The sequence below is a fragment of the Scyliorhinus canicula genome, chromosome 4 (genome assembly GCF_902713615.1).
Source record: "Scyliorhinus canicula chromosome 4, sScyCan1.1, whole genome shotgun sequence".
Lineage (NCBI taxonomy): Eukaryota > Metazoa > Chordata > Chondrichthyes > Carcharhiniformes > Scyliorhinidae > Scyliorhinus > Scyliorhinus canicula.
This window is the reverse complement of record NC_052149.1, coordinates 198,316,409-198,604,766: the sequence shown is the minus strand read 5'-3', so window position 1 is coordinate 198,604,766 and position 288,358 is coordinate 198,316,409. Positions and strand designations below refer to the sequence as shown.

The 288,358-nt window shown below is 46.8% G+C and overlaps 2 protein-coding genes across 2 annotated transcripts; both read right to left on the bottom strand.

Moving 5' to 3' along the window:
* Nucleotides 1–63,793: 63,793 nt before the first annotated feature.
* On the bottom strand, nt 63,794–65,528 carry neurog1 (neurogenin 1). The gene is made up of 2 exons (XM_038795836.1): nt 65,337–65,528; nt 63,794–65,186 (listed from the first exon to the last, which is right to left on the bottom strand). Exons 1-2 carry the CDS (start codon nt 65,360–65,362, stop codon nt 64,490–64,492), a joined length of 723 nt encoding a protein of 240 aa, XP_038651764.1. The 5' UTR covers nt 65,363–65,528; the 3' UTR covers nt 63,794–64,489.
* A 59,422-nt stretch (nt 65,529–124,950) lies between these two features.
* cxcl14 (chemokine (C-X-C motif) ligand 14) lies at nt 124,951–129,013 on the bottom strand. The gene is made up of 4 exons (XM_038795837.1): nt 128,674–129,013; nt 128,202–128,307; nt 127,966–128,079; nt 124,951–125,851 (listed from the first exon to the last, which is right to left on the bottom strand). The coding sequence occupies exons 1-4, from the start codon at nt 128,738–128,740 to the stop codon at nt 125,836–125,838; spliced, it is 303 nt and encodes a 100-aa protein (XP_038651765.1). The 5' UTR covers nt 128,741–129,013; the 3' UTR covers nt 124,951–125,835.
* Between the last annotated feature and the right edge of the window lie 159,345 nt (nt 129,014–288,358).

Sequence of the window (288,358 nt, the reverse complement as noted above, 5' to 3'; positions counted from 1 at the left end):
CATACTTTAGGAAGCAAGTCAATGTTTTGGAGAGGGTGCACAGGTGATTTCTTTGGATGAGCAATTGGCACATTCAAGGCTGTGGGCCAAGTGCTAGCAAATGGGATGAGGTAGGCAGGACAGGTGTTTTTCATGCCTCGGTGCAGACCCGATGGGCTGAAGGGCCTGTTCTGTGCTATATTATTCAGTGATTCTGTGATTCTAATTGAATCCTGCTCGCTCTCCACGCCATTCAACATTTATCTTTTCCAAGCAATTATCTAATTTTTTGAAAAGTTATTTGCAGTATATAATAGTCAGCAAATGTTGTGCATTCACATATCACTTGGGTTCAAGTAATGTTCCATTGTAATTGCTTTTGTGCAGAGATTGACTCGGGATGTGTATTTTAAACTTCATTCTAATGATACAAATACAGTTAAAAATTTGGCTCTATGTCAAACCCAACGTATTGTCAGTTGTGAAAAACATATAATTAAATTTCTAGATGAATGGCTAATCATTAATCTAGGCAGAATTTTCCATTCTGCAGTCCAAGTCTGGTGGTTGGTGGGAAAGTCGGCATGATCCCCACTGGGAAGCAGAGTGGCTGAACATGCACAATCTTCCACTTTTCAGCGAAATAATTATGGATCCCCAATGAGTTCAGCGAATCCCGTGGCAGGGCCCACCCTGCCATGACCTTATTACCTCATAGAGCAGAATGTCTTGGAACCATATTTAAATAACCCCCAGACAGGTATTCACTCATTGCAGGCCAGGAGCTCCACTTTACTCTTCCAGAGTCAATGTAGATGCAGCTCGTACTGGAGAGATGTAAACAACCACAGCCTGGGACTTACGAGGACACCTCTGATATTGCCTCTCGCTCATTTATCAAAAAGAGCAATGCCTGCAATACACCCATTGTTGGGTAAAAGCCCGTTGCTGCAGTGGTCCATGTTTTCCAACATCCTGACCTCCTAGAGGCCCTACTGGCTCTTGTTGCTCAGTCCCTTTCTCCTCCTCGCCTGTGCCAATCGGTAATCCGCCCACCTTCTCTTCATCTGGATTAGAGCCAATACCAGGGCAGGTTGCCCACAGCCTGCATCATTGACACCTCAGTGGATGAATTGAAGTGACACATTTAGTGGGAATGTCCTTTATAGATTTCCCTCCATCTCAAAGACAGCAGGCCAGTGATAAGCCCTTCACCTGGCCTCCATTTAGACATGGTGTACCCACCCAACACCTTCCGTTAAAGAATATCCTGGAGGACCAGGGACAGATATTCCCTCGGTTATACATGATACTATTCCTTGACCAGGGTGATGAGAGCCATGCTTGAGAAGCTGCCTCCTGACACTATTCCACTTGTCTCCACTTGTCGCCACTATCCTCACAACTCTATAGACAGACCATTGCCCTTGACAGCATACAAAGACTATTTTCCCTTGCCGGCCTAGACCATTCACCCAGGAGGATGGAGATGTGGAGTTAACAATTGGCTGCCGTACACTAGCCGTGTCCTTGGAGGCATTCCTCCTCCCTGCCTATATTTATTCCTGGCTAGCAGATGGCAAATGGCACAGAGTAAATGGCAGCTCCACATCGCCCTGGGATTTCAATGACATGATAACTGTGAATCAGAACCTGCTGCCATGGGGGCTTCAGCATAGACAGGAGAACATAACTGAATGTGATTGTTATCCAGTTGCCTCATAAGTATTAGGATGTTCCTTTAGGATGCAAAACCCATGTGTGTCATGTGCAAGGAAGTACTGGCAAATGAGAGTAGAAATTTTAGGTTATGAAAGAGAAGTGGTGGATGAAAAGTTCCTTTTGAGGTTGAGATCCCAGTGTCAGTTATCAACTGACAACTGACTCCAAATGAAAAGACTATGCTGCTGTATCTGACCTATGACAGCACATTTAAAACACACTAAATGTCCGCGAGGCTGTCAGTATTCTGGAGCAGCATCTCCCAGGAGATTCCAGGGCTGAGTAAAACAAGTATTTTATTGCTATTACCCGTCACGCCAACATACATGTGCAAGCTTGGGTTTTCACACAAAGGTGAAGGTGGCAAAAAGGAACTGGCTGAAGTCTGCACCTGATGTGCATATTGCCCTCTCCTGTAAACCTGATTGGAGTGAGATCATGAAAACAAGCAGGCTCCCCCTCTGTATTCATAGTTCTGTACTACCAAACGACTGTAAATATTTAAAGGTCTTCAGAGTTTCGTATTTTTTTCAATGTTTATTCACAGAAAATGCCCTTGAAAAAGTGGTGTTGAGCTGATTATTTAGGTAAGGAGTGAGTGAGTTGGAAAATTAATGGGTGGCTGAAGTAATGGATCAGTGGGTGGGTGAGTGAGTTGGGTGGTGAGTGAGTAGGGCACAAGTGGGTGAGCCTGTAGAGGAGTCAGAGGGCGGGAGAGTTAGTAGGTGGGTAGCCAGGTCAGTGAGTGGGTCGTTAGGAAAGTGGATAATCAGGTGGGGAGGGTAGACAGCCAGTTTGGGGAGTGGGTAGTCAGGGGTGTGTGGATACTTAGAGTTTCATGACAGGAATTTTAGGGTGGTCTGTGTTGTTAATCACTGGCCTACACCAGAAATTAACAGCAGGACAATACTAATTTTATTATCTGGATGAGCATCATGAAACAGGACCAAGTCTCCAACACTGAGGTCAGTGTTGAGACATCGTAGGGGTCCAGGTTGTGCAAATTCCCATCAGAAGTTTAAACCTTCTGGGCAATTATTGTGCATCTTTGTGGGTCAGGACTTCTGAAGTATTCCAATGTGAAACAGTGGAGATTGTCTCAACATTCTTTAAAATACTGTATATAAAGAAATTTATGTGTCTATAATAAAAAGTGGAAAACCTATCACAATAGCCACTTAAAATATTATGGCCTGAACAACACAAATTTAAGTACCTATTTAAGGAGTGGCTCCTTGCAAAGACCATGGGCTAGATTCTCTGTTTCTGAGGCTAAGTGCGAGTAACTGTGGCTTTTTATGTGGAAAACACCAGCGCCGTCCCCTCACCGATCCTGTGACCGGTGAGGGACTAGCACCCGCACCGCATAAAAATCCTGGCCTCCACGAATTAAACGGACGGAGAATGGCCAGGTTCATGGCTGCGCATGCACACGGCGATGACCTACTGCGGTCACGCCATAAAACATGCCGCCGGCCTTGCTCAGACCTGACCTGCCAGATAGCGCCCGCCTGGCCACCCCCTGGCCATCAGCCACCAGTCCCCCAGCCCTCGCGGAAGCCCCCCTGGCTAGCAGCAAGGCTCCCTCATGACTGTGGCGCTGCTGGACACAGTCCGCAGCTGCCAAACTGAGTTGCCGACCACTGAGACCACATATCAACCACACGGTCGGGAATTCGACCCGTCGGGGGTAGAGCATCAGGTGAGGGCCTTCAGGTGACCCGCTGAGGCCCTCCCAATGGCATGCGGCAGTCGCCGCGATGGCACCATTGTGGAGGGGGTGGAGCATACAAAACCTGCGTCAAACAGGCGCCGCCCCCGATTTCGGTGGCAAAAGGAATTCCCCTCCAATCGCCGATTACGAAATCAGTGTCGGGAAACGGAGAATCCCGCCCCACATGTCTGTACAAATCCTGTAAATTCCAAGATGTTTTAAAGTTCCGTAAAGAAACTGGTGCTGATTTATTAATATAGACATTTCTGCATTGCTCTATGAAAAGTAAGATATATAATAACCTGGCAAATATATAACATCCATGCCCCTATCCAGCAGCAGCTGCAGCAACACCAGTCTTGCCTGTGAGGCTACCATTCGTTCAAGTCTTCTGGCCATCTGATTAGTCCTGCAGCCTCAGAATCCCCTCCGCTGTCCTGAATTGGATTGTGGATGCTGACGTGGCCAATTAAGAAGCCACTTCCCAAAAGATCATACCAATGACACTTTGCAGTGATTGTGGGGTCAATACCTGCAAATGGCCGGAACTGCAATTATTCTTAAAGGGCATATGAATTCAAATGATTTCAGCAGTAAGTAAAATGCAACCTAGTGCAGAATGGTCGCTTAGAACTGTCTTTCCTTGGCAGTTTTATTTCATGTCCTCAATCTGCCACAGTGTTTTTTAAATGCCCACAGGAGTTGGACAATGAGTCCTGAGCAGTGCTCACTCCCTCTGAAGATGCATTGTGACAAGACCCATACAGATCACACAGTCGTTCAAATGGTTAAGCATTGGCAGGGCCAGTAAAGAGAATAGTGAGCTTTCACCTGTGGATTCACCTAATACAACTGCTGGAAAAGCAGATGGGTGATGATATGGATAGCAGTGAAGGGTCTTTGTTGGAGGTTACAGGTTGCTCCAGGCACTGTTCGAGTGGATGCAGATGCTGAAAAGAAAAACCATTGGTAAGTAGTATACTTCTGAAACAGCAGCAAAGAATGTATGTTTTACTGGCACATTTCCAACTCCAATAGGTGCACTTTTAGAGAGTAATGTAGGAGTCAATCTCAATCATGAGTGACATGGTGTTGCAGGCGTCATCAATTATGTCTTCCTCCAAGGAAAGTGTGGTCACCTCCTTAGTGCTCATACAAAGGCATGCAGAACCTCATCAATGACTTGTACACTGAGTGCCACCTTCAACAGCATTCTTGAAACGTTACCATGGTCGCTGATCACCTTACTGATTTGCACAAAGTGCTCTTTCGCTCATTGTTATGAGGGAAGTGTGGGTAGCCACGAGAGGAGTGATGTTGAAAGGAAAGAAGTGGGGACCCCATTCAAAGTGCTTAAAAGTCTCACTCATCTCAATGACTGCTCCACCGTGCTCCCTGCGTCCACTAAGCCCTCAGTTCCATTGCCTACTTTACACATAAACAGGTGTAGGTGGACCAGCCATTGTTGGGGCACCAAAACTGAAAATACCGGAAACGCTCGGGAGGTCAGGCAGTATCTGTAGAGAGGGAAATACAGTCTCAACATTTCAGGTCGATGATCCACAGATGCTGCCTGACTTGCTGAATGTTTCCAGCATTTCTTTTATTTGACTGAACAAAGCCTTTCCAGCAATCAGGCAAGAAATCAATTGTTAATTTTCGGTATTTATCACGTTATTTCCTCATTATGTCAGAAACAACCTCCTCACTCCCCTCGCCCCCCCCCCCCCCCCCCCCCACCTGCCAATTATTGTTCATCTTACTGAGTCTTTTGATTGGCGACTTCCAGAAAACTCGTGCACCTATAATTAAATTCCATAAGCCATGTTAATATTGCTGTAATTGAATGACGAACACACTGACATTGACAATCTTCCTGCCCCGTTGCAGTTAACTGTGGAAGTCGGCAACATGGACCAGCTTTCCCAACATTTTCCCACACTTTTAAAACCTGCCCCTCCACACGCTGCTGCAAGTTAAAATTCACCAGCAGCTGCCTGCATGCCAAGCGGCAAATACATATTGACTGCCTGAACTGAGACAATAAAAGCTATTAATGGAAATAATGGAGGAGCAATTTTCAGCCACAAATCTTGAAAACAATATTCCATCAAACAAGTGACAACATGGTAATTTTTCTTGACACTGACATGGCACCGATGGCTAGAAAAGCATGCAGCCCATGATTAAGATGCTGGCAGCTGCTGATGTGGAATAGATTCCTGTCATCGCACAGAGAATCCTTCTTTGCAAAGATGATCATTTATTGCCTCAGCATCTGCTCATAACCCAGGCTACAATTTGTCACTGGGATGTACATACTCATAAACCGACTGTACATTAACTTCCATATTTATCCTAAGTTTATACTAATTTTGTTTGCTCCTTACTTTTTTCAATAATATTGCAACTCTGTGCTCTTGGCTGCGACGATAGGCATGCTTCACTGCACAATGACAAAAACTAATTAAATTTGCACAGCATGGTGATGGTAATATCTTTGTGATCAGTGAATCACACCACAAAGTCATTGGTTCTGTTATGGGCCAGGGATTAGAAACTCCAAAGTGTATTATGGAGTCCACCTGACCTATAACTTTTATGTTGAATTTAGCTTGGATGAGCACAAGAGCCTTCACTTGAGGTGTGATTCAGCAGTCTTCCCAAGCTTCCCAATCAAAACAAGCTTTATTCTAAGAACTTAATTAATATATGTATATAAACACACAGCAAGAATTGTTATCAATTACAAATGAATTCCTCCTTAACTGTTCCAATTCAAAAAACAAAATCTCATAAACCAAAAACCTCTATTCAAGGGCTTGACCCAGCACACTGTATTCTCACTTGAATGAGACTGGCTTTCCTTGACTATACCTTTTAAATTACTGAAGCAGGTAGTCACAACCTGTTTACTTCTGGAACAGATATTTAAAATGAAAATAGAGAGACAGGCCAAAACATTTATTTTTACTGTCTGTCGTCCACAGCAGTCAAAACTGAAAGAAAAAGTTAAAACAACTCACACAGCCACTGCCCAGCTCCATCCTCAAAATGGCATCACTGAAGCCATGTGATAAGACAAAAACCTTTCTTAAAGGGTCACTCATGTGACAGTTCAATCCCCATAGTTTCTCATGTGGTGACTTCCAAACTTTATATCACACTGTTGGAAAGGGGACAGAATGGGCTTCTCTACTGTGGTAGAGTAGGAATCAGAGGGAGGGAAGGAATTTTCTGCATCTCTAAACAACATAGGAGAGACCTCATGCAGAATAAAGAGAGAGATAGGCACAGGGAACAAACTCTTGGTCATCATTGGAAATTCTTTGATCCCGAATAGGGAGACTTGGATGCGATGTATCACTTAGCAACCAAAGCAATTGGTAGGACACCAATGTTCATCCACGATACCCATACGGTGAGCCTCTGATCATGGGCGAATTTGAAATATTAAGATATTGAGTAAACGTACAGTGTTTCTGTACAAAAATAATACTAATTGAAATTGTAAAATGAAGTAGTGGGTGGCTGGGTCCTCTGGTGCCTTTTGAGGCCTGAGGTGACTCATTTCATCGGGAAGCTGATGTCCCTCAGGCAAATGGCACTGGCTCCATGTTTGAAGCTCCCTCATTTGTATGCATTAGTGGGACCAAAGGCGCCAGGCTCAATGCTATTTCTCAGAGGGACAGTAACAGCTGCATTCACTGCTTTCAACCCACTGGCGCTGGCCACAGAATTAAAGGTGCTGTTGGTTAGCGTCATCACCTGCCAACGAAAGTGACCAATCAGCTTCTGGAAGCTCCGTGCAAGCTTGGTGTTTCGGTTGATTTTGAGGGTATCTGCAGAGCTCGGAGTCACTATGGAAGTCATCAATATCTTTCTAAGCTGTTCCTGGCATTGTGATGCTGTAGGTAACTTCTAGGCTGTCACTGTATGTCCATGGAGTCCTGCACATAATGGGAAATTTCCAACAAAGTCTTGCAATAGCGTACTGGTCACCTCCCACTTGTCCATCCTTTGAACCATATGCATTTAAACTGTCTCGACTGTCTGCAAGCATAATGAATGCTCCACAAAAATTGAGGAGTTGACAGCTAAAACTTGTGTTCCTGGACATTTCAGACAATGGAGATTAGTACTCTCTTTGAAGGAGAAACAACATTCTCTATTTCCATTCCCAATCCCTCATTCTCACTGTGCTTTGTTCTTCATTCATTGACAGCCCTCCAGACACCCTTAGCTGGTTAAACCTCAGAGACCATGTAATCTCCTCGTCCAAGATTTCAGCAAATCCCAGAGGCCACATGACTCCCTGGACAATGGAGTTTGAGCGCGCGCAGATCTAGCTGGAAGGCGGGCCTTTAAGGCCCGCTGTCAAAGACTGGACAAGAGGAGGGTAGGACTTGTTGTTTTGCTGTGTTCTGTTTGGAAAATGGTTACTTGTAAATAGTTTTCTGTCTTAGATAAATAGTTCTTTTCACCCGCTAGTTGTCGCCTGGAGTTCATTACATTGGCGACGAGAAGAAAAGAAATTGGCACTCCAATTTCAAGGATAAGGAAAGAAATACCTTCCAGTGTGATTCAAAGCATGTTCAGTATACTGCAGAAGAGGTGCCATCAAGCTAATTTTGATAAGGTTGAGCTTTGTTTTTAAAACTTAGAGTAGCCAATAATTTTTTACAACTAAAGGGCAATTTACCTGCACATCTTTGGGTTGTGCAGTTGAAACCCACGCAGACATGGGGAAAATGTGTAAACTCCACTTAGACAATGACCCGCAGCTGGGGTCAAATAATTTACTGAACTTGTGGAGTTGGTTAGGAATCATTATCATCCTAAACTCAATTCAACAGTGGAGGGGGGCGGGGGTGGGTGGGGGAGGGTGGGAATACGAGAGTCTATTGTCTTCATGGCCAGATTAAGGAAACCAGCAGAATATTGTAACTTTTGGACATCTCTGAATGATCTGTTAAGAGATAGACTGGTGTGCAGAATAAATAATGTATCTATCCTAAATAAATCACAAACTGAATCAGAGCTAGATTTTAAAAAGGTGATGGAAATAATTTTATTAATGAAAGGTGCCAAAAAAGGTGCACAAGAATTGCAAAGCGTACCTGGGAGTGAGGGGTAGCAAGCTGCAGTACCGGAGTCGAGGATGTCTGTTTGAACAGGGGAAGGATGACTGATGTGGGAAACTGGGGTTAAACCCACCATTTTGATCAAAGCTCGAATTTCAGTGTTTCAGATTGGGGGCGGGGGGTGGAATCATGCCCCGGAATTAGGGCCGGTGCTAGGAATTAGAACATAGAACATAGAACATAGAACGATACAGCGCAGTACAGGCCCTTCGGCCCTCGATGTTGCACCGACATGGAAAAAAAAAACTAAAGGCCATCTAACCTACACTATGCCCTTATCATCCATATGCTTGTCCAATAAATTTTTTTTTTTTTTTTTTTTTTATAAATGTTTTTATTCAGTTTTCGTATTTTATATTGAACAAATTACAAATTGTTAGGAGAGAGAAAAAAAAACAAACAAAAACAAACACGCAAAAATTAACATACATATTTACAGGTAAGCATCTTCGTAGTAGTAACTGCGCCCCCCCCCCCCCCCCCCCTCAACATGTTTATTTAGCTTGGTTTTGGGCCTTAGCTAGCCATCGAACCCCCGTAACGAACCTGTAGCCCCCCCCCCCCCCCCGCTACCTTCCCCCGACTATTCTTCCTCTTGTACATTGGCCACAAATAGGTCCCGGAACAGTTGCATGAATGGCTCCCACGTTCTGTGGAAGCCGTCGTCCGACCCTCGGATGGCAAATTTGATTTTCTCCATTTGGAGAGATTCCGAGAGGTCGGACAGCCAGTCCGCAGCTCTGGGCGGTGCTGCTGACCGCCAGCCAAACAGGATTCTACGGCGGGCGATCAGGGAGGCAAAGGCAAGGGCATCCGCCCTCCTCCCCAGGAATAGATCTGGCTGTTCTGAAACCCCGAAGACCGCCACTATCGGGCATGGCTCCACCCTCACTCCCACCACTTTGGACATTACCTCGAAGAAGGCTGTCCAGTACTCCACGAGTCTGGGGCAGGACCAGAACATGTGGGCGTGGTTGGCCGGGCCTCTTTGGCACCGTTCACATCTGTCTTCCACCTCCGGGAAGAACCTACTCATACGGGTTCTTGTTAAGTGGGCTCTATGTACCACTTTTAGTTGCGTCAGGCTGAGCCTTGCGCACGTGGAGGTGGAGTTGACCCTATGCAGTGCTTCGCTCCAGAGTCCCCACCCGATCTCCATCCCCAGGTCGTCCTCCCATTTCCTCCTTGTTGCGTCCAGTACGGTGTCGTCCCTATCTACCAGTCGGTCATACATGTCACTACAGGTCCAATAAATTTTTAAATGCCCTCAATGTTGGCGAGTTCACTACTGTTGCAGGTAGGGCATTCCACGGCCTCACCACTCTTTGCGTAAAAATTGCGGGCCCAATTAGAAAAGTGATGGCGGGGCCCCTACTCTACAAAGTAAAAATTTATGTATGTTTATACTTCGTGTAGTATGCTTGTCTTTAACCAAAAAAAAACATTAAATGCTTGATATACTAAAATTTTGAAACTTACTTACCCGGGCGGAAGGATTTGGCGGCGCAGGGCTGAAGGATTTGTCGACGGTAATGCGGTGCATTCCCTAAAAGTAAAAACTACCCTATAGTTCCTCTTAGAATACAGAAAAGGCTTCAAACGGTAACTCTGTCGCCGCTGGCGCGGGGCCCCCTTAAGGTGCGGGGCCCAATTTGATGAAATTGGTCAAATAGGCTTAAAACCGGCCCTGCCCGGAATGGTGCAAGTTTCAGGAGTGTTGCAGGTGAAACAGAAGAGGTCACCTAAGGAATAGATGTAGGAACATGCAGAGCCTACCTAGCCCAGGAAGGAGGCAGAAATCAGTGTCAGTCCGCAGTATGGAGGAGAACCAGTCATCTGAATGCAATTTGTTAGCGTTGAACCATATTGACACAGGCAAAGTGGCTCCAATAACCATGTATTGCTATAAATGGATACTCTTTGAAGATGGAAATGGACACCAATGTTTTGGCGACAGTCATAGTGGAACAAACTTACTGTTAATTGCAAAATGGGGTTCCAACAATTGAGGGTGGGGAACACCATGGCCAGGCTACCCACTTGTACAAGAGAGGGGCTTAAAATCAGGGGGTCCACAACAACCCCAGTAGTGTTCGGACAACAGTCAGCTCGGCTCCCGCTTATTGTCGTGTTAGGACAAGGACTAAGTTTAATGGGGCGTGACTGGCTCCAACATATTAAATTAAACAGAATAGAAATATTCAAACTGGGTGAGGGAGGCCTATATGAAGTCATCCGGAAAATCCCGAGGTCTTCCAAGAATAACTAGAAATTATAAAGCGGTTCCAAGCTAAGATATACACAGACCCTGAAGCCATACTGTGGTTTTATTTGACAAGGCCAATCCTTTATTCCATGTTGGAAAAAGTGGAAGTAGAACTTAAGTGCCTTGAAGATCTAGGCATCATTAGACAAGTGCAGTTTGCAGAGTGGGCGACATCTATTGTTCTTGTCGTCAAACCGGACAAGGCAGTGCTCATTTGCAGGGATTACAAAGTGATTGTCAATCAAGTGGCCAAATTAGACTGATAGTCCATTCCCTAGATCAAGGATCTTTATGATAAACTCGCAGATGGCTTAACATTTATTAAACTAGATATGAGTCAAGCTTACTTGCAATTGGAATTAGATGAATCAACATGAGAATATGCGATCATCAACACACAAGAGCTTGTACGACTACAGCTGTTTATCATTTGCAGTATCATCAGTGATTTTTCAATGCACCATGGCAAATTTATTACAGCCCAGAGCTGTTTATTTAGATGATGCACTATGTACTGGTTCCACAGGGGAAGAGCATTTGTCCAATTTGGAAGAGGTACTAAAGAGCTTCTGATCACTGGTGTGTGCTTACAGATGTATGTTTCAGGCCAGTGAGGTGAACTATTTGGGTTCCCTGGAAAGAAAAAGTAAAAACCATAAAAGAAGCACCTGCCCTGAAATATACAGCAAAATTAAAAACTGTCTTGTGGATGATTAACTATTACTGTAGATTCATCCCAAATATAGCCACCTTGTTAGCACCTTTGCATATCTTACTAAAAGTGGTTTTGGAGGGTGCCCGAAGATGAGGCTTTCAATCAGGTAAACAACAATTTCAGTTCACTTGTCCACTGGTCCATTTCGACCCAAAAAGGAGCTTGTCCTTATCTGTGACACATCTTCACATGGAATTGGAGTTGTGCTTTCCCATAGGTTGAAAGATGGAACAGAGAGGCCGGTCACTTATATGTCCAGAACCCTATCTGAGGTGAAGAAGTGTTGCTCCCAAATCAAAAAAGAAGGGTGAGCAGTTCAGCATCAAAAAATTCCACCAATAGGGAAAACATTTCACAATCGTGACAGACCATGAACCATTATTCGGGTTATGCAAAGAAGATTAGCCAATCCCTCCCATTGCCTCTACCCGGATACAATGCTGGGCACTAATGCTCTCAGCATACGAGTATATATTGGAGCATCAACCTGGGACCCAGACAGCTAATATCTAAAATAAAAATGCTGGCAAGGAGCTAAATATGGTGACCTGTCATCGATGCCGATGTAACAAATATAGTTCAGTAATGTGACCAACGTCAAGGACAATGGGACCTGCCCACTGCTGCCCCTCTGCACCCATGGGAATAACCTGGCAGGCCTCGTGGGAGAGTACACATTGACTTTTGGCTCAACGTTCCTTTTATTGGTGGATGCACAGTCAAAATGGATGGACACCAACCCGATGATGTCCACTACCTCTTACGCAAAGGTTGAAAATTCTGTCAGTGTTTTTACATTTATGCAGTACCCGCAGACCTGGGGAGGGATTCTCCCCTACCCGGCGGGATGGGTGGTTCCGGCATAGGGGAGTGGCGCCATCCACTCCGGGGTCGGGCCTCCCCAAAGGTGCAGAATTCTTCGCACCTTTGGGGGCTAGGCCTGCGCCGGAGCCGTTGGCACCACGCCGACTGGCGCAAAAACCGGCGTCAGCGACCTTTCAGGCCCTCCGCCCGGCAGCGGGGCTGGCCGAAAGACTTTCGGCAGTTCGCGCATGCGCCGGCGGTGACATCAGTGGCCAGCTGCCACTGACGTCACCACCGGCGCATGCGCGCTATGGGTTTCTCTTCCACTTCCGCCATGGCGGAGGCCGTGGCGGCGGCAGAGGAGAAAGAGTGCCCCCAGGGCACTGGCCCGCCCCCTGATAGGGGGCCCCGATCGTGGGCCTGGCCACCGTGGAGGCACCCCCCCCGGGGTCCGATCGCCCGGTGCCCCCCCCCCCCCAGGACCTTGGTCCCGCCGCCACCAGAGGTGGTTCAAACCTCGGCAGTGGGAGAGGCCTCCCAATGGCGGGACTTCGGCACATCGCGGGCCGGAGAATCGCCGCAGGGGCCTCGCCGATCGGAGTGGCGAGATTCCCGCCCCCGCCAATTCCCGGGTGGCGGAGAATCTCTGCCACTGCGGGGGCAGGATTTATGGCGGCCCCAGGCGATTCTCCGACCCTGCTGGGGGTCGGAGAATTTCGCCCCAAGTTTCAGATGACGGTACTGCTTTTACCAGCATGGAGTTTCAACACTTTTTGGTTTTCAATGATATCAGGCACATGAAAACAGTGCCATGTCACCTGTTGTCCAACGGTTTGGCTGAACGAGCTGTACAAACCTTCAAGTCTGGGAGGAAGAAGCAGCCGCCAGCCTCCATTAATATCAAGATTACGCAATATTTGCAATCATATAGAATCACCCCACACTCAAGAACAGGCATTGCCCTGGTGGAACTGCTGATGGGGCATTGATTGCATGCCAGACTGAGCCTCATTTTCCCAAATTTATCAGGAAAGGCAGAGTCTTGGAAAGATATTCAAAAAAGAAATCATGACTCAGCAAAGGCAGAGAGAACATTTGAAGAGAATGACCCAATTTCCAGAAGAAAGTTTGGAAGTGATATTAGCTGGGTCTCAGGGATCATTGTAGCTAAGATAGGGCTAGTATCGTATTCGGTAAGAACACAGGATAAGATCCTGAGAAAACATTTGGACCATTTGAGGAAAAAAGAGCCTCCATAAGAGCTGGTAGCATTAGCAATCCCAGGCATGTCCACTGTTAGTTAGTGCTGATCAAAGAATTGAGGAGACTCAACAGACCGTTGTAAACACAAAACCCGCCAGGGTGGGAGAAGCAGCTGCGAGGGACTACCTGTACCAGGAGAAGTAAATGGAGTGAGAGAACCCTCTGGGGAAAAGCCCCAACCAGTGATACTTTGTCGCTCTCAACATAAACTGAAGTCCCCCGATAGACTGGGATGTTGAGATTGAGATTTTCAGGTACGGGGGGACCTGAAGGGGGAAGGATGCCACGGTGAACATTGGAGACCATGAGACTTTCTCATCCGAGGTTTTGGCAAATCTTGGAGGCCGCGTGACTCCTAGGCCAATAAAATGAGAGCGCACGCTGATCTAGCTGGAGAGTGGAACTTTAAAACCCACAGTCAAGGCCTGGATAAGGGGAAGGTAGGACTTGTTATTTTGCTTGTGTTACGTTTGGAAAATGGTTACTTGTAAATAGTTTTCTGCCTGTAAATAAACAGTTGTTGTTTTCATTCACTATGGTCACCTGGAGTTTTAGTTTTTACAAAGTTCCCTGGTGATCTTCAGTCTCTTCCTCCAAAGTAACTCCAAAGATGTGAAACATGGAAAACACCGTTCTTCTTCTCATACAGTCACTCGGGATTAATTATAATTCACTTCCACTCTGGTCGACAGATTCTGAGATGGCTGATAATTCCAGAGAGAGATCTGTAGACTCTGCTACATGTGAAGCAGGGCATGCTTGAATCATAGAATCACTGCAGTGCAGAAGGAGGCCAATCAGCTCATCGAGTCTGCGCCGATCATCCGAAAGAGCACTAACCCAGGTCCACTGCCCCGCCCACCCTGGCCTATATCTGTAATCTAACCTGCACATCTTTGGACCCCAAGGGGCAATTTTGGCACGGCCAATCCACCTAACCTTCACATCTTTGGTCTGTGGGAGGAAACCGGGGGAAACGCACGCAGACATGGGGAGAACATACAAACTCCACACAGTCACCCAAGTCAGAATTGAACCCGGGTCCCTGGCACTATGAGGCAGCAGTGCTGGCCACTGTGCTCCTGTGCCTTGCAGAGTTCCCTGAAGCAGTGTGTACCTTGGGCAGAATATGGAGGATTCCATTCAAGGCGCAAATGCCATAATTTCTCAGTTGATTGAGTGCATGTGTAGCCCTATTGAAAGGGTGGCCACCCTCATCGAGACTCATATACACCAGGACAATGATTAGTTGCAGCAGCGGCAAATTCTCCCACTCCTGGATAGCAGCCAAATGCTGGTGAGTCCCTAAAGGGCTGAGACAGATAGAGCTGCAGCTAAAGGAATGTATCATGAAGGCACCCCATGGTGTTTGCCTGGCCCCTTGCCCCTCTGATAGAGACACATCACTGAGTGAGCACACAGACAAGCAACATCTGCATTGAAGGCAGCGTAAATGTTAAGTTTCCCATCTGCTCTGTAGATTATCGCTATGCATGTGGGTACTTTGCTGGAGGTGCAGTATTGCTGTGGCGAGGGTGGTGAAGAAGTTTAACGTGATGAAAAGGCCTTGTTTCACCACGGTCTTCACTGAGATAGGGTTTGTTGTGGTTCTGTTCTGAGGATCACAGCTTGCATTTCATTGTGGAGTAGGAGAACATTTGTGACAAATTGCTGAGGGCAGCCAGATTTGAGGAGGATACGCCATAACCCTTCATGGTTGAAAAAGCTTTTGTGAGATTCAAAAGATCTTGTTGAACCGAGCACACAATGACATTTCCCCTGAAGGCAAGGCCAGTATTTACTTCCATTCCTAACTGCCTTTGAGAATTTTCTGATAGCTGCCTTCTTAAACCACTGCAGTCCGTGTGATGTAGGTATACTCACAATGTTGATGGATGGAAAATCCCTGGATTGTGTCCCAGCAAGGATGAAGGGAAGATTGTGTGTGACAGGGTGGTGTGTGCGTTGAAGGTGAACTGGAAAGTATTGATGCTCCACATGTCTCCTGGCCTTGGTCTTCCAGGTGTTATCAAAGGAACCTTGGCAGGTTGCTGCAGTGCATCTTGTGGATGGCGCACACTGTTGCCGCTGTGCATCAGCAATAGAGGGACTGAATGTTTAAAGTCTTTTTTGGGGGGGCCAATCAAGCAGAGTGTTTTGTGCCGGATGGTGTCAAGCCTCTCGAGTATTGATGGAGCTCCATTCTTCCAGGCAAGTGGAGAGTATGCAGCCCTGAAGAAGAGACTTTCACCTCATTACTGTGGGTTGGTTTCAAACTCAGATCCAATAAGTATAAAACCTAACTCCGAATTCAATGCACTGCTCAGCCCCTCCTGTGATCATTTTCAAAATGTAGATGTAATTTATATGGACTTTTGAAAGGCCTTCATTAAGGTGCCCCAAAATAGAAAAGTCACCTAACAGGTAGCAGAATGGACTGAAGTTAAGACAGAAAGCAGAGAGTGGGAGTAAAGGGTTGTTATTCATAGGGCTGAATTTTGACAACCCATGGAGATGGGAAGGGAGGCGAGGGTGCTGGTAAAATCATGGGCAGGGAGCTATGCCAGATCTGCTCCCCAACATTTCCTAACCATCGGGGGATTTTACCAACAGTGGGGCCGGAATTGGGCAAGCTGTCTGTCCCAAGCACGTGAGCAGCCAATTTGCAAATACAAAGTCATTATTAGCGGCAATTTTCCCAGTGACATCAATATTTTTCCAAGGGCAGATTGAGCCTCTGGCCTCATGAGGAGGCCACTAGGTAAATAGAGGCAGCCTCCCAGCTGTAGCCATGGGAGGTTAGGGGTGAGGGAAAAGGGAGGCAAAACAAGGGCTGCAGGTAGAGAAGGCAATCCTCCACTGGCCCCAGTGATTTCCATGGAGGGATTTCCCCTCCAGCACTTGGCTCCTCAATGTTTTTAAATTTTTTTCCCAATCTGTTGACGGTAGCTGGCCTCCAACCTAAGGGGAATATAAATTACTAAACCCAATTCGTGGAACAAACAGTTTGCTAAACTCTTGAAGTCTGGACAAAGTTCTTCAACACTTCAGACTGTAGCAACTTTGCATAACATATAAGCCTCGAAACACTTCTACAATTGTAGCAAGAATGAGTAGAAATCAATCAGTAACCAACTTGAAAATAGACAGTCCCTTTAAATAGGAAGGATCCTCCCTGCTGCTGAATGATTATTTCCGTTTTACCTATTTAAAAGATGGTGCTAGGTGGAATGCTGAATTCTAAAACTGAAGCTCTGACCTCAGATCTACATTACAAGTTGATTGACATCATGGTCTGACTACTTTAAATACGCTCGATGGATGATCCCTTTGCATATGCTAATGCCCCCACCAAATTATGGCCAGCACCTCCAGAATCAAAAGTAGTTTTTTTTTAAAAATTTAGAATACCCAATTATTTTTTCCAATTAAAGGGCATTTTAGAGTGGCCAATCTACCTACCATGCACATCTTTGGGTTGTGGGGGTGAAACCCACACAGACATGGGGAAAATGTGCAAACTCCACACGGACAGTGACCCAGGGCCGGGATTCGAACCCGGGTCCTCAGTGCCGTAGGCAGCAATGCTAACCACTGTGCCAGCGAGCTACCTCAAGTAGTTATTTTTTAGCGTGTGCAGTAATCACTAAGTCAGCAATAGCTTCCACAATGGCAAATTCGACTCTCTGAGCCCTCTGCTGAATTTTGTCAGGAGCATCTTCAATGATGTGAGTCATTGATTAAGATGCTCCACAGCTGCAGTCCCTGCAAGACCCCACTTGTGTCAATTTGCTGACAAAGACTTTGGCCAGTGCGGAAACAGTTGAGTGAATGCTGAGGCGGCAGGTTGAATCAGGTGGACGGTCTGTGGGTTTTGGTATGAGGACTTGTTTTGAATGGTAGCACATTGGTTCAATTACTGCTACCATAGGACAATCATTATTATTCCTTGAGACGGTAGTCTTAGCCAGACAGGCTGGCGTGATTGGAGGTGAGCAGCAACTGAATTGTTCAGGTAATATAGTGTAGTGTAGTGGCACGCCAAGGTTGACTTAAATTTTCTCCAGGAGTTTTCTTGTTGCAATATCCCTCCTTATGTGAGGGAGTGGGATGTTGCTCAGGATGGGGAGCCAGCTGAGTTGAGTTGATCTAAGATGATGCACTTTGTTGTTTTGAGCTGGGTATCTGCAAGACTGGTGTGGGACAAGTTGAACCATACTCATGCACAGAACTTTGCAGTCTAGTAGATGATGACAAGAGCTGAGGTCCTCAAGGTTTGAACATCGCTCCCATGAAGTATGAACCAGAGGTATGAGCGTCTGTCACAGATGCCATTTTGGGGGCAAATCAATAGAATCATAGAATCCCTACAGTGCAGAAGGAGGCCATTTGGCCCATCTGCACTAGCCCTTGGAAAAAGCAACCTACCCAAGCCCACACCTCCAGCCTATCCCCGTAACCGAGTAACCCCACCCAACTTTTTTGCACACTAAGGACAATTGATCATGGCCAATCCAACTAACCTGCACATCTTTGGACTGTGGGAGGAAACCTGAGCACCCGGAGGAAACCCACACAGACACGGGGAGAACGTGCAGACTCTGCGCAGACAGTGACCCAAGCCGGGAATCAAGCCTGGGACCCTGGAGCTACGAAACAACTGTGCTAACCACTGTGCTACCGTACCCCCCCCCCCCCCCCCCAATACTTTTAGCTCTGAGCAACCTGAAACTAATGTGAAGGATTTCAAAGTTATGAAATGGGATTCTCCGACCCCCTCCGAAATTGAATCTGGTTCCGGGCACTGTGAGGCAGCAGTGGTAACCACTGTGCCACCGTGTGCACATGCTGAGTTTGTTTATATGGCTGTTTGGCCTTTTAGATTTCAATGATGACACTTGAAATTGTAACTTTGGTATAATGATGGGCAGATAGAGAAGCCTTTGGAGTGCAGTTTTGTGGGTGTACCTATACTACATGGCCTGCAGTGGTTCAAGAAGGCGGCTCACCACTACCTTCTCAAGGGCAATTAGGGATGGGCAATAAATGCTGGTCTAGCCAGCGACCCCACATCCCGTGAATGGACAAATAGAAAAAAAGAAAGCACCCAATTATAAATCGCAGTCTCGTTTCCCTGGATCTGGCTCCACCTTCACTTTATCCTTTTCAACATCTATCAGTTGTAGTGATGCGAGGTCCTCAGAATCCCCTGCTCGTCAGCTTCAGCAGGGTAACACCCCTTTCTGCACAGTGATCTTATGCACAAACATAAGAATTAGAAACAGGGGGAGGCCACTCAGCTCTTCAAACATTCTCCGTAATTCAATGAGATCATGGCTGAACTAATTTTAACCTCAACTCCACATTCCCACCTGTTCCCGATAACCTTTTACTCCCTTGCTTATCAAGAATCTATCTAGCTCTGCCTTTAAAATATTCAAAGAGTCCGCTTCCATCGCCGCTTGAGGAAGAGAGTTCCAAAAACTCATCACCCTCAGAGATAACTGTGTTCCTCATCTCTGTACTAAATGGGTGACCCTTTGTTTTTAAGCAGTGGCCGCTCGTGCTAGATACTCCTGAAAGAAGAAACATTCTCTGCACATTCGGTATTTTCTAATCCAATGGAAACTTCCCCGAAAGTAGGGAATTTTAGAAAATTAAAACCAACGCATCGACTATCTCACTTCCATTTATGGTCACTTCCTTTATGACCCGAGAATGAAGTCCGTCAGGACCCGAGAACCTGTCAGCTGAGAGCTTCAACAATTTCCTCAGTGCAACTTTCCTGGCGATTGTAATTTTCATGAGTTCTTCCTTCCCTTCAATTTCCTGATTTGATTTTGATTGATTGATTGATTGATATATATTGTCGCACGTACTGAAGTACAGTGAAAAGTATTTTTCTGCGGCCAAGGGAACGTACACAGTACGTACATAGTAGACAAAAGAATAATTGACAGAGTACATTGACAGTGGTGCTTCAACAAATAGTGAAGGGCCAAACAAGAGCAGTATAGGGCATCATGAATAGTGTTCTTACAGGGAACAGATCAGTCCAAGGGAGAGTCATTGAGGAGTCTCGTAACTGTGGGGAAGAAGCTGTTCCTATGTCTGGATGTGCGGGTCCTCAGACTTCTGTATCTTCTGGCTGATTGAAGGGTCTGGAAGAGGGCAAAGCCTGGGTGGGAGGGGTCTCTGACATGCAGCTATTTCTGGGATTTTATTTATGTCCTCCAGAGTGAAGACCAATGCAAAATACCTGTTCAACTTATCTGTCAGCTCCTTACATGCCATCATTAATTCTCCAGACTCACATTGTATTGGATGAACACTCATTTTGTTAACTCATTTCTTTTTAAAATATCTATAGAAACTCTCACAATTTGTTTTTTGGCTTGCTTTCCCTCATACTCTAATTTTCCTTCTTATCAATCTCTTAGTCATTCTTGGCTGTTTTTTATATTTTGTCCAAGCTTCTGATCTGCCACCCATCTTTGTCTTTTTTCTTTATGTTTGACAATACCTTTAACTTTTGGTGGTGGGCACTTCCCTTGGAACCCTTTTTTCTCTTCTGTGTATTTTGAAAATCCCCATAAGTCTCCACCACTACATCCCTACTGACCTATCCCTTAACCTAATTTCATATAATCCCTACAGTGCAGAAGGAGGCCGTTCAGCCCATCGAGTCTGCACGGACATCGTAAAGATCACCCTACCTATGCCCACACCCCCGCTCTATTCCTGTAAACCCATAACCCCACCTAAACTTTGGGCAATTTTTGCAACCTTTGGTCACTAATGGGCAATCTAGCATGGCCAATCCACTTAATCTGCACATTTTTGGATGAAACTGGGGCGCCCGGAGGAAACCCAAACAGACACAGAGAGAAAGTCAAACTCCACACAGAGTCACCCAAGGCAGGAATTGAACCCGGGTCCCTGAGGCTATGAGGCAGCAGTGCTAACCACTCTCCCAACGTGCCTTACTCGTTTGATAGTTTACTTCAGCTAGCTGCGCTTTCTTTCCTTCACAATGGCCCTTTTTAAAGTTTGATATATTAGTCTTGGACTCACTCTTCTCTCCTTCAAACTGAATGTAAAATTAATTCATATTATGATTACTGTTACCTAGGGGCCATCTTCACTGAGATCTTTAATTAATCCTGTCACATTGCACAATACCAGTTCCAGTATATCCTGCTCTCTGGTTGGTGGCAGAACATGCTGTTCGAAGGAACTATCCTAAAAATATTCTATGAAATCCTCATCTAGGTTCTCTTTGCCTATCGCTTTTTCACAATCGATATGCAGATTAAAAGCCAACATGATTATTGCCTTACCTTTCTAATAAGCTCCCATTATTTATTTGTTTACATCCTGTGATTACTGTTGGGCGGCCAGTACAACACTTCCGCAAGTGATTTCTTGTCTGTATCATTTCTCATCTCTACCCAACCCGTTTCTACATCCGGGTTTTCTGAACTTAGGACGTCTCTCTCTAGTGTGCTAATACAATCATTAATTAACAGAGCCACCCTTGTACGTTTCCGTCTTCTTGTCTTTCCTAAGGTTCACAAACCCCTTCAATATTCAGGTCCCAATCTATGTCATTCTGCAGCCATGTCTCTGTAATGTAGGATACAGAAAGGTATGATCATTTCTGTACCACAGGGCTCCAGCAGATTTATCCAGTTTTGTCAAATGAGACTTAAGCTTGACAATTAATATTTATGTAACATATTGTGCCTCATTATGCTTGTTCTGTTCGGTTGGGATGGCCGATATCTGATCAGCAATCTATCAACTTATCACAGAGTTCTGAGTCATCAAATATTGGATAGAAATGTAGCTTTCTGAGATACTGCTGGGTGGTCGTGTTGGCAATACAATTCATTCAGGGAGTCTGAGTTGTTATGGCATTGCACACTTTTATATACATATTGTAGCCTGGATGGTCGAGGCTCCAACTTTCTTTCCATCATATGGCTGACCAGGAATCTGTCCCCACTGTTACTGGCTGACATTGCCATCTGATCGAAGGATTTGCGACCTGTCGAAAGCAACTTCCTTGGCCATCAAGTCCTAAATTGGGACTGAAAACCTGGAGATTCCTGGAGGCAGAAATTCTACTGACTGTGCCATAAGGTCTTCCTATATTCTGAATACAAACATTTAAATAGGACCTTCTGCCAACATTGGAGTAATTATTGATATATAGGGCACACTTTTCTTCTGTGGTGCTCATTTTAAGAGCCGCAAACTAGCCCACTCATGGCCTGATCCTCTTCCTCTTCATTGCACAGAAATAGATCAGCAAATTCTGACTGGGAAATCCATTTTTCCAATCCCAATTCAGAAATACACTTTCCTGAGTACTCTGACCTTCATACAAGATCCAGAGCCAATCTCAGAATCAGCTAAAAAGCAGAGGCAAAGTTTCTGTAAGCTGGAATCAAGAGAACTAATGTGTCCTCCTCCACGGCAGCACAGTGGTTAGCACTGCTGTCTCACAGCACCAGGTACCCGGGTTCAATTCCGACCATGGGAGACTGTCTACGTGGAGTCTGCACTTTCTCTGCCTGGGTTTTCTCCGGGTGCTCCGGTTTCCTCCCACAGTTCAAAGATGTGCATGTTACATGGATTGGCCATGCTAAATTGCACCTCAGTATCTAAAGGTTGGGTGGAGTTATGGGGTTACGAGGATAGGGAGGGGTCATGACCCTAAATAGGGTGATCTTTCAGAGAGCTGGTGCAGACTTAACGGGCTGAATGGCCTCCTTCTGCACTGGAGGGATTCTATGATAAAGTATCTGTTTCAGGGATACTATTGCATGATGAATGCAATATTTTTAGAAATATTAATTCTTTGGGAGATTGGATTGGGAGTGCAAGTTAGAGTGAATCATGCAGGAACGTTGACTGTGCTCATTCTCTTTCAGTTAAGTACAACAGGTCAGACCCCAGATAGATGCCCATTGTGACTGATGATCCTCTTTCCTTGGACATTTTTGGAGTGGCATAATAACACTCTGTTTAACTTAATTTTGTGCTTCAATGCCTCCTGAAAATGGATGTTTCCTTTACTGGAAAATCCAGACCTTAATCCATCCTGAACCTAGAGACAAGGAAATAGATTTTTTAAAGTGATTGATTTTTCACATTTTTTTCTATTTTGTAGAAATGAAGAAACATTGGGCGGAATTTACCGGTTGTTCGCGCCGATGGAATATTCCGTTCCCACCAACGGTGCAACCCCGCCTCGGGTTTCCCGGTGATGAGGGGTGCAGTCAACAGGAAAATCCTGCTGACAACTGCGGACCGGAAATTCCGCTGGCGGGCTGCCTCCGCCGCTGGAAAAAACACAATGGGTTGCTCAGTAAATCCCACCCATGATTATGTCAACAACAACACCACTTGTATTCAGATAGAACTTTTAACGTAATAAAATGTCCAAAGCTGCTTGGGGCAGGAAAGTTACAAAGCAAAATTTGACACCTTGCCACTCAAGGCATCATCAGTCAGGTGGTCGAAATCGTGGTCAAAGAGGTAAGTTATGAGGCGTGTCATAACAGAGGAAACTAGAAAGGCAGAGAGCTTTAGGCAAGGAACTCCAGCGTGTGGGGCCTAGGCACTGGAAGAAGCAGCCCCATCAATGGGGATGCAAATCCAGGATAGTCACGAAGTGAGAATGAAAGAATTTGAATTAAGGCTCTATTTTTATCAGATTTGATGTTAGTTGGCTAAATGTTTGTTTATTTTTGTTTGTACTGGTGAGAAATGGTTTGTTCATCTAGGTGCCTGCAACAAGGTTCAACTGGACTTTTCCCTCTGGTTGGCGGGTGGGGGGTGGGGTGGGGAGGTGGGGGGGGGGTGGGGGGGGTGGGGGGGTGGGGGGGGTGGGGGGGTGGGGGGTGGGGGGGGGTGGGGGGGGTGGGGGGGTGGGGGGGGTGGGGGGGTGGGGGGGGGGGGTGGGGGGGTGGGGGGGGTGGGGGGGGGGTGGGGGTGGGGGGGGTGGGGGGGTGGGGGGGTGGGGGGGGTGGGGTGGGGGGGGGTGGGTGGGGGGGTGGGGTGGTGGTGTGGGGGGGTGGGGGGTGGGGTCGGGGGGGGTGGGGTCGGGGGGGTGGGGTCGGGGGGGTGGGGTCGGGGGGGTGGGGTGGGGGGCTGGAGTGCAGAATATAATGGCTGCATTTGGTGCAAGAATGGGATATGAAATGGTCTTGAACACCAGCTGGAACAGGTCAGGGGATGCTACAATCTGGTCCCAAAAGATTCAACGGTTCTCTTCCAGTTACCAAAAAAGTCAAACCCTAATGAAGGTAATAGGTCTGTGGGCTAAGTGGTGAAGGGTTTTGAAAGATCGGTACACATTACTGGTCATTCTTTCCATGTGTTTTCTTTCTAACTGGGATTACACAGTTCTTATCCTGTTAGCTCGCTTCAAAGTTTATTTCATGCCTTTCTGCAATGTGTTAAGTTGTTTTGCATCACCTGCTGCCTATGATAGCACAGAATATTTATTTTCACACAAACTTGGTCGCAGACTGAGTCCAAGGATGGGGATATCCCTCATTTAAATCTCTTCCGTAAATTTTGAGGTTGCACAAGCCTTTACACTATTGCATCGATATGCAAAAAAGTTTTAGTTAATAAAACAATAATAGATGTTTTTACTTTCTTTAAAGCCCCACATGCTATTTTGAGCAACACAAACAAATGCAAATGTCTCAGCAAACATTACACAATGCAATTCAGACACAGTCTGGCCTTTCAGAGGCACTGAATAGCCCTTCAAAGCAACTCTAATTAGTGTAAGTGGAGGTAATAGGTCCACTTGGATTTTTTTCACTCCTATTTCTAAAGACGACAAGCCTTTTTTGTCTGTGAGGTCACCCTTGTTCAGGCATCTCCAGTAATAAATGGAAGGCAGTGCAGAGCAGAGAAAATCAATCGCTTGACAAGTTTTATGTGCGAAGAAACAGCAAGATATATAGCACTATCTCATGTAAGCCTGAACATCTCGTCTAGCAAAGGGGAATATGGCATTTGTGTCGTCAAGAGCAGGGGGTAGTTTAAAAAGAAAAGCAGAAGGTAAGGGATGAATACTTTGGTAAGTCAGTAATGGAGCTAAAGGGCATATGTCTGTGGGGAATATGTTGGCATAAAAGAGCTTTAAGAGGGCCCATTCATATGGACAAAAGAAGATTTGAATTGCTGCCTTCACAATAGCTTGAAAGGACAGGCTTGGGGTGTTCTGAAACAAAGTGAAAATCACATAGCTCTGAATCAGTCTAATAAGCTTTTAACTATTTTACATTATTGTATTACCATTTTTGTTAGCTGTGCAGTGAATCCACTTAAATATTTGATTTATCTGTTCCCAAATAAAACTCCTGACAATACAATGGCGATCCAGAGTAATACATTTGTTTGCTATAATGCTAAAAAAAGAATCACCATGATTTCTATGCAGAGACCGCCTTTGCTGATTGTTCCATGTTTCCCTATGTATGAGCGCGTATTGATAAATTCCTTCAAAAGTAGTGTTGTTGTAAAACAGGTGCAGCTGTGCATAGGTTAGAGGTGAATGTAAAGCACACATCTGTTTGTCTCCTTCTGTCTTCTGGTCTTGAGTTTCCATGACTTGTATCTCTGTTCTCCTCCAATCTCTTCAGGGGGAAAAAAAAACTGTTTCTACTGGTCGATATGCCTGTGCAGCTGCTCTGCTCCCACTTTGATTGACACTTTTTTCTTTCCTGGCTTGATGCATCCGATACGCTTCTGTGAGCCTCTAAGCATCTGTACAAGTGCAACCCATTTAGCATGTGATAGGGAGAGTGCCGCAGGTGATGATCCACATCAATTCAGGTAATGTAGCTCCTTGTTTTTCCAACCACTCAGCAGCAACTCACATCTAATTAGCCACCACTTGTCTCGTCAAGAGGGTATTACCATCTTATAGTAACATTATATTTTTCAGAACTTATAATGACTATGTTCCAAAACAGGAGGGAAGGAGAGTGACAGTGGTTAGTAGGCTTGATTTGCAGCCAATTAGCTAATTTTCAGCACTGATAAAAGGCACTACTACTTCAAATTGAGAAATGCCTTAATTAATTGCTCTCCCAACAAGGGTTTTCTGTTTGAAGAACTAAAGGAGAGAAATTCCTCCAAACGTTATATTTACCAGACACAAAATTGAATACTAACGTGGACTTAGTAAAGTTCACACAAACAGCAAGAATGTGCCTTTAATATAGAAATCATTCCAAAGCTGTTCGGAGATAAATAATTCAATGAATGTGTGCTGAGCATGTGAGAGAGGTTAGTCGGGTTAACTGAAGGCTGTGCCATCTTTAAGATGAGTTTCAAGGAGTTTTCTAAAGAAGGTTCGATGTGTAAACAAGCAGACAGATGCATGTAGTGAGGTCCAGAGGGCAGGGCAAACCACACTCCATCCTGGCTGCTAATGGTGGGATAAAAATAAAGGGCAATTCACAAGAGGCCTGATTTGGAACACAGGAGGATGTGGGAGGTTAGATAATGTTGGCAGGGGCTGCAGAGGGAGGGAGGTTTAAGGCTGGCGGCAAATTGAAGACGAGGCCAAAGATGCTTTGGAAATTTCTGCTTTGTCACAGATGCATATTCCCCAACTGATTATTTCGGCTGCATATAACCATGTGGAACCTCAACATCAGAGTTAAGTTTGATACCTCCTATCCATTCATCCCTAAGTCCGCTTACTTCCACTGCACAATATTTCCACCGTCTGCTGTGATGGATTCCATGGTTTCAAAGCTTGCATATTTTGAGGTTGAGCTGAATTGAAAAGGGAAACTGAAAAAGCAATTTGAGAAAGGAAACTGACCCACCCAGTTTCAAAGGAATCTGAAACTGAGATCTGGAAACCAAAACTGGGGAGACAGAAACTGATTGAAATCATAAACGGAAACCGAGTCATCTGAGTTCAGATGATAAATCCAATGTTACATTACAGACAGGCTGAAGAAGACAGGCAAGATTCTGAAACTGAGAACAGGCAAATACCCAGGCCGGGATTTTGTGCCCCCAATTGCCATGGGTGTAAATGGCTATGCTGGGGGGGGGGGGGGGGGGGGGGGGGGGTGGTGGGGGGGGGGGCAAAATCTTGTGAGAACCAGACAATGCATCTTGTGTTGGCAGGTCTTCCCAGAGCAATTGCCCCCCCCCCCCCGGCCATCCAGTGATATAATGGGGTTCCCACCAAGCAATGACAGGAACTCCTTCAGCATACATCAGCATATTGTTAGCAGGCTTCCCCACAGCAGTTCTCCACCAGTGTTGAAACGGCCACCCCCAGCTTGTAGGTGGACAAGTCGAAGAACTGGCAAGCTCACTTCTGAGGAGTGTTCGGAGGTGAGGTTGCAGTTTGCCGCTGGATGTCAATGAATCCAGGGGGAGAGGGGTTACTGGACAGGTCGGGAAGAAGCTGGCCACAGGGCTCATGCTTTGTGCAGAGTGCACCGGCAGAGGGGGTTCAGGGGGTTGCGGCCTTGCAGGCCAGCCGCTGTTTGGAACAACAAGGGATGTTGCGGTGGGAGAGGCCTGCTACCAGGCTCTTGCTGCAGGGGTAGAGTGGCTGCAGCGGGGCGGGTGATGGGGGAAGAGTTAGTGGCTGTACTGGAGGGGGGGAAATCACTGTGGCAGCACAGGGGAGGTGGGGAGGGGGAAGGCACTGTGGCTGCACAGAGGGAGGTGGGATGGGGGAAGGCAGAGTGGCTGCTGTTGCTCATTGTGCTTTCCCTTAATTTGCTCTGTTTTAATTACCTTTGCTCTAGAGTCGCCAGGTATCTTTCTGATACCACCACAGGGTTCAAAACCAAGAACTGATCAATAACTCAATACACCAGTTAGTAAGTTTGAAATCAATACACATTTATTTACACACAGTCAATTATTACTCATGCATAAACTCTACTCGCTAAACTACAACTACTACTAAAAGCCTATACTTAGCTTCGAGTGGCCCACCAGGTCAGAGGAACAATGGCCGTGGTCCGGTTCTGATACTGCTGGCTTTGAACTGGTACGGAATAGTAGCTAGGAGCGTCTATCTCGTAGCGTGCGTTGACCTTAGACTTACTTGGTTGGGAGGTGGGGAGGGGGAGGCACAGTTGCCACGGAGGGGGAAGTGGGGTGGGGGGAAGGCACAGTTTCTTCCCACAGCCCAAGATGTGCAGGTTAGATGAATTGGCCATAAATTGCCCTTAGTGACCAAAAAGGTTTGGAGAGGTTATTGGGTTTATCGGGATAGGGTGGAAGTAAGGGCTCAAGTGGGTCGGTGCAGACTCGATGGGCTGAATGACCTCCTTCTGCACTGTATGTTCTATTTCTTTGTAAGGGACGGCACAGTGGTTAGCCCTGCCTCACAGCACCAGGTCCCGGGTTCACTTCGGGTGACTGTCTGTGTGGAGTTTGCACTTGCTTCCCATGTCTGCGTTGGTTTCCTCTGGGTGCTCCGGTTTCCTCCCAGAGTGTGATCTTGGAACTCACCCAGGCTGCCTCTCTGGACACCGCCATACCCCAGCTGTATCATCTTGGGCCAAGCTCGATCAGGAGCCCAGCAGCTGTTGGCATTCCTCAGAAGAGCTGCCCCATTGCAGAGGAAACAGGGGATCAGCAGAGCTCACACCAACCGAGGACAACTGCACCCCAGGTTTTGGAGCCCTTCCTGCTTCTCTGCCCCTCTCAGGGAAGGGGATTCACCAGTGACCCCCAACCATCCGAATCACCAACTGTCCCCTTCTGGTGAGGCTGCGAGCGCTGACTGCCGCAGCCGCCACCTCTTGGGCAGTGTTCTGGAGGGCAGGCTTGTGTCTGCAGCCCACGCTGGGGATGAGGGTATGCATTCGCTCCTGGATCTGTGGGTCCACCTTGGACTCCCGACACCGGAGGGCAGGTGTTCTCTGAGCCACCTTCATGACTGCAGTGTGTGTGTGGTAAGTGGAGCGTTGAAAAACAGCTCCAGCTGCCAGGCTCTTTGGCGCTAACGCCGACCCCAGTGGTTAGCACCCCCACTGGGCAGGGATTTGCTCAGAATTCACGCCAGCAGATTGCTGGCTATCAGCACGTCGTGAACTGCTCAATAAATAGCGCCCCCAACGGGAATGCAAACCGCACACAATCTCAGCATCAACACTTCGGGGTGAATTCCCCCACCTTCCCAGCCGCGTGTTCCTTGGCGGCACGCCGTCACTGGCAGTGGGATTCTCCGTTCCTGCCACTGGCCAATGGCCCATTGTAGCCACCCCAAGTCGCTGGGAAACCAGGCGGGCGGAGGTGCGCTGCCAGCAGAACGAAGAATCCTGCTGGTGGAAAATTCAACGCTTAGCCTCCTAAAAGGACAAGTTCACCCACAGTTCCTAAGTGAATCTCTGCTTTATTAGACAGTGGAATAGGTTTGGAATAACGGAAACTCTTCACAGCAATCTGTTTTAATGCATGAGCTTTCCCTTAAAGATGTGATGAGTTTTATAAAGCTGTTATTTTCAAATTGATTCAAAGCACTTGTGAATGTTTAAATGTTAATTTATAGTAATCTAGTGAAATCTGCAGTGTATTAATTTGCTTCTGATGAGACTCATTTTTAATCATCCTGATCTGTAGTGTGCAGTCTGAAATATCTCTGCCAGGGTGTTATTAGTCTGGCAGTTGGAGAGTTCAGGAGCCTATCGTTGTAATTGTTTTCATTCCAAGTGTGTACCTCATCAGCTCATTGTTAATCATAGGCCTTACAACTGTAGTTATTTTGTTCATAAGGTCAGCGAGGAGTTATGAGTGATTATATGTGAAAGTTGTCATTTACACTGGTTCAAGAGAAAATATAGCGAGGCGGGGAATTGGACAGATTCCGAAACTGGACGTAGGGATCATGATGATGAGACGGAGCCGATTGTTTCAAATACAGGCAGCATGCCAACTTCATGCTGCCTGTTAATTTGGAAGAATTGTGTGCAGGCAGCACTACAAATGCTATTCAGTAGCTACATGCCTTGGCAGGGGTCCCAAGATTGTGTGAGTTCAGTTTCACTTAAAACTAGCCTTGATTACTTTATGTCAGCCTTCACATCTTAAAAAGGCAGGTGCATTATTGACTGGAGCAGGTGCTGGAACTATGCAAGAGCAGGAAGAGGAGTCAATTATGGCACAACATGGGAAACAGTACATTCCAAGATTGTCAAACGTGAAGATCAAATGTGACTCATCCACAGGAAGCAGAGAGTTCTTTTGGAAAAAGAATGCGAAGGACGTGTGACCAGTGGCCAGTCGGGTTTAGTAGATTTTTATAGTTTGTCTATAATAATCCTCCTCCTCTTTCAGATAACATGCCATATGAGGGCATGGACAGCCATGGATTTCCATTGGATTGGAGAAGCTGTGTTCATAATGAATGTCAATTATCACCATGTAAATCTTTCCAATATGCCTTTGGCAGGTGGTAAGAGCAGCAGAAACAGAAATATCAGAAAATAGGTGATGGAGTGGGCTATTTGGCCCTTCTAGCCTGCACTACGATTCAATATGATCATGGCTGATCATGCAAATTCAGTATTCCACTCCCGCTTTCTCTCCATACCCCTTGATCCCATTTGCCAAAATAGCCATGTGAAAAATGAAATGAAATGAAAATCACTTATTGTCACGAGTAGGCTTCAATGAAGTTACTGTGAAAAGCCCCTAGTCGCCACATTCCAGCGCCTGTTCGGGGAGGCTGGTACGGGAATTGAACCGTGCTGCTGGCCTGCCTTGGTCTGCTTTGAAAAGCCAGCGATTTAGCCCAGTGTGCTAAACCAGCCCCTGTCCAGCTCCCTCTTGAATATATCTAACAAACTGGCCCCAAGAGCTTTCTGAATTCCACAAGTTCACGACTCTCTGAGAAAATAAGTTCTTCATCATCTCAGTCCTGAATGGCTTCCCTCTTATTCTTAGGCGGTGACCTCTAGTTCAGGATGACCCCAACATTGGGAACATTCTTCCCACATCTAGCCTGTTCAATCCCATCAAGATTTTATATGTTTCTATGAGATCCCCTCTCATTCTTCTAAACTCCAGTGAGTATAAGCCCAGGCGATCCAGTCTTTCTTCATTTGTCAGTCTTCCAACCTGGGAATTAGTCTGGTGAAGCTTCGCTCGGCACCCTCAATAGCATTAATGTCCTTCCTCAAACTAGGAGACCAAAGCTGCACATAATATTCAAGCTGTGGCCTCACCAAGGCCCGGTATAACTTCAGCAAGACTCCTCTACTAAAATCTTCTCGCTATGAAGGCCAGCATGCCATTAGCTTTCCTCAGTATCTGCTGTACCTGCATGCCAACCTTCAACGACTGTTCCACCATGACAGCCCGGTCTTCTTGCACTTACCGTTTTCCTAAACTGCTACCATTCTGATAATAATCTGCTTTCCTGTTTTTGCCACCAAAGGATAACCTCACATTTACCCACATTATATGACATTGCAAAGGATTTTCCCACTCAACCAGCCTGTTCAAGTCACGCTGCAGCCTTTTCGCATCCTCCTCACAGCACACATTGTCACCCAGCTTAATGTTGGGTGTTGACTTTCTAATGAGGTTCCTCAATGCTGATGTTCTTGCTGACAAGTTGAAGATCAACTTGCAAAGCAAATTGATGAAGCCTAATAATCTGAGAACAGCTTTCTTATCTTCTGGTATCTTCATGTTCTGAATCGCTGCAATTTGTTTCATCATCCGCCTTTACATCATGCTGAGATATGGTATCTCTGAGAAATCTCAGTGATGATGGTCCATACATTTCAATTGATTTGAGTTTGAGTTCATACTTATCGCTGCGTTTCAATACTTGTTTTAGATGCTCAATGTGTTCTTCTCTGGTTGTAGACCAAATAATGATGTCTACGTACACCCTCAATTCCTTCTGTCATTTGCTCCATGATCCTGTGGAATATCTCAGATGCAGATATACCGAACGGCATATGATTGAAACAAAATCTTCCAAAAGGCGTGTCAAATGTGCATAGTTGTCTGCTCGAGTCATTGAGTTGCATTTGCCAAAATCCCTGTGACGCGTCTCTCATAGAATCATAGAATTTACAGTGCTGAAGGAGGCCATTTGGCCCATCGAATCTGCACCGGCCCTTGGAAAGAGAACCCTACTCAAGCCCATGCCTCCACCCTATCCCCGTATCCCCACTTAACCTTTTTGGACACGAAGGGCAATTTAGCATGGCCAATCCACCTAACCGGCACATCTTTGGACTGTGAGAGGATACCGGAGCACCTGGAGGAAACCCACACAGACACGGGGAGAACGTGCAGACTCTGCACAAGCTGGGAATCGAACCTGGGACCCTGGAGCTGGGAAGCAACTGTGCTAACCACTGGGGGAAGGGAGGTTGGCCTGGGTGAAGGAGAACTCGTGTAGGGCAACGGGTTTAAGGGCTCCAGTGACAACCACGTTACCGTTTTCCCCGGGGATGTATGCAAGCAGCCCAGTGGTGGAGTCTTCAGTTCAGCTACAGAACCATCAAAGAGGGACTTTAAATTAGAGTATATGTCAGTATTGACCCCATTATGTGGGAACCATATATTTGCACTGCGGGGTGGGGCATAAATGGGATGTTTAGGAAGTGGCAGGAGGAAGGGATAGAGCAGATAAGAGACCTGTTTGTTGAGGCTACGTTTGCAGAGTTGGAGGACGTGCAGGGGAGCGCAGAAGGAACTGCCCTTGTTTCCTCGAATGCTGTATTATACGCTGTTGGAGAAGTTGTTGGTCCCGGATGAGAGGGGGTAGGGAAGATTGGGGATATTTATGGGTGGTTGGGAGAGAAGGGGTCAGCCCTAGTGGAAGGGGTCAAGTGGAAGTGTGAGGAAGAGTTGGGAATCAAAATGGGGTGAGGAATCTGGAGGGAGATAATGCATTGAATCAACTCGACCTCCTCCTGTGCAAGGATGAGCCTTATACAATTTAAGGTGGTCCACAGGGTCATTATGACTCGGACCTGGATGAATGTGTTCTTCCCAGGAGTAGAAGATGTGTTCCAGTGGTGTGGAAGTGGGCTGGCGAACCATGTTCACATATTTTGGGGGTGTGCAATGTTGGGTAGCCTTTGGGAGGCAGTGTTTGAGAATTTAACGGAGGTTATTGGGGTCTGGATGACACCGGACCCTATGGTTACGATCTTTGGGGTGCCGGAAGCATCGGGTTGCAGGAGGGGAAGGTGGCCGATGTCGCAGCCTTCACCTCTCCGATTGCCCGACACTGGATACCACTGCACTGGAGGTCAGCAATGCTGCTGGGGGTCGCGGCTTGGTTGGAGGAATTGTATGAATTTTCTCAAGGCTGGAGAAGAACTTGGAAAGGGAATAGAAAGGGGGTATCCAGTTGTCATTGTCCACGTAAGTGCCAATGAAATAGGCAGGATGAGGAAAGACGTATAGTCAGTATGATGAGCTAGGCACCAAATTAAAAGCAGAACCTCAAATGTAGTAATCATTGGATTATTACCTAAACCATATGCAAACTGGCATAGGGCAAATAAAATTAGAGAGATGAATGTGTGACTCAAAGACTGCTGCAGGTGAAGTGGGTTCACATTCAGAGGTCACTGTCATCAGGAATGTGGGGGCTGTACTGTTGGGATGGTCTTCACCTGAACCACACTGGGACCAGTGTTTTTGCAAGATGCATAACTTGAAAAGTAGTGAGAGCTTTAAATTAAACAAGGGGGTGAGGGATGAAGCTTGGTTAGATGTTGCAAGTCAAGGTAGAACAGCAAAATAGTAATATGGGAAATGAGAGGCAGAGAATAATAATAATAATCACTTATTGTTACAAGTCGGCTTCAATGACATTACTGTGAAAAGCCCCTAGAATGGCATGAAGGGAAAGGGAGAAGAAAATCTTAAGAATGCATGATCAGTCAAAACTAGATGTAACAAAAAGGTAAAACTAAAACTAAACTAATGCAAGTAGCATTCATTTTTTTTCATTTTGTTTGGAGTACCCAATTTTTCCCAATTAAGGGGCAATTTAGCGTGGCCAATCCACCTACCCTGTACATCTTTGGGTTGTGGGGGTGAAACCCACACAGACAAGGGTACAATGTGCAAACTCCACACGGACAGTGACCCAGGGCCGGGATTCGAACCCAGGGCCGCAGCATCATAGTGCCAGTGCTAGCCACTGCACCACCGTGTTGCCCTGCAAGCAGCATTCATGCCAAGGAAAGTTAATTAATGGTACAAATTTAAGAAAATAAATGTGATCAAGTAGTCATTGAGCCTGAAGGATGATAAAGATTAGGTCCTGCATATTGTTATAACGGGTCTCTCGGTAAGGTCCCCTAATTAGTTTATGACTGTGGATGAGATACCCCCAAATTATTATGCTCCCAGGTGAGCAGGGATAAACTGGCTCCCTTTCTTTATTCAACCCCCTTGGTTGGTCACAATAAGGTTAATTTAAAAAGGATCCCTTCCCTTGGATACCTCGTCCCCAAAAAGTATGCTATCAAAGGAGCTCATTTCATCAGGCTTTCTTGAGCCAAAGAAAGAGTGAGTATATTAGTTACTAGCATGTGAGAAGAGGACAATAAAATGCAGCCCACATACACACTTAGAAGTGATAAATGAGTCCAAAATGAAAGTTAAAAAGGATATATCAATCAGTTTTTTGGCGTGTCCATAAGGAGTAGATGGTGAAGTGTTGGTTGATTCTGGTAGCAATGACTTTGACAATTGAGTTGTTTGAGTTAGAGATTCTTGGTTCTGCAAGTTAGTTGAAAGGAGTTGCCCTGTGACCTCTTCAACCGTGGCTTTGCTGACTTTTGACACGCTTCCAACAATCAGAGAGAGAGACTTTGTTCACCTGTGCAGGGATGCCGAGTGGTTGTTCATCAACTGTGACCCTCACAGCACAACATAGCACAGTAGAACCAGATACCGGGCTAGGATACAGAGACCAGGGTTGTAAATTGCAGATTTTAACCCTTTCACTTGTGTATGTCTAGAAAGGGAAAAACACAACCATTTCTTTCGCCTAGGAGTGCTTTCTTTCAAATCTCGTCATGTACATCATCTGGAATGTAACTCACAGGAGATGGTTTCTCCTGAAATGCTAATCAGCTCTATTATCTCCACAGGAGATCACAGTTCAGTGTTTACATTGCATCCCTTCCTTTGATGTGTCTGTCTGAAAAGGTGCAACATTCTGTTCTCTCTGGACTAGTTTGTCATCTGTATGGAATTTTCTGGTAAGTGGTTACTTTGTAGTTTCAGACAGTATTTAATTGAATGTCTTTTTAAAAAACATATTTCTTACTTAAAAATTCAAGATGTCTGTTAGTATTTTCGCATATAGGTCCTCCACATGCGACATTGGGTACCCATCCAAAAGGGAGGCCTTGTTTGTTTTAAATGTAGTGTATTCCAAACGTGTAAAACAAATAACATATGCACTCCACAAAATCACAGTCACCAGTTTGTACAATTTTCCTCCTTTTATCCGCTCCCCTCTCCTCTCCCTCATAAAGAACAATTGCTCAAACAGCATCATGAACAACCCCACAGCATCTTAAAGCCCTCCACTGACCCCTTCAACTCAAACTTTATCTTTTCCAATGGAGAAAGTCATACAAGTCCCCAAGCCAGGCCGCCACCCTCGGCGACGTATCTGACCTCCAATTCAACAGGATCCTTCACCAAGCAATTAGAGAGGCGAAGACCACGGCATTGATCTTCTTCCCCTCCAGCAGCTCCGGCACTTCTGATACCCCAAATTGGGTCCACCATTGGGTCCAGCTGACCTCCCACCTCCCCTATCTTATAACACCGCCTTCCAGTATCTTTCCAGCTTCTCGTAACCCTAGAACATGTGCGCATGATTCGCTGGCCCTTCACCACACTTCTCACACCCATCGGCCACCCCCTGGAAGAAGCCACTCATCCTCGCCTGAGTCATATATACCCTATACACCACCTTGAACTGAATCAAGCTCATTCTCGAGCAGGAGGAGGTTGAGTTCACCCTCTGCATCGCCTCGCACCAGTCCACAGCCTATTTCCCCCCAACTTCTCCTCCCATTTGTTCTTGATCCTCACCAGTTGCGCCTCCCCCCCCGCTACTCCAACCACCCCTATGTATCTCCAATCCTACCCTCCCCCATCTCATCCTGGAGTAGCAGGTTGCTGCAAGTGTACTCCAGAAAACAGGGAAATGCCCTCCATTCTTTTTGCGCAGTACCGCACCTGCATATATCTAAACTCTAACCTCTGCTGTACCTCATCCAGACCCGCAAACTTCCCTTCTAAATACAAGTACCTAAACCTCTCCAGCCCCACCTCGCTCCATTTCCCGTACATCCCATCCATCTCCCCAGCTTGAACCTGTCGTTCCCACACAGTGGCGTCAACACCGACATCCCCACCAACTTAAAATGTCTCCTCAACTGATATCACACAGTGACCGTCAACTGCACCACCGGGCTCCCCATATACTTCCCCGGAGCTAACGGCAGCGGAACGGTCACCATAGACCTCGGACTGGATCAACTACAGGACTCCTCTTCCACCTTGACCTACTCCACCCACTCCCCCTTGACCCCTCGCGCCCCACCCCTCCCCCATTCGCCACCCAATAATAGTGCAGCAGGTTTGGTAGTGCAAACCCCCCTTTCTGTCTCTGCCTCTGTTATAGAGCCGTCTTTACCCTCGGTACCTCCCTGCCTATATGAACTCTGAGATCACTGTCTCCAGCTTCCGGAAGAAAGCCTTAGGGAGAAAGGGCAGGCGGCTCTGGAAATCAAATAGAAACCTTGGCAGCACATTCACCATTACCATTGGCACCCTCCCTGCCAGTGTCAGATGCAACATATCCCACCTCTTAAAATCTCCCCTAATCTCCTCCACCAATGTTATTCTCTCGTCAACTGAATCTCCAAATATCTAAACCTGTTCCCAGTGACCTTGAACGAGAACACCTCGAAGTTGGTCCCCCCCGGCGTTCACTGTGACACCTCACTCTTCCCAACATTTACCCAGAGATGGTCCCAAACCTCTCTAATAGTCCAACACAAACCGACTCAAACAGCAACAGATTATCCATGTACAATGACAACTGGTGCTGCCTGCTACACCTCACAATTCCCTGCCACTCCACAGACTCTTGAAGGGTCATTGCCAAGAGATCAATCGCCAGCGAAAACACCAGCAGTGACAACAGACACCCCAAAAATGGGATGTCATTTTATAATTGCCACACAAGCGGACTGTCTTGCCTGGCTTCAGCACAAATTGCACTCCACAAATTGAACTGGGCGAATAATCCCCAAATTCTCCAGCCGGCAGAGCTTGTTGTCCACTTTCAACAGTAGGACGTGTGGAACTGGGTGGGCCCTGAAATCCTTGGGTTGGGCCTTTGAGTCCCTGGAAATTTCGACCATGGCTCCCTTTATCGTCCCTAAACAACCTTAGAAGACTTCCGGGTACTTTTCCCAGGACCTCATACAATCTGCCTGAATCCATTCTAAAGATCTGTTGCCAATCCAGGCAGAGTCTCTGTAACCAGTCACGGCCCAAAATACTTGCTCCAGGCCCCTGCACTGCTATAAGTGGCAGGCCAACTGATTGTTGCTTCTATGTAACCATAGTCATTATTGTCCCAGTGACGGTTAATGGTTCTCCAGTACACATTGCTAGCCGTGCCTTAGGCCCAGCTGGATCACCGTACGAACCTTCCGGCCCATTTGCTGTCCAATGACCGAGGTCGCAGCTCTTGTATCTAGTTCCATCTCTGAGGTGTGGCCATTTACCTGGATGGTAATCTTGATGGGGCAACTTTTGGTGCTGTAATGCAGTTTAGTTGCATGCAATCTTCCTCATCTGGCTGTGCTAAGTGTAAAGCCCTAGCTCGGGGTAGTTGAGTCACTATTGATTCTGGCATTCCACGTCCCCACGGTTCATGCGACCATAAGTGCAGCACCTTTGCGAGTCTTCTTCCTGAGTCGATGCCTGCCAGTGCCTTTGCCGTCTGTTAGCAAGCCAGCCCAGAATGCGACCAACCATACCAATACCATGCAGTCCAAAGCTGGGATTTCTAGGGATATGTTTGCTTGAGGATATTCTAGAAGGCCATCTGTAATCTCCCCAATGAAAGGACTTCCACAAGTCATGTGGCAGTCACTGGGATAGCACTGTGTAGGAATACTGGCAGACAAAGGCACACAGAAGACTGGCAATGAGGGAATCTGCAAGGGCAATTTTCTGACTTTTGTGCGAAATATAGCGGGCGCGATTCTCCCAGACAGGGAGAAATCGTAAGGCTGGCATCAAATCCGGGCGGGTTTGACGCCAGCTTCCCCTCCCCGACCGGGAACCGATCCTGGTCCCCGGTCGGGGCTAGCATGCCGCCGCCGTAAACTCCGGCATTGCGGGCTTAACGAATTTCGTTAAGCCCGCTTGCCAGAGTTTGCGCCGGCTGACGCGTCACATGACGTCATTGCGCATTTGCGCGAAACCCGCGCATGCGCGGGCCGGGATGCCCCTCAGCCGCCCCGCAAAGTGATACAGCGGGGCGGCGGAAGGACAAAGAGTGCGCGGGTATCGGACCCGCTGCCCGCGATCGGGGCCCATGGCACCCTTGGCACGGCCGTGGTACTGCCGTGCCAATCGGTGCCATGGTTTTAAAAATCGGGACTTTACGGCCGTTTTTACGAACGGCCAGACCAGGTGTGTTTGCCGTTCGTAAAAACAGCCGTAAAGGGCTTGGAACTCGGCCCATCGGCCAGCTGAGAATCGCTGCTGGCCGTAAAAAAACGGCGGCAGCGATTCGTATCGGGAGTCGGGCATGGGGGGGGGAGGGGGGGAGAATAGCGGGAGGGCGTCAGACTAGCGTGGCCGTAAAATTTTACGAACCCCGCTATTCTCCGCACTGTCGTGAGTGCGGAGAATTGCGCCTAGCATTTTTTGATGTAGAAATTTGTTTTTGGTGGTTTATATTATTGTGGCTTTTATTTTTGCATTGTGGCCAAACTGAAGCTGTGATGGTCAGTGACATGAAATTGCACAGACAGCCTGGCCAGAAATGGGATGTGGTCCTTGTCTTCTTTCTTTCTCTTCCTCCTACTATTCTGGCTTCTGAGCTGCTGGCCATAAACCTGGCAGCACTGGCTTCAGTCTCATGACAATGAGGTGAGACAGCGTACAACAGGCAACTGTGAATCTTGACGTATATTCTGCCGAGTAGTACAATGCTCCTCTAGAGCAGTCCAAGCAGTGAAAGGGTTGTTTCAGCATTCTAGTGTCAGCTTGTACAACAGAATCAAGAAATATGTCTTCAAAGGATAGCCCTTGGTGGCCCAGTAGCCAGCCTCGTGTTTGTCTTGGTGGCTCAAATGCAGATTTCACAATGGACTGCCGTCGAATGAAGGCAATATGACTGCAATCGGGATGTTGGGCATTCATCTGCTTGATGCATTACGTAGGGTCACAAAGCAACTGGACATTGAGGCTGCAAAATCCCTTTTGGCCGCAGGACATCTCAGAGTTGTTATCTAGTACCAGCAAAGCGACAATCAATGACACCCTGCGCCATCCTTGAAAAGCTGAATGCATTCAGATCTCTTGAAGCGCAGGCTTTTGTGACCCACTCCATTATGCAATCACGAAAGGCAAGCTGGAAAATATTAAAAATATGCTCAAGCATGTAAGGTCAAGGCTAAGGTATCTGCCAGCCCATTTGTTGCAGCGGAAATGTTGGCATCGGGAGACTACACAATGGTCTTCAAGGTTAGAGTAGAGCGTTTGATGGTCCATGGAACTGGCCACTCTATCCATAGAAGAATGCATCATCTCAATGACCTGTGACATGATTGCCCTCAGGCTTGTATTGGGCTCCTCCTATCTCCCTGCAATCCTGCTGATAATAATTTGAAAGTCTGGCAGTGTATTGTCCATTGTCTGCTGCTGTTCATTGATTCTCTTCGACATTGATGGTCCTTGAGATACAGCCTCTGTGGCCAGCTGAGCAGAACTTGGAGAGGTTGTACCCCCTGAGAAGGTCACTCCATAGCTCTGAAGAAGAGATACAGGTTTGAAACGTTAACTCTGTGTCTCTCTCCACTGATGCTGCCGGACCTGCTGGGCTTTTCCAGCATTTTCTGCTTTTATTTCACTCCACTGCTGTCCCAGTCTCCACCATTTGCTGTTCTTCACTTGTGAAATGTGAGTCACAAGGTGAAAATCAATTTTCTGCATTACTGATCCCCCTAAGGGTGAGTATCTGAGCTGATGTATGGTTTGCATGAATCCTGTGGCAGTGCAACCTCAGAAAAACTTAATTGCTGTGAGGAGGGGTCATCGGTAACTTTCATCACCTTCTGGAGCACACTTGTGGGAGACAAAAGACATGAATTTGCCCTGGCGAGGTAAAACATTGCTGCAAATTGTCGTTACCAAGATGATCATTTTCAGTCGCCGTTGAAATCAAGTCACCATAAATGATTGCTGTATGAAGTGGGGTGACTTTCTGTTCATTATTTCGCCGAGTAATTCTGAGCTCCCATCTCCCCATCTCCAAAGTTCACCTGATCTCCAGCATCTCCTCCTCTACGTTAGTTAGTTGCAAAGTGTTCGGAGGGCCACCTCTGATTCTCTCCCTCTCCCTGATCTTTGAACTCTCTTCTACTACAAAGAGAAGCAGTTACACCAGTATAAATACGTGTAATGGCTTGTGTTCATAGATAGATGATGTGTATTTACTGATGGTGACTATGAGGGAGAGACATGGCATTGTACAGGGTGTGGCGGAGTGGGAGCTCTGGATGGAAAGATGGGGGTAAGAGGAATTGCATAGAAAAATAAATTTGTGCACCTGAAAGTTAAATGGGTGTGAGGAGTAATCTGCTGGAATAGAGTTGACAAAATGGAATGAGGGGATGGTGCTCAGAAGGTTGTACCTAAACCTGATATTATACTCACATTTCCTGATCTTCTAAGGTCATTAAAGTGCTTTCAGCACAGAATCCAGGAGTGCTTCACCACACACCTGCTCCTAACCTCATCCATTATCTCCTTCTCGATTTCCGCTGTGGTTTCTTCCTTCCATTGATAGGTAACATTATCAGTCCCTAACTCCTCAAAGGCCCCAGCAGCATATCCAGGGAGCTGTTACTGAAATGAGGCATAACCTTTGTCTGTCTGGAATCCATTCTACCCCTTGCTTCTCTTTTCTTTCCAAATCCAACACCTTCAACTTGCATGGTTGAAGTGTCCCTTTAAATGCTGGAGTTGAGATTGATCCACGCAGGTCCACATCAAGCCTGTTCCTAATCATTGGATAAGTAACACAGCCGTACAATTTCAATGAGCTGGCCGTGTAAAAACACCAGTGCACTTATGTGGTAGTATGACTAGGGGTATTACGGTACCTTACAAGTGAGCTGCTATTGGTGCAGAGGACCCGCTGCGCATTGGCCCGGGTAAATCATGTGCCTCTCAGCTGATTGGCTGAGAGGTAGGTAGCTCCGCCTACAAGGCGGGATATAAGAACCCGTGCTTCCCGGCAGTTGGCCATTCTTCTATACGTCTGCTGCCGGGCACACATCTTGTGCATTAAAGCCTATTGTTTGGATCTCATCTTCGTCTCGTGTCCAATTGATGGTGCATCAATTTAATGCACAAGTTTTAAAGGATGGAGCTTCGTATCAAGCCAGAGTGCCTTCGACTCAGCCCACACGCAGCAAATGCAACAGCAGCATTTAAACACTGGCTGGCGTGTTTCAATCGTTACTTGAGCACAGCCGAAAACCGCCCGACGAGGGAACAAAAACTGCATATCCTCCACTCGTGCATTGGCACCGCCGTGTATACGCTCATAGAGGACACAACAGACTATGACACAGCTATGGACTTGCTTAAGGGACATTTCATCCGGCAGGTGAACTAGGTCTACGCACGGCACTTACTGGCCACGAGACAGCAATTCCCTGGTGAGTCTTTAGACGAATTCTACCGGGCCCTCCTTGTTCTGGGGAGAAACTGCGCCTGTCCACAGATTTCTGTGGCCGAACACACCAAACTTTTAATTAGAGACGCTTTCGTTACGGGTATTCAATCGTCCCAGATTCGCCAGAGACCCTTAGAGAAAGAAACTTTAAGCCTCACCGAGGCCTCCTCTCTAGATGTCGCTAATCGGAACGCCCGCACGTACGCTCCCGACCGCGCGGCGGCCCCCTGGGCAGCATGGAACGGGACCCCCTCACCTCCGCAGACTCGGAACCCCCTCAGGCCTGCACAGCAGGGCGCCCCGATAAACCCACGGGACCCCGCTGCTACTTTTGCGGCCAGGCCAAGCACCCCCGCCAGCACTGCCCGGCCCGCACCGCAACCAGTAAAAGCTGCGGCAAAAAGGGCCATTTTGCGGCCATTTGCCAGTCAAACGTGGTCGCTGCAATCCTGAGCAGCGACCACGGGTCCTCCCCCCCATGCTCCTCGTGCGGCCCGCGGACCTCACTGCCCCCACCCTGCACCGCCACAGGCAATCCCCTGGCACCGCCATTTTGGGCCCCAACTCCACATGCGACCCCCGGGCGCCACCATTTTGTTCACCCCCCACCATGTGCGGCCGACGGGTGCCGCCATCTTGGATCAGACACCGAGGACCCCGCAAGTGACCACTCGCTGCCGGATGATGACTCGGAGTTCCTGCCACGACTCGCCTCAGTAACATTGGATCAGTCACGGCCCAGCACGCTGTCCACAGCGACCACGAAGATCCTTCTCAAGGGCCACGAGACGAGCTGCCTGTTGGACTCCGGGAGCACGGAAAGTTTTGTCCACCCCGCCACGATAAGATGCTGCGCACTTCCCGTTTACCCGGTATAACAAAGAATCGCTCTGGCGTCCGGTTCGCATTCGGTCCAGATCACAGGGTGCTGCATAGCGGACCTCACGGTCCAGGGGAGGGTTTAAAAACTATTAGCTCTTCGTCCTTCCCCACCTCTGCGCGGCAGCACTCCTGGGGCTAGATTTCCAGTGCGACCTCCAGAGTTTAACGTTCAAATTCGACTACCCTATGCCCCCCCTTACTGTGTGCAGCCTCGCTTCCCTCAAGGTCGATCCCCCATCTTTGTTTGCAAACCTCACCCCGGATTGCAAACCCGTCGCCACCAGGAGCAGATGGTACAGGGCCCAGGACCGGACCTTCATCAGGTCCGAAGTCCAAAGGCTTCTGAAGGAAGGGGTTATCGAGGCTAGCAACAGCCCCTGGCGAGCACAAGTGCTGGTGGTTAAGACCGGGGAGAAAAATCGGATGGTCATAGAGTACAGTCAGACCATCAACAGGTTTACGCAGCTGGACGCGTATCCTCTCCCACGTATCTCCGACTTGGTCAACAGGATCGCGCAGTACAAGGTATTTTCCACGGTGGACCTTAAATCCGCCTACCATCAGCTCCCCATCCGCGCGAGTGACCGAAAGTACACTGCGTTCGAAGCGGATGGGCGACTCTACCACTTTTTAAGGGTTCCTTTTGGTGTCACGAATGGGGTCTTGGTCTTCCAAAGGGAGATGGACCGAATTGTTGACCAACGCGATTTACGGGCAACCTTCCCGTATCTCGACAATGTCACCATCTGCGGCCATGACCAGCAGGACCACGACACCAACCTCCGCAAATTCCTCCGTACCGCAAAACTCCTTAACCTGACCTACAATAAGGATAAGTGCGTATTTAGCACCGACCGTGTAGCCATCCTCGGCTGCGTAGTGCGTAACAGAGTGATAGGCCCCGACCCCGAACGCATGCGCCCCCTGATGGAGCTCCCTCTCCCCAACACCCTCAAAGCCCTCAAGCGCTGTTTGGGCTTCTTTTCATATTACACCCAGTGGGTCCCCAATTACGCCGACAAAGCCCGCCCACTCATCCAATCAGCCACGTTCCCCCTGTCGATGGAGGCCCGCCAGGCCTTTAGCCGCATCAAAGCAGACATTGCAAAGGCCACGATGCGCGCTATCGACGAGTCCCTCCACTTTCAAACCGAGTGCGACGCGTCGGATGTTGCTCTGGCGGCCACCCTCAACCAAGCGGGCAGACCCGTGGCCTTCTGCGGTGGAGGATTGAGTTGCCCACGTACAACTACGACATCTTGTATCGTCCTAGGAAGCTAAACGAGCCTCCCGATGTCCTGTCCCGCGGCACCTGTGCCAGCGCACAAGTGGACCGCCTCTGAACCCTCCATGGAGACCTTTGCCACCTGGGGATCACCCGCTTTTTCCATTTCATAAAGACCCGCAACCTACCCTACTCCATCGAGGAGGTCAGGACAGTGACCAGGGACTGCCACATCTGCGCGGAGTGCAAGACGCACTTCTACCACCCTGAACGAGCGCATCTGATAAAGGCTTCCCGTCCCTTTGCACGTCTCAGCATGGACTTCAAAGGTCCCCTCCTCTCCAACAACCACAACACATACTTCCTCAATGTGATTGACGAGTACTCCCATTTCCCTTTCGCCATCCCCTGCCCCGACATGACCACAACCGCCATTATCAAAGCCCTGCATACCATCTTCTCCCTGTTCGGTTACCCCGCATACATTCATAGCGATCGGGGGTCCTCATTTATGAGGACGAGCTGCGTCAATTCCTGCTCAGCAGGGGCATCGCCTCCAGCAGGACGACTAGTTACAACCCCCGGGGTAATGGACAGGTCGAGAGGGAGAAAGGTACGGTCTGGAAGACCATCCTGCTGGCCCTACGGTCCAGAAATCTCCCAGTCTCCCACTGGCAAGAGGTCCTCCCAGACGCCCTCCACTCAATCCGGTCACTTCTCTTTACCGCCACTAACCAAACGCCTCACGAACGTCTTCTTGTTTTTCCCAGGAAGTCTTCCTCAGGGACCCCGCTCCCGACCTGGCTGGCTACCCCCGGGCCCATTCTGCTACGGAAACACGTGCGGGTGCACAAGTCGGACCCATTGGTCGAAAAAGTCCAGCTACTCCACGCGAAACCGCAATACACATATGTGGAGTATCCCGACGGCCGACAGGACACGGTCTCCCTCCAGGACCTGGCACCCGCCGGATCTCGGTCACACCCCGCAACACCAGCCGCCTCCCCCCCCCCCCCCCCCCCCGACCCCCACTGCCCCCAGCACCGACGCACCCACAGCTCAGCGGACAGGGCCTGTCCCCCGCTAGCTCCGACCAGGGGTACGGACATAGAAACAGGATTGTTGCTCCCGGAGTCACGGACGACCACCACTCCAACGTCGCCAGCACCACTGCGCAGGTCAAGCAGGACATCTAAGGCGCCCACTCGACTGATTGAATCGATGTGACCTACTGGTGGACTTCTGCCTGCGGATGGACTCTTGTGATTTTCTTTTGTCCTTTACCTGTTCACCCATTTCTCCCCCCCCCCCCCCCCCCAGTTGTGCACACTGTACATAGTTGTTGTTTTTCCTTTTGCACATAAGTTACGGATTGGTGGGCAGCCATCATCGATGCGACGGTATGACCTAAACATCTCTAGTCATACTACCAGTATTACGGTACCTTAGAAGTAAGCTGCTATTGGTGTAGAGGACTCGCTGCCCACTGGCCCGGATAAGTCATGTGCCTCTCAGCCGATTGGCTGAGAGGTAGGTAGCTCCGCCTACAAGGGGATATAAGAACCCGTGCTTCCCGGCAGTCGGCCATTCTTCTGTACGTCTGCTGCCGGGCACACATCTTGTGCATTAAAACCTATTGTTTGGATCTCATCTTCGTCTCGTGTCCAATTGATGGTGCATCAACTTATGTTTGGGTTATCCAAGTGCTATTGGACTCCTGCCTCCCTCCACCCTGCAGGCGTTGCAAAATTAGAATGGGGGCCGACAGTCCAAAGATAGGGCGTGATTTTTCAGCCCCATTTGACATATACGTAAATCCCGTTATGGCTGCTGCCTCTCACGAGATGGCCATAATGGTATTTGGGCCGGCAAGATCTCAGGATGAGATGTTCCCTGCCCACTCACCAGTCATGTGGTCAGGTTGGCACCCAGAAAGGGTAGAAATGACTTTATACCATACCTTCCAGTCCTGTGTGATGCTCCCCTCCTGGCGGGGTGCCATCATGCCGGCACACATCATTACTTGTTTTTAAAATCAAAAATCACGCTGGAGGTGTGGCGGTACCTGGAAGCCCCAGGGTTGAGGTCTAAAGCTGGGCAATGCCGTCTGGCACTGTCAAAGGCAGTGACAGGGGGAAACCCTTTTCCATTGGGCAAGGCAAGCTTCCCCTTATGTGTGGTGAGGGGAGAAGGGTACGTGTCAGAGAATGCATGGGTGGGGGGGAGGGGGGAGTGTGCCCCCGATACTTCTGTGATGGTGGGGGGGATTTGTCCTGAGCTTGTGGGTGGGGTTCTCCATGGCCATTGGGGTGAGGGGTGGGGGGTCGGTGGCGCAGATCAGGGTGACCTTTAAAGATGGTGGCTCTGTGTAGCCAGCCTTGCTGGTTGTATGAGGCCCCACCCTGCCAGAGTGATGGTGCGAAACACGCCCACCAATTTCTTCGCTGATCAAGTGTCAGAAGATCTGGACAAAAAAAAACAGGCTGAGTTTCTTGGGAGAAACACATTCAGTCAGAACCTGACACATTACCATTTTTGTTTTGGAAAATTCAACCCAACTGCTCTGGATATTGAAATTAGGTTGCATTGATTGCACAACTCCATTTTACATTGATCAGAGGTCAAAACAAAAAGGAGAAACACGAATATTGTTAGAATTCTGATGGATGCAAATTATTAAAATGTGTTACACGTGGATAAAAGGATGCATGTCAAATATCTTTGTAATTTTGTTGGAAATCAAATGTCTAGCACTGTCCTTGCCTTAATGAGTGTGGATCTCAAAAATAATTATTAACTCGTAGGTTAGTGTCTTTAATTTCATTCTTAAGCCACAGGCTATATTATCGTTCTGGGAAAAGGATCATTTTCAAATAAATGAACAGTAAAAGTGAAAGGAATTTAGCTGCTAACAAGTTGTCATCAAGGCATTTGAATTCGAAGAAGATTATTTAATAATTTAATATATTCCACGAGTAGAATAATTCTCTATAATTTTGATGGAATTGGTACATAATTTTAAATCAAGTTACCAATTTATTATTTTGTTCTTTTTATTTTTTATGCTATTTGCCTTGCTTTATTTATTTGAGTTAGGTCTTGGCAAAATGGCCAAGGGACTATCTTTAATTTTAGTTTCCTCAAATATTATTCATTTCACAAATGGCCAATATCAAGTGCATCTCTAGATAGAGAGGAACAAATTGTGGAGAATAGTGCTGACTAAACTAAAATTCAGTACAGGGTGGCACAGTGATTCGCACTGCTGGCTCACAGCACCAGGAACCCAGGTTCAATTCCAACCTTAGGTGACTGTCTGTGTGGAGTTTGCACATTCTCCCCATGGGTTCCCTCCTGGTGCTCCAGTTTCCTCCCACAGTCAGAAGATGTGCAGGTTAGTTGGATTGGCCATTCTAAATTTCCCCTTAGTGTTTCAGTATTAGGTAAGATTACGGGGAGAGGGCAGCGGAGCGGACCTGAGTAGGGTGCTCTTTCGAAGGGTCGGTGTGGACTCGATGGGCCAAATGGCCTCCTTCTGCACTGTAGGGATTCCGCGATTCTACGTTTCTATCAGTAAATGGTGTTGGTATGGGATGTGTAGTATGTAATGGCTGATTACAAATGTTGTCATGGAATGTGATCAGAAGGGAAAGCATGTATATACCACACCCATTCACATTAAAATACAGCAGCACACGGTCTCAAGGGAAGAATACTTTGTTTAATATCCTTATGGGCAGAAGATTTCATAGCTGATTTTAGTTTTGTGCAAACAGAATTTGAGAATCCGTGTCTTCTGGAGTTTATAATTAATGAACACACTGCAGAAGACTGTGAAGGTGGAGGCGGGGCGATGACAGCCCTATACCGTTCACTCCATACTGTGCTTCACCTGCTGAAACTCCCTCCAGTTGTTGCCAAAGAGGCCAAATCATGTCCATTCACTGGAGTTGAAATTTATTCACAAGAGTTGCATAATAACAAATCAGCTGTTAATGTTGCACCCACCCAATCTTGTTTTACATTAACTTCAAGGTACACAAATCATAAACTTTCCCCCATCAGGACTTCTCAGGGATATAGTCCCTCTCCCAATTCCCATGGAATGTGACCTGGGAGCTCCATTCAGATGGATGCATAAATTGAAGGCTTTATGTATTCCCATCTCTCTTTTGCAGCATTTAAATCTTTGCAATATTAATTATTTACAATGTCAAAGTTTTGATCATTTTGCGTTTGGTACAATTTGAGTTCCACAATTCTGTCCATAGGCCTTCAATATCGCAGGCACACATGCCCATGCCCTCCCTCCCCCCTCCATGCTTACCCCCAACCAGCACTGTATCACACTATGAATTATTGGTGCAGAGCACACCTCCGCAGGCAATAATAGGAATTACATGTGCCCAACAGGTGCTGAGTATCAAATCACCGTTCCCCCCCTCTCAGCGTGAGTTACCACATCGGCAGAGGGCAGAAAGCAAGGTTGGATTGTGTAATAAGATTCATGTGAGATCAATTCATTTTAGATGAATAGTTACCAATATTACTTAAGTGGCAGCATTATGTAGAAGCACTGGAAGACATATGTTTTATGAAACATAGACCAAATAAAAAACCCCGCTCTGTTCAGGTTAAAGTTACCCTGCTTAGAATGACTTTGTTTGCATATAAACATTTGTGCACCAAAAACAGTTCCTGAATTTTATTCACTATCCTGGATCATGGTGGTTATGGTAGTGTCATGTGAGAGTACCTTTAGGAAATGGGTGTTTATAAATGGGTGTGTATATAAATATCTGTAGTGAGAGTACCTTTTAAGAAATGGGTGTTTACTACTGCAGTGATGTCAGAGAGTGGGTGGAGCTGGGCTGTCTGTCAGCTTTTTACTTTTGTTTTAGGCTGTTTGCTGCAGGGTGTTTTTGTTTCATTTTCAGTGTTGGAGCTGAAGCCAGACAGAGCAGATGCACTGTTGATCTCTCTGCCATGAAAAGACTATCCCTTGATCATTTGGTGAATTCAAGAATTATAAATGTTTTCAGCAGTGAATGTAAACCGGATGTGCTTCTGTTAAAAGGTGCTTCTTCTGTCTTCTGGATGTTGTTCGGGAAGTTATTAAGGATTACTTAATTGGGGGTTGTATTTGAATTGATTGTTGCTAAGATGTTCACTGTATATTTCAAAAAGGTTAACTTGAGTTCATAAAATAAACATTGGTTTGCTTTAAAAAATACTTTCCCATTTCTGCTGTACCACACCTGTAGAGTTGGCCGTGTGCTCCCCATACTGCAATCTATTAAACGTTGTGGGTCAGTGAACTCCATGATACACTTTGGCATTCTCTGAACCCTGGCCCATAACAGTAGTAGTTGAGAGTATTCAGAAATAGTGGTGATCTATATCATTTCAATGATCCTTGCATTTCTAATTGATTATTTTTTTTCCCTGTCCTTTCCTGAAGATGATGACTCTTGCTGGATGTGAATCTGCAACCACCTTCCAATGCTTACCTTAAATGCCACTACTTCACGTTTAAGCCTAAACTTTAAAAGGAGGCTTCACAAACAAGATCACACCCTACCGTTCCCTGATATCCATGTGTGTGCTTTTTAATTAGAGTTACAGATCAGGAACATAAATACTGCCTGTCATTTCCCCTCTCTATCCAGATCATGTAGTATTGTTGTACAATTTCACTGTCCTGAACGAGATCAATTAACTAAACACAGACCAGGCTCAAACAATGCACAGGTCTGCATTGGCATGTCTGACAGAAATTTTAAGTGTCTTTTTTTATAGGGAAACAGATGTGTTTAATCCTATAATACACAGTAATGATGATATTGAAGTGTAATGAGAACAACAAAAAGAAATGACAAACATCTGCCACACAGTACAGCACATAGCACAAATAGTATGTTTTCTAAATACATCAAATTGACTCTTTCAGGAGGAACATAATCTTCTATTTATGCAACAAATCATTACCACTAATAGTTTTCAAGTGCCGTTAGGTAGCTCTTAAGCATTTCCAAACAATATAAGTTCCAAAAGCTTAATCAAAAATCAGGAATGGAAAGAATCCAAGTGGGAATGTTTCAAACTTTTTTGAGGACTCGCTTAATCCATAATGTGGAAATGTACACAAACATCAACTGCTAAAAAAGCTGCTCAAGTGCCTGGCAAAGCATCATAAACAAACACTTGTGAAATGCAAACACTAAACTGATCAGGAGCACCACATTATGGAACTAACCATGCATGGTGCTTGAGCAGTAAGAAATGTAAACGGAGTCATTATTTCTTGTACAATTTGAGAATTATAAAATAAACTCTTGAATTTGTTATAATTTAGCCTGTCACTTTATTTTCTCTGCTCCTTTCCTGAAGTTGGTAATGTTGTGGTATGATTCCAAAGTAAATGGCAGCCCTTCAGAGCCACTGGCCTCTCTTCATCATTGCAGCCTAGATAGACTAAGATAGACTAGATAGTCTGCATGGAAATTGCAGAATATGCTGGAAAAACTCAACAGATCTGGCAGCATCTGTGGAGAGAGAAACAAAGTCAATGTGTTGACTCTTGTTCAGAGCTAAAGAGGGGGGAAATGTGACGGATTTAATCCTGTTTAGAGAGGGAATTCCAGAACTTAGGGTCCAAACAGCTGAAGGCACAGCACCAATAGTCCTTTCATTGGTCATTGGGGTATTCATCACATTTTAAACGTTATCAGTCTCTAAGGTGATCATAACAGAAGGAACCTGTAGACTGCAGGAAGGTATGAATAGACTTGTCAGGTGGGTAAAAAAGCGGCAAATAGAATTTATTCTGAAGCAGTGTGTAATGATGCATTTGCAGAGGGAAAGCAAAGCAAGGGAATGCATAATAAATGATTGGATAGCAGATGGACATCAACACCTTGAGTGCATGTCCTCAGACCCCTGCAAGTGGCAGGAAAGACAGATGAGGTTGTTAAGAAGACTTGAATATGCACTTTATGACCAGGTGAGAATATGTGAACTGGCTCCTATCTATTCAGCTTCTTCTGTTGGTCACAATAGAGGTTTATGTTTCTTTATCACGAGGAAATGTCTTTTTCAAATCAAAATTTGTTGAATGATTTCAACTGTGAGCAATAAGGAGCCAAACAAACAAAGTTTTCTTGAGTTAAAGAAAGAGCGACTGTATTAAACACCGAACCAGAGAGAAAATAATCATAAAAACATGATGTACACTCACAGATAAGAGAAAAAGGGAAAGTTAGAGGCCAGTGGAAAAAAAAAGAATAATTGTCCTTTGATTGTCCTTGAGGCGAATGTTTTGAAATATTGTGGCCAATTTGGATTAGTTGGTTTCCTGGATGCATTCAGATGAAGAAAGTGTTGCAATTGTTATGTCGATTTACTGGTAGTTTTCTCGTAAAGTTGTCTTCCCAACCGAGTAATATACTTGTTCCAAACCAGAGGAGAGGGTCAGGCTTTTAGCCTGTTCTTGTGCTGAAAGCGTTCTTGCAATCTCTCTGCATTGGCTGCAGCCCAGCTTCAAATGCTTCACCCATTGTGTGCTCACCAAGATGTTTTGGGTGGGTCTGTCTGTGCCAGCCATTGTTTCAATATCCAGCACTTTTAATTTTAACGTTCTCTTCCTCAGACAGTGACAAGTTTCAATTGATCTCCGGATTATAGGAAATGCCTCTTTCTTCACATTCCCTGAGGCTGGTTTGTTCTGATTCCTTTCAAATTGTAAACATTTCCAGTCAGTTGAAATTTGAAAAAAAAATCATGTTTCAAATCTAAAAGAGACATAGCCGTATGGCAACTTGAAGTGCCATGGCCAGAAGGTTGTAGACTAAAAGCTGGAAAGTGAGATTAGGCTGGATGGTTCTTTTGTGGCTTATATTGAGCCAGTGGCCTGATTGACCTTCGTTTCTGTTTGTAAATTTCTGATTCTATGTTTACTCTGGCAAAACACGATGGCCTACCCATAGTTTCTTATAAAAATGATATTGCATGGAAATTTTATAAAATGAAGCAGAGTGCACTTCTGAAACATCAGAATGGGATCATTGACTTGTTGATGCTGGATGCACTAAATCCATGTCAGCTACTTAGTGAATTCCACATAGCGTTATTTGACCCTGGTGGCAACTCACGATATGAATTTATATTTTCAAGTCCTGTCAATTGTGGAAGAACCAAATGTTTTGCATCAGCTAGACTGCTGCAATTTGGAAACACCACAGCTTTGTGTGACTCCGTAACAATGCTAAGCGATATACTGAATTGAGGCTTACATATCCTCTCTGCTATCAGAGAAGTTCCACAGAAATATTATTATCTCTTCTACAGTTAATTAAGAAAATGTGGATCCTGTAAAGATATTTCATCCTCAAAGTTTATTATTTAAGAATGCACAATGATTTGGTTCTGAAATGTCACCCAAAACAATTTATGTCAAAAATGTTGAAATCATAGGAGATTCCTAATCCTAATATGCAATATACCGTTATTTCTGCACAAGATAAGCAACAGATGAATATAGTTGTTTCACCCTGCTACTGCAGTGGTAATATGAGCGGCATTTTCTGCTCGCAGGATGATGCCATCAAGCCAAAAATATGGTCTGCTTACCAGACACATGAGTAATGTGGTATATGAATTTCAGCGATGGTCTGATGCAAGGTACATAGGCAGTACACCCAATGACTGCTGGATCATATCTAACAGAATGTCCCTTCACAATAGGCAGAGTACTGATCGTACTCAACCACCCCATCCCTCAGAACATAATGTCTAACATTAGATGTGATTTCACAATGGGTAGCATTTGCTGAACAATCCCAAGTGTGCTCAGAATGACACTAACAACAAATGTAAGATTATCAGTCGTGCTTGCAACGTAGCTCTTTCTCAAGCGGGGTGGCAAAGCAAGATGGGTTCAGAGCAGTGGGGTTGGACCAAAGGTGGCTTCAGACCAGGAAGGGGGGGGGGGGCGGTTTGAGGGGGGTGTAGAGTCAGGAGAAAGGAGGATCAGACTGCAGGGGGGATGGGTCGGGTTCCTGCGGGATTCTATATTAGCAGAGTGTCTGGTGAGAGGCTTGGTCTGGGTGTTTGAACAGTTACTCTGAAGTTAGAAGTTACCTTGTTTTCCTTCTATCACTTTCAGAGTAACTATTGGGATAAAACTGGAAGAAATCTCCAAAGTTAGCGATTTAAATCGCTTCTGGTTGAATGTTCCCAAACCACCGCGATTGTTCAGAGGAAGTTAGGACTTTTGGGCAATCGTCAGTAAAACCCTGAGGCGGGAATGTCCGAGAGGGATTTCCCAGAGCATCATCAGAGTAACCCCGAAATGCAACGCTGGGGAATCAGGACATTAATTTATCTCTGGCAGGGGTCGAAAAATATCTTTTTAACCTGAGGAACATTTTAAAAACAAATGCCTAAAATAAAACCTACTGGGAGCTAGAAGGCCAGCCACAATCAAAGAATGGAGTAACAGCATAAGTGTAATTTAAATGGAACAAACTTTCTTGAGACTCTGAGGAACAAGCACGCACATCCCAGGAAGAAGGAAAATCTGAGTTTTGTTTTCCGAGTTGAATCTTGATGCGACCCAAATTTTAAATGTGACTTTGGCTTCATCGGCTTTTTGCTGGAGAATGACCACGGTGTGCTTTCTTTCACTTCTGGCTGGACATTTATCTGCAAAGGGTTTGAGCTTGCTAACTCACTGGAGGTTAGTTGCACAACTATTATTAATTGAACGTGCCAAGTTTTAAAACTCGTTGAGGTATAAAGTCCGTGGAAAGCAGCGCATGTATTTCCGGAGTACAGTTGGGCGGCACGGTGGCTCAGTGATTAGCACTGCTGCCTCGCAGTTCCAGGGACCCAGCTTTGATTCCAGCCTTGGGTGACTGTGTGGAGTTTGCACATTATCCCCGTGTCTGCGTGGGTTTCCTCCGGGTGCTCCGGTTTCCTCCCACAGTCCAAAGATGTGCAGGTTAGATGGATTGGCCATGATAAATTGCCCCTTAGTGTCCGAAAGGTTAGGCGGGGTACTGGGTTATGGGGATGGGGTGGAGGCGTGGGCTTAAGTGGGGTGCTCTTTCCAAGGGCCAGTGCAGACTCGATGGGCTGAATGGCTCCCTTCTGTATGGTAAATTCTATGATTCTATGTAACCAAATTTTGGATTCATTAATGCAAAGACGAAATAAACGGGCAGAAAGCCTTTAGTTGCTGAAGTGAATTGAATTGCCCACCGGGGCCAGGAAGAAGGTGTAAAATGCAGCTGCTGGTTTGTTTGTTTGTTTGTTTTATACTGGGCTCAGCTGTACAATAGACCCCCACCCCACCCCCATCCTGATAGGAGTGGGGGACACTGATTACTTAACGTTACCGCACTGTTCCAAATCAATAAGAGAAACATCATTAAACAGAAGCTGCAAATAAGATTTTAAAGATTTGCCATATGGTTCCAAATCCAGAGGTTGTCGATCCCTGATCTCAGCTGAAACTGTACCGAGCTTTGTTGACAGAGATGTTTCCATTCAGATGAGACATTGTGACGGTCTCGCTAAAAGTATTTCGCTGTGTGGGGGGTGGGGTTTAGCACACTGGGCTAACTAGCTGGCTTGTAATGCAGAACAAGGCAGCAGCACGGGTTCAATTTCCATACCGGCCTCCCCGAACAGGCGCCGGAATGTGGCAACCAGGGGCTTTTCACAGTAACTTTATTGAAGCCTACTCGTGACAATAAACGATTGTTATTATTATTATTATTAAGTGTAAGACTGGCTATTTAACCTTGAGCAAAGTGGATGGCAGGTGTCAGAGCCTATCGGAGATGTAGCCAGGAGATGCACTATATGCAAATATTTACGCTTTAATCCCACAGGGTGGACAACTGGTGATTTTTTTTTTTGCTGTTGATTTGTTGCCTCTAAGATTCGACTGGAAAATTGTTGCCACTCCACCCTTCAGTGATCTTTCACCGCCAGTGTTAGTCGCAGCTCATACTTGACATTGCTCCTTTGCTGTGGAAAGCAGACTTATGGCTTTTTGGTCATGCACTAGATCAGGAATTCCTGCCTGCAGCAAAAAATCTGCTCCCATAGCAAAAGCAACATTGTCAGGTTCAAACTGTACACCAGCAATAAGGAAAACTTCAATGAGGAAGAGTCCCTGTGAACTCGCGAGGGGGTTAGAGGGCAAAAGTGTTTCTGTGAAATGAAGACATTTAGAGGTGAAAGATTCCCGCTCTGAACTGGGAGGTGGGAAGAGGGGCGCAGCTGTCCGGAATGTAGTATGGAGAATGAGGCTGCCTTGGTTGTGTGGAAATTAACTGCTCGTGTCGTTTTGGTGAGAATAATGGTCTGATTATCGAAGTGTCACTTTTTCTAAGTCTATAAATTTAAAACAAACCAATTTAATGATGAAAACGACATCAGAATTCTAATGCAAACATTTAACATTTCTATGACTCTTTACACCAGACATCCCATGGGCATGTGGGTGAGAGATCCATTTGGAAACAATGTGTGGATTTATAAATGTGTTGCCTGGTCCTTGTGAGCTCTCACTCAATCTGATGCTGATGTCTATTCGGGGTGGTGAGTTTCTGCCAGGGGTCTCTATGTGACTGAGCAGGCTGATTCCTGACCTGCAGATGTTTGGACACATGGGGCTGGTCTTCCCACAAGGAAGTGTGATCTGGAATGCAGGGTATTCTTCCTTTCCTCCTTCTCTGCTGCACTATGTCTCCTCAGTAAGGTGTTTGGACTCAAAGCATGATACAGCTTTATGGATAAGGTTGCTATCATTTTGAACCATCCTACAGGAAGCGTTCCACAATGTCCTGAGAGCAATTTCTATGTCCTCCCCTAGAACACCGGCCGTTTGAGAGTTGAGAAAACACTACCTGGCGGGGGAGACGGTCTTCGCCTGTCCGGGACACGGTATCCAGCGCATCCTCACTGATTTAACTAATAATCTTTTTTATTGTCACAAGTAGGCTTACATTAACACTGCAGAGCTTAAAAAAAAAGCCAATGTGCAGAGTGGACAGGGCAAACCTTTAATTCATCTCCTTGCTTGCTCCAAAAAAACCAAATCAAATTCAAATTGATTCCAATTCATTGTCTCGAAAAGAGAGACGTACCAGATCCAAGCTGACAAGAACGGGCATTTCAGATAATCTCAGGCTTGATCCTACCAGAAGCAAGTTTTGCCTGAATGCATGTGGAGCTGGCTTCGAAAAGAACACAGAGGTTTGTTAGACATTTCCTCCGTTGCCTAGTATCCTGAGTTCAACCCAATCCTCTTCTGGCTTTCTATCCTAGCGCCACTTCACCTTCCAACTTGGAGGAAGCAGGGGCGCGATTCTCCGCACTCCCGACGGTGCGGAGAATAGCGTGGCTTGTAAAATTTTACGGCCACGCTGTTCCGACGCCCTCCCGCTATTCTCCCCCCCCCACGCCCGACTCCCGATACGAATCGCTGCCGCCGTTTTTTTACGGCCGGCAGCGATTCTCAGCTGATGGATGGGCCGAGTTCCCAGCCCTTTACGGCTGTTTTTACGAACGGCAAACACACCTGGTCTGGCCGTTCGTAAAAACGGCCGTAAACTGTCGATTTTTAAAACCATGGCACCGATTGGCACGGCAGTACCACGGCCGTGCCAAGGGTGCCATGGGCCCGTGATCGGTGCCCACCGATCGTGGGCAGCGGGTCCGATACCCGCGCACTCTTTGTCCTTCCGCCGCCCCGCTGTATCACTTCGCGGGGCGGCTGAGGGGCATCCCGGCCCGCGCATGCGTGGGTTTCGCGCAAATGCGCGATGACGTCATCCGCGCATGCACAGGTTGGAGTCTTCCAATCCGCGCATGCGCGGCTGACGTCATATGACGCGTCAGCCGGCGCTAACTCTGGCAAGCGGGCTTAACGAAATTCGTTAAGCCCGCGATGCCGGAGTTTACGGCGTCGGGATGCTAGCCCCGACCGGGGACCAGAATCGGTTCCCGGTCGGGAAGGGGGGGGGGGGGGCTGGCGTCAAACCCGCCCGGATTTGACGCCAGCCTTACGATTTCTCCCCATATGGGAGAATCGCGCCCCAGATATCAGTCCCCAACAGGGCTGCTGATTGTTGATCCACTTTGCTCAAAGTGTACAGGGGAAAATTGTGTCCCCAAGTGACATCAACCATTTATCTGACAAAGCTTTGACAAAGAGTCATCCAGACTCGAAACGTCAGCCCCTCCTCTCTCCACAGATGTTGTCAGATCCGCTGCGATTGGCCAGTATTTTGTGTTTTTGTCTCACAGATTCCAGCATCCGCAGTAATTTGCTTTTATCAACTATTTATCATTTAGCAGAAGGGCATCTTGGGACCTCCCTTCATTGCGAGGAGACACATTCTGTGTGTATTCAATGAGCTCTGTATTTTAAAAAATCGTCAACATTGCTACCTCACTTGTTAGCTTGTTCCAATATAGCAAGACGGTAACTAACCGAAGAAATTGAATGTGTTATTATATTTTACTGTAACTATATTTTACTGTTAAATACATCACATGAAATAAATAGTTGAAGAATATTGTTTTAAAGTGCAGTTAATTAAATGGGTTCCCTTGTTTAAATGAAGTGAAGCAGTGAATATAAGTGTTCAATCTAACTAATGCGGAAAATACTCGGAGAAGCAATAATCTCCAGTCACAGATTTACATCAGTTCACAGTTGAAGCGCACGAATGTTGAAGAAATAGTGCAGAGAATGCACCTAAAATTGGTGTAAAATATATCAGAAGAGAACAACAAGATAAATTTTGTAACTAAATAAAGTGCATTAACAGACAGAAGAAAGGCGTTCGTTTGGAACAGACAGTGGGCATCAGACCTAGGAAGAAAATCCAGTTGCGATTTTTAAAAAAGAATCAGTGAATGGTTGCTCCTCAGTATTTGTGTTTCTTCCCGCCGCTTTTGTTGTCTTCCTTTTTTTGCCGTTTTGAAGAGGCCGGGTGGCTCCTGTCCCGAGGGGATGCCCGTGCCTTTGGCTGACCTTGCTCATATAGGGACTGGGCTTTAATTTCAGACCCTGGAGGCTGCCGCAGACAAAAGGCCGGGTCCAGGCGGGCAGGTGCAGCATTCGATCGGAAATGTTCCTTGCTGAATGGAGGAGGAGCTTTCTCCCCCAAGCCAGCGTCGCATTTCCCCAGCCCGCGCAGTTTTCTCCCAAATCCACTTTCCATACTCCACTATTCGAACCTTAACAACAATGACTCGTTGGTGGTTTGCAGCTTCCTGTTTGCTGTAATTTTGGCTTGTAAACCAATGACATTCCTTATCGCGGAATGTTAAATGGAACAGCTTGCTCGAATGAGCGTTTGTACTCCGTGACAGTTGTGTGTATATATTTCGATTGTAAACTAAAATGCTGCATGCATAATTTAAATCGTCAGAATTATTAATAGGCCAAAAATATAACACAAACATGCAAGAACATTTAACAGTTCAGGTTGCCTACATGTGCCTCATGATGCATATAATGTAAAGTACATTAAGCACATCTATGTTTTCCAAATAATAGGACAAATAGTAGGTTTAGGTATAGTTGCCATCATCTCTTGCAATATGTTTACCGTCTCCTGTATAACCAAGAGTCTGCCACTGGACGGTGAAAGATTGGAGAAGAAGACTGCATCTTCCAGCCACCCTGTTAGATTATTCTAACTGGGTCGATGGTAACTCCAGAATTGGCCCCCAGTTCTCCAAAACCATCTGAGGAAGACAGTGAGCAAGGGCTGGGCTTTTCATTGCTATCCAGTGACCCCTGCTGGAAAGTGGCGGAGGGCATAAATGTTCTGACCCATTTACCTCCCCACTACCTTCCGATCCATAGAATTTAGCGTATAAACATTCCTTGTCCAATCTCACCGAGGAAAGATGGTCACTTAGATGAGGTATAGGAGGATGATCAGTACCAAGGAACCACACCATGACACCCGGTTACTAATTTCAACAGGAGAGAGAAGTAAGGAGGGGTGGGGCGGGGAGGGCGTCAAATCATGCTTTGGGAGTCCAATGCTTGCACTTGATCAATAAAAGCGTGCCCATTGCTTATCAGGCCTGTGCACGGCCACATTCGCCAGCACAATCTACACAATTTGGGATGTCATGAAAGGTTTGGGTCAGTCCCTACCGTTTAAAAGTGCCCGCGTTCTTAGAATTAAACAGAACTGGATTGTTCGTGTTTAGATTGCACTTCTTCAAAGCATATTTCAAAAATATATTTCCCAAACATTTTCAAGATTTCATTTGCATTCATGGTTATTTTGGCTTTTCTACGTATCTGGACTATGTATGCAAAATAAAATAGAAAAACTGTGGAATCTCACTGCATCCATAATCGTGCCTGCATATTTAATGACTTGTTCCTTTGCTCCCAAACTTTGTGTTTTACATCCCTTTGGGATGTGTACCATCTTTCACCACATGAATGCCACTTGTCCTCAGCCAGGTTAAAGAACAAGCGCAAACCAAGTACTCCATTCAAACATAAGAACATAAGAACCAGGAGCAGGAGTAGGCCATCTGGCCCCTCGAGCCTGCCCCGCCATTCAATGAGATCATGGCTGATAATATGTGGACTCAGCTCCACTTTCCAGCCCGAACACCATAACCCTTAATTCTTCAAAAAACTATCTATCTTTATCTTGAAAACAGTTAATGAAGGAGCCTTAACTGCTTCACCTGGCAGGGAGTTCCATAGATTCACAACCCTTTGAGTGAAGAAGTTCCTCCTAAACTCAGTCTTAAATCTATTTCCCCTTATTTTGAGGCTATGCCCCCTAGTTCTGCTTTCACCTGCCAGTGGAAACAACCTGTCCGCATCTATTCTATTTATTCCTTTCATAATTTTATATGTTTCTATAAGATCTCCCTGCATCCTTCTAAATTCTGACAAGTACAGTCCCAGTCTACTCAACCTCTCCTTGTAATCCAACCCCTTCAGCTCTGGGATTAACCTAGTGAATCTCCTCTGCGCACCCTCCAGCGGCAGTGCATCCTTCTCAGGTAAGAACATCAAAACTGAACACAATGCTCCAGGTGTGGTCTCACTAACACCTTATAGAGTTGCAGCATAATCTCCCTAGTCTTAATTTCCATCCCTCGAGCAATGAAGGACAAAACAGTATTCTCCTTCTTAATCACCTGTTGCACCTGTAAATCAACTTTCTGCAACTCATGCACTTGGACACCAAGGTCCCTCTGCACAGCAGCATGTTTAATATTTTATCATTTAACTAATAATCCCTTTTGCCGTTATTCCTACCAAAATGGATAACCTCACATTTGTCAACATTGAATTCCATCTGCCAGATGCCAGCCCATTCACTTAATCCCTCTGCAGACTTCCAGTATCCTCTGCACTTTTCGCTTTACCACTCATCTTAGTGTCTTCTGCAAACTTCAACACATTGCACTTGGTCCCCAACTCCAAATCATCAGAATGTCTGATTTCCATTCTCGTGGTGAACAATAATTGTCAGTATAGAACGATTGTAGCAGGCAATGCATCTGTTAATCAATCTATTAAAAAATTTAAATTATTACAACTCCCAAAGAAAACAATTGCAAATGTAAACATTCCGGGTTCCATGAGTTTACTGCTCGCTAAAATGACATGGCACAGATACATTGCTGTTATGGAGTACCAGGAACATATTTACCACTTACTGCAAAACCCTGGGTTTATGCTTACTATGTGGAATTACATAGAAGCATACAGGAGTAGGCCATTGGAGCCTGCTCCACCATTCATTATGATCATGGCTGATCATCTACTTCAATACCCTTCCCCTCATATCCCTTGATTCATTTCACCCAAGAGCTATATCTAATTCCTTCTTGAAATCACACAAGTTTTGACATCAACTACTTCCTGTGGTAGTGAATTCCATGTATTCACCACTCTGGGTGAAGACATTTCTCCTCACCTCAGTCCCTAAAGGGTTTACCCCTTATCCTCAAACTATGATCCAGATTCTGGACAGCCCCGCCATACAGATCATTCTTTCTGAATTTACCATGTCTAATCCTGTTAGAATTTTGTAAGTTTCTATGAGATCATCTCTCACTCTTCTAAACACCAATTAATATAATCCTAACCGATTTAATCTCTCCTTATATGACAGTCCAGCCATCCCAGGAATCAGCCTTTGCTGCACTCCCTCCACAGTAAGAATATTATTCCCCAGATAAAGACACCATAATACCCCAGGTGTAGACTCATCAATGCTCTATAAAATTGCAGCAAAATATCCTGAAACCTTTACTCAAATCCTCGCGCAATGAAGGCCATCATACCATTTGCCTCCTTTACTGCCTGCTGTTCCTGCGTGCTTACTTTCAGTGACTGATGCGCGAGGACACCAAGGTGCCACTGAGTTTTCACCGCTCTCAATTTATACCCATTCAAATAATAATCTGCCTTCCTATTTTTGCTACCGAAGTGGATAACCTCATATTTATCCACATTATACTGCATCTGTCATGCATGTGACCACTCACTCAGCCAGTCCAAATCATGTTGAAGTATTGCTACGTCCTCCTCACCATCCCACCCAACTTTGTATCATCTCCAAATTTGGCAATAACATATTTAGTTCCCATGTCCAAATCATTAATATATAACATGATCAGTTGGGATCCCAGCACAGATCCCTGTGATACCCCACTGGTCACTGCCTGCCAATAAAAAAAAACATTTATTCCAACTCTTTGCATCCTACCTGTTAACTGGCTTTCTACCTATTTCAAGACACGACCTGCAAACCCATGTACTTTAACTTTACATAATAATCTGCTATGTGAGACCTTGTCGAAACCCTTCTGAAAGTCTAAATAAACCACATCCACCAGTTCTCCCATGCCAACTCTTCTTGTTAAGTCTTCAAAATATTCCAGTAGATTTGTCAAGCATGATTTCCCTTTCTTAAATCCATGCTGACTTTGTCTGATAATACCACTGCTTTCCAAATGCTGTGCTATGAAATCCTTGTTATGTACTCTAGCAACTCCCCTGCTACTAATGTTATGCTCTCTGGTCTATGATTCCCTGATTTCTCTCTACCTCCCTTTCTGAGTAGCAGACTTATATTAGCTACCCTCCAATATGTAGGAACCATCCCAGAGTCCAAATATTTTTGGAAAATGACCACCAATGGATTTACTATTTCTTGAGCCACTTCCTTAAGTACTCTGGGATGTAGATTATCAGGCCCTGGAGATTTATCCACCTTCAATCCCATTAATTTCCCCAAACAATTTCTCTACTAATATTAATATTCATCCAGCCCCTCACTAAAACTAATGCTTTTCAGAACTTCCAGTACATTATTTGTGTCTTCCTTTATGAAGACAGAAGCAAAGTACCGTTTTAGTTCCTCAGCCATTTCTTTGCTCCTCATCATGAATTCCTCCGATTCTGACTGTAAAGGGTTTATATTTGTTTTTGCCAATCCTTTTTCTCTTCACATATCTATAAAAACTTTCACAGCCAGTTTTAATGTTCCCCGCTAGTTTACTTTCAAATTGTATTTTCCCCTCATTAAACAATTCCTTAGTCCACCTTTACTGAATTTTAAACTGTTCCCAATCCTCAGGTCTATAGTTTTTTCTTGCCAATTTGTATGCTTATTGTTTGAATCTAATATTATTTCTAATTTCCCATCGAATTGACTACCGAGATGTAATTACACACAAATATCTCCCTCCGTGTGCGTATATAATGACTGATTCTCGAGTGAAACAGTCATTCATGTTGTCAAATAGAATAGGAAGCAACAATGCTTTTGGTCAAAAAATGCTGCGTCGATTCGCTCAGTGCGTGTCTATTTTGCTCCAGTCTAACCATAGTACAGTATCCATCCAGGTGGTTGTCCTATTGCCCCTCCCCTTGGTGACGATGCGCTGTCAGCCCTTCCCCAATTGAGATGGATGGTGCAGTGTTATTGGAATTAGATTTTTTTTAATTCTCCCAAGGCGGCTAAAGCCCCTGTTCTATCCCAGACACGTGCATAAACAACAGGATTGTCTGAACCACCTGGCTTGATCTCAAAATACGGGCTGAAAGAAGTACTCGGAGCGAAACAGGCCTCCTCCCCGGGGGCATCAGCAGTGTGTGCGCAAGCTACTGGCTTAATCACACAAACTCGAGATGCTGGTGGAGATCAACGCTTCAGCTTTTAATATATTCATTATTCCAGAAAATGTTAAAACATAAAATGCTTGAAGGGAATTCAAATCTAGCCTACACTTTTGGAGCGGGGAGTTGCCTGAAACCAGCGATTTAAAAGGATGTCGCTTTCGTCCAGTTTATCTTTCTGCCTGCCCCTGCGGGCGTATTCCTTTTCTTTTCGAGAAGTTCTTTGGCCCTGTGTTTAGCCCTTGTCTCTCTCGAAGACAGCGCGACCACTTTTCCCTTGAGCATCCATTGTCAGTCAAGTGGTCTCTCGTGTGACACGCTGCCTGGGAGTTGGTGTAAATTCAGTTTAGATGACAGGCTTAAGTGGGCGTTTCCCTTGTTTGTATTCCCGACGGTTCGTGAAGCTTTGACCTGATCCACATTTCCCCATGACAACGTCGTAATCATTAAATGTTCTGAAACGGCGGAGGAATCGTCAACCGGTAGAATTGAGGGGGGGGGGGCATTTTTCGAACAGTGGGGTTAACTTTACATCTCAGAATAAGTTTTGATTATGTCTTAGCTGCCGCGCCAAATCGAGCAGTCAGCATTTTAAAATACACGGGTTATCAATGAATAGAGCTCTATGAGTAGAGCTCAATGAATAGAGGCGTTAATCGAATATTCGCCTCAGATATTTTGGAAAATGAAGTATTTGTGCAGACTTTATTCCGAAAAATGCCCATTTTAATAATTCAGCTCACAGAGTGGCCGACTTTCTCACAAATTGAGTTAGTGCTTAAAGCCAGGAAGAATCAGGCGCCAAATCATTTGTAAAAACGTTAAAACTTTTATTTACAAGAAGTGTATAAAGAACCAAAACATTAAATTTGGGATGAATACATAATAGAATAAACTCTTTATATACAAAAAAAATACATCTTCATATGAACGCTCGTCCTTGAATAAATAACACATGGGCATCGTGCCCAGATTGGTGTGAAAGCCAGGTCCAATGGTCGAGACTCTTAAGAACAGCGCCGGAGGTCGGGATCCATAATGCATGAACCCCGCTTCTTGTCTCCTTTCTCTGCTTCTTTCATCCCATTGTCAGGGCGTTCAAACTAAATTTCCACGCTCATCTTTCTTCATTAGGACTTTACAAATTGTAAAGCTGACTTTTCACCTCGTCTGCAGGAACAAATCTCTCTCTCTCTTTTAACCCTAAATCGCATTAAATAGAGGCTGATGTCTATTCTGTGCTGACAGACAAAGAAAGTTTTTGTGGAAGTCAGAAAAGTGCACAGAGGGAAAAAGCTTAAGACGGTTTGAAAGAGCTGACAACTCTTTAGAGCGATGCTAATCATTATCACTTGTAACCCCAGCATTTGAAAGAAACAGCAAATTGTCAAAATGTTCTTTTTGCGTTGCTTTTCTATCTAAAAGAAAACCCCCTACCAGTTTATTAGAATATTCTACTGGCCATCACTTTGACTGAAAACTTTTTGTTAACGGTTCATACAATTTTAAGGCATAGATGTGAAAGAGTCATTTGTGGGTTTCCGTTTGGTCCCCACTCAGTGGTAGTCATTGAAACAGGACACTTCATTGAGGAAATCTTTCTGTATCGTGCGGAAAGAGAAGATGCTGTCTGTGGGTCTTTTATAAGCATAGTCTTCGGAGGTGGAGGGACTGGCTGGACTCGAAGTGCAAGTGGTTGCGGATGATGGGGAGGGTGTTGTCACCCAGGATCCCTCATCGCTGCCCGGGCTGGGAGGACCGATATTTTTCAGGTAGCCGGGCAGCATCACTTGCTTCCGGCTGCCGTCCACACAGTGATCGGCCAGCCGCAGCGTTTCAGACAGGGCCCAGATGTAGTTGTGAGCGAACCGCAGCGTTTCTATCTTGGTGAGTTTGGCGTCGTCGGGGAAAGTGGGCAGGACGCCGCGCAGGTCATCCAGGGCTGAGTTGAGATTGTGCATCCTGTTCCTCTCCCGGTCGTTGGCTTTTGTCCTCCTGCTCCTCTTCACCAGGTGGATGCCGCCCTGAGGCTTGCCTTTGGAGCGGCCTTTGGCTTTGCGCTTCTTGTCTCCTCTCGGGTCGTCCGACCTCCCCAGATTGGAGCTGGGGGACGGACTGGCCAGGGGCTCCCCGGACCCCGAGGTGCTGGCGGATGATGAAGGTGATGCCGTTAGGAAACTGACACTATCTTCTTCATCTGTCAGTGGCAAGGAGAGTTCGCTGTGTCCATAGTCAGAATATGTGCAGTCCATGCTGCAAAGAGAGAGAATATAACATGAATCAATGAATGAATGGATGTGCTTTACCTTCACTGAAATGCCATTTGAAGTGGCATTTCACCCGGCCAGTGATAGGTAAAATGCCACTTAAACGCAGCACGGTGGAATATGCACTAATACTTACATTGGAGACCGAATCAGCAGGGGCATAGGATGTAAAATCCAGGGACTCTGTGAGGTTCCTCCTGCTGAAATGATTTCTTCTAAGGACACGCGACTGCAGTTGCTTTCTTCTGATCTTGGTGCAATAAGCTCGTGTGAGCAGCGGGTTTGGCACACGACTAAATAAACGGTTTATATACGCTCTGAGACAATAACCCCCATTGCCCGGAAAAAAAAGGAATGAATTCATCAGGTCTGCCCCGTGCCACGCTCCCTCTGATTAACATAAGCTTTGTCTCTATATCCACCCCCGCCCCCCCACCCTCCCCACCCCAGCACCGCCGGCGTCTCCGGGAGCGTGCCTTTAATTATTACCCCGTCCCACTGACCAATGCCAGCACCAACTGGGATCTGTGGCACGCGAAATGGCCCAATCGGAGTTGGCGGCTGCATCACCGCCACGCGATCCGCGGGCCCCGCCCCGGGGTGAGGTTCATTAGTCCGGGACGGAGAGGCCAGATTCAGCCCGCTGGTCAGGCACGCTCCTCCGCCTTGCAGTCTCCACCAACCACACAGAGAGTCAGCAACACGATGCACGAGTGGGGACAGGACACAATGCACCCTGCCCCCCCCCCCCCCACCTCTTCACCACCCCCTGCAAAGAGTGTCTTATGTCAGTAATACACACGGCCGCATTTACACTCCCCACTTTGCCCAAACAATTGTCCCTGTGAATTTGATTCGTGGAATTCGCAGCATCTGTGAGAAAACGTGGAAGTTCCCTCACTTTATATCCATCTACTTCAGAATAAGCGCATCTCGGCTCCTTACTGGAGTGAGTGGAGTTTTAAAATTTAAGCAACTTTGCGTTGCTTTACTTTAAGTATATTGCATCTTGGTGGAATGAACTGTCCACCTGTTTTTTTAATAGCTGAACTCTGTTGTTCCATTACCCAGAGTTAGTCAAACGTTCATGTCTGTGTCTTGCCCGGATAAATGCAATCTGCATATCAATGGGCGCATGTTACACCAGATGTTTATGCGTATCCATACCGTCTAAATATATATATTGAAACCATTTGTGTTATTTTCTTTAAAATGCATCGAGCAGAATGCTTTCCCAACGCACATCTATTTATTAACATCTGCGAACAGCTTGACAAGTATTTGGCATCTTGTGGGATACTCTGGGACAGATCAAAAACTACCCCAGCATTCAGAAAGATGCGCAAATAGCAATGTGGGTTACAGGAATGTTGGGGTTATTTGCCCCAATATCCCTGTATTAGCTGAGGAGATAAATGACTAGTCGCATATTCGAGATTCACTGTCCCTTAGTGTCAACCATGTGTCTAATGAAATCCATTCCAGAGACATTTAATCAGATGTGTGTGCAAAAGTGTCACGGATAGAACGGCAAGAAATAAACAACTTGGGCTAGATGTGACAGTGCGATTGCGTAATGCGCTTCTGCATAAGGTGTGAGGTCCTTGGGTAACTTTTATAAGTTGATTTCCACTGTGGCAAAACTGTGGTAAATACTAATATGAAAATCAAGCTGATTGGCCTTAAAACCAACTGTTTCTTGCAAAATTAAGGATCAACTCAATACGCAAAGCAAGTAAACATCAGTAGACATGTTTTGCTCGATTCAGGTATATGTTCACATCAGTTCTTGGTCTTTGTGAACAGTGATTCAGCCACTACGGCGACGCAGTGAAATGACTACTCGGGTTCACTGAATGTAACCATTTTGTTATTTTTGGAGGTAATAGTTATGGCTACTTTTTGGTACTGTACATTAAAATCGTTGTAATGCGTTTTGAGACCAACACCTAGAAGTTACTACTAGCAATCTGAAAACCACCAAATGTCACTTTAAACCAGGTTCGATCCCGGCTCTGGGTCACTGTCCGTGTGGAGTTTGCACATTCTCCCCGTGTCTGCGTGGGTTTCGCCCCCACAACCCAAAGATGTGCAGGTTAGGTGGATTGGCCACACTAAATTTCCCCTTAATTGGAAAAACGAATTGGATACTCTAAATTTATAAAAAAAAAAGAATAAAAAAAAAATGTCACTTTAAAAACCCCACTCCTAAATGCTGCCGTATTTAATGGCAAAACAATAAACTTTCTGAGGTGGAAGGGCATGTTACTGGATTCCACTTGCGGGAGAAAGAAATATCTTAGATTACATAAAGTATTGCCTAATTCTAAACCTGCCACTGCACATTGGCCAGCTCCTGTTTTACACTTGAACCGTATCATGCATTTAAATGGTATAAGCAGCCTGGCTAAACTCGTGCACCTGTCGGATAACCAAGCCGTGTCAATGAGACCTTAATGTTTATTTTCCCACAACCCTGCCCTACAATAGCTGACAATTACAAGGGCAGCAGTTTTGCAGAGGCCAGCCCAAGTCGCCACTAGAAACATGTTTGTAAATTGAATTGTAGTGTGGAATCTGCCTTGTAAAAATGTAATATTTCAGCAAGATGCCTTCTTCCCAGGGTATTTATTGCGAAGCCCAAGTTCGCCATGTGAGAGAAGAAGAGGAATTAACTGCCTTCCTCCGTAAATTATGTTGGCACTTGAGCTGCGAAAGGTTGCTCTGAGGTCTGTGATCTGCAGTTTGGGTTTGATTAGATGGTTGTAGTCGAACTGGAGATTTAAAAAGCAAGAAATAATTTAAATTTAGTTATCACCTATCAATCCCTAAGGACATTGACGAGCGCTTTATAGCCAATGAAATACTTGCAGCCAAATTGCGCACAGCAAGCTCTCACAAACAACAGTGCGACAATGGCCAGATCATCTGATTTGGTAATATTGATCGAGGGGTCAATATTGGCATAGACACGGGAGAACTCCCTTCCTAATAATGATGTATTTTATGCTCACCTAAGAGGACAAATTGAGCCGCAGTTGAACATAAAACAACATATTGGAGAGAGCAGCACTTTTTCATTGTCAGCCTAGATTATCCACTTAAATCTTTGGAGTAATACTATGTGCCAAAACCTTCTGAGTCAGAGATCACACTGCCACTACTGGCACTTACCAGGTGGAAGTGACCTCCCTTTTGGCAACATTACGAAGCTGGAGTTGTTTGCACCGACACTAGAGATGGTACAGCATGCGCTCTCACATTAGCAATGTGAAATAGCAATGTTAACCCGAATAAACACATCCAGGCACATATTTCCATAGCACCATAACCGTTTTGTTGTTGGGAACAACCCAAAGATCTTCACATACAATTATTATATTTCGAAATAGAGGGATGTTGCTATGTTAGTAAAAATGTAGCGACCAACTTGCGCACAGCTGAACCCCACAATAGCAACTGGAAGAAGGATCAATAAACCTGAGTTTGGTATTTTGGTTCAGGAAGGAATTTTGTTCAGGATAGACGGAAAACGTCCTAAGCTTCTTACTAATCAATATAACCAGAACCACAGCAGCAAGCAAACATGGCCTCAGCTAAATATCTCAACCGACTTGTAACAGTGAAGTATCCTCTTAGCGCTGCACTGGAGTGTGAACCAGACGATACGCTTTAAATCTCGAGTAGGACTTGAACCTAAAACCTTTCAACTCAGGCAGAAACTCCAACAGCTGAAATAGGCTGATAAATAAACGAGTCTCCATGTGAGTTTCAACCCATACTGTACGATGGTCCTACTGAAGAACACACAATGTCCTATTACCAAAATAACTCACATTATTGTCTTGCTGATGGCTGCGAGAAATATTATCTTAGTTTTAACAAAGGCAATTTGAAGGAGATTGATTGGTGCATGAATGTGGTGGTGTCGGTATACATAGACCACACTTCAACATGCACTTCACTGGGTGGAAAGCGTTTTGGCAGTACTGACCTCGTGAAAGGCACAAAATAAATGCAATTATTTCTTTTCGTTGTAGGTTACGAGTTTGAAAGAAGGCCGGGTTCCTGGATCACATCCTTCACCTCTGCTGTTTTAAGAGTCCTGTGTGAATTGCCGTGGGGTACTTCCAACACTTTCTGAGTGGAATGGCCCACGTCCTAAATTTGCTAACAATTTGGGATTGCGTTGTTAATTGTATTTTTTGAAAAACGACTGCAAATAAACACCAGCAGAGTATTGTAGTGGCAGACTGTGTTGGAACACTGCCTTACGATTACAGAGATGATCACTTATATTCCTAACTACCCAGTGGATTCCCCCACCTCACCTTTGTCAATGTTGCGGAACCATAAAACATTCTTGGATCTCATTTTTTGTGATTGTTGTAATTGGCTGAAGACTGAGAATAATGTATGTACTTTTTGGAACTGACATAGGCATCTGTGGAGTTTACCAACAATAGTGATCGTCAACTTACCTGGGACCTGTTCTGAATCCTACTGGCCCCAGGTTTCCTCACTACCTCTGGACAGATTACAATGACGTTATGCGCTTTATTAGTTATTCACAGTTCTTTCGGCCAGCGCACACGTTGCATGTAACTCTCTAAAGGGTTGTCAGGATTCTGCAGTGGATGATGAGAGACGCTTTGCATTGGATTCCTAAATTGTAATTGCGTTTAATATATGCGTGAAGGGTCTGCCTTTCCCCGCCAGAGATTTGAGGCAAATAAAATAAATATTTCAGATAGTTTCTCATTTTTAGTAACAGCCACTGAGAAAGATTGTCTGCCAGATGTCAATATTCGCAATGAGGCCTTTGCACCATGGAGACGAAATAAACACGAGAATTCAGTCAACATTTTGCCATGTTTACAATATGGCGTCGGTATTTCTGACTGTCAGATTCGTACAGTTATAATCCGATAATAACATATAAACAGATTATAGGTGTTAGGACGCTCATACAAGCATTGCACTGGGATTCATCTGTATTGCCCACGAGTCGTGCATCGACTCCATCGCTTGCTGTTGGTGCACACATCGCTGCTCGGCACACCTTCAGTTTCCAGAGCAAGATTTGCAGCCGACATCTTAACCCATTATTTTTACCCTTGCTCCTGTTAACGGGCACTCTGTGTATTTCAAGAAAATTTCAGTTTTCAGTCTAAAATCCTGAACTTAAAATCAAGCCCCGCCACTCTCACGCTGCTTTCTAATTCAAACTAACCTCCAAACTCATTTTGGTGCATATTCTTTTCGGCATGAAGTCTAGGTACACTCTGAGTCATAGAACAGCGTCAATGGTCTCAAAGCACGCACGCCAAATCCAGTCTCTAATTTTTGAGGTTTTTGGATCAATAATTAACCTAACCCTCTAATCAGGCAAAGTACAAATAAAGTCATCAGCCGTTTCTCATGGGTCTCACCATTTCACTTCAGTAATCACAACCATGATTTTTCTGGATAATTATCTTGCCAATTGTATTATGCTGTAAAGCCAAATCTGCAAGTGCCAATTAATAAAAGGTTGGTTAGTTCTAGCGCTTGGGAAGGTTGCTCCACCAGAGATGGTTCATCGCTACCTTATAGCTTGGCGTCTGTGTCACAGTCTAAGGTTTCTGTTAAAATGAATTGTATTGTGTCACTGAACAACCTCACAGGTTGTGCACACGACCACCAATTACTAACTGACTGCTCAATAACAACTTAATTATTGTGTTTTTAAGTCCAGATTTCCTGTACAAACTCAACCTTCTCCGATTCAGATCGACTGTCCAAATGAAATGTCCAGAATATAAACGGATAAAACCAAATGGATCCATTCGTTTTAGTGGAAGTGTTTAGATGTGTGTATGTGTTTATGTGTCTCTCTGTGTGTTTGTATGTGTCTCTCTGTGTGTTTGTATGTGTCTCTCTGTTTGTTGTATGTGTCTCTCTGTGTGTTTGTATGTGTCTCTCTGTGTGTTTGTATGTGTCTCTCTGTGTGTTGTATATGTCTCTCTGTGTGTTTGAATGTGTCTCTGTGTGTGTTTGTATGTGTCTCTCTGTGTGTTTGTATGTGTCTCTCTGTGTGTTTGTATGTGTCTCTCTGTTTGTTGTATGTGTCTCTCTGTGTGTTTGTATGTGTCTCTCTGTGTGTTTGTATGTGTCTCTCTGTGTGTTGTATATGTCTCTCTGTGTGTTTGAATGTGTCTCTGTGTGTGTTTGTATGTGTCTCTCTGTGTGTTTGTATGTGTTTGCATGCGTTTGTATGTGTGTGGCTAGATGTGTATGCATATGTGAGTCTGTATAAACGTGTGTGTGTGTGTCTGTATCTAAGTATGTGTGTGGCTGCATGCGTGTGTGTGGCTGCATGTGTGTGTGTAGCTCTGTGTGTGCGTGGCTTTGTGTGTGTGTGTGTCTGTATCTATGTATGTGTGTGGCTGTGTGTGTGCGTGGCTTTGTGTGTGTGTGTCTGTATCTATGTATGTGTGTGGCTGTGTGTGTGGCTGTGCGTATGACTGTGTGTGTGGCTTTGTGTGTGTGTGTGTCTGCATGTGTGTGGCTTTGTGTCTGTATGTGTATGTGTGTGTGGCTTTGTGTGTGTATTTGTCTGTATGTGTGTGTGGCTTTGTGTGTGTATGTGTCTGTATGTGTGTTTGTGGCTGTGTGTGTGGGTGTGGCTGTGTGTGTGTGGCTGTGTATGTGCGTGTGGCTGTGTGTGTGTGGCTGTGTGTGTGTGGCTGTGTATGTGCGTGTGGCTGTGTGTGTGGCTGTGTGTGTGCATGTGGCTGTGTGTGTGTGGCTGTGTGTGTGTGGCTGTGTGTGCATGTGGCTGTGTGTGTGTGGCTGTGTGTGTGTGGCTGTGTATGTGCATGTGGCTGTGTGTGTGTGGCTGTGTTTGTGCGTGTGGCTGTATGTGTGTGGCTGTGTGTGTGCATGTGGCTGTGTGTGTGTGGCTGTGTGTGTGCGTGTGGCTGTGTGTGTGGGTGTGGCTGTGTGCATGTGGCTGTGTGTGTGTGGCTGTGTGTGTGCGTGTGGCTGTGTGTGTGGGTGTGGCTGTGTGTGTGTGGCTGTGTGTGTGTGGCTGTGTGTGTGTGTCTGCATGTGTGGCTGTGGCTGTGTGTGTGTGGCTGTGTGTTTGGGTGTGGCTGTGTGTGTGTGTGAGGCTGTGTGTGTGTGGCTGTGTTTGTGCGTGTGGCTGTATGTGTGTGGCTGTGTGTGTGTGGCTGTGTGTGTGTGGCTGTGTGTGTGGGTGTGTGTGTGTGGCTGCGTTTGTGCGTGTGGCTGTATGTGTGTGGCTGTGTGTGTGCATGTGGCTGTGTGTGTGTGGCTGTGTGTGTGGGTGTGGCTGTGTGTGTGTGGCTGTGTGTGTGTGTCTGCATGTGTGGCTGTGGCTGTGTGTGTGTGGCTGTGTGTTTGGGTGTGGCTGTGTGTGTGTGTGAGGCTGTGTGTGTGTGTCTGCATGTGTAAGTGTGTCTGCATGTGTGTGTGTCTGTATGTGTGTGTGGCTGTGTGACTTTGTGTGTGTGTCTGTCTGTATGTGTGTATGTCTGTATGTGTGTGGCTGTGTGTGTGGCTGTGTGTGTGGCTGTGGCTGTGTGTGTGTGGCTGTGTGCGTGCGTGTGACTGTGTGTGTGTGTCTGTGTGTGTGTGTGGCTGTGTGTGTGTGGCTGTGTGTGTGGGTGTGGCTGTGTGTGTATGGCTGTGTGTGTGTGTCTGCATGTGTGGCTGTGGCTCTGTTTGTGTGTGTGACTGTGTGTGTGACTTTGTGTGTGTGTCTGCATGTGTATGTGTGTCTGCATGTGTATGTGTGTCTGCATGTGTGTGTGGCTGGGTGTGTGGCTGTGTGTGTGTGTGGCTGTGTGACTTTGTGTGTGTGTCTGTCTGTATGTGTGTATGTCTGTATGTGTGTGGCTGTGTGTGTGGCTGTGTGTGTGGCTGTGGCTGTGTGTGTGTGGCTGTGTGCGTGCGTGTGACTGTGTGTGTGTGTCTGTGTGTGTGTGTGGCTGTGTGTGTGTGGCTGTGTGTGTGTGGCTGTGTGTGTGGGTGTGGCTGTGTGTGTATGGCTGTGTGTGTGTGTCTGCATGTGTGGCTGTGGCTCTGTTTGTGTGTGTGACTGTGTGTGTGACTTTGTGTGTGTGTCTGCATGTGTATGTGTGTCTGCATGTGTATGTGTGTCTGCATGTGTGTGTGGCTGGGTGTGTGGCTGTGTGTGTGTGGCTGGGTGTGCGGGTGTGTGACTTTGTGTGTGTGTCTGTATGCGTTTGTGGCTTTGTGTTTGTGTGCGGCTGTGTGTGTATATGTGTACTTCTGTGTTTATGGTTGTATGTATATGTGTGTGTGCATGTCTATGTGTTTGTATGTGTGTGTGTATGGCTCCGGGAGTGGGAATAAACAGTTATAGTACCCCGATAGTCAGCAGGGACAGAATCCAATCATTTCATTGTAGGATCAAGCGAACGTTTAATGAAGTTAAGCTTTCGGATTTTATATAGACGAAGTAGCTCCAGTTGAAATAATAATATAAATTAGGGAATATCTGTAGCATTGAAAACTTCATAATTTAATCATACCGCTGCTAAATGTTACTTTGGATTTTAGTGGCAGCTTTCATTTTAATGCTGAAATTGAAGGAGTTTGGTTAGATAACAGGACAGGTCTACGTATCATACATAGGTATAACTCTCCAACCACCAAATTACTGAAGCCACCGTGAAGAATATGTTCTTTGGAAATTTACTTTATATAACCTAAAACCTCCGATGTTGTATTTGTGATCTTGCGCGTAACGAAAAGTCTTGTCTTCGCCTAATTTTTGTCCTGTTTGGGAGTGAGGGCAAACTAATATGCTCAAATGTGTGTTGGTGTTTGGGAGGATAATTAAGACTGACAATTAAGATTTTTGTGATATTAAAACTTCCCTGTGCACTGTCCGACGACTTGCCCTCTGCCTGCGTTTACAGCAGTGTTGTTTTAAAAATATTGACCTGAAGATAATGTGTCAACGACAGTTTTAGAACGGCCTTACAGGGAGAACACGTGGGCTGGCTGACCACATTTTGGATATAGATGGTATATGTTTTCCTCTATTGAAACGCACTGGTGTAATCGCACATTTCCTTGGAAACGATTTCGAATGAGGAATGGAGAAGGAGAAAACGAAGTGAGAGTGGGGTCAGATCGAGAGAGACTCAGATACAGATTTCAGAATGCCAGGGTGTATCAGACAAGGACAGATGGGGAGAGAGGGATCGTTTTACACGTAGGAGTGCAGTTTGCCAGGTTGAGACATAACAAAGAATTTCCGAGTATCCTCAGTAAGGTGGAGCCTTGGCCACAGAATGCTATGGAGTGGACACAAATCTGTGCACAGGGCGGAAAGGACCAAAGACTTGTTGATGCATCCTGGCAGCTGTGGAAGGAACCATTAATTACTTTATTTAGAACATCCAACTTCTCGGGGCCTCTGCTACTTAAAAATAGTTTAACGTGGAACCTGCAGTTTCTTTCTATTCTGTTATATTATATCCATGAGTGGAAAAGTCATTTATAAATAATTACATAATGTTTTCGGTCCCGGGGCGAGCCATATATCAAAGCGATTAGCCCGCGCATTGTTCTTTTCTGCAGCCTGTCTCCTTTCAGCCTTACCCATCGTGTCGTCTATCCAAACCTCTTTCTAAACCCATTGTTTCCTCTATTCTTCCTGCTTGTTACAGTCCAATGACATTTTTTTTAGTTCAACCGCTCGCAGCGTGAAGGGGGGCTACCGCTTCCACAATGTGTAGGCTTTTATTGTACACGCCCAACGCTGGCTTTCAACTAGGCTTGAGACTTTCGGGAAACTGCTCCAGGATCAAAACAGTTAGTGAACCCGATTATGAATATTATCATTAGGAGTTAGGGGAGTAAATGTAAGGGCAGCACGCGAGTTGTCATTGTATACTGACACTGATTTTTTAAAAAGAAGCTTTGCACTCTTAAACGTGTGCACTCCTCGATCTGGCGACTTCTCTGCAATGGTTCACAAATCCAACTCTGGCCCACTGATCCGGGCCTGAACTTTTCATTGCAACTTAATGGATAATGTATGCTTTCTTTGAGTTTCGCGGACTGTTTGGGATTTATTTCCACGCACTCTTGTTGACGCCGACTTTCCTGAGATTGTAATTTTCGTCATTGTCTAAATTGTTCAGGGCACCAAGGAGATAGGCGTATGATTGCTGACTCCTAATTGTTATGACACGGCTTGTTTGGGGGTGGGGCCTTGCGGGAAGCCCCGTGGAGCGATTTAAACATTAAGGATCTCGACGAGTTTTTAACTGCTGTAGATTAGGAGCGGGGGGGGGGGGGGGGGGCATCGAAATCACATTTCAAATTAATTAATTCGTGTGGGTTGTTTTTTTTTGAGTTACAGATGTGTGTGCCTACGACACTCGCAAGTAATTCAGTTCAGAGGAGTTACCAGGGAGACTTGCTGATGGGATTAACTATACGAAATGCGAGTGCTCATCATCACCAGCCCCCACCCCCAGCCCGCCAGCCCCACAATAACAAGGCACACACTTTAGCATTTCTTAATGTCTGCACTGTGTGAGCTACCTTCGAGGTTAGCACTTGGAAAGCCAGGCTTGTCACCACTTTAGTGGGGATGGAGGAAGGAAAAGGGAGAGAATGAGTTTATGTCACGTCGAAAGTAACCTGACCATAAATACAAGTGATTTTTAGGTGGAGCGTGGAAGTTTAGTTTTAGGCAGATCGGAGTTACTAACTGATTTATTTATTTGCTAATATTGTAGAGTATATGGAAACACTGGGAGATGGGACATTCGTCTAGACATTTCTAGACATTCATCCAATTCCTGCATGCGAAACGTTAGATTATTCTATGGGATATATTCTATTAGATTGGCAGATTGCTGCAATTATTGACGAAACTATTGAAATATTCCGGATACACGAATTGCATTTCGAGATCAGAACATTCGAAAAATACAGATTTTAAAATTCCATGTTTCAGGCCACGTTGTTTTTGGATTAAGAATATTTAGGAAAGTAACCATTCATGAATGCGCCGGCGTGCTTGGATCAACATTTATTGACCACTGGGATAAATTGGTAAAGTGTCGATATCTTAATTGTTCCTCATCCCGACCACCGCCTATTTACAAAGGGATAATTAAACCTACTGGACGATGGCTGACTAATCAAACTGTTACCGTTTAAAGAGCGTCCCTTACATATACACAATACAGAAATACAGATAGATAGATAGATAGATACATAGATAGATAGATAGAAATGAACATATCTACACGCAGAGGACATAGGCACACAGTTGCACAAATAGTTATGCGTTGACCAAAATTGTATAGACACATTAATATAGGCAACAGACAAATATGTACCTACATTCATACAGGCGCTGTATTTACTTGTTACACATCAAAGCATTTGGCATACTTGCTAAAAGCAGACTCATTGATACAAACTGAGTGAAACTTTTAACTAACTATGCCTATGAGGCCATGGTAGAACTGGAGACATTTGCATGGCAGGTGCTTGATTCGTGTACGCATTTCTTCAGGGAACTTTAACAAGGGATAAATGATCAAGAACTAAAAGAACCGACATAAGAAGCAAAAAAACTGCTCAGTTTTATCACAGCCTCTAATGCCACTGACGTTTAAGTCTACCCCAACCCCTTTTCAATCTCCATGAAAGACACATACAAGTTGAACCAATTTGATTTTAAATTTTAATTTTGGAGTACGCGATCATTAATCCAAGGCTGTAATGCGATTACTGCCCCAGAACCTCTGAGTCAGAAAGTCTGGTTGAGTTTAAAATGTTAATCCGTCGCCTAATCCTTCCTTTGGCGTGTAGAAGCGCCAGAGCCACAAGAGTTGTTTTTTGTTATTTATACTGCCGTTATAAATACAACCCAGCCGAGACAGAATAGGACCATTACTCCTGAATGGTAATTAATTCCTTACTTCAGTGGACCAATTGTGCAAGTATAGGGCGCTCGACACTATGAGGGCTTTCCCTTCATCTTAGTCGAAAAAAACAGGACGCTGATGCTTACAACAGCTATGGAAACCAATTCTTTTGTAGTTTTGTCTCTAGGATCTATGGTTTCACGGGTTCTGTTTTTAAACGTTTGAAAAGACTTGATCGGCTCAGTAGATTTTAATGATTTGCAATCCTTGATCTGTTGGTGGCTCCATGGTTTAGCCGTCATATATCAGTTGCAGGACTTGCTTTGTGTTGGAATTAAGTTGATTTTTATTCCAAAAAAAATAGAAAATAAGGAATACGTTATTTGCAAACGCACCCAAAGGTGTCTGAGGGGATTTAGCGAACTAGCTATTAAAATGCTAGTTTTTTTAAAAATCCACATGGGCATCACTTTAGAGGTTCAAATTAACCATATGGTTTAGAAGTGTGATAACTTGCATTGTACAAACAATAGAGAAATTGAGAAGTGGAGGTCAGTCCTTGAGCAGGCGATCCTGCAAACTCCCTTTCAGCCCGATAAAGCTGTTGTCTGTAGGTAATGATCCACAATCGTACAGCCTTTATGCGTGGTTCACGCTGGAACGTGATTTGTCACACAATCGGAATCTGTGGAAGCACTTTTTTTTTATAACAGAAGCGCCTGTAAGATGGAGATGAGCCATATGTCCACCCGTTTAACATCTGAAATCGAAGAAGCCTCCCTCCCTCCCTCCCCCGCGCAAATGGATTCCTACCCTCTATTAACAAAAATCCAGGATGTTCCGTCTAGGTGCGTGAGTGCTCGGGGATAGATTACATAATTATTCAAGCAGTTTAGACTGCTTGACCTCAATTACTTCAGTGCTAACTTCATCCTTTCTGATGGCACCCGGGAGTTGTACTTCAGAATCAGACCCACTCAACTTTCTCCCTTCCTCACTGTGCAACCTCTTGAACCAATGGGCAACATCGAAAGCACCCTCTTGTTTTGAGTAAGGGCACTTGCAGATGACGAAATGAAACCGCTGCACTTTAGATCCTATTGGTGTGGCTGTAGATAGAGGTACCCATTGCATATAACGAGTCATTCATTACAAGTATTGTTTTAAAATGTCGTTCCAGGAACTGTCCCCCTTTGCAGTCAGGTGCAATGAATTGAAATGAACTCTCTCAATATCTCACAGCCAGAAGAAGCTGGGGAAGAGCCAACGCTGGTCTGCATTAATTCCAAGAATTGCGATAGACGGCACGATTCACAGTGGAGGGAGATTTAGGGGCCACTTTCACATTCAGGAAGGGCAAGGAGTGATAGGACTTTTGTTTTCTCGACACCGGTTTGTAAAACGATACTCGGCGACTGCAGAGGATTAACCTCTCGAAATCTACACTTCTGTGTTCAAAGCTCAGCCAGTCGTTCCGAAATCTCCAAGAGAATAAGAAAAAAATAGGAAATGAGAATTAAAATGATGTACATAGTCATTCAAAATGTCATCTCAGGCTCAGCCCATTGCACGTAGCGTGTTGAAGTTGTGACTATCACACGATCCAGATGTATCTTTAGTAGTTCAGTGCCTTTGAGCAGGCAGGTTGAGACATTAACGAATGCACAGCGTTCATTTGGTGTTTTCCCCTGCCTTGTCTCAACTCACAATCGGACATCTGACATTCTATTCATTACACCGTGCGTTTTGGTGGCGTTCGCATTGCCGTTCTTTGTTATTTCGGGCTGCTGTCCTGATGATACAGTGATATCCGAATACAACGCTTCGAATAACATCAGCGTTTGCTCATTCATATCAAATGCAGTAGCTCTCCACTCAAAAGCTGTCCAAAATGCACCAATGGGCCGTTGTTTTGAATCCTCGATTGCATTCAGAATTTGAGGTGCAAAATAAGACTTTATAGATAAACAGCGTGTATTTTTTTCTGTCTACCTGCATATTTTGCCTACAGGGTCATAGTGGTTAGCACTGCTGTTTCACAGCTCCAGAGACCCGGGTTTGATTCCCGGCTTGGGTCACTGTCTGTGCGGAGTCTGCACGTTCTCCCCGTGTGTGCGTGGGTTTCCTCCGGGTGCTCCAGTTTCCTCCCACATTCCAAAGATGGGCAGGTTAGGTGGATTGGCCACGATCAAGTGCCCCTTAGTATCCAAAAAGTTTAGGTCTGGTTACTGGGTTATGGGGATAGGGTGGAGTTGTGGGCTGAAGAAGGGCGGTGCAGACTCGAAGGACTGAATGGCCTCCTTCTGTACTGTACATTCTATGATCTATGATATTGGTGTCCTCTGCGACTTAGTTGGCAGTAAGGTCTGAGTCAGGAGGTTGTAGACTAGAGGTCCAATCTAGGGCTGGAAGGCGAATAATACTGTTTAAGGTGGTCTTTTGGATGATACCTTAAACCAAGGCTCCATGTGCCTGACTAAGTGAGTGTAAGAATCCCCATGACACTATTTTGATGAGGTAGAGGGAAATGCCTGGCTAATACGTAGCCCTCCCATGGTGTCACAAATGCAGACTGCCTGGTCATTATGACGTTGCTGTTTGAGGGAGTTTACTGTGTCCAAATCGGCGGCTGCGTTTCCTACATTACAACCATTACTGGACTTTAAATGTACATTACTGATTGTAAAGCATTTTGAGCTCATGGGAGGTGCTATAGAAATGCAAGTTTAAAAAAAATGATAACTGATCGAGGTAAAGTAAAGGAGGGATTTATTTTCTAGAATGGCACGCCATCTGCTGGTCATCAGCTAAAACAAATTGAACAAAATTATTTAAAATAAAATGAAATGAAAATCGCTTATTGTCACGAGTAGGCTTCAAATGAAGTTACTGTGAAAAGCCCCTAGTCGCCACATTCCGGCACCTGTCCGGGGAGGCTGGTGCCAGGTGCTGGTGCAATTTACACTGGGGAAGTTACCGACATAGGCTGAAATGGAAATATTTTGCTGATGGACAAACAGTTGATTTTAAAAAAATGTTTTCATCATCATTTTGCATTTAAAAACAGAACTTTGCAGACAAAAAAAATACAGGAACAACAGCAATGATAGTCAACACATGAAAGGACAACACATGAGCCCCAAGCTAAATAATAATAATAATCTTTATTATTGTCACAAGTAGGCTTACATTAACACGGCAATGAAGTTACTGTGAAAAACCCCTAGTCGCCACATTCCGGCACCTGTTCGGGTACACTGAGGGACAATTCACAATGTCCAAATTCGCCAACAGCACATCTTTCAGGACTTGTGGGAGGAAGGAGCACCCGGAGGAAACCCACGCAGACACGGAGAATGAACAGACTCTGCACAGACAGTGACCCGAACTGGGAATCGAATCTGGGACCCTGTCACTGTGAAGCAACAGTGTTAACCACTGTGCTACCATGCTGCCCTGTCACCGTGCCTGTGACTGAGGTTCCAGTTCTATCCTACATTATTTACAATAGTGTTCATGTGTATTAGTTTTTGCACAGGGTTCTTACTGAGACGCTTACTGCTTAGCGACAAGAGTTACACCCAGATTTATCCACTTATTCACATTCATTGCCAGGACCCTGCCCCTCATTTGCAGATTGCATTTTGTTGGTGATGGGGGCAGTGGGGGTGAAATCCTGTTCCCCCTTGAGTTTTCGAGGGATGATAGGTCGATCTGTCTTCCCGGTTTGGCCCTGTGGGAGGGATTTGTTTCCCCTCCAGTTGGTGTCTGATGTGACCATCAATTTACTCGAGTCATGAGAGGAAGTAAACGGTGGCTTTAATAGACTTACAACTGAGCCTGCCTGCGACCAGAAGAACTGAGGGCAGACTCACAAGACCGCAGCACTTTATACTTCTGGTAGTGGGAGGGGCCATGGGCGGAGCCAAAGGACGAGCCCTGTACAAGCTCCTCATCTCCCCCTGTGGGCAGAGCCATGCAACGGCTCACAGACAGAGCCCACAGGGACACAGTGATACATAGTGTGAATTAAGCATTATACATTCACCACATTCACCCCCTGTAAAAAAATCAAGTCTGACGGGAGTGACGAGTCTACAGATTGAGCCGGTCCGGTGGCCGAGTCATCCGCAGGGATCAGTGGAGCACTGGGGTTGCAACCACTTTGGATGGCTGTGTGCTGATGGGCGGTGTGGATCTGAGGGTGGACTCTGGGGGTGGTTCGTTCAGAGCTTCGTTCCTGACCGGTGCAATGGGCGAAGGGGGGCGCAGGAAACCTGTAGGCGTGGGGACGCAGGGTGTGGGGGGTCAGGTGGGGTGTAGTGTGAGGGGTACCTCGGCGGTGGTGGTGGTTGTGGATCCTGCAGGCGCCAGGTCCCGGAGGGAAACGGTGTCCTGACGGCCGTCGGGGTGTTCTATAAAGGCGTAGTGTGGGTTCGAGTGTAGCAGTAGTACCACCTCTACTATTGGGTCCATTTTATGTGTCCGGACGTGCTTCCGGAGGAGAACCAGGCCCGGTGTCCTCAACCAAGGTGGGAGCGAAGCCCCCGTGGTAGTGCCCCTAGGGAAAACAAATAATCGCTCGTGAGAGGTCTGGTTAGTGGCCGTACACAGGAGCGACCTAATTGCATGGAGCGCATCGGGGAGGACCTCCTGCCAGTGGGAGGTCGGGAGATTCCTGGACCGTAGGACGGTCTACCAGACCATCGCGTTCTCCCTCTCCACCTGCCCATTCCCCCTGGGGTTGTAGCTGGTAGTCCTGCTCGAGGCGATGCCCTTGTCGAGCAGGTACTGACGCAGCTCGTCGCTCATGGAGGACGAACCCCTGTCGCTGTGGACGTAGCTGGGGAAGCCGAACAGGGTGAAGACACTGTGTAGGGCTCTGATGACTGTGTGGGAGGTTATATCGGGGCATGGGATAGCAAACGGAAAACGGGAGAATTCGTCTATGACGTTGAGGAAGTACACATTTCGATTGGTCGAGGGGAGGGCCCTTTGAAATCAATGCTCAGGCGTTCAAAGGGCAGGGAAGCCTTGACCAGGTAGGCCTTGTCTGGTCTATAGAAGTGCGGTTTGCACTCCGCGCAGATCAGGCAATCCCTGGTGATGGCTTTTACCTCCTCGGTGGAGAAAGGCAGATTTCGGGCTTTGATGTAGTGGGCGAGCCGGGTGACCCCCGGGTTGCAGAGGCCATTGTGGATAGCCTGTAATCGGTCGTCTTGCGCGCTGGCGCATGTGCTGCGGGACAGAGCATCTGGGGGCTCGTTGAGCTTCCCCGGCCGATATATGATGTCATAATTATAGATGGAGAGTTCGATCCTCCACCTCAAGATTTTATCGTTTGTTAATTTTGCCCCGTTGCAAGTTGTCGAACATGAAGGCAACCGATCTCTGGTCGGTGATGAGGGTGAACCTCCTACCAGTGAGGTAGTGCCTCCAGTGCCGTATGGCTTCCACAATGGCTTGAGCTTCTTTTTAGACTGAGGAGTGTCGAAGTTCTGTAGCGGAGAGGGTTCGGGAGAAGAAAGCTACTGGTCTCCCTGCCTGGTTCAGAGTGGCAGCAAGAGCGACCTCTGAGACGTCGTTCTCCACCTGAAAGGGGACGCATTCATCCACCACCCGCATGGTGGCTTTGGTAATGTCCTGCTTGATGCAGTTGAAGGCCTGGCGAGCCTCGGCTGACAATGGGAAGAGTGTGATCTTAAATAGCGGGCGGGCTTTGCCCGCATACTGGGGGACCCACTGGGCATAATAGGAGAAAAATCCAAGGCACCTCTTGAGGGCCCTAGAACAATGAGGGAGAGGGAGTTATAAGAGGGGGCACATACGGTCCGGGTCGGGGCCCAGGACTCCGTTTTCCACGACATAGCCTAGGATGGCTAGTCTGGTTGTGCGGAAAACGCATTTCTTCTTATTGTATGTGAGATTGAGTTTCTGGGCGGTTTGGTGAAATCGGTGGAGGTTGGCGTTGTGGTCCTGCTGGTCATGGCCGCAGATGGTGACGTTATCCAGATACGGAAACGTGGCCCACAGCCCGTACTGGTCCACCATTCGGTCCATTACTCGTTGGAACACCGAGACCCCATTCGTGACGCCAAAGGGAACCCGGAGGAAATGGAAGAGGTGGCCATCTGCCTCGAACAGCGTGTAGTGGCGGTCCTCCGGGCGGATTGGGAGCTGGTGGTATGCAGACCTCAGATCCACCGTGGAGAAGTTGCGGTACTGGGCGATCTGGTTGACCATGTCTACAATTCGGGGGAGGGGGTACGCATCGAGGTGCGTGAACAGGTTAATGGTTTGGCTATAATCAACCACCATCCGGAACTTTTCCCCGGTCTTGACAACCACCACCTGAGCTCTCCAGAGGCTATTACTGGCCTCTATGACACCCTAACGTAGGAGCCGATGGACTTCGGCTCTGATAAATACCCTGTCCTGCAGGCTATACTTCCTGCTGCGAGTGGCTATGGGTCTGCAGTTAGCAGTGAGATTAGCGAAGAGTGGAGGGGGGGGGGGGGTTGATTTTTAGAGTCGCTAAGCTGCACATAGTGAGTGGGGGTAGGGGTCCACCGAAGCTGAGTGTGAGGCTTCTAAGATTGCATTGAAAATCGGGCCCAAATAGGAGGGGGGCGCAGAGGTCTGGGAGTACATACAGCTGGAAGTTAGAGTAGCTGGCGCCCTGTACTTCAATGTCGCAACGGTCTTACCAGTTCTGGATGAACGAAGCTCTCAGTGCTCCCGGAGTCGAAGAGGCACGGTGTCTTGTATCTGTTAACCTGAACGGACATCATTGAGTTTGTGAGGTGCTTTGGCCGTGACTGGTCCAAAGTGACTGCATTGAGTTGCGGATAGTCGGTGGCTTGATCAGCAGTGCTGGAGTGGCCCCATGATGACTGTCCGTAGATGTCGTAGTCGTCGAGATGAACATCGGGTGATGGCCAAGATGGTGGCCCCCGTTGATCGCACGTGGCGGGTGATGAAGAAGATGATGTCCAAGATGGCCACCCCGTGGATCGCACGTGGCGGGCGGCGAGGAAGATGGCACCCAAGATGGCGACCCCCATGACTCACATATGGCTGGCCGCGTGGGGGAGGATTTACAAGATGGCGGCCCCCATGAGTCGCACATGTCGGGCGGAGGCGGAGTTGGCAGACACGCTGCAACATTGCGTAGTAGTAGGGGTGTGGAACGCCCTGCCTGCAACAGTAGTAGACTCGCCAACTTTAAGGGCATTTAAGTGGTCACTGGATAGACATATGGATGAAAATGGAATAGTGTAGGTCAGATAGGCTTCAGATGGTTTCACAGGTCGGCGCAACATCGAGGGCCGAAGGGCCCGTACTGCGCTGTAGTGTTCTATTCTATTCTATTCTATCTATTGCGGGATCTGCGGGCCTGCGAGTTGGGGGAGCAATTGCTCTGGATAGTGGGAGAGTTAGAGATTTTAGATTTAGACAAGCATACCTTAGCAAAATGTGGGGCGCTGGCGGTGGGTAGTGAAAATATGCCGTGCGTAAACTTCATTTACAGGCCGCACGTATAGGCGGTCGAGTATAGCGAGGGCTTCGGTGTACGAGTCGGTACTGTCAAGTTGCGTCGAGATGCGATGGCTAACCCTTGCGTGCAGGAGACTGAGTTTCTGCTCTTCAGTAGTAGCGGAGGTAGTCGATGCAGCCAGGTCAGCCTTGAAGCACCGAAGCCAATGTAGAAAGATTTCCTTCGCTTCTGCGGCCTGAGGGTCGAGTTCTAGTCGATCAGGTTTGAGGGCTGATTCTATGGTGGTTTTTTTAAAGTCTATTAAATTGATGTAACCATCAATTTACTCGAGACACAATAGGAAGTAAACTGTGGCTTTAATAGACTTACAACTGAGCTTGCCTGTGACCAGAAGAACTGAGGGCAGACTCACAAGACCGCAGCACTTTATACTTCCGGTAGTGGGAGGGGCCATGGGCGGAGCCATGGGCGGAGCCAAGGGTGGAGCCCTGTACAAGCTCCTCATCTCCCCCTGTGGGCAGAGCCGCGCAACGGCTCACAGACGGAGCCCACAGGGACACAATGATACATAGTGTGAATTAAGGATTATACATTCACCACAGTGTTCCTCCTCTCCATTCCTTCTCTGCTGTTTGCGAGCCCCCTTTCACCTAGGTGGTGTTGCCTTCCCCCTCTTTCTACCCCCCTTTCCTTTCACTCCCTTCCTTAGCTGTACCCCCTCCTAGTTATCTGCTGGTTGCAAACACATCTGTGAAGAGGTATGTGAATTTTTGCCACGTCGCAGAATCTCTCCTTGGATGCCCTGATTGCAAATTTGATCTTTTTCAGTCTCAGGAACTCAGCCAGATCAGAGAACCATTTCGAGACCCTGACTGGCGTTGCTGACTCCCAGCCTAGCAGAAGTCTCTGCCTGGCCATCAGTGAGGTGAAGGCCAGGGCGTCCACCCCCCTCCCTGCCCAGAGTTCCAGGTGGTCTGAAACTCCGAAGACTGCCACAAATGGGCACGGCTCCATCTCAACCCCCACCACCCAGGACATAGTCTCGGAAAAGACCGTCCAAAATTCCCTGAGTCTGGGGTAGGACCACAACATGTGGGTGTGTTTGGCTGGGGCCCCCTGACACCGCTCGAATTATCTTCCACCTCTGGAAAGAACCCGCTCATGCGTGTCCTGGTGAAGTGCGCTCTGTGCACCACCTTGAGCTGCATCAGGCCTAGTCTGGCGCAAGAGGAGTTAGAGTTAATTCTGAGCAGCAACTCGATCCAGAGTTTACCCATTATTTCCATGCCCATCACCTCCCTCCACTTCCATCTGGTTTCACCCAGTGGGGTCTTGACCTTTTCTATGAGTCATCTGTAGATGTTGCCACAATTGTCGTCCCCTAACCAGCTCAGCCCGTCCATTGTGTCCAGAAATGTGTGTCCTCATCTCTGGTGGAACGGTTTTGTCTCCTTACGGAGAAAGCCGCTCAGCTGCAGGTACCTGGGCTCATTCCCTTTCGGGGGTTGGAGCCTCTCTGTGAGTTCCCCAGGGTCGCCAGTCTTTCGTTCACATACATGTCCTCGACTGTCAGTGTTCCTCTGTCCTCCCTCCATGTCCCAAATGTAGCCTCTATCCTCGCTGGTGTGAATCTGTGGTTGTTGCAAATGGGGGCCTGTATGGACATCTCACCAAGTTTGAGGTGGCGCCTGAACTGGTTCCATGTCCTTAGGTGGCTGCTACCACTGGGCTCTTGGAGTGTGTGTGTGTGGGGGGGGAGGGGGGGGGGGGGGTGCGTGCAGGAGTGGTGCAGTGGCCAGTGCTCGGAGAGATGTCCCCATGAAGGAGGCCTCCTCCAATCAGACCCAGTCTGCCTTTGGTTCCCTTAGCCATCCCCTCACTTTCTCTGCATTTGCTGGCCAGTGGTAGAATAGAAGGTACGGTGGGGCCAGGCCTCCTACATGTCACCCTTGCTGCAAGATGGTCTTTCGTATCCTAGAAATTCTTCACCCATCCTCAGACGAAGGCCATGATTAACTTGTGGGCTCTGGTGAAGAAGGATTTAGGGATGAAGATCGGGAATGATCTGAATAGAAGGGGAACCTAGGCAACACATTTATCTTGACCGTCTGTACCCTTCCCTGTGCAGCTAAAAGTATTCGGAGCTGGGGGCGTTCATCCGCACGCTTTCCGAAGGTGCACTGTGCAGGAACTTCACCTATATGGTTGACCCTACTCCAAACCCAAACTTTTCAAACACCTCCATGAGGTACCGCCCATTCTATTCGATCAAAGGCTTTTTCAGCATCCAGGGTGATGGTCACCTCTGGTGTCCTCTCCCTGGATGGGGTCATTATTACATTCAGGCATTTGATATTCGCTGTTAGTTGTCTGTCCTCGACAAACCCGGTCTGATCTTCCACGATTACTTCTGGCAGGTACTCTCTAGGTGCCTCGCCAGTGCTTTGGTGGGACCTTCGCATCAGTGTTTAGGAGAGAGATGGGTCTGTGTGATCCAAACTCTGTTGGGTCTGTATCCTCTTTGGAGATCAATGAGATCGAGGCCTGGACCAGCGTGGGTGACAGGGCCCCCTTGGAGAATGAGTCGTTGAACATGTCCCGCAATTGCGGGGCCAGCGCTGCTGAGAATGTTTTGTAAAAGTCTACCGAGAACCCATCTAGTCCCGGCGCCTTCCCTGATTGTACGGAATTGATGCAGTACATGATTTTGCCCAGCACTATCGGTGCTTCCCCTTGCTTCCTGTCATCCCCTACCACCAGTACATCCAGCCTGTTGAGGAACTGTTCCATCCCCCAGTCCCCCTCCGAGGGTTTGGAGTTATATAACCCTCGATAAAAGTTAGGATAAAAGTCCACTATCATCCTACCATTTCTGTCCCTAACTTGCGTTTTCTCAAGTGATAAACCAGCATGCGGCTGGCCTTTTCTGTCTTCATAGAAGGTCTCCTGTGCATGATAGAGCTGGTGGACAGCCATCCATGTGGAGAGCAGGTCAAATTTCATCTGCTATTTCTTTCCATTCTTCCAGCAGCTCCACAGTAGGGAGTCAATCAGCCATTGATTGGCGGCCCTTTCCTTCCTGTCTCTAAAGGCCCTAAAGGCTATGATTTCATTCCTGATCACCACCTTCAGTGCCTCCCAGTACAAGGAAGGTGATACCTCCCCGTTCTGGTTGCAGGATACATGGCCATCGATAGCTTGGGATATTTTTGTACAGAATTCCTTATCAGTAAGGAGAGCTGTACCAACCTCCATGGGGGGCATTGGGTGTGTCCCTTCTCCAACTTCACGTCTATGTAATGCAGCGCGTGGTGCAGATTACAATCACAGAGTATTCCGCCTCTGTTATCACTGGAAGCACCATTTTCCCTATCACAAAAAAGACGATGCATGAATCGGCCTTATGCACGTGAGAAAAGAAGTAGAATTATTTTCCTCTTTAGTGATTGAACCTCCATGGGTCTAGCCCCCTCCCCATCCCTTCAATTCTGCTCCATAAAGGCGTTCAATTCCCATGCCATGTCTGACACGTTACTTACCCTGGGGTTGGATCTGTCCAATGTTGGGTCCTGTACACAGTTAAAGTCCCCCCCCCATGACATGTTGTTGGTGTCCAGGTCTGTGATTTCGGCCATTATTTTCTGGATGAATTCTGCGTTTCCCATTTTGGGGGGGGGGGGGGGGGGGGGGGGGGGGGTGAGGTGGGGGGAGGGGGGGGGGTTATGTATTTACCAAGACTACTGGGCCCCTCCCATCACGTATTGCTCCTTTGCATTCATCACCTGTGCTCATTGCCATGAATGATACAGTTCTGTTGATTAGTATGGCCACCTCCCTTGTTCTGGTGCCAAAACACAAATGAAACGTTTGTCCCTCCCAGCCCTTCCTTATCCGCAGTCAGTCCCTCTCTCTTAGGTCTGTCTCCAGTAGGAAGGCTACATCCACCCTCAGATTTTGAGATGGCCAAGATTTCTGGATCTCTTCACCAGCCCGTTCCACGTTACTATCCGGATTGGGGGGGGCTGTTCCCCTCCTACCCTCCTGTGGATTCAATCATACTCACCCTGTGGGCCTGGCCCTGTTTGTCTGAGTCTGCCCAGCTTCATGCCAGTAAGGGGAGGGGGAAGACCCTCTTCCCCAGGGTGGGCCGCAGTCTCAAGTATGTCCTCCTGACCAGCGCCTGGGAGGTGAGCTTCTGATGAGCCTCTGCCCTGAGAGGCCACAGTGCAGATGTCCTCTAGTGGGTGAACTCTGCTGATTCACTGCTTGGTCTGCAGTGCTGCAGTGCTGCCGAGGAGTGCTAACACCTGGTGGGCCCATGATTGAGCTTGGCCATGCTCATCCCCTTGATGAAACAGCTTGTGAATGAGGGTGTCCAAGCCTGGGTGGGCTTCCCAGATGACCAGACATTCTTGAGCATTCAAAGGACACCAGGAGCACTCAGCTGTGTGAGCAGCCAGGAGCCTGTACGTAGCACCAGAGGGGTGTGTTTAAAACACATACTGCAGCAATGGCAGTGTGAAACCAGGCCACCCTGATCTGAGAGGGGATTCTGAGTCCACTGAGCTGACACCAAGTCACTCCCACTACTACTCCCGGCCTGGGCAGCCACCCCCCAGAATGTCTGGCTTTTTGAGAGAATTTGAATTTGTTTACTGTCGAGGTACAGCAAAACGTATTGTTCTACGTACAGTCCAGACAGATCACAGCCATGCCCCCCCAGGCCCCACTTGTAAAAACTTACACTAATGCGCATCCGGGAGACCTCTGTCTAAGAGGGACGGAGCATCAGGGGGGTTGGGGCATGAAGTGTCCAAGCCATCAATGATATTAAAATCTATGCATCTGCCAGTGCGTGGCACAAACCTCCATATCGTCACCAGCAAGGGACCTGACGAAGGGTGCTGGCCGCCGGGCGCAAAATGGATCTTTTTATATTTTGCGCGATTCTCTGACCAATTGCAATACTCGCATCAAGTGTCACGAAACGGGGAATGCATCCCCTGATTTCGCTCCTGAATAGAGTAGTCCTAAATATAAAATTGCAACCATTGGTTCTAGTTTACCCTATCAGAGAAAATAATGGCTCCAAATCAAATAACATAGAACAGTACAGCACAGAACAGGCCCTTTGGCCCTCAATGTTGTGCCGAGCCATGATCACCCTACTCAAACCCACGTATCCACCCTATACCCGTAACTCAACAACCCCCCCCTTAACCTTACTTTTATTAGCACACTACGGGCAATTTAGCATGGCCAATCCACCTAACCCGCACATCTTTGGACTGTGGGAGGAAACCGGAGCACCCGGAGGAAACCCACGCACACAGGGGGAGGACGTGCAGACTCCACACAGACAGTGACCCAGCCGGGAATCGAACCTGGGGCCCTGGAGCTGTGAAGCATTTATGCTAACCACCATGCTACCCTGCTGCCCCTATCCTTTCATAATTTTAATTACCTTCAGTAGACCACCCCTCAATTTGCAAAACTCAACCAGAATGAAAGCCAGGTTCTGTGACTTACTCTCATACCTGGATTAGTTAAGTCCTGCTATCATTTTGGTGAATCTGTGCTGTATCCTCTCCTTCCAGAGATGCAGTGACCAAAACTGAATGAAATACTGGACTTCAAATGAGGCCTGCACAAGGCTTTGTACATCTAAGGCATCAATTCCTCACTTTTGAATTCCAGTAGCCTTGAGATAAAGACTAGGGATTGTCTATTTCCCCAAAGTATGGGTTGCTTGAGTCTGTAATTTCTCAAAACTATTTCCCTTTATTTACAGTAAGTATTTACACCTTTGAACCTTCTTTTAAAATAAATTTAGAGTACCTAATTCATTTTTTTCCAATTAAGGGGCAATTTAGAATGGCCAATGCACCTAGCCTGCACATCTTTGGGTTGTGGGGGCGAAACCCACGCAAACATGGGGAGAATGTGCAAACTCCACACGGACAGTGACCCAAGAGCCGGGATTGAACCTGGGACCTCGGCGCCGTGAGGCAGCAGGGCTAACCCACTGCTCCACCGTGCTGCCACACCTTTGAACCTTTACAGGAGGTATGAGCTTCTCCTTTCATATCTCCCTTATTTCTCATCACTATCTCATCAGCATGTTTCTGATGTTAACCCTTTAATCTACATCTTCCCCCCAGTCTTCTATCTCCATTATATTTACATTCAGCTACATTTCCCCCAAAGTCCCAGACTTCACTGGATGCTTTGGCCAATTTCCCTGATCTTTTTCGGAAGGGAATATTCTGTACTTTTCCTTCTGTCAGTGCGAATAATTTTCCCCTGGGTGGCTGTAGAACTTGTAATAAATCTTTCTTCTTCTTCATCAGTTTCTGTGTAGCAAGGCAAAGTTTCTATTGGCTTTCTCTACAAGGATGTTAAGGTGCTGCCGTTACTCCTTGATGATACCTTGGTCTGTTTCAATCCTTTTTAAAAATAAATTTAGAGTACCCAATTCATTTTTTCCAATTAAGGGGCAATTTAGCATGTTCAATCCACCTACTTTGTACATCTTGGTGTTGTGGGGCGAAACCCACACAAACACGGGGAGAATGTGCAAACTCCGACATGGACATTGACCCAGAGCCGAGATTGAACCTGGGACCTCGCCGCCGTGAGACTGCAGTGCTAACCACTGCGCCACCGTGCTATGGACTGTTTCAATCCTGCACGATCTTGGTTGTGGAATGTTTTTCCATGATTGGGCCTTCATTCAGTTGATCTTGGACCCATACTCTTTCCCCAGGTTGCAGCACTGGTCACTCATGTGCTCAATGCACCTGTTTTCCTCACACAGCTTTACCCTCCCGTGTTGATTTATGATGATATTGGGTTTGAGTCTTTGTTCTCCAGACAGAAACTGTGTTCTCAATCTCCTACCCATTTGTAACTCTGATGATGAGAAACTATTTTGTCGTGGTGAGATTCAATAGATCAGAGAAGGTAAATCGAGGTTTTAATTATTCTTCAATAAGCATTTGGTGGTCTTTTGGCTTCTCCATTCACTTGAGGATAGCAAGGTGAATTGGTGACATGAATGAAGCAATACTCATTTGCAAAATTGTGGAACATCTCATTGTCAAATTATGTAATATCCACAATGTCATGTGTTTTCTTGAGGGTGGGCGACAAGGTGGCGCAGTGTTCAAGAGAGTCCGGCGGGGGTGAAGTGATCTTAAAGGTCAAGTCTGTCGGGGGCCTTGCCTTCTGCCGTGATCACCTCAGTACCGATTGTGGTGTTGGCGCCGGCGTTGAGACCTGTGCGTCCGGGAGCGTGTTGTCTTCTTCTTCACCCAAATGTTGAGTCGGCGAAGTAGGGGCGGTGTATGGGCGGAGGTGGTGGTGCTTGTCGCCGGTGGGCCTGCGGGTGTCAGTTCGTGAGGGAGGTGGACAGGGGTGGGGGAAGACAGTGTAGGGTGGGGGGTGGTGGTGATGGTCACCGGGGAGCCTACAGGAGCCAAATCCCGAAGGGAGACCATGTCCTGCCACACGTCCTGGTGTGCCACGTAGGCATATTGGGGGTGTGCATGGAGCAGCAGGACCTTCTCAACGACGGGGTCAGTTTTATGACCCCTCGCATGCTTCCAGAGTAGGACGGGCCCTGGGACTGTCAGCGTGACCCCGGAGGTGGACTTCCTGGGGAAGGCAAACATACGTTCATGAGGAGTCTCGTTAGTGGCTATACATAGGAGCGACCAGATAGAGTGGAGCGCATCGGGGAGGAGCTCCTGCCAGAGGGAGACTTTTCGACCATAGGGCTAGAAGGACGGCCTTCCAGACGGTTGCGTTCTCCCTCTCCATCTGTCCGTTTCCCCGGGGGTTATAGCTGGTCGTCCTGCTGAGGTGATGCCTTTGCTGAGTAGGAACTGACGCAACTTGTCGCTCATAAAGGAGGAGCCTCAATCACTGTGGATGTAGGTGGGGAACCCGAACAGGGTGAAAAGCCTGTGCAGGGCCTCGATAACGGAGACAGAGGTCATGTCAGAGCAGGGGATGGCGAAGGAGAATCTGGAGTACTCGTCAACGATGTTGAGGAAGTATGCGTTATGGTCAGTGGAGGGGAGAGGCCTTTTGAAATCCATTCTGAGGCGCTCAAAGGAGCGGGAGGCCTTTACCAGGTGTGCTCTGTCTGGCCGATAAAAGTGCGGCTTGCACTCCGCGCAGACCTGGCAGTCCCTGGTCACGGACCTGACCTCCGCGATGGAGTAAGGCAGGTTGGGAGCCTTGATGAAGTGGAAAAAACGGGTGACCCCCGGGTGACAGAGGTGCAGAGTCGGGCTACTTGTGTGCTGGCACATGTACCGCGGGAGAGGGTATCTGGGGGCTCATTGAGCTTCCCGGGTCGATGCAAGATATCATAGCTGTAGGTGGACAGCTCAATCCTCCACCTCAGAAACTTGTCATTCTTGACCTTGCCTCGCTGTGTGTGTGTTACATGAAAGCAACTGACCGTTGGTCAGTAAGGAGAGTGAATCTCCTGCCGGCCAGGTAATGCCTCTAATGTCTCACAGCTTCTACAATGGCTTGGGCTTTCTTTTCGACGGAGGAGTGCGAATTTCGGAGGCATGGAGGGTACGGGAGAAGAAAGCCACGGGCCTGCCCCCATGGTTGAGTGTAGAGGCCAGAGTAAAGTCCGACGCATCGCTCTCCACTTGGAATGGGATGGACTTGTCCACAGCATGCATTGCGGCTTTGGCAATGTCTGCTTTAATGCGATTGAAGGCCAGTCGGGCCTCAGCTATCAGGGGAAAAATGGTGGATTTGATCAGTGGACGGGCCTTGTCCACATAGTTTGGGACCCGTGGGCACAGTAAGAGAAGAACCCCGGGCATCTCTTCAGGGCCTTGGGGTAGTGGGGAAGGGGGAGTTCCAGGAGGGGGTGCATGTGGTCGGGGTCAGGCCCTAGGACTCCATGTTCCACGATGTAGCCAAGGATGGCTAGGCGGATTGTGCGGAAGACATATTTTTCTTTATTTAGGTGAGTTTCAGGAGTTTAGCGGTGTGGAGGAAGCGCCGAAGGTTTTCGTCTTGGTCCTGCTGGCCACGGCCGCAGATGGTGATGTTGTCTATGTACGGGAACGTGATCCACAGCCCGTACTGGTCACCCATTTGGTCCATTTCCCTTTGGAAGACTGAGACCCCGTTGGTGACACCTAAGGGGACCCTGAGGAAATGGTAGAGGTGGCCATCTGCCTCGAAGGCAATGTATTGGCGGTCCTCCGGGCGGATAGAGAGCTGGTGGTACGCAGACTTCAAGACGACTGTAGAGAAGACTCGACACTGCGCAATCTGATTGACCATGTCAGATATGCGGGGAAGAGGGTACGCATCGAGCTGTGTGTACGGGTTAATGGTCTGGCTGTAATCGATGATCATCCGGTGCTTCTCCCCAGTCTTGATGACCACCACTTGGGCTCTCCAGGGGCTGGTACTAGCCTCAATGATCCCCTCTCTCAGTAGTCCCTGGACCCCCGACCTGATGAAGGTCCTGTCCTGGGCACTATAGCGTCTGCTTCTGGCAGCGACGGGCTTACAGTCCGGGGTGAGGTTTGCGAAGAGGGAGGGTGGGGTGACATTAAGGGTCACGACGCTACAGACGGTGAGGGGGGACAGGGGTCCACCGAACTTTAAAGTAAGGCTTTGGAGGTAGCACTAGAAGTCGAGCCCCAGTAATAGGGCAGCGCAGAGATGGGGGAGGACGTGGAGCTTAAAGTTGGACATAGAGCCAGATGTGAGATGTGATTCAACAGAAACATTTCAAAGTGACATTTCGGGTGCGTTTAGCGGGGTGTTTCTCGACAGCCGCGATCGCTGGGGAGATCGCGGCCCGTATTCAATGGCACTTAGTGCCCAAAATGAGCCCCCATGAGATTCCTGACATTACACAGAACATACAGTGCACAAGGAGGCCATTCGGCACCAACCCACTTAAGCCCTCACTTCCACCCCATCCCGGTAACCCAATAACCCCTCCTAACCTTTTTGGACACTTAAGGGCAATTTAGCCTGGCCAATCCACCTAACCTGCACGTCTTTAGACGGTGGGAGGAAACCGGAGCACCTGGAGGAAACCCACGCAGACACAGGGGGAACGTGCAGACTCCGGACAGACAGTGTCCCAGATAATTAGATTAGTCAGAAATACCTACCTTTCACAAATCCATCTGACTTTTTTGATCAGTTTATACTTGTCCAAGTGATCAGTCACTCTTTCCCACTTGATCGATTCTAAAGACTTGCCTATGAATGATATTAAACTGACACGTTTGCAGCTTCCATTGAGCATCCATCCCTCCTTTCTTAATTGATGCAGACCTGCAACAATTGGCATCATTGACTGAAAAATCCCATTAAAAACTATCTTTGTTCCAAGGGGGTCAGAGGAAGGCTTCTGCGTGTGATATGGTACGAATTAAGTAATGGCATGATGGGAAAACTGGTCAATGGGAAGACTGGTCAAAATGTTTGATACAATGTAAGAAAAGCTGCCCTAACCATTTCAGACTGTAAGACTGATAAGGCCAACTCTGCATAACTTGAAGTCTGAATAAGATCAGAGAAGGTCAAGCCATTCCAAAATACCGGACCTCGGCAACTCCTGATAAAACTAACTCGCCATAACCCAGGGCCGTAGGAATAAAACAAGATAAGTTCAGGAAGAAATAAATCTCCTCCGACCTTTCAATGTTCCCTCCAAGGACAAGATAATGGTATGAATGATGCGACAAAAAAGGTCTGTTTTATGACATTGCTTCCGTTTCTATTTCCGATCGAATTCCTGACTAAACTGTTGTCACGCAATTTTGATAATGATAATGTATAAATATTGAGCTGATTCTCTGTGAAAGCGCGAACTTGGGAAGGAATCAGCAGTTTTGCTGACTGCTCTCCTACCTCAAGTTTCAGCCACAAACTGCAGTCTGTTTGAAAATAAAGTCTTATTATGTTTTCTTAACGAGTGTTGTTGAATCTTTCTACCACAGTCCAGAAGCGGGAAAAATATTGATTTCTACACACGTGATGGTATCCGTTCCTATCCATATTTAAGGAATTGTTTGTCATCAGGGAGGAAAGATTTGTACAAACTGTGTATATTAATGGTATGTGTGGATGTACTTTGTAACAATATTTGGTCTGAGTTTGGAATAAAATACATTTTTAAAAAATCTGTATCTTATTTTTGTAACTGAAACGAAGAGTCCACACCTAGTTTGGTTGAAACAAACTTATTTTATTTTACTATAACTATTATATACAACTCCAGTAGATCCCTACTGGGTCTTCTCTCGTCAGTGCCTTACTGGCCGACTCTATACAAAATACCGTTAAGGATCCCCCGCCTCCTTATCATAGATCATAGAATTTACTGTGAAGAAGGAGGCCACTCGGCCCATCGAGTCTGCACCGGCTCTTGGAAAGAGCACCCTACCCGAGGTCAACACCTCCACCCTATCCTCATAACCCAGTAACCCCACCCAACACTAAGGGCAATTTTGGACACTAAGGGCAATTTATCATGGCCAATCCACCTAACCTGCACATCTTTGGACTGTGGGTGGAAACCGGAGCACCCGGAGGAAACCCACGCAGACACGGGGAGGATGTGCAGACTCCACACAGGCAGTGACCCAAGCTGGAATCGAACCTGGGACCCTGGAGCTGTGAAGCAATTGTGCTATCCACAATTATCGGGGAAGCTCGTGCTCAGCAAAATCCATGGGGTAGTTAATCATCCCAACCAAGTAAGACCCATGCCGGTTATAACATCCCTCCCACTCCCCAAAGTCTGAAGAAACCTCGAAGACCATGGCGAAGGAGGACGCCGGACCCTTTTGGCATCTGGCTGGGTGTCGAGCACCTGAGGTGCTGAATTGGGTGGTGCACATCTTGAAGGTGAACATCTCTTCCGACACAAACAACATGCGGTTGCAATTCTTGAGGGTGTGGACCTGAGGGTACCCCATCGGACATCTCCTGCGTCTCCAAGTCCGAGTCAATGACCTCTGTCATCTCGGTCTCTTGACCCCGTTGGGGTTCCACTGTGGCCTGATCAGGCAGATGATGCAGTTTTTAGAAGACGGCATCTGAGGATGAGGGTCCACTGTGGCCTGATCAGGCAGCAGATGCAGTTTTTGAAGAAGGGTTTTGAGGATGAGGTTCCACTGTGGCCAGATCAGGCGGCAGATGCGATTCTAGAAGTGGTTTCCGAGGATGAGGAATTTTCCAAAGAAGCATTGGCCTGGACCAAAGATGGTCAAGGTGCTTTCGCATAATCTTGCACCTGGTAAGAAATTGACCCTGTCTGGTGAAGGATAACACCGGAGATCCGGTGGTTTGCGATGGCGAAGATATGAACATAGACCGTGTCACCCGGTACAAAGTATCTCAAAGGTCGATGTCGAGTGGGAAAACACCCTTGGTGCTCCTGGTTGTGGTGCACTTTTGCACCTATGCCCATAAAAATCATACGAAGGTGGGTACGAATTCTTCGGCCTATTAGTAGCTCCATGGGGGCTACCCTAGTCACTGCATATGGAGTGATTCTGTAGCAAAACAAGATGTGAGCCAGTCTAGTGCCCATCGATCCAGAAGACTGTTTCTTGAGGCCCCGTTTAAATGTTTGTACTGCTCGCTCCACTAAACCATTGGAAGCTGGGTGGTATGGGGCTGTACAAATATGCCGCATCCCGTTTGTCATCAAATACCCAGAGAACAGGGCAGCACGGTGGTGCAGTGGTTAGCATTGCTGCCTCACGGTGCCGAGGTCCCAGGTTCGATCCCGGCTCTGGGTCACTGTTTGTGTGGAGTTTGCACATTCTCCCCGTGTTTGCGTGGGTTTCGCCCCCACAACCCAAAAGATGTGCAGGGTAGGTGGATCTGCCACTCTAAATTGCCCCTTAATTGGAAAAAATGAATTGGGTACTCTAAATTTATATTTTCAAAAAATATCCAGAGAACTCCTCAATCTTGAAAGGAGTGCCATTATCAGTGACATGTAATTCAGGGAGGCCATGTATGAAAAATGATAAACACAACTTCTCGATAGTCGCCTGGGACATGTTTTCTGCCAACCTGTGCACTTCGAGGCACTTCAAAAGGGCGTCAACCAAAAGAAACATGTACCCCTGAAAAGGACCGGCAAAGTTGGCATGCAACCGTGCCCATTCCCAATGTTGCAGGGGCTTGGGTGCTTCTGATGCCCTTGGCATATGAAGCATTGTTGGGCCATTTCTCAATGTCTGCGTCGAGGCCTGGCCACCATTTGTACCTGCGCGCCATAATTTTCATCTTGGACACGCCTGGATGACCGTTGTGGAGGTCCTTTAAAATCAACTCCTGCCCTTTGTCTGGGACGACTATGCATGTACCCCGCAGCAGGATACCATCCTCTACACTGAACGCAGACAGTTTGGAGGAGAAAGCTGTCAACTCGCCTGGGAGCTGTCAATACTGTCCACTGTATAAAATCACAGGCCGACCATTGGATAAGATTAGGTTTGTCTGGGTCCATTCACAGACCTGTCCTGTTGTGACAAAAGTCCATGAAATTCAGAGTTATGGCTATCTCGACCATCCTGGGGTTCAATAAGGGGCCAATTGACAAAGGCAACTGGCTCAGTGCATCGATATTGGCAATTTCCACCCCCGGCCTATGTTCAAAAGAATACTAACAAGGCACTTTCCCGGGACAGTGTAATAAGGATGGCCTGTTGCAAGGTCACGGAAGGCTTGGCTAGCAGTTTCTTCCGAGAGGCCGCATTGTTAATGCTGCAAGCCAAGCGGTCATATGGTATTTAAGATAAGGAGGCGCTATATTCACAGAATTCTGCAATTTTACGTAATCTTGACAAAAACCCGGTGATGGACCCATGCGGGGCCCTTTAAGTGGTATTAAACTGGCACTATTGTACGATAATGGCTGGGTTTGGGTGAAAATGTTTCCCTACTAAAGCCACAGGTTCATTGCAAGTTGTAGTATATGGGACCTCTGGGTATATCAGGCTCCCTGTCACTGGGTTAGCAAGATGACGACCTGGCGGTTATTCTCTGTGATATTATTGGCCCAGAAAAAGTAACGCATCCTCTGGACGTACTGATTCCAATCTTCCAGCCTGACATCAAAAATGTCCAAACATCTGAAAAGAGGCATAATGAAAGCAAATCTACAACCCGGATCTTGAGATGAAAGGCCATTTCAGCCCACACTTAACAACTGGTCCTATTTTGGTAAAGGAGTTGAAGCCAGTGTCAAAAACTGCCATCTTCAGGCTTGGTAGGGGATTAATGACCGCTAAAATGCCTGTTAATACTCAGTGTTTGTCTTAGCATCCTCGCCTAACAGCAACCAGCCATTTCTGAGCAAATGCAGTATTCAACAGTGTCGATAGTTATCCAGTTTTTACCCTTGTCGCCAGTTTTGTAAGAGCAACGAAGAGTTCACACCGAGTTTTGTTTGAACAAAACTTTCTTTATTTTACTGTAACGATTATGCGCAACTCCAATAGATCCCTACTGGGTCTTCTCTAGTTAGTGCCTTACTGGCCGACTCTATTTATACAAAGCCATGTATTGTTAAGGGTCCCCATTTTTGCATCGAAATTAATAACTTTACAGAGCATTCATGATGTTCTTCCTATGCACGGGGAGAGAATTGGAATTGGAATGATTCTCTTCCACCTCACCAGTCTAGTGTGTCAACTTAATTCCAACAAGGAGGCAAGGAACATGGTGTATGAGGGATACTTGGAGCTTTGCAAATGTGCAATAAGAAAATGGGAAATGCTAGATCTCAAAGGATGATGATAATTCTGCTAATGGTGTAGACCTGCCCTGTGGGAAACAGGTCCTGGAGCAGTTGTTTCTAGGCAGACTCATTTGACACACTCACAGATGAATTGAATACTGTTATATGGAAGTATCAGTCCATTAATTATCTGACCATCTCACCAACTGATTTCTGGTTTAATGAAAATCTTTGCTCCTCGCAGCTGGCCACCATATCCTAATCTTGAACCACAGTATCAGCACATTACCTATTCTCATTTAACAAGAAGACCAAACAACAACCAGTCTTTATATGAGATATTTCTCTTTTTTTATTTAGTGTACCCAATTCGTTTTTACAATTCAGCGGCAATCTTTCAAATTAGGAAGCAATTTCGCGTGGCCAATCCACCTACCCTACACATCTTTGGGTTGTGGGGGTCAAACCCACGCAAACATGGGGAGAATGTGCAAACTCCACACGGACAAAAGCCCAGAACCGGGACCCAACCTGGGACCTCAGAACCATGAGGCAGCAATGGTAACCACTGTGCCACCATGCTGCCCCGACATGAGATATTTCAATGATTTCTTATGATTTACAAAATAATTTCTTGGTTTGTCATATTGCACTCTGGTGGTGATTAAAAAAATACTCTTGGGCCATTCTAATATTTCATCTGTATCCACACGAAGATATAGGCAATTGTTGAAAAAAAGTATAAGCCTCTTTGGGCTGGAACTAATCTTTCTCTCAGGACTCTCATGATCTAAGATTGAAAAAAGACAAACTGACTTGATGCAATTTGCTCCTTTGCAGTCTTGTGTTACAAAGGTGAGAGTTTCAGTGGGGAGCTGGTGCCATGTTCCTGTGTGTTGTTGCTGTGAGGGGAAACAGCCTCAAGAGCGCTTGAACCAGTTTCCCCATTGGTACTCAAAGGTTGATTCCGGTTATATGAACACTAAATGGGAGAGCTGATCTCACAAAATCATCTCAGAGTATCAATGATGTACCATCAATTGAACGCGAGACGAGTTGCTGGACAAATGTATGGCTTTAATCTGCTAGATGTTAGCCATGCGGTCAATTACAGTAGAAGGATGACTGCCGGGCGTACTGGGTATTTATACCCTGCCCTGGAGGCGGGGTTAACTCAGCCTCCCGACCAATCGGGGAGCCGTCACATGACTGGTCTCAACCAACCGGTCTAGAGGCACATGACCGACCAGGGCCAATGGTAAGCCGGTGTTCTGCACCAATGGCAGGCAGCTATGCTAATCATACCACCACAATCAAGAAAATATCCCATTAATCCTTCCAAGAGCCTGCCCTCTACTTTGCGATCCAGTTGAAATTAACTTTTCCAGAGGGTTCCCCAAGCCCCACATTGCTCAAGGTCTCCATTTGGTGTCAAAGTGCATTCATAGTTGCAGGGCAGGGAAACATGGTGGTGTTACACACAGTAAATTCTCACAAACAGCAGCGAGGTAACAACTTTAGTGATACTGTTGGAGCAATAAATACGAGCCGAGAAATCTGCAAGAAGTTCCCTACTTTGGCTAGATTGTGGAATCTTTCGCATCCACAACAGAGGACAGACAGGGTTTTGGGTTATTGTCTCATTCGAAAGGTGACATCTTTGTTAATGCAGCACTCAGTCAGTCCTGAACTGGAGAGTTAGGTTGAAACTATGAGTTCAAGTCACTGGAGTACGACTTGAATCCACAGCCTTCTGATTCAGAGATGAGATTGCTATCATTGAACCAAGACTGACACAAATTATGTTGACACTGATTAAAATGCTCAGATAATTAAAATTCTGTGTGTTTTTCATGACATTTGTAACTGCCAGCATAGTATTAAAATATATATATTTAAACCACAGCATTAATCCTTTGGTGGCAAGTTTTGGCACCATGTTTAGGTGCTAACGGTTCTCCAAGATGGTCAAGGTAGGACCTTGAGATGAAAGGCCATTTCAGCCCACACTTAACAACAGATCCTATTTTGGTAAAGGAGTTGAAGCCAGTGTCAAAAACTGCCATCTTCAGGCTTGGTAGGGGATTAATTACCACTAAAATGCCTGTTAATACTCAGTGTTTATCTTAGCATCCTCGCCGAACAGCAGCCAGCCATTTGGGAGCAAATACAGTATTAATATCAATTTCAAGCACTGTGCAAAGAGACACTCACTGTTTCATGTTTACTGGAAAAGGTCTCTGAAATTCAGTGAGAGGCCTTCTGTGACACTTCGTTAAGAATTCGCCAACACCTGAGCAACATTTATTCGATAAATTCTCTGAGGACTTCACCTTAAAACAACAAGGGCTCTGCTCCTCCATCTAATTGGATACCTTACAGGAGTTACCAGAAGAAAGACAGTCAGTATCTGGTTATGAGTTAGGACTACTACCCCTTGACCTGGATGAAGAATGGGAGAAGGGTATAAGGTCAGACAGAACAGCGACAGTAATTGTAGGAGAGGGCCGGTGGGCAATGAGGGCAAGGTGCCATACTACTCCCCCCTCCCTGATTTCTCCCCATCAACTCCTCCCCACTCCGGCTACCCTAAATTTGGGTACAGGACATCCATTCTCCTTCACCAGGAACTACAGTTTTGAATCCAAAATCCTGTGCACCCTGTCCTTCAGACTGAAGCATCCTTCAATATGCCAGCCAAAGCACTCCACACCTTCAGTGGAAGCGGGTGCAAGAAGATCACATATACAGCTTCATAGAAATTGTGTTGAACCAGCACTTATGCCAAATCTGAATCATAGAATCATAAAAGGATAGAATCGGCGAGGGGCTGATTTAGCACATGGCTAAATTGCTGGCTTTGAGAGCCGACCAAGGCAGGCCAGCAGCATGGTTCAATTCCCGTATCAGCTTCCCCCAACAGGCGCCGGAATGTGGCAACTAGGGGCTTTTCACAGTAACTTCATTTGAAGCCTACTTGTGACAATAAGCGATTTTCATAAAAGGATAGAATACTGTGCAGAAGGAGACCATTCAGCCCATAGTCTTAACAGACCATCTGAAAGAGCAGCCTACCCAGGCCCACACCCCCAGTTTTCCCCACAACCCCATAACACCACCTAACCTGCACATCTTTGTTTTAAATTTAGAGTACCCAATTATTTTTCTTTCCAATTAAGGGGCAGTTTAGCATGGCCAATCCAGCTAACCTGCACATCTTTGGGTTGTGGGGGTGAAACTCAAGCAGGCACGGGGAGAATGTGCAAACTCCACACAGACAGTGAAACTGGGTCCTCAGCGCCGTAGGTAGCAGTGCTAACCGCTGTGCCACCATGCCTCCCAGCTGACCTCCACATCTTTTGGACATTAAGGGGCAATTTAGCATGGCCAATCCACCTAACCTGCATGTTTTCTGGACACTAAGTGGCAATTTAGCATGGCCAATCCACCTAACCTGTATCTTTGAGGTTTCTGCTTTAGCACCTCCAAGCAAGTATTGTGTGCTGAATCAAAATTTTGTGCTGAATCCAGACTTTCAAACAAACATGTCTTATTAGCCCGATACTCACTTCATACCTGCTATCATCCTTAGGTCATAACACTGTGAATTCCTTAAACTTGATTATAATCTGTTCAGTGAGACAATTGTTGATTTGGTTCTGTATTTAAACACTAGATGGCAGCACACTTCAACCTGAGAATTTTTGTAACTTTTCAAGGTATTAACGAGGAACAAGTTAAAATAATCCCATAACTTCATGATAAAGTCAGTCATAGATAAGCAAATGACGAGAGGAGCTGTGAATTTCTTAGTTACATGGTACATCACAACTAATATACGATTTAAATCAGACAGGAATCTGTAAAGCAGACTAAATTTCACATTTCCATTCTTCCCCAGCGCAATTGCTGATTTGCCTATTGACTGTGACCTTCAAATAGGTTAAGATAGCCCAGTTAGGGACATTTTGTAGTATTTATTGAAGTGTGGCACGGGACATTTCACTTCTGTAAATATGGTTGTCTCGGTTGGCTAAAGATCACGCATGTGGCTCTGGTTAGTGCCAAAGTCACAGGGTTCAATCCCCATTTCAGCTGAGGTAGATTCAAGGGCTGCCTCCTTGCCCCAAGCACAGCAAAAATTGCAGCATTTTTCTGTGTTTCGGCAAATAATCACCATGAACCCGCCTTCTGGCAGAGAACTCAAGAAGAAAAGACCATCAGTCAAATGGATACCAGCTTTGATGCCAGTGTTAACAACCAGACATTCTGGAGCCGGTCACACATTAGACCATCAGAACTAGGAGCAAGAGGGGACAATTCAGTCCCTCGAGCCCGTTCTGTCATTCAATACGGTCATGGCTGATCTCCTCTCGGTCTGAATTCTACTTTCCTGCCCATTATCGATAACCCTTCAACCCATTACTAATTAAAAATCTGTCTACCTCCTCCTTAAATTTACTCAATGCCCTCGCATCCACTGCACTCTGGGATAGTCAATTCCACAGATTCACGGCCCTTTGAGAGAAGTAATGTCTCCTCATCTGTGTTTTAAATCTGCTACCCTTATCCTTAAATTATAACCTCTCTTTCTAGATTGCCCCACAAGAGGAAACATCCCCTCTACTTCTACTTTGTTAATCCCCTTTGTCATCATATATACTCCTCTCGTTCTTCACTTCTGTAATCTTCAGACATTTCCTCAGCAGTCCATCCTTTTAAAACAGTGAGTGGGACAGAGAGTTTTATGGAAGTCTCAGCACTGCTTTCTCTTGGTTTTGCACACATTGGTTGCAATGCACTTGCTATATGTTGTTTAACATGTAAGTTAAGAGAAATTGTTGCAATGAATGCACTAAACAACTCTGCGAACTGAAGAACTCGGTTCTGTGAATCAGGTTCCATATAAAACGGCAACATTTCTCTCCTTAGTTGCTTCAGTTAATGAAAGCTTCCGTTGAGGCTGATCAATACATTTTGTTCATTTATTTGAGAAGGCTTGGGGCACTGGAACGGATGTTCCTCCAGAAGGGTTCTAAACCTCAAAATTAATCTAGCTACCTCAAGATGTATAGGTCCTGTCAATCCCTGGATTTCAGAGCAATGGCAACAAACAATGCCAGCAAGAAAAGGGTTTGGGAAAACAGTGAAATACCTGCCTTGTGAGAATGTTCCATGGTTTGGGAACACTGTGCAGGGACAGAGTTCAAGTAAACAAAGTGAAATAGGTATTGTTCTCTTAAATGAACAGTAGCTGAAAACGTTTTGATGCTTAATAGAGAGGAGCAAAGCTTCAAGTGATCATCTATATAGAAAAGTTATTAAAGGTGTCCTAATGTGTTCCTAAGAACACAGTGGAGTGCTGAAAAATATTTTTTTATTTTTTTCATGGGATGTTAGCATCACTGGCTGGGTCAGCATTTATTGCCCATCCCTGAGGGCATTTAAGAGTCAACCATATTGTTGTGGGTCTGGAGCCACATGTAGGTCAGACCAGGTAAGGACAGCAGATCCAAGCAAGATGGCGCCGGAGCGAGGCGACTCTCTGTGAGCTCTCCCTCACAGATCCTCTTTTTATTTATGTTATACTCGTTTTAATCTTTTAAAATTTAATTCTTAGACTCTCTATTATGTATTTTCTTTTATTTCCTTTTCTTTTCATGTACTAAATGATCTGTTGAGCTGCTCGCAGAAAAATACTTTTCACTGTACCTCGGTACACGTGACAATAAACAAATCCAATCCAGATTTCCTTCCTTAATTTTACAACAATGGTTTTATGTAGACATTTAATTCCAGTATTAAAAAAAATGAATTTAGAGCACTCAATTATTTTTCTAATTAAGGGGCAATTTAGCATGGCTAATCCACCTAACCTGCACATCTTTTGGGTTGTGAGGGTGAGACACATGCAGACACAGGGAGAATTCCAGATTTTATTGAATTCAAATTTCACCATCTGCCATGGTGGAACTTGAACCCAGATCCCCAAAGCATTACTATATTTCTCTGGATTACTCATCCACAATGCCACCGCCTCCCCACAAAAATGCCCATCCCTGAGGGCATTTAAGAGTCAACCATATTGTTGTGGGTCTGGAGCCACATGTAGGTCAGACCAGGTAAGGACAGCAGATCCAAGCAAGATGGCGTCGGAGCGAGGCGACTCTCTGTGAGCTCTCCCTCACAGATCCTGTGGTCATTTTCCTAAAGAGACCATGTCATAATGATGGGCTATGTGCCTGACCTATATTTTCTACCTTAAAAGCTCATTGGCCACCTTGAACCTAACTGACCCAAAAATCATCTTACTAACACTACATAACTTACTAACTCAAAAAAACATAATAAATTAGTTACTCTTTCTGGCAGCACGGTGGCGCAGTGAGTTAGCACTGCTGCCTCACGTGTACCGAGGTCCCAGGTTCGATCTCGGCTCTGGGTCACTGTCCGTGTGGAGTTTGCACATTCTCTCCATGTTTGCATGGGTTTCGCCCCCCCACAACCCAAAGATGTACATGCTAGGTGGATTGACCACGCTAAATTGATCCTTAATTGGAAAAAATGAATTGGGTACTCTAAATTTAAAAAAAATTATTTACTCTATGTACATACCAATTCACTTACCAATTCTCCTATTTGCTGCTTTGCTCACTGATCCTGGTGTTCATGACTCTCAGACTTGCTCACCCCCCCCCCCCCCCACACCCCATTCACCACTTCTCTTTGCCAAAACTTTTCATTCCCTCTTTCCTCTCCCCAACCTTTGCTGTAAACATGGACTCGTGAGAGGGGCTTGGAGATGGAGAGGCAAGAGAGGCTGCGAATGGGAGAGAGGAAAAGGGGTTGGTGGAAGAAAGTGGTGAGTGGGAACGATAGGGGAGGGAACCGGGCAGAGGAGGTGTTTCGGAGCATGAAGACTGGGGAGGGAAGCCATGAGCAATAGATGTAATAATATGTATAATCTAAGGAGAGTAAAGGGTTAACAAGACGATGTTCATGTATATAAACACTAGATGGCATCTTATCTTATAAAAGGCTGCATCTCTAAGCATTCTGGGAGAAAGCTGAGGGGAAAGCTGATGAGAAGCTGTGGGAGAAGCTGTTTTTGGCATCAAAGATGAGAAACTCAGAGAATGTTTATTAAGGTAAAAAGAATTAAAATTAGAAGATGCAATTGAAATGTGTAGACCGAATGAAATATCCAAAATTCAGAAATACTGATTAAGGAAAAGAGCACGGAAACGCACCTCGGGGCCCACTGTGTTGGATCTGCGGCACAGTTGAGAAAAATGCACGTTTCTGACAGCAACCATATTGCGCATAGTCAATCTGCACATGCATACTTCATCAAACTACGTGATTTGGACGAACACCGTTCTTCACATGAGTGCAACCAGTTTGTGCATGACAGAAGCAACGTCATGATGTGTGGACGCGCTCACCCACATTAAAAATGCCCAGTACATGGAAAAGCTTGCTCCAAATGTGGCAAACTGAATCACTTTGCTGTTGAATGCAGAACTGCATTAAAAGAGACACACTTTAAAACTTCAAATTTAATGAACTAACATATAAATGTTCAGAGTGTTAATACAAGTGCAGAAACCTCCAAAATGGATAACCCTAATGTTAACATAGATGCTTATTGCCTTGAAGATTCGCTCTTTGTGGGGATTGTAGAGAAGTTCCAGACAACTGTAAAGAACACGTCCTATCCACAGATACTGCATCCCATACAATTGATTAACACGGAATCTGAATGGAACACTCCATTACAAGTTAATGGTTCTGAGATTGTGTTCAAACTGGACACGGAAGCATCTACTAATTTAATCAATACTCTTGACTTTTTTAAATATATAAATTTAGAGTATCCAATTCATTTTGTTCCAATTAAGGGGCAATTTAGCGTGGCCAATCCACCTTCCCTGAACATCTTTGGGTTGTGGAGGCGAAACCCACTCAAACACGGGGAGAATGTACAAACTCCACATGGGCAGTGACCCAGAGCCAGGATCGAACCTGGGACCTTGGCGCCATAAGGCAGCAATGCTAACCACTGCGCCACCATGCTGCCCTCATCAATAGTCTTGCTTTATCCCAACTTTGTCACAGTTCTAGGATTCAAAAAACTGACTGCCAGTTACGTGACAATGGTAACACGATTATTTCTTAAGGGTCATGCAACCTCTTAGTGACAATCAACAACATTGTGATATCCTTGCGGTTCGAGATTGTTGAAGCCAAACGATCTTCACGATTAGGTGCACAAGCCTGTCAAGAATTATACCTTGTGAAACAAATCTACAGCACAAGCAAACCTCTTCCAGCTGTGCAGGAAGATACTGAAAGCATCCTCACTAAATTTCCTCAGGTATTTGAAGGTATGGGTACTCTTCCTTTCCAATACAAAATTCAACTCAAGCAAATACTAAACCAGTGATACACCCTCCAAGAAGAGTTACTGCTCCATTACATGACTGTCTCAAGCAAGAACTGGAAAGCATGCAGCACCTTAGAATATTTTCCAAGATCACATTGGGTCAGCTCGATGGTGTACGTTAAAAAAAGCCAATGGTAGCTCAGGATTTGTATTGATCCGAAGGATCTGAATATAAACATCAGGGGCGGGATTCTCCCCTACCCGGCGGGGTGGGGGGTCCCGGCATAGGGGAGTGGCGCCAACCACTCCGGCGTCGGGCCTCCCCAAAGGTGCGGAATTCTCCGCACCTTTGGGGCTAGGCCCGCGCCGAAGCGGTTGGCACCACGCCGACTGGCGCCAAAACCGGCACCAGCGGTCTTTGATGCCCGGTGCCGGGGCTGGCCGAAAGGCCTTCGCCGGTTCCTGTATGCGCTGGTGGTGACATCAGTGGCAGCTGCCGCTGATGCCACCACCGGCGCATGCGCACTGGGGGATTCTCTTCCGCCTCCGCCATGGTGTAGGCTGTGGCGGCGGTGGAAGAGAAAGAGAAGGGGTGGGCCCCGATCGCGGGCCTGGCCACCGTGGGGGCACCCCCCAGGGTCCGATCGCCCCGTGCCCCCCCCCCCACCCCCCCAGGATCCCGGGGACCCGCTCCCGCCGCCACCAGAGGTGGTTCAAACCTCAGCGGCGGGAGAGGCCTCCCAGCAGCGGGACTTCAGCCCATCGCGGCTGGTGAATCGCAGCAGGGGGCTCGCCGATCGGCGTGGGGTGATTCCCGCCCCCGCCAATTCTCGTGTGGCGGAGAATTTCTGCCACGGCGGGGGCGGGAATTTTGGCGGCCCCGGGCGATTCTCCGACCCTGCGTGGGGTCGGAGAATTTCGCCCCAGATGTGAACACTATCCAATACTGAAATGTGAAGAAATAACGAGTAAGCTGGCTAATGCTAAGATATTCTCTAAATTAGATGCTTCCAGAGGTTTTTGTCAAATGCAACTGGATGACACAAGCAAAAAATTGTGCAAATTTAACACACCGTTTGGTCGTTACTGTTTTAACAGAATGGCATTTGGCATAATCTCAGGATCTGAGATATTCCATAGTGCCATGGAATAGGTGACAGAATGCATAGATGGAGTTTGTGTGCATGTTGATGACATTATAATATGGTCATCTACTCGTGAAGAACACAAGACTCCTGCAAGTGTTACAGAGAAAACACATATGGATTGAAGCTTAATCGGGCTAAGTGCAACTTTGATATCTCAACGTTAATATTTCTGGGTGACCAAATCTCGGACCATGGTGTGCAACCAGATAATGATAAGATTGCCGCTATCCAGAAGACGTCAATCCCGGAAGATAAAAAAGCAGTTCTGAGATTCCTTGTGTAGTGAATTTCTTAGGAAAATTCATCCCCAACCTTGCTTCATGAACTTACGTAACATCATTAAAAAGAACACATTCTTCTCGTGGACTGTAGAGCACAAAAAATAATGTTTAGATCTCAAGTCAGCATTGACTACGGCACCTGTCCTTTCCTTCTTTGACCCTGGGCGAGAAACAAAGATTTCCACAGATGCAAGTCAAAATGGGATTGGTGCAATCCTCCTTCAAAAGAATGATGATTCTTTTTGGAGAGCCATATGCATCCAGATCTATGACTTACACAGAGCAATGATACGCTCAAATAGAGAAAGAGTGTTTAGGCTTGCTTACGGGAATACAGAAATTCCATGACTACATATATGGACTTCCGATGTTCATGGTTGAAACAGATGACCGACCATTCGTTCATATCATAACGAAAGATTTGAATGATATGACTCCAAGACTGCTACGAATAATCTTGAAACTAAGAAGGTATGACTTTCAACTGGTCTACACTCCAGGTAAAGATCTTGCGACGCATTATCTCATGCTACAGAAACAGCTAAACAGCAACCAGAGACAGTTCACCCAATAGAAGCTCAAACGGAACTTCCAGCTGAAACTCTTCCAGTCTCTGATGAAAAATTCAAGCTCATCAGAGCGGAGACTGAAAAAGATGTTACACTGAGTAATCAGCCATATGAAAAATGGTTGGCAGAAAGGGCTGTGATCGATTTTCAGAAATATTCGCTCTGGTCTCACTGTTGTAGATGGATTTCTACTTTGTCTCGATCGTCTTGTTATTCCTACAACACTGACACACATGATTCTCCAAAAGGTTCATGAAGGTCACTTAGGAATGGAAAAATGTAAATGCTGAGCGAGACAGGCAGTATATTGGCCTGGAATAAATACTGACATAGCCAATTTTGTACTAGAATGTGAAACATGCCAGCAAAATCAATCGACACAGAGTAAAGAGAAACTCACCACTCATGATCTCGAGAAGACTCTGTGGGTGAAAGTTGGTATTGATCTTTTTAATTTTCATGGTCGTGATTATGTCTTGATCATCGACTATTTTTCAAACTACCCCGGAAGTAATGAAATTGTCTGATTCTACTTCGGAATCTGTGATCAAAGTGACTAAATAAATATTTGCTATTCATGGGATACCTTGCAAAGTCATGACAGACAATGGGCCTTGCTTTGACAGTAATGATTGGACAGAATTTGTTCGTAACTATAATTTCACTCATATCCCATCTGGTCCTCTTTATCCTCAATCTAATGGTAAGATTGAAAAAGGATTTCACATTGTGAAAACAACTTTTCAAGAAAGCACTTGACTCTGACTCAGATATGTTCTTAGCTTAATGATTATAGGGCTATCCTCTCTCAGCTGGTTTATCTCCTGCTCAGTTGTTAATGAACCGATCATTGCGTACAATACAACTCTTCCATGTCTACATCTTCAGGAGAAATACTACAATGATCATACAAAATCATTGGAACCACTTATCCAGATATCTAGTGAGAATTCAGAATCCCATTGGAGGATGATCTGATCTAGCTAACGTCATACGCCAAGCAGCACCTCACTCGTACATTGTTAAAGCGACTGATGGTTCTGTTCTTAGAAGAAATCGACATGCTCTTCTGAAAGTCAAATCTTCTTGTACATTATTTCCATGTCTTCAGTTTGATGATAATTTATTACATACTACAACATCATCTGATAAGTAACAAGATGACTTCCAGAAGCCGTTGGACAAATCTACTACTCATTTGACTGGATTGCGGAGATCATCCAGAATCAGAAATAAATCTGACAGACTGAATTTGTAAAGAAACACAAATGAACTGTTTAACAAATTTTGACTCATTTGTTAACTTTGGCATACATATCAATGTATCATGTAATAATGTTACTTATATTTTCCTATTTGTACTGTACAAATGTCTAAAAAAAAGGGATGTATTGATATGTATAATCTAAGGAGAGTAAAAGGTTAACAAGATGACATTCATGTATATCAACACTAGATGGCGTCACTGAGTAGTCTTATAAAAGGCTGTGTCTCTAAGCATTCTGGGAGAAAGCTGAGGAGAAAGCTAGTCAGAAATTGATGAAAAAGTATAGTGTGAGGTTTTGTGAGAGTGTAGGTTAATTAGTGAGAGATAATTAATTCATGTAACATAGATCCAATGCTATTATTTTGTTAGCTGTTACTCAGTAGAGTGTGTGGACCATTTCGAGCAGTGTAAAATAAACTATCTTTGGTTTAAACATATAGCTTTATGTTCTTTGTAAACACTACAACTTTGGCTATCTTCGAGAACAATACAAGGAACATAACAGAAGGCTCAGAGGGAGGGCTGTGAACAGGTGGGTTTGGGAGGTGACAGCAAGCAGTTTAACTTTTCAAAACTGAGCATGCTCAGTAACCATGTTAAGGCAAAATGGAGGCAGCATTATCCAGGGAACATCTCTAACTTACCAGAGTATGCAAATGAAAATGTGTTTTTAGAATGCACTTTAAATGGAGGATACCTGTACTCTGATTAGAAATCTCAAATGTCAATAAATCCAAGTTAACAGTAGGGTATGCTGCAGACTACCAAATCAAAACAAGAGGACAGTTTGCTATATGAAGAGATAAGAAAGGTGTGGAAGAACGGGAAAGTTATTTTAACAGGAGACATTGATCAACCTATTATAAATTTGAAAAACCCAAGTGTGTTTCGAGTTATAGTGCAATGCCTGACTGCTTCAAGACTCAATACATAAGTGGAGCCATGAGGTGAGCCCCTGCTCACCTGGGAATTTCTGTTACTTACAAAGGACTCAGAAGAAGTGAAAGTTTTGGCACAGATGGGGAACAGGAATCACAGAATGATAAATTTTACATGAACTAGGACTCCATTATCATACTCAAAAAGTTTACTTTCAAAGGCTGATTTTAAACTGATAAGGTAAAGCTAAAGAATTGGAGGGGGATGTTAGTCAATATTTCTGTAGAAGACATGCAGAAGACCTTTGATAGATTTACGCTGTGTGGAGAAGAACACGTACAAATCTAATATCAACAAGGCCAAGCTGCAATATATGCCCTACATGGACTAACAAACAAACGAAAACAGAAATATTGAGCAAAAACAGTTGGCTGGATTCTCCGTTTCAGCAGCTAAGTGCCAGCTTGAACGGAGAATTTGCGGGTGCTTTACAACCCAAACACCAGCACCGACCCCTCGCTGGTTACGGGACAGGGGAGGGGCTAGCAGCGGCTCCGGGTAGAACATCAGACTCCCACGCCAGAAATGGCTGGAGAATGGCTGGGTCCGTGGCCGCGCATGCGCACGGCGATGACATGCACTGGTCACACCGTACAACTTGGCGCTGGCAGTGTGCAGACCCGACCCGCCATCCACGACCCCACCTGTCCCCCCCCAGCCCTCTTGGAGCTGCACCCCCCCCCCCCCCCCCCCCCCCCCCCCCGGCCAACGGCACTAATCCCAGCCGAGTGTGGCGACACTGGACACAGTCCGCAGCCACCACACTGGGTTCCCAACCATTTAAACCACATGTGTCCCACACGGTAGGGACCCATCGGGGGAGGAGCATCACGGGAGGGCCAGCCGGAGATGCCCCAATGCAATTGAAACGGCATGCGCCATGCGACGCGATGATGCCATTGCGGAGGGGACGGAGCATGGCTGACCAGCATCAAAACAGTGCCAGCTCCAATTTGGGCGTAGGAGTCGATTCTCCGCCCGATCATTGATTGCAATCTTGGCTTCAGGCAATGGAGAATCCAGTCCAGCATTTATGAATCATACAGGGAGAAAGGAAAAGGAATTATTATAGGATAGTGCACAAACAAGTCGAGGAATCGGGTAGATTAGTGTTGTGATATAGGCTGGGATTCTCCGGCCTTTGGGATTCACTAGTCCCACCGGCAGTGCACTCCCATCTGCAGGTTTCCCGGTGGCGTGGGGTGTCTTCAATGGGAAATCCCATTGACAAGTGGCGGGAAGAGAGAATTTTGCCACCAGTGAATGGCACGCCATCGAGAAACACGTGGCTGCGAGACAGGAGAATCCCACCCAAGGTGCATATGTACATTTAAGTGGGTGTATCTTAAACTATGGTCAGTCACTACTGCCTCAGCAGGGTGTGATGCATTAGTCCCATAGCTTGTATTCAGTTTACAGCAGAAGATGGTAGGAGTCAGACATGTCTACTAATCCTCCTAGTTAACATTATTTGTATACAGTCCTACCTTCAAATAAAGAACCCACATTATTGTTTTACCAATCTGCAATATATGATTGGTATTTTCGCATTGAATAAAGAATAACATATCAACTCGAGGAATTTTTAAAAATGCATTCCAGCAAAGTAAACATTCTTTCAGTGCTATAGGAGTAAGAGAATTGAGAGAGAAGAGGGAAGGCGGGGAATCTCACCATATAACATTAAAGTGACACCTGACATGGGGCAGGGAGGATGGTAAATAACGGTGCCATCAGCATTGCGGTAGTGTCATTGCAGCCTAGGATGTTAACAAATTAAAAAACATTTTGAACCAATCGATTAGAAGCTCACCCAATATTGAAAATGTAGTGCTTTACATACAATATGCAAATACTCAATAAATACTCAACACGGGGCAGCGCAGCACAGTGGGGCAGTGGTTAGCATTGCTGCCTCACGGCGCCGAGGTCTCAGGTTCGATCCTGGCTCTGGGTCACTGTCCGTGTGGACTTTGCACATTCTCCCTGTGCTTGCATGGGTTTCGCCCCCACAACCCAAAGATGTGCAGGGTAAGTGGATTTGCGACGCTAAATTGGCCCTTCATTGGAAAAAATGAATTGGGTACTCTAAAATTTAAATAAATGCTCATTACACATATAAATATGAACATAAATACTCAATATAAATATATATAATATACAAATGCCTCATTAACATTGGTCATCTCCTCATTAAACGGTTATTTTAATTATCAGCAAGATTGGAAATTACTTTGATCAGACTTTTTTCGAGTCAAGAATTTGATACTTTGAATTATATTTTTAATAATCAGACAATGACTGAATAGTATCAAATGTCCCTGGTTTATTAAATATTTGGGAATGGCAATGCAATGCTGTTTCATAAAACTATGCAAGCATTAGAGTAATATCACCAATGTTGCTTGAAGTGGTAATGTATCCAAAAACAAGGTCACTTGCAATGCTCATAATGATTTGTTTGCCATAAGATAACATCTTGAGCCAAACCGGAACCACGTTTGTGCTCCATGCATTATTTTTAAATGGAATGATTGTTTATGCCAGGCATAGTAAAACTTCACTGACTTGATATGAAGGAGCAGCCTTTGCACAATACCAAAAGATGTTCCTGTGAGAAGAACATCAGTGTGCTACTCGGCTGAAGACACATCCAATCAGAAAGAAATAGTCATTAGAGTAAGATTTTACAAAAGTTAAAATTAAGACAGTGGGATGATGTTTGTGACGGCCTGAATGGAAAAGATGCAGTGCGGTTAGTTGACTCATGTTTATATTTGGTCTTCTTCCTCTGAACCTATTTTGCGAAAGGTCACATGGTTCAAACAGCAGTACAGTCAGGTAAATGTTTCCCTCGATTCTAAAACACTTTTCACATTTGTTGTCTTTGCTGGCTTGTCAAAGTCCTCACATTATTTAAATAATGTGGGCCTTAATTATCTCAATAAATCCATTTTGAATATTTTAATTTCTTTTTCTTAGGTTGTTTGCATCACCGGGAAGGCCAGCAAATGCTGACAATTGCTAATCACTCTTGAGAAGAGGATGCTGACTGCCTTCTTGAACTGCTGCAGTCTATGTTGTGTAGGTACACTCATACAGCCACAGTGTTGTTAGGGAGGAAGCACCAGGATTTTGACCCAGCAACAGTGAAGGAGCGGTGATGTATTTCCAAGTCAGATGCTGTGTGACTTGGAGATGAACTTTCAGATACTGGTGCTCCCATGTATCTGCTGTTCTTGAACTTCAAGGTCAGGAATTGGCAATATGTGGCTTCAAAGTGGCTTCTTGAGTGTTGTTGGAGCTGCATTTATCCAGCCAAGTGGGGAGTGTAGCGTTCTGTATATCTGCTTGTATGTAAAAGGTTAACAACTGTATTATAGTGCTGGACAATGACTAGATGGTTGTCAACCATTAGAACCTTCTTGCATCAGATGAAAAACTGAAATTAATCAAGTCGGAAATGAAGAAGGACATAGACAATATAGAACAACATCGAGCATACAATGCAGAAGGAGGCTTGACATCAAACTCAGTAATTAACACGTGCAAAGAAACGTTTTCAAGGCATGGAATACCATGCACTGTCATGTCGTACAATGATCCATGTTTTGCAAGTTTGGAATTGTCAGAATTCTCGAAGAAATATAACTTCACGCATGTGACATCCAGTCCTCACTACCCTCAGTCCAATGGCAAGGTAGAGAAGGGTGTTCATATAGTCAAACAGTTGATTAGTAAAACAAACGATTCAATGTCAGATATCCATCTTGCATTGTTGTCTTATAGAGCTACACCACTATCTCAGGACTCTCGCAGGCTCAATGCTATTTAATAGGGATCTCAGGACTACCTTACCATCAGTTAGACGTGCAGAATACAGACCACTTGCCAGTGCTGAAGAAGATTGAAGAACAACGTTCAAGACAACAGTCATACTGTAACAGACATGCATCTCAATTGGAACCACTCACAACTGATGACCTTGTCAGAAGTAAAACTCTGGAACAGGGATGGTCTGCTCTTTCTACAATCATTAGGCAACAGCTCCACATTCCTACATAGTAAAATCAGCAGAAGGCACAATTTTATGATGAAACCAATGTGCTTTGCAAAAGGTTCGACAACACCACCAAATTTTTCCAAATTTAAACTTCAGAGTCAATATTTTGTGACAATTTACTGCATGCCAGAAATTCACTTGACATGCACTGTGAACGCTTTAAATTCATCACCTCGCCAGCTAAGAAGATGGACAAGATGACGAAGACAACCAAACAGACTGAACTTGTAAAATATTGAATTATTGTGCATAGTCATTACTGATGTTTTGCTTGCACACATACACATCTCATGATTTACAGTTATCTTGTTATACAATTTTCTCTGCTACAAAGAAAATATGCTAAAAAGGGGGGATGTAGTAATCTGTGTATCTGCTGGTATGTAAAGGGTTTACAACTGTTTTATAGTGCCAGACAACCACTACATGGCAGCACTAGATCCATGTATATAAACTGCACTCAGAGGAGATTCCCACCTCTTCGTAGCAGAACAAAGAACAAAGAAAAGTATAGCACAGGAACAGGCCCTTCGGCCCTCCAAGCCTGCGCCGACCATGCTTCCCGTCTAACTAAAATCTTCAACACTTCCGGGGTCCATATCCCTCTATTTCCATCCTATTCATGTATTTGTCAAGATTCCCCTTGAACATCACTATCATCCCTGCTTCCACCACCTCCTCCGGCAGCAAGTTCCAGGCACCACTACCCTCTGTGTAAAAAACTTGCCTCATACATCTACTCCAAACCTTGCCACTCACACCTCAAACCTATGCCCCTAGTAATTGACCCCTCTACCCTGGGAAAAAGTCTCTGACTATCCACTCTGTCTATGCCCCACATAATTTGTAGACCTCTATCAGGTCGCCCCTCAACCTCCTTCGTTCCAGTGAGAACAAACCACATTTATTCAACCTATCCTCATAGCTAATGCCCTCCATACCAGGTAACATCCTGATAAATCTCTTCTGCACTCTCTCTAAAGCCTCCACATCCTTCTGGTAGTGTGGTAACCAGAATTTAACACTATACTCCAAGTGTGGCCTAACTAAGGTTCTACACAGCTGCAACATGGCTGGCCAATTTTTTATACTCAATGCACCGGCCAATGAAAGCAAGCATGCATATGCCTTCTTGACTATCTTCTCCACCTGTGTTGCCCCTTTTCAGTGACCTGTGGACCTGTACACCAAGATCTTTATGACTGTCAATACTCTTGAGGGTTCTACCATTCACTGTATATTCCCTACCTGTATTAGACCTTCCAAAATGCATTCCCTCACATTGTCCGGATTAAACTACATCTGCCGTCTCTCTGGCCAAGTCTCCAAACGAGCTAAATCCTGCTGCATCCTCTGACAGTCCTCATCGCTATCTGCAATTCCACCAACCTTTGTGTCGTCTGCAAACCTACTAATCAGACCAGTTACATTTTCCTCCAAATCATTTATATACTACGAACAGCAAAGGGCCCAAACACTGAACCCGCGTAACACCACTAGTCACAGTCCTCCAATCAGAAAAGCACCCTTCCATTGCTACTCTCTGCCTTCTGTGACCTAGCCAGTTCTGTATCCATCTTGCCAGCTCACCTCTGATCCTGTATGATTTCACCTTTTGTACCAGTCTGCCATGAGGGACCTTGTCAAAGGCCTTACTGAAGTCCATATAGACAACATCCACTGCCCTTCCTGCATCAATCATCTTTGTGACCTCCTCAAAAGACTCTATCAAGTTAGTGAGACACGGGCAGCACGGTGGCGCAATGGGTTAGCCCTGCTGCCTCACGGCGCCGAGGTCCCAGGTTCGATCCCGGCTCTGGGTCACTGTCCGTGTGGAGTTTGCACATTCTCCCCCGTGTTTGCGTGGGTTTCGCCCCACAACCCACGGCAGCACGGTAGCATTGTGGATAGCACAATCGCTTCACAGCTCCAGGGTCCCAGGTTTGATTCCGGCTTGGGTCACTGTCTGTGCGGAGTCTGCACATCCTCCCCGTGTGTGCGTGGGTTCCTTCGGGTGCTCCGGTTTCCTCCCACAGTCCAAAGATGTGCAGGTTAGGTGGATTGGCCATGATAAATTGCTCTTAGTGTCCAAATTGCCCTTAGTGTTGGGTGGGGTTGCTGGGTTATGGGGATAGGGTGGAGGTATTAACCTTGGGTAGTTGCTCTTTCCGGGAGCCGGTGCAGACTCGATGGGCCAAATGGCCTCCTTCTGCATTGTAAATTCTATGTCTATGTCTAACCCAAAGATGTGCAGGCTAGGTGGATTGGCCACGCTAAATTGCCCCTTAATTGGAAAAATGAATTGGGTACTCTAAATTTATTTTTTAAAAGTTAGTGAGATACGACGTCCCCTTCACAAAACTATGCTGCCCTCTCGCTCATATGTCCACTTGCTTCAAATGGGAGCAGATCCGTCTCAAAGAATTCTCTCGAGTAATTTCCCTACCACTGACCTAGGCTCACAGGCCTGTAGTTCCCTGGATTATCCTTGCTACATTCTTAAACAAAGGAACAACATTGGCTATTCAGGAGTGACAAGAGATATACCTTAGTTGGCACGTGTAGTTAAACATATTTATATCTTATTACTTAATCATCGGTTATAGTTGTAGAAGAATGAACAAACTCATCGATATTTATATTTTTTATTCAATAAATGTTATTTGCTTAATTTAAAGATTGATAGTTTTACTGAACTACAACCATCAGACCATTCTGGAAGTAAGCAAAAGAGTAACGATGTATTACAATCACATAATATAACAGGGAGTATTCCATCAAACCCCTGATTTGTGTCTTGGAGATGGTGGACAGACTTTGGCGAATCAGAAGGTGAGTTACGAGCCACTGAATCCTCAGCCTCTGACCAGCTACTGTAACCATTGTATATATATGACTGATTCAGTTAAGTTTATAGTCAATGGCAACTCCAGACTTTGATAGTGGGGGAATCAGCGATCTAAATGCTCTTGAACTTCAAGGGGAGATTGTTAGATTCTCTCTGTTGAAGGTGGTCACTATCTGACATTTCTGTGGCACAAATTTAATTTTCCACTCAATAGCCCTAACCTAAATGTTGCCCATGTCTTGTTACATGCAAGCATGGATTGATTCAGCATCTGAGGAGTTGCAAATGTCCTGAGCACTGTGAAATCATCTTCTGACCTAATGTTACAGTAACAATGCAGCTGAAGTTGTTGGGCCTAGGACTTGTGCAGTGATATTCTGGGGCTGAGATGATTGGCCTCCAACAACTACAACCATTTTCCTCTGAGTTAAGTGTGACTCCAAATGAAAAACATAATAGCCACACCAGACATCAAGTGCAATTTCAGGGCCTTAGTAAATTCCACAGTTCAAAAAAGTTAAAATACAGTTTTGCTTCATAGACTGTTATAATTACATTGAGTTTGTTTACTTTGGTATGATGTTAAATAGGAAAATAAGAATTAAATAAGAATTTTCTGGGTAACCAGAAAAAAGCACAGGTCGAGAAAAATGTTTTTTTCTAGAGATAGAGTAAATCATTTCTTGGCAAATGACAGAATTCTCCTTCCAAAAACATCTTTTATTTACTCAATATGTTTTGTTTGACTTGGATGGCAAAATTGTTGATATTCTGACTTAGCATTCGACCTAATATAGCTTAGTTAGGTGAAGTGTTAAGACATCCTTTTATTCTACTGCCCTGGCAGTGTCATTTAGTTGTCTTTTCCACAATAAATCTTTGAAACTATTAGGTGAATTCAGTAAGGAAAATATGAGTACTCTAATTTTCGTGTAATCAGAGTAGATTAATTTTACAATGCATAACAACTCTCTCCCTTAAACATTCATTTTCTGACATTGTCCAGGCATGAGTACATTTGACAAATCAGTAAGCATAGAAGCATGGAGTTCAATGGCATCTTGACAACCTACTGGCGGTGGGGTGTGGTTGGGGGGGGGGGGGGGGGGGGGGGGGTGGTGTGTGTGTGTGGGGGGGGGGGTGTGGGGGGGGTAACTTACAGGATTTTAACGTTCTGTTTATGCAATCCAATTTATGCATTTTAGCACATCATAGTAAATCCAATGTCTTGGTTTAATTTTTTGTTTCTTCGAAATCCATGCATGATTAACGAGCAAATTTTTTTAAATCTAGAAATGAATAATATGGCTGAAATTTGTGCAAAGCACAGAGTCAACAATCTAAGTAAAAACACAAACAGATGCATACAGTATTTACTAAATTTGTGCTTATTTAGTCTAATAATAATAATGAATATTTCGGTTTGACAATGTTTGTATTAGTTGTGGGCTTGTATTCAAAGTCTTGCATTTGGGTATAGGGATTCATTTCAAAATTTGCGGATGATACAAAACTTGGCAAAATAAGGAATAGTAAAATGGATAGTAGCAGAGTAGACTTTAGGAGGACACGGACTGGTAGGAAGGACAGACACATGGCAGATGCAACTTAATGTGGATAATATGAAGTGATACACTTCAAACAAAATGGGTCATGTGTGCTATGGATAAAGTGGAACTGGTGGATGTACTGTATGTAGATTTCCAGAAGCATTTGGTAAGGTGCCACATGAAATGTTATTGTGGAATGTAAATGCTCATGGTCTAGAGAGTAAAAATTTGACATGAATTGAAGATTGGTCAGCGAACAGGAAACAGAGAGTTTCTGGTTAGCACTACATAGCAACTGGTGTGTGCCACAGGAATCAATGAGGCCTCAACTTTTTACAATTTATATAAATGACTTGGATGAAGGGACCCAAGGTATGGTTGCTAAATTTGCTGATTACACAATGACAGGCAGGAAAGTAAGTTATGATGAGGACATGAGGAGGCCACAAAAGGAAATAGATAGGTTAAGTGATTGTGCAAAGATCTGGCAAATGGAATATAATGTGGGAAAATGTGAAACTGTCCATTTTAGCAGTTAACAGAAAAGACAAGCATATAATCTAAATGGTGAGAGATTGCAGAGAACATAGAACATACAATGCAGAAGGAGGCCATTTGGCCCATCGAGTCTGCACCGACCCACTTAAGCCCTCACTTCCACCCTATCCCCATAACCCCTCCTAACCTTTTTGGTCACTAAGGGCAATTTATCATGGTTAATCCACCTAACCTGCACGTCTTTGGACTTTGGGAGAAAACCAGAGCACCTGGAGGAAACCCACGCAGACACGGGAGAACATGCAGACTCCTCGTAGACAGTGACCCAGCGGGGAAATCGAACCTGGGACAGTGCTATCCACTTATGCTACCAAGCTGCCCACGCAGAGGTCTTAGATTCAGAGGGATCTGGGTGTCCTAGTGCATGAATCACAAAAGGTTTGTATGTAGGGACAGCAAGTAATTAGGAAAGCGAATAGAATGTTATTGTATATTGTATGGGGAACTGAATACAAAAGTATGGATGTTCTGCTTCAGTTGTACATAGCACTATTGTGTACAGTATTGGCCACCTTATCTAAGGAAAGATGTAAATGTGTTCAAAGCAGTTCTGAGAAAGTTTATCAGAGTTTACCAGGAATCAGTGGGTTGTCTTATGAGAAAAGGGTTGGAGAGGTTTCATAGAATTTACAGTGCAGAAGGAGGCCATTCGGCCCATCGAGTCTGCACCGGCTCTTGGAAAGAGCACCCTACCCAAGGTCAACACCTCCACTCTATCCCCATAACCCAGTAACCCCACCCAACACTAAGGGCAATTTTGGACACTAAGGGCAATTTATCATGGCCAATGTTAGACTTCTATCCATTGCATTTCAGAAGGATAGGTGACTTTGAGATCCTGTGGGGTATCGAAAGGGTGAATGTGCAGCGGATGTTTCCTCCTGTCGCAGAATCTCGAATTAGGGGGTCACTATTTAAAAATAAAGGGTATCTCATTTCAGACAGATGAGAAGATTTTTTTCTCTCAGACAGTTGTGAGTCTCTGGAACTCCCTTCATCAAAAGGTAGTGGATGCAGAGGCTTTGAATATTTTTAAGGCAGAGCTAAATAGATCCTCGATAAGCAAGGTGGTGAAAGATCATGGGGTCGGCAGGAATGTGGGGTTGAGGTTACAATTAGATCAGCCATGATTTTGTAGAATGGTGCAGCAGGCTTGAGGGGCCGAGTGGCCTACTCCTGCTCCCGATTCATATATTTGCATGTTCATTATGGAATGACAGTATAAGCTAAACGTTATTATTTTGAAGGGGTGCAATAACTGAAGAATCTGGCAGTGCATGCTCACAAATCCTTGAAGTTAGTTGATAAGGAAGTTTAGGAAGTATATGGGATAATTTGGCTTGGAAATAAGGGTCAAACACGAGGGGGCCATGCTACTCCTTTGGGCTGGTTAGGCCTCAGATGAAGTATTGCATCCAATTCCGAGCATAATATTTTGGAAAGGTTGTCAGAGCCCTGAAGAGGGTATGAAAATTGTTTACTGGGGATTATACCTGTGGATGAGGAATTATAGTTATGTGGGGAGTTTGGAGAAGCTGGGATAGTTCTCCTTCAAGCTGCAGCTTGTCAGCCTCCTTATTAGGGCTGGTTTAGCACAGTGGGCCAAAACAGCTGGCTTGTAATGAAGAACAAGACCAGCGGCATTGGGGATCAATTCCATACTGGCCTCCCCGAACAGGCGCCGGAATGTGGCGACTAGGGGCTTTTCACAGTAACTTCATTGAAGCCTACATCTGACAATAAGTGATTTATTATGTGTCAACCCCGGATCCAGAGAATCCCGCACCATTTTACATTGGAATTGATTGTGTTCCATGCGGCGCTGGTGCTAGCCCCTCCAGTCGCTGAATTGGTCCAGATCCGGGTCAGGCTCGCTAATGATATGCCAATGACGCTTACTGGAATGATTTGCGCTGCTGTCGAGGCGACGGAAAATTACGATTTAGCGTCAAATTGTTACAAGCTGCGATTTCGTCATCGGACGATGGAGAAGCCCACTGCATAGATTTATGACATTTAGCAAAACAAGCAGAGTGGTGGTGGGGTCGCTGGGGGAGGGATGAAGAGAGATGCGTTTACATAGGTTGATTAAGGTCTGGGACATGCTTTGTGAAAAAGTGATATGAATTCTATATTAAAGTTCAAAGGGTATTTGGACATGAACCTTTTTCCATTTCCCTTTCCGTTAATGCACACTAGATCCCCCACCCTCCAAAAACAAACATTGGATGGACAAAATAATTTTTCAATCTCTCCCTCTGGTCCTGTTGCCAATTATTTTATTTCTTGGTGTCCTTTAGACATGGACAATTTCTTCCTACTTACTCTCAACACCACTCGGTTAATCAAAATGTAGGATTTGAAATGACTTGTTCATGTTTACTACTTGTTTGTTCAAAAACCTAACCACCTGTGACTTTTAGTTGAACAAACCTAAGAATGCAGAGTCAAATAACAAGAATTTAAAGATTAAAGATGCATTGAAAGGCGCCATCAGCATGACTTGAACTCTGGAGGCAAAAGGGGCTTGTATTTATATCACACTTTCACGACCCCAGAAGTCGCACATGGCATTGGAAGGAACAAAGTCCTTTTGAAATGAACAGTCATAGGAAAAAACAGGTTTCATTAAATTGAACTTGATCATTTACAGGTAGGCACCACCCCCCCCCCCCCCCCAGACTTGCTGATCAAGACCCCACCCAAAATTTTCTGATAAAGATCTGGGCGGCACAGTAGCACAGTGGTTAGCACTGTTGTGTCACATCACACCAGGGTCCTAGGTTCAAATCCCGGCTTGGGTCACTGACTGTGCAGAGTCTGCACGTTCTCCCAGCATGGGTTTCCTCAGGTGCTCGGTTTCCTCCCACAAGTCCGAAAGATGTGCTGTTAGGTTAATTTTGACATTCTGAATTCTCCCTCTGTGTACGTGAACAGGCACTGGAATGTGGCGACTAGGGGATGGGATTCTCCCAGCCCGGGGCCGGGCCGAAGAATCCCCACAACCGGGCCATGCCGCCCAGCTGCTGGCATTGGCGTCGGCGCGTTTGGCACGGCCACTGTATGCCGATTCATGACCCGGAATGGGCCGGGTGGCCGCCCTAAAAAGGCAGAGTCCTGCCGGTGCCGTCCACACCTGGTCGCAGCTGGCGGGAACTCTGTGCGCAGGGTCAAACAGCCTGTGGGGGGGGGGGGGGGGGGGGGGGGGGGGGGGAAACCACCGACCCTTGGGGGGGCCCTCCGATGGGGCCTGGCCCGCGATCAGGGCCCACCGATTGGCGGGCCGGCCTCTCGCTCCCCGGGACTATTTTCTTCTGCGCCGGCCCCTGAACTCCCGCGCCATGTTGTGTTGGGGCCGGTACCTTGAGGCCTTGATCACACGGCACACAGTTCGTGCCGGGATGGGAGGCTGGAGCGGCGTGAACCGCTCCAGCGCCGTGCTGGCCCCCTGTAGGGGCCAGAATCGGTACTCCCACTGGCCCGTTCATGCCGTCGTGAAATGCGACTGCATTTCTGATGGCATGGACACTCTGCCACTGAATGGGAGAATCCCACACATGGGCTTTTCACAGTAACTTCATTGCAGTGTTAATGTCAGCCTACTTGTGACAATAAAGATTATTATTGGAAGTCTGGATTAGTTCCATTGAGCAGGGCGTGGGGATCAGAATTAGTTGTATTTTTTGTTGTGTTGTCTCAGTTTTCCATCTCGGGTGGCTGGCTCTCTGTTCCACATAGAAGCAGCAGAATGTAGAACACCAGGCCAGCACACACTCCGCACTCCAGCTGTGCACACGCCTCTGGGAGGCGAGGCAACAAGCTGAACACTCCAACCACACTCATTAACAGTTCACTCAGCCAAGCACACACCTCTTGTGAGCTGCCTTGTGGATGGTACCTAAATAGGGTGGGGTGGAGGGAGAGAAGAAATAGCTCATTTCCTGAAACGAACGGTCAATTCGGTATTTAATATTTATTTCACTCGTGCACTCTGAACGCAGGGTACAGCAAATACAAAATAACTAGAAATACAACCAAGTCATTTGCGGTTTCACCCGAGGAGGTGAACAATTTTCCCGCTGTTTCGTCAATTTTATTGGAAAACTCCTTGAATTTCATCAGAGCCGGCGATTAGAAAGTCTCAAAAGCTGCCAGTTTTTACAGACAGTAAACTGTATATTGCGATTATGGATATAATTGTTGCTAAGCATAGATACAAACCAGGCGGCTGGAACCTCACCGCTTCCTATGGGCTCCACCCACTATTCCCTCCAATGTAAATATCGATCCCACCCACAATGAAAAAGCAGAATATGACGTTTTCTAAAATAGTGTCCCTTGCTTAAATCGCGACTATGCCTTAAGACATTCGCCCAGTATTCACATGACAGCACTAGAATTACTCCTGCACAAGAAAAGTGGTCTAAAGTCACGAGTGTACCTCTAAATATCACAATATGTCAAATACAAAAATATCAAATTACACCATATTTAAATGAAGAAACCCCCCCCCCCCAAAAAAAACCCCCGGCGTTTATTCGTTCGAATTTTCGAGTTTGCACACCGCCGTGGAGGCGAGAAGAGTTTGGAGGTTAGAGCAGGGTCCGCTTGGCTGAGGCAAACTTCTCAATGCACCCTTGTCGTTGTGACCATGGGTAAAGTGACCATTGGTGAAGCTATGCATTACCGTGCGGAGGGTGAGCGGGACTGGGGGGGGAAAAAAAGAGTTGATTGTGCTCGAAACGAAGATCCTTTAATCAGACTTCCGTAGTTTCGTCTGTCGCTACAGTAAGTGCAGGTTCTGTGTACATTCTTAGGGGAAAAGGTGAAAGAACTACTCCTCATAAACCCTGCAAACAAAACATAGATACATTGTTTACATATAAACGCACAGACACTTGTTAATTTCAGCTGAGGTTATATCCATTTGTGTTGTACCGGCAGATCAACGGATCGGTAATTTTAGCAAAGAGGTTGCATTATCAGTGAGGCGGATCCTTTTTCTTGGTGATTTATTTAATCGGGTATTGCAGGCACTGGGATGTCAGTTTATGGACGGGTCCGAAGTTGCTCGACAAATTTCACCCAAAATACTTAAGAGGCAATCCTGCTGGACCCTGCAATCCTGTTAATCGGGGTTGGCAATAATGCTTAAAATTTTCCACTCAAAAGTTATGCATGCAGCTCTACGTTAGAAAGGCTGCAAATGTGGATCCACTGGCCAAGCGGTGGGAGACGCCCTTTTCACTCCAGTCCAGTGAGAAGTTTCATACCCAGTGATCCGGCAATGGGATGTTAAAAGAGTGGATGTGCGGTTCGGCCTGCGCTCTGCGGGAACGATCACCCCCTCCCCCCCTCCCTTTATGGCTGACTTACTGAGATCGAGATGGATGTCTGCTCCCGGCCTCCCGACACCATTACCCTTCGTGGACACGGCTCCGAGGCTGCCAGCTGCCGTGTACTGGAGCACAACTAAATCCGGTACACATTTGGCAGTGCAGAGTCGAATGCAACAACTTCCCTGCTGGGATAACTAGGGTCTCTCTCTCACTGTATGCTGACGCAAAAAGTGAGTCAAACATCACTTCGTGCAGTGAATAAAGCATTGGCTCCAAACTCCTCTGAGAGAGTTCCCCCTTCGGTGCTATGAGAATGCCCAGGCCAAAAACCAGATGTCGACAGAAATGCCCCTGCACCAATTGGTTAATTTCATTGTTACACTCACTTTTAAACCAACTCTTATTTCAGTTTCAGAAATGCCAATTACTGTTTGCAGCAGGAAGGATGTTTTCCCTGTTTTATGGGGGGGGGGGGGGGGGAGGCAGTCTAGCATCAGAGCACACTCAGAATAAAAGGCATCTCTGTGGTGAACATGCTCAATGACTTGAGTTTCCACAGTCCTCTGGGTTAGAGAATTCCAAAGATTCACCCACCCTCGGGAGTAAAGAAATTCCACCTGGTCCCAATCCTAAATGATCTGCCCCTTATTCCGAGTGTGCCCTCATCCTATCCCCCCCCCCCCCCCCCAAGTATTAAAGACATCAAAGGGTTTGGGGATAGTGGAGGAAAATGCCATCGAGGCAGAAGCTCAGCCAACATTTAGTTTTGATGTGGAGATGCCGGCGTTGGACTGGGGTGAGCACAGTAAGAAGTCTTACACCACCAGGTTAAAGTCCAACATGTTTGTTTCAAACACTAGCTTTCGGAGCACTGCTCCTTCTATCTGAGGAAGGAGCAGTGCTCCGAAAGCTAGTGTTTGAAACAAACATGTTGGACATTAACCTGGTGTTGTAAGACTTCTTACATCTAGTTTGATAGAGGAGCCGGCTCGAGGGGCTGAATAGCCGTCCCCGCCTCTGGTGTGGCTGGACATTTTTCTGGGAGTTTATACTGAACCGGCGGATCCTTCATTGAGCAACTTCACGCTGAAGCCACATCACATAAACCAAAAACTACGCTTGAGTTACGAAACCGCCACCCAGCTATTGGGAATTGTTCCGGGGAAAATTTCCGTCCGGTGTTCCTGTTTTGCCCGTTTACGTTTTCGCTAAAACCGCGACAATAAAAAAACATACAGTTGAGGTTAAGAGGGAAAATAGCCCATACCCCCGGACATGTGGGATTCGAAGAAATAGAAAAGCAAGAAATAGTCTCAAGTCTCCCCCGCCCATCACTGAAACAGCACAAATCAAACATTCGACAATATAACTCAAGGACTTTGCTGTTTTCTTCAAGAACAAGTTTTCTTCAAGGACACATTTTTTATAACCGTGATAAATAAATATGGGATTACTGAATCCGGCCGATGTTAAATCAGGGAAACAGCCAGCACACATCTCTCCCCATCGAGACTATCAACCCATTGACCCTGGCGGGAACTCCCATTTCAAAACATCAATCAGCAACTTGCAGGGAAGTTTTCTCACAACCGGCAGGGAGGGGGAGGGTTAAAAAGACAACTCACCGGAGATCTTTCCTCCAGTTCTCATGCAGTTTGAGCAGATGTCTGGTGGTCGGGAGTTTGGGGTGTAAACAGTACTGCCGACCCTTGAATCGATCTCCTTTTGCCATGGTAACGCTGGGAAGAAAAAAAAAGAAGAGCTTATGAGAGACAAAAGTGACCCCGGGAGTGGGCTGCCTGCGCGGTCTAAGACAGCAACATCAGTACGGGGAGGCACCGGGACAGGGGTACACACTCACAAGATCATTTTCTCTTTGCAGTAAGGGTATCGCGGTCTGGATTCCACTTTCCGAACGTCCTTGTAGCGGATCTTGGGGCTCTTGCGCGTACATTTACATTTGTAAGCTGCGAGAGATAGAAAAGGACAGGAGAAAACATCAGCACACGCCGGATGACTATTTACACTTCAAGGGCTCAACATCTGGACACTTAAAACGCAAAGACCATTGAAAGAGAGAAAAAAAAACGGGTTCAAGTACATCTGGAAGTGACTCGCAGTGATTCTCCGAGGCAGGCAAGTTTAGGGTTTAAAATTAGACTGGAACTTTACATGTAACAACATTTTAATGGGGGTAAGCTCAAGATCTTAGGGGGGAAGGGGGGGGGGGGAGAGATTCCTGACAACAACTTGAAGCTGCAGGCAGGTGGGTAAACAATGCAATATTGTTTTTTGTTTTAAATCGCTTATGAAATGAACACGCGTTTTGTTACCTTCCACATCGATGGAGCAAATGACAATGAGCAGCAGGAGCAGGGTGGCAGCAAGCAAACCCTTCATTGTTGGAGACTTGCGGTGAGTGGCCGGTGAGTGGATATTAATGGGCAGTCCCGGTGTCAACACAGCTACCAGCAGCAGCAGCAGCAGCAGCAATCTCCTCCTCCCGGCTCTGGACAAGCGAGACCTCTCCTATTCTCCTCACATCCACTTTGCCTCTGAGCGCGTCCGCTCGAACCGCCCCAGTTTATAATAAAGCCTAATTATTTATGCATAACATCTCAACGAATCATAGATATTACCTAATCGCAGGCAGGCAGGACGGAGCAGTGGCAATGGGGACAGGCAGGCGGAAAGAGACAGAGTGGCGTGGGGCGGGAGGAGGGGAGGAGTCTCTGTGGATCAGGTGGAGGAGGAAAGGCAGCCTGCCTCCTTCCCTCCCTCTCCCTTCCCGGGCCGGTCAGCAGGTATGGCCACAAATGGCAGGGTCCTAAACCCTTCAGCTCCCACACTCTTGGCCAGCCATTTGGGTACGTTTTATGAATTGGACATCGCTTCACCCTGCCGAGATGGATGGTGGAAGTGTATTCAATAGCAGACCTACTGGATCGCGGGTTCAGAGAGCCGCACAAACACGGTGGGAGAAATGACCTTTACTTTGTAAGGTGCTATGGTCCTATGAATAGTAAATTTCAAAGGGGATTGGATATATACTTGGAAAGGACACAAATATACAGGTCAAGTTGTTAGCTCCTTTGAATACGATGGCACATAAATGATGGGTTATACTGCATGTGCTCTATGGTCTTATTTTAATAAGGACACGGTGAGTCCACACCGAGTAAAATAAAAAACTTTGATTTGATTTATCTACTTCCTGGTAGATCGCTACGCGGTCTCTTTCTGGTCAGTGCTTGACTGGCTGCGCAGCATGGTAGCACCGTGGTTAGCACTGATGCTTCACAGCTCCAGGGTCCCAGGTTCGATTCCTGCTTGGGTCACCGAGCGGAGTCTGCGCGGTCTCCCCGTGTCTGTGTGGATTTCCTCCGGGTGCTCCGGTTTCCTCCCACAAGCCCAGAAATATGTGCTGTTATGTGAATTGGGCATTCTGAATTTTCCCTCAGTATACCCAAACAGGCGTCGGAATGTGGTGACTAGGGAATTTTCATAGTTACTTCATTGCAGTGTTAATTGTTTTTTAAATTTAGAGTACCCAATTATTTTTTTTCCAATTAAGGGCCAATTTAGCGTGGCCAATCCACCTACTCTGCACATTTTTGGGTTGTGGGGGCAAAACCCACGCAGTCCCGGGGAGAATGTGCAAAGTCCACACGGACAGTGACCCAGAGCCGGGATCGAACCTGGGACCTCGGCGCCGTGAGGCAACAGGGCTAGCCCACTACACCACCGTGCTGCCCTATTGCAGTGTTAATTTAAGCCTATTTGTGACAATGACATAGATTAGAGATTTTATGGATGGCTGAATGGAGTTCTCCCACCCCTCAATGGGGGAGCTCGTACTCTGCGAGAACCACCCATATATCCCATGCAGGATATTACAGTTATGATTCTGTTTAATGCACAGAGGTACAGAATAGTGGGCCAGGGCCAATTTTAACTTTTTGCGCTTGGCATTAATGGTGATGGCCTTCATTTCCGTCCGATTAACCTGATCATGGGAAGGTACCATTTTGAATGAGGTCTACTGCTGGATGCCTAAAGCAGCTTTTGCCACAGATGGGAGAAAGCTTTAAACAAGCAAATCAGGGACACATTAGCATTCCAGCATGGGAATATTGGGACATATACTGTGCGTGCATGCTCTAATCAGTTCCATGAGTGATCATAGCCAAAGATGCCCATGTAAGATTGAATGTAAGCTTGAATGGCAGAGTGGGTTTCAAAGTCCGAATGGTCTACTCCTGTTGCTAGCTTCTGTAACATTTGTGCTATGTGAGGTTGCTCTGCTGTTAGTTCACTGAACGGACAGCACCGACTGTGCTTCAGGAGTAGCTGTGAGGGATACCCTGGCTGTAGTGAACTCAGCTCTAACACAAATATATTTGAAAGCTAATTAAGAATGTGAATAGTAGTGGGGAATTGATATCGCCATGGAAGAAAGAATACTGTCCCCAGTAAACAAAGACAGTGTAATAATAGCTTACATAGCTTCTCAAACAAGATTAAAAGTGCTCGTCACTCCCAATATCGCATTCCATGTATTGAATGAACCTAGTTGAAAGGAAGGATAGAACAACAAAATATTTTTTGAATAGTTAGAAAATTCTGACTGTTGGTGTTTGACGGGATTAGAGTGTTTGGTCCAATTACCCTCACTATCTGCTAACATCCCATCACTCACTCACTCACTGAAAGACTTGAGGGGCACGATCTACCAGCTATGATGCACCCGAATGGTGGCATGGCCGGGAGATCCCTCTTCCAGGATCTACTCGGTTCGTCATGCCCCGCGAGGTCTAATACAATCTCGCGACACATCACAATCTAAATCTCGTCCATTGTGGGTGGGATCACTATCTGACAAATCTGAATATTCGAGTGAGACAGCTGGCCTCACTCTAATATGCAGCTCGCATGATCTACCAAGGCCTTGGGATCTAACCCCTTTGCCTCGCAGGCTTCAGGCAAGCACTGTTCAGTGCTGGTTCCCGTAAATGGGCAATTGACGGGTCTCCCAGGGAATTGGAGGCTGCCAGATGGTTGCCCTCTGGGCAGGGTGGCACCAGCAGTACAACCCAGTTGCCAGCCTGGCAATGCCAAGGTGATAGGCGGACATTTATCCTGTGGTGGAGATTGGGCTTGAGGGTGCCATGACTGTGAGAGGTGGGGCCCCACGCGGACACTCTCGTAGGTGAGTTGGGGCTTTGGGGGGGGGGGTTCAGGGGTTGCATCAAAGGGGCCAGGAGATCAGGACACCATTTAAAAATGGCATCCTGATCTCTTCCTGCATTGAGGAGTTCTGGCTAAACATGCTCGTCATAGGATTCTGTTGCAATTTGGTTAGATTTCGACTGAGTCCTTTTAAAACTTAGCTGAATATGGAATCTAATGTTGTAAAAGGGGGTATGTCCTCTTTTTGTCTGTCTTTAGAATTGAAATGAGGAGAGGGTTGCACATCTTTGAAATTCTCTATTCCTGAGGACACTGCATGGTCAGTCATTTAGTATATTCAATGCTGCCGTTGATAAATTATTGGCCTGGATTTCCAGTGGGCAATGAGACCCTGGCAATAAGCCCATATGAGAGTTGCGAGCACACCCATATAGGTTTTTCTTTTCCCAGTGGTGCAACTTTTCAGGAAGTAGCCTCCTAATTGGCCACCTCTGTGCTCATCATCCTTTTAAGGATGCTGCGCAGGCATCTGAGGCTGCAGACCCAATTAGAGTGCCTACAGAAGTGTGCGGCTGTCAGGCCCACCTGAAGAGGCAGGCAAGTGCAAGGCTGCCTCAATCTGGAGGCATCCTCAGTTGCCTGCAGAGATTTCATTCAATATCAGCGTGGAAGGTAAACCCCTTTGCACTCCTGGTGATGGATTGAGCTGCAGCCTCGTCCCTGGGACATGGTGCAGTATAAGTGGATGGCTAGCCACATGTGACCTAAGGCTGTGTCATTTGAGCTGGATTCACGTGCACACGGTGCAGGGCCATTCTGATGTTAGTAAAATACAGGCCCAATTATAAAATGGCCCTTAAGTGGAGCCTTAATTGCACAGTGGTTAGCACTGCTGCCTCACAGCGCCAGGAGATCTGTGTTTAATTCCGGCCTTGAGGGACTGTCTGTGTGTAGTTTGCATTCTTCTCTGGAAAGGATGATGAGCACAGCGGTGGCCGATTAGGAGGCTATTTCCTGAAAAGTTGCACTGCTGGGCAAAGCACCTATATGCGTGGGTTTCCTCTGGGTGCTCCGGATTCTTCCCATAGTCCAAAGATGTGCAGGTTAAGTGGCTTGGCCTTGCTTAATTGCCCCTATGTGTCCAAAAGATGTGCAGTTTTGGTGGGGTTATGGGGGTAGGGAGGGGAGGTGGCCAGGGTAGGGAGTTCTTTCAGAGGTTGGGTGCATACTCGTGAGCTGAATGGCCTCAGTCTGCGCCGTACGGATTCTATGATTCTAATTGGAGGCAGGTAGCCAACCCTATCCCAACCCAACCCTTAGAAAGTTGCCCACAGGTAGGAATGTGCTGGAGAGCTATTCCGACATACTGGTTGATCCCGATTTTCCCCTCCTCTCACCACTCCAACCTTTATCTCCATTGTGCTGGGACAATCCAGTCTATGCAAGCTAAGAGAATTACACAATAAACAGCTTGGTGGGAAAGTAGCATTGAGGTTAAAGATCAGCCATATTTGTATTGAATGGCGGAGCAGGTTCACGAGTATGGTCTACTCCTGCTCCTATTCTCTATGTTCTTCTGGTGTTCCATATAGTCCACACAAATCTCAATTGCAGTTACATTAGGTTGGACTCTAACAAGGGTTCTGAATATTAAGGTTTGCAAATGTTTGCAACATCCAAAATGCCTTTGTTGGGAACAAACCTGGAATATGAACTTCCTCGGGACTTCTTGCACTCGACTGCTGTAACATTACTGGAAACCTAATTTAGATGCAGAAGCGGGGTTTCTGTTCAATGTTTCCCAGAGGTGAGAAATTTCACTCACCCCCTGCCGAAAGCGGTGTGTTCTGAAATGAAGAAATCTTGCCAGTACAACTGGCATCTATTTTTTTCCTAAGAAATAACCTTTTCACTGGTGTAAAATTAAGTTCTATTTATTTGATAACATACGTGGGCCTATCAACAGTAATAAGGCTAGAACCTCTACAATTGGTGAAAAATCAAAAACATTTTTTGAAAGCTGGGCTTTCATTGAGATAATGTTTCAAATCCTCCCCCTCCCTCCCCCTCTTTCCCACACAACCTTTCCCCCTGCCTATTGCAGTACCTGTCCAGCCTTGTTGCTGAGTAGTTTTCCAGTCTTCACTTCCAACTGGAATTCATTACCCCTCCCTCCTTCCTGTTGTTTACACCAAGTGCCCTGGAAACACCTGTTGGGGAGGTGGCCGTTCACCACGGCCTCCTGTTGTTAAATGTTAAAACAAATTCTACCTTCCACCCAGGAAGTTCGGGCCCAAGAAGGAAACCAACTTTGTTTGGACCTGCGAACAATTATGGTTACATTCTCATTCCTTTGTTTCTGAGTCCACAGCCTTGCTGCTCTAGGTGGAATCTGGCTAGACTATCTCATGCTGTGTATGCGCAACTTCAATTATTCCCAACTTCAAGTGTGAATACTCACCGGAAGGAAATAACACAAGTTGGCAAATCCACTATTGCCCTATGCTGTGTTACGCAGTTTCACTGGCTGTCTGTTACTTTTTGAAAGAGCTCTTTAAAATAGCAATTTTCCATTTGTCCCAGATGTTCCATGATGTGGCTGTAAAGTGAATTGAAAAATTTGTGATTTGACTTCAATTTAAAACAGCTCACACTTCCAAATCTACAGTCTTTAACATACTGAAAAGGACAATCGCAACTCCTAAAACCTCTGACATTGTGTTAAATTCTCAGACAGAAACAAAATGAAGAATGACGGAAACTTACAAGGGTGATTAACTGACATTTCTATCTACACTATGGAATATTTTGACTTATAAATTTGGTTTGGAATGTTTATTTCATAGTGGATTCGTTTTGTGGTAAGTGATACTGTGACGGTCAGGGAGAAGTTAAAGTATGGGGTTGTTATCGAATAGGGAAGTGGGGTTACAATTACTGGGAGTCACAGGAGATGGCTGAGTAAATTAAAGCCATTCTGGTCACAAAGGAATGTGTTGTCATCTCCCTTTATCACCTTCCTCTGGGTGACAGACACTGAGGAAAAAAAATAAGAGCGAGTTTGATGGTGACCAGGGGTGCTAGTGAGACTTAAGATTGGGTTGGGGGCGGATGGCAATGGTGGGGGTGGCTGGCGAGATCGGAGGTTGGGAGGATGGTGAAAGGGGTTGATGTTGTGTTCGGTGACCTTGCTGTTGCAATGATATTCACAGAGCATCTGGTTGCTTAACTAGAATGATGATTTATTAATGAACACGTGGAAAGATAACAGACAAAGTTACTATGTGAATTCCATGTACTCTCCTGGACCTACCCTTAGGTGCGACTGTCCTGCTGTACTCCTTACTACCAACTGGCAAGTGTCTCATGTCACGTGAACGATGTCTGACTCTACCAGCTGGTTGGAGGTCGCATTGCTAACTATGTACAATACCATTCACAGGCATATCACCAAACTCACTTCTTTTGGAGATGTTAATATTTATATACAAAAACATGATTTGTATTATCGTTTTAATGCATGTGGCATATGTATGTACAGATTCAACTGCGCTTCAATTAACATGATATGTCTGCTGAATGTGTCCCATGTGCACAGCTCATTGTTTATCATTGACAGGATCACCCCGCTGATCTTCTGGGTTCTTGGTCAGCTTTTCGACATCACTTCTACTTCTGGAAGACTGGTTTCCGTGCAGGTCTTTTGTACCTTAGCCTTTTGATGTGATGCATTCTGAAGGCCAGTATCCTTGCTGGGCATGTCTGCATCACCAGCTTCTGCATCACCAGCTTCTTTTATGTCTTTACGCATTTTGCTGCTTTGTTGTTGTGTACTCTGTATCCTGTCGGCCACATTGCCGATGTCTTCTTGTTTGGTGTCATCGGTGAGACTCACGGGATCCCCCACTCTCCTTCTCTCCCTCTTTATTTTTGAGAGTGAGTTTGCAATTGATTTTGTGACTGCTCCTCTTTTTCCGCTTGGCTTTGGGAACACCCATCTTGCCGCTGGCCTAACCCATGGGAGCAATTGTTTCTGGATCTGCTTCTGAGACGTCTCATGATGGCACATATCTGAGGGACTGTACCGGAATGGTCTTGTCTGTACCTTCAGCGACTCACACTCTGGTGTCTGTGTTGGATCCACATCCCCAAAGTTAGATGCTGTTCCTGCCTCATGTGTATGAGTCCCAAGTGATGGGTCTTCGTCACTCAAAATAATAATGCATAGGCCACCTTTTCCTGAAGAACCAAGTAATGGTTCATCCTCGTCTTGTAATATTATATACGTATTATCCATCGTTGTAGAGCTGCACACAAATACAGCTATCTGCTCCTCTAACTCAGCTTTCAGTGGAGTGGCCTCGGGTATTGGGGAGTCCACTACCGGAACCATTTCATAGGCCTGCGATTATTCACCGTATGCCTCTGGAGCCAGTTTCTCCAGAATTGGTATTATATCTTCCGTTATTAGTTTGTTCGCAGCTGAGTTGTTTTCGTCCTAAGTGTCTGCAACTGCAATCTCACTTTCAGTCTCTGCATACGTCATCTTAGAACTTTCACACTTCAGTGTCCTGTGCAGACTGGGCGTCCCTTGTGATCACCTCGACATTCCCGCCAAACCACTGGAGCGGCGCTTCACACGCTTCCTCATCTAGTTTACCATCACTCCTGCGAAACAACTTGACTAGCGTTTCACAGTTGTCTTCATCTGGCTCACCCTCCGAGCCTTTTCCTTCTTCATCATATTCATGATCTTTGTGGATATCATCGTAGTACTCATCATCAGAGTGAGTATCATCTGCAAAGGCTTCTCCTGTAAAGTATGACATTGCACATGGAATTATGTGTTCATGGAGCAGGCAACCAATTTCAAAGTCCACAGCGAGTTTTGTTGCAGAACTTTTATTTAATATTCCATGCTGTGGAACTTCAGGAGGACTGAAGAAATTGAAGAATGAGTCATTTGGTGCAGTTTTTGTAACTGTTTTACGAGTACTCCGACCCTTATACTTCGGCTTTGTTTTAGTACTGGGTAATGAACCCGGCCAGGTGTTAGATTTAGATGTAGGTGAGCACTTTGGTGATAGTGATCACAACTCGGTTATGTTTACTTTAGCAATGGGCAGGGATAGGTATGTACCGCAAGGCAAGAATTATAGCTGGGGGAAAGGCAATTATGATGCTATTCGGCAAGATTTAGGAGGTATAGGATGGGGAAGGAAACTGCAGGGGATGGGTACAATCGAAATGTGGAGCTTTTTCAAGGAACAGCTACTGCGTGTCCTTGATAAGTATGTACCTGTCAGGCAGGGAGGAAGTTGTCGAGCAAGGGAGCCGTGGTTTACTAAGGAAGTTGAAGCACTTGTCAAGAGGAAGAAGAAGGCTTATGTTAGGATGAGGCATGAAGGCTCAGTTAGGGCACTTGAGAGTTACAAGTTAGCCAGGAAGGACCTAAAGGGAGAGTTAAGAAGAGCGAGGAGAGGACACGAAAAGTCGTTGGCGGATAGGATCAAGGAAAACCCTAAGGCTTTCTATAGGTATATCAGGAACAAAAGAATGACTCGAGTAAGATTAGGGCCAATCAAGGATAGTAGTGGAAAGTTGTGTGTGGAATCAGAGGAGATAGGGGAAGCATTAAATGGATATTTTTCGTCAGTGTTTACACTGGAGAAAGACAATGTTGTCGAGAACACTCAGGTTCAGTCGACCAGGCTAGATGGAATTGAGGTTCAAAAGGAGGAGGTGTTAGCAATTTTAGAAAATGTCAAAATAGATAAGTCCCCCTGGGCCAGATGGGATTTATCCTAGGATTCTCTGGGAAGCCAGGGAGGAGATTGCAGAGCCTTTGTCCTTGATATTTATGTCGTCTTTGTCGACAGGAATAGTGCCGGAAGACTGGAGGATAGCAAATGTTGTCCCCTTGTTCAAGAAGGGGAGTAGAGACAACCCTGGTAATTATAGACCTGTGAGCCTTACTTCGGTTGTGGGTAAAATGTTGGAAAAGGTTATAAGAGATAGGGTTTATAATCATCTTGAAAAGAACAAGTTGATTAGCGATACTCAACACGGTTTTGTGAAGGGTAGGTCATGTCTCACAAACCTTATTGAGTTTTTTGAGAAGGTGACCAAACAGGTGGATCAGGGTAATGCTGTTGATGTGGTGTATATGGATTTCAGTAAGGCGTTTGATAAGGTTCCCCACGGTAGGCTATTGCAGAAAATAAGGAAGTATGGAATTGAAGGTGATTTAGCGGTTTGGATCAGTAATTGGCTAGCTGAAAGAAGACAGAGGGTGGTGGTTGATGGCAAATGTTCATCCTGGAGTTCAGTTACTAGTGGTGTACCGCAAGGATCTGTTTTGGGGCCACTGCTGTTTGTCATTTTTATAAATGACCTGGAAGAGGGTGTAGAAGGATGGGTTAGTAAATTTGCAGATGACACGAAGGTCGGTGGAGTTGTGGATAGTGCTGAAGGATGTTATAGGATACAGAGGGACATAGATAAGCTGCAGAGCTGGGCTGAGAGGTGGCAGATGGAGTTTAATGCGGAAAAGTGTGAGGTGGTTCACTTTGGAAGGAGTAACAGGAATGCAGAGTACTGGGCTAATGGCAAGATTCTTGGTAGTGTAGATGAACAGAGAGATCTCGGCATCCAGGTACATAAATCCTTGAAAGTTGCCACCCAGGTTAATAGGGCTGTTAAGAAGGCATATGGTGTGCTAGCCTTTATAAGCAGGGGGATTGAGTTTCGGAACCACAGGGTCATGCTGCAGCTGTACATAACTCTGGTGCGGCCACACCTGGAGTACTGCGTGCAGTTCTGGTCACCACATTATAGGAAGGATGTGGAAGCTTTGGAAAGGGTTCAGAGGAGATTTACTAGGATGTTGCCTGGTATGGAGGGAAGGTCTTACGAGGAAAGGCTCAGGGAATTGAGGTTGTTTTCGTTAGAGAGGAGAAGGCTGAGAGGTGACTTAATAGAGACATATAAGATAGTCAGAGGGTTAGATAGGGTGGACAGTGAGAGTCTTTTTCCTCGGATGGTGATGACCAACACGAGGGGACATAGCTTTAAATTGAGGGGTGAGAGATATAGGACAGATGTCAGAGGCAGTTTCTTTACTCAGAGAGTAGTAGGGGTGTGGAACGCCCTGCCTGCAACAGTAGTAGACTCGTCAACTTTAAGGGCATTTAAGTGGTCACTGGATAGACATATGGATGAAAATGGAATAGTGTAGGTCAGATAGGCTTCAGATGGTTTCACAGGTCGGCGCAACATCGAGGGCCGAAGGGCCCGTACTGCGCTGTAGTGTTCTATGTTCTATGTTCTAATGGTTTTCAGTGTGACAATTTTTTCTTTCTTCCTGCCGATCTGGTACCCTGTGCATTCCCAGATTTCTAGTTCCTCAAAGAATGGCAATTCAGGCTTGTCAGGTGGCGATTCCAGCTGGCATACTTTTGTAATTACCTAATTTGGAAAATATCTATTTGGCCCAATTGGCTATTCACGCTCTGAACATTTAAAGTTCACATCTTGTACATGCTTTAATATAGGCTCACCGTGCTCCTGCATCATACCACTGAGTATATAGACCTTCTTGAAGACAGTGAACCAGCAGTTTGGAATTCCCTTTGGCTCTTCCAGTTCTTCATCTGATTTGTTGTCCTCCGTCTGGACTTTCCCTGGTTTCTCATCGAATAACGGCACCAGGATATCTCATTGGGAGTCACAATAATCGTTTGGCCACTTGCTGTCTGGAAAATACAACTGCTCAACTAAGTTCAGGGCCTCACATGCATCTGTCCTATGATGGATTCGCTTTTCATGTCCACATGGAAAATGGTAATATGTGAGCTGTGTCGTACACCCATAATTAGAGTTCCCATACACCCAGCGCCTCAATGTCCTTCCCACTGTAGTGTATCGGCAGTTTCGGTTAGAACATAGAACATAGAACAGTACAGCACAGCACAGAACAGGCCTTTCAGCCCTCAATGTTGTGCCGAGCCATGATCACCCTACTCAAACCCACGTATCCACCCTATACCCGTAACCCAACAACCCCCCCCCCATTAACCTTACTAACCTTACTTTTTTTAGGACACTACGGGCAATTTAGCATGGCCAATCCACCTAACCCGCACATCTTTGGACTGTGGGAGGAAACCGGAGCACCCGGAGGAAACCCACGCACACAGGGGGAGGACGTGCAGACTCCACACAGACAGTGACCCAGCCGGGAATCAAACCTGGGACCCTGGAGCTGTGAAGCATTTATGCTAACCACCATGCTACCCTGCTGCCCCTGATTGATCAACAAATTTAGAGTACCCAATTCACTTTTTTCCAATTAAGGGGCAATTTAGCATGGCCAATCCACCTACCCTGCACACCTTTGGGTTATGGGGGTGAAACCCACGCAAACATGGGGAGAAAGTGCAAACGCCACATGGACAGTGACCCAGGGCCGGGACCGAACCTGGGACCTCGGCGCCGAGAGGCAGCAGTGTCAACCACTGCACCACCGTGCTGCCCAAGGGAAAATCATGTTTAACTAACTTTATGAAGCTTTCTGAGGAGGTAACAGAGAGGTTGATAAGGGCATTGGTGTTGATGTGGTGTACATGGACTTCCAAAAGGTGTTTGAATCTGTGCCACATAACAGACTAGTGAGCAAAATTCTAGCACCTGGAATAAAAGGGAAAGTAAGCATTTGGATAAATAATTGGCTGAGTGGCATGAAACAGAGTAGAGAGAAATGGTTTATGATGGAGTTCCCCAGCGATCAGAGTTGGGATCCCTTCTCTGCCTGATATACATTAATGACCAAGATTTAAGTGTTCAGGGCATGATTTTAAAATTTGCAGGTGATACAAAGATTGGAAACATTGTCAACTATGATGAGGATAGTCTTGAATTTCAAAAGGACAAGTTGGTGGATCGGGCAGACAAGTGGCAGATGGAGTTCAATGCAGAGAAGTGTGAGGTGATTCATTTTGGCAGGAAGACTACAAATAGCCTATAAAATAAAGGGGAGAAAGCACAAGGAAGGTGTGGACAGAGGGAACTCAGAGTATAAGTACACAAGGTATGAAGGTGGCAGAGCATGTTGAGACAGCAGTTAATAAAGCATATAGTATCTTAGGCTTTATTAATAGGGACATTGAGTATAAGAGTAAGGGGGTCATGTTGAACTTGTATAAGACCTTATACAAGATTAGGACCAGTTCTGGTTACCATACTCAAGGAAGGATGTAAAGGCACTGGAGAGAGTACAGAGCAGATCCAAAAGAATAATTCTGGGGATATAGAACTGCAGCTATGAGGCTAAATTGGACCTTTTGGGACTGTTTTCCTTGGAGAAAAGAAGGCTGAGTGGAGACTTGATAGAGGTATTCAAGATGCCAAGGTCTATGGACAGGTTAGATAATGAGAAACTGTTCCCTCTCAAGAGAACATCAAGAACCAGAGGGCACAGATTCAAAATAATTGGCAAAAGTGGTAAAAGTGATGTAAGGAAAATCTTTTCACCCAAAGGGTGGTTGGAGTCTGGAACAAACTTGCTGAGAGGGTGATGGAGGCCGGACAAATTGAGGGATTCAACAGGGAATTGGACTGCTATCTGAAAAAGGAGGAATGTGCAATATTGCAGGGATAAGGCAGAGGAGTGAGAGTAAGTAGAATGCTCTTTCAGAGAGCCAGTGCAGATCGAGTGGGCTGAGTGGCCTCTTTCTGCACTGTAAAGATTCTGTGATTCTGTTGAGCTGCCTACTGCCGCAGATCACAACAATATTGTTGTTGCCAGGCACTGCGGGGCTCCTGCAGAATATTTTAGACAGCTTAAGTGTTGCTTCAGCATCCCTATGGTCTGCTTGATCATATGACAGCATGGCTTTTATCATGTGCATGCAGGATGTCTTTAAATAAAATCCTTCCTTAAAGGCACAAAGCCTCCGCGTAACGTGGACAGGGCAAGTCCCCAATCCATCCCCCAGCCTGCTCCAAAACACAATCCAAACCCAAAATGAATCCAACTCATGATCCCCACAAGAGACACACAAGACCCAAGCTGACAAGAAAAGGCACCGCACCTGATCCTGGGCTTGATCTAACGCCTGATCCCAGTCGAAAAGGCCAAGAATCATCTGCATACTCCCTGTGTGCATGGGTTATACACCTGAGCCATGAGCTACAATGCCAAACAATATCCTTTTTTATCCAGTAGCTACCCTGGCTTTGCCCTGGTAGCTCAAATACAGATAACACACCAGACTGCTGGGCATTGACCTTAGGATGGGTTGCATTTGATGACCTATCAGCTGGATGACAAGAGAGTGAAAGTCTTTTTGTGCCATCTTCCCGAGTTGACATGAGGTGTCTGAATGAGGAGTTCATGTAGTCAATGGCACCCTGCACAATGGCAATTCCTTAGTGAAGTAGAGACATCTGACACAGTGTTCCTCACTGTGATTCAGGGAGCATCATGGGTGGATGTGGTCCCTGCTGTGGACCCCTCACCTGTTCTTCCACTTCCTCTTTCAGCATCTTGTCCAGCTCTGTATTACCTCGCTCATTCTCCCTGGTATGCTGCAGTCTAACGAGGTTATATAATATTGAACCTGTGATTGTGAAGCATCCTTGAAGTCAGGACAAAGTCCTTCAGCACATTGTCACACCACTCCCGTTAGAATTTAGCAGCTTTAAACATCTCTAGAGACAACCAAACACTTCTACAGTCAAAGCACTGGTCTTCAGAATTCAATTAGTCACTAATCTGAAAGTAGTTCACAATCCCTTTAAATAGCACTGGTGGTAGTGTGTCCTTACTGCTGCTGAACACCGGTTCAGCTGTACGAGATTAAGATGTGTTGTTAAAGAAGCGTTGTGCTCTAAAATGGCAGTGTTTGTGTCAAATTGGCATTACAGGCTGCTTAACAACAAAGTCTGCCTGCTTTGAACGTTTGCTGCAGACACTCCCTCTGTACTGAATCCTCATTAGATGGCGGCTGGCACAGCTAGTACCAAAGATGTCCACGCTTGTCAGGAACACCATTTTGGACGCAAAACATAAACATATGCCAAGGAACTGAATTTTATGGTTGTAAATTTTAATAGATGAATAATAACAAAGTTACTAATTTTCGTAAATCACTGAAATAAGTTGACACAATCAATCGTTAACCCAAAGCCATAATTTTGAAATACAGTAAGTTATTTATTTTTGTCTGAATAGGTGATGGTTACACTTGAGCTAAATTTCCAATAAGACAAATTTTGCATTTCTGTAATATTCACATCACCAAAATGTTTCCAAGAGTTTTAAAAGTGATGGTTTGTTTTTGAAGTGCGCGTACGAGTTCTATGCCAACCTGCATGGTAGACAATTTTTGCATAGCAATGTCTAATAAGTGGTGTTTGTTGATGTTAGAGGAAGTTAGCAAGGGGACCAAAATAAATTCCTGATCCTCTTCAAATAGTAGCAAATAGTCTTTAAGGTCCATCTGAGCAGGCAGACAAGAATTTGTTTTAAAGTTTCATCCATGTGATAACATTTCATAAATTTAATACTGTCAGCCTGGATTATGTAGTCAAGTCTACAGTGCAGCATGTACCCAAGTCTAGTGCAGCATGTACCATTGATGTTCATACTCAGGGTTGAGAGTAATACTAAGTCAAGCTGACATTATGCATCAACAATGTATTTACCAAGGTTTATTTTCAGTCTCTTTGATTTTACATGCAGCTCATCCTCCCTGAGCTCCATATTTGTCAATATGACACCATAGCTGACGTTCAGGTTTTATGAGAAAAATAGTGAGGCGGATTTACAAATCCATTGGAATTTATAAAGCTGACTTTATTTATTTTAGAGTTAGAAAGATTGGAAGCTCATAAAATCAATTGAAGCTGGTTTATTTATTTTGTTGCATAGTAATACAAATGGCCACAGAATAATTTAATGGCCTGGATTTTTGCAGTAGAAATAACATGAGGCTATCAGCACTCACCAGTACTGAAGAGTAAAGTAGACAATTTTTGCAACCACAAATGTACAGTTAAATGGGGAAATCCGCTTGCCATTGAAATACATAAGAGAATGTGAAGTATGTATTCTTTTGTAATGGATGCCCTCTGGAGAAATCAGAGAAATCTGTGGCTCAGAAGGGAAGGGGGGAGAATAGGAAAGCAATAGTGATAGGAGATTCAATGGTTAGGGGAATGGACAGGAGATTCTGTGGTCGTGAGCGAGACTCCCAGAAGGTATGTTGCCTCCCGAGTGCCAGAGCCAGGGATGTCTCGGATCGAGTTTGCAGGATACTTAAGGGGGAGGGTGAGCAACCAGAAGTCGTGGTGCACATAGGCACCAACAACATAGCTAAGAAAAGGGATGAGGATCTAAAAAGTGATTTTAGGGAGTTAGGTTGGAAGCTAAAGAGCAGGACAAGCAGAGTAGTGATCTCAGGATTGCTACCGGTGCCACGTGCAAGTGAGGCAAGGAACAGAGAGCAAGTGCAGCTGAACATATGGCTACAGGGCTAGTGCAGGAGGGAAGGCTTCAGTATTGTGGATTATTGGGATATCGTCTGGGAAAGGTGGGACCTGTACATGAAGGATGGATTGCACCTAAACTGGAGGGGTTTGCTAGAGCTGTTCGGGAGGGTTTAAACTAGTTTGGCAGGGGGATGGGAACCAGAGCTATGGATCAGAGGGTAGGGTAGCTGTTGAACAGGCAGAAATAGTATGTAGCAAGTCTGTGAGGAGGGATAGACAGTTGATAGGGCAAAGTTGCACTCAGTGGAATGGGTTAAAGTGTGTCTGTTTCAATGCAAGGAGTGTCAGGAATAAGGGAGATAAACTTAGGGCATGGATCAGTACTTGGAACTACGATATGGCCATTACGGAGACATGGATTTCACAGGGGCAGGAATGGTTGTTAGATATTCCGGGGTTTAGATGTTTTCAGAAGAATAGGGAGGGAGGAAAAGGAGTAGGGGGAGTGGCACTGTTAATTAGGGAGTGCACCACAGCTGCAGAAAAGGAGGTAGTTGAGGAGGGTTTGTCTACTGAGTCAGTATGGGTGGAAGTCAGAAACAAGAAAGTCACTTTATTGGGAGTTTTCTACAGACCCCCCAATAGCAGCAGAGAGATAGATGAACAGATTGGGTGGCAGATCTTGGAAAAGTGCAAGTAACAGAGTTGTTGTCATGGGTGACTTCAACTTCCCTAATATTGACTGGAGTGCAAATGGTTTGGATGGAGCAAATTTTGTCAGGTGTGTACAGGAAGGATTCCTGACTCAATATGTAGAAAGGGCAACTAGGGGGGAGGCCATATTGGACTTGGTGCTCGGCAACGAACCAGGCCAGGTGTCAGATGTCTCGTTGGGAAAGCATTTAGGTGACAGTGACCAGAACCCCTTGACCTTTACCATAGTCATGGAGACGGATAGGAACAGACAGTATGGGAAGGTATTTAATTGGGGGAGGGGAAATTATACTGCTATTCGACAGGAGCTGAGGAGCATAAAGTGGGAACAATTGTTCTTGGGGAAATGCACAACAGTAATGTGGGGATTGTTTAAAGAGTACTTGCTGCGAGTGCTGAATAGTTTTGTCCCATTGAGACAAGGAAGGAATGGTAAGGTGAAGTGCCTTGGATGACAAGAGAAGTGGAGCTTCTAGTCAAGAGGAAGAAGGAAGCTTACGTAAGGTTGAGAAAGCAAGGATCTGACTCGGTTCTAGAGGGTTACAAGGTAGCCAGGAAGGAACTCAAAAATGGACTGAGGAGAGCTAGAAGGGGGCATGAAAAAGCCCTGCGGGAAGGATTAGGGAAAACCCCAAGGCGTTCTACACTAATGTGACAAATAAGAAGATGATCAGAGTGAGAGTAGGGCCAATCAGGAATAGTGGAGGGAACTTGTGCCTAGTGTCTGAGGAGATGGGGGAGGTCCTAAATGAATACTTTGCTTCAGTATTTACTAGGGAGAGGGACCTTGTTACCCATGAGAACAGTTTGATCCAGGTTAATGAACTCAAACAGGTTGAGATTCAGAAGGAGGATATGCTGGAAAGTTTGAAAAGCATCAGGATAAGTCCCCTGGTCCTGATGGGATATACCCAAGGTTGCTACGGGAAGAGAGGGAGGAGATTGCTGCACCGTTTGCGATGATCTTTGCATCATCACTTTCCACTGGAGTAGTACCGGATGATTGCAGGGAGGCGAATGTTGTTCCCCTGTTCAAGAAAGGGAATAGGGAAATCCCTGGGAATTACAGACCCATCAGTCTTACGTCTGTGGTGAGCAAAATATTGGAAAAGGTTCTGAGAGATAGGATTTATGATTACTTAGAAAAGCATAGCTTGATTAAAGATAGTCAGCATGGCTTTGTGAGGGGCAGGTCATGCCTCACAAACCTCATTGAATTCTTTGAGGATGTGACGAGACATATTGATGAAGGTCGGGCAGTGGATATGGTGTATATGGATTTCAGTAAGGCATTTGATGAGGTTCCCCATGGTAGGCACATTCAGAAAGTTAGGGGGCATAGGATACAGGGAAATTTGACTGTCTGGATACAGAATTGGCTGGCCGAAAGAAAACAGCGCGTGGTAGTGGATGGATAGTATTCCGCCTGGAGGTCGGTGACCAGTGGTGTCCCGCAAGGATCTGTTCTGGGACCTCTGCTCTTTGTGGTTTTTATAAATGACTTGGATGAGGAAGTGGAAAGGTGGGTTAGTAAGTTTGCCGATGACACAGTGGTGGTTACCACTGATGTATATATTAGGTGATTTGTGGTAAAGCCCTGTACTACAAGTATGGGGGTAGTTCCCTGCCTGCTGGCTTCGCCCAGTAGGCGGAGTATAAATATGTGTGCTCCCCGTACAGCAGCCATTTCGCCAGCTGCTGTAGGAGGCCACACATCTTAGTGTATTAAAGCCTTGATTGCATCCAACACTCGTCTTTGTGCAATTGATCGTGCATCAATTGAATACACTAAAGTTTTCAGAAGATGGACCTCCGCATCAAGCCAGATCGCCTGCAGCTGGATCCACAATCAGGCTATGCCAAAAAGGACTTTGAACATTGGCTAGCCTGTTTCGAAGCTGACGTCAGGTCTGCGCCAGACCCTATCCTGGAATCTCAGAAGATTCAGATCCTCTACACGCAGCTGAGCTCCAACGTCTTTCCGCTTATCCAGGACGCGCTGACCTATGACGGCGCCATGGCGCTACTGAAAGAAAACGACGCTCAGCGGACTAACACGCTTTATGCCAGATACATCCTCTCCACTCATAGTCAACTCCCTGGTGAGTTAGTAGAAGATTTCTGGCGTGCTCTAATCTCCCTAGTCAGAGACTGTGACTGTCAGAACGTCACGGCCACGGAACACTCGAACTTGCTTATGAGGGATGCTTTTGTTACGGGGATAAGGTCAGATTACATCAGCCAGCGCCTCTTAGAAGGGGCCATACTCAACCACGCGGCAACCAAAAATCTTGCGCTCTCACTGACAATCGCCTCGCGCAACATCCAGGCCTACACCCCCGGCCGAGCGGCCCCATCCTATGCATCGTGGACTCCACAGATGGCCACCCCCATCGGGGACCCCACTCAGCCAACCCCAAGCCTGTGCCGCGCGCCCACCGACCAACCCCGGGGGCCCCAGATGTTACTTCTGTGGGCAGCCAAAACACCCCTGATAATGCTGCCCGGCCTGGAGCGCCCTTTGTAACAGATCTCCTGTCTGCAGGACTCCGGGAGCACTGAGAGCTTCATTCATCCTGATACGGTAAGGCGCTGCTCCCTCGCGGTACACCCCGCCAATCAGAGAATCTCCCTGGCCTCTGGGTCCCACTCCGTGGCGATTCGGGGGTACTGCATAGTCACTCTCACTGTCATGGGTGTGGAGTTTACCGGCTTCGGCCTCTACGTCCTCCCCAACCTCTGTGCTGCCTTACTACTCGGCCTGGACTTCCAGTGCAACCTCCAGAGCCTAACATTGAAATTCGGCGAGCCCCGACCACCCCTCACTGTGTGTGGCCTCACGACCCTAAAGGTCGACCCACCTTCCCTATTTGCAAACTATTTTTTTAATAAATGTTTTTAAAATTTTTTTTTTAATTTAGCGTACCCAATTATTTGTTTCCAATTAAGGGGCAATTTAGCGTGGCCAATCCACCTACTCTGCACATCTTTTGGGTTGTGGGGGCGAAACCCACGCAAACACGGGGAGAATGTGCAAACTCCACACAGACAGTGACCCAGAGCCGGGATCGAACCTGGGACCTCGGCGCCGTCAGGCAACAGGGCTAACCCACTGCGCCACCGTGCTGCCCATCTATTTGCAAACTTAACCCCAGATTGCAAACCCGTCGCCACCAGGAGCAGACGATACAGCGCCCAGGACAGGACCTTCATCGGGTCCGAAGTCCAGCGACTGCTCTAGGAAAGCATCATCGAGGCCAGCAACAGCCCCTGGAGAGCCCAAGTGGCTGTGGTGAGAACTGGGGAGAAACGCAGAATGGTCGTGGACTAAGCCGGACCATCAATAGGTACACGCAGCTCGACGTAAACCCCCTCCCACGCATATCTGATATGGTCAATCAGATTGCACAGTACTGGGTCTTCTCAACTGTGGACCTAAAATCCGCCTACCACCAGCTTCCCATCTGTAAGGCGGACCACCCATACACTGCCTTCGAGGCAGATAGCCGTTTCTACCACTTTCTCAGTGTTCCCTTCGGCGTCACCAACGGGGTCTCGGTTTTCCAACGGGAAATGGACCAAATGGTCGACCGGTACGGGTTGCGGGCCACCTTCCCGTACCTTGACAATGTCACCATCTGCGGCCATGATCAGCAGGACCATGACGCCAACCGTGCCAAGGTTCTCCGCACCGCCACTCTCCTCAACCTAACTTACAACAAGGAGAAGTGTATGTTCAGCACGAACCGCTTAGCCATCCTCGGCTATGTGGTCCAGAACGGAGTTCTGGGGCCCGATCCCGATCGCATGTGCCCCCTCATGGAACTCCCCCTCCCCCGCGGCCCCAAGGTCCTCAAATGTTGCCTCGGGTTCTTTTCTTACTACACCCAGTGGGTCCCAAACTATGCGGACAAGGCCCGTCCACTCATCCAATCCACTCTTTTTCCTCTAATGGCCGAGGCTCACCAGGCCTTCAACCGTATCAAGGCCGACATCGCCAAGGCCGCGATGCACGCGGTCGACGAGACGTTACCATTCCAAGTCGGGAGCGACGCATCAGACGTCGTTCTGGCCGCCAGCCTCAACCAGGCAGGCAGGCCCGTGGCATTCTTTTCAGGAACCCTTAATGCCTCCGAAATTGGGCACTCCTCCGTCGCAAAAGAGGCCCAAGCCATCGTTGAAGCTGTGCGGCATTGGAGGCCGGCAGGAAATTCACTCTTCTCACTGACCAACGGTCGGTTGCCTTCATGTTTAACAACACACAGTGGGGCAAGATCAAAAACGATAAAATCTTGAGGTGGAGGATCGAGCTCTCCACCTACAACTACAAGATTTTGTATCTCCCCGGTATGCTCAACGAGCTCCCGATGCCCAATCCCGAGGTACATGTGCCAGCGCACAGGTGGACCGACTCCGGACTCTGCACGACAATCTTTGTCACCCGGGAGTCATACGTTTGTACCACTTCGTCAAGGCACACAATCTGCCCTACTCCGTCGAGGAAGTTAGGGCAATCACCAGAGACTGCCATGTCTGTGCGGAATGCAAACCGCACTTCTACCAGCCAGACCATGCGCGCCTGGTGAAAGCCTCCCGCTCCTTTGAACGCCTCAGCATGGACTTCAAAGGGCCCCTCCCCTCCACCGACCGTAACACGTACTTCCTCAGTGTGGTCGATGAGTACTCCAGATTCCCCTTTGCCATCCCATGCCCTCATATGATGTCTGCCACCATCATCAAAGCCCTCAACACCATCTGTTCGGCTTCCCCGCCTATGTCCACAGCGACAGGGGATCCTCATTCATGAGCGATGAGCTGCGTCAGTTCCTGCTCAACAACGGTATCGCCTCGAGCAGGATGACCAGCTATAACGCCCGGGGAAACGGGCAGGTGAAGAGGGTGAATGGAACAGTCTGGAGGGCCATCCAGCTGGCCCTCTGGTCCAGAAATCTCCTGGCTTCCCGCTGGCACGAAGTCCTCTCCGATGCACTGCACTCCATTCAGTCGCTCCTATGCACTGCGACTAATGACACACCCCATGAACGTCTCTTTGCCTTCCCCAGGAATTCCACCTCCTGGGTGTTGCTTCCGACTTTGCTTGCAGCTCCAGGACCCGTACTCCACAAGGTGGACCCGTTCGTTGAAAGGGTACAGGTAATCCACGCCAACCCACAGTACGCCTACGTAGCGTACCCCGATGGCCGCCAAGATACTGTCTCCCTCAGGGACCTGGTGCCAGCAGGTTCCCCACAGACACACCCCTCCGGCCCGGCGCCACCCTCCCATTCCCCGGTGCACCCAGCCGCAATTCCTGCCCCAGGACAATCCGTAGTCCCCCTGCCCACGCCCGAGGATGATGAGGATTTCAGCACGCTCCCGGAGTCACCAAGGACCAGACCGACACCGGAATAGCTGCCACCACTGCGGTGCTCCCAGCGGCAGATCAAGGCTCCAGACCGACTGAACCTGTAACTTGATCGGGACTCTTGAAACATCATCCTTCTGTATAATTCTCCTCCACCCCGCTGGACTCAATTTTTTTTCTCTCTGTATTTTAAAACATGTACTTGTATGTAGTTCTCCACCACCCTGCCGGACTCAATTTGGATTGGATTGGATTGGATTGGATTTGTTTATTGTCACGTGTACCGAGGTACAGTGAAAAGTATTTTTCTGCAAGCAGCTCAACAGATCATTCAGTACATTGGAAGAAAGGGAATTGAACAGAATTCAAGAAAGTACATGAGAATACATAATAGGGCTACACAATATATACAATGTAACTACATAAGCATTGGCATCGGATGAAGCATACAGGGTGTAGTATTAATGAGGACAGTCCATAAAAGGGTCGTTTAGGAGTCTGGTGACAGTGGGGAAGAAGCTGTTTTTGAGTCTGTTCGTCCGTGTTCTCAGACTTCTGAATCTCCTGCCCGATGGAAGAAGTTGGAAAAGTGAGTAAGCCGGGTGGGAGGGATCCTTGATTATGCTGCCTGCTTTCCCCCGGCAGCGGGAGGTGTAGATGGAATCGATGGATGGGAGGCAGGTTCGTGTGATGGACTGGGCGGTATTCACGACTCTCTGAAGTTCCTTGCGGTCCTGGGCCGAGCAGTTGCCATACCAGGCTGTGATGCAGCCCGAGAGGATGCTCTCTATAGTGCATCTGTAAAAGTTGGTAAGGGTTAATGTGGACATGCCAAATTTCCTTAGTTTCCTGAGGAAGTAAAGGCGCTGTTGTGCTTTCTTGGTGATAGCGTCAACATGAGTGGACCAGAATAGATTTTTGGTGATGTGCACCCCTAGGAATTTGAAGCTGCTCACCATCTCTACCTCAGCTCCGTTGATGCTGACAGGGGTGTGTACAGTACTATGCTTCCTGAAGTCGATGACCAGCTCTTTAGTTTTGCTGGCATTAAGGGAGAGATTGTTGTCATTGCACCACTCCACTAGGTTCTCTATCTCCCTCCTGTATTCAGACTCGTCGTTGTTCGAGATCCGGCCCACTATGGTCGTATCGTCAGCAAACTTGTAGATGGAGTTGGAACCAAGTTTTGCCATGCAGTCGTGTGTGTACAGGGAGTAGAGTAGGGGGCTAAGTACGCAGCCTTGCGGGGCACCGGTGTTGAGGACTATTGTGGAGGAGGTGTTGGTGTTCATTCTTACTGACTGTGGTCTGTTGGTCAGAAAGTCAAGGATCCAGTTGCAGAGTGGAGAGCCAAGTCCTAAGTTTTGGAGCTTTGATATGAGCTTGGCTGGGATTATGGTGTTGAAGGCGGAGCTGTAGTCAATAAATAGCAGTCTGATGTAGGAGTCCTTGTTTTCGAGATGCTCTAGGGATGAGTGTAAGGCCAGGGAAATGGCATCTGATGTGGACCGGTTGCGACGGTATGCGAATTGAAGTGGGTCAAGGCATTCCGGGAGTATGGAGGTGATGCGCTTCATGATCAGCCTCTCAAAGCACTTCATTACAACTGACGTCAGGGCCAATTTTAACAGGGGGTGAATGTGGTAGTCACCACTGATGTATATATTAGGTGATTTGTGGTAAGGCCCTGTACTACAGGTACGGGGGTAGTTCCCTGCCTGCTGGCTCCGCCCAGTAGGCGGAGTATAAATATGTGTGCCCCCTTTACAGCAGCTATTTTGCCAGTTGCTGAAGGAGGCCACACATCTTAGTGTAATAAAGCCTTGATTGCATCCAACTCTCGTCTTTGTGCAATTGATTGTGCGTCAGACACGAAGGTTGAGGGAGTTGTAGATAGTGTTGAGGGTTGTTGCAGGTTACAACAGGACTTTGACAGGATGCAGAGCTGGGCTGAGAAGTGGCAGATGGAGTTCAACCTTGATAAATATGAAGTGATTCATTTTGGAAGGTCAAATTTGAATGCTGAATACAGGGTTAAAGGCAGGATTCTTGGAAATGTGGAGGAACAGAGGGATCTTGGGGTCCACGTATATAGATCCCTCAAAGTTGCCACCCAGGTTGATAGGGTTGTTAAGAAGATGTATGGTGCGTTGGCTTTCATTAACAGGGGGATTGGTTTAAGAGCCGCGAGGTTTGCTGCAGCTTTATAAAACTCTAGTTAGACCACATTTTGAATATTGTGTCCAGTTCTGGTCTCCTCATTATAGGGAGGATGTGGATGCTTTGGAGAGGGTACAGAGGAGATTTACCAGGATGCTGCCTGGACTGGAGGGCATGTCTTATGAAGAAAGGCTGAGGGAGCTAGGGCTTTTCTCATTGGAGCGAAGAAGGCAGAGAGGTGACTTGATGGAGGTGTACAAGGTGATGAGAGGCATTGATAGAGTGGATAGCCAGAGACTTTTCCCCAGGGTGGAAATGGCTGTCACAAGGGGACATAATTTTAAGGTGATTGGAGGAAGGTATAGGGGAGATGTCAGAGGTTGGTTCTTTACACAGAGAGTTGTGGGTGTGTAGAATGCACTGCCAGCAGAGGTGGTGGAGCCAGAGTCATTAGGGACATTTAAGCGACTCTTAGACGGGCACATGGACAGCAGTAAATTGAAGGGGTGTAGCTTAGGTTGATCTTAGATTAGGATACATGGTTGGCGCAACATCATGGGCTGAATGGCCTGTACTGTGCTGTACTGTTCTATGTTCTATGTTAGAGCATCTACGTTTAAATAGTGGACAGGACAATTCAGGTGGACCATGTTGTGGTCAGGTCCAATTCAGGTGGATCATGTTGTGATCAGGTCCAATTAAGGTGGACCATGTTGTGGACAGATCCAATTCAGGTAGACCCTGTTGTGCCAAATGATTCTGGTGGAAATGTTTGTGCAGAGAAATACCTTTAACCACAAGTCCCAGCAGATGCTTGACCTGATGCAATGTGGGCAAAAGAGATCGTCAAATGGTTCCTCAAGCAGACGTTCAAAGTCATTTTGCAGACAGAACTATCGCTAGAGGTTTCAAATAAGCATCATGACATAACATGACTGCCGATGAGAAGGACACACTCCGTTAGATTCTTCATGCACACTCAGAATCTCAGCACCACCATATGCTGCCATCGAGTCAGATGTGATAAGGATGGGACCATCATCCACCTCCCTCTGGAATGTGCCGTTTCAAAGGCAATCTGAAAGCTGCTCCATAGCACACGAAGAGGTGCTCACTGGGCTGTTCCAGTGACACACGTCAAAACAAATATCAACTGCTACTGGAGGGCCATAAACATGGTGAAACATTCTCTTTGATCTGCCGTAAACTTGCTGGTCTTCCAGTGTGAGGAGCTGTTTATGGCTGGATGTTGCAGACCGGCACATTCCAAGATCCAGGATTACTTACTAAATTACATACTAAAGCTTGCAGCAGCTGCTACAAAGACTCAATGAGGAAAAGCTCAATGAGGAAAGGTGCAGTCTAAAGCCCTCCCAGCAAAACACATTGAGGGCTGGAACCTTTATAAAGCCCCTTGGACTGGAAGCACCAGAGAATATTTAATGTGAAGCGTATATTGTAAATATAACCTGTCACTGTAAGTGCAATGAGGCATCTCAGAATTCCATCGACTGTACTGAAATAAATGGAATTGTATTGCACTTTGTGTAATCTCAATTTGAATTGTTATGCAATGTACTTTTGTAAATGTTATGAACAAAGTATACTTTTTTAAACAATGTTGTAATGGCACCCATAGACTCCCTACAGTGCAGAAGGAGGCCATTCAGCCCATCAAGGCCACTCTGCCCACTGACCCTCCAAAAGAGCACCCTGCCTAAACCCAATCCCCCTTCCTATCCCCGTAACCCCATCTAATCTGCACATCTTTGGACACTAGAGGCAATTTTAGCATGGCCCATCCACCTAAATTGCACCGGCTGGATTCTCTGCCCAGCCGCGCCACATTTGTGCCTTGACCCACCGGCGGGATTCTCCGTTACGCCGGCCGGTCAATGGGGCTTCCCATTGTGGGGCAGCCCCACGCCATCGGAAACCCCCAAGTGCTGGCAAAATAGAGAAACCCGCCACACATCTTTGGACTATAGGAAAAAACTGGAGCACCCGGAAAAACACATGGAGACACAGGGAGAACATGCAAACGCCACTCAAATAGTCATCCAAGGCCGGAAATGAACTCGGGTCCCTGGTGCTTTGAGGCAGCAGTGTTAACCACTGTGCCACCGTGCACCCAAACAGTTTAAACTTTCAAATGTCACACTATGATGACAATTAATATTATTGCTGCCTGCAATAACAAGTAGTATTTATATAATCTTTTAATGTAGAAAATTTCCACAAGGCACTTCACAGAAGTGTTATCAAAAAAAAGATCGAGCCAAAGAAGAAGATATTAGGAAGGGTGATGAACAGCGTGATCAAAAAGCTGAGAGTTAAGAGAGAGAATGTGAAGGAAAGATCCAGGGGCTAGTTTAACACAGTGGGCTAAATAGCTGGGTTGTAAAGCAGATTAAGGCCAGCAACGCAGGTTCAATTCCCATACCAACCTCCCCAAACAGGTGCTGGAATGTGGTGACGAGGGGCTTTTCACAGTGTCTTCATTCGAACCCTAATTGTGGCACTAAGCTATTTTTAATTGTGTGGTAAGTCTCAATGACTGCCAAACCATTTGGCACTGAACTTACATTTTTACAAGTGTGGACTGTTCTTCATTTAGACTTTAATTATCATTGGTGATATTTTTCAAAATTAAAAACAATTTCTTCCTGTCTCTTTAACTCTTTCTCTTAATCTCAATTTTCTCTCCCCCCCCCCCCCCAACCACCACCACCACCCCTTGATTGTTTTCTGTATGATATTTGACATTGAAATAAATATTTTAATTCCATCTTTAGTTTCAGATGCTGCATGTCTCAGTAAGGATCCTTCGATCAAACTGTTAAAGAAGCTGTACAGTTTGTCTTGCCGGTCATACAAGTCCAGATCCTCTGTAACTACTGGTTCCAGTGCAGAAATCCACATAGTGTGTGGGAAAGTATCAATGTAACGACTAGCTAGCAATGTTTATTTAATGCAGACTGCAAAATCTGATCCACCATGAGGTTGTAGCTCAATGCATGCAAGGAAACTAGTGGTCGGCAATAAACACTACTTCATGCGAGTGGATTATGTCCGAAGACCAAATGGGTCTTGATGGGGTGATGGAGTAGTGGTAACGTTACAGTAAGTTACCCAGAGCCCCAGGGTTCAAATCCCACCATGGCAGCTGAATTTAAACTCAATTAATAAATCTGGAATTGAAAGTTAGTGTCTGTAATGTAACCATGAAACTATCATTGTTTGTTGTCCTTTAGGTCTGGCCTGCATGTGACTGTGGATCTACTAGAAATGTGGCTGATTCTTAACTCCAAGCCAATTAGAAATGGGCAACAACTGCTGGCTTTGCCAGTGATGTCCACATCACATGAAATAATTTAAAAATAACATTTGTTATTCTTATTTATATACTTAAACATGCCCTTCTCAGTTTTAAAGATCTGTGTTTGTTCTTAATGAGTCCATGACTTACCATTTTCAAACAAATGAAACTAATCTCTGTGATGGGATGCACTATGTAAATTCGTACATAATGTTATGCACAACCTCCGACCACTAGGTGGCATCATAAACCCATCATGTCACCATGTGATCTGGGAGTTGGAAGTTTTTTTGTGCTGGGAGATAGACGTATTTGCAGTAGTTCCACAAGAGTTGTTTAGCGTTAGTTGTTTGCTAGTTAATTTATTTTAGTTATCTTACCCCAAAGTTTGTTCCATAATAAATTATTTTAAACTACATGTCCGTTCACTTCGGCTAGTTTATAGAACATGACAATCTCAGAAATCAATTAATTTAATCTGTCTTTCTGGTCTAAATGGTCTAAAAGACTTATTAACAATATCAATTCTGTCAGCGTGTTTCAAACATATTGGAAGCACTCAGCAGATCTGACAGAGGATGTGGAGAGCAGATGAGAGGGTTACGTTTCAGGTTAATGTCCTCTTGTCAGAACTGGGAGAAGTTAAAAATGAGCAGCTTTTAACAACAAATAGAGCCAGGGTAAGGGGCAGGGAGGAATAAAAAAAAAGCTGGCTTGTGATGACGTGGAAGGCAGGAAGTTAATGGGCAGGTTTTTCACCCAGGCCTTTAACCCAGACCTGGTGAGAAATGTGAAGTGTGTAGCTGGTTCCCGAGTCCTCCCAATGCAGACAACACCATTCAGGGAAATGAAGCCATGGCTCCTTGTAATACCAGATAAGTATAAAGGTCCAAACCACTTTGCGAAGCCAGGGAAAAGGTAGGTGTGTAAGGTGATTGGGTGAGGGGTTAGGGTGGCCGAGGAATATGAGGCGGAGGTTGGTAGTTGGGGGATGGGGAAAGTGGTCAGAGGTGGGTGGTGGGGGGTTGGGAGTGTAGTTGGGGGAGTGGAGTGGGGGGGGTCGGGAAGGTAGCCAGGCGTGTGATGAGGATGGTTGAAGTGTGGGGAGTAGATGGTGGGTGGGGGGATAATCGAGGTAGGCGGGGGCTAGTTGGTGGGTTAGTTGACAGCACCGAGAAGTGGGGTTGGGGGGTCAGTAGTACAGTTACCCAGGAGTTAGAAGTGGTTTTAATCTTATTATATTTTCTTGGGTAATTACTCTGCAAAGAGAGTTGGAACCATCCAAAGTCTCTGGTTTAAATTGGAGTATAAACTGGTTCCCTGTGTAGGGTAAATGCACACCGGCCGTTTACATTTCCAGGTAATTCCAATGCAGTCCTTGCGTGGGGACCTCCAGGAGGTTCCTCAGCACAGCCTCTGGGGTACCTCAGGTGTATGACTCCTGGAAATCGGATATTCTGAACCATTGTTTATAAATTCAAGTTACTCCCAAAATATTTAAACTAATTTCTTATTCAATATTTAGAATTTTGATCTGGACAGATAAATTTAAAAAATGATAATGGTGCAGGAAAAAAAGGAAGTAGATAATAAGAAAAAGTAGTGTTGGAAAGACCATGCCCCAGTTATAAGAATAGAGAAAGAGAATGTGTACTTGAGACCAAAAGGGCATGTAAAATGGCTACAGAAAAATAGAGTTCAAGGAAAGCATGGGAATATGATGAATGAAAAAGAGTGCAGACAGCCCAATAGTGTGATTGACCTCCAGCGCAAGCACTAGCTGTCATAATATACATCTATGTATATAATGGAGTGCAGACAGGCAGTGATTGACACACAGGATGACCAGTAAGCACACAGAACAGAGCAGCCAATCACCAGACAGGACACTGCCACTATAAAGCCAGAGGGCACCAGTTTTCCCGCTTTCTCGGGACCCAGCCTCTGAGACAGTCAGAGCTTGTGAGCTAGCCAGTGCAAACACCATGTGGTAGCTAGTAAGTCTGGTCAGGCTAGTGTCAGGTCTCCAGTCAAGTCAGCATAGTGTCAACCCACAGTTGAACATGTATTATAGTTAGATGTTAAATAAAATCGTGTTGCATCTCATCAAGTATTGGAAGTCTGTCTCTCGGTACACTGCATCAAACGCACTCCACATCGACCCAGCCTACCCAACACATCATGGTAGCAGGTAGTGATGCTGAAAATTGACGGACCTACCTTGAGTGTTTCAGCATTGACCAGCAAACAGCCATCCGATGACATGAAAAACGTCCGCCCTCCTCCGCAGCTCCGCATCGCCGGCAACTTCGGTGCAAATTGGAAGATCCTCAAACAAAAGTTCCAACTTTATCTCGATGCCGCCGACCTCGAGGCCACCAGGAAGACCACTCTATCCCTCTTCACAGGCAGGGACCATGCCATCCACATCTACAACTTCCTTACATCTTGTTATGCTCTAGGTGTAGCATAAGCAGCTTCCTTGTGGTGCACTTGACAAAGGAAGGATCAGATGTGGAGTTAACTTCAACAAGTTTATTGAACTATATACACTTCTATAACTTGGGTTCGACATTACTGTTAACCCTACTATAGCTACTCAGACTGACTAACCAGACTGCAACAATCCACGTGGTGGGAGTGATATCAAATCAACCCTGTGTCTGTACTTGCTGACTGTCTCCACTGGAAAGAGGCAGATCATGTGTGTGGTGTCCTTTATATATGAGTTGGTGTAATGCCCTCCTGTGGTCGTGTCACCTCTGTGTGTATCGTGAATGCCCATTGGTCATGTCCTATCTAACTGATCTATAGGTTGAGTGCGTGTGTGTGATGTCTCTGGTGCTCCCTCTAGTGTCTAGCTAGTCTACATGTATTTACATTAACCCCTTGTGTATTTACAGTGATGCACATCACCACACCTTAGATTCGTTGAAGCCGAACACAAGACAAAATTTAAAACAGTCCTGCTGAAGTTCGACAGCCACTGCGAAATCAAAGTCAATGAGAGCTTTGAACAGTGTGTTTTCCAGCAGAGGCTTCAGGGTAAGGATGAACCTTTCCAATCCTTTTTTACCCATCTCCGCATCCTCACGCGGTCATGTCACTATGACTCGACCACTGATTCCATGATCCGGGATCAGATAGTTTTCTGAGTCCACTCCGATTCCCTTCGCCAGCAGCTCCTGAAAGTCAAGCAGCTCACCCTCACCATCGCCATCGAAACGTGCGTTCTCCACGAACATGCTAACAACCGGTACTCCCACATCAGGGCGGCAGAAACGGCAAAGCTAAACCCCCACGAGGCAGAACGGGTGCAGGCCATCGCACAAATGTAGGGCCTAAATATTAACGAGAGTGGCCATTTCGCACGCTTTTCCCGGGCTCCTGCACATGTGCGCCACGATCGAGGGGACGGCGAGACCGATGACCAGCCTGCGCAGGTGCGTACGTCATTCGACTGCACTGCGCATGCGCATTGGCGCACGGAACGCGCTGACGTGTCCGAATTGTGGCTCCGCCTATTTAAAGCGGCAATGTCCAGCAAAGTCACGACGGTGCCTACAGTGTGGCAAGCTTGGCCACTACGCAGCCCTTTCCAGATCTGCTCCACGGCCCAGCATCCAGCGATCCCAGCTACGGCGCAAAAGCGTCCGCTCAATACAGCAGGCCACGCCTGACTCCGACCCCAACGCCCAACAGATCCTGATGCTGAGTGCCTCAAATCCCCATTCCGGGTGGGCATCATTACAAAGCATGCGCTGCATTTCTCCAAGATAGTGAAGCACCTCCCAATCCTAAGCGTGGATCCTGACGACGAGTAGTGTGCTGTCCTCACAGTCAACAAGCCTCGCATCTGCTTCAAGGTGGACACCGGTGCATGGGCGAACCTCATCTCAAAATCCGATCTCGACACCATCCGCGTCAGACCAAGCATTCTTCCATCAGCCTGCCAGCTCCTTGACTACAATGGCAATGCCATAGCTGCCAGTGGCTCATGCGAACTCGGGGTTTCCAATTAGTCATTTAAAACGACACTGCGATTTGAGATCATAGGACCTGACAGAGCATCCCTGCTTGGTGCTCGGGCCTGCAAACTCCTGAACCTGACTCGGGCCTGCAAATTCCTGAACCTGGTTCAGTGAGTCCACACCATGTCATCCTCACAGGCCTCACCTGGTGAAAACTTCCAGGCTGAAATTGATGACATCATCGCGCAGTACCACAGCATGTTCGACGAAATGGGCACACTCCGATACCAATACAAAATCCTGCTCAAACCAAATGCCACCCCTGTGGTTCACTCACCACGTCGGGTGCCGGCACCCCTCAAGGATCGCCTCAAACAGCAGTTGCAGGATCTCCAGGACCAGGGCATCATATCAAAGGTCACAGAACCCACGGACTGGGTCAACTCCATGGTCTGCGTCAAGACGCCGTCAGGGGAGCTTCGAATCTGCATCGACCCCAAGGATCTAAACCGCAACATCATGAGGGAACATTACCCGATACCAAAACGAGAGGTTGACCAGCGAGATGGCTCATGCCAAGTTCTTCATGAAGCTGGACGCCTCCAAGGTGTTCTGGCAAATACAACTGGACGCAAGCTGTCCACATTCAATACCCCGTTCGGTCGCTACTGCTACAACCGGCTGCCTTTTGGCATCATCTCTGCCTCAGAGGTATTTCACCGCATCATGGAACAGATGATGGAGGGTATCGAGGGGGTGCGAGTGTATGTTGACGATGTCATAATCTGGTCCACAACTCCTCAAGAACACATCGATCGCCTCAAGCAGGTATTCCACAGAATCTACGAGCATGGCCTCCGACTCAACAGGGCCAAAAGCTCATTCGGTCAATCAGAAATTAAATTCCTTGGCGACCACATCTCGCAGCAAGGCGTGCGGCCAGATGCTGACAAGGTTTCGACGATCAATGCCATGACGACCCCAGAGGACAAGAAGGAGGTCCTCCGCTTTCTAGGGATGGTCAATTTCCTCGGGAAGTTCATTTTCAACATGGCGTCCCACACCACAGCCCTCCGCCATCTTGTCAGAAAGTCGACAGAATTCCAGTGGCTGCCCGCTCATGAGAAAGAATTGCGTGAGCTGAGAGCAAAACTCACCACAGCCCCGGTTCTGGCTTTCTTCGACCCTACCAAGGAGACCAAAATATCCATTGATGCGAGCCAGGATGGTATTGGAGTGGTGCCCCTCCAAGGGGATGATTCCTCGTCTTGGGCCCCAGTTGCGTATGCCTCCAGCGCCATGACGCCCACTGAGCAACGGTATGCTCAGATTGAGAAGGAATGCCTGGGCCTCCTAACGGGAATCGACAAGTTCCACGACCATGTGTATGGTCTCCCAAAATTCAAGGTTGAGACGGTCCACATAATCCAGAGGACCTAAATGACATGACGCCACGGTTACAACGAATCCTTCTCAAGCTATGCTGCTACGACTTTGAACTTGTCTACACGCCAGGCAAAGAACTCATTGTTGCGGATGCCCTTCCAGGTCTATCACCACACCGTGTGAACAAACTAACTTTGTACGCCAAATCGACGCGCAGGTGCAATTCTGTGCCTCCAACTTTCTGGCCTCTGATGAGGAGGTCATTCAAATTCATGAGGAAACAGCCAAGGATCCTTTGCTACAGCGTGTGATGCAGCACCTCACGAATGGCTGGCAGAAGGGACATTGTCCCCAGTTTTACCACGTCAAGGACGACCTGACGGTGGTGGACGGCATCCTCGTGATCCTTGATAGAATCGTAATTCCGCAGAGCATGCAAGCTATGGTACTTGGCCAACTCTACAAGGGTCACCTGGGGGTCGAGAAATGTCGATGCAGAGCTCGGGAGGCAGTCTGCTGGCCGGGCATCAGCCAGGACATTGCCAACATGGTCCTCAACTGCCCTACATGTCAGAAATCTCAGCCAGCTCAACCCAAAGAAACTCTGCAGCAACATGAGATAGTGACCTCCCCATGGTCCAAAGTCGGTGTCGACCTTTTCCACGCCAAGGGGCGTGACTATGTCCTCCTGGTCGACTACTTTTCCAATTACCCCGAAGTGATGAGGCTGTCCGACCGCACATCGACGGCGGTGATTAAAGCATGCAAAGAAACATTTGCCAGACATGGGATACCACTCACGGTGATGAGTGACAACGGTCCCTGTTTTTACAATCAGGCGTGATCTGATTTTGCCCGACTATACAACTTTTCGTCACGTCACCTCCAGCCCCCACTAACCACAGTCAAACGGGAAGGCCGAAAAAGGAGTCCATATCGTCAGGTGATTACTATGCAAGGCTGCAGACTCAGGCTCTGACTTCAACCTGGCGCTGCTGGCATACAGAGCAACCCCGTTGTCCACTGGGTTATCTCCAGCGCAGATGCTCATGATTCGCACTCTGCGAACCAGGTTTCCAGCCATCCATATTCCAGACCTTGACCACCTCACAGTCATACAGAAGATGCATCAGTCTCGGACCCAACATAAATCAGCATATGACGCTCATGCCACAGATCTCCGCGAGCTGGTCCCGACTGATCGTGTTCGTGTACAGTTGCCTGATGGCGGCTGGTCCGCCACAGCTGTGGTGGTCAAGCAAGTGGCCCCGAGATCGTTCCTCATCCGCATGGCTGATGGCTCCTTCCTACGATGCAACTGACGGGCGCTGCGCAGAGTTCCACGCCCGCCACCCAACCGTGACATCCCACCTCACACACTGCCTCCTCCGGACGTGCTCTACCACGAGGCCACCGATCTACCAGCAATTCTGCCGACCTCTACAGCCATCGCTTTGGTGGCCGTCCCGCCCATCCAAGTGCAGGCGGCCCCTGATCTACCGTTGAGGTGATCAACCAGAATTTGTCGCCCGCCACAGAGACTAAACTTATAGACTGAACTTTTGCACAATTTTGTAACCTCATCGTTTTGACCTCTGTAAATATCGTTTTTACCGTTTCATCTGCCCTATATCTGCACTAGCGACACCTTCCTATGTATAGATGTTCATTTTAGCACATTCTTTATATAGTCACGCACATACACACATCCACACGCACACGCACATTAATATTTATTATCCGAACACAAACAACATTAAAAAAAGGGGGAGATGTCATAATATACATCTATGTATATAAAGGAGTGCAGAAAGGCAGTGATTGACACACAGGATGACCCATAAGCACACAGAACAGAGCAGCCAATCACCAGACAGGACACGACCACTATAAAGCCAGAGGGCACCAGTTTTTCCGCTCTCTTGGGACCCAGCCTCTGAGACAGTCAGAGCTCATGAGCTAGCCAGTGCAAACACCATGTGGTAGCTAGTAAGTCTGGTTAGGCTTGCATCAGGTCTCCTGTCAAGTCAGCATAGTGTCAACCCACAGTTGAACATGTATAATAGTTTAGATGTTAAATAGAATCGTTTTGCATCTCATCAAGTGTTGGAAGTCTGTCTCTCGCTACACTGCATCAAGCGCAGTCCACATCGAACCAGCCTGCCCAACACATCACTAGCCTACACCTCTTCCATTCCCAGACATACTGGTGTACCCAACCTCCATCATCTGCTCCTGATATGCGAGGGGAGATAAAATCTGAAGCTGTTAATTGTAATGTTTCGGCCAGTGAGCCTTAATGCTCCTGGTGGAAGACGATAGGGCGCGATCTAACCAAAAAAACCCCAAAGTTAGTTCTGGGTGGGAATCGAAGGGTTGTTCCCAGTGCTAGACCCCACTATCTAATGGCACTCTGTTTTTTTATGGCCTTAATGGGGAATGCCGAGGCCGCACTTAGCCCCATTTCATGCACTGAGGAGCTCCGTCAGTGCAGGAAGAGATCTTGACTCCCAGATGCGTTCCCTGGACCCCCTCCCCATGCCCCAACTCACCCTGTTGGAGGGGTCGTTGAGTCCTCCCACATACCACTTCACACAGGCAGGGCAACCCTGGGCCTGCTCGTTGCATGGGCAGGGTGCCCAGGTGGCACTGCCAGAGTGCCAGGTTGGCAGTGTCAAGGCACCCGGGTGGTATCAGCATTGCTAGGGCACCAGCCACCCAGATGCGTACAATCTCCTGGGGGACCTCCCCCCCCCAAAAAAGAGCAGTTTCACCTGGTCCCCATTTGTAGAGACCAGTGCTAAACATCACTCGGCTGTGATCCCCTCGGCCAGACCATAGGTCCCGGGTTCGATCTGTCGTCGGCAGAGTTGAGTGGGTTTTTAAACTCACTTAACTCTGTGAGTCTTGGCCCTGCCCATTGTGGGCAGAATCAATATTGCAACGTCTTGTGAGATCTCGTTAGATCTCACGAGGCATAATGACTGTCGGGAATCCCAGGAGACGCCTCTCCCAGGATCTTCCGGCCGTTTCTCGTTCTGATTCTGGTGGGACACAGCTGGTAAATTGCTCCCATAGTCTTGTTCCTCAAATGAGTTTCAGTGGAAGAGTACAAGAGGCCAGGGACTGTAGTAATAATAATAAAAAATAATAATCTTTATTAGTGTCACAAGTCGGCTTACATTAACACGGCAATGAATTTTCTGCAAAATCCCCTCGTCCCACACTCCGGCACCTGTGCCTGTTCGGATACACTGATGGAGAATTCGGAATGACCAATTCACCTCACAAGCACATCTTTCGGGTCTTGCGAGAGGAAACCGGACGACCCGGAGGAAACCCATGCAGACACGGGGAGAACGTGCAGACTCTGCACAGGCAGTGACCCAAGCCAGGAATCGAACCCGGGTTCTGGCGCTGTGAAGCAACAGTGCTAACCACTGTGCTACCATGCCGCCCATGGCACGGGTAGGGTCAGATTGTGAGTGAGGCAGGAAGTGGCCAGCAATCACAAGGTTCTTGATGTTATTACAAAAATCAATCTGTGCGTTGAAGATAAAACTAAAGGAAAATTTGGGTGGAAAGCATTTTGCCATAAATCCATTTATGGACATACTGTTCAAAATAACAGAGTGAGTGTCTCCTCCAAGCTATCAGCAGTTTATTAGCAGACTGAAATAAAATTGGGTGTGTGAAGAAGTAGGTTGGCTTTGTTTTAATTGTAATTACTACTTTATTGCTCCATGCATCTGAGCCTGATTTAATAAAAAAAAGTTGGATAATTTGGGACTGGGAGTTTCCCATGCATCATCAATACCTGCTGTTGCATCCCATACAAAGCGATGAACATTTGGATTTGTAAGTGGTTTATGTCAATAGTTAATTAATGCATTCACATCCAGGAGTACTTTTGACCCAGTTATTTTGCCTGTGGAAAAATAGTGAATTATTTTCATGTGCTTTCCTTTTGCTTTGGAAACTGCTCAGTTTATGTCAGAAGTTGGAATAGTCTGGAACTAATCCTTAAATGAAACTTCTCTGTTGTAAGTCCGCTCCACTACCGCTGCCAGCGAGGACAGCGAATGTGGAGCTCAGCCAAATCTCCATTCAGTACAGCAGAAATGGAGAATCCTGTCAGCATGAAGGAATGGGGAATCAAAGTCGAAGTTATTAACCAGTTAAGAAACAAAATTGTGCTGGTAACACAATTAAATTATTTTGTCTATTTTTGCAGTCAAGCTATCAATATAAAAATGCCAAGAATATTACATATGGGACTTGTTTATGTTTTGTAAACCACAAATTACACAATAAGACCATAAGAAATAGGAAGAGGAGTAGGCCATTCGGCCCATCGAGCCTGCTGTGCCATTCAATAGGATCATAGCTGATCCAACATTTCTCAAGTCCACTTTCCTGCCCTTACCGCATAACCGTTAATTCCCTCACTGATCAAGAATCCATCTATCTCAGCCTCATGGACTCTGCCCCCACAGATCTCTGTGGCAAAGACTCACAACCCTCTGAGAGAAGAAGTTCCTCCTCAGTCATAAATTGGCACCCCTTTATTCTGTGTTTATGCCCTCTGGTCCTGGACTGTCCCATGAGAGGAAACATCCTCTCAGCATTTACCCTGTCAAGTTCCTTAAGAATCATATAAGTATGTATATAAGAATCCCCTACTATACTTCCTGTACACATACGACTGCGTGGCAAAATTTGGTTCCAACTCCATTTACAAGTTTGCTGACAATACGACCATAGTGGGCCAGATCTCAAATAACGATGAGTCAGAATACAGGAGGGAGATTGAAAATCTAGTGGAGTGGTGCAGCGACAATAACCTATCCATCAATGCCAGCAAAACTAAAGAGCTGGTCATTGACGTCAGGAAGCAAAGTACTGTACACACCCGTCAGCATTAACGGGGCCGAGGTGAGATGGTTAACAGCTTCAACTTCCAAGGGATACACTTCTCCAAAAATCTGTCCTGGTCCACCCAGGTTGAAGCTACCACCAAGAAAGCACAACAGCGCCTATATTTCCTCAGGAAACTAAGGCATGTCCACATTAACTCTTACCAACTTTTACAGATGCAACATAGAAAGCATCCTATCGGGCTGCATCAAAGCCTGGTATGGCAACTGCTCAGTCCAAGACCGCAAGAAACTTCAGAGAGTCGTGAACACAGCCTAGTCCATCACACAAACCTGTCTCCCATCCATTGACTCCATCGATACCTCCCGCTGCCCGGGGAAAGCGGGCAGCACAATCAAAGACCCTTCCCATCCGGCTTACTCACTCTTCCAACATCTTCCATCGGGCAGGAGATACAAGAGTCTGAGAACACGCACGAACAGAATCAAAAACAGCTTCTTCGCCACTGTTATCAGACTCCAAAATGACCCTCATGGAATCAACAGTGCTGAAGGAGGCCATTCGGCCCATCGAGTCTGCACCGGCCCTTTAAAAGGGCACCCTACTAAGCCCACACCTCCACCCTATCCCCGTAACCCCATTCAACCTTTTTGAACACTGAGGGCAATTTAGCATGGCCAATCCACCTAACCCTCACATCTTTGGATTGTGGGAGGAAGCCGGAGCACCCGGAGGAAACCACGTGCACACAGGGAGAACGTGCAGACTCCGCACAGACAGTGACCCAAGCCAGGAATCGAACCTGGGACCCTAGAGCTGTGAAGCGACTGTGCTAACCACAATGCTACCGTGCTGCCCCTAATCAACATCACCCTCTTATGGACTGACCTCATTAACACGACACCCCTGTATGCTTCATCTGATGCCGGTGTTATGTAGTGTACATTGTGTACCTTGTGTTGCCGTATTATGTATTTTCTTTTATTTCTTTTTCTTTTTTCATGCACTTAATGATCTGTTGAGCTGCTCGCAGAAAAATACTTTTCACTGTACCTTGGTCGGAGAATCCCCGAGGGGACCGGGTATTTGGGCGGGATTCCTGCCACGCCGGTCGGGGTCGTTGGCAGCGGCCCCTCCGGCGATTCTCCGTGCCCCGATGGGCCGAGCGGCCGTCCATTTTTGCCCAGTCCCGCCGGCGTGAATCATTCAACTCATGTATCGGCAGGACCTGGCAGGTAAGTCGGCGGGGGCGGTCTTCCGGGGGGGGGGGGGGGGGGGGGGGGGGCGGGGGGGGATCCAACCCCGGGGGGGGGGGGCCCACGGTGGCCTGGCCCGCGATCGGGGCCTATCGATCTGCAGGCGGGCCTGTTCCATGGGGGCACTTCTTCCTTCCACGCCGGCCCCTGTAGGGCTCCGCAATGGCCGGCGCGGAGAAGAGAACCCCCCGCGCATGTGCCAAAATACGCCGGCCGGTCCGCGCATGCTCAAGATCACGCCGGCCCTTCGGCGCATGTGCGAACTCGCGCCGTCCCTTCGGCGTCTGCTGGTGCGCCGCCAACCCTTCCGGCATCCAGCTAGCCCCCTAGACAGATGAGAATTCCTCACCTTGGGGGCCATTGACGCCGGAGTCGCTGCCAGCGAAAGGACTTAGTCCCCAGAAAGGACAATCCCGACCAGGATGTCAGAAGTAATGTCTTTTTGGTCATGTTAGATATCCTAAATCCCATTTGATTACTTATTACTGCTATGTCCTAAAAATACATGTTTAATGGTTAATAATGATTACTGAGTACTCTCCCTACAATTCATCTCAATCCTTAATAAAGTAACTTATGTAAAACTACCCTGATGGCATGCTAACTATTCAGTTTTAAGAGGTATCATCGCTGACCCCCCCCCTCAAATCGATGTTAGGCTAATCAGCCTATAGTTACCCACTTTTGCCTCCCTCTTTTATTGAATAGGAATGTCACATTGGCAGTTTTCCTAACCTCAGGTACTTCTTGAGAATACAAGGATTTCTGGAAAATTACAACCAATGCATCTACTATCTCTGTAACTACTTCTTTCTAGGATGCAAGCCATCAGGGCCATGGGTCTTATCTACGTTTAGCCCCATTACTTTGTCTAATATTACTGCTCGAGTAATGGTGATGGTGTTTAATTGCTCCCCGCATTCTTTAATACTAATGGGACGTTTGAAGTATCTTCCACCTGAGACACAAAATATCTGTTTAACTGCTCTGCTATTTCCTTGTTCTCCATAACTATCTCCCCAGATTCATTTTCGAAGGGGCCTATTTTCACTGTGACCTCTCTCTTCCTTTAAAAATTTAATGAAATTCTTTTTATCAGTTTTAATATTCCTTACTACTTTCCTTCGTAGTTTATTTTCTCCCTCTTTATTATCTTTTTTAGTCCTCCTTTGCTGGATTCTAAATTTATCCCAGTCTTCGGAGCGATCATTGACTTTTGCCTCCGTATATGCTTTTTCTTTCAACTTCATACTTTCCTTGACTTCCTTTGTTAGCCAGAGTTGCTTAATCCCTCTCTATGAATCTTTCTTCCTTAATGGGATATATTTTTGCTGAGAGTTACGAATTACCTCTTTAAAAGTCTGCCACTGTTTGGTTCCTGTCCTTCCTGATAATCTATCTGCCCAGTCCTTTTTAGCTAACTCTATCCTCATTTCATTATAATTCCCTTTATTCAAGTTAAACACAGTTGTTTCCAAACCAAGATTCTCACTCTCAAACGGAATATCAAATTCTATCATGTCACTGCTTCCTCGGGGATATTTTACTTTGAGGTAATTTATTAAACCTGCCTCATCACCCATTACCAGATCCAAGATAGCCTGCTCCCTGGCTGGCTCCATGATATATTGCTTTAGGAAAGCATCCATATTGCACTCTATGAATTCAGTGTTGTAGTTCCCTTTCCAACTTGATAAACCCAATCAACATGAAGATTATTAGTTATTGCTCTATTCTTTTTACATGCTCCTATTATTTGTTGATTTATCCAGTACTTTTAGGGGGTTCATACACGACTCATAGAAACATACATGGAAAATAGAAACCTGAGGGGGCCATTAGACCCTTCAAACCTGCTCTGCCATTCATTATGATCATGGCTGATCATCAAGTTCAATACCCTGATCCCGCCTTCCCCCATATCCCTTGATCCCTTTAGCCCCAAGAGCTATATCCCTTTAGCCCCAAGAGCTATATCTAATTCCTTCTTAAAATTCCACAATGTTTGGCCTCAGCTACTTTCTGTTGTAGTGAATTCCACAGATTCACCACTCTCTGGGCGAAGCAATTTCCCCTCTCTTCAGTCCTACAAGGTTTACCCCTTATCCTCAAACTATGACCCCTAGTTCTGGACTCCCCCCACCATGTCTAATCGTGATAGAATTTTATAAGTTTCTATGAGATCCCCTCTCACTCTTCTGAACTCCAATGACTATAATTCTGACCGATTTAGTCTCTCCTCATTTGAGAGTCCCGCCATCCCAGGAATCAGCCTGGTAGACCTTCGCTGCACTCCCTCCAGAGCATGAACACCCTTCTCAGATAAGGACACCAAAGCTGCACACAATATTCCAAGTGTGGCCTCACCAATTCCCTATAAAATTGCAGTAAAACATCCCTATTTCTATACTCAAATCTGCTCGCTGTGAAGGCAAACATACCATTTGCTTTCTTTACTGCCTGCTGTACCTGCACACTTATTTTCAGTGACTGATGCATGAGGACACGAAAGTCTCGCTGAGTATCCATCTCTCTCAACTTTCACCAATTCAAATAATAATCTGCCTTCCTATTTTTGCTACCAAAGTGGATAACCTCACATTTATCTACATTTTAATGCATCTGTCATGCATAAGCCTCTCACTCAGCCTGTCCAAATCCTGCATTTCTGCATCCTCCTCACAGCTCACCCTCCCACCAAAGTTTGTATCATCTCCAAATTTGGAGATAGTTCCCGCGTCCAAATAATTAATATATAGTGTGAACAGTTGGGGTCCTGGCACTGATCCCTGCAGTACTCCACTAGTCACTGCCTGCCAATTGAAAAAAGACCCATTTATTCCAACCTTTTGTTTCCTTCTAACCAGCGTTCTATCCATTTCAAGACACTACCCGCTTTAACTTTACATGCTATGTGAGACCTTGTCGAAAGCCTTCTGAAAGTCTAAATAAACCACATCCACTGATATATCTTCAAAGAATTCCAGTAGATTTGTCAAGAATGATTTCCCTTTTCATAAATCGACGCAGACTTTATCTGATTATACCACTGCTTTCCAAATGCTGTGCTGTGAAATCCTTGATAATGAACTCTAGCTATTTCCCTACTAACAACATTAGGCTCACTGGCCTATAGTTCCCTGTTTTCTCTCTCCCCCCTTTTTGAATAGCAGGGTTATGTTAGCTACCCTCTAATCTGTAGGAATCATTCCAGAAACTAAACAATTTTGGATAATTACCACTAATCGATCTACTATTTCTAGAGCACTTACTTAAGTACTCTGCGATGAAGATTATCAGGCCCTGGAGATTTATTCATCTTCAATCCCATTAATTTCACCAAAACCATTTCTTTAGTAAACTAATTTCTTTCAGCTCCTCACTAAAACTTGTGTTTCTCAGAACTTTCAGTGCATTATTCACGTCTTCCTTTATGAAGGCAGCAGCAAAGTACAAATTTAGTTCCTCAGCCATTTCTTTATTCCCAGTTATGAATTCCCCCATTTCTGACTGTAAGGGGCCTATATTAGTTTTTAATCAATATTTTCCTCTTTTCATGCCGAGAGAAACCTTTACGGTCAGTCTCTTTGTCCCCTGATAACTTACGTTTGTATTGTATTTTCCCTTATTAATCAATCCCTTGGTCCTCCTACCAATGTCCTCGTTCCCTTGCTGTTTTTTACCTCCACCTAAATGGGCTTCACATCATCTGAGTCTAGATCGGCTCTCACCTGTCCTCATTTCACCTCTTATTAACAGTGCTACCCCACCACCTTCTCCTTCCCTCCTGTCTTTCCGAAAGGTCAAATATTTCAGCTTTGATCTCCTTGTAACCATGTTTCCTTAATGGCTATTAGATCACATCCATTTTCCTCGATTCTCATCTATCTTATTCCGAATGCTTTGTGCATGAGGATACAAAGCCTTTAGGCTTGCCTTTTTGCCATTTTTAATCATTCTAATGTTTCTTTGTACTGTGGCCCTATTTGCCTCTCGCCCTTGAATACCTTGCCTCGCATTTTTCCATTTTACTGTTCTTTCTTTTGTTACTGTCCTTTGGTGGCACGGTAGCACAGTGGTTAGCACTGTTGCTTCACAGTGCCGAGGACCTGGGTTCGATTCCCGGCTTGGGTCACAGTCTCTGCGGAGTCTGCACGTTCTCCCCGTGTCTGCGTGGGTTTCCTCCGGGTGCTCCGGTTTCTTCACACAATTCCCAAAAGACGTGCTTGTTCGGCAAATTGGACATTCTGAATTCTACCTCAGTGTACCGAACAGGCGCCGTAGTGTGGCGACTAGGGGCTTTTCACAGTAACTTCCTGGAAGTGTTAATGTAAACCTACTTGTGACTCTAATAAAGATTATTATTATTCTCATTGCCTTGTCACCCTGTTTAGGTTCCCATTCCCCTGCCATTCTAGTTTAAACGTTGCCCAACCACACTAGCAAATACTCACTTGAGGATATTAGTCTCGGTCCTGCCCAGGTGTAACCAGTCAGTTTGTACTGGTCCCACCTCCCAATGTCCCAGGAATCTGAAATCCTCCCCCTTGTGCCATCCGACCAGCCCCATTTCATCTGATATATCCTGCAATTTCGACTCTGACTAACAGCACTGGGAGCACTGGTAGTAGTGCTGAGATCATTATCTTTGAAGTCCTACTTTTCAAGTTGCTTACTAACTCCCTAAACTCGTCTTTTAGGACCTCATTTTTTAAAAACCTATGTCATTGGTACCAATGTGTACCACGACCACTGGATGTTCACCTTCTCCCTCCAGAATGTCCTGCAGCCGCTCTGAGACATCCTTGACCCTAGGACCAGGGAGGCAACATATCATCCGGGAGTCTTGTTGGTGGCCACAGAAACATCTATCTATTCCCCTAACAATTGAATCCCCTATAACTATTGCATTCTCACATGTTCTTCTCTTCTCTCGTGCAGCAGAGCCAACTGTGGTGCAATGAATTTGGCTGCTATTGATTTCTCCTGAGAGGTAATTTCCCCAAACAGTATCCAAAGCAGTATATCTGTTTTGTATGGGATTGGCCACAAGGGGTTCCTGCACTCCTTGCCTACTCCTCTTACTCTGCCTTGTGGTCACCCATTACATTTCTGCTTGTCGAGTCTTAGCGTGCGGTGTCACCACCTATCTATACGTGCCAGCTACAATATTCTCCACCTTGCAGATGCTCAACAGTGGCCCCAACTGTGGCTTTAGCTCTGAAACCAGACTGTCCAGGAGCTGCAGCTGGAGATACTTCCTGCACACATACCAGCCCCAGATACTGGAAATGTGCTTGGCTTCCTACAAAGTGCAGGATGAGCAAATCAATAGCTTCAAAGCAGCATTGATCATGCTTTTTGTTGAGGAATTAACATAAACTGGGCAGGATGCATGATCCATTTCAAGTCTGGAACTCAGGATGGTACAATTGGAGAATTGCAGGTGGAAAATATGGTACCTTGGGATAGATAACAGGCTCCATGCCATCATAACATAAGGTAGCCTCTGGGCTGGAAGAGGTTAAGTGCATGGGTGGGTAAGGGTTTGGCGTAGCTGTGAGAGTGATGGCCTCAATTCTTGGGAAGGGAGAAATCCAGTGTGGAAGTGTCCCAGTGCCTTCCTTAAGTCTGGAAGAGAAGTCCTTTTCTGGCCCCTCAAAAATAAACCTTAACCTACCTACCGAACAGCAATTTAATTTTGAGAAAGATAATATTTATTTGAGACCAAAATGGAAAGGAAATGGTTACAGAAGAATATCAGAGTACAAGGAAAGCATCGGAAAATTGTGAAACAGTTTCTGCTGCTTGATGAATCTGTAACTAGAAGGCATCAAATTAAGATTATGAAAAGAATGGAAGAAGTTTTGGGGCACTGTTTCCCACAAGTCCCGAAAGACGTGCTTGTTAGGTGAATTGGACATTCTAAATTCTCCCTCTGTGTAGCTAATCAGGCGCCCAAGTGTGGCAACTAGGGGATTTTCTCAGTAACTTCATAACAGTGTTAATGTCAGCTTACGTGTGACATTAATAAAGGTTATTATTATTACAATGCCCTTTTTGAAAACAATGTAGCATAGGATCTTGATTTGCATATTAAAAGGGTGCACCACCACTGGAGACACAATGCTGTCTGTAGGCAAATGTCAAAATTCACATGATTTGCGCAGTCCCTTAACAGCTTGTTTGTGTCCAGTTTTTGAATATGACACACTTGTATTGGGCATGACAATAAGGAGCCAAACATAATTATTTTTATGTATGTTAATGTGCTGTCATTTGACAGCATGTCTGTCTGGAAGCATATTGTACTATTTGACACGAAGGCATGTTGTTTAGTGTAATAAGTTTTTTGCAATAAATACTAAAGACAGGTATCTTTCCCTGCAGTGTATTTTTACTCTGTTTTTACAGCCCAGTATAGGCACAAAATGTAAGATGAGTCTAGCATCTTTCTTTAGCAGAAAAAAAGTAATTTATTGAAGTTAAAAGTTCACAGACCAGACCCATGTAGACCTAAAAGGGTTAATTATCCTACTGAAGTACCCTCACACATGATACCATTTGTCTTTGAACGGCTATTCACAGGATTGACAGCTTAAACAAAGACAAGAGTATCAGAATGCAGGTACCGGTGGTTGTTTGATCTGAGGCTATTGTTAACCATTGGCTCCTGTATTCATAGCAGAAATTTGAAAATAAATATCACTGTTTCATCATTAATTGGATAGACAAAGGTAAAACATATTGATGTCTCCATGTAAATATTAGAACATCAGTATTCCTTCCAAACATGGCAGTCAGTGGAAAAATCAGAACAATGTTGCTATGGGGAGTTAGCATATCAATATCACAGTAACAGTACTGTTGCACAGTGCTATTGCGCATATAACACTACTGTAGTTGTGTGAGAAAGTCAGCAAGTGAACATCAAAATAAAGGGATTTAACCTCATGGGCTGGTCACCAAGTAAATATCAGCGAATCTATTCTGGAATTACACGGCAGAGAGAGGTGATCAAACAACACACATGCAAAATGAGCCAAACCCTTCTGTTTTAATGTGCCTTTTACTCAAAACAAAATCAACGAATAAACTTTAACAGATGGTTTCCTTCCCTCTAATTGCAATCACGTTCCATGGACAGGGTGGCATTTCCTTCAGATGTGGAACATGTTTTCCAATAAACCAAATAAAAATATATTTTTTGTCAAAAACATTGGTGGTGGTGGGTGGATCTTATGGAAGCCAGAAGAATGGGAATCAGAGTTTTCAGGGTGACTGAGTTAGACGGATGCAAGATTTTTGATTTCCTGACGAAAGGGTGAGAGGTGGAATTGGTGTATTTGTGATATGTTGGGCCTCATGCCAAACTATGGTGGGTTCATACTTTCTTTTTTTAATTAAATTTAGAGTACCCAATTCATTAAGGGGCAATTTAGTGTGGCCAATCCACCTACCCTGCACGTCTTTGGGTTGTTGGGGCGAAACCCACAGAAACACGCGGAGAATGTCCAAACTCCACACAGACTGTGACCCGGGATCGAACCTGGGATCTCGGCGCCGCGAGGCTGCAGGGCTAACCCACTGCACCACCGTGCTGTCCTGGTGGGCTCATACTTGTAATATGCTTATATGCAGAGAGGTGCGGAGGAGGGAAGGACATAACTCCCTGGGTATGGTGGTCTTGTAAAAGGAGGGAATGTGTAGTTTGAGACAGGAATGATATGGTGAATGGTAAGGTGAATGATAAGATCAATGGTAAAGTGAATGATCAAGTAAATGGTAAGGTGAATGATAAGATGAATGATAAGGTGAAGGGTAAGGTGAATGGTAAAGTGAATGGAGACGTCAATGATAAGGTGAATGGTAAGATCAATGAGAAGATGAATGGTAAGATCAATGATACGGTGAATGATAAGGTGAATGGTAAAGTCAATGATAAGTTGAATGGTAAGTTGAATGGTAAGTTGAATGATAAGTTGATTGGTAAGATGAATGGTAAGGTGAATGGTAAAGTCAATGATAAGGTGAATGGTAAGTTGAATGGTCAGGTGAATGGTCAGGTGAATGGTAAGATGAATGGTAAGGTGAATGGGAAGTTGATTGGTAAGGTGAATGGTAAGGTGAATGGTAAGGTGAATGGTAAGGTGAATGGGAAGTTGATTGGTAAGATGAATGGTAAGGTGAATGGGAAGTTGATTGGTAAGGTGAATGGTAAGGTGAATGGTAAGGTGAATGATAAGGTGAATGGTAAGGTGAATGGTAAGGTGAATGATAAGTTGAATGGTAAGGTGAATCATAAAGTGAATGGTAAGGTGAATGGTAAGATGAATGGTAAGGTGAATGATAAGTTGAATGGTAAGGTGAATGGTAAGGTGAATGGTAAGATGAATGGTAAGGTGAATGATAAGTTGAATGGTAAGGTGAATGGTAAGGTGAATGGTAAGGTGAATGGTAAGGTGAATGATAAAGTGAATGGTAAGGTGAATCACAAAGTGAATGGTAAGATCAACGGTGAGGTGAATGATCAGCCTCTGAAGAAGAGTCATACAGACCCCCAGCGTTAACTCTATTTCTCTTTGTATTGGTGCTGCCAGACTTGCTGAGCTTTTCTTTCATTTTCTGCTTTTGTTTCAGATTTACAGCAGGTTTTTCTTTCTATTTATAGTAAGGTGAATGGTGGGCTGAATGCAGGGTTGATGCTGTCAATGTTGGGGTCTTGTGGGTTGAATAGATGGCGCTGGTGGTGGAGTGAACAGTTATAGTCACAATAGGGTTTGGATTCAGTCCAGTGACAGGGCCTGATATTCAAAGGTTTCAGACAAAACAAGAGGAAAATGGGAGGTTTCAGGATTATACTGGGCATTTGGGCCGTCATGGGTGTTGGAACAGTGGGTGAGATGAAATGTCAGTAGAAATGGTGATAAGGTCCAGGGTAATGGCGGAGACATTCAAGGATCACGGAGGAAGGTAAAAGGTTATTTTGGTTGGATCAAGGGTGAAGAGGGCTAGCGCGAAGTCGACAGGGAGAAGGTGGAAGATACAGGAACAGGTTTTTAAGGTCACATGCACCATATTGAGGTTTTCGTTCAAAATGCTGCCTTGAATGCAAAGAATTTAGATTCGAGCAGCAGGAGAACTATTTTGGGTGAGCAGAATTTAGGGTGCACACAATTGTCCAATTAAAGGGATTCCCTATTCATTAGTTCAATGGATGAGAACTTTGGGCGCGCATGCTCTCACATATATATGTCTGCACTCTTTACATGTCCACTTACTGCAATAACCTTGGGTCTCATTCATCTGATATTCCTGCAACCTTGGGAGCAATAAGAGAGAATGTAAGGAAGGAGACCTCTTTCTGTCCAACAACAAAGACCACAAGGCCACCATAAGGCAGCACCAGAGTGGGAGGCCAGGTACCCAGGCAAGGTGTTGGTGAAGACAGATACTTGCATGGAAATGTATCGTAGGACAAGAACAATCTACCTCCAGATGTCCGAGAGGCGATGTCAGGGGTCTCTGATGATGTCTTGGAAAAAGGTCACCACAATATATCAAATTGTTCATCAAAATGTGCAGCAGTATGAATTTGTTGTAAGCCTCATGCCAATGACCCTCACGGTTACAAAGGCACGAGAGGTGACATATGCGGCAGCTCACAGGTTGCCACACATAGATATATAATGGAGACGACCAATGCCCTATGCCATTGCATCAGTGTTTTAATCTACTTCCTCAGGCAGCAAGGTCAGCCACATTCAGTGCCGTTGCATGGCTTCCTGGATTGCAATGGAGTGCATTCATTTAGTCATTTGGAACAGCCAGCTGCATGTTGTAAATTGTACAGGCTTTCACTCTTTGAATGTACAAATGGGTGTGTAGCCACAGGAGCAGAATGATGCAAGGGTGCAGTCATTTCCCAGGGACCTGTTATGATGCATACATCTAATGCAACTCACAGCTTTTTAATTGCTAGTCCAAGTTTTTTTTAAATTAATTTACGAGATGTGGGTTTGCTGGTTAGGCCAGCATTTATTGCCCATCCCTAGTTGCTCTTCAGAAGGTGGTGGTGAGTTGCCTTCTTGAACCGTTGGAGTCGCTGAGGTGCTGTTAGGGAGAGACTTTCAGGATTTAGACCCAGCAACAGTAAAGGAATGGCAATATATTTCCAAGTCGGGCTGGTGAGTGACTTGGAGGGGAACTTCCAAGTGGTGAGGTTCCCAGGTATCTGCTGCTCTTGTCCTTTTAGATGGTAGGCGTCTTAGGTTTGGGAGATGCTGCCTAAGAAACCTTGGTGAGTTCCTACAGTGCATCTTGTCGATGGTCTACACAGCTGCCACTGTTTATCGGTTGTGGAGGGATTGAATGTTTGTGGAAAGTGTAGCTATCAAGTGGGCTACTTTGTCTTTGATGGTGTTGAGCTTCTTCAGTGTTGTTGGAGCTGCACGTATGCAGAAAAGTGAAGAATATTTCATTACACTCTTGACTTATGCCTTGTAGACGGTGGACAGGTTTTCGGGGGGTCAGGAGTTGAGTTAATTGCCATAGGATTCTTAGCCTTTGACCTGTTCTGGTAACCATAATATTAATGTGGCTAGTCCAGTTCAGTTTCTGATCAATAGTAACCACCAGGATGTTGATTGTGGGGATTCAGCGTTGGTAATGAAAATGAATGTCAAGGGGATATGGTTGGATCCTTTCTTGTATGAGATGGCCATTGCCTGGCAATTGCGTGGCGCGAATGTAACTTGGTCCTTGCCAGCCCAAGCCTGTATATTGAGCTGATGGATAGATTATTGATGACAAGAGCTATCCCCTGTGTGCAAGGCTGATGATGTCAGTGAGGCATCCCCAGAGCAATCAATATCTGGAATACCCTGGGCGGGAATTTCCGTTGCCCGACGCCGATATTGTAATCGGCGATTGGGCAGCGAATCGACTCCGATGCCCAAATCGGGATCATTGCCAGTTTGACGGCGGTCAGCCATGTTCCAGCCCCTTGGAAATGGCATAGTCGCGTTGCACGACATGCACCATTGCAAGGGGAGGGCGTGATGGAGATGCGATCGGGGTCTTTTGGGGTGGGGGAGGCTGGTGGGGAGGGAGGTCTGTAGGCCACCGGACATTAAGTGGTGGCGGGGTTGCGGGGAAACCAACTTCAAAAGAAGGGTTTCTGATGGAGGTGCCTCCACCCCCTGAACTTCTCACCTGAAATGTGACCCTGCTGATTTTTAGGCTTCCACCCGCCAGCCTAAAAATTGAGACTGAGCAGGAAACAGCCCTCAAATGGCCAATTAAGGGCCTCATTTGGGAGAAGAGCAGGCTTTCCATCTGAAGTCTTGCTCGCCCCAGTGTAAAATCATTTTGTGCTTGGGGTGGGTGGAGCCTAGAGGGAATTCCATCCATTCAATTTCCTGTATCACCCCCACCGCCCCGCCCCACCCACTCACCCACCCAGCCAGCCTGCCTAAAAGACCACAGAGGACCTTGACATTCTGGACATTACGTATTAACAGTAACTTCGAACCAGAAATTGGTGATGTAAACTTGAGGTGAGAGATTAACTACACATTAACAACCTTCTACCTACATGAATGCTGCAAGAGGTTTGTGTTCATTAGAAATGTAAAAATATGCTTTCCCAACTTGTTGCATGTGTGTCTATTGCTGTTTTTATTGGAGGCGGTTTTGAAGGTTCTGAGTGTCCTGGTTTGGAGAAGTGTAAAACTTTGTGAATGTATTTAAATTGGACTTTCACATTGTTGTTGCTGCCTGAGTTTCCCAGGTGTAGGATTCCCAGGAGTCTGGAATGACTGTAGTTTTGGCAGGAACTTGGCTCCAATAGCTAAGTATTTTTTTTACAGGACTTTTTATGAGTCAGGAATGAGCAGGAATGTTTCCCCCCCTCACCAGCTTCTCCTGGAAAACTTTTGTCTCACCTCTGTAAACTGTGAACTGTCTCTCCCACCACAATCACCTGCTTCTCCCCAACAGTTTGAATGGACTCTCTCTCAGCCATGATAATTTTTTTTTATATAAATGTTTTTTATTGGGCTTTTTGAACAAAGTATATTTACCGTTATGTACACAGAATAAAATATATATATACAGAGAAGAAAAGGGAACACGCAGATGGGTCTGGTGTTGCTGTTGTCGCTTGCTTCTCCCGGACAGTTTTCGCTGCCGTGTCGTCTCGCGTTCACCTCCGCTTCAGCCGTTCATCCTGTCTTTCAATGCCAAGTTTATTATCGTTTCCTGTGCCCTCCTTCTGGCTATCATGCCCTTGCCTCCCCCCTACCTCTCTGGTTCCCTTCTATTGTTCCCTGTCTCCTCCCTCTCCCCCCCCCCCCCCCCCCCGGGTCTATCTCTCCCTCCCCCGCCTCGGCTACTTTCCCCTAATTCTTGGCTACTGGGCTATTCTTCTGCTTGTTCGTTGGCCACAATCAGGTCCCGGAACAATTGGGTGAACGGCTCCCACGTTCTGTGGAAGCCGTCATCTGACCCTCGGATGGTGAATTTGATTTTCTCCATTTGGCGAGGTTCTGAGAGGTCGGACTGCCAGTCTGCAGCTTTGGGTGGTGTTGACCGCCAGCTGAACAGGATTCTACGGCGGGCGATCAAGGAGGCAAAGGCAAGGGCATCTGCCCTCGTCCCCAGGAATAGATCTGACTGGTCTGATACCCCGAAGACCGCCACCTTCGGGCATGGCTCCACCCTCATCCCCACCACTTTGGGCATTGCCTCGAAGAAGGCTGTCCAGTACCCCGCAAGTCTGTGGCAAGACCAGAACATGTGGGCGTGGTTGGCCGGGCCTCCTTGGCACCGTTCGCATCTATCCTCCACCTCCGGGAAGAACCTACTCATACAAGTTCATGTTAAGTGGGCTCTATTTTACCACTTTTAGTTGCGTCAGGCTGAGCCTTGCGCAAGTGGAGGTGGAGTTGACCCGTGCAGTGCTTCGCTCCAGAGTCCCCACCCTATTTCAATCCCCAGGTCTTCCTCCCATTTCTTTCTTGTTGCATCCAGTACGGTGTCGGTCTGCCCTTTCTACCAGTCGGTCATACATGTCGCTACAGTTCCCTTTATCTAGTATGCTTGCGTCCAGTAACTCTTCCAGTAGTGGGGCAGCACGGTGGCGCAGTGGTAGCACTGCAGTCTCACGGCGCCGAGGTCCCAGGTTCGATCCCGGCTCTGGGTCACTGTCCGTGTGGAGTTTGCACATTCTCCCCGTGTTTGTGTGGGTTTCGCCCCCACAACCCAAAGATGTGCAAGGTAGGTGGATTGAACACGCTAAATTGCCCCCTTAATTGGAAAAAATTAATTGGGTACTCTAAATTTTTTTTTTTTTTAACTCTTCCAGTAGTGTCTGTCATGGCGGTTGTGGGTACGTCCTTGTCTCCTTTTGTAGGAAGTTTTTGAGTTGCAGATACCTTAGCTCGTTCCCCCTGGCTAGCTGGAATTTCTCTGTCAGTTAGTCCAGTGTTGCGATCCTGCCGTCCGTGTATAGGTCCCTGACTGTCCCACTTTTTAAAGGTGGCGTCAGTCAGCACTGGTGTGAACTTATGGTTGTTGCAGATGGAAGCTTTGTCCGGCATTTTGGTCGGGGCAAATTGCTGCCGCAGTTGGTTCCAGGTTTGGAGGGTGGCTATCACCACTGGGCTGCTGGAGTGTTCTTTGGGTGGGGATGGGAGTGCCGCTGTGGCGAAAGCCCAGAGGGAGGTCCCGTTGCAGGAGGCCTCTTCCGCACGTACCCACTCGGCTTCTGGCTCCTTGATCCATCCCCTTATTCGCTCGGCCATCGCCGCCCAGTGGTAGAATTATAGGTTTGGGAGGGCTAGTCCCGCCCTGGATTTTGTTTTTTGTAAGACCTTCTTTGGGATCCTTGCATTCTTCACCCCTCCATACGAACGTCATGATTAGTTTGTCTAGTGCTTTGAAAAAGGCCTTGGGGATGTAGATCGGGATGGATCTACGTAGGAAGAGGTACCTGGGCAGCACGTTCATTTTGATCGTCTGGACTCTCCCCGCGAGAGAGAGTGGGAGTGTGTTCCATCTTTGCAGGTCCGGTCCTTTTTTACTTCCTCCGTCAGACTGGATCTCTTTCCAGTCATGGGCTATTTGAATCCCCAGGTAGCAGAATTTGTGTCGGGTTTATTTAAATGGCAGTCCCATTAGTGCTGCCCCCCCCCCCCCCTCCTTGTAGGTGTACCAGAAAGATCTTGCTTTTACTCATGTTGAGTTTGTAGCCCGAGAAGGCGCCAAACCCTTTCAGGAGCAGTATGATTCCGTCCATGCTGCTTTGTGGGTCTGAAATGTAGAGGAGCAGGTCATCTGCCGCCCCTTCGGATCCCCCTCCAACTTTTTGCTGTTCTGAGAGCAATTGCTAATGGCTCAATTGCTGCAGCGAACAGCAGCGGGGACAGTGAGCATCCTTGTCTGGTGCCCCTGTGCAGCTGGAAGTATCGGGAGTTGGTGTTGTTGGTCCTTACGCTCGCCGTGGGAGCGTTGTATAGGAGTTTTACCCAGGAGGTGATCCCTGTTCCAAGCCTGAATCACTCCAGGACTTCTATGAGGTATTTCCATTCGACCCTGTCGAAGGCATTTTCTGCATCTAGGGAGACGATCACCCCACCCGGGTGGGGTCATTATCATGTTTAGCCTGATGTTCAAGGTAAGCTGTCTGCCTTTGACAAAGCCCGTCTGGTCCTCTGTGACCACCTCGGGTACACAGTCTTCTAGCCTTTTGGCTAGGATTTGGCCAGTATTTTGGCATCTGCGTTCAGCAGTGAGATGGGTCTGTATGACCCACATTTCATTGGGTCTTTATCTTTCTTAGATATCCGCGAGATTGAGGCCTGTGCTAGCGTGGGTGGCAGTGTGCCCCTCGCTAATGAGTCTGTGAACATCTCCCGCAGGTGCGGGGCCAGCGCTGTCGCAAATGTTTAGTCAAAGTCCGCCGGGAACCCGTCTGGTCCCGGTGCCTTCCCCGCCTGCATGGAGTTAATGCTGTCCATGATCTCTCCCAGTGCTAGTGGTGCTTCCTGACCCCGTTTTCTGCCCTCCCCCACAACTGGTAGGTCCAGTTCATCAAGGAACAGTTTCATCCCGGACTCCCCCATTGGGGACTCTGAGGTGTACAGCCCTTGGTCGCAGGCCTTGAAGGTTTTGTTAATCTTTTCTGGTTCTGTTTGTAATGTGCCTCTGGTTTGTGCAATTTCTCTGGTGGCTGCCTGCTTTCTCAGCTGGTGTGCCAACAGGCGGCTGGCTTTGTCTCTGTGTTCATATAGGGTCCCACGTGCCTGCCGGAGTTGGTGCACTGCTTTCCTGGTGGATACCAGATCAAAGTTCCTTTGTAGCTCTTTCCTCTCCGCCAGGAGCTGTATGGTCGGGGCCTCGGTGTATTTACGGTCTACCTCCAGTATGGAGTCGACTAGCTGCTGCCTTGCCGCCCTTTCCTCCCTATCTCTTCGCGCTTTGAAGGCGATAATTTCCCCTCTTAATTTGGCCTTTAGTGCTTCCCACAGGCTGTTCTCTGTGTACTCTGCTATGGCCCGCGATACCCTTTTGTTGAAGGCCTTGTCTGCTGGTATGCAATGTCCAACCGCCATGTGGGCCATTGGGCCCTGCCCGTCTCCAGCCTCACGTCCATGTAGTGTGGAGTTTGGTCTGATATCACAATTGCGGAGTATTCCACTTTGTCTATCCCTAGAAGCACCGTTTTCCCCATCACAAAGAAGTCAATTCTGGTGTACACATTGTGCACTGGAGAGAAGGAGAGTTCCTTCTCCCCCGGGTGGGCGAACCTCCAGGGGTCCACCGCTCCCATCTATTCCATAAAGTGACCGAGTTTCCTTGCCATGCTTGAGGTTTCCCCCGTTTTGGAGCTTGATCTGTCAGTCGTTGGATCCTGTACAGAATTGCCAACCCCCTGGCCCTCGTCCCATAGCAGGAATGGTAGGTCTGTCCCACCCAGCCCCTTCTTACTCGCAGTCAGTCCTGCTCTCTCAGGCGTGTCTCTTGGAGGAAGACTACGTCGGTTTTCATATTTCTTCGGTGGGTCAGGACTCTGGATCTTTTCACTGGGCCGTTGAGTCCCCTTACATTCCAGGTGACTATCCTGGTGGGGGGCATCTGTCCCCTGCTCCTGTGGGATTAACCATACTTACCTAGTGGACGCGCCCCTGTCCTCCGGGGTTTCCCTTTGTTAGGGGGCCGTCCAGGATGGCTGCTGTCACTGCTCTCCATGCGGTCGGGTCCCTGTGCTCCGGTGTTTCCCTTTGTCCAGGGGGCACCTGACATGGCCGCCCACTGTGCGTCCATCACGCGGGTAGTCCCCTGCAATCTGGGGTCTCCCTTCGCCAGAGACCGTACTGGGTGGGTGCTTGCAGCGATTCCTTGTTCCGAGTCCTTGGTTGTGGCACTTTGTCGCCCTGTTGTTATTCTCTTACTAGCCTTGTTTGTCCCTCCTTCCCTGTGTTCCCCCCACCCCGGTCCGTCCCTTTCCCCCCCCTTTTTACCACTTCTCCCGTATGCCTGCCATGATCATGATCAACATCCTCAACCGCAGCCTTTTGCCGTTGCTTTTCAGACCCAGCAACTGATGATTCTCAGACAGGCAGCCCAGGATATCCACTACTCCTCAATGTAATGGGCCAATTCAGTGTAAATTCAGGCCAAACACTCTGCCCTAGCTGCAGGCAGTTTATGAACATCCTCCCTAATTTCTGCTGGGAGTCACATTAGCTGCCCGAAGCACCTTCCCATTGTCCATGAGCAGCATGCAAGCAACACATTTGATTTGATGTCACCTGTCAAACCCTTGTACCACTGCCAACAACTGACATTGGAGTTGACTGTATGAATAGGCATTTTACCTTGTCAAGATGCTTGGGTCAAGGGGGAAATGGTTTTGCTACCAGCTAAAGTGATTACTGTAAAGTGCTATAGTTTGCGAACCTGAAATTCTTTTTAAAAGCTCTTTTAACCATTAATTTCCTCGGAAGCAGTCAAGGAGAAGGATGTGGATTAGTGAAAATCTTCAAAGTGTTTCCCACTCGCTTGACAAATCACAGTGGCAGCTGCACCTGAATATTGAAAGACAATTGCAAAAGGTGATCCATCCTTTCAGAAGACTGCAATATCCAAGGCCCAAGATTCTCAGAAACTCCCGTAGAGACAATGCTATCAGCGACAAGAGACAGACAGTAGGCAAAGATTACTTTGGCACCCAAGGAGTTATGTAGTGTGAAAGGCAAAAGTAACTGATGGTCAGTCACAGCTTCACAACCCAGTGCTGGAAATGTTTTAATGATTTCACCAGGCTAGCCAAATAAAGTCAAGAGTGTTCATGCCAATGCTTCGATGCAGTGTCCCAAAGTGTCAAAACGAATGTGAACGTAACCACAAGAGATCACAGCCACCCACTTCATGGTCACACCCCCTCACCTACCAGTCAACAGTTCCATATCATATTTCCTACAATGATTGACTGAAAAATGAAAAGTTTGCTACATTGCCTGCACTGCTTAGCATGTTCAGAAGGCAGAGTCTGCAGTCATCTGCTTCCAAAAATATTACAAAAAATATAGGTGCGCAACCAGCGACAAGGGGCTGCCATAGGTAAAGGAGTGGCTAATATCAGATCCTTTGTAAGCACGAGGAGGAAGCTATATTACACCTAAACAAGATGGAGCAGTTAGACAAAGGCCTCAGGTTGATAATGGGATGGATTACTGGCCGAACTGTGAGTTTTAACTGCAGGCATTCTGATGACTTGAAAAACCTCCTGTAATTGTTCCATAACATCTTATGATTCACAAGTCAGAAAATAACTGTGAAATGAATACCTTTACTGATCCTCTATTTGTACAGAAAGAAGAATCTGATAAATATCCTGGAACTTCCATAGAAAGCCCTCTTACACCTGATTCACCCAACTCCATCAGCACCAGTCCGGGTGATTTGGAATTATGGAGACAGTGCCAATGTCACCAATGGAATCACACAGCATCAATGAACATGGGGAGTTGAGGGGAATAGCATAGAAATAGCCTCCCAGGGCAGCACGGTGGCCTAGTGGTTAGCATAACCGCCTCACGGCGCTGAGGTCCCAGGTTCGATCCCGGCTCTGGGTCACTGTCCGTGTGGAGTTTGCACGTTCTCCCCGTGTCTGCGTGGGTTTCGCCCCCACAACCCAAAAATGTGCAGAGTAGGTGGATTGGCCGCGCTAAATTGCCCCTTAATTGGAAAAAATAATTGGCTAATCTAAATTTATAAAAAAAAAAAAAAAAAAGAAATAGCCTCCTAGTAAATATGAAGTGTCAGAGGAGGCAGACATAGTTTGTCTCAATTGAGCAGCCAAGAGTCAAGGTCTCCGAGTCCCAGCCTTTAAAAGATTGATGATTTAGGAGGATAAACACAAGCAGTGTAGGAAATCTCCTTTCGTGTGCTGCACATGGTAGAAAAGTTGGAGGAGTCCACATCAGCAAAGCAATGTAGAATATATTTTCATGACATGAAAAGTACTCTGGTAGCTCTGGCAGCCTAAGATATCAGTGCAGCTTTGACATATAGGGAAAGTGCTTTAAGGGCAGCTGTTGCTTTAGACTGATAGTAATGAATCCTTCCATCGATAGTTTAAAACATACCATAGCCAAGGCTTTCTGTCACAATTTGGACTATTCAACACTTCTCTTGCAGTCCATTAGACAACTAAACCTGCTCTTCGAGAGGTGGGCTGCAAAGAGTGAATACAGATGTTGTGGCTTGTATGCCAGTGAAAAAGTGCCAATATCAATGCAACCCCATCCAAAGCGAGCACAGGAGCAAGTTTCTTGTCTAGGTCCAGAGGAGATTGACCACACAAGAGACATGACAATAGAAACGCGAGTGTAAGGATGTTAGCTTCAATGAGTTGAATGCCTCCTCAGTCTTCAGAGAATTGATCATATCATGTTGTTTTGGAGCAGCTGCAGCATATGTAGGAGTAAGAGTTTAGGAGTATACATGAAAAGAACTTCAACCTCGAGAAATAGTCACAATGATAAAAGATAGTATTAGTAGTGGAACGTAACAAAGGGACAATATTTTCACAACCATGTACATATCAGGCAACTTGGTGTATTCTTTCTAGGAGGCCTCCTAGTACTCCTCTTAAATGATTATTGTTTATAATTGCCTCCTCCCAGAGAAAATATTGAAAGATAGTGCAAATGAGCTGAATGGTTCCCTCTGGGCCAGGGAAAGGATCAGAAAGGACTCTATTTCATCACTTAAATGGAGGGCACCCTGTTCATTGGTAAAGATTATTGATTATTTACTAGCCTTTTCCGTATGCTACTGGCTGCCAAGTGTTTGGGCCCATCCCATATCTTTTCTGAGCTTTTTTTGGCATGAGCAAGGGACCTTTATGGTCAGGCACTGGAATTGGCACGTAGAATTCATGAATTGACGGGGTTTTCAGATGGGACATTTATAGTCATCTGGCTAGTTCCAAGACACGTGTATTTGTGGTATATCTGCCAGTCAGACGAAGATCCTGTCTCTCTCTGTTTGCTTTGCTTAGTGGAACTAAATGAACTCAGAACTGTGCCTGAACAGAGAATCCCATCTGTCCAATACAACGACACACTACTGATTGACTAACGTGGCTCTTGTCAGCAGGACTGCCTGAAAGCATTTGCATACATGAAAGTTAACTGTTTTGTCATTTTTGCTGCTACAGGCAAGTCTTTCATCATGGTGTCAGTGGGTGAATGCAGCCTTACCAGAAATATGGAAGATCCTGCAGCCATCTCAGATGGCCATCTGCAAAGGACCATGGGAATTATGGCCAACCCAGGACTCGGACAGACTCAGAGCTTGTGTGTGTATTTGCAACCCAGATAGCTAGACGCGATCGAAACCCCCGCTTGTTTGCATTCTAATGGCCCATTTCCCCAGAACAAAAGAACTGTACTCAGGTAACTGATACAGATACAGACTAATCGGCGCCACTCCCTTTACTCAGGGAGCCCAAACAGCCAAGGTCAATGACAGCTAAGGACACGCCCAGCCATCAAGGCACCCGCCCCTTTATTGGCCAAAATCGAAGGCAGTGATTGAAGACTGTCGAATTATTGGGACCCAGTTAAGGACAGCCCAAAAGAGCGTGAAATCCCAGAGGGATAAGAAGAGACACAGCCATGTGCTCGGTCTCTCTTGGATCCAGCCTATGCCAACCCAAGTGCAGCATAACGACCAGACAGACAACTTCAAGACCAACGATCGCTACCAGACGGATGAGCCCAGCAGAAACAGAGCCATTTCTTCCACCCAGCCACGCAAGATCCGGACAAAGGCCTTGTCCATCTGCATAGAGCTGGTTGCCCTGAAGTTAAGTATAGGTTATTGTAATTATTAGGTGTAGTTTAACTTGTAGTGTTTTGGTTTGCATGTCGAACTAATCCTTGTGTGTAAATAAACCATCTTTGAACTTGAAGTTCAACTGGCCAACCCAGGACTCGGACAGACTCAGAGCTTGTGTGTGTATTTGCAACCCAGATAGCTAGACTAACTGGTTGTGTGGTCCTTGATCGATATCCGGTAAAGCCTTGCGATGGTATCATTTGATACCTGGTGACTCTAAAGAGCATCATTATTAATTGGCAACATTACTCCGGTGCCGATTGGCAACAATCCCGATAGATTTTCTGTGTTCAGAGATCCTTTGATGCAGCGATGCAGAAACCTACAGGGTTGATGTTGCTTGCGTGCATCGCTGCCACAGTCTCCTTGTTTCCATCCTTTCCTCCTCATCATCATCTTTCTTCTCAAAGCACAGGAACAATGGAGTTGTCATTGGATTTCTTCATAAACAAAATATTTTTAAATTCTTGTGTGTCCTGGAGAATATAGGCAGAGTACATACAAGTCTCATATTCTCAGCCCTGAATTTCCAATGATTCAGCATGTAAGCCTGGAATGTGAGCCTCACCCCTTTAACCAAATTTACCTGTCAAATATATTCTCATTTATCATTCATTCCCCAAAGGCTGACATGTCAATTGAAGGAGACATTTCATCAATGGGACCTATGGTTGATTGCAATTTCCTTAACAATGTTGAACTTGCATATGGTATTTTCAGATCATGCTTTCCCTCCCATCTTGTTCAATTTTCTCTTATAAAAACATAATTGTCTCTGTTTGCATCTCATCTGCCAGCACCTGTCACAATTCCAATTTTTCTTTTACAAAACGTTTAGTACATGCTCATAGCAAACACAGTTTCCATAATCCGAATAGGGGGGAGCTATGTTTTTATAATGCCAAGAATGAACAGCAGAGCTCCTTTGGACCGCACAAACTCTCCTGACCCACTGTCAGCCCATTCTCACCCTTTCTGGTTTCCCCCCCACAGCAGAACTTACCCCCTGGCTGAAGGTTGCGTGTCACAGCTGTCTGATTTTACTACTGAACAGATCGGTGAGCTATAACGGAGCTCCCTGTCTGGTGCCTACAGCTCAATAGAATAATGGTAATGAAGTTTGAACATAATAGAGCTTTGGGTGGGTGCGACAATAAATACCTCTAATATCATGCCTCTTTGCTGCCCAACCCAAATATCTCCTCAGGTCAAATTTACGTTCTTATTCATGACATGCATGGTGTAACATACTACACAACTAACAATTATGCTATTTTCTCACGATTATATATCAGGCGCCTTGTGGCTTGTTCGTTCTCCTATCCACTTTAAGAAGTAAATATCATACTGTAAATATTCAGGCTAAAAGTAATAGTCTAATGCAGAATAGCCACACAGAAGATAAAAGAACAGGCGAGTGGCAGTGCAATGCCTGACTTATAAAACATGAAACAAATGAAGCATTATTCTGTAGGAGCTCCCGGTATTAATTTTTGAACGGAGACTCGGAGGAATTAATACAGATAAAGACTCTGGGCAGTCAGGAATAAGAAGTATTAAGAAGAAAACGAATTACTGCAGCCCAATTATATTCCCACCTTTTCTTTGAAGATCAGGCATGCACATTTGAAAATTAGAAACTATCTTTGCAGTATTCCTTCTTCTTCACAATAGTGTGGGATCAGGATATTAGTCTTTCTTATCCCACAAATTGATACGGTGTGAACAATATTCTCATAGCTGGTGGGATTTTGTTTGGTATCTGGCACCAATTCTCCAGTAAACCTCAGGGTTTCCATGGTTCCTCTTCCAAAGTTACGATGGATGAATGGGAACATTTCTTTTTTTTTATAAATTTAGGGTACCCAATTCATTTTTTCCAATTAAGGGGCAATTTAGCATGGCCAATCCACCTAGCCTGCACATCTTTTGGGTTGTGGGGGCGAAACCCACGCAGACACGGGGAGAATGTGCAAACTCCACACAGACAGTGACCCAGAGCCGGGATCAAACCTGGGACCTCAGCGCCGTGAGGCGGCAGGGCTAACCCACTGCGCCACCGTGCTGCCCTAATGGGAACATTTCTAAGGAAATTCTTCCCTATTACTGCATGCAATATTGGCGGGATTCTCTGGCCGTGTTTGCCGGGCGACTGGAGAATCCCGCAAAAGCGTTCTCCATTGTACGTGGCTCGCCTGTGGCATTCTTGCAGCGGGCGGGCGGGCGGGGGGGGGGGGGGGGGGGGGGGGGTCCCTATGATATAATCTGAAAAAAAATTAGTCCGAATTCTAATTGTGTCAGGATATATGACATGCTATGCATTGCTCCATTAAAAAAAAACTGATGTTATAAGACGGCACGGTGGCACAGTGGTTAGCACTGCTGCCTACGGCGCAGAGCATGGGTTCGATCCCGGCCCCAGTTCACTGTCTCTGTGGAGTTTGCACATTCTCCCCGTGTCTGCGTGGGTTTTACCTCCACAACCCAAAGATGCGCAGGTTAGGTGGATTGGTCACACTAAATTCCCCCTTAATTGGAAAAGAAAAACTGGGTACTCTAAATTAAAAAAAAACCTGATGTTATTATTGTGCCAACTGGTACATATGTGGGTTCTGTAAAATGTGTCTTTAAGAACCAAGTCACGTGACATGCCTGATGTCATTGGCTACTTTGCGGGCTTTTCGTCCTAATCCAGTACCAGCCTTTGTACAGTGAAGAACTATTTAATAAACCTCTGTTTATGTTACTTTGAACACATGTGCACCTGCAATCTATGATTTTCACAGTAACTCAATTGCAGCGTTACTGTAAGTCTACTTGTGACAATAAAGATTATTATCTAAATAGAGAGAAACTTCAAAGTGCTGCAGTGCAGAGGGATCTGGGTGTCCTCATGCATGATTCTCAGAAAACTAGCATGAAGGTACAGCAGATAACATGGAAGGCAAATGGAATTTTGGCTTGTGTAGCTAAAGGGATAGAATATAAATGTAGGGAAGTGTTGCTGCAACTGGATGAGGCATTGGTGAGACCATACCAGGAATACTGTTTACAGTTTGGTCCCCTTATTTGAGGAGGGATGTAGTTGCGTTATAGGCAGCTCAGAGGATGTTCACTAGATTGATTCCAGAGATGCAGGATTTGTTTCATGAAGAGAGGTTGAGCAGTTTAGGCCTATACTCTTGCGAGTTTAGAGGAATGAATGAAGACTTAATTGGGGTATATAAGTTGATGAAAGGTATAGAGCTGATGCTTCCTCTTGTGGGGCAATCTAGAACAAGAGGTCATAGTTTTAGGATACAGGGGAGCAGATTTAAAACATATGAGGAGAACTTACTTCTCTCAAAGGGTTATGAATCTGTGGAATTCACTGCCCCAGAGCATGGTGTATGTTGGGACATTGAGTAAATTTAAGGAGGAGATAGACAGATTTTTAATTAGTAATGGGTTAAATGGTTATGTAGAAGATGAACCATGTCACACTGAATGGTGGAACGGGCTGGAGGGGCTGAATTACCCACTCATGCTCTGAACTCTTAGGGCGCGATTCTCCGCCCCCCACGATGGGTCGGAGAATAGCGGGAGGGCCTTCCCGACATTTTTCCCGACCTCCCGCTATTCTCCCCCCCCCCAACCACGGCCGCCCCACGACACGAATCGCTGCTCGCCATTTTTTTACGGCGAGCAGCGATTCTCCCCTATCCAATGGGCCGATTTCCCCGGCCTTTATGGACGTTTTCACGAATTTAAACACACCTGCTATCACAGTTCGTGAAAACGGCCGCAAAGTGCCGTTCTGCACAACCATGCCACCGATTGGCACGGCCACACCACGGCCGTGCCAAGGGTGGCATGGGCCCATGATTGGTGGGCACCGATCACGGGCAGCGGGTCCGATTCCCGCGCACTCTTTGTCCCTCCGCCGCCCCGCAGGATCAGTCAGCTGAGGGGCATGAAGGACCGCGCATGCGCGGGCTTGACGCATATGCGCGATGATGTCATCCGCGCATGCGCGGGTTGGAGCCGTCCAACCCGCGCATGCGCGGCTGACGTCATCGTGCGCGTCAGCCGCCGTGAGTCTTGGCGGCCGGGTTTAGCGAACGTTCGCTAAGCCCACGCTGCCGTTCTTCCCGGGGCCGCGATGCTAGCCCCGACCGGGGGGGTGAATCGGGTCCCGGGAGGGGGCGCAGAGGCTGCCGTGAAACACGGCCGGTTTCACGGCAGCCTTTACGACTCTCTGCATTTGCGGAGAATTGCGCCCTCACTTTCTTATGCTCTTATATCATGGAAAATACTGCAGCTATTTTTGAAGACATACTGGGGTCCATGAAAGGAGTACAAGTGTCCCTGAAGATCAATGAAAATAACCAGCCAAAATGTCTCAAGGCTGGAGCCCAATGCTATACATCCAAAAGTCAAATCTGAACTACTGAGAGACTGCGTCTGTATCTCAGCACAAAGCAGTCCTGCAGTTAAACGTCCATCTCTCTCACAGCCACCCACTGCTCATCATTTCCTTTTGGTCTTCCATTCTCCAAAAGGAAGAAGGTCACTTAGCAGCTGGCAGGCAACAATGGAGAGGATGGGACAATGGAGCTTTGAAAGAAAGTTTTTGGGTTGATAAACTTTGAACATGCCCACAGTGTTGAACAATCATTTTTTTTTAGAAATGTAGAGTACCCAATTCATTTTTTCCAATTAAGGGGAAATTTAGCTTGAACAATCCACCTAGTCTGCAGATCTTTGGGTTGTGGGGGTGAAACCCACACAAACACGGGGAGAATGTGCAAACTCCACACGGACAGTGACCCAGAGCCGGGATCGAACCTGGGACCTCAGCTCTGTTAACCACTGTACCACCATGCTGCCCAGTGTTGAACAATCATGAGAATAGCCTTATGCATCTATAAATTGTTTCTCTTCCTTTTCCAATTAATCTTTTGCAACTGCTGTGTCTTCAGCAAAACCTACAGGCAAGTTGTTCAATCCCTAGACCTGACTGCTCAGTTACTCTTGGTTGGCATCCTGTGGATTTTGGAGTTTGTCAAAGACTGCTCCAGATATAAGCAAATTACGGTGGAAGCTGGAATCTGAAACCAAAGAGAAAATGCTGGAAAATCTCAGCAAGTCTGGCAGATTCTGTAGGGAGAGAAAAGAGCTAACGTTTCGTGTCCAGATAACCCCTTTGCATTGAGCTTCACTGGAATATTGCAGCAGGCCAAGGACAGACATGTGGGCATCGGAGCAGGGTCTTGCAACGTCAGGGTCCTGAATGCACAGACACCAGAGGTGCTCAGCAAAGCGATTACCCAATCAGCGTTTGGTCTCTCCGATATAGAGGAGACCACATTGGGAGCAGAGAATGCAATAGACAAAACTGAAAGAGGTGCTTAACCTGGAATGACTGTTTTGGACCTGGGATATTAAGCATGGAAGAGTTAAAGGGGCAGGTGTTACACCTTCTGTGATTGCATGGGAAGGTGCCTTTCACACCTTTTTTTCTCTCTGGGGACTGCCATTAGCACTCTTTCCCCTTGGCTTCTGTGGCTATTAGCACTCTGTTCCCTTGGCTTCTGTGGCGATGACTCATCTTTCATTCTCTCACCCCACAGTATAGATATTTCCCACTTTCTATGTCTTTTAGCTTTGACAAAGGGCCACCTGGACTCAAAACGTTAGCTCTTTTCTTGCCCTCCAGATGCTGCCAGACCTGATGAGAAATTGCCAGCATTTTCTCTTTGGTTTCTGGTCCAGATATATCTGTGCAGGGTCAGATTCAGCGATTGGGAAATGAAGCAGCAATGTGGGGTTTGATGTGAGGAGGGAAAGGAGGGAAGGAGTGGAAATGCTTTGAACAGAATTCCCATTTCCGTGTTCCCCCTTCTCCATCTTCTATTTCATTGTCTTCCCACACTTTCCTGCTAGTCAAGAGTTGGAGGGCACTCTGCCGCAGTCACTGAGGCACTGAATGGTCAAGGTGAGGCTTTATCCATCTTGGTTCAGGTTCCAGATTGAATGATTAGATCGGAGCCAGCATGTGCTTGGTTGACCATCACATCTGATGCTCTATCTGGCCACTCTTTTCCTGTAATTGGACATCATCCTGTAGGCCTAAGCCATCATTCCGCTCATGCTAGAGAGGGACCCCTCCAATCTCTTTCAAATTGTGTACAGTGTCTCCAGAAAGGCCGTCAGAATCTTACACAACTGCTGCTGCTCCAGAATATTCCTCTTGATCAGCAACCCCTGAGGCTCAGCACCTGCATCCAAATGACAGAAACAGTCAACCGTTGTCTTGTCTGCAAAACCTGCTCCTGTTCACGTCTGATGTGAATTTCACCATGAGACAATCCAACCACCTGCCTTGGCTGCCCACCAGGGCATTTGAGATGTTAGGATGCACATGACTTGTGCGTTGGTGCTTCCTCAGATTGTGTAACCTTATCTGAAGAGTCTTTCTCCTCCTCTGACACCAGTCCCGAGAGAACGATTGCAAGAAATAGATAAGCTATGACCCAGTTTATCTTCAGCACCTTCTTCACAAATGTCAATGTGGCTGAGGGCCACACCTCTGCCCAGCCAGTTGTGTAACTTCCTTTCTGTCAATTCTGTGGTCTCTTCTCCTGCAAGGAAATTCAGAAAAGGTGAAGCGTGTGACGTGTGGAATGTTTTAAGAGCATGGATGGGCAGCATTTATGGAAGTCAAAATGGGAGAGGGTGTGATATAGTAATAAGAGAGGATAAGTGTCATGGTGCCGGGTCAATCAAGTCCGATCAAGGTTTGATCGTCTGAGGATTGACGAATAGGAGAATTTGGCAAAGACAGAGCAGAGGGGGCGGAGATGGGGAGACAGTTGAGCTGCACGCAGAAAAATACTTTTCACTGTACCTCTGTACACTTGACAATAAACAAATCCAATCCAATCCAGGGGGCTGCACTTGAATGTGCCAAGCCACTCACCTTTATTGCTCTAGACAGGCCATTAAAGGCAACAAGGAATTAGCAAGCGTCCTTCTGCCACAGGATTATGTAACAAACACCATGTGGGTTACCCACCACATTTTTCATTGCCAAGCCAATAGCTATTATGCTGTTAAGTGCTTATGTTCAGTAATAGCTTAAGTGTTTAAGTTTTAAAAAATAAATAAAGCAAACAGGGAGGGGAATAAAGGACTTGGGTTAATCTTGTGATTTTCACATCATTAGGAAGTTTCAAAGATTTTCACAGACAATTAATCATTTTAAAAAATAAAATCGCTATTGCTTTGTAGACAAACATGGCAGCCAATTTAAGCACCACAATATCCTACAGGTTTATTTGGAATCACTAGCTTTTGGAGCGTAGTTCCTTCATCAGGTGAGTGAAGAGGTAGGTTACACAAACACAAATGTAGACAAAATCAATGATGCAAGATGATACTCTGAAAGCAATCACAGTCAAAGTATCATCTTGCATCATTGCCTTTGTCTATATATGTGTTTGTGTAACCAACCTCTTCACTCACATGAATGAGCTACGGTCCAAAAGCTAGTGATTCCAAATAAACCTGTTGGACTTTAATCTGGTATTGTAAGATTTCTTACTGTGCCCACCCAGTCCAACATCGGCATCTCCACATCACAATATCCTATTAAGCAAGCTTGTCCAAGACCTGGTCTGCAGGCTTGTTGCGGCCCATGAGGCATTTTCATGTGGCCTGCCCTGACTGAATTTGAAGAAATGCTCAGGGCCTGCTCATCCAATCACATGTTTGTTTCTCCATGTATTGGCTGCCTGCTAGGCAGCTACTGGTGAGCATGTCAGCTGGCCAATGCATGATGAAACATATCTGTAATTGGAGGACCTTCTGTAGCCACCTAAGATGGACACTGGGCTACAAAATGGAGAACTGCTAAGGCTGCAGGGAAAAACCAGTCTTAGTAAGGACAAGCAGTTTGCAGAAGACTAATTAGCATTCTGCACGTACAGAAACCAGTTTGTGGCCAGGTGCAGAGTGTCAGCCAAAGGTGTAAATGGCAACAAGATCTACATAGTAATGAGATGATCCAGATCCAGGCCCGCACAATAGAAACATTTAAGTATGAATGGATACTTTTGAGTAGACGCCCAGACAGAACGGCACCATAGTATCCAACACAAAGAACCATAGGTACCGCCCCACCCATCGAGAAGTGACCCTCAGATTGGGGGGTTTGGAAGATATCGATTGGGAAAAGGCCCAATCGATACATGGCAGGTAAAAGACCGCCCCGAAGGGGCACGGACTTTGGGGGATCTATAAAAGTAGACCCCGCACATGGTTCGGTCTGTTTTTGGCTCCGGCTCTCTGCTGTTTTCATCGCTTTGCTGATACATCGCATCCTGACTCCAGTTCCATCACCAGCCGTTGAACCATCAGCCATCGAACTGTAAGTGCCACTATGACGATCGCTACGGGATCCAGACTTTGCTAGACCCTGACAACTTTAAATACCTTTAAATATCACAACTTGATATACTTGTGAGGTGTCTAAATACGGCACCTGGCGACTCCTGAGCATAATTACATACACAGAGCCATAGCAGTGTTAAGCACACGGCCTTTAAACGGAGACGTGTTAATACACTCCAGTATAACGCGCAACACTTCAAGTTATCAGCTGCCTGGTTAAACCTTTTAATATCACAGTTTCTAGCTGGGGAACTCTAGACGTGACAGGTAAATTCATTGGGGAGCAGGCAGGTTGAAGCTGGCGGGCTGGGGCAGGGAGTGTGACACTGTAATGAGTGGCCTGGGGCAGGGGTACTCATTATTGGCCCCAGCTTGGACCTGGCCACAACCCGGCACAGCGAACATGTAGGAGAGCGAATTTCAGACGAGCAACTGGAGTGTGAATTCCATGTGGGCCCAGGGAGGGTAAATTCAGTCCATCAAGCCGCACACCATCATATTATGGCCGCCCCCAAAGGAAGGAGTCCACATCAGGTTGCTGGATAAGTGTTGAGCGTATTGCAATTTCAAACAGTGGCTTCAAGCAAGCCTCCACTCCGCATGAGTGCAGGCTGGTTGTGAGCCGGTCGGCTTTAAATTGGAAGTCCTCGGAGGTCCCGTTCCCTTTCAATGGGGAAGCACCTAATCTCCAAGGGCTTCCGAGAAAATCAAATGCCCGACTCCGTAGTCGGGGCCCCGTTATGACACTGACTTGGAAACATATTGCTGTTCCTTCACAGTCGCTGAGTCAAAATCCTAGAAATTCCTTCCTAACAGCGCTGTGGGCGTACCTACATGGACTGCAGCGGTTCAAGAAGGTGGCTCACTCTGAACAAGGGGAGTTATCGATGGGAAATAAATGCTGACCTATATCAGTGATGCCCACATGCCATGAAAGAATTTTAAAAACTGTTCGGGCGAAAGTATCAAGTAGATTGCTTCCATTGGTGAGGTCATAAATAATACATCATATTGGAAAAATAGATATAAACTGAGAATGATACTTTTCTATTGGTGGCAAAATTAAATATTTTTACAAGTTACATTTTCTCTCATGTCCTTTTCTTTGTACACTCCCTTTCATATACCATTCCTGACTGAGATACCAAGTATTCCAGCAGGAGAGGCTCAGATTAATTTTTCCTTTCATGCTTTCTCCATCCAACTGGAGAAACCTATAGCAGCAGAGCAGCCTGGTTGTGATTGAAAGCTCAGTCGTGTGGTTATGTTACTGAGATAAAGCATATTTTTGTACGTAAAGTTCTTGGGCGGTATTCTCCCCTACTTGTGCGGAATTCTCCGCACCTTTAGGGGCTAGGCCCGTGCCGGAGTGGCTCCTGCTCTGCCGCCTTGCGCCAATGGCGTTTGGCGTCATGCCGACCGGCGTCGGGGTTGGCTAAAGGCCTTCGCCGGTTGGCGTGAGTCCGCGCAAGCGCCGGAGCGTCAGCGCCCGCTGACGTCACCACCGGCGCATGCGCGGTGGAGGGGGTCTCTTGCTTCTCTGCCATGGTGGAGGCCGTGGCGGCAGCGGAAGAAAAAGAGTGCCCCCATGGCATAGGCCCACCCGCCGATCGGTGGGCCCCGATTGCGAGCCAGGCCACCGTGGGGGCACCCCCCGGGGTCTGATTGCCCCGCGCCCCCCCCAGGACCCAGGGGCCCGCTGGCACCGCCTGCTCCCGCTGGCACAAAGGTGGTTTAAACCACGTCCGCGGGAGAGGCCTGACAGCGGCGCGACTTCGGCCCATCGCGGGCCGGAGAATCGCCGCGGGGGGCCCGCTGGCTGGCAGGGCGCCATTCCCACCCCCGCTGATTCCCGGGTGGTGGAGAATTCCAGCCACGGCGGGGGCGGGATTTACGCCGGCCCCGAGTGATTCCCCGACCCTGCGGGGGGTCGGAGAATTCCGTCCCTTGTCTGTAAAGTTCATGCAGCCTTACTGACCTCCAAGGAAGCCATTCTTGTGGCATGCATGAGATTGGCCTTTTGCAACAGAAGTTATATCAAAATCACTCTATTAAACATGATGAATGATACCACATGTTTCTCAGTGAATTCAAGACAGGACCTAATCTTAAAGTTTGTTTGACTCTGTTTGTCTTTGTGGTCTATGTTGTAATATGAATTTTTAATTTTGATTTCTGCTTTGCAATTCATGCATAAGGATCCAATAACATCGATGGTTCACAAGAATGTGCAAAGTATAAAAGTAAGGTTAACATACAGAGAACTCTGTGTGAGTAACAGATGGACTACATGTGTTGTATTGCTAAAGGCAAGTTCTTCAAAAACTACCAAGATTAGGAACATAAATCCTATGCATTAGTGCAATAGACTATGAGGTGACTTGCAACATTTCATATTAATGTTGGATTTTGATTTTAATATGTAATATATTTAATAGCAAGAGAGTTAAAGCTGACTTTGATGTAACAGGAAATGTTTCAGACTGTCTAACAGTGGTCAGAATTCCATGTAGATCTTTTGTTTCTATTGTCAGCCAAACAAGGAAGGAGAAAGTGAAAGCAATTGGGCTGGATTCTCCATTATTGGGACTATGTTCCCAAACCGGCGTCAAAATGGTCGAGTTTCATGCCCAAAAAACTGGCATGAAAGGACTACTAATTGTAAGCCCTACAGGGGGCTAGCAGGGACCCGGAATAAATCTTGCCGCTTTTGCAACAGATAAAGACCCCCACGCTTCTGGGTCAGAAGCCGCACATGTGCACGGCGGCGGCCTCCAGCGGCCGTGCTGTGCTTCATGGCAGACTTTGACCGCGGAGCCAGACCCAAGAAAGATACCGCCCCCCCCAGATCAGCTGCGTGCTCGACCCTCAACTCCCACATGAATATTCCCCAGCCGCCTATTAGGCACCCCCTGGCCTCCGATCTGCCCGCCCCCGACCAGGGCGGCCACGGACTGAGACCGCAGCCGCCACCCGAGTATCCTGACCGGTTGGAACACATTAGTTCCACGCCATCAGGACTTTGGCCAGTCGGGGCGGAGGATGTCGGAGCTGGCCTCTGGCAATGGCCCCAAGCGGCAGGAGTACGCCGCTTTTGGGACCCGCAGAATCGGTGACCCGGCGCCAGTCCCAATTTCTAGTGGGAACATTGATTCTCCACCTCCACGCCGCCTGCAATTTTGGCACGAGTGTGCAGAGAACCCAGCCCATTATGTTTCATGACTTCGGGGTCTGGATTCTCCGTTTTTGGGACTATGTCCCCGCGCCGTCGTGAAAACTGTGGGGCTGGATTCTCCGCAGGGGGCTGCCTCTTACGGGACCGGGCTATTTCTGGCGTGAAAGGCCACAGTTTTTACGACGGCATGGGGGCATAGTCCTTGAAACGGAAAATCCAGCCTGTGGTCTTTTATGCATGGAAAACTGGCATCAAAAGGCCACAGATTCACCGTCTTGCTAGCAGGCAGTTGTCGTAGAGCTACGGCCCCTCCGCACTTCCAGATCAGACGCCATGCATGCGCATGGTGATGGCCTCCAGCGGCCCCACCGTGCTCCATGGCAGCCTCAGCCTGCGGGCCTGGACCAGCAAAATAGTGCCTCGCATCAGCGCCCCGGACCGCCTGCACACGTTACCCCCGCCCCGAATAAAGTACCCTCTGCCCTCCGATCGGCCCTCCCCCGACTGTGGCGGCCAGGACTGAGTCCACAGCCGCTACGTGAGGATCACGGAAGGTGGGACCACGTGAGTCCCACGGTGTTGGGATTTTGGCCGGTCAGCAACGGAGCATCGCAGGGTGGGCCTCAGGCAATGGGCCTGAGGCGGTCGATTCTCAGCGTGGCGCCAAACGTGATTTTGCCGTCGGGGTGTGGAGAATCCAGCTCCATATCTGCTTAGAGATTGAAAGTTATAAGGATGAGTACAAATATATGAAGGATATACTATTTGTAGTTTTTTCAGAAAGTAGGAATTTCATGTTTGGAATGCATCTCTTCAGAATGTAGTGCTATGGATTGATGTGCCACACTGATACACTGGACTTTTTGGTGACTATCTTCAGGGGTACTGCAAGAACGTTCTAGATTTGTTTTGCCTGTGGCTATTCATTGCTTTTAGGAAATTCAGTCATTGTGCAGGATTCACAATGACGCAAATTGTGGAAGATCTGTTGGGGAAAGTGTGGCTGACAGTGTGTTGAATGAAAAATCCAGCCAAAGCCTGCGATTATTTTGCTGCAAAGTTTCAGATGGCATGCTGTATTTGAAAAGAAGCTGATTCATGTGGAAGCATATAACACAGATTAAAATGGATAATCCAGTCGTTTAATCAATGCTTTTTTGGGATTCTGCTGTGGAGTAATTTGGATACTATGTTTTGGGCATTACAACAGTTATTACACCATGGAAGTTCTTCATTGGTTGTAAAGCTCTTTGGGACACCCTGAGGCACTATATAAATGCAAGTTTTTTATTAACAAATTACTGTGGTTGGGAGCAGGTAAGTGTTCATTTGACCTTTCTCTGTCCTTTATTTTGAGACTGGATTTGAAGGCCACGCATTGGAAATGAGACTGCAGAAAGCTATGGCGAGCAGAAACTGAAGGGCACAGTTCTCAGAAATATTTGATGAGAAAAAGCTTGAGAGTAAATAACAAATAGGGGTAACGTAAGAAATAGTGGACCAGGAGAGATTGTAGAAGGAAATGGCTGAGCTCAAAAAACAGCTAAAACAAGACTGAAGTACTGTTTGGGATTTGAAATACTTGCCAAATGTGGACATGTCACAAGATATACCTTCATAATGTACAATTTATTTAGTATGGAGGCACAATAAACAAAGATGATATGCTTGCCTGTTCATTATTGCCATTAGACAAACAGGGTACTAAATGTTTATCATGCATGATTATACTGCCGTGTAGGAGAATGAACAAATCAAACGATAAGCACCAAAAATTCTTAAGACATCGTAGTCAGTCAACCTTGCTACATGATGCTGATTCATTTAGTATCAAGCAAGGTGGACTGGAGGATGTGCCAGAAAAGAAATGTCTGTGCAACTTAAACTTTCAAAATTAGTCTGCTTACAAAAGCAGGATGTCACATAATCAAATTGAGTGGGAAGTCGGAAAGAACTGGTGGAGGTCTATGGCAGTGCAACTCCTTAACTCCTTTTGGGGTGTGGTGAATGAAATATATATATGTATATATGATAATTCACACTGTCTTTGTAAGCGCTGTAGCGCTATCTTACCACTAGGGGGAGTAGCTCTGGGAGTACTCAGGAAATTGTACTGGGCTCCGCCCTTGGCTCCGCCCATGACTCCTCCCCCTAGTGCAGCTGTATAAAATACCCTTGTCCAGAGTCAGCCTGAGTTCACTAATAGTTCATCAACGGGTAACAGGCTGGCTCTGAGGTGAGTCGATTAAAGCCTAGATTCATATCGGAAACATGTGTCTGGTGAATTGATGGTTCCATCATGGGGAAGACATCTTGGACATCACAAGCAGTGTGAGCTTTGAAGGAGGAAGGACTGGAGAAGTCAAAAGATTATTTCAAGCTCTTGCAATATCTTGTTCTCCAAATCATTTACTGGCACGTGTGCAAACACTCCACTTCAAGTAACATTCTGCACGATAAGAAAAGTGATGAAGGATAACATAAAAGTACTAATTTGATGCAGCATTTTAACATATTACTGTCCTGCTTTTATATGCCCAGAAAAACAAAATGATAACATCGCTACTGTTCCTGAGGAACCAGCCGCTCCAAATCTTTTATCTCTGTCAACACCTTTGTCAATTTGCCACACAAAGCTGTACACACCCCAGAAATTGGAAAGAGTGAGTCGAAGGAAGTGTGGCGAGGTGAGTCACTGTGAAGTGGTGAGGAGGAGAACATAATGACGACAACTAGGAACCTGTTGCCTGGTGGTGCTGCAATGCATATGGCTCCTGACGCCACAAGATTTACCTAAATACACCGGATTGCCTAAATCAGTCACTTGGTGTGTGAAAAATGATATTCAAATTCTAGCAGGGTTGAGTCACTAGGGAGATCTCTGCAGTAATGGAAAAATAATTGTCTTTACTGCTGGGTGACATGGAATGCATGGTAACTCCAGTGGCATCTGCTCAGAAACGTGCTGTACATAGAAGTACATGGTAACTTGGGCATGTAACTGGCTAAGGAATAGGAGGCTGGTAGTAAAGGTGAATGGGCACTTTTCTGGCGGGAGAGATATATATCGTGAACTCTCAGGAATCAATATATGGGTCATTGATCTCCTTATTTAAAATAAATAACCTGGACCTAAGTATAAAGGAGTACAATATTGAAGTTTGAGGGAAAAGAATAAGGGCCGCGATCGACCAGCCACGCAGCGGAAGCACGAAAATGAGTGGGCCAGTTAGATAGCGGGAGAGACCAATTTGTTTCTGATCTAACTGGCCTGCTCCCGTTGGCGAAATCCCGCTGCAGCATGGCGAGAAGCCAGTAATCACAAAGTAAGACCAGTCTCCATCTCATTAATGGGAAAGACCCCCTATCGAATGGTGTCCCATGATCTAACTGGCTCCCCAACACGGATGCCGTTTAGTACACCTGTGTAAAAATGTGAAGCTAGTGCAATCAGCCTGGGGGCACCGAGCCGCTGCCCCAATGTTGGCTTCGGGGGGGGGGGGGGGGGGGGGGGGGGGCTGTTGAGAAGGAGGGCTGCCAAAGTTGGGGGGGGGTAGGGAGGGAGGGCACCCCTGGACTGGTAGGAAAGGAGGCACAGAGCCCACAGGCCTGCCATGCCACCCCCTGGATAGTGTATACCCATAATGGGGGCAGTTCCAGCTGCTGCCTGTCCGCCCCACCGAACACCCTCAGGACAGAGACCCATCCGTGGTAATCTGGTGATGGTCCCTTTAACTCCCACTGACCGTGGCAGCCGCTGGCCGCACAGCTGAAGGCTATTGCTCATGGAGAATTGGCAATTCTGGTAATGTGAGCACTTCACATCTCCCAAGTGGATTCCTGTGGGTACACGTGCCATGACGCAGCCGGTTGCCCTGCCTAGCGTCCCAATCAGGCTGTGAGGTCAGGACACTCTGCCTGAACTCCGGAATTATCAACACCACAGAGGCAGCAGCCAACATTAGATCATCCAAGAGCTGGGCCTCAGTATTGGGTACATTCTCCCGACCAGAGGGTGGGTGTGTGGACCCGGGAGGGAACCAGTGCCCGGTCCAGGTGACCTTACCAGCGGCTGCCAAGGGTACAGGGTCTGGAGTCCGGTGCTCAGGGACCACTGCCGTGTCTGGGAGTACATGTGCAGAGCATGTTGGATGGCACCCTGAGGGATGGTAGGGGATGTGAGGGTGGGGGATGCCTAGGGATCCGAGGGTACCAGGGTGGAAGCCATAACTGATTGTCAGTCTTCCACCCTCTCCAATTCCTGACAGATATAACATTATGGATGATATCTTGGACCCCGCAGGAGCTGCCCTCGCAGTGGCATTGACATGCCAGGTAGCTAGATGCTGGAGAAGACAGCGGCAGCAATGTCAATAGAGGCTTGAGGTGGCAGCCCATGTGCAGGACCCCGCCTGATACACTGATGAACTGGCCGCCCATCAGGCTAGGGAGAGACTTAGAGGGGGAGGCCGGCAATGGCCCAAGATGTATAGGCATCGAAAAGATGCTTGTTATAGAATGTGGCTTTGTCCATCATCTCTCCCCCTCCCACCTTCCCATCCACCATTCCACCACCCACCCCTGCTCCCCCGCCTCACAATACCCCTTCTCTTCCCCTCCGATGATCCCGCCACTCACAGACCCATTACCCCCCCCCCCCCACCTCCCAATCCCTGTTCTACCGTCCCAGGGTCTGTGTTACATTACTCCAGTGTGTTGGCCTGTGTCGGCACTGTCAGAGGATCAATATAAAAGGGCCAATGCAGGGATGTGATGATAACCCCCCCATGAGCTGAGCTCTGGTACTTCTCAATCTATGCCATCATCTGACTCCTGTCTGTCTGTAGAGTGCGCGCTCGCACGCATCACCTGCACGTGGTGTGCTTTGGGCTGGGGGTGGGGGATGCTCCTGGTCGGCCTCCAGAAATCCCTCCTCCTAATCAGTGTTTGCATGGCCCTGGGGGTCAACCCAGGATGGCTGGGCAGCTGGATTGAGCTCCAGATTCCACTTTGTCATCTGGTTCTGCCAACCCTGGCGGCTCCCCAATGTCTGCACCATGGTATTGATGTTCTCAGTGATGTCCCTCTGAGAGCGGGCCAAGCTCTGCCGTGCCTTGCCAATGTCCACCTACGTTTGGGACACGATCCTCAGCGACTGGGACATGCTCTGGCGGTCCTTGGAAATGCCCACCTGAGACTGTACATGCGTCTCAGACAGGTCCATCTACGACAAGGACACATCCCCCAGTGACTCGGACATGCTGCCTAGGCATGAGCCATGGCCGTCGCTGACTGAGCAACGCCTTGGACACCACCACTCATGGTGCTGACAATGTGTTCCAGGCTCTCCACTGCGGTCACTATCTGGCAGTGTTGGCCTCAGTGCCACACATTACCAATGCTATCTCCTGCATCCATAGCCTTTGCGACTCCTCCAATTGGCAATGAATTGGCTATGAGTGTCGCTGACATCCCCCCCTGAATCTCATAGTCTCACCCTATTGACTGCATCAGCTCTAGGATAGTCTGATCCAGAGGCTCAGCATCTGACTGGGACCCAGCTGGGTCCTGGGATCCAGCGGACATCCGACTGCTGTCTCCCCCAGATGTCCCTGCCTCCAGCTGATGTGCATCAGAATTGTGTAGTGCTCACCAGATTGTGCCCCAGAAGTCTGTCCACTACGTTCACCCAAGATGTGTGTCTGCACTGGTGGATGGTGGGGATGATGGCCATGATGCATCAATGCTGGCATCATCAGAGCTTTCCTCTGAGATGTTCTCTTGGATGGTGGGGATGGGGGCACTGGGGTGGGCAACATCAGATGGAGATCCTGCAGGAGAATGGACATGTGGTCAATGAGAGGGAGATCATCCTGCTGGCATGAACAATACATGTGTGGCAGGCCATCTGCTTGGAGGGTGGTGGATACTCACCTCTGCGGTGCAGGCCGATCTCGACGTTGGTGACCCATCTGTCCTTGGCCACCCCCGTGATCTCCAGGGCTCAATCCTCATAAGGGTTGAGGTCACTGAGGTCTGGCGCCCTGGCGTCCATCTGGGTTCTTTCTCATCTGTTGTGGGTGAACTTCTTCTGCAGGGTCACAGAGGGGGCATCATGAACCAAACGCTTCAAGCATTGGTGGGGGTTGACACATGGTGGAGGACAGGCGGGTGCACCACTGCTGGGCGTGGGGGGGGCGGGGTGGAGGTTGGTGCCAGAGTGTGCTGGGGAATGTCGGGGTATTGTGATGGGGGATTGGGGGGTGGGGTGGTGGTGCCAGCTGCAAGGTCATCGGGAGGGGTAGCAGGCCGGACATGTGCCAAGGGGCTGATGCTAACTCACCCATGAGGCTCAGTGTAGGTAGTTGAGATTCTTATGGCACTGGCTGGCAGTTCACCCGGTGATACTCCCTGAGATGACAGCAGGTGCCTCTGCCCTCCAGGCGGCACTGGCTGAACTATGGCTGACTCTCCGACCCCCTTGGGGGAACAGGGTATCCGGTCTGGACTCCACCATGTCCATCAGTCTTGCCAGGTCTGCATGCCCAAATCGTGGAGCTGGTTTGTGTGGTGGCATGGCAACATGCTGTCTGGGGTTTACTCTGCAGGATCGGTTTAAGCACTGGTCCCCGTCGTTAGAGGGGTGTCACCAGGTGCGGTCCCGGTGAAACAGCCTGCGGACAATCATTTGCAGCGTGAAGCCCATGGGGCATCATTAAGTGGCCTACTTAACGTTAGATACCAGTGACGGCTTCACCAGATTGGCCGTTGGGAAACACACGGCATTTCTCATTCGCTATCACATTTAGAATGAATTTGTTTAGATCGCGCCCAAGGGTGAAGCGCTTGCAAAAATCTTTAGTCAGACATACCAAGTGGATGATCCATCTCGGTCTCCTCCAGAGCTCCCCAGCATCACAGATGCCTGTCTGTAGCCAATTCAATTCACTCCACATGAGAGCAAGAAACGGATGAAGGCACTGGATACTGCGAAGGCTTTGGGCCCTGACAATATTCCGTCAATAGTCCTGAAGTCTTGTGCTCCAGAACTAGCCACACCTCTAGCCAAGCTGTTCCAGTACAGCTACACCTCAGGCATCTAACCAGAAATGTGGAAAATTGCCCAGGTATGTCCTGTATACAAAAAACAAAACAAATCCAACCAGGCCAATTACTGCCCTATCAGTCTCCTCTTTATCATCAGCAAATGATAAAGTGACGGAAGGTGTCATCCACAGTGCTATCAAGCGGCACTTATTTAGCAATAATCTGCACACTAATGCTCAGTTTGGGTTCCATCAGGGTCACTCACCTCCTGGTCTCAGTACAGCCTTGGTTCAATCATGGACAAAAGAGCTGAATTCCAGAGGTGAGGTGAGAGTGACTGCCCTTGACATCAAGGCAGCATTTGACCGAGTGTGGCATCAAGGAGCCCTAGCAAAACTGGAGTAAATGGGAATCAAGGGGCAAATTCTATGCAGGTAAGAGTCTTACCTGGCACAAAGGAAGATCATTGTGGTTGTTGGAGCAGGTCAATCATCTCAGTTCCTGGGCATCACTGCAGAATTTCTCATCTCCCCTAGGCCTAACCATCTTCAACTGCTTCATCAATGACTTTCCTTGCATCATAACGTCAGAAGTGGGGAAGTTCATTGATGATTACACAGTGTTCAGCACCGTTCGCAACTCAGTTACTGAAACAGTCTATGTCCAAATGCAGCAAGAGCTGGACAATGCCCACGCTTGGGCTGATAAGTGGCAAGTAACATTCGTACTGCATAAATGCCAGGCAATGATCGTCTCCAAAAAGAATCATAGAATCCCAACAGTGCAGGAGTCCATTCAGCCGATCGGTTCTGCACCGGCCCTCTGAAACAGTACTCCACCCAAGTTCACTTCCCCGCCCTATCCCAATAACCTCTTAATCTAACCTACACATCACTTTTTTGGAAACAAAGGGGCAATTTAGCATAGTTAACCCACCTATCTTGCAGATCTTTGGACTGTGGGAAGAAACCAGAGCACCCGGAGGAAACCCACACAGACACAGGGATAAAGTGCAAACTCCACGCAGACAGTGACCCAAGGCTGGAATTGAATGGTGCTGTGAGGCAGAAGCACTAATCACTGTGGCACCGCACTGCCGTAGAGAGGATCTAACCATCGCCCCTTGGTATTCAATGGCATTGTCATCACTGAACCCTTGAACTCCACAACCACTACTATCTAGCAGGACAAGGGCAGCAAACATATGGGAACACCATCAACTTTAGGTTCCCCTCCACCCTGACTTGGAAATATATCACTGTTACTTCACAGTTGGTGCATTAAAGGCTTGGAATTCCCTCCCTAACAGCACTGTGGGTGTACCTACACCACATGAAATGTAGCAGTTCAAGAAGGCAGCTCACCAGCATCTTCTCAAGGGCAATTAAAGATGGACAGTAAATGCCGGTCTAGTCAGTCATGCCCATATCTTACGATTGAATTATTATTTATTTTTTCTTTTTACATTTTTTAAAAGAATACCCAATTCCTTTGTTTCCCAATTAAGGGGCAATTTAGCGTGGCCAATCCACCTACCCTGCACATTTTTGGATTGTGGGGGCAAAACCCACGCATACACGGGGAGAATGTGCAAACTCCACATGGACAGTGACCCGGGGCCAGGATCGAACCTGGGACCTTGGCATCATGAGGCAGCAGTGATAAACACTCCGCCATCGTGCTGCCCGACGAGTGAATTATGAAAATACAAGAAATGTCCTTGGCGCCCCTGACTTGGTGTTGGGACAAGGCCTTTGAATCTTGTGAGAGATTTCTCGTAAGATTTGCGACGCTCTAAATGTCTTGCGCGATTCAACGGAATCTCGCTGTTAGGCTCAGTTAAATATGTCTGCGCTGGATTCTCCTGGTGCCTGGTTGCCATTTAGTACTGGTTTCCACAAACATGGACCAGGCGAAATGGAACCTGGGGTCTCCCAGGCCACAAGAGACCATTGGGTGGTTGGGCTTTAGGCAGGGTGGTACCCTGGCTCCCACTCTGGCATCTTGACACTGCCAGCCGAGCACTGCCAGAATGCCCAAGTGGCAGTGGCAGGCTGACAGGGCAGTGCCAGGGTGCCAGGCTGGCAGTGCCAAGGTGCCGTGGGCCAGGTTTCCCATGCCAGGGGTCAGGCCCGAATGCCTTGCCATAAGAGGTGGAGTGAGAGGGAGCTTGGAAGTCCTTGTAAGAGGGTGCAGGTTGGGAGGGGGGGGGACGGTTCCAGAGGCTTTGTTGGGGTGGCTGAGTGGGTTTGAAAGATCAGGGCGGCTTTTGAATACTCTCCCTGCACTGGTGAACTGAGCTCGTCAGTGCAGGAACTTAGCCACCTTGATTGACATCGAAAGTTCCATTCATACAGGTTAGGTTTTCTGTATGTCTTCCTAAAGCAGATAGCACAGTTTTGTAACATTCTCAATAATGCGTGTTAGTTATTATTAGGTCGGGGATACTGGGCCCACTAGATAGTACATTAGTGAACAAATATGGTTTTGATGACAAATGACAATTCCAGTAAATCTTTCCATCGCCAACTGACGCTCCTAACTGCAGTGCCAGAGAGCACAAAAAGTAATCCTCATTGTAATGCGTTTTTGATCAGCAGTAGCATAGTAAAGGAAAGTTTCCTTCACAACCATACCAAATGAAATCCTGGGCCTGGCTGGGCTGCACAATCAAAAACATATGGACAAGAGGAAGCTGTTAAGATATGGTACGTCTTTAACTTGATACATTCCTCGCAAAGTTCAATTACATCATCACATACTGAGCAGAAGTCAGTCAATGTAATTGTTAAATACAATAGCACACCAACACCTCAACTGCAATTTCACAACTGACAGGAAGAACATGGTATTCTCGCACAGCAGCCTATCTTAACACAGTGTGTTCATGGTTCCCCTGCCTGTGACATTAAACAGACTTCAGATTAGTACCTCCACTCAGAGGGCTCCAGATTACACGCCCTAAAGTTGCCAACCCAAGGTTGCCTTCCGCCTCCAGGGCTGGCATTTCCCCTGTATGCGGCCATTTAGGACAGGGTCAAGATTTATTTTCATTGAGGAAACACACCATCAAAATTCAGGTCCCGCGGCTTTCTGCATGCATTGGGTTTGTCACAATCTGAGGACAGCAGTTACATGCAAAGGTATTCCACTAACTATTGGGAGCCAAGAGCAATGATGAGAAGCAGGAGGCAACATAATCCTCAAGAGATCCATCACTGGATAAATTTGCTACTGGACTTTATAATCTTGAAAGATATAACTTCAGGCAGAATGGTTAGCATGATGTGTTTGATTTAATTTGGCAGATGTTGAATAATTTCTTGAAGAGTGGTATGAGATCATCTTTAACACTTTGGCTCTGAAGTTACACAATGTGCATTGAAGTGTGCAAGTGGCTTAACACATTCATACACATTTCCTATGTTTTCTATTTTAATAGGGGAGGTTAAATTGTTTATTTTGGAAGTCATTTTAATCTAACCTGCCCCACGGGAGGAAAACCACTGTGATTGGATTGGGTGTCTGTTTTGCACACTTTTATTTCCATTTGATTCAATGAAAAGTAATCTTGGTGGAGGAAGGCAGGCAGCTGACCTGATCCCAGCAGTTTGCTATCAGGTAGATCAGTTTACAATTACCCCATTTATCCTAGCGCGGAGCAATTTAAGGTAAAAATTGTTCGTCTGACATCTTTGAAATTCAAGTGAATAAAAGTATAGTTATTTCAATTGTGATGAGAACTTTATGAGGTAATTCTTGAACTGATACCCTTTTGTAAAAACAATAGGAGAGGTTTGTGGCCAAATTTCTCAATGTGCTGGTTGAACATTCAGCTCTGTTCCCAGAGTTCAATATCGCCTTCACTACAACTCTGGACAAAGGTGTGGAAAATCTTCAGATTTATGAATTTCAACCCCTCCCCTTTTTTAATTCATTCATGGGGTAGGGCCACTGGCAAGGTCAGTACTTATTGCCCATCCCTCCTTGTCGTTGAAAAGTTGCTTATGAGCCATCTTCTTGAACTGCTGCACTCCTGGTGGTGAAGGTGTGCCCACATTATTGTTTCAGAGGGGGTTCCAATTTGACGTGGTAACGGTAAAAGCACAGTGATATATAGCAAAGTCAGGATGGTATATGACTTGGAGGGGAACTTGCAGGTGCTGCTATGCTCATGCATCCGCTGCCCTTATTCTTCTAAATGGTAATGATTTGAAAGATGCTGTTGAAAGAGCTTTGCCGAGTTGCTGCCGTGCATCTTTTATATGGTCGCACTGTTGCTATGGTGGATTGAATGTTTTAAGTGGTGGAATGTCCTGAGTGGTGTTGAGATTCTTAAGTGCTTTTGAAGGTGTACTCATCCAGTCAAATGGATAGAATTCTATCACACGCCTCTGACTTTTGCCTTGTAGTTTCCAGAAATAATGAAGTGAGTTCCTTGCAACAGAATTTCCAGTCTGCTCTGTAGCCACAGTTTTTATGTGGTTCACCCAGTTAAGAGTCTGGTCAATGGTAACTCCTAGAATGTTGATGGTGGACAATTTGGTGATGGCAATGCCACTGAATGTCAAGGGGAGTTGGCTAGATTCTGTCCTGTTGAATATTGTCTTTGCCTGGCACTTTTGTGGTATGTATTTTAATTTCCAAGGAAAATATTGTCCACATCTATTGAGGGTGAACAATTGTTAATTTATCTTTAACCTCTAGAAATTTAAATCAGAGAATCAACTCCTTTGGGGGCATCTCAATCAATCTAGGTGTTACATTAATTTGATTTCACAATTCATATTGGAGTAAACCTATATTAACGACTTGCTTAAGTTTATTAAATGAACAAATACCACATGCTAAAATGTAACTAATCTCATTGGTTGAAGTGAAATGGATTTTATCCAGTTAGGCACTCCAAACCAAATTCAATGGATGCAAATATTACATAATACTGACCTGTAACGCTGTATATTTATTAAAATGGAAGGCTTCAAACTGAGAATGAAATGGACGGTATTTGAAACTAGAATGATACACTTCATAGTTTGGTAATATTTTCTTAAAGCAAATCTTCTCAACAGATAAGCTTTTGAATAATGGAATATAATTTTCAGACTGTTAGAGTTATAAAATTTCTAAACATTTGCAAATTTTGATTGAAGCCGATTAAGTAATTTTTCAGTTATCATCTGTTTGACTTTAGACCGTTAAGGTTAAAGTTAACAGTTAATCATAATAAAGAAGACCCCTTATAAAGTTTTCTTTTTTAAAAAACTTTGGTTATATCAACAGTTTTTCTTTAAATTGTTTTTCATCTGTTCGACTAAAAATGAGAGTAATAACATGATTCAGTGTGAAAATATAAGAGTGTCTCTTTCTGCATTGTAACCAGTTGCATTGAGAAACATAAATCGAATGCTGTGAAGTCTCCCTTCAAAGCTCAATGGGTAAATGCACCATATAATAGAGAACCGAACTTTACAGAGCAAAGATATCCCAGATTCTATCTCTGGCCGATCTCAGCAGAACAGGTTAGGTCACTAGGAGACAACAATTGCCTGTAGCATCTGCAAGTATCTTTTGTTTGGAAAGTAAAGGACAATTGCTGTCCAAAGACACTCAATCTCACTTTCTGGAAATCTGTACACAATCTGACAGATCTGGGCAAATTCATGTTTGACTGTGGTCATCTCCCATGATCAAACGTATGTGTTCAATGGCCATGTCACCTGAAAAATGATGAAAAATGATCACCTGAAGGGGGTACTGAGTGTTTTCCGTGCTGGGGTATACTGGCATCATTCAACTCTGCAGCAGAAGAGATGGGAAAGGCAAGAAACTGAGGAGGGCGGACAAATAGTTTTGAGTTTGAAGACAGATGCATACTTAAAGATTTCCCAAGCCTTAAATGGGAATTTGGTGCTGTATTCAGGAGTAGCAGATGTTTATCAGTAAAAATAACATATAATAATGAGCGTCAGAAAAATGGCGAGATAATTTACTGTTAGGTGTTGCAAGATCTGCCTTGAATCAAAATGATAAACAAAAGTGCTTGGGAAAAAATATCCACGTCATGGAATAAACTTCAAGAAATGTTGTGACAGATGGATTAATGTAAAATTTTAGCGGCATTAAATTGGATAGCTCCTGAAATTGGGAGCAGGACCACAGTGCTCGATTAAGCAGCACCCTTTCAGATTAATGCTGGCAGAATGCAAGCTCCCTAATAATTATAATGATTCTGGTGTGCAGCCTGGCACTGAATGCATTGCTGAGTAGCTGCACGCTTCAGTTGAAGCTCCAAGCTTGTGTGAAGCTCACACTACCTAAAGCTCGCCTGACTGACTAAAAGCCATTCCAACACTGCCTATAGATGAGGTGCATTCTGCTGCAGCAGAGGTTGGAACTGATGATCGGAGAGTTGAAAAGCAGGAAAAAAGAGACTTGAAAAATGACGCAGAGATCTTGCCCCAAGGTTTTCCAATTCAGCTCTGGAGGCCCTTGTGCAGGAGGTGAGATGTCCTGTTCCCTCAGGGGGTAAATAGACCCTCCAGGCAGATATCATGAAAACAGTAGGAGCAGATATCCATTGCAGTCAAAGCCAACATCCCAAGAAAGAAATTTAATATCCTCACATGAGCAGTCAAGGTCAATGAATGCATCTTCGTATGCCATATCCAACCAATTGCACCACTAGCCTCATGCACTGTAACATTCACCACACCCTCTTCATTTGCCTACCAACAATTTCTGTCAATCTCAGCTTATAACTCACATCGACAACCTAGCTCACCCTTACACTCATAGCGCTGCTACAAAACATACACTCATAGCTTGCACACACTGCCAGCTATTTAACTGTGGCCGGTACATCAGCCAAACATATTGCACTACTCACCGACACATGGTAACAGCATCTAACTGGCAGGGATTAGACATGGCTGCATGATTTCCCCCCACGGAGGAGAGGATGCTGGAAATCCTTGGAGCGGCCTCACTGAAATTGTGGCTGAAACCATAAAAGGTGACGGTATGTTTACGTGTATAATCCACTATTTCACTTCCCATTTCAATTCCCATCTTGATATCTGTTATGATTTACAATCTGCAGTTGGTGTAACCATGCACCTCTTGTTTTCCCTGCTTCACTCACCAAAACATGTTCTTGCAGCTTTATGCTTTCAGATACCCAGGAACTGCCACTTTGCCAGGCAGTGTGCCCCAAAGGCTGAAGTCCGAGAGAAGAAGAGTCTAAAGAAGAAAAATACAACATCACTAGTTTGACACCCGGCAGCTCATGTACATTGTGCAAATTTAAAGGGTAGCAAAGGAGAAGGATTTGCATGTTATGACCCACTGGGCATGAACGGGCTGCAGTCAATATGAAGGGAAAGGATTCCATGGTGTCAACTCCCCTGAGAGCTGATGACTATGCACACAGAAAAACTTGGTGTCACAGTTGATCTGCCAATGTCAGAGAGAGTTCATGGGTATGGCGCCAACATGGCACAGGACTTTGCGCAGAGATTGGAACCCGTCCTTTCCATCAAGGGAGTGGTGGTCAACTCCACTACAGTGCTTGCAGTCTTGGCCATGATTTAGTGTTTAATGGCTGATGTCTTAGCTTCCATTACAGCAAAGGGAGAAGGCTCTGACTGCTGCAGCGGAAGCTCAGACTAAGATCATGAAATCTCAGCTTGCTGCCATTCATGCTCAGACTCCTCCCACCCTTTCTGTCGATCCTAGTTTTCAAAGGGACTTCCAGGCCCTTAAAAAGAAGCAGCAATCTGTATTTGCAGTTTACTCAGATTGCTGACTTGCCAGCTGGGGGAAGTGGCTCTGTGGAGCTTGAATCCATTGTTCTCTGTCAGGATGATGACATTAGAGAAAGAGGACATTGCCAAGGTCCCTGGGTGTCACTGGCAGTGCCAGTGTGCCATCCTGCCCAGAGGACAACCACCTAGGGACCTCTGACCCTCTAGGGGATTCCCCCAGTACCGTTCCATCTGGTCCCCATTTGGGGGGACCAACACTGAATTGCGCTCGCCTGAGGTCTCGGAGGCAAAGGGGTTAGATCCCAGGGCCTCAGTAGATCAGGCAAATTCATGTTAGAAATCTGGTGCAGCATGAAGGAGAATCCCGCCCATTATATCTACCGGTTCCCGTTTATGTATCCTATTTATTACCATCTCAAAGAATTGCAATAAATTTAATTCTGCTTGATTATATAATGTATTTCTAAATGCTCTGGTATTACATCCTTTAGAAAGGACTGTAACATTTTCCCAATGACAGATGTTGAGCGACCTGCCCTATACTTTTGTGTTTTTGAATAATGAATGTTTTTGAATCCATTGACTAAGATTGTTACATTGGCTGTTTCCCAATCCTCAGGGACCTTTCCAGAATTTAAGGACTTTTACAAGATTAACAGTGGGCAGGATTCTCAGTTTAGGAGACTATTTTTCCCCAGCTGGAGCTGAATTGCATCTGATTTGCTCTCACACTAGGAGTTCAAGTCAGGAAGCTATTCCCAATCCTTAGCCATGCAAATTTCTGCATGGTAAGGTTTGCGAGGGAATCCCTAGGACAGCCATTTTCAAACTCAAGGTCGCAACCTGAAGGTGGGTCATGGGCGGGTGTTGGGAATGCCAGGAAAGTCACAGGGCCATCACGCATGGCATTCCTAATTACGGGAAAAGTGCCCAACAGCAGTGACCGGCTTTGAAAAATGCCAGCCAGTACCAGCTTTCAGAATGCCGGCCATCCCGAGCATGCCTGCCCCCTCAGCAGTGCCCAGGCCAGGAGCCCGACAGGGCAGACCGCCTCCTCCTGATGTCAGCACACTGACCCAAGAGCAGGTTCGTTGTAAAAATCGATGGTGTCTTCTCTCCAGAAGCGGCAGCAGGGAGGAGGACACTGACGTCACCTGTTCTGGGCGCAAGAGAGACTCCTCCATTTTGCAGCTGCCAGCATTGCTGGTGTGAATTCCAAAGCCTCTGGTGAACAACCAATGAAGCTGAAAGCAGGAACAAAGCAGCATAAAGATGATTTCATTAGGTATGAGTTTATTAGTTGTGCCAGTGCAAATCATGATGCAATGTCCATGCGTGTTATATGCAGAGAAGTACTGGCAAATTAAAGTTGAAAACCCTCAAAACATCAAAGGTATTTGAAGACTGAGCATTACAAGTTCGAGGACAAACCTCTTGATTTTTTCCAAGGGATGCAGTGAGGTCTTAAATCATCAGCTGAAGTCCTGAGCAGAAATGTAACATTAAATGACAAATCAAGTGAGATCATGAGGACCCCCAAGCAGGCTCACCTGACACATTAAAGGTATGCAAAAATGGTGGGTCACAAAGTTTGGATGGCATGGGTCATGAAGGTCAGCAGATGTGGGTCCAGAAGGATGGTTGGTTGGTAAAAATGGCTCCTGGGCAAAAAAGTTTGAAAAACACTGCCCAAAGGAATCCTGATAGCGGGCAATTACTAGCCGGTTAGCCTGACATTGGTCATTGGTGAGATTTTAGAGTTCGTTATTAAGGATGAGATTGCAGTGCACTTGGAAGTGCATGGTAGAATAGGGCTGAGTCAGCATGGTTCCGTCAAGCGGTGGTCATGTCTTACAAATCTGTTAGAATTCTCTGAGGAGGTAACGAGAAGGTTAGACAAAGGAGAGCCAGTGGATCTGAGCTGTTTAGATTCCCAAAAGGCCTTTAACAAGGTGCTGTACAGGAAGCTGCCGAATCAGATAAGAGCCCATGGTGTTAGGGATTTGGTACTGGCATGGAGAGAAGATTGGCTGACTGGCAGAAGGCAGAGAGTGGGGATAAAGGGATATTTTTCAGGATGGCAGCCGGTGACGAGTAGTGTTCCATAGCGGTTAACGATCTGGAAGAAGGAACTGAGGGCATTGTTGCTAGGTTTGCAGATGCTACAAAGGTATGTAGAGGGACAGGTAGTATTGAGGAAGTGGGGAGGCTGCCGAGAGCTTAGACAGGCGAGGATAGTGGGCAAAGAAGTGGCAGATGGAATACAATGTGGAAAAGTGTGAGAGTTATACACTTGGGTAGGAAGAATAGAGGTATAGGCTATTTTCTAAATGGAGACAGGCTTATTGAGTCCACACAGGTATGATGGGCTGAGTGGCCTCCTTCTGTGCAGTACCAATTTTGTGTAGCTACTTACTTATTCCTTCATATTCTCGCTTAACTCTCAGCTTTTTAATCACGCTGTTCATCACCCCTCCTAATATCTCCTTCTTTGACGTGATCTTTTTTTCTGATAACACTTCTGTGAAGTGCCTTGTGGAATTTTTCTACATTAAAAGATTATATAAATACTACTCGTTATTGCAGTAGCAACGATAATATTACAACTGTTCGGGTGCATGTTGGCACAGTGGTTAGCACTGCTGCATCTAAACCCCAGGGACCCGGGTGACTGTCTGGCCTTGGGTGACTATCTGTGCAAAGTCTGCATGTTCTCCCCGTGTCTGCGTGGGTTTCGCCCAGGTGCTCGAGTTTCTGCCTATAGTCCAACTATGTGCAGTTTAGGTGGATGGGCCATGCTAAAATTGCCCCTAGTGTCCAAAGATGTGTAGGTTAGGTGGGGTTACAGGAATAGGAAGGGGGATTGTGTTTAGGCAGGGTGCTCTTTTGGAGGGCCTGGGGCAGAATGAACTTGATGGGCTGAATGACCTCCTTCTGCACTGTAGGGATTTTATGGTTCTATGGACAACACCTATTTTTTAAATTATACTTTGTTCATAACATTTACAAAAGTACATTGCATAACAATTCAAATTGACATTACACAGTGTGCAATACAATTCCATTTATTTCAGTACAGTCGGTGGAATTCTGAGATGCCTCATTGCACTTACAGTGACAGATTAAATTTACAATATACATTTCACATTAAATATTCTCTGGTGCACCCCACCCAAGGGTCTTATAACGGTTCCAGCCCTCAATGTGTTTTGCTGGGAGGGCTTTAGACTGCACCTTTCCTTATTGAGCTTTTCCTCATTGAGTCTTTGTAGCAGCTGCTGCAAGCTTCAGCATGTAATTTAGTAAGTAATCCTGGATCTTGGAATGTGTCGGTCTGCAACATCCAGCCATAAACAGCTCCTCACACTGGAAGACCAGCAAGTTTATGGCAGATCAAAAAGAACGCTTCAACATGTTTATGGCCCTCCAGTAGCAGTTGATATTTGTTTTGACGTGTGTCACTGGAACAGCCCAGTGAGCACCTCTTCATGTGCTATGGAGCAGATTTCAGATTGCCTTTGAAACGGCACATTCCAGAGGGAGGTGGATGATGGTCCCATCCTTATCACATCTGACTCAGTGGCAGCATATGGTGGTGCTCAGATTCTGAGTGTGCATAAAGAATCTAACGGAGTGGGTCCTTCTCATCGGCAGTCATGTTAAGTCATGATGCTTATTTGAAAGTTCTAGCGATAATTCCATCTGCAAAATGACTTTGAACTTCTGCTTGTGGAACTATTTGACAGGATCAACTATCTCTTTTTCCCATGTTATATCTGGACAAGCACCTGATGAGACTTGTGGTTCAAGGTGTTTTTCTGCTCAAGCATTTCCACCAGGATCATGGTCCACCTGAATTGGACCTGACCACAACATGGTCCACCTGAATTGGACCTGACCACAACATGGTCCACCTGAATTGGACCTGACCACAACATGGTCCACCTGAATTGGACCTGACCACAACATGGTCCACCTGAATTGGACCTGACCACAACATGGTCCATCTGAATTGGACCTGACCACAACATGGTCCATCTGAATTGGAACTGACCACAACATGGTCCACTGAATTGGACCTGACCACAACTTGGTCCACTTGAATTGGACCTGACCACTGCATGGTCCACCTGAAATAGGTGCATCCTATAGGTAAATAGTTTACCTTTTTATCTGATCCTTATTAATGTCATACTAGAATTGACTGCTTCTTCATGTCAAGAGCAATCCTACACTTGGTGGCCTCCTGCTCCATGGGTAGTATTGTGATCTCTGAATATGCTCCTGTTTTCCTTGAGAGTCTTCACCCCCTTCACTTACTTAAAGAGGGAATTTGAGCCCTTTTACTCAGTCAATTCATTCTCTGATGTAACCCCCACCATTTTGTGAGAACATGTAAGGATTATTTTAGGGGGCTAGTTATTTTGTATCCAGCTCAACAAAAGGCATAGAATGCTGGAGTGGCAGCACTGATTGGAGATTAAATTGGCCAAGGCAGAGAGGAAGTATGGTTGGAACCCTAGCCGCTCATTGTTGAGGGAGATTAACACAGTGCGGGCCTCAGTTGAGGAAGCAACATTATTGACATTCAGGATTCTTTCCTCCGTTTCTTTGAGCCTTTTATTAGTATTCTGCAGCCCAGTCTCATGAGCAATAATATTCTGTTCCAACAAGCCAAGTTTGTCATCCATAACTCCAGTGATGTTGGCGGTCATCATCAGCAGTGCCTTCAAGAGCACCGGTTCGAGAGCCCGCTCGACGATCAAGTCGCCATATTGACGTGTCGGCTCCACCCTTGTTGCATGCAACTGCTATCTATTATCGACAACTTTCTCAGAATTCCTCGACAGTTTTTCTCCAACACTCACCCAAAAGCCTTCTAGGGACATACTATGGAGTATTAACTACAGATTAGGTAAGTATGTGCCACGTCAACAGGATAAAAGAAAGATTAAAAGAAAGATTAGTGCCAGGGCATGTGGAAAAAGCTGCCATTCCCACGCCCACATCACAAGATTTTCATTAAACTGCCTGTTGGCTAATCCTCATAATCTCTCCTTTTTACTGCCTTTCCATTCCATCTTGTATTTCTGCTTCTTGATCTGCTGCATCAACTCTTTTCACCCTTGTCACAGTGTGCACCCGGGAAATTATCAGATAGATTGATGATTATAAATATGTACCTGCAAAGTAAAGGATAAAATGTCTTGCAGTGCTGGATTAGTAATCCCACTTCTTATGTGGATTTCACATTTAACTGCACATTGTGGTGGTGAAAATGTTGAATGCTTGCAAACTGATGCCAATATAGTTTACAGTGATTATTTTAACGTCTACAAGCCAAATACACACAAGTATTTAAGTAATTGTTGCAGAAAATGGCAAGAATTGATATTATGCACTCCTATTTTAGATGGAATCCAATGTCTTGTTTGTCACCTCATCAATGTGCATTTTCCTTTCTTGCATTGACTCTAAACTTTCCCAGCACTCTGAGAGTTAACTCTGCAATTTAATCTGCTAACTGGCCTTTGTCATTAAACCCAGGTAACAAGGAAAATGCAGACACCTTCCTTGCCTCCTGGAGAGTCAATTCCCCTGGTATCACATATAAGCCATTTCCTGAACCATCAGAACTGTAGATAGCTCTTCTGTTCAACAGATAAGGGCCTTTGTGTTTATTCAGCTACTGATGAGTTTAAACTGTTGTTTGTTGCCAGGTTTTTCTACGGGACAAGAGGGAGAAATTAAGACCATTCTGTGTGGTTAATGTCATTTTGCTGCTAGTCTACACTAGTTTTTGCCTCTCCATTGTTCACATCAATCTTATATATTAAGGCCTCATTTGGGATGGCCTCTGCACAATGTGGGAATTCTTCTACCCTTCTGCTTGTTCCTGCATTTCCATTGTCTGGACTGATCTCCAATTTAATATCCTAATCGGCCAATGATTCCAACATGTGATTAACTTCTGATTTGTAATCTGTGTGTTTAAACATTAATCACTTTAATGATTTGCAAAGCAGGCTAGTTAATATAGCCAAGCAAGAGATGTCCATTTTCCCAGGTTCGGGGTTACAGGGATGGCTGGGAGAGTGGGCCTATGCAGGATATTCTTTTAGAGGGCCGGTGCAGACTCAATGAACCAAATGCACTGCTGCACTGTAGCAATTCTATTCTATGTTTTACAGCAGTAAAGGTTGTTTCATCACCTGTATTGGTATATAAGATTTGAGTACTGCAACATATTAGTGTACTGGCCTTTCATTTTTTTGAAGCACTGCTTCATTCCACCTAAACTAATACTATGGCTGGGATTCTACGACCCTGCGCCGGGTTGGAGAATCAGCGGGGGTGGGGGGGTGGGGGTGGGAGAATCGCGCCATGCAGCACCGTCTCCGGCTTGCCAATTCTCTGTGCTCATTTTCAGGCGCCCCCGGGATTGTTACAGCGCCGGTCGGGGGCTGTTGAAAGCGCCCCCTCCCCCCGACGATTCAACGGGCCGAGTGCCCGCAGAGTCCCACCAGCGTGGGTTACATATGGTCCCACATGGCGAGACCTTAGAGTTCTGTCTGTGGGGCCGTCCTGGTGGGGTGGCGGGGGGGATCCGACCCCGGGGAGGGCCTCCACGGTGGCCTGGCCCGTGATCAAGGCCTAACTATCGGCAGGCGGGCTAGTTCCGTGGGGGTCTATGTTCCTCTGCGCCAGGCCCCTGTAGGGTTCTGCCATATTGCCCGAGGGCCGGAACGGAGATGGAACCCACGCACATGCGTGGACTCACGCTGGCTGTGGCGTGCCGGCTTTCGGGCGCCGGAGCTGCGGACACCACTCTGGTGCGTACTAGCCCCCTAGAAAGGGGAGGATACCTGCCATTTGAGGCCCGTTGATACCTGAGTGGCTTGCGTCGCTTTTCATGCTGGCGTCGGAACTTGGCCGCAGGATTGGAGAATCCCGGCACATATGTTGAAAATGTCCATCGAATAACTTGGCCCTTCATGAAATGAATATGGGCTGTCAGAATCAAGCTCCTGTTAGGGAGGAATCCAGAGTTTAATGGTACTGACAATTCATCATAGCCTGAATATAAACATCAATTTTATTAATATGAGCACAAATGCTGCTCTGAGAAATGAAACTATCACACTGGTGCACAAAGTTTGGACATTGAAGTTATAGCATGCATTCATCAGCAACCAATGTTTGGAAACAAACAGAAAAATAAATCAAATATCTTCTTTACTTTCTTTAAAATTGATAAAAAGAATAATGTAATCACATCTTTACAAATTTGGTCTAAATACTCTGCTTTCTTTTACATTCAAAAATCAAATATTCAAGAACAGTTTACTTCTTGAATCCTGGCAATTTCTGCTGAAGACATTCTTTGTTATTTTAAGTGAGTGAATGATGTTCTTATCATAAAAAATGTTTCCACATTATTGAACATTAAAATGATATAGAACGGCTTCTATCCCTTTTAGGTGATGGTTTGTATGGTAGTGTGGTCCTTTTATGAGGCCAGGAATGCCCGTTCCTGTCAACTTGTTGCATCTGTCAAGGCTAGTTCACCTGTTGTCGAAGTGGTCCCTCCTGAGGCGGCATGGACTGTGGACCACTCAATCACCCAAAAGAGTGCTGAACCTATGGCTGGGCTACAGAGGTCCAGGAGGACTGAGAGATCTCTGGACTGATTGATTTGTTGATGGACTCTCTTTCCTTGGTTGTCCGTTAACAATTGTACATTTTGTGCATTGTTTTGGGGTAGTCTGTTAAGGGACTTAAGTGGGGGGATGTGAGAGGTGGGGGGGGGGGGGGGGGGAAATATGGTAGCAAGTCCTGTTTAATTGGACGGGCTCGACCAATCACGTGGCCGGCTCAGGGCCAATCAGGAGAACATGAACCCCGGGCGGGGGAGGTTTGCGGAGGACCCTGGGAGCAGGACCCCGGGCAGTGTGGACCAGGGAATTGAAGTGTTAAGTCCTGTAGTATAGTATTCTGTGCCTGTTATCTAATTACCTTTCATCAATAAACCCCTTTGTTTACCACTGGGAGCCTCCAGCATATGTCTCGAGCCACCACAATTTGCTACTTACATGCTCAAGCCTGTCATTACATGAGCTCAGTTTCTGGAATAAAGGAGGGAGAGAAGCAGGAGTGATATTTACCTCGACAAGAATATGATGAAACATGAGCAGAAACTGTGGCCAATGTTCAGTTCTTACCAGGTTACCAGGGATCTTGCACAATGTGGAAAACGACTGAGACCAGAAGCTGAGGGAGCCCGGCAGGAAGTTTCTCCACTGAGTGCTAACTTTCTTTCAAAGCTACTTTTTGGCTAAGCCAATGTTTTTTAAATGATGCAAGCATAAAAATATTTAATGTTATTTCCATGTTGCGTGTCAGGAAGATTACTAATGTGTATGAGATATGTTTTCATTATTTTTCCAGAATAGATCATGCCTGGAACTCACGGTGCTCTCATCATTTACATAATATTAGCATTTTTTTGGCTAGATGAGGGTGTCACAATGTTATGCCATTGCCATATGTTCCACTTATGCTGGGAATTGCAAATGAGCTCACTCCCTGCACAGTCTGTTATTTACAGTAAAGACCCTGCTGTGTTGCCAGGAAGTGGATAAGTGTGGATTCCTCCAGACTTTCAACAGGAGAGCAATCTGTGCTCGCATTGTAGAATGAGTACTGGCAGGATGCTTGTTATTACAAATTCCTGTACTAAAACAAACTAAAACAAATGGTTAACCCCAACCCACATTTTGGAGGTGTGTTGCAACAAAAGAATAAAACTGTTATGTGTTGCAGGCGAGTAATCATAGAAAGCTTTCAATTATGCTATGAATAATGTGAATCAATTTGTATTGCAACTGAATGGTAGTGATAGTGTCGCTATTTTATGGTCTTCTGTAGTACCGCCTGACATATCCACCTTTTTCTTTGCAATCACCTGTTCCCAAATTCACAAAGTACGGGGGAGAAACTGTCTAACCTGCATGTGGAGATCAAAATTAACTGGAGTCGATTCACTCCAATGCAGGAAGAGCTTTGTGTTGACACTCATTTAAATGAATTTTGCATATAGCCAGTGCTCCCCATGCTGTGTGAGAGCTGGGTTTGACCTCATTTAATGGTAGGTCTTGGGGCAATTAAAATTACAGGCTTGGTTGGGAGAGCGGATCTAAAATAATAATAATCTTTACTGTCACAAGTAGACTTACACTCAATGAAGTCACGGTGAAAAGCCCCTCGTCGCCACATTCCGGCGCCTTTTCGGATATGCAGAGGGAGAATTCAGAATGTCCAAATTACCTAACAGCATATCTTTCGGGACTAGTGGAGCACCTGGAGGAAACTCACACAGACACAGGGAGAATGTGCAGACTCCGCACAGACAGTGACACAGCCAGGAATCGAACCTGGGACCCTGGCGCTGTGAAGCAACAGTGCTAACCACTGTGCTACCATGTTGCAGGGACTTCTGAGTTCAGACTAGTTAGAGACCACACTGAATACAAGCGTGTTTCCACAAATTGCAGAGAATTTATAAGGTTTATCACAATAAAGACAAATTATGATACTTAGCAAAAGGTAGTGGTAAGCAGTTGCAATCACTGGAGAACACTGGATCTCAAGCTCTGTTTGATGGCTGTGTTCGTCACTTCATTGAAATCTGGCATATGGGTAGAGCGGCAGGTGAATAATAGAGAGGGTGGGTCAATTGGCAGGTGGGTAGGGTGGTGGGGTGAAAGGAGGGTGAGGTGACAGGATGACAGGTGGTAGTTGTGTGAGGTGGCAGGTGGGTCGGGTGACAGGTGGGTGAGGTGAGTGAGTGGATGTAGCTGGACCGGGTTGGGGGTCAGTCAGGCCCAGCCATGTGAGGAGTTAGGGGTGTGCGGTGGTCAACAGGGGTAGACGGGTATTCGGGCAGTTGTCAGGTGGTCGGGCTAGTCAGGTCATGTTGGAGGAGAATTGGGTGGATTAGAGAGTTGGTCAGAGAATCGAGGTAAGGAGTCAGGTAGGAGGGTTGGTCATGTCAAGGAAGAGTTTGGTGACAGGGGTTAGTGAGTTTGGTTCGGACAGGAGTTGGGGTGAGGGGAGATTGGGAATTAGTGGGAAGGTTAGGGGTCATGGGGATATTTGGGTCGGTCACTATATTGTTACCAGCAGTTAACCAGGATTTTTCTGCCTAACATTTCCTGGATGTAATAACCCTCACGAAACCCAAGGTATACCCCCTAATTGATCTCCCTGTGGGACTCGTGGAATACAAGCTTCGTGAACAGAATCCCACCCAGCTGGGGTTTGTTACCAGACCATGTAAAAGCTGGCCCAGTCAGGGACCGGCATTCTGGTAGCCCCGGCAGGGACTGGTTGTGTGTATGTCACTATAGCAGCCATTTTCTAATTCAGCAATAAACTCACATTTATTCACCTAAAAGAGTCTCTTGGGTCTTCATATTGGCGATGAGGTAAAAACAGCAATTGTGATTCTGGATGTCTCAGCTGCACTGGAATATTGCTGCGTAGGAACAAGGTCGGAGAAGTATTGAAATTGCCGTTCTTCGGGAAATTAAAAGTCTTTGTTGCAGATCTGGAAGATTGGGCCCAATATGCCGAGAGATTAGGGTATTTATTCCAGAGAACGGCATCAGAGGAGAGGGCCAACAGAAGGTAATCCTATTGACCACCTGCAGGGCCCCAACCTTCAGTATAATCAAAAACCTCACGTACCCAGCAGCCCCAGACCCAAAGTCCTTTGATGAACTAGTGGGGGCAGCAATGAATTATTACAACCCAAAACCGTCCTCGATAATGCAAAGGTTTCGGTTTAACACAGCTGTGCGGACTCCAAGGGAGTTGGTAACAGACTGTCTGACACGACTCTGAAGGCTGGCAGGACATTATGTGTTTGGTTCATCCCTCTCCGAGATGTTAAGGAACCGTTTGGTGTGTGGGATTAACAACATGGCAACTCAGAGGAAGTTCTTGGCAGAACCAACAATGGACGTGAAATGAACTATCGAGCTAGCCCTGTCACGTGCGGAACCCCAGAGTTCCATTGCCTACAGCGTCCATAGTTTTGGATGACTCCTATATAAAAGTGCAGGGCCCTCTCAAGGCAGTGCTGCCATGACCAGATCGCCACCAAAACTGGAACCGCTTGCACAACATCATGTCTGGATTCAATGGTCAAGGACCACCACGGACCACTGTGACACCTCTCTGGAAGGAGTTGGGCAGCACCAGCGGTATTGTCATGCCTGTGGCTGCAGCACCGTTGGCAACCAAGGTTGCCAGAATCGACAAAGAAAACAACACCCTGAGCAGACGACACGGTTGTCCCGAGCCAGGGTCTGGCACATGGTCCAGTCTGAGGAGGACCACCATATGCAACTGAATTGCATGATGGCCCCTAAAGTGGCACCAATTTGAATTAGACTTCAAGCCACCAGTCACTCCCAGGTAATGGAGATCGATACTGAGGCTGCCATCCGCACCATCGGTCAACAAACCTTCCACTGGCTTCGCCAGAGCATCCTGCCCTTGGGGTTGCGTGATACCAAGGCCCGGCTGGCGACATTGATCAGGGAGCAATTGAACATCAAAGGGACCACCATGACCCGAGTAACTCACGGGCAGCAGACAGTTAGGCTTAATACTGGTACAGGGGCCAGGTCCCAACCTGTTGGGCCGTGCTTGGCTGCAAACTCTTCACTTGGAATGGCAACAGATTTTCCGGGTGGACACCGGCAGTCTGTACGAGGTCCTCGGGTAATATCTGGAGGTTTTCCAGGAGGGCGGGGCCTGGTCTAAAATTTATGTTGACCCGGGGGACCAGCCTAAACACTTCAGAGCATGACCGGTCCCCTACGCCTTGTTCACAAACGTGGAAACTGAATTACGATGCTTGGAAAGTTTGGTTATCATATGCCCAGTCAGATTTGCAGAGTGAGCTACACCAGTGGTGCCGGTATTGAAACTGGATAAGTCAATTCATCTCTGCAGTGATTATAAATTGACAGTGAATCGGGCCTCCTGCCAGGACAATATCCCATGCCGTGTGAAGTGGATCTGTAAAGCTAGACAGGGGTGCCTCGTTCACAAAACTAGACATGAGCCATGGGTATTTCCAAATAGAGTCAGATGCTGTATCATGGAATACCTGACCATCAATACCCACAGGTGTCTGTATGAGTATGCTCGACTCCCTTTCAACGTCTCATCTGCATGTGTGATATACCAAAGCGTGATGGAAGGCATCCTCCAGGGACTACCCAAAGCGGCGGTATACCTGAACAATGTACTCATTTTGGGGGCCACCGAGAAGGAACACTTGGACAATTTGGAAGAGATCCTCAGATCCAGGGCCTCTTCAAGGAGGACAAGGGGATTCCTCCATTGCCTCAGCCCGGTTCCAGCGCTGGGCATTGATATTGGCGGCTTGCGAGTACATGTTTGAGCATTGTCCAGGTGTACAGATAGCAACGCTGATGCCCTCAGTCAACTCTCGCTGCCTGTGAGCACCCCCTCTCCATCAGTAACGGACGAGGTCGTGGCAACGCTGAACTTCATGGACACTCTTCCCATGACAGCCGGGCAGGTCAGTACGTGAATCCAGATGGTTCCCACAATGAGAACAGGTACTCAGGTGCTCATGTATTTGCTGCTCATGTATTTGCTTTGTTTGGCCCTTTGTTCCGCATCGTAACCAATCACTGTTTGTCGATGTACCATTTGTCAATGTTCCCTGTTGATTATTCTTTTGTCTACTATGTACGTCCTGTGTACGTTCCCCCGGCTGCAGAAAAACATTTTTCACTGTACTACAGTACATGTGACAATAAATCAAATCAAATCGAATCAGCTCTCCAGCCCTACATCAGGAAGCAGCAGGAACTCAGTGTGGAGGACGGTATCCTCCTAAGGGGAGCGCAGGGATCGTCCCGTTGCCGGGTCAAGACATGATCCTATTGGACCTGTGTAGTAGACACCCTGGGATCTCAAAGATGAATCATACAATCATAGAATTTACATTGCAGAAGGAGGCCATTCAGCCTATCGAGTCTGCACTGGCCCTTTGAAAGAGCACCCTACGTAAGCCGACATCTCCGTCCTATCTCCATAGCCCAGTAACCCCACCTAAACGTTTGTTTTGGACAACAAGGGGCAATTTAGCATGGCTAATGCACCTCACCTGCACATCTTTGGACTGTGAGAGGAAATCGGAGCACCCGGAGGAAACCCATGCAGTCACGGGGAGAATGTGAAACTCAAATGCAGACAGTCATCCGAGGCGGGAATTGAACCCGGGTCCCTGGAGCTGTGAAGCAGCGCTGCTAACCACCATGACACCATGCTGCCCATGCTAGCCCATGCCTAAGATGTTAGTGAGGAGCTATGTGTGGTGGCTTGGAATGGATGGTGACATTGAGAGCATGGTACAACAGTGCCTGGCATGCCAGGAACAGAAACATCTGCACCAGGTGTGTCTGCACGCTGACTTCGCCAGGACATTCCTGGAATTCATATTTCTGGTCCTCGTAGATGGCCACTCCAAGTCACTGGACATACACCAGAGGCCCACAACCACCTCCAGGACCAACGTCGAGAAATTACACCAATCATTTAGCACGCACAGGATAGTGGAGGTACAGATCGTGGACAATGGGGCTCCATTCACTTGTGAGGAGTTCCAGTCATTTCTTTTTAAAAATAAATTTAGTGTACCAAATTATTATTTTTTCCAATTAAAGGGCAATTTAGCCTGGCCAATCCAGCAACCCTGCACATCTTTGGGTTGTGGGGGTGACACCCATGCAAACAGGGGGGAGAATGTGCAAACTCCACACGGACAGTGACCCAGGGCCGGGATTCAAACCCAGGTCCTCAGCGCCGTAGTCCCAGTGCTAACCATTGCGCCACTGTGCTGCCTGAGTTCCAATCATTTCTGTGTGTCAATGGCGTAAGGCACATCTGGACTGCTCCGTAGCACCGTCCTCGAATGACTTGGTGGAGTGGTTCAGACATTCATAAAAGGAATGAGGAAACAGAATATGGGCTCCCTTGAGTAAGCTTTGCGCACGTGAAGTTTGAGACAACCTGAGTGAGGCAGCCAGAGTGGAGATTGAAAGTTGGTAATTTGGGGTAGTGTGGTAATTCAGTGCAGATTGGGAGGAGGTACTTTTTCTCTTTCGTTTTGTTTTCTTTCTTCTGCCTTGTAACTGGTAATCTGCAGGAAGAGAACCAGAGAGCATCCTGGGAAGGTAAATGATATAAAGCCCTCTTCAAATTGTCAGGGGGAAAAAACTGAAGTGACATCACAGTAAAGCTGTGACCTGATTGGCTGGTAGGGAATCAGTTAAATTTGAAAAAAACATTGAAAAAACTAATTAAAACTAATTAATTAACTAGTTAGAGGAATAACTAAACCTGAGGGCAGAGATTAATATTTAGCATTTAATTTTACAGTAAAAGTCTAGCGCCAGGGGCCTATAGTTAATTGTAACTTAATCTAATAACATTTTAAGTATTTATTTTGAATTAATTAACTAATGCTTAAATGTCACTTAGCGGGGTACAGTGCTCTAACTGTGAGATGTGGCAGATTCGTGGCATTTCCAGCTTTACAGTCTACTATCTCAGCAACGAGTGTAACTAATGGCAGCTCATCACAGACCGCGTGGTTCGGTTGGAACAGCAGTTGGATGCATGCAGGTGGCGGAAAGCTTCACAGATAGGAGTTACAGAAATGTGGTCACATCCAAGGTGCAGACAGATAGAAGGGTGACTGCGAGAAAGGGCAGCCAGTCAGTGCAGAAATCCCCTGTGGCTGTCCCCTCTCTACCAGGTGTACTGTTTTGGTTACTGTTTGGGGGGGGGGGGGGGTGATAGTCTATCAGGGGAAAACAACAGCAGCCAGAACAGTGGCACTGCAATTGGCTGTTTCTCAGTAGGGGAGGGCAAAGTGTAGGTGAGCGATAGTTATAGGGGACTCTATAGCAATGGGCACAGATAGGCACTTCTGTGAACATGAAAGAGACTCCAGGATGGCATGTTGCCCCCCTGGTGCCAGGGTCAAGGATGTCTCTGAACGAACACAGGATATCCTGAAGGGGGAGAGTGAACAGCCAGAGGTTGTAGGACACATAGGTACTAACGACATAGGCAGAAAGAGTGATGGTCCTGCAGAAGGAGTTCAGGGAGTTAGGTAGAAAGCTAAAAAGAGGGACCTCTAGGGTTATAATTTTAGGATTACTTCTTGTGCCACATGCCAGTGAGGCTAGAAATAGGAGGAGAGTGCATCTAAACACATGGTTAAACTGGTGATGGAGGAGGTAGGGTTTCAGATTTCTGGATTTGGGATCTCTTCTGGGCAGGTGTGACCTGTACAAGAAGAATGGGTTGCATCTAAACTGGAGTGACACCGATATCCTGGCTGGGAGCTTTGCTAGAGTCACTCGGGAGGATTTAAACTAGAATGACAGGGGAGTAGGAACCAGAATGTTAGCTTAGAATGTGTAATAACTGAAGGAGAAATAGAGAACCAAAATAAGAGAACTGCATCACCCTCAGGCAGAGCAAAAAAGGTGAGAAGGGAGGTGGTCAATGCAGGATTGAGGGTGTTGTACCTAAATGGGCAGAGTATGCAGAACAAGGTAAATGAGCTTGTTGCGCACATTGAAATTGGCCGGTACGATGTTGTGGGCATCATAGAGATGTGGCTGCCAGGGGATTAGGGCTGGGATCTAAATATCCAAGGATATGTGTCCTATCGAAAGGACAGGCAGATGGACAAAGGGGGTGGTGTTGCATTGTTAGGAAGGAATGAAGTTAAATCAATAGCAAGGAGCAATATGGGATCAGAAGACATAGAATCTCTGTGGGTAGAGTTGAGGTATTGCAAAAGTAAAAAGACCCTGATGGGAGCTATGTACAGGACCCCTAGCAGTCATCAGGGTTTGGGGCAAAAAATAAATCAGGAGATAGAAAAGGCATGTAAAAAAGGCAATATTACAATACTTCAAAAATCTAAGGTACCATTTAGGTTAAATAGTGAGCATTACTGGTGGATTTTTAACTGTGTTTTTCAAGAATTAACTGGAAAATACTTCAATATGCAGGTCGACTCGGAAAATCAGGTTGGTAGTAGATCCCAAGAAAAGGAATTTGTGGAATGTCTAAGAGATGGTTTTTTGGTGCAACTTGTGACAGAACCTACTAGGGAAAAGGCAATTCTGGATTTTGTGATGTGTAATGAGGCAGACTTGATTAGAGAACTTAAGGTGAAGGAACTCTTTGGGAACAGTGACCACAATATGATAGAATTTACCCTGCAGTTTGAAAGGGAGAAGCTGCACTCAGATGTAACGGTATTACAATTAAATAAGGGTAATTACAAAGAGGTGAGGGAGGACTTGGCCAGAGTTGTTTGGAAAAGGTGCCTAGCAGGGAAGACAGTGGAACAGCATAGGTAGGAGGTTTTGGGGGTTATTTGGGAGGGACAACAGAAATTCATCCCAAGGAGGAGGAAACATGCTAAGGGGAGGACAAGGCATCCATGGCTGATGAGGAAAGTCAAGGACAGCATAAAAGCAAAAGATAAAGCATACAAAGTGGCAACGCTTAGTGGGAAGCCAGAGGCGTGGGAAGACTTTAAAAGTGAGCAGAGGATAACTAAAAAAACAATAAGAGAGGGGGGGGGGGGGGGGGGCGGGTGAAGATGAAATAAGAGTGCAAGCTAGCTAGTAATATAAAGGAAGATAGGAAGAGTTTTTTCAATATATAAAAGGTAAGAGAGAGGCAAAAATGGACATTGGAACACTGGAAAATGTGGCTGGAGAAGTAACAATAGGAAACAAAGAAATGGCAGAGGAACTGAATAGTTACTTTGAATCAGTCTTCACGGTGAAAGACACCAGGGGGATACGAGAGCTCCATGAGAATCGGGGGGCAGAGCTGAGTGCAGTGACCATCACTAAAGAGAAGGTGCTGGGGAAACTGAAAAGTCTGAAGGTGGATAAATCACCTGGGTGGACAACACCCCAGGGTTCTAAAAGAGATAGCTGAGGAGATTGTGGAGGCATTGGTGGTGATCTTTCAGGAATCATTGGAGGCAGGAAGGGTCCCAGAGGACTGTCGCAAGTGGCTAATGTTTAAGGAGGGAGGGAGGCAGAAGATGGGAAAGTATAGGCCGGTTAGCCTGACTTCGGTCATTGGGAAGATTTTTGAGTCCATTATTAAAGATGAAATCACGGAGTACTTGGAAATGCATGATAAAATAGAACTGAGTCAGCATGACTTTGTCAAGGGGAGGTCATGTCTGAAAAATCTGTTAGAGATCTTTGAAGAAGTAACAAGGAAGATAGAAAAAGGAGAACCAGTGGACATGATTTATTTAGATTTCCAGAAGGCCTTTGACAGGATGCCACATTGGAGACTGTTAAATAAGTTAAAAGCCCGTGGTGTTAAGGGTGAGATCCTGGCATGGATAGAGGATTGGCTGACTGGCAGAAGGCAGAGAGTGGGGATAAAGGGGTCTTTTTCAGGATGGCAGCCGGTGACTAGTGGTGTGCCTCAGGGGTCGGTGCTGCGACCATTACTTTTCACAATATACATTAATGATCTAGAAGAAGGAACTGAGGGCACTGTTGTTAGGTTTGCAGATGATACAAAGATCTGTAGGGGGACAGGTAGTATTGAGGAAGCAGGCGGGCTGCAGAAGCACTTGGACAGGCTAGGAGAGTGGGCAAAGAAGTGGCAGATGGAATACAATGTGGAAAAGTGCACTTTGGAAGGAGAAATAGTGGCATAGATTATTTTCTGAAAGGGGAGATGCTTCGGAAATCAGAAGTGCAAAGGGATTTGGGAGTCCATGTTCACAATTTTTTTAAGGTTAACGTGCACGTTCAGTCGGCAGTTAGGAAGGCAAATGCAATTTTAGCATTTATGATGAGAGAGCTAGAATACAAGACCATGGATGTACTTCTGAGGCTATATAAGGATCTGGTTAGACCACATTTGGGGTTTTGGGCCCCGTATCTAAGGAAGGATGTGCCGGCCTTTGAAAGATCCAGAGAACGTTCACAAGAATGATCCCTGGAATGAAGAATTTGTCGTATGAGGAACGGTTGAGGACTCAGACTCTGGGTTTGTACCCGTAGTTTAGAAGGATGAGGGGGGATCTTATTGAAACTTACAGGATACTGCGAGGCCTGGATAGAGTGGACGTGGAGAGGATGTTTCCACTTGTAAGAAGAACTAGAACCAGAGGACACAATCTCAGATTAAAGGGACGATCCTTTAAAACAGAGATGGGGAGGAATTTCTTCAGCCAGAGGGTGGTGAGTCTGTGGAACTCTTTGCCACAGAAGGCTGTGGAGGCCAAATCACTGAATATCTTTAAGACAGAGATAGATAGGTTCTTGATTAATAAGGGGCTCAGGGGTTATGGGGAGAAGGCAGGAGAATGGGGGTGAGAAAAATATCAGCCATGATTGAAAGGCGGAGCAGACTCGATGGGCTGAGTGGCCTAATTCTGCTCCTATGTCTTATGGTCTTATGGTTTTATGGACACAAATAGGCAGTGAACAAAAGCATTGACAAAGCTGCCTAAGAAGCAATTCTTATCAGTACATTGGATGGCATTCTTCGACTCACATTTCCTATGTAACAAGAGATCTGACAACGAGCTGGCATGCTGAAACAAAGAGAATTCCCCGATTCTGCGGCTATGTCTGGAGGATGTGTCTGGTCTTATGACCAAAAGGTCAGCGCCGCCCCCGTACCGATATTCCAACTGGTGGGGGGCTAGCAGAATGGCGCCGGTCGCACATTGACCCGGCCTGCCACAAACTGCCCCACGTAACCCTCCTCGCCACCCCTGGACCACCCCCCACCAGTACCCCCAGCCCCCACTGAAGCCCCCCCGCCAGTTGAACGGCTCCACCCCCCCCCCCCCCCCCCCCCCCCCCCCCCCCCCCCCCACCGACTGTAGCGGCGCTGGACACAGTCCGCAGCCGCCACGCCAGGTTTACGAAAATTGATAGGACATGTAACCGATGCCGTCGGGAAGTCGGCCTATTGGGTGCGGAGCATCAGGGGAGGGCCTCAGGTGACATCCTCGAGTATGCCGCTTTTGAGGCACGGAGCATCGGAAAAATGCCGCCGCCCCTGATTTTGACGTAAAAATGGATTATCCGGCCAATCGTGATTTTGACGTCGGCAATCGGAGAATCCTGCCCCAGAATTCTTCAGTAGGGTAGGATGCCCCACCACCAGGAGGAATTAAAGTAGGATCCAACCCCTTGTGATCAAGTGACTGGACCCTGGTTTATATTTTACCCCTAGCAGCAATTATGCAGCCCTTTCAGGACTATTATTCAATTGAAGTCAGTGACCCGCCTCCCAGTCAGAGGATTGACTGACATTGACAGAGGTGGCTGCTGATCAGGCTGCAGGAAAAGAAAAGAATGTCTCTCTGCCGAAGAACCCTCAAAGGGGCGGGGCAGGTAGGCCGCGATGATTGGTATAGACATAGATATGAGACTGGCCATTTTGGCTGCGGGATCCCTTCATGGGCCATGAAGCAGCCATAATGGAGGGCCATTCCTCCACCCCCATCTGCCTCAGGGGTCTACCAGAAGCCCATCAAATGTTATCTCCCCGGCCCTCTCAAATGCAAAAAAGAAATGCCATTAAGGGTGGAAAGGGCCATTAATAAACAACTCAATTGTCATGATTGCCTGCCCACCTTTGGACGGTGTGTGGCCGTGCTGCTCAGGTTCCTGCCCCTGATAATATTCAGTTGGAACAAGGAGACATTGGGCTTTTTATAAGGCCGCCCAACCTGCAACCCATCATCAGAGGGCTGGTAAAATCCAGTCCAGATGTAGAGTCCCTACTACCTATGGCAGGCACAATTGTTGAAGCAGGATTTGTCTCGTACATGCAATGCCTGGTGTATCCTGATGACCAAGATCCTGGAGGCAACATGCCATGTTACATCCTTTTGAAAAGTATTATTAGTCTGTGCAAAAAATAATGCGGCAAATCAGCCAAAAATTACTTCTCAAGCACCTTCTTATGCTATATAAGTGCAATGGGGCATCATTTAAATCTAAGTTCTTTTGTTTCTTTCAAAATGCCACACAACAATGCTTGGACAAATCTATCAATGCAACTTTAGAGGAAGGTGAGTTGCTATTATTTAATTCGGAGAGTGGGGTAGAATTTGGTTCCCTTTGGACGGTGATAGTAGAACCCCACTTGGCTCTTGAGGGGTAGAAGCCAGGGGTGTTTTGCATTTGTTTGCAGCCAGAGCAATATCAATCAGTTGGCTTGTTACAATTTTGTGTGGAGCGCAAGGGGCTACAAGCGGCAGTGGTCCAGGGAAAAATCAGAAAAACAAGGCACCTGAAGCCAGATTATATCTGGAATCGAGCTTGAGGACAGTAATTTAAAAAAAGAGAAAAATAAGGAACAAGGCTTAAAAGATAAAGGCAGGGCCTGTTCCAACTAGCTTCTCAAGTCTGTCGTATTTAAACACCCTCAGGCACTGCTATGATTCTATGTTCTGCTCTATGCGTTGAATGTTACTTTGAAAAATATTCAAAATTAAATAAAGCACAATTAATTATATTGGACTTAATTTTGAGCTTTTAAAATAAAGTAATTATTTGAGAATTTGAAGTCTGGCTTTTGGTTGTCGTGCGGTTGTTAATTTTCTTGATCAAACAAAGGAGAAATTTGCCTCTGGCATGGATCAAAAACTTGTTGTGAGTAATAGGGAGTTCCACTGTGAGTGCACATAGATGGGCCATTGTTGGTCTCACAAAGTCAGGTTCCACCTCTCTGTACAATAATGCCCTGTAACTTATGTCTTGAGTGAAGGAGCATAGTTATTCTTTCAGGAACCTTTCGGGTCGCTTCAGTTTCTGGATTAGGAAACTTGGATTTTTCCACATATACCTTACTGACCTCCGAGCCACATTGAGATCCCACACTTCCAGCAGGTGGCAACGGAACAACTGGTGCTTGAGGTGCAAGAAAGTGTTGTTAGTGCCATTAATTAAACCAATGTGCTATCTATCCTTTGTGAATATTCATAACATGCTTGGAGCCTTGTTTGAAAGCAGCTTAGTTTGAAAAATTGGCATTAAAATGTTGCAGCTTTATCTCTAACGTGTCATCCTTCTGAGCACAGTTTTTTACAGAGAGCGTCAGATTTGCTCTGAAGTGTGATATCGATGCTATGAATGCTATTGGGGTGTAGTTGTTAAGGTAAATTTTTATCTTTTTAAAATGAAAGTTGATTAATATCACAATGTTGTCAATACATTATCAGTTGTGTCATTGCGCAGCTCTGATTTATGATCCAGGTTAAACAATACACAGGTCACATGGCAAAGATTTTAAAAAAATTAGAATACCCAATTATATTTTCCAATTGAGGGGCAATTTAGCGTGGCCAATCCACCTATCCTACACATCTTTGGGTTGTGGGGGTGAAACCCACACAGACACGGGGAGAACGTGCAAACTCCACACGGACAGTGACCCAGGTCCTCAGTGCCGTAGGCAGCAATACTAACCACTGTGCCACCGTGCTGCCCCACATTGCAAAGATAACAATATTTGTCCTTGTCTACCTTCTCAACATTATCAGGGGATTGTGACAGTAAGAGATAAAATCTAAGGTACCATTTATGGTAAATAGTGAACATTACTGATGGATTTTTAACTGTGTTTTTCAAGAATTAACTGAAAAATTATCTCTCATGATAGTATGTTTAAGGGTAGACATGGTGGCACAGTGGTTAGCACTGCTGCCTCACAGCGCCGAAGTCCCAGGTTCGATCCTGGCTCTGGGTCACTGTCCGTGTGGAGTTTGCACATTCTCCCCATGTCTGCTGGATTTCGCCCCCACAATCCAAAGATGTGCAGGGTAGGTGGATTGGCCACGCTAAATTGCCCCTTAATTGGAAAACAAAATTATTGGGTACTCTAAATTTATTTTTAAAAATTTATTTAAAAAAATGATACAACATTTGAAAAATCTCGCAGAAAACCAAAGGGCGGGATTCTCCATTTGCCGACACCAGGATCGCGAAAAGCTATTGAGTGGAGAACAGCTTCCGACGCCGAAATCGGAGTAGGCGCCGGGTTCATGCCAAATCGGGATGCTCCGAGAATGGCGTAAATGTGTCGTTCGCCGCGCGGGGTAAAAGTACAGTGGGCATATCATTTTTTTTATTTTTTTATTTTTTTTTTTTATAAATTTAGATTACCCAATTATTTTTTCCAATTAAGGGGCAATTTAGCGTGGCCAATCCACCTACTCTGCACATTTTTGGGTTGTGGGGGCGAAACCCACGCAGACACGGGGAGAATGTGCAAACTCCACACGGACAGTGACCCAGAGCCGGGATCGAACCTGGGACCTCAGCGCCGTGAGGCGGTTGTGCTAACCACTAGGCCACCGTGCTGCCCTCAGTGGGCATATCATAAGCTTGCCTGACACACTATGCTCCGGGCCTCCGTGATTCACCACCTCCGATGGGCCAATTTCCCGATGGCATTGTTCATTTGTGGGTATAAAAATCATTAACCTGGCGTCCTGGCTGCTAAGCGAGAGAGAGGAGGTAGGAAATGGCGTGGAGTGACTGTGGGCTGCCGGCTCAGACACCGACCTTGCTGGCTGTGGCGGGAGGATGAGAGGGCGGGAGGTGGGGCGGGCCGAGCAGCCAGGGTGCCCCCCTACGGGACTGAACACCCACTGACCACCACCCCGGCCCCTGGTTGTACACAGTGACCAGCCGAATGGGTGCGTCCCCCCTCCCCCCACCGGCCCTGAACTCCCCGCCCAACCGGCAGCCACCCACTGGGGGACCACACTCAAGGAAGCCCCAGGTGCGGGCAGTGCCAGCCAATGGTGCCCCTGGCAGCCGGGACGGGCACCAGGACCACCGATAGGGCCAGATCCCGCTTGGGCGGGGGGGTGGGGGTGGGGCGGGGGAAACATGCGTGGGCAGGGCCCGCAGTACCAAATGGGCCACCATGTAGCCCATGGTACCTGGATGGCCATGTGAGTATGTGCCATGCTAACATGTTGGCCTTTCACCCCCTGCATTCGGACACAAACCCACGATGCTGGTCGCTGTGATGATGGCCGCAGCCGGGCGAGATGCCCTGCGGCTGTGTGAGCGGAGGCCGCACTGAAAGTAGTGGGAAGCTGCAGTAGCAGAGCAGGCTGCAGAGGAATGGGCGACAGCCGGGCAGATGGCAGCAGCACAGGCTGGACGGCTGTCCACCCAACAGGCTGAGGAGGAGGTGTCAATGGAGGCACCACATCAGGCCCCGCTTGTCCCGGAACTGCATGTCATTCGAGGATCTGCCGGACCGTGCACGTAGACGGAGACTGCGATGGGCAGAGGGACTGTGAGATACATCTGCCAGATGATGGCACACCTGCAACGCGCCATCAGGAAACACCCGCTATGCACACGCGGACAAGTACATTCAGTTCCATGTGGACTGCGGCCAACAGGATGCCCAGGCAGCGGTTTTTGCTGCCATTGCCGGGATGCCCCAAGTCCAGGGGGTGATCGACGGGATGTATGTCACCCTCTGGGAACCGTTGGTAACAGGCTGCTGTATGCCAACAGAAAGGGGTTTCAATCTATGAACATACAGCTGGTCTGCAATCAACCGATGTGCATCATGCATGTCTGCGCCTGATACCCAGGCAGTGTCCGTGACTCCTTCATCTTGGCACACTCGGTGACCCCCGACATGTTCGAGTGGCAGCCCCCGGCTGCGGGGTTGGCTGCTGAGCGACAGGTGTTACCTGTTGCGGTCGTGGCTGATGACGCTCATCTGGAGACCCGACACAATGACACCCATACAGCGACCAGGGCTGTGGTCGAGTGGTGCTTCAGCCTTCTCAAGATTCCCTTCAGGTGCCTGCACCATTTTGGAAGGGCCCTCCAGTACGAGGCTGAGAGGGTTGCCCGCATCGTGGTGGCCTGCTGCATCCTCCACAATGTAGCACAACAGAGGGGCGATGTGCTGGAGGATGAGGAGGAAGGGCAGGTGTCGTCCGATGAGGAGGATGCAGGGGAGGGGGGACAATGAGCTGGACATTGGGCCCTGGTAGGCATGGGAGGCCGCATGCATCTCCTGGGCCAGGGTGCACGGGACACCCTCATCGCGACATGGTTCACCGACTGGGAGGGGAGGGGGGATGCTGGTTGATGGTGACACCGCCATCCCAGACTCACATCCCCTCACCTCCCACACCACCAAACCGCTCGCATACACACCACCTCCATGACACATTCCTGCGGCGCGACGGGTTCGGGGCACCGGATTGGCAGTGACAGCGGGTCTGGTCCATGGGATGGACGAAGACAACAAGCCACTCGATGGTGGGCTCTGGTGTTCCACATCGTATGACAATGTCTGACTCATGCCCACAGTAGCACCTGGGTGATCCCTGCATGCGAGCTGGCCAGTCCATCACACGGTCCTGGAGATGGCGGGGGCGGAGGGGGGTAGGAGGTGGGTGGGGAGGGTGGGGCCTATGCTGGTCCCTCACCATCCACTCCACCCTGGCTATCACTGACCAGTCCACCCGTACACCAATCAGACAGAGCACTGAGGCAGGTTTCAATGGTGTCAACAGGTGTTTATTGTGGAGAAATATATACAGTCTGTCCCCTAACCCCTATGACTAAAATTGCCCTGTACCCAACCTAACGGTTGTCTGACTTTCTGGCCTAACAGGCCCTAACACTATGTCCAGGTGGTTCTCCAGGCAGTACAGCAGGACTGTGACTCCAGCCCTGCAACAAGGGTCCACTTGGCGCACGTCTCGTGGGGCAACCCTGCCTGGATGGGCCCGGTCGCTGCTCGGGCATCCCGGTGATGTGGTACATAGTACATACATAGAACATACAGTGCAGAAGGAGGCCATTCGGCCCATCGAGTCTGCACCGACCCACTTAAGCCCTCACTTCCACCCTATCCCCGTAACCCAATAACCCCTCCTAACCTTTTTGGTCACTAAGGGCAATTTATCATGGCCAATCCACCGTGGGCCTCACGGTAGCATGGTGGTTAGCATCAATGCTTCACAGCTCCAGGGTCCCAGGTTCGATTCCCGGCTGGGTCACTGACTGTGTGGAGTCTGCACGTCCTCCCCGTGTGTGCGTGGGTTTCCTCCGGGTGCTCCGGTTTCCTCCCACAGTCCAAAGATGTGCGGGTTAGGTGGATTGGCCATGCTAAATTGCCCGTAGTGTAAGGTTAATGGGGGGGATTGTTGGGTTACGGGTTTAGGGGTTACGTGGGTTTAAGTAGGGTGATCATTGCTCGGCACAACATCGAGGGCTGAAGGGCCTGTTCTGTGCTGTACTGTTCTATTCTAACCTGGGGGAGTCCAGGGTGCTGCGTTGTTCCGGCACCTCCCCTTGCGGGAGCCACCGGCACGGGCCCCAGCACCTCCTCCTCCCTCTGGGTGCCCGATGGCCTCCCGGGCTACCCCATGAGACGGGGGTGTGAGTGGAGCCATCCCCTGAGGCTGACCCCGCTACCTGGCGCAGCCAGTCTTGGAGGCACGCTGTGGTCTTGACCAGGGTCTCCACGTTTATGGCCAGAGAGCACAGGGAGTGGCCTATCTCCGCCTGGGACTGCGCCACATCACACTGCAACTGTGCCACCAGCCTGAGGGTCTGTGCCACCTCCCTCTGGGACTGGGCCAACCTGCCCAGTGTTTGCACCACACCAACCAGCACCTGGGCAATGCCCCCGATGTTCTCAGCCATGACCTGCTGTGACGGGGCCACGCTGAGGAGCACCGCTGGTTCCTGGGGCTGGCCTGCCCTCCGACCATCCAGCCCCTCGGCTGCTCCTTCCTCCACCTTCTGTACCGGATGGGATGTGTGGTGCATACCAGATAGTGTCCCAGGAGAGTCTTCACTGAAGTGCCCAACCGAGGTGATAGTCTCTGGGATGGTGGAGGGTGTTGGAGACAGCTGTGATGGAAAATCACTGTCATCCTCCAACTCGAGCTCTGAGGTGTCCTCAGTCTCGGGCAGAGGGCTGGTGTTCGGGCTGCTCTCCCCATCAGTGCCCGGCCGTCTGGGGAGCACTGGCTCTGGCACTGGCTGGGGGCTCCAGATTTACTGGCCCCATCTCCAGCAGGTCCTGTAAGACACAAGACGACATGTATGGTTAGAGAGCGAGCTGGGGGCATGGGTGAGCAGGGCTGGATGGGGCTGAGGGGGGTGAGCGGGGGTGGGGTGAAGGTGAGGGGTGAAGGTGAGGGGCGTGTGAGTGAGTGGGGTTGGGGTTGGGGGGCTGAGGGAGGTGTGGGCTGAGAGGGGATCTGGGGGTTGTCCACACATGTATCATGGGGATCCGCAACTATGCGGGGTTACATTTCGTCGCCCGCTGCCAACCTCCACCTCGGTGACCTCCCTTCCTTCCGGGCCACCAACCACTTCCAATGCCCTCTGCTTGCACACAGTTAGGGGCCGCAGGTCTGGTGGTCCCCCTCTGATGTTCTCCCGCTCTTGGCGGTTGTGCACGTCCTTCTTCCTGGAGGGTGCAAACACAAACAACGACTGTTAGACGTTCCGATGCATGTAGCCCAGGGGTTGGGTATATGACGGCATCAGCGGCCATTGCGGCTGGCATGGGTGCAGGTATGAGGGGCAGAGTTGGGGTCCGGCCATCCCTAGGGGGCGTCCGGGTTATATGTGTGTGTGGGGGTATGGGGCTTGGTGCCAGGAGTACATCACTACCTACTCATCCTGGCCGCCCTGAGGAGGTTGTGCAGTTTATCCCTGCACTGGATGCCAGTCGTTGTCCATGGCGCTAACCACGTCTGCCACCTGCGCCCGGGCACGGCGAATGGCGGTGCCTGGAGGCCTTCCTCCTGGGTCGGGGTCCCTTCTCATCCACCTCTCCTCCACGGCATCCAGGAGGGTGTCCAGCTCAGCATCGCTGAACCATGGCACTGCTCTCCTTCCAGCCACCTTGTTGACTGGGACGGTGTGTGGGGGGGGGGATGGATCGATTATGTGCGGCTGCAGCATCTGAGCCTCATGTGCACCAATCATGGAACCGGTGAATCCGGCGGCGTTTCGCATGGAACCGGTTGCGTTCCATGTGGTGATGCAGCTCGCCCAATTAGAGTTGCTGAATCGGTGCACCTGTTGTGCCATTTTTCCTGTCATAAAACACCTCTGTTCCCACGCCGGCATCAGCACTTAGTCTCAACATTGGAAAATCCAGCCCAAAATGTCATCCAGCTATAAGTCAGTTAAAATCATTGTGAATTGTCACAATCGCTGAAGGTTAACCACTTGGTACGTGTAAATAATTGCTTCGACTATATGCAGATAATGGGTGCGATCTACTGACTAAGTTACTCCTGAAAAGCAGTACGGCACGAGGCGGCCGGTAGATGCCAGAAGATCCCTCTTCTGGGATCTACCTGGCTCGCCACGCCTCGCATGATCTCGAGGGACGTCGCGATATGAATCCCAACAATTGTGGGCGGATCACGTTTTATCAAATCTGCATATTAGAGTAGGACAGCTAGTCTCACTCTGTGATTGAGCATCTGAGCCAAAAGGAGAGAGTGGATTGGCTTGTATTGATTTCTTCAGAGCAGATAAAGCTGAGGGGATACGATTGACATGTATAAGATATGAGAGGTTTGGATAGGCTATATAGGAAGCAGCTGTGGCCCTTGTTTGAGAGGTCAGTCACAAAGTTTTAGGGTGAGGGGCGGGAGATTCCAAGGGGATTTGAGAATGTTTTTCACTCAGAGGGCGGTGAGAATCTGGAATGCATGGCCTGGGAAGGTAGTGGAGGCTGGAAGCCTCACAACCTTTAAAAAACACTTGGATGAACACTTGTAAGGCAATCAAATTCAAGGATATGGGACAAGTGCTAGTAAGTGGGATTAGGGGTAATTATTGTCAGTGCCAACTTGAGGGGCTGAAGGGCCTTTTCTGTGTTGGATGACTATGACTCTAATATGCACTCTCACGATCTAACCAAGGGACCTAACCCCTTTGCCTTGGAGACCTAGGGCGAGTGCCATTCAGTGCTGGTCTCCACAAATGGAGACCAGACGGAATGGCACTTGTGGGAATCTTCCAGGGGATTGGAGGCCCCCAGGTGCTTGGCCCCTGAGCAGGGTGTCACCCGGGCACTGCTGGTAGGCGGAGTTCCTTAGTGCAGAAAACAGGCTAAGTGTGGCCTTGTCAGGAAGTTCCCCACTGAACATAGAACATAGAACATAGAACGATACAGCGCAGTACAGGCCCTTCGGCCCTCAATGTTGCACCGACATGGAAAAAAACTAAAGGCCATCTAACCTACACTATGCCCTTATCATCCATATGCTTATCCAATAAACTTTTAAATGCCCTCAATGTTGGCGAGTTCACTACTGTTGCAGGTAGGGCATTCCACGGTCTCACGACTCTTTGCGTAAAAAACCCACCTCTGACCTCTGTCCTATATCTATTACCCCTCAATTTAAGGCTATGTCCCCTCGTGATAGCCACCTCCATCCGCGGGAGAAGGCTCTCGCTGTCCACCCTATCTAACCCTCTGATCATTTTGTATGCCTCTATTAGGTCACCTCTTAACCTTCTTCTCTCTAACGAAAACAACCTCAAGTCCATCAGCCTTTCCTCATAAGATTTTCCCTCCATACCAGGCAACATCCTGGTAAATCTCCTCTGCACCCGTTCCAAAGCTTCCACGTCCTTCCTATAATGAGGCGACCAGAACTGTACGCAATACTCCAAATGCGGCCGTACTAGAGTTTTGTACAACTGCAACATGACCTCATGGCTCCGGAACTCAATCCCTCTACCAATAAAGGCCATCACACCATAGGCCTTCTTCACAACCCTATCAACCTGGGTGGCAACTTTCAGGGATCTATGTACATAGACACCGAGATCCCTCTGCTCATCCACACTACCAAGAATTTTACCATTAGCCAAATATTCCGCATTCCTGTTATTCTTTCCAAAGTGAATCACCTCACACTTCTCCACATTAAATTCCATTTTCCACCTCTCAGCCCAGCTCTGCAGCTTATCTATGTCCCTCTGTAACCTGCAACATCCTTCCGCACTGTCTACAACTCCACCGACTTTAGTGTCGTCTGCAAATTTACTTACCCATCCTTCTGCTCCCTCCTCTAGGTCATTTATAAAAATGACAAACAGCAACGGCCCCAGAACAGATCCTTGTGGTACGCCACTCGTAACTGAACTCCATTCTGAACATTTCCCATCACCCACCACTCTCTGTCTTCTTTCAACTAGCCAATTTCTGATCCACATCTCTAAATCACCCTCAATCCCTAGCCTCCGTATTTTCTGCAATAGACGACCGTGGGGAACCTTATCAAACGCTTTACTGAAATCCATATACACCACATCAACTGCTTTACCCTCGTCCACCTGTTCAGTCACCTTCTCAAAGAACTCGATAAGGTTTGTGAGGCATGACCTACCCTTCACAAAACCATGCTGACTATCCCTAATCATATTATTCCTATCTAGATGATTATAAATCGTATCTTTTATAATCCTCTCCAAGACTTTACCCACCACAGATGTTAGGCTCACCGGCCTATAGTTACCGGGGTTATCTCTACTCCCCTTCTTGAACAAAGGGACCACATTTGCTATCCCTCCAGTCCTCTGGCACTATTCCTGTAGCCAATGATGACCTAAAAATCAAAGCCAAAGGCTCAGCAATCTCTTCCCTGGCTTCCCAGAGAATCCTAGGATAAATCCCATCAGGCCCCGGGGACTTATCTATTTTCACCTTGTCCAGAATTGCCAACACTTCTTCCCTACTCACCTCAATGCCATCTAGTCTAATAGCCTGGGTCTCAGCATTCTCCTCCACAATATTATCTTTTTCTGAGGCCCCAAATCTACCTGACTGGCAACAGAGTCCCATTTGATGGCAAGGGGTTCCTCGACATTCCGAGCCTGGGAAACGCCCGGCTAAACACGCTCGTTATGGGACTGTTCCCTTGCGTCTAGATCATGTCCAATGACTGGAGGAAAACATCCACTAGAGGAATTACAGAAACATGAGTATTGCTGAAAAACTACATTCTGTTAAAGCTTTTTATCTTGGACTGATCAGGACAATTGCAAGAATACCAACGTCAGGGGAAACAACAACTTTATATTGTATGAAGAGGGTGCTGATTGGTTGGCAAGTGGACTCTGAATGATAGATGAGCTTCCATGGAGAAAGCACCAGTTATTGGTGACTGACAGTTAACTGCCAAGCATTGTTTGAAATTTAAACCAGCAGCTTGACTCTGATTGGTCAAGGAATTGCCCTGTGGAATGAACCAGCGAATGGTTATCTTTTTTTTCAACAATATTCATGTTCTGTACTACCAAATGACTAAATTACAGAAACTGAGCAGATAAAAACATATCTTATACATTTTAATTAACATGTCCTCTTATTAGTGGCTCCATATCATGTATGCTCCATTAATTGATCTTAGTTTCATGATCATTGCCTATTGTCTAACATGCATTGCCATAATATATATACATATCTCTTAAAAGTGTATGGAAATATTTATTTTCCATAATCTTGTGTAAATTTGGTTCAGTTCCATAGTCACCTCCCTATTTTCAATTCTATTTTAATCCCTTAACCCTGGCTGGCTAGTAATGCGGAACAATGCCAGCAGTGCCGGTTCAATTCCCGTACCGGCTTCCCCGAACAGGCGCTGGAATGTGGCGACTAGGGGCTTTTTACAGTAACTTAATTGAAGCCTACTTGTGACAATAAGCGATTATTATTATTATGCAGGAAGTCTTCTCCAAACGTGCACAAGTAATTATTCTTCACGAGCTAGTAAAGACAATGAATGCGCCACCACTATGTTCAATATTAGTCACACCCAAAGTCCATTAATGGATAATAATCAGGACTGAGAATCCTATTAACTCAATTTGCCCCTGTTCTACATGAAACCAGTTAACTGAGCATAAATTGAAGCTGGAATCTTTGGGACCTTGTTCTATTTGGCTGATTCGTACCATGCAGTGTATCAAGAAAAAATGCTCAATTTTAATTTGCAAATGTATCACTAATGACGGGACTCTTATTGTTTCACACCTGATAAAAACAAATTGCTTTCTTTAATAATGACACTGCCAAACACTGAGAGAATATTTCCCTCAGTCCACAGAAAGAAGCATAGAATCACAATGGCTTCGGTGTACCATCTTTCCGAGCCTGTTCTGCCAGACTGAAGTTATGCCATTTACATTTACACTTTAAGTTAAAGGGCAGCACCGTAGCATTGTGGATAGCACAATTGCTTCACAGCTCCAGGGTCCCAGGTTCGATTCCAGCTTGGGTCACTGTCAGTGCAGAGTCTGCACATCCTCCCCGTGTGTGCGTGGGTTTCCTCCGGGTGCTCCGGTTTCCTCCCACAGTCCAAAGATGTGCAGGTTAGGTGGATTGGCCATGATACATTGCCCTTAGTGTCCAAAATTGCCCTTCGTGTTGGGTGGGGCTACTGGGTTATGGGGATAGGGTGGAGGTGTTGACCTTGGGTAGGGTGCTCTTTCCAAGAGCCGGTGCAGACTCGATGGGCCGAATGGCCTCCTTCTGCACTGTAAATTCTATGATCTATCATCTAAGGAGTAGCCAGAGCAAATAGCATAGATGCATTTAAAGTAAAACTAGACAACAGATGCAGGAGAAAGGAATAGAAGGATATGGTGATGGGGTGAGATGAAGAATGTGGGAGGAGCCGTATGTGGAGCATGAACACTGGCAGAGATCTGTTGGGCCGAGTGTCCTGTTTCCACATTGTAAAGACCATGGATGGGATTTTCCGGCCCTTCCTGCCGGCAGGAGCTTCTGGTCCTGCCAAAGTCGATCTCCATTGCGAGTTCCCCAGCAGCAGGATAGGCGAGCCATGAAAATTGCCATTGACTTTGGCGCGACTGCAAAATCCCGCCAGCAGCACATCGCAAACCATCTCTACCATGGGAAAACACACAGTGGGAAGCCTCTACCATGGGAAACCACACTGTGGGAAGCCTCTACCATGGGAAAACACACAGTGGGAAGCTGGAATCTCCAGAAAACACACAGTGGGAAGCTGGAAAGTCCAGTCCATTTAAGATAATGGGCAAAATTCTCAGTTTGGGAGACTAAGGGTGCGGTCTAATGAAAAGAACAACAGAGTCCCATTCTGGGCGGGATTAGCAGGGTCGTTCCCAGCGCTTGTAGCAGCAGGAACGACCCCACTATCGAAAGGCACTCTTTATAGGGCCTCAGCAGCGAACGGCCCCCAGACCTCCTTCAATGCCCCAACTCACCTTTTTGGGATCCTTGAGTCCCCTGCAGCCCACTTCATACGGGCAGGGATTCCCAGGCCTGATCTCTGGCATGGGCAAGATGCTACCTTGGCACCTTGGCAGTGCCAACCTTGCAACCTGGCAGTGCCCCTGTCAGCATGACTGTGCCACCTGGACATCCTGGCTGTGCAAGGCTCGCACCTAGGTGGCACTGCAAAGGCACCCAGATGGCACTGCCAGGGTGCCCTGGTGCCACTGCCAGGGTGCCCGGGTAGCATCAGCAATCCCAGGGTGCCACCCTGTCCAAAGGCCAACCTTTCACAGGCCTCCGATCACCTCAGAGACCCCCCCCCCCCCCCCAAGTACCATTCCACCTGGTATTAAACAGCACCCGCTGGGGTCCACGCGACAAGGCCAGTAAATCCCGGGTTCCGGTTAGATCCTGCGTCAGCATAGTTAAGTGAACTGTTGAATTTGAGTGAGCTCACTTAACTATACAAGTATGGACCCCAGGGCAGCACGGTGGTGCAGTGGGTAGCACTGCAACCTCACAGCGCTGAGGTCCCAGGTTCGATCCCGGCTATGGGTCACTGTCCGTGTGAAGTTTGCACATTCTCTCCGTGTTTGCCTGGGTTTCGCCCCCACAACCCAAAGATGTGCAGGGTAGGTGGATTGGCCATGCTAAATTGCCCCTCAATTGGATAAATGAATTTGGTACTCTAAATATATATATTTTTTAAAGTCTGGATTCCGCCCATTGTCAGCGGAATCCAGATCGCAATGTCCTGTGAGATCTTGTTAGATCTCGCTGGGTATACCGACGATCAGGAATCCTGGAAGAGGCCTCTCGCGGGATCTACCGGTTGCATCCCAGCCCGATTCTGGCAGACAGACTGGTAAACATGCCAGAAGTGTTGTTGACCTCAGGACTGAAATGCGTGTGGTTCCGCTTCCTATTGGGGGCGCTATTCGGAGAGCAATTCAGGGCATGCTAATGGGCCAGCACTCTGCTGGTGTGAATTTTGAGAAATTCCCAGCCCAGTAGATGGCCTACCGCTGGGGCCCGTGTTAGCGCCAAAGAGCCTGGAAGCTAGAGCAGTGTTTAAGCGCTCCACTTACCACACACTCACTGCGGTCACGAAGATGGCCCAGACAAGACCTGCCCCCCAAGGTTAGAGTCCGAGGTGGACTCACAGCTCCATGCTAGTGAGAAGTGGAGGGACACCCTCTTCCCTAGCGTGGGCCCTCAAACTCACGCCTGCCACCCTGAACACTGCCTGGGAGGTGGTGGCAGAGGCAGTTAGCGCTACCAGCCTCTTCAGAATGAGACAGCTAGTGATTTGACATGGTGGGGGTCGTGAATGAGTCCTCTGCCCTGAGAGGGGCAGACAACCAGTGAGGGTTCCAACATCTGTGGTGGTAAGTGTCCTCAAGTTGGGGTGAGCTCTGCTGATTTCCTGCTTCCTCTGAAATGAGGCAGCACTTCTGTGGATTGCCAACATCAGGAGAGTGCCTGATTGAGCTTGGCCCTTGATGATACAGCAGGGGTATGAGGGTGTCCAGACCGGCAGCCTGGGTGGGCACTCAGAAGCCTTCTGAGTTTTTAAAGGACACAGCGCTAGCAATGTGAGCAGCCAGGCACCTGTAGGTAGAACCATAGGGGTGCGTTTAAAGGACAGACTGCAGCAATGGCAGTCTGAACCAGGCCACCCTGAACTCAAGGGCGACACCCCAAGTCCACCGACGTGGCACCAAGTCACTACCTACTACTGCCCCCAACCTGGGCAGCCACCCCCCAGCAAAGCCGAGAGTTTTCAACGGTTTTTCAGTGCTTTTTAAGATTCCTGCTCCCCCTCCACAGCCATGGCGCCCAGCCCATGTTTGTCAATACTTGTAGAAATTCACGCCCATGAGACTTCTGCCTGAGAGGAGGGGAGCATCGCGGAAAGGCGGTGCACAGGTGTCCAACTCGCTAATCACATTTAAATGCCTGCAAATTCTGGTTTTGTATGCCGCCGATGGCACGCAAACTTGGTTATCACCACCAGTGAGGGACTGGAGCACGGTGCCCGCATCAGCGCCAGGCGCAGACCTCAATTTCAGCCAGACACCCAATTCTCCGCCCGATCGCGGTTCACGTTTATGGCATCGCAAGTTGGAGAATTTCGCCCAATATCATTATTCAGGAAAGTGTTTGTACAAATGTGCATCATTTTCCAATTCCATTCAAACAAAGAACAAAGAATGATCACACTATCCCATACATAACCAATGTGCTATTCGGTGAAATCACTATGAAGGCACCCTGCATCTTCTATTTATATTATAAATGTTAACTTTCTATCATGGACACTTCTCCTTTTTACAAAATTGCAACAGACATGAACTAAGGTGCATATACCAACCTTATTCATACCCACACTGCTCACACTTGAATTTTCTTAAATTGATACTTTCAACCAATTCAAGTTACAATGTTAGAATGGGACTAGCTCTGAAGAAATTCCTGGACAAATATTCAATCAAAATGTTAGCAAGAATTAATTTAATGGGTGGCAAATCCAGTCTTTAGTCCAATACAGTGCAACAATTCAGCATTTTTCTGCTTCCTCCTGACATTGCACATAGGACACAGTTACTTCATGTTCAGTTTGTTCTCCAGCTCACAGCTAATAATAGGTTGGAATAAAAAGCCTTCAGGATGGAGGCGACCTAAATTTACAAAGCACTAATAGATTTCTCCAACCTGGTTCAACTGGGTGAGAGAGCTGCAGCGAATTCCCTGCTCAAGTCAGAGTTAAAATAATAGCTGGGCCGAAGCTGTCACTCACTCCCATCTTCATATTTACTTTGACTTTTAGTCTGTTGTTTACACAGGAGAGCAGATTAAAATCTGGATTGACAGGATCTAATGTAATCCCAAAGGTAATTTAATTTTCTCGTTTGTGTCAGAGCATGTTTCTTTTCAAAGGATGTTGGGTTACTGTTTCTTTGACTTAACCATCATATTGAAGGTAAATTTATCAAGCACTTTCTTTGTTAATGAAAAAAGTGATAAGACACAAATTCTTGCACCAGAGTGTTAACTGGAACTGAAACCTATCAAATCTCTTGAGAACCACATCTAAGGGTTTACTTGTACATACTTGCCAGCTGGTGAATATCCATCCATTTATGTAAATGGAGGGGGAAATTGAGCACAGAAGTGGAACCCCCGTCATTATAATTATTGACAAAGGGATGCAAATCAAAATGACATGTGATTTATGTGTTTCAATACAAACCAAGAGAGGACGGAAGTAAATTAGGGAGGGAAAGAGTACCTTCGGGGATGAGTAAAGCAAACGATTCTGCTTTATGCCGATGAAGGTTTTCTATATTACAACAGCGACTAGACTTCCAAAGTACTTCACAGGCTCAAAAGTCTTTTGACACACCCTGAGGCCATGAATGGTGTTATATGAATTTTTCTGCTTTTCTTTATTTTTTATGAATGCTGAATATAGGGTGATGTGCAGTGCTTGCTTTTGAGAAAGCGTCCCATTTCTCAGCACTAACTTCCCTTCAGTAATAATAATCTTTATTAGTATCACAAGTAGATTTACATTAACACTGCAATGAAGTTACTGTGAAGATCCTCTAGTCGCCTCACTCCGGCCCCTGTTCGGGTACACAGAGGAAGAATTCAGAATATCCAATTCACCGAACAAGCATGTCTTTCAGAACTTGTAGGAGGAAACTGGAGCACCCAGAGGAAACCGACACAGACATGGGGAGAACATACAGATTCTGCACATTGATCCAAGCCAGGAATTGAACCCAATGTTGTAAAGTAACAGTGCTAACCACTGTGCTTCTGTGCCATCCATCAAGTCGTGACACCCCCATACCAAAACTAACAAAACAAAATGAAGGTGACAGAACACTCAGGAAAAATCTCATGGAAGCAAATTATGCAAGTGGAGAAAGCATTTAACATGTGAGCTGATTTGAAAGCAATTTTGAGTCTCAAGTCAATTTTGTTAAAGGAAAGAACGGGAAATCAACATCCGGTGCTGATAAATGTGTCAACAAAGAATGCTTCATGGGGCTGCAATTAGAGCTGTCAAAAAAAAAACTTTTTTCAAATATCTTTCACTGAACAATTATCAGCATGAAGAAATTAAATCTCACAGCCTAGGTGTCCAAAAGATGCTTTGGTAATTGTGCGAGTGATGGAGCCCCAGTCCAAAATCACCAAATTAATTGCCTATTTCCATCAGTCAGTTTGAAGGGATGTTCTATACATTGAAATGAAATTTGCTTATTGTCACAAGTAGGCTTCAAACAAAGGTATTGTGAAAAGCCCCTAGTCGCCACATTCTGGCGCCTGTTCGGGGAGGCTGGTACGGGAATTGAACCGTGCTATTGGCCTGCCTTGGTCTGCTTTCAAGACGAGCAATTTAGCCCTGTGCTAAACCAGCGCTTGTTAAAGCTCCTGTGCGAGTTTACCATGTGTTTCTTTGCTTACTTCCTAGCTCCTGAATTGGATAATAAAATGGATCAGCAGAAAAATGGCAAAGCCATGCACAAAGTATCCTGTGAAATAAAGTTCACAAGGTCACAAGGCCAAACTTCTCAGATTAACAAAGTCTGACCTGGAAAACTGTGTGACACATTTGCACACCTATTTCCATTATGACATAAATTAAATTAGATATTTGCTGTTGTTATATCATCTGATTTTGAAATGATTCTGTGTCAGGTGCCAGTTTTTATTAGTAAACAGAAGGTCATTAAGCTCTCTTCCAATGTAGTTTAAGTTGAATAAGCTTCTCATTTATGTGTTTTATTTGTTGGCCCATTACTTTATCTTGCAAGTTATGCTGATGACAAGTATTGAACCATGGAATTTACAGTCCAGAAGGAGGCCATTCAGCCCATCGAGTCTGCATTGGCGCTTGGAAAGAGCACCCTACTGAAGTCCATGCCCGACCCTACCCCATAACCCTGTAACTCGCCTATCCTTTTGGACACTAAGGGGTAATTTATCATGGCCAAACTACCTAACCTGCACATCTTTGGACTGTGGGAAGAAACCGGAGCACCTGGAGGAAACCCACGCAGACACTGGGAGAAAGTGCAAACTCCACACAGACAGTCACCCGAGGCGGGAATTGAGCCCGGGACCCTGGAGCTGTGGGGCAGCAGTGCTAACCACTGTGCCACCATGCAGCCTGTGTATGGTTTCTTCTTTACCCGTAGATCACCATGGTTTACATCTAGACACCAATCGTTTCCTTTTCCATAATGATTTGGAGACATTTGTATAGGATAGATTATTCCACTGTGAATGTTACAAAGTTAACTGATTAACTTTTCTTTATGTGATAAGAAGCAGGAGTACATCTTTTAACCTCTCAAAGAAAATCACGGTCTGTTATGGACTCCTCCCTTTCCTGCTGTGAGATCCTGAAGCCCTTCCTCTCAGTTTACCAGCTCACCGCATTCCTTGGTGTAAGCTGGTGGTTTCAAGCATTGAAAAATAGTGTACAGGCTAACTTGTGGCATAGCCTTCCACTAGACAATTGATGTTATTCGAGTTGTGCTGTTAGATGAAGTGTTGTGAACAAATTTCTCACTCTTTGTCACATTCCCTAGCCAGCTGCTGATTTTTACCTGATTGGACGAGCAGCTGACTGCATGCCACCAGTTAAACAATTGCCCAGGGCTCAATCCTATGATTGCATTTTGCATTCACCGTTTGCTCAAAAGAGACGGGTGTTAACATTAAAATCCTGATGTCTGATGATCTAATTTGTCAATAAGATTGAAAGTTGTTGACATGTCTCTATAGCAGTTAAGTAATGAGGAATGCAAAACAAATGCTTCATTTTCTTTCTCTTTAACTGTTTAATTTTATGATAACAGATAGAATTTTAAGGATGGCACTCACCATCCAGAATAGGCACGTAACACACTAATAATAATACTCTTTATTATCACAAGTAGGCTTACAGTAACACTGCAATGAATTCATTGTGAAAATCCCCTACCGCTGACTTTCGGTGGCCCACTGTCATTTCATGCTCATTTGAGCGTTAAGGCAGAGGGCAGGAATTCCATCTGCCCTTGGAAGGAGGTCCCGCCCATGAGAGCTGTCAGCAAATCTAATTGACCAACAGTACTCCACCCTGTCCCTGCACAGCGCTGCAGTGGCCAGAAAAAGTACTGCAGCACTCTGCATGCAAATAAGTCCTGAGACCGTTTTCAAGGTACGTTCTAGGTATCCAAGAGTTTAAGGGAGCAGGAAGGATGCCCTGAAGACAGGGGTGATCACAGCATTAGGGTGTAGACCAGAGGGCTAGAGAGGTCTGGAGCTCCCCTGTCCCAGAGGGAGTGGTGCCCCAAATCTGAAGGAGTATTCAGAATGAGGACACCCCACCCCACTTCATGCGTAAAATGGAGAAAAGTTTATTTCTCTGTGTCCCACCCGACTTGCACCTGCTCCCACCAGCCTAAAAATTGAGACTGGGTGGGAAAAGGGCCTTAATAGGGGAAAGGGCGGATTTTCCACCTGCGACCCTGCCCACCAAACCATGAATTTGCAATTGGGTTTGGGTGGGCAGGTTTCTGGGCGGAATCCTGTCCATTCAATTTTACACTCCTCCCACCTTAGAATTCACCTTTGCGGGAGCATAAAACTCTACCACAGGGGTTTATGAGAAATGTACTCAAAGTCAGTTTATTTGGAAGAAAATAATAACAGCATCATTCAAATTGTGTTCGGATACCGGACCAGATCCCAACATTTATTAGAATATCAGATGAGAACCCAAAACAATTTTTCAATTGGTAAAACTGTGAGGAAAGGATACTGCACCCCAGGAGTGATGACTTTGACCTATAGGTATATTTTATGTCAAAACAAGCTTTAATTTGAACACAGAATTATAATCAAATAAATAGCTTTACAATTGACAGATAAACAGTTCTTAAATAAAAGGAAAAGCTTTAACTTGCGATTCACACCTGCCACAAATTCATATTAAGCAATCTAATACATTTCAAATATCAATCATCATAAAGTTAACAAAATGGATTAGTTGTTTATTTGTGCAGACCTTTGGCAAGAGAGAGACCCTTTTCAGGAATAACTTGCAAACTACAGACAGGTCTGGCTCCTCCCATTAATTACATAATCTGTGTCCCATTAAGATGTCCCATCACCTGCTTAGCTAGGACTAAATACAATCCCTCAAACGATCTGTATCCCAGGGAACCAACCAAAATATGAACAATATTCCATTAGCCATCTCTCTGTAAAGAAGTAAATGGTTAAAATCAATCATTACCTCACCTTCAATGACTTTTTAATTACAGCCTTAGTAGACACACGGCCTGTATGTATTTTAAACCAGAGTCTTTAATAGCATTGCTGCCACAAATATAAAATGTAATGTACAACAGTTTCTACATTCATTACAGCGGTCACAATGTTTTAACTATTACATTGTAAATGCCAATTTTGTTGAAACATTTTTACATGTATTTACTGTCCAGCAGATATTCCAACGTACAGTTCAGGGTTTTGACAACAGTTCCTGCAAGTTGATTTTTCCATTAGAAAGCATGTTTGGGGAGGTGTGAAATCGGCACTTGAGCAAATTTTCCCTCCACATCAATATTCTTATCAAGAGGATGTGTGTAGGAATTTAAATGGAAAACCGATATTCCGCTGAAAGGTGCACTCTGATGTTATTCCACACCATTTTCGGGGGGAATATCAACTTCCACACAAAACAGGCACAAATTCCATTGGACAGCCATTCCATGCTTCCAGTCTGGCCTTGGGAAGTCCTAACCGTTAAATAATAGAGTTAACCATTTATGTCCTGCCATTCAAGCTGAGAACACCTAACAGGCACCCTGCTAAGTCTGCCGGTTGGAATATCTCTCACTCCTAGTTTGAGCAGGCGGACAAATCGAGCCTGAGAAGAGGGGGTCAAGTGAAACTTTGCAGAGTGGTAAGAAATGGGAGATGGTGGCTTAGATGGTTGGCCATGGCCAGAATTTTATTGTAGACTCAGGAGGCATCACAAAGCTAAAAAGTAAAAACTCTTTTCCCTCTTTTTTTGAGAAACCTCCAGCCATCCAGTTAAGGACCTCTGGTTATAGGTTACCTATTGCCTGAAAAGTGCCTGTTTACAGGTCCACGTGAAACTTGCATTAAGTGGATCTTGGAGCATCAACGGGGAAGTTGAAGTGTCACTTACCACCCCCTGATTTTTTTTGGTTGCCAAACACCCATTTTCCATACAAGAAATGGGCAGCCGATAGTTGAGGTCTTTGAGTCTTAATAATATCTGTGTAATTCCCCTGAAGATCAACATCTTAAGCTGATTGAGAATCCACCTTAAAAAGTGACACATTGCTGTGAGATTTAATAGGGAGTTCAAGTGTTTATAATACAAACAACTTGGTGCTTTGAAATCCGAATAATTCTTCATTAGTTGTCACTGAATTATGCAGTTCTCAAAATCATTTGTACAATGTAAAATGTCCAAGCTGTTTGAATTCAAGAAAGTGTTAAGTAACTAAGATGTGCCCCATTTTCAAAACTTAAATCAAACAAAGTTGGAATAATCCTAACAGAATTATTTTTCATCAGCCGATGAAGAATCGTATGATTATGATAAAAACCCAGGGACCACATGTTTTTTGCCATTACAGTGACACGCTGTCACATGGAATAAAATAATTTAAGTAAATCTCCCTTGCTGTGAGTCAGTTGAGCAGGATGCAATGTTTCATTGTATTTAAGATGTCTGGTTTTGTTTTAACCTTAGTATATGATGTATTTAATCGTAATGGAACCTTGACTAGACTCTGTTATTCATTTCACACAATTATTACTGCTGTTATTACCAAAGAAAGTAAGCCTGCGGGCAGGTATGCTCTTGACATTTTAAGTAATTCCTATATCATCTGTGAACTTTCCATAAAGTTGCAGTTGTTTAGGTATGTGCCCTGTTCGGCTGTATTCTGCACTAAATATTAATAGTCACGTACATGGAAAATACCACAACCTCTGCTCCCATTTGCACTGTAGCAAATCCTGAAAATGTATCTACATGTGTGTCTGATGTGTCTATGGTCATTTGGAAACCTATCTGCCATTAGAAAGCCTGCCAGCATTCACCAACATGACTTGCGTCGAGGGTGACTGTTTGGGGCAGATCCATGAGGGTTGGCAGCACTTGTCGAGCTATGTCCCAATAAGAAATTACCGCTGAAAGTAGAATATTTAGGAAATAATAGAAGGGTGTTCCTCATTGTAATGAAAGTGTGAGGTGTATATATTAACTCTGTTTTCATCTATGCAATTTATGTGTTGGCTATGCACTCACATATGCACTCACGTGTTCACTGTTTTCAATCAGATACCAGCCAGGATTCTCCCCTATAATTTCATCTGAAATTAGACGGAATAATGATGGAAAATAAAGTAACATATGGGCTGTAAAGCTGACTGCATGACCTGTATTTCCATCCTCCAGCCACCATAAATAAATGATGGAGGATAGGTCGAGGGTTTAGTCCCTGATGGAGTTTCCTTCCATCCACTTGTGTACCCACTGCTACCCATAGCCTCTTCTGCCTCCATTCTGCTGCAGCAGTTATCTGCTGAAGTATCCAGAGGGTTTCAGCGAGACACTCATTCTGATCTTTGGAACATTTCTGTTGCTTTAAGAACCCGTGGCAGCTTTCTGGCTGGTGGAGCTTTATTGAGGTAGATGCTGCTGCCTTATTTGCTCCATGGGCTGGGTTTTATGACATTACACTGGCATGTTTGAAGGTGGAGGCCCCTTAATATGCAGTGCACGGCCTGCTCACCAACATCCCGCCCGCCTCGAACTGTTCTCATTTTACCGGCAATGGTACAAGTGTCGGCTGGCTTGCTTTTGGGCCAATTGAAGCTCTTAAGTAGCCAATTATTGACCTCACCCTGTCCCCACTCCTAACTGGTTTTGGGGGTGCAGCGAAGGGGGTACATTATTCTCGGCCCATCCAAGTGACCCCCACTCCTCCTCCCCACCCCCTCCCAACAAGGTGAGAATAAGCATCGTCCCCTCTCCACCCCTCAGCCTCTCAGATCTAGTTTTCCACCTCTCTATATTCTCCTCGCTGGGGCTTTCCAGCCAGGTCCCGCTGACATCCCAGACTGCTTTTTTGTATAATTCATGAGATCCAGGCATCGCAGGCTAGGCCAACATTTATTGCCCATCCCTAATTGCCCGTGGAAAGATGGTGGTGAGCTGCCTTCTTGAACCACTGCAGTCCCTGTGGTGCACGTACACCCACAGTGCTGTTAGGGAGGGAGTTCCAGGATTTTCACCCAGCAACAGTGAAGGAACGGCACTATATTTCCAAGTCAGGATGGTGAGTGACTTGGTGGAGAATGTCCAGGTAATGGTGTCCCCACATATCTGCTGCCCTTGTCCTTCAAGATGGTAGTGGTCATGTGTTTGGAAGGTGCTGTCTGAGCATTTGTGACTTCCTGTAGTGCATCTTGGATGGTACACACAGCTGTTATTGAGTGTCAGTGGTGGAGGGAGTGAATAATGGTGAATGGGGTGCCAATCAAGGGGGTTGCTTTTTCCTGGATGGTGTGCTTCTTGGGTGTTATCGGAGCTGCACTCATCCAGGCAAGTGGAGATTATTCCATCACACTCCTGACTTGTGCTTTGTACGTGGCAGGCTTTGGGAGTCATGAAGTGAGTTACCCATCACAGGATTCCTAGCGTCTGTCCTGCTCTTGTAGTCACAGTGTTTACATAGCTAGTCCAGCTCAGTTCCTGGTCAGTGATAACACCCAGGATGTTGATATTGGGGGATTCAGCAATGGTAATGCCATTGAATGTTAAGGGGCGGTGGTTAGATTCCTTCTTGTTGGAGATGGTCATTGTGGCATGAATGTTACTTGCCACTTGTCAGTCCAAGCCTGGATATTGTCCAGGTCTTGTTGCAGTTGGGCATGGATTGCCTCATTATCTAAGGAGTCACGAATGGTGCTGACCATTTTGTGATCATCATTGACCTTCTGCATTTATTACCTTATGATGGACGGAAAGTCATTGATGAAGCAGCTAAAGATGGTTGGACCTAGGTGACTATGCTGAGGAATTCTTGCAGTGGTGTCCCGGAGCTGAGATGACTGACCTCCAGCCACTACAGCCAGCGTCAATAGTTTTCCAGCTGATTCCCATTGACTCCAGTTTTGCTATGGCTCCTTGATGTCACACTCAATCAAATGCTGTCTTGATATCAAGGACTTTTACTTTCACCTCATCTCTGGAGTTCAGCTGTTTTGTTCATATTTGAACCAAGGCTGTAATGAGATCAGAAACTCAGAGACCCGACTGAGCATCAATGAGCGGGTTCTTGCTAAGCAAGTGCCGCTTGATACCACTGTTGATGACCACTTCGATCAATTTGCTGATAGCCAAGAGTAGACTGATGGTAATCAGATGGGTTGGATTTATCCAGCTTGATGTGTACTTTCAGTGCTACTCCATAAACTCCTCTTCGTCATGCTCTGGCTGTAGTCCAGCAGGGACTACAAACGGGAGGCAAAAGTAGACATTGGGCCGCTCCAAAATGACACTGGTAATCTAGTGATGGGAGACAAGGAAATAGCTGAGGAACTTAATAAGTACTTTGCGTCAGTCTTCACAGTAGAAGACATGAGTAATATCCCAACAATTCAGGAAAGTCAGGGGGCAGAGTTGAATATGGTTGCCATCACAAAGGAGAAGGTGCTAGAGAAACTAAAAGGTCTGAAAATTGATAAATCTCCGGGCCCAGATGGGCTACATCCTAGAGTTCTAAAGGAGATAGCTGAAGAAATAGTGGAGGCGTTAGTTATGATCTTTCAAAAGTCACTGGAATCAGGGAAAGTCCCAGAGGATTGGAAAATCGCTGTTGTAACCCCCCTGTTCAAGAAGGGAACAAGAAAAAAGATGGAAAATTATAGGCCAATTAGCCTAACCTCGGTTGTTGGCAAAATTCTAGAATCCATCGTTAAGGATGAGATTTCTAAATTCTTGGAAGTGCAGGGTCGGATTAGGACAAGTCAGCATGGATTTAGTAAGGGGAGGTCGTGCCTGACAAACCTGTTAGAGTTCTTTGAAGAGATAACAAATAGGTTAGACCAAGGAGAGCCAATGGATGTTATCTATCTTGACTTCCAAAAGGCCTTTGACAAGGTGCCTCACGGGAGACTGCTGAGTAAAATAAGGGCCCATGGTATTCGAGGCAAGGTACTAACATGGATTGACGATTGGCTGTCAGACAGAAGGCAGAGAGTTGGGATAAAAGGTTCTTTTTCGGAATGGCAACCGGTGACAAGTGGTGTCCCGCAGGGTTCAGTGTTGGGGCCACAGCTGTTCTCTTTATATATTAACGATCTAGATGACGGGACTGGGGGCATTCTGGCCAAGTTTGCCGATGATACAAAGATAGGTGGAGGGGCAGGTAGTATTGAGGAGGTGGGGAGGCTGCAGAAAGATTTAGACAGTTTAGGAGAATGGTCCAAGAAGTAGCTGATGAAATTCAACGTGGGCAAGTGCGAGGTCTTGCACTTTGGAAAAAAGAATAGAGGCATGGACTATTTTCTAAACGGTGACAAAATTCATAATGCTAAAGTGCAAAGGGACTTGGGAGTCCTAGTCCAGGATTCTCTAAAGGTAAACTTGCAGGTTGAGTCCGTAATTAAGAAAGCAAATGTAATGTTTTTTTTTATAAATTTAGATTACCCAATTATTTTTTCCAATTAAGGGGCAATTTAGCGTGGCCAATCCACCTACTCTGCACATTTTTGGGTTGTGAAGCAAATGTAATGTTGTCATTTATCTCAAGAGGCTTGGAATATAAAAGCAGGGATGTACTTCTGAGGCTTTATAAAGCACTAGTTAGGCCCCATTTAGAATACTGTGAGCAATTTTGGGCCCCACACCTCAGGAAGGACATACTGGCACTGGAGCGGGTCCAGCGGAGATTCACACGGATGATCCCAGGAATGGTAGGCCTAACATACGATGAACGTCTGAGGATCGTGGGATTATATTCATTGGAGTTTAGGAGGTTGAGGGGAGATCTAATAGAAACTTACAAGATAATGAATGGCTTGGATAGGATGGACGTAGGGAAGTTGTTTCCATTAGCAGGGGAGACTAGGACGCGGGGGCACAGCCTTAGAATAAAAGGGAGTCACTTTAGAACAGAGATGAGGAGAAATTTCTTCAGCCAGAGAGTGGTAGGTCTGTGGAATTCATTGCCACAGAGGGCGGTGGAGGCCGGGACATTGAGTGTCTTTAAGACAGAAATTGATAAATTCTTGATTTCTCGAGGAATTAAGGGCTATGGGGAGAGAGCGGGTAAATGGAGTTGAAATCAACCATGATTGAATGGTGGAGTGGACTCGATGGGCCGAATGGCCTTACTTCCGCTCCTATGTCTTATGGTCTTATAGGGGCCATCACTTGAACGTGGCTCTAAGGGAACTCTGGTCCTGTGGCACTTAACTCCCTGCCAAGCATAAAATGGCTGTGGGGAAGCTTTTTTTTTGGGAAGCGAGCTAGATACTGATATTTTAGTCAGGGGGTGGGGAATCCCAGCTCCATAAAATCCAGCCCCATATTTCTACAAGAAGGTTAGTGCATTGAACACATGGGGCTAAGTGATGGAGCCAGCGGAGAATCCTTGGTGTTCCACGACGGGAACATCAGCGGGAAACCCTCACCGATTCCAGTACCAGTACCGGTTGGGGCTAGCACCGGCGCCGCGTGGAGAATCACTGGGTCCTGGGCATGCATGCGCAGGTCTGACAAGCTGCAGCTACGCACGCCTACACCTCCACTGGTCATGCCGGGAAACATGGTGCCGGCCGTGCTGGACCCCTTACCCGCCCACCCTGACCCCACAGCCCACCTCCTGGCCACTCCCCCCAGTCCTAGCAGACACCCCCAGCCCTAGCAGATGCCCCTCCAACAGCGGCACGGATCTCGGCTGAGTGTGATGGTGCTGGACACTATCCGCAGCCAGCACGCCAGATTCCCGACCACTGGGACCACACATGGCCTGCGCCATCGGGAACACAGCCCATTGGAGGTGGAGCATTGCGGGTGGCCGGCTGATGACACACCAACAGCGTTGCAGCTGCACGCGCGCATCCCAATGATGCCGATTTGGAGGGGATGGAGCATCGCAAACCGATGTCAAACTGGCGCCTGCCCCGATTCCAGCTTTGGGCTATAGAGGACCCTGCCCATAATATTTTAAATACAAAAAGGAAGCAAAATTCTGAAATGCTGGAGATCTGGGTCAGTATTCTCCGTTTGGGAGACTATGAGCGGAATTCTCCGTAGCCCGACGCCGAAATCGGGATCAGCAATTGGGTGGAGAATGGTTTCCACCACGGATTCGGGGCAGGCGACAGCTTGAAACTAGTTGGCAATGATCTGCCCCCTCCAAATCGATGTCATCAGGATGCACGCCCAATCGCAACACCGTTCGTACGTCATCAGCTGGCCCACCCGTGAGGCTCCACCCCCAATAGGCTGAGTTCCCGATGGCGGGGGCCACCTGTGATCCCAGCGGTCGGGATCCCAGCATGCCGGCTGTGGACAGTGTCCAGCGGCGCCACACTCGTCCGGGATCTGTGTTGCTGGCCGGGTGGCTTCTGCAAGGGCTGGGAGGAGTGGTGGGGGATGGACAGGGGGTGGGCTGTGTGGTCGGGGTGGGGGGTGTAGGTTAGGGTTTCCAACACAGCCGGAGTCATGTTTTCCGGTGAGACCGGTACAGGCCGCCAGCCCGTCCCATACCAGGCGATTCTCTGGCCGTTTTCCACGCAATCCTCAGGTGGTTCACGCAGTGCTGGTGCTAGCCCCTCACCGGTACCAGATCGGAGAGAGGTTCACGCCAATTTTCCCGTTATGAACCACCCACGGATTCTCCATTGGCGCCGGCACTTAGCCACTGAAATGGAGAATTGCGCCCTATGTTCGCCTGACGGAGCTGAATAGCACCCAATTAACCCAGAAGTGAGTCACAATCCTTAGCCATACAACTTTTTGGAGGTTATTTGGGAATTTCTAGGGATTCCCTCGTGAGTCCCACTATCGGGCTGCCAGCTTGAGGAGGCCACCCAATAGGGAAGGCTAGGCTCCCCTCCCTGACCACAGCACTATTCAACCGGCGCAAGATTTTCCAGGCTAACCCCCTACACAGTACGAGGGTGACCCAACCTCCCACCACCAACCCACCTGTGATCCCTATGGGAGATACTGCCACCAGAGACCCCGCATACGAATGACCCTGCCTGGAGGACGCCCATAAGAGAGACCCCTGACTAGTCTTTGAAGAACACAGCTGTGAAACTAACAGGAATGTTTACAAACATGTAGCTATGATTGACAGCTCCTGGACCACATCTAAGACAGTTAAGTGCTTTCTCTAGAGAAAAAGAGGAAATGAGAGAACTTAAAGCACTTATCGGGTTAGTTTCCCAGCTTGTTACTTCAAAGCTACTCAAGTGTGAAGGGAGATGAATGAAACAATGCTGGCAGCTGGGTGTGGTTGGAAGCTGTCAAATAAATTTCACAGAGATATGAATGAAAAACATCCAGATCAAAGATGTGAGGGGGTTGAGACATAGCTGACATGATTTTCTGTTTCCAGGAATTTACAGGTGCTGCTTCCTGTGCCTGAGCCAGCAGCTATATTGGACAGTTGAGTTTTAAAACTTTTTTTTCACTTCCTTCGTCTGGATTTCTCTCCAGCTTCCAGGCAGGGGTCTCTCTTATGGCGGGTCTCCGGTGGGGCTTTCTGTAATTAGGACTCTGAAATGGGGGTCCCTGTAATTGGGGGTTCTCTGGTGGGTGGTGGTGGTGGGGGGTGACTGGTGAGGGTGGGATGGGCAGGATTTGCCTTTTGGGGGAGGGTGGCCCTTCATTCTGGAGATCTGTATCACTCTCCCTTAGTTTACATCATCAGTAGCCGTCCAATTCAGACTTTCTGTTTAGCTCCAGCTCCATTGACTCTTTTAAAAAATCTTTTTAAAAAATACATTCAGAGTACCCAATACTTTTTTTCCAATTAAGGGGCAATTTAGCGTGGCCAATCCACCTACCCTGCCCATCTTTGGGCTGTGGGGGTGAAACCCATGCAGACACGGGGAAAATATGCAAGCTCCACACAGACTGTGACCCGGGGAGTATTTTGTCCCTGAGATATGCCGCCTGCAGATGAGAAACACTAAAAGCTCTAATCAACTCATTTTGAGTGGGCTTCCTTCTTCCCTCATCCAGAAATGTGACTGGTGTTTTGCGATGACCAAGTTTATCAAGAGTTATCTGATGGGCTCAGGAATCCTGACATAGCTGGATCAGATAAAACAATTTTAAATTTTGAATCGTATTTCATTTGAAGATAATTCAATTGAAATAATGCAGAAAATGTAGAACCAAAACACATTTTACACACACAATCAGACTGGTGGAAATGCTGGGAAACTGAGTGTAGCTAATGAATGGTAATTCATTAATAATCTCTTTAATAAACAGCCAAGTAATCAATGGAAGATGTACTTTAAGGCTTGCTTTTGAGATTTTTCATGACCCCTTGGGTTATAAATTCCATCCAAAGACATTTGTTACGCGAGAAGCTGAAACAAGTTCATAATGTCTCCACCACGCCAAAACTTGTCAGAAATTGATGCTGGTGAACACGCTTTCTGTCACAGTACTGCTGAAGTTATGCAGGCAACAGGGGAAGCATGGAAATGATTCATCCCTGTTTGGCTATGAGGAGCTTTGTCACGTCACAGACTAGTGAAAGTAAGGTAAACAGCTTAAAGCTCCATGCCCATATGAGAGAATATTGCTGAGATCAAACAGAGGGTGCGATTCTCCAGCCTCGTCGCGCTCTCGCTCCAGTGAAATGAGGCCGGTGAATAGCGGGAGAGGCCAAAAACGAGAACCGCGCCAGACGCCAAACAGTTTGCGATGCAACCAGCCGGCTCCTGGAGGCAAATTTGGAATCCTGCCGTAGCGTGGCGAGAAACCAATTATCACCAATTAAGTCCTATTTCCATACAATTAATGGGAGCGATCCCATGTCAAACGGCCTCCCGTCATTCAGCAGCCTCCCCAGCAAGTGGTCACGCTGTTGCCGACTCGTACTCTTTTTCAAAAACGGCAACTTGGCAGACATGCTTCAGTGGGGAGCTGAGGAGTTGAGTAGCCATCTTTGCTCACAGGCAAAGAACCTGAGGGTGCTGGGTTTGCCATCCCAGTGCGTGGCTAGGTGGTGGAGCAGGGAGTGGGCCACAATGGGAGGTGGGTTGTGTGCTCGGGGGGCAACCAGGGGACAGCCGCTTGCGGTTTAACCATGCCAACCCCTGGATCATGTGCACCAGTTCCTGGGGCAACCCTTGTCCCTGCCCATCTGCCCCAGTGACCACCCATAACCCCAATTGACTGCCAAGGCCTCTCGCTGTACGGCTGTAAGCTATTGCTAATAGGGAATTGACAATCGTGGTTAAGTGAGCACTTCTAACAACCCAAATGGATTCCCGTGGGTCGGCATGTGGGACCCATTGCTTAGCATCCCAACGGGCAGCACGGTGGCGCAGTGGGTTAGCCTTGCTGCCTCCCGGCGTCGAGATCCCAAGTTCAATCCCGGCTCTGGGGCACTGTCTGTGTGGGTTTCGCCCCCACAACACAAAGATCTGCAGGGTAGATGGATTGGCCACGCTAAATTGACCCTTACTTGGAAAAAATTAATTGGGTACTCTAAATTTTGAAAACAAGAAAAAGAAAGAAAGCATCCCAATCAACCTTGATGCATGGACACTGTGCCTGAATACTACGGGAGGTAACACCATACATGCAGCAGCCAACATCCGGACACTCAGGGGATGGGACACAGATCTGGGGACATGTCAGTGGCTGGAGGGTGGGTGGGTGCTACAGGGAGGGGATGATGTCTGGCGAGATGGGCTAAAGGTTCAAAGGTCAGTCGCATTGTGGCAGAGGCTTCGTACTGGTTGTGCCGAAGGGTGGTTAATGTGTAATATAATTCCCCACCCTCCCAATGGTGCCACCCCCACCCTCCTCACCCTGTCCCCCCCCCCTCCCCGGTGTCCTCAGTGACCTTTGATGTTCTTGACCTTCCTTGCTCGACCACTACGTCTAGGTGTGTCCCCAGGATGCATACCAAAGGTGGAGGCAGCCAGCTGCTTACCTTGACCCATGGCCTTCGATGCCGCTGGCTGGCGTCCTCTGGGGGTTCTAGGGCTGGAAAGCCCCGGCTCACTTGTCGGTGGCACAAGCACAGCCGTGTCGCCCTGTCCCGTGTGCTGACTGCGAGATGCGGCCTCATCAGAGGGACAGGTCCAGGTAGCCACCCAGCTTCCATTCACCTGGTTGGTGCCCATAGGGGTTCACCATGGGACAGGGGGTCAGCTGGTTTGAGCCCTGGCTGCCCCTGCATCATCTCGCTCTGCTAGCCCTGGCGGTTCTCCGTGGTCTGTACTATTGTGTCAACACACTTGACAATGCTCCTCAGTGATTCGGCCATGCTCTTCAGCACCACAGCAATGATCAGGTGTGATTGGGACAAGCTCCGCAGCGCCTCGACCATTCCCATGAGAGCGGGACATGTCCCACAGAACCTCATTAAGGTCAGCCTGGTAATGGGTACCATCCCCAGAGAGGCAGACATTCTGTTGAGACCCTCAGCCATGGCCGTCACTGAATGCGCGACACCCAGGACGCCTTCACTAATGGTGCTGACGTTGTGTGCCAGGCTCTCCACTGCGCTCGCCACCCTGGCAATGTTGGCCTCCATGCCATACATTGCCGGCAACATCTCCTGCACCCATGGCCTCTGGGAATCCTCCAAACGGCCATGGATCTGCTGGAGTGACGCTGATATCCCTTCTGTATGTCCCGGCCGCTCCCTGACGTCTCCAAAAGCTCCGGATAACTCTGTACCACAGGCTCAGCTTCAGGCTGGGATCCAGCTGGGCTTTGGGATCCAGCAGACCTCAGACTGCTGTCTCACCTGCGGGTTCCTGACTCCACCTGATGTGCATCACCAGCAGTGTGGTGTTCACCAGATTATTCCCCTGAAGCCTGTCCACTATCACTTCCCAAGAGGTGCGTGCATCTGTGCTGGTGGAGGGTGGGGATGACAGCTGTGCTGCGGCTATAACAGTTGCATCCTCGGAGCTCTCCTCCGAGGTGTTTTCGTGGGAGTTAGGAGAGAGTGTTGTCCAGGATGGGCCGGCGTTTTCAGCTGAAGGACCTTTGGAAGAATGGACATATGGTCAGTGGGAGGAATAGGTCAATCAGTACTCACATTTCACAGATCCTGCGAGTGGAGCCTGGTGGTTCCTCATCTCTGTGGCGTCTGCCAGCCTCCGCCTGGGTGACCATTCTGTCCACGGCCATACCAGTCACCTCCAGAGCATGCTCCTCGAAGGTGGTGAGGATTTAGATCTGGCGTACCATCGCCAGTCTGGGCCCTCTCCCGGCAATTAGGGAGAGATTTTCCTGAGGAGACACAGAGAGAGCATCGTTAGCCACAAGCATGGTTCACAGTAGTCGGAGGGGGTGTGTGGAGGGAGGGTTGGGGGTTGCATGGAGAGTTGGGGGGGTGGATGCTTCCATGGGGGTGGACAAGTCTCAGGTGGGGTGGGTTGGCGTGGGGGGTCATTGGTGTCTATTCACGTGCTGCCCAGTGTAGGTCATTGAGTTTCTTCCTGCACTGGAGCGCAGTCCTCCTGGTCATGCTCGTGGCGTTCAAAGCTGTCTCCACCACATACCAGGCAGCACTGGCTGCCCTGTGGCTAACCCTCCGGGACCCTCGGGGAACAGGACATCCTTCCTGGGTCCATAGAGCCTAGGGGCTGTAGTGATGTGCATAAACAAGTGTTTCTGTAAATATAACAGGAGCCTCCCTCGGTCAGTGTCCCCAAATCTTGGGGCTGGTCTCCTGGACGCCATTGTTGCGAGCTAGTTGGGGTTGACTGAGCAAGTGCAGCCTAAGTGCTGCTCGACCTTGTTAGCAGGGAGCTGGCGAGTGCGGTGCCGGCCAATCAGCTGGTATGCCTTCATTTGAGGTGAGAAGCCCGTGGGGCCTCGTTAAGTGGACTAATTAAAGTTGAATAGCAATGCGTGCCTCGCTGGGCCGAGCGCCGGGAAGCTCGTGGCAATTCCCGCTCGCTCCAACACTTCGAGATCCTTCTGGAGAATCACGCCCAGAAGCCAGTACATAGCCTGAGTAAATTTCCTGTTTGCACTAGGTACAGAAAAATGTATAAATGTCTTCACAAAGAGCTTGTCATTGTGAGTTTGCGGAACAAATTTTCTCCAAAAGTGTGATTCCCCATTGACCTGAGATACTTTAGATAAAGTGTGAAAACTCTGTAGAAAACTGGCTGGTGGCCTGTTAGGTCCCATGTGTAACACACAATCAAAATGCGTAGCAGCCTTTTTTCATGTTGCATGGAACCCAAATTCATTATGAAGTCTAATGCGTATGAAGTAAATCTTCCACCATACAGCACATTGCTAAGAAATAATAAAACATTCTATTGATTGTATAATAAATACATGTGTAAACATATGAAAGACTAAAAAAAAAACACACAGTTGTGGATGGAACGCGGTCCAACGATCCACAGCAGTCTGTAGTCAGGGGACATATGAAATTCCTGACAGGAAGATAGAGTGCTCCAAGAAATATGTGACCTTGAGAAGTGTATTCCATTTATAGCTGCAGCTCTGAACTTCTAACCTTAACAATGGTGCTATAAATGTCATTTCTTTTGTTGTTCGTAAAAGTGAAGTTGAAAAGAAATAAAATGTGCGAAATCGGAAATAAGAGTCGAAAATACTGCATGTCAGTCAGCATCTGGAAAGGGAAACGACAGCTTCATGTTTCTGGCATAGAGCCTTCATAATAACTAAATCCCATCACACTGAACATTGTGGAGAAAATAACAGGAATTGTTATGAGAAATGGGGAGGTCAATATGTTGAATGCTCTCTGAGGTATTCATTAGAAAAGGAGGAACTGGTCGATGGTTGATTGGATCAATCTCAGTGAGGCAATCAAACTACATTAAGAGAGCATAAAAATAGCTATGATGGTTAACAATAAAACCACACAAGGGACTGAATTTTCCTGGTCCAATGATGATAGGCTGAGAGGCAGCAAGCTTGGCATTGGGGATGTGGGAGGGGAGTGCAATGCTTTCCTGTTGCCATGGTATATTGATGTGGAGATGCCGGTTAATGGGATGGTACACTGCCAGCAATGGGATGCTTCATCCACCGGGCAAATAACTGAGTCAAATAATGGTCCAATTCACGGCCCAGGGAATTTTGCCCACATTAGGAGGGTCCGTCATCTTGTGGGGAGACAGCCAGGCAAATGCAACAGTTGGCCCTTTAACGGACATTTCATGGCCCATGGGGGAACCCACTAGTGGAAATGGCCATCCTCAGGCACCTGAGGTATCGCTGGCGCACCATGATCCCACCTCGATTATTGGAACCTACTTGCTTGGTTCCCACTTTCCGATAAAACCTATCTGCTCTTCAAAGGCACTTCATCATTGAGACCTCCTCTCTCTGGAGCTCCATCTTGGCTGATGCTGCCCAGGTTGCTGAGCTGACAGTCTTCTGTTTGGACTCCAGCCCCGGTAGTGGCCTGTTAATTGGCCATCACAGGCAAAATGCAGCCCCGGGCCTGCCTCCAGGGTGGCCTCCAGCTTTCGGTCACAGCAGTGGGACTTCAAAGTTCTCTGAAAAATTCAGCCCAATGCCTTTTATGTGAAATATTATGTGTGAATTCCCATGGGGAAATAAGAGCGCAATTTCACTCTTGACCATAGTTGCAAAGCATTTATTAAGATTAAATTAACACTCTAAAATTCCTGTGCTGGAGACATGTGACAGTTGTGGAAAAGATTCAGGCACTCTAAAACACGTGATGGGATGAGGGAGCAGGGATTGAAAGATATTGGGCCGGAGTCTCTGATCGATGACATCGAAAATCGTGTTCAGCGATCGACCGGAGAGTCCCCGTTTATGGTGGAATCGGGGGCGGTGCTGTTTTTGCAATATTCCACCCCCTCAAAAATGGCGTACTCGGGGGAGTACGCTGCACACCGGATGGATGGCCTCAGGACGTCACCTGAAGCCTTTCCCCGATGCTCCACCCCAGATGGGCCGAGTCACTGATGGCGTCGCTCGCGTGTGCTCACACTGTTCTGGAACCTCGTGTGGCGACTGCGGACTGAGTCCAGCGCCGCCTCAGTCGTGGGGGGGGGGGTTACGCTGGCAGGGGGGGCTTCATCAGGGGCTGGGGGGACTGGTGGTGGGTGATGTGAGGGTGGGGCAGAGTTTGGCAGGCCGAGTCTGCGCACGGCTAGCGCCATGCTCCACGGTGCGGCCGATGTAAACCGCTGCCTTGCACATGGCAGCCACGGACCTGACCATTCTCTGGCTGTATCCGCAGGCAAAGCTGGGGGTTATACGCTGTGCGTCTGCTGGCCCCCAACCGGCTGGTGTATCTGTACGGGCGCGGCACGGCTTTCTGGTCATAAGACCAGCCAGGTCCTGCAGATATAGCTGCAGGATCAGAGAATCCAGCCCAGTTACTTCTCCAGTTCAGCATATTGAACTATGCTTTTCCTGTTCCGAGACACGGGATTTAGGGAAAGAAACTGCAAAAATGTAGTCAGAATTAAACACATCTGGGTGTATGCTCCTGCACGTGAGTTACTCAGCATTTAAAGCTGCACTGCACAGGCAGTGGGAGCAGGTTGTTCAAGTTAGAGCATTCTATCCTGGCATACAATATGTGCATTTTTGTAGACTTCACTGAATGACATTGATTTTATACCCAATATGGAGGAATTTGAAAGACTGGATGCACAGCGAGTTAATGTGAGTTATTTGCCCCATATCTAATTAACCTCAGGGTAAACTGTTTTCACAGCAGACAAGAGGAACCATGCCTCCTGTTCCAGCACCATATAAATGAGATAAGAGCCACAAGGTTCAGTACCATTTCATAACCGGGTTTGGTACTGAGCCTAGAGATCAAGAAAATGGCAGGGAGACTGCTCCTGCTGACCTCTGACACAGTCCGCACCTGTCACCGTTGTAGGGAGGGCAGTAGTGTGGGAGTCACGTGCATTAGCCAAGAGAATACTGAGCCAGGAAGACTGTGATGTCAGTCAGCATCTGATGCTGATTTGGTGCTTGATCTGCCATCTTAGACTTTACAGATCTTGTTAATGCCTCCTCTTAAACATGCACAGCTGAACAAGCTTTAGCATGAGACATTCAGATGTGGTGCGTTCCAATAGAAGAAAACAATTTGGGCTAGTACACTCATTTCCCAGTTTTTACCGGTGTTCCATGTTAATGTGTACAAGATCATTTTGGACCAGTGTTCACATTTCCCAGTTTTTATTGCTTTTTCATTGTGACTGTCACAGAGTTCCCGGAAGTACTGCGTACTGTGTGTTGGAGAAGCGCCATAGTCAAAAGGGAATGCATTTTGAAGGCTTCTGAGGAGAAAGCCTGTTCTCATTAATGGGATCTATTGTTCTTCTTGGGCCGCATGTGGCGTGAGTGGGAAATGGAGCACAGGCAACTGAAAGGGGAATCTTCTTAATCTTTATCTTTATTGTCACAAGTAGGCTTACATTAACACTGGAATGATGTTACTGTGAAAAGCCCCTAGTCGCTACATTCCGGCGCCTGTTCGTGTACACTGAGGGAGAATTCAGAATGTCCAATTTACCCAAGATGATCTCCTAGAGGAGGGGAAGGAGTTCATCTTACCAAAGAGCTTGAGGTAGCACTTCTCCTACCTCCACCTCAGCCAGGAGCATTGCCGGTGCTGCCTGTCACCAACAGGGTCACATTACCGTCCATTTTTATGTCTCAGGGTCCTTCAAGGCTGGAGTTGGTGGCATCAATCTCAATTTGCTGTGCATTGCTGCACTAGGAAAGTCACCAAGGCTCTGTATTCCAGAATATGGTACTAAAAAAACAGGGAGCAGAAGGAGTGTGACTTTTTGCTTTGCCAGGCGGACAAGATTTTTATGGGGCAGGGATCCATTGGCCGCACACATGTGACTCTGCAGGTGCCACATCTCAACAGGAGCTGCGAGTGTGTGCCTGGTGTGCAAACCATGCATCATCATCCCATGGCTGTCCAAATTATTTAATCCTGCAATAGTCAGACATTCGTACCATCTACAAACTCACATCAATTCACAGGATGGCTGCCCGTAATCATTGAGGTGAGCAGACAGCTCAAAAACCAGGCAACCATATTGAATCTTTAGCTTTGGAAGCCAAAATGAATTTTAGAAAAGTACATACAGATCATTTCATTGCACCATCTATTTTTTTTGATGCAAAATTCAGAAATCACTTCTGATTTGTAATTTTAATTCCAAGTCTTGATTCTAAACAGATTCCACATTTGAGATATTTCCCTTTCCTTTTTGAGTATGTTTCAATGGACCTCTGTTGTTACAAAGAGCAAGAGTTTGGACACAAGTCTATCCTCTCTCAAGGGAGATATGATCATGGAAGGTAAGACAAGGTTATTCTTATTGTTATTCTTGTGAAGCTTGTTTTTTCTCCCTTGTTCTTTTTAAACATCCATACAGGATTTCTAAGGAGCAACAGGAAACGTGGAACCATTTCTGTCTGGCAGTCTGGTTTGTTGATTTTTGTAATCATTTTGCGAAGGGAAGATGTTGAAAAGAGACATTGAAATATTTTTACTTGTTCTAAATGCATTAAAGGGGCTGGTTTAGCACAGTGGGCTAAACAGCAGGCTTGCAATGCAGAACAATACCAACAGCGCGGGTTCAATTCCGTACCGGCCTCCCTGAACAGGCGCCGGAATGTGACGACTAGGGGCTTTTCACAGTAACTTCATTGAAGCTCCTTGTGACAATAAGCGATTATTATTAATTACTAAAGTAATTTACATCTGCAAACATTGGAAGCAAGTAGATGATTTTAAATGTGTGCCAGATTTTGATGATTTCCGAGAATGCTGTTTTAACTGGCTCTTGCATCTTTTTCACTTCACTCTATCCTGTCTTTACGTCCTCCAATTTGTTCTCCTTATTGAATGAATTAGAATCTCCCATTCAAGTAGGGGTCCTTCTTAAACTAACAGCAACTTATCAGCTCAGCTTGTCAGTTCAGGCACCACCCCAGAGACTTGAGCACGAGGTTTCGGCTGATTAAGTACTGCATTGCCTGAGGTGCTGCCTTTCAGGCAATATATTAAACTGAGGCTGAGGTGATCATACAATAAACCATGACACCATTTTTTAATACATTTCGAGTAGCCAATTATTTTTCTTTTCCAATTGAGGGGCAATTTAGCAAGGCCAATCCACCTAACCAGCACACCTTTGGGTTCTGGGGGTGAAACCCACTCAGACATGGGGAGAATGTGCAAACTCCACACCATCAGTGATCCAGGGCCGGGATTCGAACCCGGGTCCTCAGCACCGCTGTCCCAGTGCTAACCACTGCGCCACATGCCGCCTTTACCATGGCACTATTTTGAAGAAAAGCAGGAGTTCTCCCCCTGGGAAATATTTGTTGCCCAGCCAAGTTCACTGAAACAGAGCACCTGGTTTTCCGGCATCGTGTGGTGGATTCAACTGGAAATCCCATTGGCTGTAGCAGAACCAGAAGATCCTGCCGCCAGCCAGTGGCGAGCAACTTCTCGTTGCTGGGAAAGACACTGTTGGGGAGCAGCTACAATTCGCTCCACATATAAAATAATTCATTCAATCTTTCCTTCAAACATCGAGGGAGCAATCTATCGGCCTCGTCATGCCTGGCCCGGGACATGACGAGGCCGGCGATTCGCACGAGAGGTCTCTCATGAGATTTACCGGCCTTGCAAGACTTCGTTAGATCTCGTGAGGCGTCGCGATCTGGATCGCGCCCATTGAAATCAGGATTCAGGTTTGCATATTCAAGTGAGTAATTATTCTCAGTTGAATATGTCTACACAGGATCTACCCAGTGGCCAGAATTGAACAGCCTCACCTCAGAGACCCCAAGTGGGTGATATTTAGCATTGCTTTCCACAATCATAGACCAGGCATACCGGCACTTGGGGGCATCTCCCAAGTGATTAGAGGGAACTGGGTGGTTAGGCTCTGGCAGGGTGATACCCTAGCACCTCTGATGCCACTGGGCACTGTGGCACTGCCAGCTGTGGCACTGCCATGCTGGCAGAGGCATTGCCAGGGTACCAGGCTTGCAGTGCCAAGGTGCCCAGGTGACATTGTGCCCATCCCACGGATCGGGTCTGGGGGTGCCATGCCCTTATGAAGTGTGGAGTGGGAGGCTTCATAACCCCCTAATTTATGTTGGGATGTTTGGGGGGGGGGGGGGGGGGGGCGGAGGCTGTAGTGGGAGGGCGAGAGATCGGTTGTCCCCCGTTCTCTCTTGCACTGGCGAGCGGAGTTCCTTAGTGCAGGAAATGGGACTAAGTGCGGCCTTGACAGGGTATTCGTTGCCGGGGCCCAGAAATGAAGCAGAGTTCTGTTTAATTGCGGGGTTGCTCTCAGCGCTGCCAGCACCGAGAAACACCCAGCTCAACGCACCCGAAACAGGACTCTGTTACATTTCCATTAAACCGCGCGCCAGGGGAAAAGGATACTGCTGAAATGGGAATGCTTTCACTTGGTTTCACACTTGTCTTTCTGATTATAGCCAGACCATCAGCAGCCATTGTTTCACGTCCGATCCCTTCATTGCTATCTTTGGAATTACATAAAGATTTCTCCTTGTCTCCTTCCAATTCATCATCTCCATACTGTCCCTTGGCAATATCATTCAAACACATGATGACATGTGATTGGGGTGGGGGGTCTGCCAGTTTCTGTGGAGGCTGCCACACGTTTTTCACTGCACTGCTCTACAAACAAATCAGAAACTCCCTCTCCCATTTTTTGGTGGCTGAAACTTCCTCTACTGAAAGATCATCTTCAGCCCTGCCACAAACATTTGGGATAAGTTTCACCCTGTACCCGGCCTCGGACTGAAAGCAGATAGTTACAATCTTGCAAGATTGATCCAAGCTGAACTCCTGACCACTTAATCTATTAATTACAAAGGCCATCTAGTTGCACCCCTGTATCATCACTAACCTCTGCCCTGGCCTTAACTCACCTGCTGCTGAAACCCTCATCCTTGCCTGTGCCACTTGTAGAGTCAACTATTTCAATGTTTTCCTGACTGGCTTCCCATCTGTAGTAATCCATGGGAGGCAGGAGTTCCGTCACCACACCAATATTTATTTACAATAACGATATTACAGGAGCAGCTACAAACAGTGCTGCCAGCAGTCCAGTCAACTTAAGACTGGCTCACAAAGCCTACACAGGTGCTTATATGGGCCCCCTCAATGAGCTATCATTGAGGGAGCTCATACTCCAATTGGCCAACCAATAAAGCCAATTGTACCCCCAAGGTCCGAGGAATTCCTGCCAGCTGGCATTCCTCTGAGCTTCTTCCTGCTCCTCATGTCTGGGTCTGTCACCTCTGTGTCGTCCGCCAGGTCGTTCTCCGACGTGGGTGGGGTGTACCTTATAGGTGCCCGTCTTTTCCTTGACGACCTCCTTGGAAGTTGTTCTTCCTCCTCCTTCGGGAAAGGTGGCGCGGCGGCCTCGTCGAACGTGTCCATCTCCGACGACTGGATGACGGGGTCTGGAGAAATTGCTCGGGGCTGGGGTGTGGGTATCCTTTCCGTCTGGGCTATCCCAGCTTGAGGCGTTCCTGCTTCGCCTGCCTCCAGGTGTGGTTCCGCTGCCCTTATTTGGTCTAGGTGTTTCTTCAGCACCTTACCTCCTATTGAAACCTCATAGTATATGGGCCCTGTTTGGGATTCTATCGTGCCTTTGACCCACGTTGGTCCATTCCCATAATTCTTGACCCAAACAGGTGCTCCCACCTGGAAATGTCTCTGCTGCTGACTATTATCATGCCCCCTGCGTTGGGCCTCCTGTTGTTTCTCCACTTTCCCCGTTAAATTTGGGAAAAGGAGACTCAGCCTCGTTTACAGCCGCCTTCCCATTAAGAGTTCAGCTGGCGGTATCCCTGTTGTGGAATGTGGTGTGGTCCTGTAATCAAACAGCCAGCGGGAGAGCTTTGTGTCTATTGACGCTGCCGGCTGCTTCTTGAGTCCCGCTTTAAGTGTCGGGACCGCTCTCTCTGCCAGGCTGTTGGTCGCTGGATGGTAAGGGGCCGTTTTGATGTGACGGAGTCCGTTTTCCTTCAGGAATTTTCCAAATTCCCCACTTGTGAATGCCGTTCCGTTGTCCGACACCAATACCTCCGGAAGTCCATGTGTTGCAAACGAGGCCCTGAGCTTTTCAATTGTCGATGCTGTGCTTGCCGCGTTTACCCGGTGGACGTCCAACCATTTGGAGTGGGTGTCCACTATCACCAAAAACATTGAGCCCATGAAAGGACCGGCGTGGTCAATATGCAGGCGGGTCCACGGTCTGCCTGGCCATTCCCACAGGTGCAATGGCGCCGCTGGTGGCACTCTTTGCCCCTGTTGGCACTCCTGGCACCGACGTACCAAGGCTGCTGTGTCTGTGTCCAAACCTGGCCACCAAACGTAGTTTCGAGCTAGCATCTTCATTTTAGACACGCCTGGGTGTCCGTGATGTAACTCGGTTAAGATTGCCTGACGGCCCTGAGCTGGGACTATTACCCGGGCTCCCCATAATAGGATATCATCTTCTACGGTTATTTGGTCCCTTCTGCTCCAGTATGGGTGCATCTGGGGCTCCACTGGTCTTTCCAGTTCCCCTGTTAGCAGTAAATGCTTCATCTTGGCTAAAACTGGGTCTTTTTGCGTCCACAACCGAATATGTTGTGCGTCTACTGGTAGGGTGTCCAAAAAATTTAGAGTCATTACTGTCTCCTCTACTTTTGGTATTTGCGGCGGAGTGTCCGGGAGGGGAAGTCTGCTCAAAGCATCTGCATTTGCTATTCGCGTTCCCAGTCTGTGCTCCAGAACGTATCTATACGCCGCCAGTAGCAACGCCCAGCGTTGGATTCTAGCTGATGCAATCTGGGGTATTGACTTGTCTTCTTTTAATAACCCTAATAACGGCTTATGGTCCGTCACTATGGTGAATTTCCACCCATACAGATTTTTACTGCGAATATCACCGCCAGTCCTTCCTTCTCGATTTGGGCATACTTCCTCTCAGCCATCGCCAAGGTCCTCGAAGCATAGGCTATTGGCCGTTCTTCCCCATTCCTTCCTCTATGGGCTAAGACGGCTCCTACCCCATAGGGGGATGCATCACAAGTGACCACCAACTCCTTCCTTGGGTCATAATGCTTCGGATGACAGCTGTTCCTTAATGTCCCTAAATGCTCGGTTTTGGCGGGTGGGCCATTTCCTTTCTTGCCCTTTTTATAATAGCTGGTGGAGGGGTTCTAGGATGGACGCCCTATTTTCAATAAATTTTTCATAATAGGTTACCAACCCTAGAAATGATCGTAACTCCTGGACCGTGGTGGGAGCTGGGGCTTCTTTTATTGCCCTTACTCTGTCTTCTAATGGGTGTAAGCCTGACTCGTCTACTTTATATCCCAGGTACGTCACTTGTGGGGCCAGAAAAACACATTTTTCCCTTTTTTGCCATATGCCTGCCTTTGCGAAATGCCTGAGCACTTCCTCCAGGTTCCTTAAATATTCCCTGTTTGTCCTACCCGTGATTAAGACATCGTCCAAATACATCGCCACCTGCGGTAGTCCCTGCAGAATATTTTCCATCGTACGCTGGAATATAGCGCAGGCTGATGACACTCCGAAAGGTAGCCTAGTATAACGAAAAAGGCCCTTCAGGGTGTTGATCGTAGCGAACTTCTGGGAGTCCTTGTTCAGTTTTAACTGCAGGTAGGCGTGGCTCATGTCCAGTTTCGTGAACAAAAGCCCACCTGCCAATTTGGCATATAGGTCGTCTATTTTCGGGAATTGGGTATTTGTCCAGCAGTGTGTATTTGTTTAGCGTCTGTTTAAAATCTCCACAGAGACGTATCGAGCCGTCTGGCTTCAAAATTGGTACCACCGGCGCTGCCCATTCCGAGAATTGTACTGGTCTGATAATGCCGTCGCGCCGTAACCTTTCTATTTCACCATCTACTTTCTTCCTTAATGCAAAAGGTACCGGCCTGGCCTTACAAAATTTCGGAAGGGCTTCTGTGTCCACATGCAAAGTTGCTTTGGCGCCTATGATTTCCCCCAAACCTTCCTGGATGACCTCTGGGTATTCTTCCAGTACTCCACTCAACTGCCCGCTTCCACTCTGGAAAATTTTCATCCAATCTAATTTGAGGTCTTTCAGCCAGTTTCGTCCAAATAAGCTCGGTCCGGAGCCCTCTACTATCTTCAACGGTAATCTGAGCAATTGTTTCTCATATTCCACAGGTACATGAGTCATGCCTAGAACGTCCAGGGGTTCCCCCGTGTAGGTTTTAAGTTTCGTCGATGTTTTTGTTAGTGTTAGTGGCTGGAGTCCATCTTTGATTTTTCTAAATGCTGCCACTCCCATTACTGATACGGTTGCACCCAGGTCTATTTCCATTATTGTCAGACGCCCGTTCACCTGTGGGGTAATCTCAATGGGTTCTGCTTTCTGCATCGCGATATTATATCATTGTTCCCCTTCGGAGGAGGGTGGAGCGTCTAGGTTGTGCACTTCCCTGCGTCCCCACCTGCTATTCCTCTTTTGCCACCTCCTTCTAGGGTTTCTGTCGCTGTTACCCCACTCTGTCTGGTGCCAGAAAAGGTCCTTCTCTGTTGGGGGAGCCTCAGCCGGTACTTCCCTCTGCCTCCAGTTAGTCCTGGCAGACTTGGGGGCAGTTCTGGGGTTTTCCTTTTTCCCTCTATTCCTCAGGTTTTTCCTGAGATCGGCTATCTGGTAGCAGGACCCGTCGTGGTAGTCCCTCTCACAGGTATCTACCTCCATTGGCGTGCTCTATAGTTCCTGCGCCCCACTTGCTGCCTTTTCTAGGGACAGTGCGAGCTGTAACGCCTGCCTGCAGTCTAGCTCCGTTTCCGCCAACAGGCGTTTCTGTATTGTGGGGTCATTTATACCACACACTAACCAGTCCCGAAGCATTTCATTTAGCGTTGGGCCGAACTCACATTTTTCCGCCAGCCTTCTCAGGGGGGTCAAGAAATTCGTGACTGACTCCCTGTCTTCCCGCTTCGCTGTGTAGAATCTGTACCTACGCAAAATGTGGGGTGGTTTTGGGTCGTAGTGCTCTTTCACCAATTCCGTTACTTCTTGGAAAGTTTTCGTGTCCGGCGCATTGGGATAAGTCAGACTACGTATAATGGCGAAAGCTGAGGGTCATCATGCAGACAGCAGGATAAGCAGGCTCCTTTCGTCCGTCAGTATATCATTTGCCCAGAAGAAGTAACACATTCTCTCCACATACTGGGACCAATCCTCAACAGCCGGGATCGAATGCCTCTAACCTCCCAAAAAACGGCATTTTTAAAATGGCAAGGCTTACCCTCCGAGTGCGGCAGCTGGTCTCCGCAAAATTCTTAGTTTACCTCATCGCCACTGTAGTAATCCACAGGAGGCAGGAGTTCCGTCACCACACCAATATTTATTTACAATAACGATATTACTGGAGCAGCTACAAACAGTGCTGCTAGCAGTCCAGTCAACTTAAGACTGGCTCACAAAGCCTACACAGGTGCTTATATGGGCCCCCTCAATGAGCTATCATTGAGGGAGCTCATACTCCAATTGGCCAACCAATAAAGCCAATTGGAGTTCATTACACTATCCCTGCCCAAATCCCAACCCAACTGACTCCCACTCACCTATCAACACTGAGTGTGCTAACCTGTATTACTTCCAAGTCCCCCAACATAATAATAATCTTTATCAGTGTCATAAGTAGGCTTACATTAACACTGTAATGAATGTACTGTGAAAAACCCCTAGTCACCACATTCCGGTGCCTGTTCGGATACATTGAGGGAGAATTCAGAATGTCAAAATCACCTAACAGCACGTCTTTCGGGACTTTCGGGACATCTTCAGCTTCAAATTATTTAATTAATATGCCCCCATCTATCTCAGTAATCATCTCCAACCTTACAACCCTCTGAGAACTCTGCATTTCCCAAACTATGGCCTCTGGTACATCTTACAATCCCAAATTGGAGGCATTGGAAGTGACGATTATTTTTTGAAATTGGGCTGATTTTTAAAATGCCTAAGCAGTGGGATATTTCTACTGGTGATTTTACATTTAATACTGATTCAGTATGTATTTTGCAACATCAACTGTTGCTCATCAGCCAAAACAATAATATTAATATCCTGTATTTTCCAAAACAACCATCCAAACATGGGTCAAAGTTATGCCAGAGATCCCTAAATGAATTTAACAATTGTTGCTTTTCCCTGGCGGCATTTGAATATTTCAGCATGTTGGAAACATGCCAGCAGCCTCACAGTGAAATGTGTTATCAATTCAGATACAAAGCCAGATTGGACTTTATTAACTGTGTACCATTATTTAGCCACTGGCTTTCCAAGTTGCACATATCTAGTGAACATGCGCAGATCACAAATTAAAAACAGTCTTGCGCTAAATAACCAGGTGGTGCTGAATCCTTCAGAGATAAATAAAACCGTAAAATGTGTGGGTGTGCAAACATGCTTAGAACTCTCGAGAGTGAGGCTTGAACCTGCGGTCTTCGGGTTTGGAGGTTAATGGACTGCTAACTGGGCCATGCACATCCAATACCCTTCCACTCAATGGGCTGGATTCTCCACTGGCGGAATCCTCCGTTTCACCGGCAGCGCAGTCACGGCTGCACCAACCCATGCATGCGCAGTTGGGCCACGCCAACCTGTGCATGCGCGGGGGATTTCTTCAGCGCGCCGACCCCAACACAACAGAGCGTGGGGGTTCAGGGGCCGTACGCCCAACAAAGTAGGCCCGGGAGGGGAGAGGCCGGCCTGCCAATCGGTGGGCCCCGATCGTGGGCCAGACCCATCGGAGGCCTGCCCAATGAAGGAGCGCTCTTCCCCGCCCCACAGGCCGCGCCCCGACCCTTCGCGCAGACTTCCCGCCAGCAGTGACCAGGGGTGAACAGCTCTGGCAGGACTCTGCTTTTTCCGCGTGGCCGCTCGGTCCATCTGGGCAGAACCTCCTTCTGAACGTGGTACATTGACACAGTTATTAGCACTGCTGCCTCACAGGACCAAAAACCCGTGTTTGATTCAGACCTCGGGTGACTGTCTGATGTTTGCACATTTTCCGTCTCTTCGGATTTCCTTCGGGTGCTCCGGTTTCCTCCCACAGTCCAAAGATGTGGATTAGGTGGATTGGCCATGATAAAGTGCCTCTTAATGTCCAACGGTTAGGTGGGGTTATGGGGATAGGGTGGGGATTGGGCATAGGTAGGGTGCCCTTTCGGAGACTATGTACAGACTCGATAGGCCAAATGGCTTTCTCCTTCACTGCAGGTATTCTATTCTATGGTTCTATTCTATTCCATGAAATAAAGATCTCCAGCTTGATTCAGCAACCCCATTAGAACATAGAACATTACAGCGCAGTACGGGCCCTTCGGCCCTCGATGTTGCGCCGACCCGTGAAACCATCTGAAGCCTATCTGACCTACACTATAGAACATAGAACCCAGCATGGATCGGGCACAATGGATGAATCGTGAGCGAGCCCCAAATCGATTGCAAATCACCCAACTAGCTCCGACTGGTGCGATCTGGATCTTGCCCTCTCTGGCTGAGATCCAGATCTGAAACATACATAGAAACATACATAGAAGATAGAAGCAGGAGGAGGCCATTCGGCCCTTCAAGCCTGCTCCGCCATTTGTCACGATCATGTCTGATCGTCCAACTCAATAACCTAATCCTGCTTTCTCCCAATAGCTCTTGATCGCATTCACCTCAAGTGCCATATCTAGCCGCCTTTTGAATGTATTCAATGTCTTAACCTCAACTACTTCCTGAATAGAAACATACAGGATATGGGTCTTTTGGCTCATTTAAATTTAAAAAATAATAAATTTAGAGTACGCAATTCTTATTTTTCCAATTAAGGGGCAATTTAGCGTGGCAAATCCACCTACCCTGCACATCTTTGGGTTGCGGGGGTGCAACTCACGCAGACACGAGAAGAATGTGCAAACACCTCATGGACAGATGGCGCATTTAAATAACTGGACACAGGATTCACCCGGTGCCCGGTACTCATTGGCCGCACCAGGTAGACCTCACCAGGGCAACGTTTAGTATCGGTTCATACAAACATGAACCAGTAGCAATGGTACCTGGTGGGGTGCGGGGTTTTTCCAGGCCAAGGAAAAAGACAGAGTCGGGGACAGGGCAAGTTGCCACCTTGGCACTCCCATTGGCACCTGGGCTGGCTGTCACCATTCTCGTCGGGCGAGGTATCCCACTGGGTTGCGGCAGCACCCACGACATGAACTCTGCCATGAACCTGCCTCGGGGCTGCTCCGCCAGAGGAGTCCGAATGGAAGGGCGACCCAAGCTATGCACACCATAATCAATGTACCTTTGTGGTTCCTGTACACCCTTCTTTGCATGTTCATGAGAGAGGGAAAGTTCAATAGCATGCTTCAAATCCAACGTTGTTTCCGCTAACAGCTTCCATTGAGTGGCCAAATTATTGATTCCACACACGATTCTGACCCGTAACAATTCTGAGCGGGATGACCCGAATCGCAGTGCTCAGCCAAGCACCACAAATGAGTTAGAAAGTCTGTAACTGACTCAGGAACGTATTGTTGTGTTAAACCGATCTCGCTGCATAATCACAGACGGTTTGGGGTCATAGTTGTTCGAAACCATTGCCACGCGTTCATCAAGCGACTTGGAATCTGGTGCAGCCGGGTAGGTCAAACCTTTGCTGTTTCCAAATGTATGGGCCCTGAGGGCATTTTGGAAGGAACCTTTATAGATCTTTCCCTAATATGCTATTTGCTTGTGCTCTGCATTCTGATTCCAATCCCCCAGCCCCGCATTGAATGCATCCAATTTACCCAACACAGCATTTTAAACGATACAACATACTGCACTTAATATGAACTTACGCTGGAAAGCTGAATTGACGGGTGAGTCCGGGGCTTCCGTAAATTCTTGTCGGCAATGTAATAAAGATTTAGAGAAGTTGGGGTGGATTTTCAAATTGGTCAGGATTAGAATCGGAGAGGCATGGGCACACAATTTGGCACCACCAACCTCTGTGTCCATTCATCTCCATGGCTTTGACCGTGAACCATTTTGAATGTAGGTGGTACAGGGGTGGATCGGCTGACTACTGAAAGCTGTGGACAGCCAATAAAGGCAAATTATTGGAAAACAAATTACTTATTAAGACCTTGGGTGGGATTCTCTGATCCTGAAGCTAAGTGTTGACTCCGTCGTAAAAGCCGTTGCGTTTCTCGATGGCGTCAACATGGCCTCAGGAGCAGCGATTCTGACCCCTACAGGGGGCCAGCATGGCACTGGAGTGACCCATGCTGCTCCAGCTGCCGATCCCCGCATCAGATGGGCACCGCGGGTCTGCGCATGCACAGTGGTACCGACCCCATCGCAACATGGCATAGGGCTACAGGGGCTGGCGCGGAACAAAAGAGGCCCCCAACCTGAGAGGCCGGCCCGCTGATTGGTAGCCTCAGATCGCAGGCAGGCCACAGTGGAGCCAGCCCGGATGCCAGTGGGTGTGCCAAGATGGCACCTTGTCCTGTTCCCGGGGTGGACCCCGCCCCCCCACCCACCACCAGGCCTCCCCTGGATGCATGCACGCCAAGGTCCCGCCAGGTAAGAGCAGGTATGAACGGCGGCAGCGGGACTCGGCTTTTTTTGCGTGACTGCTCGGCCCATCCTGGGCGGAGAATCGCTGGGGGAGCTGCGTAGACCGGCCCCCGACCGGCGCCACGCCGACCACACCAGCGCCAATGGCGCTGATTCTCCACTCTCCGGAGAATCGCCGGACCAGTGTCGGGGCAGCGTGGCGCGATTCGCACCCATCCCGGCAATTCTCTGGCCCAGCCTGGGCTGAGAGAATCCCGGCCCTTGTCTTGGCTAATGTGGTGGGCTCAGGGCTGAGTGTGCACAAAAGATCAAGCGAGGGATGGATCCCCATCACATAGGAATTAGGAGCACGGTAGGCAATTCAGCCCTTCGAGCGTGCTCTGCCATTCAATCAGATCATGGCTGATCTCTTCCTGGTCTCAAAGCCACATCCCCACCTGTTGCCCATGTCCCTTTAACCCATTTTTAATTTCAAAATTATATCTATATCCTTCTTGAAACCATTTAATGACTCAGATCATCCCCGCAACCACCCAATCTCCCATCCACTGCTCCTCACCCAACCTGCCACCTCAGTTGATGAGGCTGCAGATTAGTGAGTGCCGGTGGTTCTCCCATTGACCTTTCAGCGTTAGGAGCCTACCCACCATCATAATTTGTTGGTGAGCAGGCTCCCTGACCTTTAATGGGCTGGAGTGTTGGTGATTACGGTGGGTATTCCTAATGCACGCCATGTGGGATCGGTCCTGCTACTAGCCCCCATGTCTTGTTCCATGGCACTGGTTAAAAATTCAGCCCCAGGTTTCCACTGGTCGGAGTCCAAAATAAGGGGCATAAATATGAGATGGTCACTAATAAATCCAAAATAAGAAATTCTGGACCAATTTCAGAGAAAAGCAACGTCATTGAGGTGGCATGCAAACTTCATGCTACCTCCTTATCTAAGTAATTCCAGCAGGGAGCCCAGCATAGAACATGACTGCTGACTGGCTGCACTTTGAAAAAGAGGCCCAAGGGCAGCACGGTGGCGCAGTGGGTTAGCCCTGCTGCCTCACGGCGCCGAGGTCCCAGGTTCGATTCCGGCTCTGGGTCACTGTCCGTGTGGAGTTTGCACATTCTCCCCGTGTTTGCGTGGGTTTCGCCCCCACAACCCAAAGATGTGCAGGTAGGTGGATTGACCACACTAAATTGCCCCTTAATTGGAAAAAATGAATTGGGTACTCTAAATTTATAAAAAAAAAGAAAAAGAGGCCCAGTTGTGAGTGTATCTGGCACGACATTTAGTTAGCCTGCATGCCTATGGCAGCCTGCCCCTCTTAAATTCTAGTCATTGCACAGACGTTGCGGCAGATTGTCTTTGTGAAGGATTCAGAGAGAGCAAAAATAAAGAAAATGGAGACCATGGACATGTTGCATTCCAACCCAGCCCCCTTTCCCTCACCCCAACTCTTCCCTTCTGCATTTGGAGCTTCAAATACCTAAGAATTGCTGCCTGTCTGACCTTTGCAGCCTCATGAAGAAAGGTGAGACCTGCACCTGAGCGCTGAAGAAGAAACACCATCACTGATCTGACATTCACAGCCATCAATTCAGATTTGACATTGAACATACTTCAGAGTGTAATATAGAGTTGTGATCTGCATGTTGTGAGTCACTGGACACTAGTGAGTTGTAAACAATCGAGGGGGAAAGTATAGTTTGTGTGCCAGATTTCCAGAAAACTAGGCCGCAGGTGAGTTCTGCTGCCTGGGATCTAGATGAGGATGTGATGGAGCGGTCAACTGATGGTTATGCAGACCAAGATGCTTGGTGTATTGGAGGCCTGCTAGACAGCAAATCATGCCAATCAAGGTGCATGGAAGAGTTTGACTGTAATTCAGCACGGGATTTCATACTGAACTTGGAGCCCATTCTTTCCAGTGTGTAAGGGGTAGTCAACTCCATCACAGCACTTGTGAGCAAGTAATCCAACCAATTATGTAACTAATATCTCAGCTTCCATTGTAGTGCAAGCAGAAGCCACCCAACATGTTAGTGTTGCAATGGTAATGCGGACGGAGGTCTTGAGATCCATGTTTTGTGCCTTGCAGGCTCAGTCTGGTTGTAGATACCAAGGCATGAGTTGGCATGGATGGGGAGTGTGTGCAGGGTGAGAAAGTGTGGGGGGTGAGGGCTGCACGGTTTGACTATTTTTACTATAACTGGGCTGAACTGCCTGATCATGAATGTGGGCCTTTTAGGGGCAATACGGTGGCGCAGTGGGTTAGCCCTGCAGCCTCACGGCGCTGAGATCCCAGGTTCGATCCCGGCTCTGGGTCACTGTCGGTGTGGAGTTTGCATATTTTCCCCATGCTTGCGTGGGTTTCGTCCCCACAACCCAAAGATGTGTAGGCTAGGTGGATTTGCCACGATAAATTGCCCCTTAATTGTAAAAAAATGAATTGGGCACTCTAAATTTATTTAAAAAAAAATTGAATGTGGGCCTTCTGAACACCGCACCTCGTCAATCGGCAGCTACATTGCTGCCTTCACATTGTTTCCTGTCAGCTCCTCATCCCCCACCCTCCACACAAAATTCTGGGAAGTTTCTCCTGAGTCAGATTTGGGGAGTCGGGAGATTGCCAGATTTTCCTGATGCAGAGCACCCAACGTGGGAGTCCATAGAGTTTACCCAACACACGGACCTTTGAAAATTATATGCATTCAATAAATACACAATTTACAGTCAGCTTTTGGGAATTACTCAAAATACCTTTATCATATAAATCATGGAATCCCTACATTGCAGAATGACGCCATTCAGTCCATTGGGTCTGCAAACAAACCCTTACTCCAATAAAGCACCCTACCCAGGCCCAATCTTCCGCCCTTATCCCCGTAACCCCACCTAACCTTTTGGGCAATATTAGCGTAGCCAGTTCACCTAACCTGCATATTTTTGGACTGTGGGAGGAAACCGGAGAACCCGGAGGAAACCCACGCAGACACGGAGAGAACGTGCAAACTCCACACAGTCACCTGAGGTTGGAATCAAACCCAGGTCCCTGGTGCTGTGAGGCAGCAGTGCTAACTACTGTGCCACCGTACCACCCAATTCTTTCAAAAGGTTATTTTAAGTGTTTTTAATCTTTTTCCATTCACATTTGTTCACCAAGGTTAAATACTTTTGTATGTGATTTGTGTCACCAATATATTCCAGATGCCACTGGGCATATCATAAACTGAAGGATTTGAAAGTAGAAAATGTGGCTTTGACTATTAAAAAGAGATACATGAACATTGTATTTAATCTCTAAGCCTTGGATAAGCTGTGAGGAAATAGCTTGAAACAATTATGGGGGATTGTGTAAGGCTATCTGAAGGAACAGGATTAGGGGTCCAACGTGGCGCCAAGAATAGCAAGTCATGTTTTAACAATTTATTGCATTGCTTTGATGAAGTTCGATGTTTAATTACGACTAGAAATTGGTTCGTGCCAGTCTGTCAGCATGAACATAGTATGTGGAATGTACAGTTCTGCCCAAGGCCCACCTAAGGTTGAACCCCAGGTAATTTTTTCACGAGGAGGAGAAGCAATCAAGTTGGAGCGGGTCAATCGAGACAAAAGGGGGAAATCAGCAGAGATGGAAGCAATGGGACCACAATCTAGGCCACGTGTAACCCCCACGTAAGCCTGAAAAACTGGTGCAGGGTCATTGAGTTTCTAGGGCTCTGTTCTTTACATAGATTCCAGAAAAGTACTTGACACTGTATTGTTTATCTGTTCTTCCACGTTTAAACTGGGAAAACACATATGAAACCAGTATTAACTTTCAAGAACATACCAGAAATTTATTTAGAAATTTACAGGCTTTGAAATTTAGGGAGCTAATTGAACTGCAAATTGCAATGATTATGTGTGGAGAAAAAAATGAATAAATGGATTAAGTCCTGAAAATTTGTTTACTTTAAGGGATGATGTTTATGAATTAAGAAGGAAAGACAATGGAGTTTGCACATTCTACCCGTGTCTGCGTGGGCCTCACCCCCACAACACAAAGATGTGCAGGGTAGGTGGAAATTGCCTCTTAATTGGAAAAAAAAGAAGGAAAAATAATTTTCCAAACATTTGGCCGGAACTTTCCAGTTGTTCACACCAGTGAGATCTTCTGGTACCGCCTGATGGCGCAACCGCACCGTGGGTTTCACGGCAGTGAGAGGTGCATTCAACAGAAAACGTCGCTGACAATGGCGGGATCAAAGGTCCCGCTGCCGGCCAATGGTGGGCTGCCTCCCACCACCGCACACATGTGGCGGAGTGCTCGTTAAATCCCGCCCATAATGTTTGTACAACTTTAATGTCTATGGTGGGGGGAGGGGGTGGGGGATTTCCTCTCCCATATTTAGTGGGTGGGAAAGGCAGAGGAGGCAGAAAATTGAGTGGGAGTTCCCGAAAACGGCTTTAACGCTGGTGGGATTTCCTCGCTTGGTTGTCCCTTCTCCCCACCTGTGATGTAACAGGGTCCTGACTTTGAAAGCCAGGGAAGCACGTTAAACCCACCCACCCACCCCACCACCTTGCTTTTTTTTTTAATAAATTTAGAGTACCCAATTATTTTTTCCAATTAAGGGGCAATTTAGAGTGGCCAATCTACCTATCTTGCACATCTTTGGGTTGTGGGGGTGAAACCCACGCATACACGGGGAGAATGTGCAAACTCCACACGGACAGTGACCCAGGGCCAGGATTCGAACCCGGGTCCTCAGCGCCGTAGGCAGCAATGCTAACCACTGTGCCACCGTGATGCCCCCCACCACCTTCCTGCCCATCCCTGAGCTCACCCCTATGATGCCAGGGTGGGGGGAGGGAGGGAATCTACCCGCTATATTTAAATTAATAATCAAGGATCAATTAGCTTTCTTATCAAGCCCAGTTGACTCCGATAATATGCTGCCCACGCCATAAAACATTTGGTCTGAGCAGCCGGGTAGGTGCTGGCAGTCCAATTTTTTAACTTACATGTTCAAAGGGCAGGATGGATAGTGGTGCTTGCACTTCAGGGGCTGTCTCTTGCCCTTCATGGGTTGTAGTCCCTTAGGTAAAACCGCCCCCTTTTTTCTAACCAATTCCCTCACTTAAACCTACCCCTCTCCTCCCCACCACCCCTCTTCCTAACCTACCTAAACCCTTCAGGTGCAAGAAGAGACGCTGGAGTTACCTGCTCCAGGGATCCATGGACCTTGAATCATCTTCTTTGGCTGCAGTTCTGGCAGCAGCCACTGATGCCTTCCTGGCTATGCCGGGCCTAATGGAGCTGTTGGCCAATCACATTTGGAGGACAGGACTGACACCCAAAGAGGAGCAGAAATCCCACATGATGCCTCACAAGCCTCATTGAATTCTTTGAGGATGTGACGAGACACATTGATGAAGGTCGGGCAGTGGATATGGTGCATATGGATTTCAGTAAGACATTTGATAAGGTTCCCCATAGTAGGCTCATTCAGAAAGTCAAGGGGCATGGGATACAGGGATATTTGGCTGTCTGGATACAGAATTGGCTGACCAATAGACAACAGCGAGTGGTAGTGGATAGAAAATATTCCGCCTGGAGGTTAGTGACCAGTGGTGTCCCGCAGGGATCTGTTCTGAGACCTCTGCTCTTTGTGGTTTTTATAAATGACTTGGATGAGGAAGTGGAAGGGTGGGTTAGTAAGTTTGCCGATGACACGAAGGTTGATGGAGTTGTAGTTAGTGTCGAGGGTTGTTGCAGGTTACAACAGGACATTGACAGGATGCAGAGCTGGGCTGAGAAGTGGCAGATGGAGTTCAACCTAGATAAATGTGAAGTTGAAAGGTCAAATTTGAATGCAGAATACAGGGTTAAAGGCAGGATTCTTGGAAGTATGGAGGAACAGAGGGATCTTGGGGTTCATGTACATAGATCCCTCAAAGTTGCCACCCAGGTAGGGTTTTTAAGAAGGCATCTGGTGTGTTGGCTTTCATTAACAAGGGGATTGAGTTTGAGAGCCGTGAGGTTTTGCTGCAGCTTTATAAACCCTGGTTAGACACTTCGAATATTGTGTCCA

What these genes read in the sequence shown, in the direction of transcription:
- neurog1 (XM_038795836.1), bottom strand. Translation starts at nt 65,362, where the DNA reads ATGCCCCTGCTGATTCGGTCTCCAAT. An exon ending in CTGCTGATTCGGTCTCCAAT is followed by an intron (nt 65,187 to 65,336) that starts GTAAGTATTAGT and finishes CTCTCTTTGCAG; the next exon opens with CATGGACTGCACATATTCTG.
- cxcl14 (XM_038795837.1), bottom strand. Translation starts at nt 128,740, where the DNA reads ATGAAGGGTTTGCTTGCTGCCACCCTGCTCCTGCTGCTCATTGTCATT. An exon ending in TTGCTCCATCGATGTGGAAG is followed by an intron (nt 128,308 to 128,673) that starts GTAACAAAACGC and finishes TATCTCTCGCAG; the next exon opens with CTTACAAATGTAAATGTACG. An exon ending in TGCAAAGAGAAAATGATCTT is followed by an intron (nt 128,080 to 128,201) that starts GTGAGTGTGTAC and finishes TTTTCTTCCCAG; the next exon opens with CGTTACCATGGCAAAAGGAG.